Source organism: Grampus griseus (assembly GCF_964374135.1).
Source record: "Grampus griseus genome assembly, chromosome: 15".
NCBI lineage: Eukaryota > Metazoa > Chordata > Mammalia > Artiodactyla > Delphinidae > Grampus > Grampus griseus.
This window is the reverse complement of record NC_139009.1, coordinates 1849812-2092294: the sequence shown is the minus strand read 5'-3', so window position 1 is coordinate 2092294 and position 242483 is coordinate 1849812. Positions and strand designations below refer to the sequence as shown.

At 51.1% G+C, this 242483-nt stretch overlaps 4 protein-coding genes across 6 annotated transcripts; 3 read left to right on the top strand and 1 right to left on the bottom strand.

Annotated features, from left to right (window-relative positions):
• The first annotated feature begins 26448 nt into the window (after nucleotides 1–26448).
• RNASEH1 (ribonuclease H1) lies at nucleotides 26449–39457 on the top strand. 2 transcript variants are annotated; one of them, XR_014297769.1, is made up of 9 exons: nucleotides 26449–26645; nucleotides 27798–27913; nucleotides 30642–30806; nucleotides 32809–32908; nucleotides 33726–33780; nucleotides 34143–34227; nucleotides 34723–34847; nucleotides 35958–37688; nucleotides 38644–39457. XR_014297769.1 is itself a non-coding variant. In XM_082671780.1 (8 exons), the coding sequence occupies exons 1-8, from the start codon at nucleotides 26515–26517 to the stop codon at nucleotides 36042–36044; spliced, it is 864 nt and encodes a 287-aa protein (XP_082527906.1). In that variant the 5' UTR covers nucleotides 26449–26514; the 3' UTR covers nucleotides 36045–39457. The 2 variants fall into 2 exon arrangements, 1 of the variants encoding a protein (XP_082527906.1); XM_082671780.1 differs by having other exon boundaries at nucleotides 35958–39457.
• A 13925-nt stretch (nucleotides 39458–53382) lies between these two features.
• Nucleotides 53383–65436, top strand: ADI1 (acireductone dioxygenase 1). The gene is made up of 4 exons (XM_082672641.1): nucleotides 53383–53902; nucleotides 55911–56030; nucleotides 63058–63237; nucleotides 64411–65436. The coding sequence occupies exons 1-4, from the start codon at nucleotides 53783–53785 to the stop codon at nucleotides 64528–64530; spliced, it is 540 nt and encodes a 179-aa protein (XP_082528767.1). The 5' UTR covers nucleotides 53383–53782; the 3' UTR covers nucleotides 64531–65436.
• Nucleotides 65437–74321: 8885 nt separating this feature from the next.
• On the bottom strand, nucleotides 74322–136368 carry TRAPPC12 (trafficking protein particle complex subunit 12). The gene is made up of 12 exons (XM_082671976.1): nucleotides 136311–136368; nucleotides 127317–128534; nucleotides 119959–120075; nucleotides 109492–109605; nucleotides 108225–108363; nucleotides 96096–96208; nucleotides 88187–88259; nucleotides 86058–86131; nucleotides 82521–82619; nucleotides 77859–77959; nucleotides 74719–74806; nucleotides 74322–74572 (listed from the first exon to the last, which is right to left on the bottom strand). The coding sequence occupies exons 2-12, from the start codon at nucleotides 128526–128528 to the stop codon at nucleotides 74330–74332; spliced, it is 2373 nt and encodes a 790-aa protein (XP_082528102.1). The 5' UTR covers nucleotides 128529–128534; nucleotides 136311–136368; the 3' UTR covers nucleotides 74322–74329.
• Nucleotides 136369–140147: 3779 nt separating this feature from the next.
• On the top strand, nucleotides 140148–228608 carry EIPR1 (EARP complex and GARP complex interacting protein 1). Of its 2 annotated transcripts, XM_082671778.1 has the most exons (9): nucleotides 140148–140277; nucleotides 143482–143565; nucleotides 152399–152531; nucleotides 192688–192844; nucleotides 207605–207704; nucleotides 221922–222058; nucleotides 224457–224624; nucleotides 225827–225979; nucleotides 228086–228608. In XM_082671778.1, the coding sequence occupies exons 1-9, from the start codon at nucleotides 140236–140238 to the stop codon at nucleotides 228258–228260; spliced, it is 1149 nt and encodes a 382-aa protein (XP_082527904.1). In that variant the 5' UTR covers nucleotides 140148–140235; the 3' UTR covers nucleotides 228261–228608. The 2 variants fall into 2 exon arrangements, with proteins under 2 accessions (XP_082527904.1, XP_082527905.1); XM_082671779.1 differs by lacking the exon at nucleotides 143482–143565.
• Nucleotides 228609–242483: the final 13875 nt, after the last annotated feature.

Genomic DNA, 242483 nt, shown 5'->3' with positions numbered 1-242483 from the left:
TGTGTTCATCTCAGATTTTTAAAGCTGTATATGCTTCTCTAATAATGTTTCAAAAAAAAGGGCAACTAACTATCTCACTGGAAAATTAAGAGTCAGCTTGGGACTTGTTCAAGAGAGAAAGTATAGCTGCATCTGCAGTCTTATCTGGGCAGCCATTCTGAACCCTCTTGATGAACCATTTCCATGTCAATGCTCTACATGCCTTTTCAATCTGGCTTCTGTGTCAGCCACTCCACCAAAGCAGCACTCCAAAAGTGCCTTCAGTAAAGTACTTTCTGGTTTCCAGTACTTTGATGAGAGGAGTGGTGAGAGAAGACATCCTTGCCTTGTTCCCCAACCCTGGGGGAAAGCATTCTGTCTTTCATCAGTAAGTATATGACGTTAACCTTAGGTTTCCATAGATATTCTTTATCTTTATTTATTGAGGAAGTTCCCTCCTATCCCTATTTTCTAAGAGTTTTTATCATAAATGGGGTTATGCATTTTATGCATCGATTAATCACGTGAGTTTCTCTTTTTAGCCTGTTAATATTGTAGACTACATTAATTGTTATTCACATATTGAACCCACCTTGAATGTCTGGAATAAACCCCAGTTGGAAATAGGATACAATTCTTTTTCATATTACTGGGTTCCATTTACTAACATTTTTTATGAGGATTTTTTTTTTTTTTTTTTTTTTTTTTGTGGCACGCGGGCCTCTCACTGTTGTGGCCTCTCCCGTTGCGGAGCACAGGCTCCGGACGCGCAGGCTCAGCGGCCATGGCTCACGGGCCCAGCCGCTCCGCGGCATGTGGGATCTTCCCGGACCGGGGCACGAACCCGTGTCCCCTGCATCGGCAGGCAGACTCTCAACCACTGCGCCACCAGGGAAGCCCTATGAGGATTTTTTATGTCTGTGTTCACAAGGGACATTGGTCTGTAGTTTTCTTTTTTGTACTGTTTTTGTCAGGTTTTGGTATTAGGTTAATACGAGCATCATAAAATAACTTGGGAAGTGCTCCCTCGTCTTTTATTTTCAGAAAAAAAATTGTGTAGAATCAGTGTTAATTCTTCAAGCATTGGGTTGAATTCTGCCATGAAATCATCAGGGCCTGGAGATTTCTTTTTCCAGGGTTTTTTACTATTATGAATTCAATTTCCTAATAGTTACAAGGTTATTCGAATTATCTCTTTCATATTGGATGAGATTTGGCGGTTTGTGCTTTTAGAGGAATTGGTTCATTTCATTTAAACTGTTGAATTTATGCGAGTAGAATTGTTCATAATATCCCCTTATTATCCTTTTAATGTTCATAACAGTAAAAGATACCTTTTTTAGTAGGTTTCATGGGGAACCTTCAAGTCAATACATTATTTCCAGTTCCTGTAAGAATGAAAATACTACCTGGAAACAGAGAACGTACCCCCAGGGTTAGTTTAGCAGAAGAGCAGGGACATGATAAAAGAGGTATAAGAGAACATTTGGGCAGTGATTGGGAGAGTGGAGTCTGTTAGGGGGGACAGAAAAGCACCCCTTCTTTAGGAAGATTTGACCTTCCAGAGATCAGAGGAAGGTCACTCCATACCTAGAAAGGAGAGGTTTTACAACAGGAGAAAAGAAATATAGAAAAAGTATAGATTGGAGGCACTGGAGTCAAATTTTGCTTAGGCCTCTGCCTAACTGAAATACAGTTCTAAGTTGTTTATTCAGGAGAGGTGCCGTTATGAACACAGAGTCCTTGCCATACTGGAATACAGCAACACTTTCGTTAGCTAATGGAGCGTAAATAGCCCACATCTACCTTACAGTTGGTTATTAAATTGGCATCACTGTCAATATATCGACTTCTAACAAGTACCTCAATCCATTGTCTTGTAAGCCCTTTGCAAATGGGAATAGCCAAAGGGTGACCAAGGGAGATGAGGTCATCCCCGCTTGCTACATCAGTATTAGTTGTAATTGTACTACATTGTTCATCCAGGCATGAAGTTAACTCCATGTCCACTCTGAAAGGCACAGCATATGTAGAGGCTTAATGACAGCCATTTTCCTGCACACTCAGGGCCCTGCTCAATTGCTGGCATCAGTCACAGATGCAACATAATGATGCCTTTCTTCCCTCCTAGCCTCAGGCTGCATTAGTTTTCCTGCAGGGGAAAGCCTTGGCTGTGGGAAGAATAGGCACATTACAACTAAAACATGCCTGCTGACCAGGAAGGTCAGGAAAGCCTTAAACTGGTGCAAGTAGGTGAAGCAAGCAATGAAAAATGACTATATTAGGAAATCTAGCTGCAAACCCAAATGTTAAAAAGGTATTTTGTCCTTTCTCCCTACCCCCAAGAATGCTACTGAGTGAGCATCTGGACAAGGGCATGAGGGAGAATTGAGGGGCCCCAGGACACCAACCCAGGCTGCCCTGGACGCTGTGAGCAGAGGTCAAGGCGGCCTCTGTCCAGTGGCCTGTGTACAGCTGATGAGGAATAGAGTCAAGTGCCCATATTGCAGGTTGTTCCTCCTTTTTCCGAGGGAACAGATGAAGCATCTTCATCACTTCAAGCATTTTTTTAGTATCTCAAGAAACAATTGTGTAACAAAACTTTCTTAAAAACTAACAACTTCTTGTAAATCCAATTAACATATATTAAAGAACCTAAAGCTTTCTTTAGATATACCAATATTAAACTAGGTTTCACCTAAAAATCATCAGTGTAAACCAATTACTCAGATATATATTTCAAATAACTGCCACTGGGCTGTCACTCTAAACAAACCAAACTATCCCTTACATATGGTTATGAGAGAAAGACCAAGGATGTACTCTTTCTCCCTTGACCGAAAGTTATTTGTACAATGGGTCTAATTCTCATAGACATTTCTATACAAAATTCTAGATCTTCCCAGACTGAAAACTACTTACCAACCTGAAAACCAGTTGATTGACTTATCTACTAACAGATTTAGGACACAGGCTTCCTAGATTCTTATTCATAACCCTCATGGCATGTGCTGAACTTTTAAAACTTGGAACCTGAGAGAATGTTGCATGTGTACATTTAATAGGTGTTTTTAATGTAAAAAACACAAACACATGGAGGCTAAACAATACGTTACTAAATAACCAAGAGATCACTGAAGAAATCAAAAAGGAAATCAAAAAATACCTAGAGACAAATGACAATGAAAACACGATGATCCAAAACCTATGGGATGCAGCCAAAGCAGTTCTAAGAGGGAAGTTTATAGGTATACAAGCCTACCTCAAGAAACAAGAAAGATCTCAAATAAACAATCTAACTTTACATCTAAAGGAACGCGAGAAAGAAGAAAAAACAAAACCCAAAGTTAGTAAAAGGAAAGAAATCATAAAGATCAGAGCAGAAATAAGTGAAATAGAAACAAAGGAAACAATAGCAAAGACCATTAAAACTAAAAGCTTGTTCTTTGGGGAGATAAACAAAATTGATAGAACTTTAGTCAGACTCATCAAAAAAAGAGGGAGAGGACTCAAATCAATAAAATTAGAAACAAAAAAGGAGAAGTTACAATGGACACCACAGAAATACAAAGCATCCTAAGAGACTACTACAGGCAACTCTGTGCCAAAAAAATGGACAACCTGGAAAAAATGGACAAATTCTTAGAAAGGTATAACCTTCCAAAACTGAACCAGGAAGAAATAGAAAATATGAACAGACCAATCACAAGTAATGAAATTGAAACTGTGATTAAAAATCTTCCAACAGGGCTTCCCTGGTGGCACAGTGGTTGAGAGTCCACCTGCCGATGCAGGGGACACGGGTTCGTGCCCCGGTCCAGGAAGATCCCACATGCTGCGGAGCGGCTAGGCCCGTGAGCCATGGCTGCTGAGCCTGCGCGTCTGGAGCCTGTGCTCCGCAACGGGAGAAGGCCATGGCAATGAGAGGCCCACGTACTGCAAAAAAAAAAAAAAAAAAACTAACAAAAGAATTACCATATGACCCAGCAATCCCAGTACTGGGCATATACCCAGAGAAAACCATAATTCAAAAAGACACATGCACCCCAGTGTTCATTGCAGCACTATTTACAATAGCCAGGACATGGAAGCAACATAAGTGTCCATCAACAGACGAATGAACAAAGAAGATGTGGTACATATTATAATGGAATATTACTCAGCCATAAGAAGGAATGAAATTGGGTCATTTGTAGAGACGTGGCTGGACCTAGAGACTGTCATACATTGTGGAGTAAATCAGAAAGAGAAAACAAATATTGTATATTAATGCATATATGTAGAATCTAGAAAAATGGTACAGATGAGTCAGTTTGCAAGGCAGAAATAGAGACACATGTAGAGAACAAATGTATGGACACCAAGGGGGGAAAACCATGGCGGGGGGGATGAATTGGGAGATTGGGATTGACATATATACACTAATATGTATAAAATAGAGAACTTATAAGAACCTGCTGTATAAAAAAATAAAAATTAAAAAATAGGTGCTTTTAGTCTCACAGTCACAACTTATTCTACTGATATTTATGTTAGATAATACCTGCTAACTGGTTTTTATGCATTTGCTAGTTTCTTTATTCTTTAACTGTACAATAAATAAGTCAGTAATACGGTGATTGAGTAACAAGCCTCAAGAGAAATATGATCTGTCTTATTCTCTGGCTTGTAAGATAATTTGTTAACCTTTTTCTGGTGTATCATCATGGACCTCTGACTCATATTCACTTTATATCAACAAACCTCAGCCACTATTCTCCTTCAATGTTGAAGTTGTCTTACTCAGTTTGGGCCAGAAGGAGCCCCTTTTAAATCAGTTCCTGTGTCCTGTGATTGCCATTAATCTCTATGCATCTTCTCACTTCCTGGCATAAGGAGGTGTTCCAGGCTCATTTTGTACTATTCTGTCTCAGACATGGGATTAGCCTTTTCTCCAAAAAGCCTTGATTCCTTTGATTAAAAAGTGATATTGGAGGCTGGAATTTCAGTACTAGGGTGCATCATGGAGGTCCTCTTACACCACTTCAGTAGACAGGGCTAGAAAAGATGCATTTTTACAATAGTTTTTTCATATAAAGCCATGAGTTCATATTGATATTTCCAGTCCAGTTCTAACAGAACAGTTCCTTTTAATATCCTTGACTATATAATTGTATCTCCTTTTATAATAAACAACTTAAACATGAATGCACAATTTACCTAAACATGTAAATACAATTACTTACTTCCTTTATCTGGCAGTATGAGAGAACAAATTCAAAATAACAATTCAGGACTTCCCTGGTGGTGCACTGGTTAAGAATCCACCTGCCAATGCAGGGGACACGGGTTCAAGCCCTGGTCTGGGAAGATCCCACATGCCATGTGCGCCACAACTACTGAGCCTGCGCTCTAGAGCCCATGAACCACAACTACTGAGCCCACGTACTACAACTACTGAAGCCCACACACCTAGAGCCCGTGCTCCGCAACAAGAGAAGCCACCACAATGAGAAGCCCGTGTACTGCAACGAAGAGTAGCCCCCACTCACCACAACTAGAGAAAGCCTGTGCACAGAATGAAAACCCAACACAGCCAAAAATAAATAAAATACATTTTTTAAAAATAACAATTTAATATTCATATAAATCATACAATTGTTACTGAACCAAACGTGGGTCTGCTCAGCTGCATGCAGCAAAGCCAATTTACTGACCCCTGGTTGTGGTGAAGGAAAGTACAGAATTTATTGCAGACGCCAAGCAAGGAGAATGGATGGCTCATTCTCGAAAGAACCAAACTCCCTGATGGCTTTCAGGGAAAGGTTTTTAAAGACAGGGTGAGGGAGAGGGTTAAGGGATGCGTAATTGACTCATGCATGTCCTTTTGATTGGTCGGTGGTGAGGTAACAGGGTGGCATTTTAGGAGTCAACATCATCAACTTTCTGGTTCCATTCAATCTTGGGGCGGCATGCCAGCAGTCAGCATGCATGCCGGTGGTCAGCATGCAGTCAACTTCCTCCACCTGGTTGGAGTTTTAGTATCTGCAAAACAACTGAAGAATGTGCGTCAGACTTACCTTTACTTTTGAAACAGAACTGGGAGTTATTGTGACTGATATATTTTTTAAGTTATGGATGTTCTCCTGCCTGACTGTCCTATCTTTGTTTCTGCATTCTTTACTTCCCCAAATATTAACTGCTAGGGCCTGTTCTTTGTTCCACATGTAGGAGCCTAGGAGGTCACAGTGTATTTCAATAGCCTCTTTTCCCAATTAATAATAAGCGAGGACACAAACAGATCTGTCACTGGGAAGACCTCTACTGGGCCTGCTCAGTTTCAGTTCCCCCTTTTCTTTGACTCTTTTCCATCCTGAGAGGAGCAGGGGATGGGACAAGAAAGATAATACAGTTTTAAATAAAGAGGTTAATCATAAACTCAGCACAGGAACTCAGTTTGGGGAGAACTTAATTTCACAATTGCTTAATGAAACTCAAAAATTTTCTAGTAGGATTTAAAGTTTGTTTGCTTTGTTCCACATTATGTCTCATTCTGGTGTGTATTGAAATTTCTCTGATAGAGAGTTTAGGTCAATCATTTGAGATTGTTTTCACTTTAAGGATCTTTTAAAAAATAGTTATTTATTTGTTTGTTTATGCATTTTAGCTGCGCCGGGTCTTAGTTGTGGCACGCGGGATCTTCGTAATGGCATGCAGGGTCTTTAGTTGCGGCATGTGGACTCTTAGTTGCAGCATGCATGTGGGATCTAGTTCCCCAACCAGGGATCGAACCCAGGCCCCATGCATTGGGAGTGCAGAGTCTTACCCACTGGACCACCAGGGAAGTCCCCACTTTGGGAATCTTGACATCCTAACAACTAATAGTTCTAAGGTCATAGAACAGGGTAGTTTTCAGCTAGACAGAAGACACAAGAGTTTATTTTATCTCCAGTTAATGGAAAGAACTTCAACAACTCAGTCTCCAAAATTCTTTAATGGGTTCATTTAGCTACCACCTAACATCTATCATTTTGTCAGTATACCAATGGCTAAATGCATGTACAATAGTGAGGAAAGGGAATTTTTTTTTTTTTTTGGCTGTGCCGCACAGCATGTGGGATATTGTTTCCCTGACCAGGGATGGAGCCTGTGCGTCCTGCCATGGAAGTGCAGAGTCTTAATCACTGGACTGCCAGGGAAGTCCGAGGAATGGGAATTTTAGAGTCTCTGGTAGAACTAGGTTGTTATTTGCTCCAAACCAGAACTGTATCTTTTTATCAAATCAGTAATTTTTGAATTTCCTATCTTGTTTTTCCTTTTCTGAAGCCAATTTTTGGGCCTCTCTAGCAAGTTTTTCTAAATTATCATTTGGGGAAATAGCACTTTGGACCATGACAGAGGTTTGGCTGCTGTTGGCCCCTTTAAGGGCAGCCTTTGTTGCAGAAATACCAGCGAGGTGTTTTCCTGTAGCTTCCAGAGAGTCAAGTTTATATATACCACATATTCTTTATTCATTCATCTACCAGTGGACAATTAAGTTGCTTCTTTTACTGAACCAAACTTGGGTCTTCAGGCTGTCTTTTCCACATTATATATTCTTGCCTCATCTGTCATAGAGTCATTGACCATATAAGTGTGAGTTTATTTCTGGGCTCTTTGTTCTGTTCCATTGATCTATGTGTTTGAATTTGTGCCAGTAGCATCCTATTTTGATGATTGTATCTTTGTGGTATAGCTTGAAATCAGGGAGCATGATACCTCCAGTTTTGCTCTTCTTTCATAAGATTGTTTTGGCTATTCAGCGTCTTTGTATTTCCATACAAATTTTAGAATTGTTTCTTCTAGTTCCGTGACAAATGCCAGTGGTATTTTGATAGGGATTGCAATGAATCTGTAGATTGCCTTGGGTAGTGTGGACAATTTAACAATATTAATTCTTTCAAGCCATGAGCACAGCGTATCTTTCCATTTGTTTGCGTCATCTTCAGTTTCTTTCATCAATGTCTTATAGTTTTCCAAGCACAGATATTTACTTTCTTAGATTTACTCCTAGGTATTTTATACTTTTTGATAAGATTGTAAAATGAGATTGTTTTCTTAATTTTATTTGATAGTTTGTTGTTATTGTATAGAAACACAACAGATTTCTGTATATTAATATTGTATCCTGCAACTTTACTGAATTCACTAATGAGTTCTAGTGGTTTTTTGGTGGTGTCTTTAGGATTTTCTATGTATAATATGATGTCATCTGCAAACAGTGACAGTTACTTCTTCCTTTACAATTTAAAATCCTTTTATTTCTTCTGTGATGGCTGTGGCTAGGACTTCCAATATTATGTTGGATAAAAGTGGTGAGAGTGGGCATCCTTGTCTTGTTCCTGATCTTAGAGGAAATGCTTTCAGCTTTTCACCCTTGAGTATGATGTTAGCTGTGAGCTTATCATATATGGACTTTATTATGTTGAGGTATGTTCCCTCTCTGCCCACTTTGTTGAGAATTTTATCATAAATGGATGTGGATTTTGTCAAAAGCTTTTCATGCATCTATTGAGATAATCATGTGATTTTTCTTCAATTCATTAATGTGGCATATCATATTGATTAATTTGCAGATATTGAACCATCCTTGCATCCCTGGGGTAAATCCCGCTTGATCATGATATATGATTGTTTTAATGTTTTGTTGAATTTGGTTTGCTAATATTTTGTAAGGGCTTTTTTAAAATCAATGTTAGTCAGTGATACTGACCTGTAATTTTCTTTTTTTGCGGTATCTTTGTCTGGTTTTGTTATCAGAGTGAGGCTGGCCTTGTAGAATGAGTTTGGAAGCCTTCCTTCCTCTTCAATTTTTTTGAATGGTTTCAAGAAGATAGGTGTTAACTCATTTAAATGTTTGGTATAATTCATCTGTGAAGCCCTCTGGTCCTGGCCTTATGTTTGTTGGGAGTTTTTTGATTACTGATTCAACTTCATTACTAGTCATTGGTCTGTTCATATTTTCTATTTCTTCTGATTCGATCTTTGGAGATTATATGTTTCTTGGATTTTATCAATTTCTTCTAGGTTGTCCATTTTATTGGCATATAATAGTTCACAGTAACCTCATGATCCTTTTCATTTCTGTGGTGTTGGTTGTAACCTCTCCTCTTTCATTTCTAATTTTACTTTGGGAGGGGGGTCTCTTTTTTACTTCTTGATAAGTCTGTCCAGAAGTTTATCAATTTTGCTTCTATTTTCAAGAAACCACCTCTTAGTTTCATTAACCTTTTCTATTTTTTTAGTCTCTATTTCATTTATTTCTGCTCTGATCTTTATTGTTTCTTTCCTTCTACTAACTTTGGGTTTTGTTTATTCTTCCTTTTCTAGTTACTTTACATGTAAGGTCTGGTTGTTCATTTGAGATTTTTCTAGTTTCTTGAGGTAGGCTTGTATCATTATAAACTTCCCTCTTAGAACTGCTTTTGCTGCATCCCATAGATTTTGGATTGTTGAGTTCACATTTTCATTTGTCCTCGTTGATTTCTTCAGTGACAATTGGTTCTTAATAGCATATTGTGTAACCTCTGTGTGTTTGTGTGTTTTTCCAGGTTTTTCCTTGTGGTTGATTTCTAGTTTCATACCATTTGGGTCAGAAAAGATACTTGATATGATTTCAGTCCTCTTAAATTTATTGAGACTAGTTTTGTGGCCTACACATGATCTATCCTGGAGAATGTTCCAAGTGCACTTGAAAAGAATGTGTATTCTGCTGCTTTGGGATGAAATTCTACATATATATCTTCACCTGGTCTAATGTGTTGCTTATAGCCAGTGTTCCCCTGTTGATTTTCTGTCTGGATAATTTGTTCGTTCATGTAAGTGGGGTTAAAGTACCCTACTATTATTGTGTTACTCTTAGTTTCTCCATTTATGTCTGTTAATATTTGCTTTATGCATTTAGGTGCTCCTAGGTTGGCGCATATTTATCTACATTTGTTATACTCCCACGTTGGATTGATCCATTTGTCGTTATGTAATGTCCTTCTTTGACTCCTGTTACAGTCTTTGTTAAAGTCTATTTTGTCTGATTTGAAATGTTGTTTCTCCTGCTTTCCTTTTATTTCCAGTTGCATGGAATACCTTTTTCCATCCCCTCACTTTCAGTCTGTATGTGTCTTTAGATCTGAAGTGAGTCTCTTGCAGACTCATGTAAATGAGTCTTGTTTTTGTATCCATTCAGCCACCCTATCTCTTTTGATTGGAGCATATAATCCATTTACATTTAAAGTAGTTATTAATAAGTATGTACTTATCGCCATTTTATTGTTTTCTTGTTTTGTAGTTATTTTTTGTTCTTTTTCTCTTCTTTTGCTCTCTTTGTGATTTAATAACTATCTTTAGTGTTATGTTTGGCTCCTTTTCGCTTTTCTTGCATGTGTATCTATTGTAGATTTTTGGATTGTTGTTACCAATAGATTTATGTATAGCCATATATAGTGAAGTCCCTTTAACATTTCTTGTGAAGCCAGCTTGGTGTTAAGCTAAACTCTTTCAGCTTTTTCTTGTCTATTAGACTCTTTATCTATTCTTCAAATCTTAATGATAACTTTGCCTGGTATTCTTGTTTTTGTTCCTTTCATCACTTTAAATATATCATGCCACCCCCTTCTTGCCTGCAAAGTTTCTGCTGAAGGGTCGGCTGATGGTCTTATGAGAGTTCCCTTGTACATAACTAGTTGCTTTTCCCTTTCTGCTTTTAAGATTCTCTTTTTGTCTTTATTTTTTGCCATTTTAATCACCATGTGTCTTGATGTGGTCGTCTTTGGGTTGATCCTGTTTGGAAATCTCTGTACTTCCTGGACCTGTATTTCTTTTCCCAAGCTAGGGAAGTTTTCAGCTATTATCTCTTCAAATAAGCTCTCTGCCCCCGTCTTCTGGCATCCCTGTAATGCAAATGTTATATGCTTGATGTTGTCCCAGGGGTCTCTTAAACCGTCCTCATTTTTTTTAAATTCTTTTTTCTTTTTTATGTTCAGTTTGGTTGGTTTCCGCTACTCTGTCTTCCAGTTTTCTGAGCCATTCCTCTGTATCATCTAATCTACTGTTGTTTCCTTCTAGCATATTTTTAATTTTAGATATCGTATTCTTCAGCTCTGTTTCATTCTCTCTTTTTAACTCTTTGTTAAACTTCTCACAGTGTTCATCCATTCTCCTCCCAAGTTCTCTGAGGATCTTTATGATCATTACCTGAACCATTATCAGGTAGATTGGTTATCCCCACTTCACTTAGCTTTTCTTCTGGGGATTGACCTTGTTCCTTTGTTTGGATCATATTCCTCTGTCACCTCATTTTGCCTAATTCTGTACTTTTATTTCCATGTAGTCGGTAGGTCTGTTACATTTCCCAATCTTGGAAAAGTAGCCTTATGAAGGAGACGTCCTATAGGGACCCTTCCTATAGGACCCTCCCCTCTGTTCACTAGAGCTATATGCTCGAGGGGTGCCTCCTCTGTGGGCTGTGTGGGCCCTTTTGTTGTAGCAGGGCTGACCATTGTCAGCACACTGGTAGGTAGGGCTACCCCTGCCCCGTAGCCCTGCCTCATGCAGAGGCTGCTGGTCTGCTGGTGGATGGGGCCTGGCCCTGTCACAGCTGACTTTGGGGATTGGGGGTCCTCAGGCTGGTGCCATCCCACTGGTGGGTGGGGCTAGGTCCTGGGGTTCCTGCTTGTAGGGCTCAGAGGGTCTCAGGACTGATGCTGGCCCGCTGGCGGGTGGACAAGCCTCTGTTGCTAATAGGCCAGAGGAAGGACTCCAAAGTGCCTCTTGTCAGCACTAGTGTCCTTGTGGTAGAATGGGTGCCCCAAATGGCTGCCACCAGCATCTTTGTCTGCAGGGGGAGTCTCGATTGCCTCTTGCCTTTCTGGGGGGCTCTCCAAGATCAGCAGCAAGTGGCTTTAACCCAGACTCCTTTCAAACTACTGCCTCTGTTCTGGGACTTGTAGCGTGTGAGATTTTGTGTGTGCCCTTTAAGAGTGGAGCCTCTGTTTCCTATAGCCCTCTGGCTCTCCTGTACACGAGCCCTGCTGGCCTTCAAAGCCAGATGTTCTGGGTCCCGCTGCAGGGCCCCAGGCTGGGGAGGCTGATGCCAGGCTTGGACCCCTCGCTCCTTGGAGACAACCTTTGTGATTGGGATTATCCTCCTTTTTGTAGTTGTCTACCCAGGGGTGTGGGTCTTGACTGTGACACATCTCTGCCGCTCCTACCGGTCTCGCTCTGGCTCCTTCTTTATTTCTTTAAAATAAATTTTTTGTGCTAGTCTTCATGTCATTCTCGTTGACAGTTTCTCTGTAAATAATTGTGATTTTGCTCCTCCTTTGGGAGGAGGTGAGCTCAGGACCTTCCGGCCCCACCATCTTGGCCGCACTGCTAGTTTCTCCCCTTCCTTTTCATGTAGAAAAAGGAAAGGGGGTGGACGGATCTGATATCTGGGATGCCCATGGGCAGGTGGGTTCTATAAAGTTTTCTTCATGGCCTTGAAGACCATGTCATCTGGTTTTTCCCATAAAATTGGGTCAGGGTTGTTATTGTTTAGTAAAACATATAGAAGTTTGGCCATAAGAGAGAAATTTGGAATCCAATTTCAGCTGTAACTAGCTGGCCCAAGAAAACCTCTCAGCTGGTTAACTTATGACAGCATGAAGCCTGTCTGAATCTACGTGTAGTCCTTGCTCTGATGTCAGATGCCCTAAGGTCGAACCTGGGATTGGGAAAACTGCCACTTTCTTTGGCAGTCTTGTATCCCTTTATGGCAAGTAGAGTCTATCTTCCTGTGAAGAGGCTTGAAAAGAGAGCAAAGAAGCAAATCTACATGAAGCAACGAAGTAGAACCTTTAGGGAACTTTATTTTATATCATCCAGATCAGCCTTCGGGTTTGTGAGAAATAAGGGCTCTCAGTAAAACCCTGAGGCATTACTGTCCAGGTGAGTCGTTCTTCTTCCAAGTGAAGGGGAAAAGGTATTGGCCTGTTTCATTGAACAGAATACTAAAGAATGCACGTGAGAAATAAAATATTGACTGCCGTATCAGTAAACAAATGATGTCACAGTCATCAGCGATTGCAGCCACCTCTGAAGGCGAGCAGTGAGCCCTGAGGGACCTCGGGAGGAAATAAAGAATACCTGCCATCTAGCAGCCATCAGACTGCAGCCACTCGGGAAGGTGAAACTCAGCATGTGAAAACAGGATACTGGCCCCAGGTAGCTGAGGTAGCTGAGGTGGATATCCAAGGAATGATGTCAGTGAGCCCAGACTCTTGCATCTTCCCATGCATAGAAAAAGTGCTGAATTCCTTAACTTGAGATATCGTTTTCTTTTATTAGCAGTAATCTTTTGTTGCAAAACTCCTATATATCCTAGCTCCCCCCTCACCTCCTTGGAGCAGTTCTCTCAGGGTTACTTGAGATGCTGCCTCCCGGGCTTGAAGTCCTCAGTATGTCCGCCAAATAAAACATAACTCTCAATTTTTAGGATGTGAAATTTTTTAGTTGACACACTGCATAAATCAGTTACATAAAGGATTTACTTCTGGTGGGAATGGATGTATGAGGGTTAGTAACAACAGGATGTGGAAGGATAACAGTGTTGTCTATTGCCTGGAGGTCCTGGACAAACCTCCACCCTGGGCCTTAGAGAGCGTTCCAGGGACCAGTACAAGGGATAACGAAGTCTTGAGACTTGTAATGTACTTCGCGCTTTATGCCTCGAAGGGCTTCTTTACTTAGAATACTGATCAATTCTGGGAAGAGTTTTTTGAGGGATCTATTTTGATGACAGAATCTCTGTGAGTTTTGCCAACATCAGTTGGAGATTTTGCCCATAATGAGGTTGGTAGCTGATTCAATAGGACAAACGATCAGTGTTTTCAGGGTCAGCTCTAGTATCATCAGAGAGGAACAAATAAAAGATGTCAAAGTGTCAGTTAATTCTCCGGATTAGTTACTGTGATGACTACTGTCAAGTTCTAGAATTATTCCCTCCTTTTGAGAGAAAGAAATTCTGGCATGATACTTCTTTAAGAAGCCTCCACATAATAAATAGATAGGAGTGGGGAAACTAAGGTTGAAAGGGTACATAGTTCTCAAAGGGTCTAAACAAAAGGGAATAGATTCAGACACAGGAACCTCTTGAGGTTCATTAGAGATTCCACTATTTGAACTGTTTTAGTGCTCCGAGGCAGGGGCTGTTTAAGTAGTGAAGTTGAGCACTGAGCGTGTGGGTCCAGTGTCCTTTAGGACTAGAAGTAATTCATCCCAAATCTGCAGAAATGTTTCTCCAAGCTGATTAAGAGGGAGGAATGGGAAGAGCCCCCGCAGTTCCTCAGAGCCCACCACTGAGAAGTGGGAAGATGTCAGAAAGACTGGAGACACCTAAAATGCTTAAATTTGTAATAGTCTCCTTTCCAATGTCCTGGATCTTTGCAATAACAGCAGAAACTACGAGTATTTGGTTTTGTTAAGGAGCCTTCATTTGCTGAAGTTGAAGGTGAAGAATTTTGGGGTCTTGCTTGGACTTGACTCACCTAGTGTGAGAGAGCTGGTCTGCAGAGTAACTCAGTCTGGAGTGGACATGGTTCCCCATCCCATCCTGGTGCTTTTTACTAGAAGGGGAAAATCCCAGTTCAGCCCATTAATCAACATAGAGCTAAAGCTACCCAGGTGGAATCAAGATCTGAAGGAAAACCAGAATTAAAAAAAAAAAAAAAATCTGAGGGGTTTCCCTGGTGGAGCAGTGGTTAAGAATCTGCCTGCCAATGCAGGTGACACGGGTTCGAGCCCTGGTCCGGGAAGATCCCACATGCTGCAGAGCAACTAAGCCCGTGCGCCACAACTACTGAGCCTGTGCTCTAGAGCCCGTGTGCCACAACTACTGAAGCCCATCCACCTAGAGCCTGTGCTCCACAACAAGAGAAGCCACCGCAATGAGAAGCCTGCGCACAGTAACAAAGAGTAGCCCCTGCTTGCCACAACTAGAGAAAGCCCACGCGCAGCAACAAAGACCCAACGCAAATAAATAAATAAAACAATCTGAAGTTGATTGTAATATTCATGAACAGATTTATCAGATTTTTGTGTGCAGGCCTGAATTTTGTTCCAATTAATAGGCTTTGGAAAAGCCCTAGGAATTGCTCAGTGAAGTCGCCTAGTGATTGCTCGAGCCTGATCATCTAAGTTAGTGGGCTGATATCTCAGTTGTATTTCTAGAGACCTGTCAGGATTTTCCCAATCAGCAGTTTTCATGCAATGCTGGGCTGGCCTTCACCAATGAGCCTATGAAGTAGCTGATATAAGTCAGAGGAACCAGGTTGATAAATTTGAACGACAATATTGAATTCCTCAGCAAATCTGTGAGAATCTTCGGTGACTCTGGGAAAGCTTTGACTCTGGCTCCCAGCTCAGCCTCAGTCCAGGGAGCATATGAAATTAAGGGTTTAGACTTTGGTTCCTCAAAAGGCTTAATTTCAAAGGACGTTTTCTGACAAGTTCAGGGGAGAGGGGGTGGGGAGAGTTTCAGAGCAAAAGAAAAGTTCGAGGAGAGAACTAGTGTGAGGGAACTGAGGGTGTAGAGGAGGGTAGGTGGCACAGAAGGGAAGGAGGGAGGTGGAGGCAGGCAGTGTGGCCCCGAGGAGGGCCGAGGGAGAGACTCGAGATGGTGCCAGACAGGAGCCTGAGACCAAGAAGCCAAGGAGAGGAGCCTGAGGCTTCTGGGCCACTTTCTCTTCCTCGAATCACTGTTGCCTCAATTGATCATAAAATCTTATTTTGCAGAGAGACAATTTTAGACCCATGATAATGTTGGGAAGCCACAAAATACCAATTAAAATAAGCTTTCCACTCAGTTTTGGAAAACTTTGAGCTATTTTAGTCCAATTTGGTTGTGAGGAAATTAGGTTTGGGATTTCAAAAGTTTCCCATAAGGGCCATTGACATTCTAGACTGCCTTTGGTCAGATCAGTCCATTTAGTTAGAAACACACATGAGGGAGGCATGCAGTTTTTAAACATAAAACCAGTTGGAGCCCCTGTACAGGGGGTTCCTCAAAATACTCAGTTAGATAACTGGGATTCCATTTCCTAGAGGTTTTCCTCTACAGTAAAGAACAATTTTCAAACAGCTTAAATGGTTTACAGCACAAACGGCTCAATTCAAACAGCTTGCAAGCCAGTCCCAGCCAGTCATAAGGAGACAGCGTGGTCCTGGAGGAGCCCGGCTGAGGTCTTTTTCAGCCTGTCTTCAGGAGGCCGCCGTTCTGAAGGGACAGGCCAAAGGCTGAAAACCCAGCACTGCTTCCCCGGAAGCAGTCCCTTCCCAAAGGAATTGGGCCAACAGCATTTTCAGCCAGCTTTGGTTGAAACAGTCTGACCTCAAGATTAGACCGAAGTGCCAAATGAAAACCCTTATACAGAGCGAGGCCTTAACTGGAGAGGTGAAGCCCTTAAATAGATCCTGAATGAAGCCTGGAGAGATTCAAACACAAAGACGCCGTGATCTTGGATCCAGGAGAAAGGTGTACCTTCAAACTCCAGGGCAGCAAGAAAAGCAGTGAGCCCAATGGGGCAATGAGGGTACCACCCCTGTCTGCTCACCCGGAGGTGCTGGGAGTCTCCTCCAGTCCCTGTAAGGTCAAGAAAAGTGATGACCTCAAACAAACAGACTGCCAGGTATTTCTCCAGCAAAGGTGGGTCTATTCAGGATCAGCAGAGAGGTGGTGAGCCGCGTGGAAGCCCTGCATGGTGAGGGGAAGAGCACTTTTATGGAGAGGAAGAGCGAGGCGGGAGGGCTGTGGTAGGCAGTCTGTGGCTTTTCATTGGCTGAGTCCTTGCCTGGAGGGAAGGGGAGTCCTTCTTCCTGTTGGGCTCTGCCATTGTTGCAGGGCAGGCGAGCTCCCCGTTCTGGTCTCCCAACTCTATTTAATTCTGCCCATTAATTTTTTACACTGGGTAGTTCTGGTCCAGGACAGAATACCGCCAGGGCAGGGAGCACGGTTAAACAAGCAAGATCTGTTCTCCTTTAAAAAGTTACTTCTTTTTTTTTTAAATTTATTTTATTTATTTATTTATTTATGGCTGCTTTGGGTCTTCGTTGCTGCACACAGGCTTTCTCTAGTTGCGGCGAGCGGGGGCTACTCTTTGTTGCAGTGCACGGGCTCTAGGCACGCAGGCTCAGTAGTTGTGGCTTACGGGCTCCAGAGTGCAGACTCAGTAGTTGTGGCACATGCGTCATGTGGGATCTTCCCGGACCAGGGATAGAACCTGTGTCCCCTGCATTGGCAGGCAGATTCTTAACCACTGTGCCACCAGGGAAGTCCCTAAAAAGTTACTTCTATATTGTATAAAAGTCCCCATGAAAAAGGATGCTGTGTTGGGAATGCTTTATCTCAGCTCTGTGAGGCAGAAAGCCTAGAGGTTGTTTGGGTGAGAAAGCCTGGACTTCAAAGTCATTCTTTCCCCTCCAAATCACACCTCCCAATGTTAATAATAAAGTGACAGAAGAAGAGTTACCAATGGGTCCTTGAAGGTAAAATGAATTTATTGACCTGCCTGTCTGATCAAGAATTAATGGATTGAGTTTAACCAGAAGGTTTTTCTCTCCCCTCTACTTATTGCTGGCAGGGTTTTTATTATTATTATCTATCAGCTAGTGTAAGAAGCATGTGAGTGAAATAAATGTGCAAGCCTGAAATGAAGGTGAGAATCTTGTGCATTTAATTGAAGCAAGGTCACTGGCTTCTTCTGGCAAGTCTCAAGGTCACTCTTCCTATATAACAATATGTGACCTTTAGACATCGGTGACCTATCAGTAGACAGAAGGTAATTGCTCACATATTACTATTTAAATTATAGAAATATTTACACTTTTGACTTTTATCATAAACTGATAATTTGCTCATCTTCAATATATTTCATCAAAAGCAACATCATCCTTCCCATTAACCTTCATGAAATATGCACAGGATGAAAAGAATTGGTGTGCCGTTGAGGACATGCCGTATGTCAGCCATGTTAGAGGAGCATGTGCAGTCAGTGGATATGCACAGCCACCGTGCACAGCGGCATCATCTCAATTTTTTTTTTTAATCTGTGCTAACTTGGCTAGTTTTAGTAGCCATTCTTCATCCTCTAAGCACTTAGCAGAATATGGCCTGCTGTGTTTGTGAAAGTACCCCTGTGGTTCACCATTCAGCTCAGACACCCTGCTGAGAATTCTTCATCTGCTAAGCCCTTGGATTTCTTTTTTAATTTTTATTTTATTTACTTACTTATTTGGCTGCGTCGGGTCTTAGTTGAGGCATGCAGGATCTTCATTTCGGCATGCAGGATCTTTCGTTGCGGCACATGGGCTCTTTGCAGAGCACGGGCTCTCTAGTTGTGGCACATGGGTTCAGTAGTTGCGGCGTGAGGGCTTAGTTGCCCTGTGGCATGTGGGATCTTAGTTTCCCGACCAGGGATCAGAACCCGGGTCCCCTGCATTGGAAGGCGTATTCTTAACCACTGGACCACCAGGGAAGTCCCCGTCATCGCCATTTTTCAAAGCACAGAACAGAGAGGTTAAGCAACTCAACAAATTTATACAGCTAGAAATCGTGCAGCTGGAATTTGAAGTCAACATATGTGAACTTCATAGCTCAGGGACAGGAGAGCGGCAGGATTCGGGGACTGAGTTGCACCGGCAATTCCTCACTTCCACCACCCAGGCCCCGCCAAGTGCGCTGACACCCAGCGCCCCACAAGACCCCCACAATTCCACGGTCAGGGAATCTGACCCCCACTTGCCACGGGACTGAGGTCAGGAAACCTTGACGAAGCCTTGCAGAAATGATCCTCAGTGTCACTCTGTTGCTACCACTGTTCACGTCCATCTACAGGTCCCTGTTAGGTGGACCTTGGTGACCATCTTCAAGGGCATCATGCAAATGGGTTAAATAAATAACAAAAGTCCATTGTCTCAGGAAGATTGCAACTAAAAAGCCATTAGCTCAGTACTTGATCTATGTTTTCTGGGTGACGTGGGGGGGCGCATTTTGTACTGCTCTTCAAGCTGAGGGACAGGCTGGTGGACTGTTTCTACAGCTAGTAGAAACCCAGTAGTGTGGTGGGCAGGGGCTCCCAAGGGCATTTGATGCCCAGGGTGGGTTATTATCTTAACACCCTCCTCTAGTCGACGGAAGTATTTCTGATTATAATCATGTGATTATCATTAGTAATAGTTTCTTCTTTAAAAAAAAAAACATAAACTCTTATTTATTTATTTACTTATTTGGCTGCGTTGGATCTTTTTTGCTGCGCGCGGGCTTTTTCTAGTGGCGAGCGTGGGCTTGTCATTGCGGTGGCTTCTCTTGTTGCGGAGCAGTCTCTAGGCACGGGGGCTTCAGTAGTTGAGGCACATGGGCTCTAGAGCGCAGGCTCAGTAGTTGCAGCACACAGGCTCAGTAGTTGCAGCACACGGGCTCTAGAGCACAGGCGTCAGTAGTTGTGGCATGTGGGCTCAGTAGCTGTGGTTCGCGGGCTCTAGAGCACAGGCTCAGTAGTTGTGGTGCACGGGCTTACTTGCTCTGCGGCGTGTGGGATCTTCCCAGACCAGAGACTGAACCCGTGTCCCCTGCACTGGCAGGCGGATTCTTAACCACTGCGCCACCAGGGAAGTCCCGGTAATCATTAGTTTCTTAATTCACTCTTTTAAAACTAATAATTAACATTCAAAAAGATGAATAAATTTCAATTTTAATGATATTTATCAACTTTAGTAAAATTTTTAATGTACAAACTAAAATCTGCACTTTAACAAAAATACTTCACCTTGTAGTTCTCACTGCTCTCTTTCATTGTTTTAAATTTTAAACATAAGTGCTGACGTAGAATGACAAGTGAAGTAATGGAAGTTCAAGTCCTACTTCTTTGTGTTTACAGTCATGGCTTACTATCTTTTTTTTTCTTTTTTTTTTTTTTTTTTTTTTTTTTGCGGTACGCTGGCCTCTCACCGCTGCGGCCTCTCCCGCCGCGGAGCACAGGCTCCGGACGCGCGGGCCCAGCCGCTCTGCGGCCTGCAGGATCCTCCCGGACCGGGGCACGAACCCGCGTCCCCTGCATCAGCAGGCGGACTCCCAACCACTGCGCCACCAGGCAAGCCCACATTTTTTTTACTTCCAATATACTTTTTAAATGCAGGAGGACACAGTGCCGCAGGGGTTGGACCGAACCATGCCTGAAGCAAGAACCATGCCTGAAGCAAGATCTATACTTCTGAACCACGTGAACTTTTTATAGCTGAGTGCGTTTGCATTGGAACCAACTGTATAACTGGGAGGTCTTGGAATTAACTTCCATGTAAAATATAATGTTTGTGAAACGTGTTGACCTAAAACAATAAAACAGCCAGTTATTTTACCAGCAAAACTCGTTTATTTAGGAACAGTAAAGAATTGCAATTCAAAACTTGCAACCCGTGGGGAACTAGAGGCAAGCCCTAGGAACAGAGGAGCGGAACGTGTTTTATAGAGGAGTAGGGGAACTGGGAGGGGCTCTTCTGAACTAAGAGTCCATTGGAGGAAACTGGGAGTTTGAAGTGTAGTGGCTTCTCATTGGCTGGGCTGTTGCCAGGCGAGGAGGAATTCTTCCTCCCTTCTGCTGGGCAGTAAAGTCACAACCATCTTCCTGCTGGAGATGCAAGGTAATTTTCTTCCTGTTCAGGCTGCAGTTGTTTTGAATGAGGTTCCTGTTTATTCATTTTCACAAAAGGTTAGTAGTGAAAATGGGAAACTACACCGTTTCTAGGCCAACAAGAGAGGTTTTCTTCTGGGAGGAGTATCTGTCGCTGACAGTGTTTGGAAATTTTGGTTGGGTTTTATTATCATTTTAAAATGCTCTACAGAACAGGCGCCTGGGTGCTGCCTGCACCAGGGCGAGGCTCCCCCCACCCAGGCATTGGTGTCACGGTGGGCGCGGGGGTTGTGTGCTATGGGATGACGGAGAACTGTGACGAGGTGGAAGTCAGAAGGTGACACTATGGTAAACCACACCTGCATCCAGATTTTGTGTGTGTCTAACTCCTGTGGTGATGAGTGTAACTCACGGTCTCAGGGTGTGAGCACTAAGGTCTTGAATGCCCTGCAGATCCTAGCAAACCGTGAACGGCCTATAGACGACATGGAGCCCCAGGGGCTGCCATCACAGTGAGCGTCTGGCTACAATGGGCCAGACCCCTGGAGGGGACCCGTGCTTGTTCTCTCCCCCTTGACTAAAGGCAGCAAAATGAGGTCTCCGGCTACTGCTCTGACCTTACTGCCCCTGGATTCCCTGTTGGTGCTACTCGTGGCTTCAGATTAAGAGACCGAAGATTTGGGATCAAGTTCCAGTTCCGAAACTAACTAGCTGACTTCGGGCAAGTCATTAAAACTCCCTGAGCCTCGTTTCTTCGTTTATTAAATAAACATAAGATCTGCCTGTTGACCTCACAGGGTGAGGTGAGAAGCTCGCAGAGCCGCAGAAATGGAGACACATGGCCGGCTCCAGGGGGAGACGGGCGTCATTCAGCAGTGGTCTCAAACCTGAGCGTGCGTCACCGTCACCTGGCGCTCGCTAAACCAGAGTGCTGGGCTCCGCCCACACAGTTCTCATTCTGCAGATGTGGTGCAGGTGCATCCGTCCTGACAAGTTCCCAGGTGATGCTGTTGCCAAGGACCGCTCTTTGAGAACGATGCCTTAGGTTTCCCAGGGTGGGCATTGGATTGGGGTCTGAGCCCTGGCTGCACCCTTTCTGTCTGCATGGCTGTGGCCAAGGTACGTAATCACTTGAAATCTCAGCTTCCTTCTCTGTAAACGGGATAATGTTAGTGTTGGGATCGGTCATGGCTGTGTGTACACTACTTAGTACAGGCTTCCTGAATGTCAGTTCTGACAATGTGAAAGCAATTCTGTGGCGTCTGTACACTCCTGGGTACTAATAAACAAATACTTCATTTCTGAAGCAAGAAATGGCTTCAGAGAGTTATCTATTCAAAATCAAACATTTTGGGAAACCCTACCATGTTTTACAGAAACATGATATATAGACTGGTAGAAATTTTTATTCAAAAAATATAATTTGCAGGAAAATGTAAATTGGAGTTACAAGCACATAGTTTGAATATATGATGTTACATGTGTTCCTATGTTGATCTATAATTTTTGCTAGGTCAGCAGTTCTTAAGATTTTGGCCCCAGGACTCTGCCCTTTTTAAAATGATTGAAGACCTTGAAGAATTTTTATTTACGTGGGTTATGTCTATTGATATTTACCATATAAAAATAAAATACAGAATTTTCATGCCCTCTCTGGGCACACCACCCTCCCAGCACCTCCACGTGTTCAACAACCTGACAGCTGTCCGAACTCCATCGTTTAAGTATTTGACGGAGGCTTCCTCATGTGGGCATGACTGATTATTACCTCAGTCTCCAGCCCCCTCCCCTCCCCAGAGGACAGAGGATGAAGTTGAAAGTTCCAACCCTCTGACCACGGCTTGGTCTTTCTGGTGACTTGAAGCCAGCAAGGAACCCACCAAGAGTTGTCTGCTTAGAACAAAAGACGTCCCTATCACCCAGGAAATTCCAAGTGTGGTGAGATAACAACGTATAAAATGTTTAACTTTCAGAGGTGATGTCAAGGACATAAAGGTCAAAAACAAAACTTTAAAACTCTTGGTGAAACATACAGGGGAATCTTTTTTATGGGCAGTGGTTCTCAAAGTGTGGTCCCTGGGGCTTCCCTGGTGGCGCAGTGGTTAAGAATGCACCTGCCAATGCAGGGGACACGGGTTCGAGCCCTGGTCTGGGAAGATCCCACATGCCACAGAGCAACTAAGCCTGTGCACCACAACTACTGAGCTGGCGTGCCGCAACTAATGAAGCCCACGCATCTAGAGCCCGTGCTCTGCAACAAGAGAAGCCACCACAGTGAGAAGCCCGAGCACTGCAACAGAGTAGCCCCCGCTCGCCGCAACTAGAGAAAGGCCACACTCAGCAAGGAAGACCCAACGCAGCCAAAAATAAATAAATTAAATTAAATTAAATTAAAAAAGTGTGGTCCCAGGTCAGCAGTGGCAGCAGCAGCTGGGATTTATTGAGCAGACACGTCACAAAAAGAACCCAGGTGAGGAAACGCTTTTGATGAACTGTCCATTGTCACTGGTGATCAGAGAAATGTACATGAAGACCACAGTGAGACACCGTTGACACCCACTTTCATAAATTAAAAGTCTGAAAAACTCAGTTATGGGGAGAGTAGGGTTCTGCAGGCTCTCTGAGAATTTCCTGCTGAAAGTAAAAATTGGTACAACTACTTTGCAAAAGTGTGTCACAACTTCTTAAGTCCCTTCTGATTACATCGAGAATTGATACCTTTTAAAAGCTTTTTCCTGATTGACCACTTGAGGAAGAGTGCTCCCTACCACATTACGACTGATGTCAACAAAGCAAAACGACACCACGTCCTGTGATGACTGGTCGACAAAACCCCACTACTGTTATAACGCACTTTCTTCCACATCTCTTACCCGCATACTCCTCTTTCCTATTGCCCAGGTTATTTCTTTTTATCCCTTACAACAATGGTCAAGTACCTGTCTCATGTGTCTAGTAATTCATTCCCCTCCCTAGAGCAGAAGCTCCATGTCATCTCACCCGTGTCTACAACAGTGCCCTTCACGAACTCAAGTCTCAAGAGCAATTTAAACTTTTCTAGCTGTCGCATTTAAAAAGTAAAACAAAAAAAATAAATAAAAAGTAAAATGAAACAAAACATAATTTTAAATATATTTGTTTAACCCAAGATAGTCAAAATATTATCAGCTCAACATGCAATCAGTATGAATCAATATGAAAAATTAATGACTTTTACCTTCTTTTTATTTTTCACAGTCTTCAAAATCCAGTGGAATTTGGATTAGTCCCCTTTCACATGCTCAGGAGCCACATGTGGCCAGGTCTAGAAGAGCGCCTGGTATATTGTTGGCACTCAGTAAATGCCTATGGAGTTTTTCAGTGGGCCCTGAGAAACAGCAGATGGTTCCGTTACCCCTCATGTACAGATTACAGTGGAAAATGACAATAGCTATTTCTATATGAGTATGTTATATGCCAGGCAGTAAATTATCCACTTTGCAAAATTTATTATTTCACCTAATATCTCAATTTAAAGAAAACCCTTTTGCAGTGGGAATTTTCATTCCCGTCATTCCCATTTTCCAGTTGATGGAATTAAGTCTCCAAGGGCTAAGGATGTGACTGAGGGCACATATCCCATGGTAGGTATCTTCTGACTCTGGTCCAGAGCTCAGTACCTTATGGAGAATGGGCCAGTTTTTGCCCAGGATAAGTAAGATCACACACTGCGAGCCAGAGATAAAGATAGAAAACATTTTCAGATGAGTAATCAGTCAATGAAATGCCAGAAGAAACAGTTTTGTAATTGTAGAAAGCCGCATGGATGATTGTCTGAACATACTCAGATAATTCCAAACTACAACTTTGTAGGGACCGTGAGTATTCTGTGATAAGGGACCACAGGGACTTCCCTGGTGGTCCAGTGGTTAAGACTCTGTGCTGCCCCTGCAGGGGGCACGGGTTCAATTCCTGGTCGGGGAGCTAAGATCCTGCATGCCGTGCAGTGGGGCCAAAAAAAATAAAATAAAATAAATTAAATAAAGGACCACAGCCAGCTAATTTACATGAAAAAGCAAGTCCTAAGTAGGTCTGACCCCAAGGTCAGCGGGATAGGGTCAGGCAGCACTTTTCCATGGGCCCAGCCTCTCTCCTCCCCCAGAGAATACTGCAGTTGACAGCTGTGTCTATACCCTACACAACTGTCATTGTTTCATATCTGGCTGAGGATCCCAATTCTTTCAGAGCTTTGAAGTGAAGATGTTTGCTTTTGGCCCACTACCCTGACTTACTTCCACTTCAGCTTCCTAATCAGAAATCAGTGCTTCCAGGTGCCATCTGTGTCCGTAACTTAACCTGTGTCACCAGGAGAACATGAGCTAGAGATGCTTCTAAAGAAAAGTAGGTCCAGAAAGAAAATTTCCAAGGCTTGGCCTGTGCTCATCCAGAGGCTACAGGAGCTCCAGAGGCCCTGGGCAGAGGGGGAATGAATGACCGTGAAAAGAGGGGCTGCGGTCATCCTGAGAGCAGTCACCGGGGCATCCCTAGCTTTCATCATATATCTACAGAAGAGATGAGATGATCTGTCATTAATTGATTTTTAAGAACACCTTTTTTGAAAGAAGCTACCTTGAAGTGCAATAAAGATAGGGTTGAGGAATGGACTAGAGCCAATTTAAATTTAAATAAGGAAAGTTGAAATCTTTAAAATGGATGTTCCTTGAGTTCACAGGCAAGAACACACTGACCACACCTTTGCTGTTCCTTCTTCCTGGAATATCCTACTTCCTTCTCTCTGCCTAACTCACCTGAATGAACTCTCCTTTTATCCTTCAAAGCCTTACTCAGGCACTATTGTGTTCCCTGGCCCTCCAGGCAAGCACTCTCCCCTGCTTGGCACACACTTTGCTGATGTCCTCTGTTTGTTCTCACGGGATTCCTTGGTGCTCAGACTGCCTTAGTCAATTCTGCATCCCCCGGGGCTTGGGTAGCACACAGTGCGTGTTTGATAACGTTTGTGGAACTGAAGACTTCAAGAAAATTAAGTAAAGTTAATTTGAAAAGCAAGACTTGTCAATGGAGAGGACTTGGAAGTCGGTTTGCTTACAGAGCAAAATGTGAAATACTGGGCAGAATTCTAAGACATTGCCTTTCTAACTAAATTTTCCCCTTGGGTCGTAGTGCGTTAAGTATTGGACATCCTACTGGTTACACACCGGCCTGGGTGGGGTGGGGAAAAGGGCCACCCCCTTGAGCAGAGCACCGAGGCGGCGGCGGTATGCAGCGCTCACACCCCCTTCATCCTCTCCCTCAGCGGCACCCACCCTCTTTTCCCTTTATGAACCCCAATGTCTTTCCGGCCACAACAGTGAGCCAGTAAGCCAGCCCATCCGAGTGCTTGGCCAGTCCTGAGTGCACCCCGCACCGCGGGAGCGCCCCAGAACCACGGGAGGCCGACGTAGGGGCCCGTGGCCGGGAGCCAGATGCCCACCGCACAGAGCCTGCAGCGCCCACCGAGCGCGGGGAGCCGCCTGAACTGCTGCAGGCGGCGGAGACTGGGCGAGAGCAGGACCGTTTTCCCACCCAGCCCTACCGGTCCCGCCCCCACCGCCCAGACCCCGCCCCACCCTGGGCCCCGCCCAGGCGCCCCTATCCTCGCCTCTGCCCCTCCTTAGGCCCCGCCCCCGTGACCTCGGCCCAGACCCCACTGTCTCACTGACTTCCAGGAAATTGACGAGTCAGAAAAGCTCGAGTCTGGGCCCCGCCCCAGGTCCCGCCCCCTAGTTGCGTCATCTCCCTGCGCCGCCGCCGGAAGGCCGGCATGTGTGATGAGGGCTTATGGCCGGGATGAGGCGTGGGTGCCGGTGAACGGCAGTGAGCGATGACCAGGCTTCTGGGCCTGGCGGACAGAGTGGCTTTGGCTGCCTTGCGTTGCGGTGGCCGCAGCTGCCGCGGGCTCGCCATGTTTTATGCCGTGAGGAGGGGCCGCAAGGCCGGGGTCTTCCTGACCTGGTGAGGGAGCCGCGCCTCCCCGGGAGCGGGTTTAGGGCGGCGGTGGGCGGCTCCGCGGCGGGGAGGCGGCTGCCACCCCCGGAGCGCACGGCCCTCGGCCTGGAGTCGGCGCGCGGGGGCCGCGACATGGGGGGCCTCGACTCCGCTTCGTTTTTGCTGGGAGTGTCAGAAACGCCACTTACAGTCTGGGGTGGCCAGAGGCCTCTACTTAATCCTTTTTCCCATCTGTTACGATGAAAGAGTTTCCACAGGGTTACACGTGGTGGAACTCAATGCCTAATCTAATCTTACGGGTGTTTTTAAAAAGGGAAGTTTTTTAAAATTAATTTATTTATTTTGGCTGCTTTGGGCCTTCGTTGCTGCGCGCGGGCTTCTCATTGCGGTGGCTCTTCGTTGCGGAGCATGGGCTCTAGGTGCACGGGCTCAGTAGTTGTGGCTTGCAGGCTCAGTAGTTGTGGCTCGCAGGCTCAGTAGTTGTGGTGCACATGCTTAGTTGCTCCGCGGCATGTGGGATCTTCTCGGACCAGGGCTTGAACCTGTGTCCCCTGCATTGGCAGGCGGATTCTTAACCACTGCACCACCAGGGACGTCCTAAAAAGAGAAATTCTTGTAAACTAATGTTTGTATCCCTATAACAGCCCTTTGAGGTAGGTGGGATTATTCTCATTTTTGGGTGTAGTTACCGTGGTCAAGAAATTCTTGGGGCCAGTAAGTGACAGATGTAGGACTTGAACCCAGGTGTTACGACTCCATAACCAGGACTCTTCCCACTGTATGATATCAAGGTTTATTATCAGTCTTTGTGTGTGTACGTGAGTGCATAGTGTTTCCCTGTGCAGCTAGGCTACTGAGGAAAAAGCATCTCAGAAGCTGGCCCTTCTGTTGTAATGAAATGATTGAAGACCCCCAAATTCTAGTATGCTTTGAGGAAAGCCCTATGGTGCAGGTGTATTGTCTGGCTGGCACCTATAGTATGACACAGGGTGAAGGGTTGGACATGCAAGATAAGACTACAAACTGTAAGGTGTGACCCTTTGCCCCCAAGGAGCTGACAGCCCCAGCCCTTGTCACACTGTTCCCAGCCTAAGACAAGGATCCGTGAAAAAATAGGGTGACAGGGAGGGAGGAGCTTAACACTGCACTTTGTTTCAGGGATGAATGCAGAGCCCAGGTGGACCGGTTTCCTGCAGCCAGGTTTAAGAAGTTTGCCACAGAAGAGGAAGCCTGGGCCTTCGTGAGAAGCTCCGCAAACCCTGATGGTTCAGAAGGTAGTCACGACTCACATCATTGTAACATTTTAACCTATTCAAAGCCTTTCATATCCCAAGTGTCACTTGATCTATATAGCTGCTCTCTAAGCAGATAGAGAAGAGTATGATTGTCTCCATTTTTCCATTTTACAGATTAGGAAACAGGCTGAAAGCAGTTTAGCGTAGTGACTCCTGTTGTAAAGTATTGGAGACAAGCCAGGACGCAGATCTCCTGTTCCATTCAGTGTCCTCGCTGTACTTAGTTCCATCTTTTAAAAATACTTATTCTTGTTATTGGATTGAATGGGCTCTAGTTGTAAAATGATGAGTGTAGTTCTTTTCACAGCATGCGCCTGTATGGTGTTTCATTTTTACCTAGGATAGAGTCACACAGTCGGAATTTCCTCCAGTTTCACATGTTACTGGAAGTAGACTTAATTGAAGTTTCGGGCCCAATATAAGGGACATCAGGTAGGCAAGACTGAGGCTGGCTGCCTTAGAGCACAAAGGTTTAAAATGTAGCCTACCTTGAAGAAGTGTTTTTCATTAACTTTACTCACAGACGTTTTTTACTACAGTGGATAAAGACTGAGAGGAGGATTTTTTTTTTTTTTATGCGGTATGTGGGCCTCTCACTGTTGCGGCCTCTCCCGCTGCGGAGCACAGGCTCCGGACGCGCAGGCTCAGCGGCCATGGCTCACGGGCCCAGCCGCTCCGCAGCATGTGGGATCTTCCCGGACCGGGGCACGAACCCGTGTCCCCTGCATTGGCAGGTGGACTCTCAACCACTGCGCCACCAGGGAAGCCCGAGAGGAGGATATTTTAAATCAGCTTCTTTTGAACAGTCTCTCGAGCCCACTGAGATGCTCGAGCATTGAACAGGTGCTCCTCTGGGGTGTCATGACACTTCTGGACAAAGCAGGATTCAGGGAGAGGCAGATCACACTAGGAATCTTCCTTGAAAGGCAAGTTTCCGAGGCAGAGGAGACACTCACTCCCTGTGCGGCTGCTTCACCCTCCGTTTCCCAGCAGCTTTTAAAGGGGGTGTGATGTGACAGTTCCGTTTTCTACCCAGGTGAGAAATCGGCTTGGGATAGAAAGCTAGTGTGCAAGTATGACTCTTGTCTTGGTTGGGTTCTTAATACTTCTTTTCACGGGTTTTTCGTTTTAACCAATTAGTAATTTATTCATATCTCAGTTCTTCCAGTATCAGTATGTTTCTGTTTATTAAGTTCTCCAAGTCTTAAGGCAAGGTAGTTTTTTATATCTGTGAATCTGCTTTACTTAAAACTTTACAGAGACCTCCAGTTAGTGACTTACATAATGTATATAAATGGGGTTAACATCGTGAATGTTTGAGAGCCGTACCAGAGCAAACCTGTTAGCCTCTTTCCCAGTTTTTCTCTTAATATTACATGTATCCTTATTTGGGGATTACTGAGCTATTTGCTAGTTATTGTGGTTTATATAAGTTGATTTTAGGTTAATTTACTTAAAGAAAAACCACAATTTTGTGAAGGAAAAATTATCTGACAACCATAGTATCCTTTTCCTTCAGAGTCATATCTGTTTTTCAACAACTTTCATTTCAATTTAACTTTCTCTGTTATAGTAAATAAAACCGATTATTTATATCAATATTAAAATTCTGCAAAATTGCACTTCAGCCTGTACCTCTGGGGGTACTTCTGCAGAGCACCTGCAGGAGTATTTTCAAGGTCAGTGTGAGGTAACACCGGTACAGCAGAGTGGACATGTCAGCATTGCTCTGGACATGGTGGCGCTCCCCTCGAGCTCTGCCTGGCTAACCTTAGCATTCTTCGGAGAGGTGTGGGCTGAGAAGCTATGCCAGGCTCAGTAGAAGTTCCAGCTTATGCCTGTCTAGTCGGTGCTCGATACGTGCTGGAGCACCATCTCTCCACCCCTGGTTTAGGGGTTTAGAGCAAAAAGTGCACTCTGCAGTGTTGAGGTTGTTATTTTGGACATACAATGAGTTGCTCCTTGTGTGTTTCTAGTTCCACTCTATAAAAGGGTAGTGTAGGAAAAGCTGTTTCAGATCACCTAGTGCTGGGCCCCATTTTATAGCAGCTGAGGGGGGTTAAGTCAGTTGACCGAGTTCACAACTGATAAAAGGTAAAGTTCAAATTGAAACTAGTTTTTTGAATCCTGGTCTAATTCATCTTCTGCGTCAGCTGCCATAATTGTATGAAAGAGTGAGTGAGACACAACCTGAGTGGGTGTGAGAATCCCTTGGGGATTACCCTCAGGTACACCCAGCCTGGGCCACTGGAGGGAAGCTCTCCAGCAGTGCTGTCCCTGCAGGGACCCAATCCCGTTACCTTTTGGTTTCTATTTCCCTTTTTTAATAAGTCCCATTATCTGTTCTCACCTTAGATAAGAAATTTGGACCCTTGTTTTCTCTGGGGAAAGAGCCCCTCAGATTTTCAAACTGTCTGTGAGCGCTAAAGGGTTCAGCACCCTTGGTATCTGTTCTGTCTCCATCGAAACCAGGTCTCTTTTAACAGCAGCTTTGCTCTGGTCTTCGTATTGCCCTCGCTGAGCTTATTATGGAAAATCTACTTTCCCAGGATGTCGGTGTCTGAGGTGTTGTGGCCTGTCTTAAGTCTTTCCCTCTATAGAGCCACATACAGGGGGTATTTAAGCCTGACTTAGTGAAGTTCTGGATTCTCAGTTATTTCATGTTGTGTCCATTGTTTCTGGCTTTTGAGTAGACTCTACGTTTCAGGGCAGAAAAATAAACATGTACAGGAATCACAAGTGAAGGCAAACAAGCGACTTCATGAGCCCTTGGACGAAGGTGAAGGTGAAACCACAGAGCCGTGTGCAAAGCACATGAAACAGAGCGCAGAGCCGCTGCCTTCAGTGAGCAAAGACACGTTTTCTTATATGGGTATGTCTTTCTTGGATTTTTAAATTTTTAATACAGTAATCGTATAAGTATATTCATGTGTAAAAACTTTTCCCACTTTCTTAATGAGGGAAATTTGAACTGATGTATAACATTCTTTTTTTCCCCCTTTCTTTTTACATATTTATTTATTTGGTTGTGTTGGGTCTTCGTTGCGGCGTGTGGGATCTTTCGTTGTGGCACGTGGGCTTCTCTCTAGTTGTGGCATGCAGGTTTTCCCTTCTCTAGTTGTGGTGTGCAGGCTCCAGACCGCGTGGGCTCTGTAGTTTGTGGCACGCGGGCTCTCTAGTTGAAGCGCGCGAGCTCAGTAGTTGTGGTGTGGGCTCAGTTGCCCCAAGGCATGTGGGATCCCAGTTCTGCGACCAGGGATCGAACCCGCGTCCCCTGCATTAGAAGGCGGATTCTTTACCGCTGGTCCACGAGGGGAGTCCTAAGGTCACTATTTTATAATTGATCTAATGGTGTAGACTTATTAGAATTTTAGACATTCATAGGAAAATCGTTATATAGGCTATGCATGAAAAACGCTTTGATCTCTGTAAACACCAGTGTTCCCTGTACACACAGTATTTCTGGTCACTAAGAAAATGCAAAAACTTCAGCTCTTCAAATAAGAAAGGCCCTGGACAGAGCTCCTTTATGTAATTGGTTGGCACCAGCATCTTAACCTTTTACGTGTAATCTTTGCAAAGCAGAAGTGATCCTACCCTATCCTGAGAAACAAGATAATTGTGAATTTCTCCTCTGCCTTTAGCTCCAGGAATCCAGTGTTTATATTAAGTAACTTAATGGTACATGAGTCTCCTTTTTGTCTTCTACATGTATGAATAGAAGATGAGAATAAATAGCATTTTTTATATAAGTCAGTGTATTTGTAGGTTCTAAGTTTTTCAAGGGAAACCAGTAGAAAATGTTTGGTCAAACTGTATGAAAACTGTATAAATCAATTTTTGCAGTTATGTGAAAAGCAAAACCAAATGTTCTTGATCTGATTATTTACTGATAGTAATTGAAGCAGATGTTGGTGGGGCGACTGGGAGATGAGCCGTTTCCAATGTACTAACAGTTGCCTGAAGCACCAGGGCACCGGACACAGTGCCTGACGGGCACTGGCAGTCACACGGAGTCAGGGACCAGGAAGGGGTCGTGTTGGGCATCACGTTGAGTTGAACAGAGGAGCCCTGCCCAGTGCCCGCGTTCTCGGACCCCCAGCCCCACTCCGGTTGGGGATGTGCTCCGCTGACATCTCACCGCCTCCCCGCTTTGCCTCTGCCTGTTCAGTCTGCCCTCCTTTTAACACGTACCTCCCGGAGCACGGCCTCTGTTTGCTCCACAGCCCTGCTCGCTGACACCCGGCAACCCGAGTTCTCGTCCGCCCTGCTGGGCGCTCTGCTGCTCGCCAGCAGCCTGAGGATGGCCTCGTGTCACTCCTTCTCTGCTTTTGCTCTTTACCGCGTTGGTGTGTTGATCAGACTCTCTGTCTTGATGGGAAGAAGCAAAGGCGGGACCACAGTTCACTAGTTGCAAAAGGACCAAGAAAAAAAATTAGGGCAACATTTGTCGGAGGACTTGACCTTCCGGCAGGCAGGTCATCATCAAGGCACTGTTGTCTGCAAGGGCAGCTCCTGGGGGTGAACGTGGCCTCCCCGCACTGCCCCCCACACGCACGTGAAGAGAGGGGCAGTGGCTTTGTTTGCTGGCCTCTGTAACAGGGGAATGTAAACAGCAGCGGGGTCTGGGTTTACAGGGCGATTGCCTTCACCTTTAATTCCCCCCGGCAAGCAGAACCGAAATAGTGGATTCCAAGCAAAAAGCGCCAAGTGCCCCCATATAAGGCATTGGTAATGTGTCCTGCGCGGAAAGCTTCCAGAGCATAGGTGCTCTCTCAGTTTAAAACGCTAACTCAATCGTAGTAAGTGTTTAGGTGAATTTCAGCTCTCAGTAACGGCGATCCAGTGGCGCTCACTACGTTTCCCGCTTACAGGGCACTCTGTCATCGTCTACACGGATGGCTGCTGCTCCAGTAATGGGCGGAGGAGGGCTCGAGCAGGAATCGGTGTTTACTGGGGGCCAGGCCATCCTTTGTAAGTAAACCAGAAAAGCTGGCTTTTATTAAGCTTCACAGTTAACCGAATCATATTCCAAAACTTGGGAAAGACTGAGGCAGGATCCGCTTACTGTTTGATTATTTGGTAGCGTTGGCAGGGGTAGTGGAAGAGTCCCACGTCCCTGGGAGGTGGCTTTGGCAAGGATGCGCGAGGGGCAGGTCGCCATACTGGGAACCCTGCGTGCCCCTGCGAGTCTTGAAGATGAGTGAGCTTAGAGGTGACCCGTGTTTTTCAAAAGGCACAAAGTCAAGGTGATATGACGTGAGATCATTCAAATATACCTGCCCCCAAATATGCAAGAACTTGAGTAGTAACTGACAGCCCCAGAATTCAGTGTGAAAGAGGGCTTGGACCCCTGTGAAGTAGCCACTCCCCAGTGTCCAGGCGCCTGAGCAGCCCTGGGCGTGAGCACGGTCAGCAAGGTCAGCTTCTTGAGCCTCCTGGCCTGTAAGTCCTGCCTTCACTTCGATGTCTCACTTAGCCTGGAACCCTCCAGGGGTGGCAAGCTCGGGTGGCATGAGTGTCCGCGGGTTTAGTGCCTGCCCAGGACCACGTGCTAGGGTATTTCAGGTCCAGAAATCAAACCTGGCTTTTGCCTTCTGGTCCAGAGTTCTCCTGCAAGACCACACCATGGCACTTTTCAGTAGACTGTGTGTATTGTTGGTTTGATTTTTGTATGATTTCCTATTTCAAATAAAAAAGTATACAAGCCTGTTTTCAATTAAGAGACTTAAGGAATCACTTTGAGAATTAGCTTATAATTTTATTTTCTTTTGTACTGTTTTGAAACCAGAAATGTAGGAATTAGACTTCCTGGGCGACAAACAAACCAAAGAGCAGAGATTCATGTAAGTTATCAGAGGTATTTTTCCACTAAAAATGTAAATTTATCATTCTTTACCATTGACTAGAACGGTATCAATGTACTTTCTACCCTCTGTGTGTATAAGATACTCAGAGTCCAGAAGAAACTTAGTTTGGGGCTAGTAACAGTTCTGAAGAGCAGGAGTTTTCTAGAAAAATTATAAAACTTGTTTCAAATAGGTGTCTAAACAGGAGAATTGTAGGTGTAGCATTATTTCACATAGACAATATTATTACGGTTAGCACAGGAAAAGGAATTTAGATTTTAAATTTTTTGGTAATTTTGAACATCAGTGTCGAAAGTTGAACAATTTCTGCAGCATGACAACTGATTTGTATCTTCAAGGCAGCCTGCAAAGCCATCGAACAGGCAAAGGCTCAGAACATCAATAAGTTGGTTCTCTACACAGACAGCATGTTTACTATCAATGGTAAGCGTTTACGTTTGACTTCTTCTAGGGTTTCTCGAGTACATATGAAGGGAAATAGGTCTTTCCTTCCCCTGGAAGAGGTGCGGCATCAGGGCAGGACTGAGACGGTGAAGGGGCTGCGTTGGGTGTGGCTGGTGCCAGGGAAGCCCGTGCTGCTCCGGTATGTGCCGCGGAGGCATGCTTTGCCAGGCGCCGAGGGCGTGGCCGTGAGGTAGAAGATGTGTGTTCCCTCTGGGGGTATGCTGTGTAGGGCCCGTGGGGTGGGCGCCTGGGGGGCGCTGATGAGGCTGGAGGGGGCAGTGCCTCAGCCCGACGGCCTCAGGGCAGACACGCGTGAGAGTAAAGGGACGGGGCGAGCCAGAGCATGGCCCCAGTAAGGAAAGGAAAAGTCCAGAAAGCCCCTCAGGTACACGTGGAGCAATGGTCAGAGGGGAGTCTAGGGAGGAAAGAATACCAGAACGTTCGAGAATACTGATCTGTGAGTGTTCCTTGTAGGCATCACTAATTGGGTGCACAGCTGGAAGAAGAGTGGATGGAGGACCAGCACAGGGAAGGAGGTGATCAACAAAGAGGACTTCATGGTGCTGGACAGGCTTGTCCAAGGCATGGACATTCAGTGGGTGAGTGTTGTCTTAGGTGGTCACCGCTTGTGGCCGTTATGACCAAATGAAATAAACTAGCTAGACAGTTTAATGGTTTCTGTGAGTGATTTGATGACTTCAGTTAAAATAGCAGGGTCCATGGAGTTGCTGTCGTAGCGTGTGTTAGAGCACAGTGGAGTCTTTTGACCATCATCTGAGTAATGCTGCTCTAACAGGCGGGTCCTCCGTGCGGAGCGCTGGGTCCCAGCACTGAGACTGAGGGGCTCCGGGCTCTCCGCGTCGTCCTCACCCAGCCGCCATACCTCGCACTGTTAGAGTGACCTGTGATCGTCAGCCTCCTGGTTTCTTTGGAAGCAGCTATAATGTCAGTTCAGGCTAATTTATGATGTATCCTCTTAAAAATATAGTTGTGTGATTAGACCTTAGTAACATGATTTTTTTCCCCAAAATGGACGTATTTTTCTTACACTAGGTCACTTTTATTAAAATTACCTTTTCAAACAATACAGAGCAAGTTAAACGGCAACCATTTTCTTAACCCTACCATCCTCTCCCAGCCCAGGACCCCTGATGACCGTTTGGCAACCTGACATTTAAACATGCCTTTCAGGGAATTCCCTGGTTGTTCAGAGGTTAGGACTCCTCCCTTTCACTGCCAAGGGCATGAGTTCGATCCCTGGTCGGGGAACTAAGATCCCACAGGCCATGCTGTGTAACAAAAAAAAAGCAAACAAACAAACAAAAAACCAAAACTTGCCTTTCAGCAACGTAAGTGCAAACAGTGGTGAAATCACATGAGCGCATCCCTTTGTAACAGCACTGAGGGAGAATCAGGTGTGTGTGTATGTCGTATACAGATCCTTCCCCACATCTCTGTCCAGAAAGCTTGCCAGGTCCCACCGTTACGTGGGAAAAAGGCAATACAACAGTAAAATCCAATCTGTGGAGAAACAAAACGGGGTTTCTGTCGGTGTACCCAGCGCACAAGTGCGTCGTGCTGAGGAGCTGTGAAGGGAGCCTTCACACTCGTCTTCTCTGAACGGTTGACGTGTTTTACAGTGAGGATGTAGTCATGTGTTGCTTGTGTAAAAAATTAGTAAAAATAAAAGGAAACGTTTTATTTAACAGATGCATGTTCCTGGCCATTCGGGATTTATAGGCAACGAAGAAGCTGACAGATTAGCAAGACAAGGCGCGAAGCAACCTGAAGACTGACCAGGTCCTTTAATCCTTGGAACAACCTGAGCCAGTGGCTGTTTGTCACCTTTACTTACTGGTGTGAAAAATAAAACTATAGGCTGGACCACTGCAGTCGATGGGCAGACACAGCTTTCAGACTAAATCGGAAAAGCAGGGTAGTGGTCCGTGGCATGTGCCTTAAAGGTGGTTAGATGTGTCATAAACTGAACATCCTTTGAGATTTATTTGAGGTTTTGTTAGAAGTATGCTTTATTGGGCTTGATACTGTTCTCATTAGTTTTATTGCAGTCTAGACAAAAGTGTTAGGGCTTTGATTTAATAAGGATGAGTAAAACATTGGTTTAAAAATGCAGGCAAGAAGCCTAGACGTATTCTAAGAGTTCATGTGCCCTACAGTTGGCAACACTGAGTCATGATTTTTAGGTGGGCTTGTGCCTACGGGCGGATTGGAGGAAGGCACGGCTCCCTTGCTGGGAACAGTCCTGCCAGGGCCCACGCCTTGGCAGAGGGAAGGTGGGCTGGTCTTACCTGGCGGGGCACTGTGATAGGGCCGCCTGCACACAGGCAGCCCTGGCTGCCCGACCGTTAGGTAGCAACAGTCATAACTTCTAAAGACCAAGATTGTAAATAAATGTTTTAAAATTGGCGGGGTGGGGGTGGCTATTTTTGTTAAAAGCACTACGCAAGTTAAAAAAAAAAAAAGTTTGACGTGATTATTTTTACCTTTTATTACCTTTTTGTCATAAAAACATGCAGAAAACGATACAAATGTATAGCTTATTGAATTATTATTGTTATTATAAGGTGAGTACCTTTGTAACTACCACCCAGGTCAAGAAGTAGAACTTTGCCAGATGCCCAGAAGGCTCTTCACGTGCTCCTCCAGTCACAGCCCCTCCCTCCCTCCAGAACTAATCCCGACTTCCTTGCTTTTCTTTGTGGCAGTTTTTTTTTTTTTTTTTTTTTGCGGTACGTGGGTCTCTCACTGTTGTGGCCTCTCCCATTGCGGAGCACAGGCTCAGCGGCCATGGCTCACGGGGCCAGCAGCTCCATGGCATGTGGGATCCTCCCGGACTGGGGCACGAACCCGCGTCCCCTGCATCAGCAGGCGGACTCTCAACCACTGCGCCACCAGGGAAGCCCTGTGGCAGTTTTTAGTCTAGTCTACTCTTTTTTTTAACTTGGTATTTTTTTTTTAACTTGATATTTCTTAAGTTTCTTTAATTTACAGGTTCCGCCTCAATCTCTGTTCTCCTTACAGTTTATCTGTTGAAGAGCCTGAGCCATTTGTCCCGTCGTTTCCCACTGTCAGTTTTGTCGCTCTCACGGTCTCGAGGTGCTGTCCAGCGTTTTACTCTCTCCTCGGGATTTCCTGCAAATTGGCGGCTGGATCAGAGGCTTGATCACGGTCAGGCTCCACCCCTTGGGCACATGTGTTACGTGCTTTCATCAGAAGGCAGAGCGGTTTTCATCCTTTTGTTGTTGGCAGCTGCCAGTGCTCAGGGCCTAGAATACTGATACGCTGTCATTTTGCTTACGTTTATTGGCTGGAACAGTTTTAGAAGATACTTCCCCTCACCTGATGCTGGCGCCCAGTGTAGAATTCACGTACAAAAGGCGGGATAAATGCTAAGATTGGCTCCCGGTCATCCTAAAAAGGTAGCCCAATTAGGGGGTTTTATTTATATATTTTTATAACATGTAAACCTACGTATATGTCATGAACTCATGTACTTAAGCCTGTTAGATGGGTTTCAGTCCATCGCAATTTTCCTCTTTATTGAACCCAAATTGCAGCGGCTTTGGCCCATAGGAGCAAGCCTCTTCAAGTTGGGTCTTGATTTCTTTTGATATTCATATATGTACACATGCATGCACAGACACACACTGACCACACACAGACACACTCACGCACAGACTGCACACGGTCATAGAGAGCTTTCTTGCAGTCTGATGTGTCAGGGTGTTCTAGACCCATCTTGTACTTTCCTGCTCTAGACCTGGAATTGGCTTTTTCTCTAAGGATCTGTAGTTTCTTTTAATGGGAAAAAGAGGTATTTCAGATCCTTGGTGCTCATTGCTACAGGGTTGGTTGTTGTTTCTAGGGCTAAAAAATACACACGTGTGCGCACCCACATTTAAAGAGAAAGTGTTTTCTGAGCTCATGTTGACAGTCGTAAAACAAACTCAGGATTCCAGGACATTCAGCCTCTTCCATGTTACAGCTGTGTCTCCTACACTGAGATCCCGGCTCTCAGGCTGTGGGACTACGGAGCAGAATATTCCTAATTACACACCTGCTTGTTCTACTTTAACATGTACTACGTGGATGCTAACCCTAATATACCATTAATTACAATGAAAACAGCACTGGAGCCACACCGTCAACTGTTACTTAGGAAAATCTCTCCCCGCTGCCCTCATTTAGTCTTATTTCCATGTACTTAATGCTCATAACCAGTGTTTAGGTCAGTGTCAGCTTGGGAACCATACTCCCTGGGCTTCTGTATGTTGAATTCAGCTTGTGTCCTTTATACTTGAAGTTTTGTAGAATACGAAATCCTTGCCTACGTTTTCTTTCCTTGAGTGTCTTAAATACTCTGTTTTCTTCCAGCATAAAGTGATGCATGAAGAGCCTGATGAATCTTATTTTCTTTCCACGTCACGTACTCTTTGTGCTTAGATGTCCAAAGGGCTTTTTCCTCTTTCTCAATTCAGCAGTTTTATTAGAATGTATCATGTGTTGGTGGCCCTGGGTCAGTGTTTGCAGGTATGTGGTGTGCTTTTTCTGTGTGTATTTTCAAATCTACTGTTTCAAGAAAGTTTCCTTAAATTGTGGCCTAGTGCTCTGTTTTATTTTTTGCTTTGGTTTTCTTTTTGGGGGGACCCCTGTTATCTGTTGAAATCTGATTTACCCATCTTCAGTATTTGCCAGTTTATCTTGAATCTTTTATCTGTCTTAGATTGCTTCCACGTCTTGGCTGCTGTAAATAATGCTGCTATGAACATAGGGGTGCACATATCTCTAGAGGTCTGTTTTCAAAGAGGGCAGTTAAAGGGAAGGGGTGTGCTGAGCTATGGATTCCCCCTGGCAGAATCCCTGGGTCCAGGAGGGTCCTTGCTCAGCTGAGGCTTTTGAATCCCACCCTCTGTCCTCTCAGCCCACGTCCTCTATAGCCAAACATGGACCTTCTCCAACACCACGGTGTCCTCTGTACCGGGGGTCTGTATGATGAACAGGGTGCCCCATTCAGGTATGCGACATGCTTCAACCTAACACTTTAGAACCTGGGGGCCAAGTGAATGTTAGTGTCCCCAGATTCCTGTGTTGAAGACCTGACCCCCAGTATGGCCCTACTTTGAGATGGGGATGTTTGTCTCTTTCTGTTATGAGTGCTTGTCTTATAAGTTTTGTTCTTGTGTGTTTATTAAAGTCTGATGGGCAAGTCCTGTATTGAGATTATTGGGTAGCAAGAGAATGAAATGTAAAAAGAAGTTGGATTCAAAACAAGAAAGGATAGAAAGGTTGTCTGGTTCTTCTCCCCATCATACCCCAGAGAAGCTGCACCCTTTATGGTGTTTTTTAAAAGGCTCTGGAAATCTTGGATCATTCAGTTACAGCCCCTTGGCCACCACGTTATCGTGACACAATGTGATGGGTCTTTTCATAAGGCCATGTAGCTTCGCCCTCCAAAGGGCCTGTGTTCAGGGCTCGTTGTCAGTAGCAGTGAATCTGCTGGGCCTCCCCCAGGACTTCTCTGTGAACAAAGTCACGAATTAGCTTGAGTTTGGGAGCACAATCCTTTCCTTCTTCCTGCTAACCCCCCTTGGCATTCACCCCCAAACCCACACAGACACACGCAAGACAAAGGGTGAGGGCAAGAGGACATTTCTTCTACAAAGACAGAGAGACCGCCAGCTATGATGCATCCCATCCTAAGGTTTGACCAAGATGCAGGGTGAGGCTGGACATCTTTTTATAAATTTATCAGCCGTTTGCATATATGATTTCCCGTCTAAAGAAGGTGATATCACTTTATTCAGGCCTCCTATAGGGTACTTCAGAAGAAGCAGATGCATAGCATGGTGACTGTAGTTAACAATACCATATGGTATACTTGGATTTGCTAAGACAGTAAATCTCTCATACACACACACATTTAAAAAGGTACCTGAGGTGATGGATGTGTTGATTAACTTGATTGTGGTAATCATTTTACATATATGTATACATAGATCATCACATTGGCCCCAAAATAGAACCCCATAAATATAGTCAAGTGGGCTTTGACAAAGGAGCAAAGGAAATACAATGGGAGCAAAGATAGTGTCTTCAACAAATGGTGTTGGAACCATTGGACGTCCACACGCAGAAAAGTGGATCTACGCTTCTCACAAAAATTAACTCAAAATTTTTCACACTCCCTAAATGTAAACTATGCAGAACTATGAAACTCCTAGAAGATAACATAGGAGGAAACCTAGATGACCTTAGGTGTGGTGATGACTTTTTAGATAAAAAATCAAAGCACGGGACTCCCCTGGTGGTACAGTGGTTAAGAATCCGCCTGCCAGGGCTTCCCTGGTGGCGCAGTGGTTGGGGGTCCACCTGCCGATGCAGGGGACACGGGTTCGTGCCCCGGTCTGGGAGAATCCCATATGCCGCAGAGCAGCTGGGCCCGTGGGCCATGGCCGCTGAACCTGCGCGTCCGGAGCCTGTGCTCCGCAACGGGAGAGGCCACAGCAGTGAGAGGCCCGCATACCACAAAAAAAAAAAAAAAAAAGAATCCACCTGCCAATGCAGGGGACATGGGTTCAAGCCCTGGGCTGGGAAGATCCCACATGCCGCAGAGCAACTAAGCCTGTGCGCCACAACTACTGAGCCTGTGCTCTAGAGCCCGTGAGCTACAACTACTGAAGCCCGTGTGCATAGAGTCTGTGCTCTGCAACGAGAGAAGCCACTGCAATGAGGAGCTGGTGCACCGCAACAAAAAGTAGTCCCCCCCCCCAAAAAAAAGTAGTCCCTGCTCGCCACAACTAGAGAAAGCCCACACACAGGATGAAGCCCCAATGCAGCCAAAAATCAATCAATAAATTTATTTTTTTAAAAAATCAAGGCACGATCCATGAAAGAGATAATTGATAAACAGGCTTCACTAAGATTTAAAAGTTCTCTGCAGAAGACAAGGTCAAGAGAATGGGAAGATAAGCCACAGACTGGAAGAAAATATTTGCAAAATACACATCCAATAAAGGACTGTTAACCAAAATAGAGAAAGAACTTAAAATTCCACAGTAAGAAAACACAACCCAACTGAAAAATGAGCCAAAGACTTCACAGACACCTCACTAAAGGAGATACATAGATGGCAACTGAGGACATGAAAAGATGCTCCACGTCATATGTCATCAGGGAAATTAAAACAACAGTGAGAGACCACCACACACCTGTTAGAGTGGCTGGAATCCAGACACCAATAGCACCAAACGCTGCTGAGGTTGTGGAGCAACAGGAACTCTCATCCATTGTTAATGGGGATGCAAAATGGTGCAGCCAATTTGGGAGGAAGATTCTTACAAAACTAAACATACTCAGCATATGATCCAGCAATTGTGCTGCTTGGTATTTACCCAAAGGTGTTGGAAACTTCTGTCTGTACAAAACCTGCACATGGATGTTTATGGTAGGTTTATTCATAATTGCCAAAACGGAAGAAACCAAGATGTCCTTTCGTACGTGAATGAATAAACAAACTGTGGTCCATCCAGGCAATGGGATATTATGTAGAGCTAAAAAGAAATGACCTATCGAGCCATGAAAAGCCATGGACGAGCCTTAAATGCATGTGACTAAGTGAAAGAAGCCAGTCTGAAAAGGCTAAAGACTGTGTGATTCCAACTATGACATTCTGGAAAAGGCAAAACTATGGAGACAGTAAAAAGATCAGTGGTTATGGGGGTGGGGTTGGGGGATCGTGGAATAGGCAGAGCCCAGAGGGTTTTTAGGGCCGTGGAAATACTCTGTATGAAACCATAATGATGATACATGTCGTTATCCTTTTGTCCAAACCAACTGATGGTACAGCACCAAAGTGAAGCCTAGGAGAACTGTGGGCTGCGGGCGATGGTGCTGGGTCAGTGCAGGTGCGTCGACTGTAAAAAAACGTCCCGCTCTGGGAGGGGGTATGGATAGTGGGCCGGTCTGTGGGGGGGGGGGGGACGTGAGAATTCTCTGTACCTTCCTCTTCACTGCCAACCCACAGCTGCTCTAAAAGCAGGCTTGTACACTTTAAATGTATACAATTGTATTTGTCCATTATACCTGTGAAGGGGGAGCTGCAAGAAATGCAAACAATGTGTTAGATGAATGAAGAAAAACGTAAAAGAAACAGTATTCCCACAGCATCTTCAAAATCGCTAGTAAGTTTTCCAGGTTAATCTCCTTTTCAATGCAGTTATTAAGACTGATTATCATTTACGTATAGAAAAGCCACTGTCTTTTGAAACATTAGTAATTCCAGCTTACTAGGCTCTTACTATGTTTAAAACTGCTCCCATTAACTTCCTCGAGTTGTCCAGGTGTACAGTTCCGTCATCTAACAATCATCTCGTTTCTTCTTTCCTGTACGTTATGTCACTTATTACAGTCTCCTGTCTGATTGCCTCTCCTGGCACTCCCTGACTGTTTCCCGTTCAGGTGAGAAGCGGTGGGGAAGGAGGGCATCGGAGCAAACGTGTTCAGTTACGTGTGCTTTCAACCTTGTCAAGTGTGTGGTGGCGTCTCATGCTTATCTTTGGCGTATCCCACCATCCAAAAGCACACTGTCGAGTTTATTTCCTGTAGTCGATTTTACAAAGGATAGTCCCACGGACGCCATGGCCCCCAGCCTGTGTCCCCTGCCCCGCCTCCACCTCTGCCTTTCACGCCCCCTTGGTGCCCAGGTTCTGCACACGGCCAGCCCCCCCGCCTCTGCTCCCTGCCTTTTCAGATGCTGCCGCGGTTCCTGCTTTCTCCTTTCTCACTGTTTCTCATCGAGAGGACTCCTTTACCTCAGCCACCCGGCCCAGAGGTGTGCACCACGGTGGCCCTGGCTGAATGGCTGTGCTTCTCAGTCTGTGGTTCGGAGGTAAACACAGCCTGACTCCAGCCTGGGGAAGCTCGCGTTCAGCGTCAGACCGCGCCTTCCAGTGACTCGCCCCCTTGCGAAGTGGGTGTTGGAGTGGCTGCTGGCATAAGAAGCCAGTACTTGCCAGGACCGACCGAAGGCCACGCGTCCACCCTGTGAAGGCTCCGCCGGGCCCACGTCCTGGTCGTCCACAGGTGTGTTTGCTAAGGAGTGAAACAAATTTCTTTTGATATATGTGGATTCTCTTTTCTAATGACTAAGTTGCTGGGCATAAATATTAGTTGTTTAGACCTAACTATTCATCCAGGAACTGTCAGGCATTTGTTTTGGCCTGGCGGGGGGGCATGAAAACATTTACTGAGACATTAAGGTTGCAGTGAATGGAGAGAGTTCCAGAAGCTGTGGACTCCCCTGTTAGTTTTCTTACTGTTCTATATAAATCATTTCCTGCTTGTGTGTCTTTCCAGTTGGAATGTGCGTTTACTGTTGGGGGGAGATTTTACAATTTTGCGTCTGTAACAAGGGCCTCCGTCGCACCTGTGTTCCCTCTGGGGTTTAGACGTGTCCTGTCACATCCCAGTGCCACGTGGGCCCTGCCAGTGTCGCCAGGTTGAGGGTCATGGAGACTGAGAGACCCCAGGGAGGGCGATCCCAGCACCGCAGTTCAGCAGCTTGAAGATGCTCGTTATTTGAGGTTTCAACATCTCTGAATTTGGGGTGTCTTATGGTCAGGGATGTGTCTCTCTTTATCCGTCTCTTCACTCCTTAGGGGCCGTGAAATAACTGCACTATTATGGTTGGGGGGGTCTTAGATGTGTTGGAATAGGTGACTCAATCCACAGGCAGTGTCTCGGGTTTGGGTGCTGGGGTCCTCCCGCAGCCCACCCTGCCCTGAGTGTGGTCCTAGGAGCTTCAGGTAGAAAACAGACCCGGCCGCCGTGCATCTCCTGGAGGGGTCCAGGTTCTGAGAGCTCCTGGGTGCAGAGGCCATGTGGTCTGAGTCTGGAAAGTGGGCTGGGGCCAGGGGACAGGACACGCGGGAAGAACCGCCCCCACCTGGGGAGAAGACAAGACGGGGGCCGCAGCGGCTCGGTCGGGGCAAACAGCACTTCTCAGATAAACGTCAAGTAATCAGGGCCCGGCTGGAGGATGTGGAGCTGCACGGGTGCCATGGCTGAACTGTGCCCCCAAAATTGTATGTCGGAGCGCTGGTCCCAGCACAGAATGTGGCTGCATTTGGAGACTGAGCCTTCAGTGAGGTGGTTGCATTATAACGAGGCTGTTTGGGTGGCCCTCGTTGCACAGGGCTCGAGATGCACTTGCAGTGGGAGGGCCGCATGAGGACACAGCCAGCAGGCGGCCGTCTGCAGGGCAAGGCGAGAGGCCTCCCAGAAACCAGCCCTGCCGGCATCCTGATCTTGGAGCCCCAGCCTCCGCGACTAAGGGCAGGGAAGCCTCTCTGCTTAAGCCCCGGGGGCTGTGGTGTTCTGCTGTGGCAGCCCGAGCAGACGGGTGCAGATACATACATGAACGTTTGGAGGATTCCATTCCAAAATAGAAATGGCGACCGCAGGTGGTGGGGTCATGATGACTGCAGATTTTTGACTGAGTTATTGTTGCTAAGTTTCTCAACTAACTTGTGTTACGTGTTTAATACAAACACATACAAATTGAACATAAACACTGAGGAAGAATCACTTCACACCTGTCAGAATGGCTGTCATAAAAAAGAACAAAAATGGGGACTTCCCTGGCGGTCCAGTGGTTAGGACTCCAAGCGTCTACCTCAGGGGACACAGGTTTGATCCTGGGTCGGGGAACTAAGATCCTGCATGCCGCGCAGCCCAGGCCGAAAACCAACAAAACCCCACAAATAAAAAATGTTCACAGGGCTTCCCTGGTGGCACAGTGGTTAAGAATCTGCCTGCCAATGCAGGGGACATGGGTTCGAGCCCTGGTCCAGGAAGATCCCACATGCCGCGGAGCAACTGAGCCCGTGCGCCACGACTACTATGCCTGTGCTCTAGAGCCTGTGAGGCACAACTACTGAAGCCCGTGCGCCACAACTACTGAAGCCCGTGCGCCTAGAGCCCGTGCTCCGCAACAAGAGAAGCCACCGCAATGAGAAGCCCGCGCACCGCAACGAAGAGTAGCCCCCGCTGCCCACGCACAGCAACGAAGACCCAACGCAACCAAAAATAAAAAATAATAATAAATTTATTTTTTAAAAGTGTTGGCGAGGGTGTGGAGGAAAGGGAGCCCTCCTGCACTGCTGGTGGGAGTGTAAATTGATGCAGCCACTGTGGAGAACAGTATGGAGGTTTCTCAAAACACTAAAAACAGAGCTCCCATATGTAGAGCTAGAATTCCGGGCTTTGTGCCCCGGCCTCTAGTTTGCCAGCTCTCAGTTGGGAACTTGTGCTGGGCCTGGGCAGGGCTTTGGGTGGAGCTCGGAGGGACTCCAGAGCCAGCAGTGAACAAAACCTGGGCGGAGCCTAGAGGAAGCCGGGCCCCAGCAGAAGGCGGCGTCCACCCGTCCCCCACCACAGCAGGGAGCCGCCCCGGGCTCAGGACGCGGCCCGCTTCCCGCCTGCGCTCACCCTGCTGGCTCCGGCGCCTGTGAGACACAGCTGCCCGATGGGCACGGGGTTTCCAGCCTGGACCCTCCCCAAGCCCGGGCCGACTCTCCTCGGCATCTGCCCTCAGACCCCTGGCAGACCTGTCAGACGTGCGCACAGCCAGGCAGTCGGCTTTGCCTGCACCCAGCCCGCCGCGCCCAAGCCTTCCCCATCTCAACGTAGCGCATCCCCTCCCTCCGGGCGGGCGCTCAGGCCGAAACCCTGGGAACTGCCCTGACGCCCATGCCTGGTCCGTTCCCCGTCGCATCCTGTTGGCCTTCATGTAAGACGGATGCAGAGTCGGGCCAGCGCCCCTCAACCATAGCAGGCCCACCAGCCCGGGACCCAGCTCGGGTCCTGGCTCCCCGCAGGATATGCTCAAACCCCCTCCCACGCGGGAGCCGCGCTCCCCTCCCTCCTCTCCGCCCTCCCCCTCCTCCCCGCCCTTCCCCCTACCTCCGCCCCGCCCTCCCCTCCTCCCAGTCCCCTCCCCTCCCCACGTCCCCTCCCCCTCCTCCACGCCCCCTCCACTTCCTCCTCCCCGCCCTGTCCTCCGCCGCTCCCTCACTGCAGCCCCTCCGGGCGCTGGGACCCCGCCCTCAGGCCTTGCCCTTGCTGTTCCTCAGCGGCGCACTTTCGCTCCACCAGCCCGCGGACCTGCTCCGTTGCCTTCTCCCCACACCTGCTCAAAGGTCATTTAACCTGGAGCCTTCCTGGCCACGCCTCAGACGAGTGCAATTCTGCTTCCCTGTCCCCAGTGCCAACTCCCTGCCTCCCTCTCTGTCACTGTCACACACACGTGTGCGCATACACACATGCACGGGGCTGGCACTTTTCTTCCTCTTCACCTGTCATGTTCCTGCCACCATCTGACCCACAGGCCGTTGCTTTTCGCTTGTCCCCCTTATTCGAACTTACACTCTGTGAAGCCAGGGAGTTTTTTTTCCTGTTTGCTTACTGTTGCATCCCAGGGCCTAGGACAGCGCCTGGCACAGAGCACGTACCCGGTAAATATTTGTTGAATGAATTGCAAAACAGAGCCTTATCTGAAGGGTCTGAGCAGAGCAGGAAACCAGGGGGCAGGGACTTCCCTGGTGGTGCAGAATCCGCCTGCCAATGCAGGGGACACGGGTTCGAGCCCTGGTCCGGGAGGATCCCACAGGCCGCGGAGCAGCTAAGCCCGTGCACCACAGCTACTAAGCCTGCGCTCTAGAGCCCGCGAGCCACGGCTACTGAGCCCAAGTGCTGCAACTACTGAAGCCCACGTGCCTAGAGCCCGTGCTCCGCAACAAGAGAAGCCCACGCACCGCAACGAAGAATAGCCCTCGCTCGCCGCAACTAGAGAAAGCCCGCACGCAGCAGCAAACGCAGCAGCAAACACCCAACGCAGCCAAAAATTAAATAAATTATTTTTTTTAAAAAAAGAAAACCAGGGGCAGGCTCTCGGCCGGAAGTAGGAGATTCGGAACTGGATGGAGCAGAGAGACTGAGAATGGGGGAAGGGGTGGGGCGGGGCTCGGCCGGCTCTGAGAGGACACCAGCGCCCCGCTGACTCCTTCAGGGACAGCTGGACCCAGCCCAGCGTTCAGGGGATCAGCTGTTTAAGGGCCCAGGTGTGCTGAGTCACTGCATACTTGACCGGTGGGAATCTGTCACTTCGGCAAAAGTTTTACTTTTCATCAGAGTGAGATTTGCTTTCTGAAAAATTATGCTTATAGTTCAGATTTCAGTATCTATTATTTATACAGTCTTGTGGTTTTTATTACTAAGAAGATTTAGTCCTAATACTTACTTTACTCAGTTGGCCTTCTCCTGTTTCTGCTTCCTGCCCCCAACATGGGCGGGGTTAAAATCAAAAACAAACGGAGACCAGCCCTGAAATTTCCCTGAGCAGACAAAACCACTTTGGCCACACAAACAAAGCTTCATTTAGCTTATTTTGCAAGACCACCTTGACCTGGGTCATTTCTTGCTTAGGACTCTGCAAATCACGGGCAAAACTCAAATGGTTTCCCCCAAATTGGTTATGAGGTAACCACTGACCAATTCCCTACCTTTTAAAAATTTTCTAGTATTGTAGCCAATCACTGTGAAGAGTCAGCAGTCACGGCCTCCTTGCTACACCTGCTGCTTTATAACCGTACACCCCAGCTTCCTTCTGTGTTTGTTTGTTTGTTTGTTTTTAAATTTTTATTGGCGTATAGTTGATTTATAATGTTGTGTTAGTTTCAGGTGTACAGCAAAGTGAATCAGTTATACATATAACCACTCTTTTTTAGGTTCTTTTCCCATATGTGTCATTACAGAGTATTGAGTAGAGTTCCCTGTGCTATACAGTAGGTCTTATTCATCTGTTTTATGTATAGTAGTGTGTATATGTCAACCCCAATCTCCCAATTTACCCCTCTCCACCTTTTGTGTTTTGGTTGGAGTCCTCCTGGTTTTCAAACTCTTTTTGGTGTGTGCACAATAAATTTTTACTAATTACCACTCTGGTGCTGCATTGGTTCCACTTCTGATATTTCTGAACGTTTGACAGTGTTTACCAGAGAATGTTCTGTGGGACACATTTAGCATTAGTGGTTGCCACTCTAGAATGGGGACAAGTTTTGTCACCATTAGACAATTTCTCCATGACAAACATCACCAGTTTTCAGAAGAGAGATAACATCAGCAGTTTCCTCAGTGTTTGACCTCAAAACCCTTTTTTTTGAGTCAGTTTCCTCAACATATGTGACTTGGAACACATCTGGGGAAAGGCTTTATTGGAACAAGGGTTTGGGGGACACTAGCATCCCAAAGATGACAAGTGAAGATGGGAGAGGTGACCTCACACTGGAATAAACATTCGGTTTTATTTTCATCCTGGAGGCACGAAGGTTTGGGATGATTCACTGACATGCTGTAAATATGCCTGCATTTCCCCCCCAGGAAAAGGAGGCTAAGGTTGTGTGGATGTCTTCGACCTCATTTCAGAGATGCATTAAGATCAAGAGAAACGTTTTCCTTTTAATTAGTTTGAACAAAATTTTGCTGACTAGGGCCTCTAGGCAGCTGGTCCTGAACATTCCTTCTTTGTTAAGAAATCCAGACTCGTGCTCCCTTTTTCAGCTGAAAAAATTTACATGCACAGATGGCTTGTTTCTCAGTTCAAAATCCCAGAACTTTTTGTAAAAATTAGTATCAGAATTTTTCAAATATACACACAAAAAAGAACAGTTTCATAGGCATCCAATTCTCAGTCACCCAGCTCCATTCTATTAAAGTTCTTATCCTTTTATGTGCGGAGTTAGTGAACTTGCCAGGTCTTCTTGACTTGTGGGATCTGGGGCCGTCCCACTGGTTTCATTCCGTAGGTCTTACTGTTAACTCTACATTTGTTGATGGATGGACCCTTGTGTTTCACAAAAAACTTATATTTCTAGCTCTCTCTTTTAAAACGCTCCTGAAACAGTGCTTTTCGCCCAGGTGGTCTTTTGTAGCTTCTAGCTATTGCCATGTCCTCCATTATTTATTACGCCCAATCTCCCTGAACATTTTCTATATGTTCCGGAAAGCCTTCCAGCTTCTTCCATTTAAAGACATTCGCTCAAGTTTGGCCCTAATGGGAGAGGAGTTTAGACACAGCCTCCCGCCGTGGAATTGGGTTTGCTCTGGCATCGCCTGGAGTGGGGTTAGCCTGAGGGCCTGGGAGGGATGGGTGTTGAGCTGAAGACACAGAAGGATGAGAAGCCGAGAGCCGTTTTGCTCACCTCTTTTATTCTCTTTATTAGAAACTCTCCAAAAGTAGGAGGATTTGGCAGTTTGCATTTGTCGTGAGCATCCGTTGTGCTGTCTGCCCAGCTGTTCCTTCTTTCCTGGGGCCACGCTGTCTCCCTGTCCATCCTGAGGCCGTGATGGGGCTGCCAGGCTCGGGGCTTCCCTGACGGCTGCCCACGTGGCCACAACCGGGCCTCGGACTCCCACAGAGACCCACGGCGTGGACACGTGGCTCTTGCTTGGCCACCTGGAAACTTCCATGAGACTGGATGTCCAGACACTACATCAAGAGCTCCTTTTCCCTGAATTACAAGCAGTTTCAGAGCTACTGGTGGCTGTTTCCTGACATGTACAAAAAGCTCATCCCGGTGGATGAGAATTAAGCCAAAGCACAGAGAAAAGCTAGTTGGGATGTGGAGAGAGAGACAGACAGACGGACACAGGCAGAGACAGACAGAGCTGTTAAGTTCCTCCGAGCCCCAAATCCACTTGCGCTCAAGGCAAGGGATGCTCTAACCTTTCTCAGTAACGTGAGCCAGGACCTCTGTTTTGTTTTGTCAGCTTAAGCAGCTTGTTGGATTTCAGTCACCTGCACCCTAAACAACAGAGCTGAGGGCTGCATTTTTTTTCTTTTAATCAGTGAAGTATAGTTGATTTACAGTGTTAGTTTCAGGTGTACAACATAGTGACTCAGCATTTTCGCAGATTATACTCCATTGTACGTTATTACAAGACAATGGGTGTAATTCCTTGTTGCTTCTCTATTTTACACATAGTGGTTTGGGTCTGTTCCAGAGAGCTGCGTTCTTAAAGGGTAGGTGAGCGGACGAGAGCAGCTTGGTGAGGATGCCAGGACAGTACCCGCTTCCCCCGGGGCTGCGCGCTGCAGGAACGGGGTGAAGCCGGGTGGGTCACGTTGTTGCTGCCTGAGGGTGGCTTGGGCCGCAGCACAAAACTACTAGCATTGATCATGTCCCTCACAAGACAAAGCAAAACAAAGCCCCGTTTCTCTTAAGACTGTCCTGATGAAATAGTAAAAATTATTAATTTTATTAATCTTGACCCCCCCCCCAGTAGACATCTTTGTAATACCTCTGGGGCAAAGCAGGAAGCATACAGAAAGCATCTCTACTGTTTGCCAAAGTTCCCTGGTTGTTTTGAGGGAAAAAGCTCCTGTATGATTGAGCTGCAAGCTGAGCTTGCCACCAAATAACTATGGTTATTCCAACCAGGGTGTTTGGCAGACATTTTCCCCAAAATGAACTGAGCCTTATATATATATATATATATATATATATATATATATATATATATATATATATATATATATATATATATATATATTTTTTTTTTGGCTGCATTGGGTCTTTGTTGCTGCGTGCGTACTTTCTCTAGTTACGGCGAGCGGGGGGGCTACTCTTCGTTGCGGTGCGCGGGCTTCTCACCGCGGTGGCTTCTCTTGTTGCGGAGCACGGGCTCTAGGTGCACGGGCTTTAGTAGTTGTGGTGTGTGGGCTCAGTAGTCGTGGTACACGGGCTTAGCTGCTCCGCGGCATGTGGGATCTTCCCAGACCAGGGATCCAGCCCGTGTCCCTTGCATAGGCAGGCAGATTCTTAACCACTGCACCACCACGGAAGTCCCGAGCCTGTCTTTTAAGAAAACAACCGACAGGACTTCCCTGGCGGTCCAGTGGTTAAGACTATGTGCTTCCAATGCAGGGAGCGCGGGTTTGATCCCTGGTCGGGGAACTAAAATCCCACAAGCTGCACCATGAGGCCAAAAAAATTAAAAAAAAAAGGATATTTACGCTGAAAAATGGAAGTACGCAGGAGAAAAGTGCTTGGAGAAAGGAAGAGCAAAGAAGGAAGGTGGGACAACTGCATGTCAAAGCCCTGGCAGCGAGGAGGGGCGGGAGATGCAGGTGGAGGCCCGGGCAGGCGGAGGGCAGAGAACAAGAGGGAGAGGTGGTCAGGCGCCAGCCACACGGGCCGTGGAGCCAGGGCAGGGTTAGCAAGGAGGGTTAAAGTCGAGCAGTGACATGATCTGGTTTGTGTTTTTTTTTTGTTTTTTTGTTTTAGTTAGTTTTTATTTATTTTTCCTTCTTTTTCACTCTTTGAAGGAAATCAGTTCGTGAAGCATGCTCACAGGGACTGGGGAATTATGCTCGTTCGCCTTTTTTTTTTTTTTTTTGCGGTACGCGGCCTCTCACTATTGTGGCCTCTCCCATTGCGGAGCACAGGCTCCGGACGCGCAGGCTCAGCGGCCATGGCTCACGGGCCCAGCCGCTCCGCGGCATGTGGGATCTTCCCGGACCGGGGCACGAACCCGTGTCCCCTGCGTCGGCAGGCGGACTCCCAACCACTGCGCCACCAGGGAAGCCCCTGGTTTGTGTTTTTAAGTATACGCTCTGCATAGGACGGACTGCAGTGGGGCAGAGATGGAAGCAGGCAGTCGATTCCAGTTGTCAGCAGCTCCATCAGGCAAGACGACAGGCAGGAGGAGGAGGACGCAGGGATGTGAGGGGATTTGTGGTGTGTTTGGAAGCTCAAATCCACAGGATTCGCTGTAGGTAGGACTGGATGTTGAGGGTGAGGGAGAGGAAATAGGAAAACCCCGAGGTTTTGGATCAAGGCATCGGGTGGTTGGAGCTGCTGTTTACGGAGTTGGCAAAGGATAGAGAGAGGCATGTTTGGATGTGCGGGACTCGAGTTCGGTTTGGCCACGTTAGTTTTGCGGTACTTATTAGCCCTGGGACACTCCACAATGTTGTGGGCATGCGGAGAGGAGCCACAACTGGGGGGGGCGGGGTAAGGAGCAGGCTGAAGGAACAGGGAGTGGCGGCTGTAATGAACTGGCTGATGAGAACAGAGGCTGTGGTTGGATCTGGGAACCTGAGGGAGTGGTGAGAAGGGTGAGGAGGGAAGGGGAGAGCAGTGAGGGGCAGAAAAAAAGTGGGCAGTGATGTCTCACGTGGAACCCTGAAGGATGAGCAGTAATTGTCAAGTGAGGCGCTGGAGAGGCAGGCTCTCTAAGAAGGATGTGGGCACGTGCCCACACGTTGCATCCTGTGTTTGCAGTCAGGGTGCAACGGAACCGAATTGAAATAAAAGTGTGCTCTTCACACAGTATTTCTGGAGGTTCTAGAGTCAGCTGTCTGCTTTGGGGATGTGCTGTCTGAGAGCGGTCCAGCCTGAGTCCCACACGTGTTCTAGTTACTTGATTCCCTGTTACAGACACTGGGGTGAATGGCTGAGATAAGCTGATCTCTTTGATTGATCGATTTGAAGAGATAAACCTAGGCTGATTGAGCAGCTGGATTTTTCCCCCCTTGTCAGCTAAACTGATTAGAAATTCAAGGATTGGGAAGCTTGTATTTATTCTAGGACATGACATTATATAGGGAAAGGAGATGAGATGAAAAAGGGAAAAAGGAAGCAATTTAAAATTATAGGGTGGTATTGCAGACTGCTGATACTGTAAACATGGGGGGACGGAGAGTACAATATCCCACCCGGAATGATGCCGGGGGTCCTCTGTGGTGACTTGATCTGGCCTCAAGCCACAGCTGTGCACCATCTCAGCGGCACGGGCTTAACAAAAATCACTCTTTTTTTTGGCATTTGCTTTCTTCGCTGTAAAATACGAACTATTTAATCGCGGTATAAACTGCTTCACAAGATGGCGTCTGGAGGTTCAAGGAGACTGTAGCCCTCACCCCGCGAGGCATGTGCGCGGTGCTCGAGGGCGCTGAATTATACCCGATCCCGTGCAGCGGGAACACAGTGCCGGCCAAGCAGCCCCTCCCCCGGACGACTGAGTTCACGCAGGGCCGGGCCACACTCGGCCTCCTGCACGAGGAGCTGATTGACAGCCACGGGTGGGCGGTTGGCCCCGCTCAGGTTCGGCTCCGGGTGGTCACCGGGCCTGAGCCGAGCCGGCAGACAGCCCTCGGGGGACACCTGCCCCGCGCTCGGAGCCCATCCGCCGGCCCGCGGGAAGGAAGCCCTCGGCCCGGGGCCTTCGGAGCGCGTCCCGCCCGCTTTCCTTTCCCGCGCCGCCCTCCCTCCCGCTTTCCTTTCCCGCGCCACCCTCCCTCCCTCCTTCCTTCCTTCCCTCCCTCCCTCCCGGCGGCTCCCGGGGGAGGGGTCGGGGGAGGGGCAGCCCGCGCGGGTCCCGGGTGCAGGTCCCGGGCTCAGACCGGCCCGAGCAGGTCCGGGGTCAGGCGGCGACGCTGCCCCCGGGCCCGGCCATGGTGCAGGCCTGGTACATGGACAAGTCGGCCGACGACCCGCGGCGCCCCCACCGCGGGGAGCCCGCGCGCCCGGTCGGCCTGGAGCAGCTGCGCGGGCTCGGGGTCCTTTACTGGAAGGTACGCGGGACCGGGGGCGCGGTCGGGGTCTTGCGGGGCGGGGGCTCTGGGGCGGGGTCGCGGGCGGGCGAGCCCTCCGCTCATCCCTGAGTTCCCGCGCGCCCCGCGCCCCCGGGAACGGGGGCCGCCGCCATGATGGGACCCCGTGCGCCCTGCGCCCTGCGCATGCCCGGCGGCGGGGCCGGGGGTCGGCGTCCAGGCCGTGGTGCGCACTGCGCAGGCTCAGTAGCGGGGTTGGGGGGTTGGGGGTTGGGGGGATGGGGGGTTGGCGCCCAGGGCGAGGCGGGGGCAGGGTGTGAGCCGTCGGAACGTGGCGGAGGGTCCGGTGCCGGCGGGGTCGTCGGCCGTCCGGGTTGAAGGCGGGACGGGCGGGGCGGGAGGGCTTGGGGTCCCTGGAGGGCCCGCGGCGAGTGCGGGTCTCCGGGGGAGGGGCCGGGGCGCCCCCCACGACCTCCTGGAAGGCGGTGTCTTCAGGGCAGTATCGCGTGTGTTCTGAGAAGAAAATAAGTTAGTTTTACTGCAAATCCCTGCACTTCGGGTTTCGCGGTACATGTGACAGTTTAAGAGCGGGTGTGAGACGGTGGCCAACTTCTGAATGTACCCAAAGGATACAGTAAGACGCTGTAAAAGTCACCTTTGCGGTTTTCCAGGAGATCAAACCCAGTTTCTCCTGCCTTCTCGTTGTGCTCTGGATGGTGAGGCAAAGGGCTGTCGAAATTAAACTTCGTTTACTCTGTATTTTCGTACCTTTCTTAATAATCACCGCGCTTGAGCGGCGACAGCAGGGGGAGCCTTTTTGCCTGTTCTGTTAGTGCCGCCGCAGGGCGGTAGGAAGCACTCACGCGCTCAGGGTTTCAAGGTGGATGGTGCACTAGTGCGTACTGTGTGGATCTGCTCGTTTGGGGAGTCGTCTTTTAGCAGCTAACGTATCGCCGACTAGTACTTTGAGGTATTCTGAGTTTGCTGTTCAGTAGTTGGGATACCATGCGCATTTTATTGCAACATAAGGCAAAATGTGTGAAATTCTTTGCCAGTAGTTTTAAGGAGGAGTTCATAGTAATGGTGTTTGGGGCCCAGGGGTGTGGTTCATGAAGAAGATGACCTTAAAATTGGACGTTAGGGCTTCCCTGGTGGCGCAGTGGTTGAGAGTCCGCCTGCCGATGCAGGGGACACGGGTTCCTGCCCGGGTCCGGGAGGATCCCACATGTCTCAGAGCGGCTGGGCCCGTGAGCCATGGCCGCTGAGCCTGCGCGTCCGGAGCCTGTGCTCCGCGACGGGAGAGGCCACAGCAGTGAGAGGCCCGCGTACCGCAAAATAAAAAAAAAAAAAAGAAAAAAAATGGACGTTAAACAGTTGATGGGATTGTGATAAGTGGAAACAGGGAAAGGCCGTTCCAGGCGTAGGAAGGTGTCAGGAGCAGGGGTGTGGGGCTGTGAAGCATCGGGTGTTTTTGAAGAGCAGCCCATAATCGCATTTGGTTTAGAATGTAGGTGTTTTAAAAACAGGGAATAGGGACAGAGGAGTAGAAAAGGCAGCCCGGGCCAGGTGGTAGAAGGCTTCTTGTCTCTGTCTAAGGATTTTGCCTTTTATTTGTAGGCTCTGACAGCTTCAGGTGTTTTGGCCCAGGGAAACAACGTAACCAAAGAGATGCTATCGAGAGATCAGTTAGACTTGCAGAGCGGATTGGTGGCAGAGGAACAGGGCATGGCGGTGTGGACAGGCTTGAGGCGATGAGAGCTTCCCCTGGGCTCCTGACGGTGGGACTGGAATCCCCCAGGCAGGACCGTTGCGGAGAAGGGAGGTGGGAATTAAACACAACTGCGTAGTTTTTAGCTGTTATGGAGAGTGGGAAAACCATTAAAAGAAATAGGGAAAGGAGGGGGAGAAAGGTTGGTTTAGTATGGACAAAGGACTGGATGATAAATTTGGAGTATGATATTGGAGATCCAGAGAGAGAATGTCTCGATGCACTCATGTGGCCTCCTGTTTGTGTTTTAAACTCTTTTAGCTGGATGCCGACAAATACGAGAATGATCCGGAATTAGAGAAGATCCGAAAGGAGAGAAACTACTCCTGGATGGACATAATAACCATATGCAAAGACAGACTACCAAATTACGAAGAAAAGGTGAGGGAGCTCTAAAGTATTTGAAGAGGGGAATCATTATATTTGCTACTAATAAACACAAGCTTCTCTTTCCTTTTTAATGTCTTCATTTTGGTTTTATATCAGAGTAATGCTGGCCTCATAGAATAGGCTGCGAAATACTCCCTCCTTTTCAGGTTTCTGGAAGAGTATGTGTAGAATGGGTTTCATTTTTCCTTAAATGTTTGGCAGATTAACCAGTGAAGTCATATGGGCCTGGAGCTTTCTTTGTAGGAAGGTTTTTAGCTACGAATTCAGTTTCTTTACCAGATATAGGGCTATCCAGAATATCTGTTTCTTGAATAATCTTAAGTAGTTTGTGTCCTTCAAGGCTTTTGTCCATTCCATCTGAGTTGTCAGATTCATTGGCATGAAGTTATTCAGACTATTCCCTTATGATCCTCACAATATCTGTAGAATCTGTAGTGCTGTCTCCTTCATTCCTGATATTGGTAATTTGTGTCCCTTCTCTCCTTTGCCCAAGTTCCGCTAGAAGTTTATCAGTTTTGTTGATCTTACCAAACAGCTTTTGGTTTCATTGATTTTTCAATATTGTTTTTCTGTTCTCTATTATCTTGAATTCTGCTCTTGTCTTTATTTGCCTTCTTCTACTCACCTTGGGTTTAATTACTCTTCTTTTTCTAATTTTTTAAAGTGGATGCTGAGGTCATTGACGTGAAGCCTTCCTTCTTTTTTTTTTTTTGCGGTACGCAGGCCTCTCACTGTTTTGGCCTCTCCCGTTGCGGATCACAGGCTCCGGACATGCAGGCTCAGCGGCCATGGCTCACGGGCCCACCTGGTCTGCGGCATGTGGGATCCTCCCGGACCGGGGCACGAACCCGTGTCCCCTGCATTGGCAGGCGGACTCTCAGCCACTGCGCCACCAGGGAAACCCCTCTTCTTTTTTAATATAGGTGTTTAGTTTTGTAAATGTTCCCCTGTGTGCTGCTTGAGTGGCATCACACAAATTTTCATTTTTATTCAATTTAGAATATCTCCGAATTAACTTCCTTTTTGATTTCTTCTTTGAACTATATAGGTTTCTTGACATATGTTAGTTTCCAGTTATTTGGGGACTTTTCCAGAGCTTTGTCTTCTGTTAGTTTCTGATTTAGCTCCATTGTAGTGAGAGAGTGTGTTTTGTATTATGTGAGTCCTTGTAAATATGTGGAGCCTTGTTTTATGGGCCAGAATATAGTCCATCTTGGTGAAGGCGCCATGTGAGCTTGAGAAGAATGTGTGTTCTGCTGTCGTTGGTTGAAGTATTCTGTGAATGTCAATTATTTCCAGTTGATTGATGGTGCTGTTCAGTTCAACTATATCCTTACTGTTGTTAGAGGCATACTTGTTTAAGACTGTTATGTCCTCCTGGAGATTTGGCCCTTTTGTCATTACATAGTATACACCTTTATCCCTTGTGAGTTTCTTGTACTGAAGTCTGCTTTGTCTGAAAGTAATGTAGCTCCTTGAGCTTTCTTTTGATTAGTGTTAACATGGTGTTTCTTTCTCCAGATCTTCGCTTTTAACCTATTTGTGTATTTATATTTATAGTGGATTTCCCATAGACAGCACATAGTTAGAGGGTTTTTTGTTTGTTTGTTTTTTGCTTTTAATCTATTCTGACAGTCTCTGTCTTTTAATTGATGGATTTAGACCATTCACATTAAATTGATTATTGATGTGGTTGGATTGATATATACCATATTTGTAACTTTTAATTTATTATACTTGTTCTTTATTATTTAAAAAATGTACTCCTCTTTTTCTTCCTTGTCTGATTTTAATTGAGCATTTTGTGTGATTCTGTTTTCTTTCCTCTTAGCTTATCATTTAAAAAAATGTTTTAGTGATTGCCTTAGGGTTTTATTTATTTTATTTTTTATTAATTAATTAATTTATTTTTGGCTGTGTTGGGTCTTCGGTTCTGTGCGAGGGCTTTCTCTAGTTGCGGCGAGTGGGGGCCACTCTTAATCGCGGTGCGCGGGCCTTTCACTGTTGTGGCCTCTCTTATTGTGGGGCACAGGCTCCAGATGCGCAGGCTCGGTAGTTGTGGCTCACGGGCCTAGTTGCTCCGCGGCATGTGGGATCCTCCCAGACCAGGGCTCGAACCCATGTCCCCTGCATTGGCAGGCGGACTCTCAACCACTGTGCCACCAGGGAAGCCCTGTTTTCATTTTTAAGTAGTAAATTATATTGTGAAGAGGTTTAAATCCTATTTAAAAATACTCTTTAATTACCGTATAGTTAGCATTTCTGATGCTCCTTACTCTGTTGCATGAGTCCCTGTTTCCATTTGGAAACTCAAGTCTGAGTTGGTCTTGGTTGATTGATTTATCTTCTGGTTAAAGGTCATGTTTTCTCACTTCTTTGCGTGTTTGGTAATTTTTGATTGGATGCCAGACACTGTGATTTTGTTCCCTTGGGTGCTGGATATTGTTGTATCAGTATAAATATTCTTGAGTTTTGTTCTGGAATGCATGTAAGCTTATTGGCAACAATTTGATCCTTTTGGGTCTTTCCTTTAAGACTTGTTAGGTAGACCAACCTATAGCTACTTATTCCCCACTAAGGAAGCACAGTTCCTTTGTGTACACCACACAAAGCCCCGTGAACAGTGAGGTTTTCCCAGTCTGACTGGTAGGAGGGGCACTGTTCCTGGGTCGGTGTCAGTGCCAGGAGCTGCTCCTTTCAATCCTGAAGAATCCGAGTGGTTCTCTCCCAGCCTCAGGTAGTCTTCCTAGGCCCGTTCAGATGCGCTCTCAGAATACTGGAGGGAGATCCTCGGCGGGTCTTTGGGATTTTCTCTGTGAAGCTCTCTCCTTGGGCACTCCCGTCTTGCATACTAGCTCCCTTGGTCTCCCCAGATGCTCAGCTCTGCTCTTCAGCTCAGGGTGCCCTGCCTGGGTCCCCCGCTCCCTGCACCACCGCCTGAGAACTCTCTCAAGGTGTGAGCTAGAGCAGGAGTAGGGTTCCCCTCTCTTGTTTCTGCCTCACGGGTCACTTTCTTCCCTTTCCTGGTGTCTGGTGTTTTGCAAACCATTATTTCTTATATTGTGTTTGTTTTGACTGTTGGAGGTGGGAGAGGAAATCCAGTTTCTGTTACCCCGTCTCATATGGAAGTGAAGTCAGGGTTGTTTTAAGTTGTTAGTTTTATGGTAATTCCCGGGTGCCCGTTAATAAAGAAACTCACTGATCCTTGGCAAAATGAGAAAACAGACGTGCAGAGTTTTTAATAAGTTAAATGACTGCCTTGTTTTTGGAATTGTTATCTTTGCTTTCTCAGGAATAAGGTGACTTCGTTATGAAACAATAGCGACAATAATAGTTGTCTTAGAATTTTTCTTTCTTGACAAAAGTTGGCAGCTGTGTAGGGGCTTCCTGGTGGCGCAGTGGTTGAGAGTCCGCCTGCCGATGCAGGGGACACGGGTTCGTGCCCCGGTCCGGGAAGATCCCACATGCCGCGGAGCGGCTGGACCCGTGAGCCATGGCCGCTGAGCCTGCGCGTCCGGAGCCTGTGCCCCGCAACGGGAGAGGCCACAACAGTGAGAGGCCCGTGTACCGCAAAAAAAAAAAAAAAAAGTTGGCAGTTGCGTTGGTCCCAAGACTTTTTCTTTCATCGAGCTGAGCTATGAACTGTGAAGCTCTGAGGAAAATAAATGGCTCACTGAGCTTTAGCCTCTTAGTCTTAATCACTGGACACCTGGAGGAGGTGTGGACCGCTTCCCATGGTCATGTTGATAAAGCCAGGCCCAGAACCCAGGTCCTCCCCCTGGTCTCAGGCTCTTTCTGCTGAACCCGCCAGGAAGGCTCCCTTCCATTAGCTTGGATGTCTTCTGTGTGTGTTCCTGAAAAAGAAAATATAAGTAGGTGAACCAACACTTAGCACGTTGACCTAAGAATGAAAGTGGTGCAGCGACACCAAAATTGTTTAAAGTAGATGTGTTTTGTGTTTTTTATCTCCTTACTTTGTTCTATATCAAATTATTCTTGTCACTCAGAGCACAAATATTATAACACCTTACAAAATGACGGAAGTTTTCACCAAGTGCCCTACTGAGTCATGAGATCCTCTGAGATTTAAATGGTGTTTTCTTACTTGGAATTTTAGACTTCCCATCTTCCACAGAAGGGGCTCATATATTGTAAATGCTAGTAGTTAGATTATTTTCATCATTACCATCTTGTAGAATAGCTTCTCTCCTGAAATAAAACCCTGTCCCTAATACAGGCATATCTCTCTTGTTCTTGTAAAACAAACTTCTTTGTTATCTGATTATCTCGTGTTTGCCTTAGGTTTCCTCGTGGTTAGACTCAGGTTGTGCGTTTTTGGCAGGAATTCTACAGAAGTGGTGTTGTGTCTGCCCAGGGTACCCTGTCGGGTGGCACGTGCTGTCAGGGTTGTGTCATCGGTGATGCTAAACTTGGTTAGGCTGGTGCCCATCAAGTTTCTGCGTTGTGAAGTGACCATGTTTTCCCCTGTGTAACGAATAAGAAATTTGTCGAGAGTTACTTTTCGACTGTGAATATCGTGTTTTCTATCAAACTTTGACTTGGTGATTTTAGTAAATCTTGATGGTTCCTGCCTGAAACAGTGTCAGCGTCAGGGTGAAAACGGTGCCCTTGCAGCCGTCATCCTCCTGTACTGAGCTGGCCTCTCCGTCCTCTGCTGTTGATTTACACCCACACAGGCTTATGGAGTCTTATTTTCCTCATGCTCTGTAGTCCCTTCCTGCCATGATCCACTTTGATGTTCAGATTGTTCCAGACTCGGCAAGTGGGCACCCCTGTCAGTGGCCCCTGCCCTCCTGACGTGTGCCCTCATGCTCATCAGCACCTCCGTGCTTTCTGGGTCAGCGTGTTCCAGGCTTTCCCCCCACCCGGCCCTGGAATCGGCTGTCCTTCCGGGGACTTGGAAACCCAGACAGGGCGCTTGGTGCCCTCATTGCTACTGTGGGGTCAGTGCCCAGGTCCTTCTGCCAACTGGATGGGGGGGGGAGAGAGAGAGAGAGAGAGAGAGAGTGTGTGTCCGTGTGTGTATGTGTACTTGTGTGTCCGTGTGTGTATTGTGTCTGTGTGTGTGTGTCCGTGTACGTATGTGTGTCTGTGCGTTTGTGTCCATCTGTGTGTATCCATATGTATGTATGTGTGTGCGTGTGTCTGTGTATATGTGTGTGCACATATGTATATCTGTATGTCCGTGTGTCTGTATGTGTTTGTGTGTGTCTGTATGTGTGTGTGTGCCCATGTGTATATGTATGTATCCGTGTGTATATGTTTGTCCGCTTGTATGTGTATGTCCGTGTGTGTGTCCGTGTGTGTGTCCATGTGCGTGTCCCCGTGTGTGTGTCCGTGTGTGTATGTGTGTGTCCGTGTGTGTCCCCGTGTGTCTGTGTGTGTGTGTGTGTCCCCGTGTGTCCGTGTGTGTGTGTCCCCGTGTGTGTGCGTGTCCGTGTGAGAGCAATCTTTGGTTCACACTGATGCCTCTGAGTCCAGTCACACTCCTGGGACGACTCCTCAGTCTGTAGAGAGAGGCTCGGGTCTCTGTCCTCCCACAGCAAGAACCCGGCTCCAGTCCCGCCGGCCCTTCTACACACCCTGTGCTTCCGGGGTGGCAGCTGCAGCCACGCTGTTACGAACAGCAGACCGGTCCCTGGAGTTCCAGGCTTGTTTGTGGTCCTGTCTCAGACTGAGGATGTAGTCAAAGTAATGTGTTCAGAAGGTACTTAGATGAGTTTTCTCTTCCTTCTTTGGTTATGAGCGTCTCTCTTGATTTCAGACGTATGGCCCCACGCCACCGCCCCCAAGCCTGTTTTCATTTTATTTATGTCTCTGTAAAACATAACTAGGTTCTAAAGCCAAAATTACGCAACAGGGCAGATCCGTGTCCCCGCCTCCTCCACACCGTACCGCTGACCCCGCTGTGCCCCGCGCTGCTGGCCTCCGGTTGTCGTGATGGTGTCTCCCGTCCGCTGTGTATTCTCCCGCTCTGCTTGGGCCTGTGAATTGTTCCCAGTGTCCTACGGCCAGTACGGCAGGGAGTGACGTGTGCACATTGTGTGTCGCCAGGGCGTCTCTTCAGGGTGAACCCCATAAGGGGTGCGGGGTCAGCGTATGCTCAGTTGTGCTGACCTTCCGGGGGCTCTGGGCCCCGAGCGGCAGGGGGCCCGTCCGCACAGCCTCACCAGCCCACGGGGTTGACAGGGAGGTGTTCATGTGCTGTGCTCTCACTGTCAGTGGTGATTTTCCAAACATCTGTGGATTTTCCAGAAACATGCCGACATTATTCAAGGAAAGCTTTAAAACTCCTGCGCAGGAGGGGGAGAGATGGGAGATCATAACGAGGCAAGATGGGCGTTTACTGTAGAATTCTTTCAACTTTTGTTCGTATTTGAATATTTTTATTATAAACGTTAGAGGGATAAAGATCTGAAAAACACAAAAGTACATTTGGACAGGTGGAAAGTGTTTGTTGAGACGGTGACTGCCTTCCTCAGGTGCACACGTGGCTTCTGATCTGCCCGTGTGATCAACGCGGCTGCTGTGCATTTGATCGCGTGATGGTGTGTGCATTTGATCGCGTGATGTGTGTGTGCGAGTGTGATCAGCATGATGGGGTGTGTGATCACGTGATGTGTGTGTGCGTGCGATCAGCGTGCCTGCCGTGTGTGCTGCAGGAGCCAGGATGTCTGCGTGGGAGTCTAGGCTCTACACACCCAGGCTGTGTGATGTTGGGCTGGCGACCTAGCCTCTCTGAGCCACATCCCTCATCTGTCCAAGGGGGTGCAGAGAGCACCTGAGTGAGTTATTCATATAAAGCACTGAGAGCGTTGCCCGGCACGCGGTAAGCGCCGTGTGTTCCTTCTTTCCTTTCCCGCTAGTCCACCGGTCGGCTCCACAGAGCATTGTAGCTCCTGCCCCTCGTATGTAGGATGATATTCCTATCTGTGGAGCACGTGTCTGGCAGCTCAGTCCTGGTGTTCAGGGCTCACGAGAACCCCTCCTGCTCTAGATTAAGATGTTTTATGAGGAGCATTTACACCTGGATGATGAGATCCGCTACATCCTGGACGGCAGTGGGTACTTCGACGTAAGGGATAAAGAGGACAGGTGGATCCGGATCTTCATGGAGAAAGGAGACATGATCACTCTCCCCGCCGGGATATACCACCGCTTCACGCTGGACGAGAAGGTGGGCCTTTCGTCTTCTCTGCTGGGGCCTGGTCTGTGCACAGACGTGGACACTCAGCCCTGCGGCGGGAGGCGAGGATGCTACCTACCTCTGAGCGAGTGGCTGGCGCCACAGGGCCCCCCGCCCGCCCGGGCCCGTGCACGCAGGTCAGCGGGAGGCATCCGTCCAGGGGTCCGGCTTTGTGCGGGTCTCAGGGTCACTGCTCTCTCATCATTTTAAGAGCATTTCAGTTGGGCCTTAACAGTCGTGCAGTAGAGCCACCGAGACCGGCCACAGAAGCAGGACTAGGGCGGCTCTGAGGGTCTCTGGGTGTGATTCGGACGAATCTGAGATTTAAGCACGATTTTTGGCTAGGAACTGAACGCACTAGGTTTAGAACTCAGGATTATGAGGCGGTGTGTGAAGAAGGGTCGCCTTGTCACCCCTGTTCCCAGCGCCCAGTATCTCTCCCTGAAAGTAACCACTGTTGTGTCCTTAAAAGTCTCCTTAGCACGCTGTCACGCATATCAGGCGAACGTGAGCCAGTATCTTTCCCTTTTCCTCGGGAGGCAGCCGACTGCTGCAGGCGGGGCTGCATTTTCCTTCTTTCTGCTCGCCGTGCTTTGGGATCGTTTCGTTTCAGGATGTAAAGGGCCTCGTTCCTGTTTACAGCTGCCTGGTGTCCACTGTGGGACGTACCCTGATTTAGCCCATTGACGGCTGACCCCTAAAGATGGGTACGCCAACTGTTTCCAGTTTTTTGCTGTTGTAAACGGTGCCGTAATAAGTAACCTCACACATTCGTCATTTTGTACTTATGTGAGTGTACCTGAGGGATAAATTGCTGAAAGTGAACCCCGGATGGACAGGTGTGCACGTTTCTACTGTGACGCAGGCTGCCCTCCCTTCTAATTCGTGGGAAACCGGTACCAAAGGAAGCAGGAGGGGAGGAGGGGCACACGCCCAGGCGGGGTCAGCGCTCACGGCTGGGGTGTTTGCCGAGAGAGTGCAGGGTCAGCGCTGAGCTGGAGCCGCAGATGCTTTGGCCGCCCGAGCACGAGGCCTTCTCGCCGTGGCACCGACGCTGCCTCTCAGAAGATGGAAGAAAGTGCTAAGACCCAGGGATAAAACAGCAAGGAGCGTTAACCTCCGTAGCTGGTCTAACCGTTGCTGCTGTGTTTGCTTGTTTTCTAGAACTACGTGAAGGCCATGCGGCTGTTTGTGGGAGACCCAGTGTGGACGGCGTACAACCGGCCGGCTGACCACTTCGAGGCCCGCGGGCAGTACCTAGAGTTTCTGGCGCAGACGGCCTAGCGGTGCCCTGGGGTCTGGCGCACCCCGGCCCTTCTTGTGAAGGTCTCAGGCCTGATGCAGCAGAAAAGCAGTCGTATTCTCTTTGCTTTTGTGTTGTAGACTTGAGGCTAGGTGAGCGTTCCTCTGCGAGACTGTTGGATCAGAATACGTTTTAATGGGAGCAGCTATAGAACCGGTTTGCACGTGGAAGGACCTGTGGAGATCTGGGCAAATCCGCTCATTTTCTCTGATTCAGGATCAGTGGTCAGTGGCCCTGTGTCAGCTCATGACTTCAGCTGCGACCCAGTGAGTTTCAGCGCCCAAACGCAGCCACTTAGCTGCCCCATCTGGACCCGATTCTTGGACTTTAAGCAGATACCAGGCGAGGCCACGCCTGCCCTGTGCGAAGGAGTGACAGTGGATGACAGGAGTGAGCAGAGAGAAGACACTGTTCTCCCCAAACACGGGGGAAGCTGGGTAGGGGGTGCCATGGGGGATGCGCTGGCGTGTTAGGGACCCTCGCTTGATTATGCCACGTTTTTGTTCACGATAAAGTAGCTGCCTTAACGTTATGCTTGTGGCTTGGAGTTCCCTTATATTCTGGTACATGTGGTTCCTTAAAATCACCCCAGTTAGATCCTTTGTGGGATTGTATGTGTGTACAATTAATTTTTATTTTATCTGGGTTATTACTTGTTCCAGGTGAGATTTCTAGGTTAAACTCCCTACAGTAAATCTCTTTTACAATCAAGCCTTTGAATTTTAACAGAAAAACTTGTACCTTTTTTTTAGTTAACAATTCTGAGATACAATTATACCTAATTCATTATAATCATAGAAAAACCCTACATTAACCTCATATTTGAAGGGCAGTTTGCTTTAAGTATTTCTTTTAAACTGGATTAAAAATCTTTATGTTAAAAGTGATCTGTCGGGACTTCCCTGGTGGTCCAGTGGTTAAGACTCTGCGCTCCCAATGCAGGGGACACGGGTTCGATCCCTGGTCTGGTCTAAGATCGAACTGGGAGCTAAGATCCCACATGCTGGGCAGTGCGGCCAAATTAAAAAAAAAAAAGAAAAGCGATCTGTCATCACTTCCACGTTGTTCTTGGGGGCGTGTGTCCACGGCACAGAGGAAATTCTGAATTTTAGGATTAACGTGTGCGCTGGCAGCACGATGATAACACCACCAGCCCCCCAGGGCCTTGCGTGCTGCTGTCCTCGGTCTTCCCTTGATGGGGCCCCAGGGACGCCCCGGAGCAAGGGCGGCTCCTGCAGGCCTGGCACAGCGCTAGAGAGCACGGTCCTTCGTGCGTTCACAGTCGTCAGGACGCTACGTCGGGGTCTCCCAGGAGCACACGGCTGTGAGCTGAGCTGACCGTCTGGAGCCAGGTGCACCCGCTTGTTGAGTAAGACACGACTCCACGTGTGTTATTTTACAAACGTGTCCTCTCTTGAAAGGCATGTAGCACTTACTGGAGGGCGGCTACGGCTGGGATGTGATGAGCCAGAACGTGAATTAATTGCCCTTGGGGGTAGCTTCACACTGGTTCACGTGTCGGCACTTTAAAGCAATGCCCGCTTTCCCCTTGTTCCTACTGAGGGTGTCTGCCGTGCACCCCGACCGTGTGAGGAGACAGACGGGTTTGGGCCCGTGCCGTGGTTTCCGTCCAGAGGCAGGCGTGGCCAAGCCAGGAAACGGCCAACCTTGTCCTGCCTTGATCCAGGTTAAACATGTAGCAAACTGACGTTTTAGCCGCTCGGTACTTTCCGTGCTTGAAATCCAGCCTTTAAGGCTCCTGCCTTCCTAGGGTGTTCCGCTCTTTGTGCTTCGTCCGTGTGTCCTGAGTGGGCGTGGCTCCGTCGTCTCTGACGTTTATCCAGAAGGAAGGGTGGTGGGCGAGCAGGGCAGCCCCCGCCCCTGCTGCAGATAGCCTCCCGGCCAGGTGCTCCACTGACTGTCGCTAATTAGAAGCAGGTAGAGCGCTGCGGGCGTTCAGCTGTTTCTGCCCTTCAGATAAGCGTTCTCATCTACTCGTTCCGTCCACACCCACAGAGAAGTTGTAAGTATATTACAGCGAATTTCCCTATATTTACTTTCATCTGTGTTCACTCACGTACCAATGATATTACTGTATACGTTTTGAAATGTAAGCTATTTATAATCTATTGAGAGAAAAAATGCAGTCTCTTTTCGGTAACAATATACATACATTACACCCAAAAAAATATTCTCAGTAGCTTTCTCTGGATAGTAAAATTATAGATTACTGGTTACGTTTTTAGTTTTGTCCATATACAGTTGATAATTTGTCTACAAAGAACACAGTAAGCTACTCGTCTGAACTCTCAACATTAAGACTCCTAAGTCGGTCTCTAACAGAAGGGAGTGTGGTGGTCTCGTCAGGACTGGAACCGGGGTGAAGCAGGAAGGGCTGCGGGGGGCTTGGGGCGCAGCCACCCCACGTCTCTCTCGGTTTGCTTTCTGGGTCCCTGTTTCTCGTGTCTTGTCCCCGGGCCCCGTGTCGTAAGTGTTTTGGTTGAGAAAACACGGCTGCTAGGTTGAATTCTTCCACCAAAGCAGCGCTTTAAAATATGGAAGTGTCGGATGCCGATCTTGCCAGAACGAGGCAGTCGCATGTGCGAAGCCCGGGTGCAGCCTCCTGTCTGTCTAGTGTGGCTTCCCTGCCACTCGGCCGACGCCCTTACGGGGGCTGCTCACCGGCCGCCTCTCACCCCCCACCCTCCGGTTCCCACCAGGCTCAGGAAAACCAGACGTTCACACCCGGAAGCTGGTGGCAGTCCTTAGTGAACTGCGAGGACGCGTTCGTTCGGACCAAATTGCTGGTAAGCCCCAGACGGCTTTTCAGTTTCCTTGGGAGGGGTCATCCTGAGTGGAGGTGGAGTCAGTCTCTTTAAGGAGGTACTGACGGGGTGACTGGTAGGAACGCGAGCGGGGGCGGTGCCCAGCCGCAGCAGGTGGTGGTGCGGGCTGATTGGCCGGAAGTCAGGAGCAGAGCCCCCCACCCTGCAGGCAGAGCCCCCCGACCCTGCAGGCAGAGCCAGAGCTCAGACACGCGAGCAGGACAGGAGGAGGTGGTGCCCGCGGCTGGCGGGGGGTCACGTGGAGGCTGGTGGGCGGGTGCTGAGGGGAGGGCTGACGCCTGCTGCTAACGAGGCTTAGCCCAGGTGATGGGCCTCGTCCCACCGCGGACCCTGATCCTGTGCTGCTCCCTGGAGCTCAGGCCTCGCAGGGCTGGCGGGAGTGCATCCGGGTGACGGGCAGGTGCCTGACCCTCAGTCCCGCAGGTCAGCCCCGCCGGGGAACTCGGTGCAGACGGGTTTGGGGCCTCGCTGCTCGCAGCCCACTGCCCGGGAGGGGTGGGTCTCTGCCCAGCTCCCGCCGCACGCTTCCCGGGGCTGGCGTTCTGGGTCGGGAGCTCAGAGGAGAGGCGGCGGGCGTCTCCCACGTGCGGAAGGAGCCGCGCGGTTCCCGGATGTGGGGCGGAGCCGCTCGGGCTCCACGCCAGGGCGAGGAACCGCGGCCTATGTCGCTTGAGGAGGGAGCCCGTCTCCCTGGGCTCTAACACACCTCCCCGGCAGCCCGCGGGCGAGGGCGGCAGCCCCTGGAGGCGGATCAGAGCAGGGTTCACGCTTACTTTGCGGGTTGCAGCTCCTCAGAAGTGAGGGCTGCCGCAAGCCTTGCCGCGGGGAACAGCCGCTCCGGAGCCGCCTGACGCGGGCCGAGCCCTGTGTCTCCGTCCGTCCCCGCCACCAGCGCGGGACGCAGCACAGGCCCCGAGTTCCCGCAGCTCAGGGGCTGCAGACCAGGAGCGGGGGCCGGCAGGTCGGGTTCTGGGGGGCCCCTTCCTGGCGCAGAGGGAGAGCCAGCCCTGGGGTCTGCGGCACCGACCCCTCGTGGGCCCCTCCTGACGCCACCCCACTGCGGCCGCCCGGTCCATGGCACACTGACAGCGGAAGCTGAAGAGCTTTCCCTTGGAAAATGAAGTCAGGCTCCTCGTGTTGGCGCAGAACACCGGCCTCCGGCATCCAGGAGCGGTGGAGAGCCCTCCGCTGACCGAGGGGGCTCCCCTGGCTGCCGAGGCCGCCAGGCAGCTCAGCACCGGGACTGAATCGCACAGCCCTAATCCTGCTGACGAAGATGGGAACTCTGACTCCAAAGATGTTTGAGCGTGGGCGCGCGCGCACCCCAGCCCCGGACAAGGGTGCTGCAGCTCCCAGCGTGCATCCTCCCCGTGTGCTTGGGGGCCCTGGGGCGGGAGGGGCCCTTCTGGAGGCAGGGGAGGAGCCTGGGGGGCTGGGGCCGCTTGTTGGCGTAGCCGCGCCCTGCTGCTTTGGGAGAACCTTCGGCAGCTTCCCAGGGAGCAGGTGCTGCTTCTCTGAGTTCCCAGGTGTTCTCAGGTCTCTGCCTTAGGAAGTCGTTATTTTTCAGAGCACCCTCTGAAATGCGGTAGCGGCCAGGGTCCTGATGGGAGGAGGGCACCCAGGTCGGTGGGTCTGGGGCTGGCTCGTCCTGCAGCTCCGCACCCTGGGCCTGTGTGCACAGCGACCTGTTGTGGAATGAGGTCTGATTTTCCAAGGAAAGAAGCCCTCTGCTCAGGCCCCCTCCTTTGTCTTCGTCTTGTTATTGTATTTTAATGCCTTTTATTTTCCAGGTTTAAGATGCTTGTGTTTGTTTTGCACAAACTCTTCCAAGAAATCCCCAGTTCTAAAACCCGAAGGGGATCTCATCTGAGTGATACAGGAGCCGAGCAAAGGATACAATGAAATCAATGCGATTTGCTTTTGCACCCATGTTTTCGGGCCCGCCCCATCGTTAATTAACCCTGATGGCTGTCAGGTGAGGCAGGACGTGGGGTGCCCCGACGTTATCGATGGCCCCTGAGGGGCACGGAGGGGGCACACAAGGACACGCTGGCAGAGCCACACTCCCTGGGGGCTGTAGAGGGTGTAAGGCAGAGGGGCTGCCCGCGCGGACCCAGAAGCACGGCAGGTGGTTTGTTCCCGGGTATCTAACAAATCCGCTTTAATCCTCCCGAGAGTGCTACCAGCAGGGGTCGTGGGCTGGATACGAACCACCGAAAATTCACGTCAGCTGGGAGCTCAGAGCGTGACTTTATTTGGAAATAGGGCCTTTGCAGATGTGATTGGACAGGGCTCTCGGTGAGGTCCTCCTGGGTGAGGGCGGGCCCTGAACCGAGGCCTGGGGCCCTTACAAGAAGAGCAGCCACGGAGGCAGACGTGTGAGGACCCCTGAGGACCGAGGAGGGGGCTGCAGCCGGAGCCCCCAGAGGAGCCGGGCTCACAGACGCCGGGCTCACAGACGCTCACAGGGGTGCGCACCGCTGGCCTGCACGTGAGATGGGGGACACGGGTGGTGTCCAGCTGCCCCGTCCGTGGTGATTTGCTGCGGCAGCTTTGGGAAACTAACCCAGTCTTTCAGATGAGACCCCGGGGCTGGGAGGGTTCAGCTTTCCACCCAGGTCGTGCAGGCGGTGAGCAAGGGCTGGCCCCAGGCCGGCGTCTCCCCGGTGCTGGGTGTGGGGAGGACCCGGCACACCCGTGGGCCAGGATGGAGCCCTGGGCACCGTCCCCGCTGCTCGCAGGTGTCCCAGGTTGTCGTCCTGGTGGACGGCGCCCGTCTCTGAAACCAAAACCCTTTCCCCGTCGCCGCCAGCCCTGCCGGTCCTGCCCCAGGAACGTGTCTGTCGGTGCCCCTGTCGCTGTCCCCCGGCTCCGCTGGTCCCCGGCCCCCCCCGCATGGGTGCACCCGGGTCACATCCTCCCGGAGGGATCCTTAGTTGAAGGCTCCTGACTGGTGGCCGGAGTCCACCCTGCTGTCTGGTCGCACGTGGCCACCTGGCATCGCAGTCACCCTGGGCGCCTGTGTTGTCTGCTGGCCACATCGGCGCCGTCTCGAGGGGGCGTCCTCCGTGGGCTGTTTCGTCGTCTTCCTGGCTGAAGCGAGTCTCTCTCGCGCCTTCTCCCACCTTGCCCGGCACCCGCCAGATGCCCCGCTGTTGGGAGTGCCTGGGGTTGGCCGTGAGGACCAGGCGAGGGGACCCAAGGCCGTGGAAGCTGCACCGGATCACAGCGCTGGTGGCCCAGCGGACCTCGCTGAATGAGCGGCCCTCTCCCCCAGGTGGCGGCCGGGGTCTCGGGGCCGCAGCCCAGCTCCGTGCCGGCCGGGCCTGGTCCTCACGCGCAGCTGGCAGCGTGCGCTGCGTGGGGTCCAGGGCGAGTGGCCGCTCCGGCCCTGGGCGAGCCTCACGGGGACGGAGGGACCGTCCCGGGCTCCACAGGTCTATTTGAGGGAATCGTCCTGCACGGCCTGTCCTGTGTGTGCGTGTGTGTGCATGTGCACATGCAGGTGAGTGTCACAGTACATGAATACACGCGTCGCTAACCCGAACAATTCCGAGGCAGCGTGTGAAGCCCCCTTCCCGCGATGGGCCCCAGCCACGCCCCTGGAAAATGCACTGCAGACCTTGGGTGTGGCCCCAGCACTGCTTTCCTGGACGACACATCTTGTTAGCATCAGCACGTGGAAGGAATGACTGACGTTTTCTCTGTGGCTCGAGTATACGGTATGGGTTGAAGTATTTGCATTCTGGACGGGGCGACACTTAACGCTGTGTCCCGGTTTTTGGTTTGGCTTTGCTTTCCGTGATCGCGAAGGGTGCCGCACACCCTTGTGGGCCGTGGGTCTCGGGCGCCTGCGGTCCAGCAGCATCAGCGCTCCCGCCAAGGCTGTTGGTGAAGCGACCCTCCTCACTCTGCTCCCCTCGCTCCTGTGTGCTCTCTCCTCCCCGGGCCCTGAGGGTTGTGGAGCCTGGAAAGCCCTGCACTGCGGCTCCCACTGCCAGGCCAGGCCTCGCCCCTCCCAGGGCACTAGCGCTGTTCCCCGTGGGCCGCTGAGGCCCCAGGATGACGAGGTTGTCTGAGTGTCCCTGTGTCATGACACCCGACCCGCAGGGACCGGCTGGCCTTTCATGGCAGCAGTGGGAACCATCTGCAACCAGGTGTCAATTACTTTGTATTTCCAGAAATCGAGAGAAAGCATAAAGGATGACATTAAAAAACCACCATTCTAAAAAAAGGCCTGGCGCTCTGCCGACACCGGTGAGTCTCCCAGGACCATCCCCCAGCCCCTTCCTCGCTCCCCTGGGACACTCACTGAGCCACGTGGTCCCTGCACCTGTTTTTCTCCAGTTCTGCAGACGTGTACCTACAAACAATGTTTGTATTTTAAAAATAAATGGCATTTCATTGTATATACAATCCTAATCTTGATTATTTGAGCAGGTTTGGGATATGTCCACGTGAATACATGTCCGGACCATTCCTTTTAATCGCTGTATATACTGTTCAATTATAGAGCATGTCACACTATCACTATAATTTTTAAATCACTTTTTATTTTTTAAAGGCAAAACATTTACCAATTTTGATGATTTTTTCCCCTCTGGTTATAAAAACAACACACACACACACACACAATGTGGAAAAATGTGAGGTTCAGAGTCACAGAAGGGCAAATAAAAATGCCATTGTGCTCATCCTTTTGCTGTGACCGATTTAACATCTAGTATTACTTTTCAGTTCCTTCCGTTAACATATGCACGTATTATGTAAATATACATTTCTTTTGAGTACTTTTCCATGTCATTAACTTTTTAAACATGGTCTTGCGTAAACGCGTCTTAGGAATATGGGGCAATTAGTGAAACCACTCCCCTACTGTAAAATTTTGACTCAGTTGCAAACTTCTTTTCCAGAAAAGCTCATCTCTTTCTGCTCCTACGAGCCAGGTCTGGGTGTGCATCCCGATGAGGTTCATGGACTGTCAGGTCTCCCGCCTGGTGAGCATTTGGCTGGGGGTGGGGGGGCTGGCCCCGTCTCGGACTGGCTCAGACTGGCTTGTGCTGGCTCAGTCACTCCTGGGCTCACCGGCTGCAGGCGCCGTCCCAGGCCCGAGGGTGCCACAGCGGACAGGCCGCCCCGCGCCGTCCAGGACACAGGTCATGGAAGGGCGGAGGCGAGCGGTGGCAGGGGCCCTGCTCCCCCGCGGGCTGCCCACAGCATTGGCGCAGGGACCGCAGGGAGGGGAGTGGGTGTCTTGCCAGCTCACTGCTGTGACAGATGCCACCAACAGCGGCTCTGGGGCCTGGACGTCCGAGCTCCAGGTGCCACAGGGCTGGCCGCTCCCAGGCCTCGCTCCATGGCCGAGTCCGCACGTGGCCTCTCCTCCCCACCCTGTGACTTCACCTCACCTGTGTCACCTCCTCGAAGGCCCGTCTCCACAGACGGTCACGCTGGGGTGAGGGCTTCAAACTGTGAGTTTTGGGGAGCCTGTGCGGGAAGAGCTTTCTGGGCGCTTCCCAGGAGTCTGTGATGGGCGGAGGGAAAACGGAGTGCGAACTACATAAGGTACAGCTGTTACCCCAGACCTTACAGACACCCGGGGCACGCTTCCCTCGCTGCCTCTGAGGATCTGCAAACGTGCGGAGCCTCAGCGAGCCCCGGACGGCAGGGGTTTAGTGCTCTCCCTGCCTGTCTCGACGCCCCTGGAGGGAATGGGGGTCGGGGAGGGTGCGTCCAGGATGCAAATACTGATTTACTGGGGAACCTGGAGTCCGGTTTCTGACTGGCTTGGCCTCTGCCCCCGGGAGCCTGTGCAGTGTTACCTGCTCTGTACACAGCGGACCCGGGAAGGACGGTTCCGGAATCCGAGGGGATCCAAGCGGACGCCTCCCGCCCTGCGCAGGTTCGAGGTGGAGGCCGAGCCTTGTATACCAGCACCTCTCCCCCCCGCACCCGCCGCCAGATTTGAAGGAAAACCCTCAAGGTGAAGAAACTAAAATGGGGTATTTTGGGGCTTTTGAAACATAAGGAGTTCTGATTTTTCTTCTTGAAAAGAGACGATTTTAGAACCTCCTTGGCATCCCACAGTCCTCTTGGTGGTCTCATCTTTTTCTCCTATTTTAATGTGTAATGAAGCTGTACTTCAACAATTGCATTGGGACCATCTGCCCAGTAGACGCTGCACTTGTATTTTTACTTTATGTTACAAAAATGACCAGAAATACAGCTTCGCTCTGCTCTACGCAATAGGTGTTTATCTCAGAGTCTTTAAAGTGAATTCCATTTTAAAGTGTATTAGAATAGCTGGATATTTAAAGGACCCTGGCCAGAGTTCTTTAGTGAAGAAGCACTCAGGTACTTCAGAGACTTTGAAAGCAGGAGTGACCGTGTAAACAGGACCGCAGACGCCCTGACCCTCAGACCTGAGAGGACAGTGTCCGCGCTGTGAGGCCCGCCCTCGTTCTGTGCAGTAGCGCCCCGAGTTCTCCGGAACCCACCCCCAGGCGTCCCCGCCCCCGCTCCCTCTGATGTGCAAATGCAGGAGGAGGAAGGACGGGTTCCTTCACCCTTCACCAGGCCGCCCGAGGTGAGCAGCACGGGCTGGGAAAGGAGCTGAGTGGACGCGGTTCGCTTTGGGCCGCCGGCGGGGACGAATGGTCTCTCTTCCCCCTTATCTATCTACCTGTGAATCCTCTAGAACATTCAGGCTCGGAGCGAGAACGGTTTGTGTTACGTGGCTCAGCTTAGCACACGAAGCAGGTCAGCTTCCAGGAATGCACAGGAGGGGCCGAGGCGCCCTGGACCCCCTCCCTCCCTTGGGTTATGTTCACCCCGCACGTGCAAATGGCCGGAGCGGCCTGGGCCTCGGCTGGATGGAGAAGGCCGGCTCGCAGACGCCGGGGCGGGGTTTGTCGGCTCGGGCGTCAGGTGGGAACTAGGCCAGCTTGAGGCACTGTGTGTTGAAGCAGTCCCCCTCCTTGCTGGCCACGGCCTCGAGCAGAGCCTGCTTCTTCTGCAGACTCCGGGACGACTCCAGCTCGTACATGGTGGTCAGGTTGAAGAGTGCGCTCTCGTGCAAGCAGTGCCGCGGGTCCTGCTGGGTCATGGCCTCCAGCTGCCGCAGCGAGTCCTTGAGTCGGCCCAGGTAGAGCAGGCACACGGCCGCGTTGTTGTTGGCCTGGAGGGGGACACGCGGGACTGGATGCGGCCTCACAGGGCCCGAGGACCTCCCTGGCCCCCATGAGAGTGCCTGATGCCGGCAGACTTGTTGGGAGGGGCGGGGGGCACGGGGTGGGGGGAGCCGCCTCTGCTCGGGTGTCTTACCACCGCATTTGCTGGGTCAATCCTTAGAATCTCTGTGAAGCATCGGTGGGCTTCTGCAAAGTTGTTCTGACCGAGGTGAAGGAAAGCTCTGGAAATAAGCAACACACAGAGGATTAACCAGGAAAGTCAGGATGCGGGCAGGTGCGTGGCAGCAGCACTTGACGGGGCAGCTCCCAGAACTGGAACCCCACAGGGAGGACCAGGCAGCATTGGCCCCTCAGGCGTCACCCGAGCCAGGTGGTGTCAGTGCTTTCCAGATGTGGCAGGGGACAGGGCATTCTGGGGAGCAAACTGCACTGGGTCTGACGTCTGTTAGTTTAATTCAATCCCTATCAAAATACTGATGGCATTTTTCACAGAACTGGGACAAAAAAATTTTTAATTTGTAGGGAAACACAAAAGACCCCGAATAGCCAAAACTATCTTGAGAAAGAAAACTGGAGCTGGAGGAATCACGCTTTCTGACTTCCGACTATACTACAAATCTACAAAGATCAAAACAGTATGGTACTGGCACAAAAACTGACATAGGTCAATGGAACAGGTTAGAAAGCCCAGAGGCAAACCCACGCACCTATGGTCGACTAATCTATGACAAAGGAGGCAAGAATATACAGCAGAGAAAAGTCTCTTCAGCAAGTGGTGTTGGGAAGACTGGACAGCCTCATGTAAAAGAATGAAATTAGAGGGAATTCCCTGGCAGTCCAGTGGTTAGGACTCGGCTCTTTCACTGCTGGGGCCCAGGTTCGACCCCTGATCAGGGAACTAAGATCCTGCAAGCCCTGTGGCATGGCCTCAGGCGCCCCCCCCCCAAAAAAGAATGCAATTACAACATCCCTTCATGCCATACAAAAAAATAAGTAAACTCAAAATGGATTAAAAACCTAAATATAAGACCAGAAACCAAAAAACTAGAGGAAATCGTAGGCAGTACACTCTGTGACATAAATAGTAGCAATATTTTTTTTGGATCCATCTCCTAAAGCAAAGAAAATAAAAGCAAAAATAAACAAATGGGACCTAATTAAACTTAAAAGCTTTTGTATAGCAAAGGAAACCATCGATAAAATGAAAAGGCAGCCTACTGAGTGGGAGAAAATATTTGCAAGTGATATGACCTATAAGGAGTTAATATCCAACATATATAAACAGCTCATTCAGGGACTTCCCTGGTGGTCCAGTGGTTAAGAATCCGCCTTCCAATGCAGGGGATGCGGGTTCGATCCCTGGTTGGGGAACTAAGATCTCACATGCCACGGGATGCCTCAACTAGAGAGCCCGTGCATTGCAACGAAGAGCCCACTTGCTGCAACGAAGATCCCGTATGCCACAACAACCAAGACCCAATGCAGCCAAATAAATAAATAAATACTAAAAAAAATAAACAGCTCATTCAGTTCAACATAAAAAAAGATTAAAAACTGGGCAGAAGACCTGAATAAACCCCTACTTACATGGTCGATTAATCTGTGACAAAGGAGGCAAGAATATACAATGAGGCAAAGACTCTTCAATAAATGGTGTTGGATAAACAGGACAGCTACATGCAAGAGAATCAGACTAGACTCCTAACTCATACCAAAGTAAATTCAAAATGAATTTAAAACTTAAATGTAAGACGTGAAACCATACAACTTCTAGAGGAAAATACAGGCAGTATTCTTTGACATCAGTCTTAGCAATAGTTTTTTGGATCTGTCTCCTCAAGCAAGAGAAACAAAAGCAAACAAACAGCCAGGACTACATCAAACCAAGAAGCTTTTGCACGTGAAGGAAACTCAACAAAATGAAAGGGCAGCCAGCCGAATGGGAGAAGATATTTGCAACTGATATATATCAAATAGGGGTTAACAGGCAAAGAACTCAAACAACTCAACATCAAAAATACCTGATTAAAAAATGGGCAGAGGACCTGAATACACAATTTTCCAAGGAAGACATACAGATGGCCAGACACATGGAAAGATGCGCAATGTCACTAATCATCGGGGAAATGCAAATGAAAACCACAATAAGATATCACCTCACACCTGACAGAATGGCTGTTATCAAAACGACAACAAGTAACAAGTGGTGGTGAGGCTGTGGAGAAAGGGGACCCTTGTGCCCTGTTGGTGGGAATGTAAACTGGTGCAGCCGCTGTGGAGAACAGTATGGAGGATCCTCAAAAAACTAAAAATAGAGCTGCCGTATGAGCCAGCAATTCCACTCCTGGGTATTTATCCAAAGAAAATAAAAACACTAATTAGAAAAAAATACATGCACCCCTACGTTCACTGCAGCATTATTTACAATTGCCAAGATACAGAAAGCAATCTAAGTGTCCATCAACAGATGAATGGATAAAGGGGTGTGCGTGCAGTGCATGGAATATTACTTGGCCATAAAAAAGAATGAAATCTTACCATTTGTGACAACATGGATGGACCTAGAGGGCATTATGCTAAGTGAAATAAGTCAGAGAAAAACAAATACTGTACGATTTCACTTATATGTGGAATCTAAAAACGAACAAACACAGAACAGAAACAGAGTTACAGACACAGAGAACAAACAGGTGGTTGCCAGAAGTGGGGTGGGTGAGGGGAGGACAGAAACAGGTGATTAAGGGAGGGGGATATAGAGGGACAAACTTCAGGTGCAAAATAAACATGTCACGGGTCTGAAATGCACAGTGTGAGGAATGCAGTCAGTGATAATGTGAGAACTGTGTGTGGAGACATGTCATAATTAGACTAATGGTGGTGATAGGTTGAAAGCTATAGAAATATCAAGTCCCTATGTTGTATAACAGAAACTAACACAGTGTTGCAAGGCAATTATACTTCAAACAAACAGAAAAAGATCAGATTTGTGGTTGCCCGTGGAGGGGAGGGGGGAGGGGGGATTAGATGAAGGTGGTCAAAAGGTACAAACTTCCAGTTATAAATAAGTACTAGGGATGCAGTGTGCAACACGATGATCATAGTTAACACGGCCGTACGTTACATGTGAGATGATGGATGTTCAGGGAACTTACTGTGGTCCTCACTCCATGATGTCAGTATGGAAATCAGATAGATCACCATGCTGCACACCTTACACTTACACCGGCTGTAAGTTAATTATATCTCAGTAAAACTGGAAGGAAAAATACATACCTGTTCATTAAAACCATTATTTTACCCTGCAGTCCATCCAGTTTCTGTGTTACTTTCTCTACGTCTTGAAAGTACTTTTCAGCTGTCTTTATGTCTCCAATCTGCTTTGACAAAATTATGTAGTCAGTTCAGCTGACAAATGTTAAATCTAAACCCACATACACAGTTTCCTCATGTTATGTATCAGGCAGGGTAAAACTCTGGTATAACCATTTACTGATGATCACTTTTTGTTACCAAAAAAAAGTAAGAGCCATTTAGGATACAGCAGGACGTCAACATCTATCTCTATGTCAGAAAGTGAGTGGTTAATACACCTGCATGTTAACAAGTCTCTTACAGTTTTTAATTTGTACCCTTCAAAAGGAATCCTGGCATAGCATTATGAAAACTAAAAATACCTCCCGACTCCGGCCAGGCCCCGGGCCCGTTCTTAAACCTGCCCGTGGATCATTTCAAGAAACCTCTGCCTTGTAGCACCCAGGCAAAACATGCTCCACAAGTCCAACTTGTATATTTGGCAAATTAAACTTGATATTATCGTTAAAAAAAAAAAGAAAAAAAAAAGAATGACTAAAAAAGTACAACATTTACCTTTTGGTATAATATTACAGTCTCCCAAGCAATTATTGGGGGGTTATTTGTGACCAGTAAAATGACAGAGATCATCAAACTAACAAATTTCAGTCATATTCTGACCCAATAATACAGAATTCTATCGTGCGAACAAATGGCCGCGCTCTTAGCAAACGGTTACGGAGACCTCCTCAGCTCCCTCTAGAATGAAGCCAGAGCCACTGGGGGTCCTGATGGCTAAACCCCCTCCCCCGTCCTGCCATCGCTGCGGACCACAGCCTGGGGGGCGGGGGCTTAAGAGGGAATCGGGTCCCCTGCACGAGGAAGGAGATCAATGATCTAAGGCTTAGACTGCAAAATACAGGAAAAATGAAAACCCTGTGACAACAAAGACCTTACAACCAGGGTGAAGGAAGAACAAAGGCGTCTGTGTTCCAGGCCTAAAGGAGCAGCTCTGGAGCAGCTGACTCCAGGGCATCTCGTTACAACACACCACGAGGTGTCTCTGCATCTGCCGAGGGGACAGCATCGCAGCTGCAGTGTCAGCGCCCTCTTCTGCACACTCACCCCCATCCCGATTCCCGGGGTCCTCCAGCCACCTGCCAGGAGCGCTTGTTCCCTTCCCCTTCCTTCCAGGGAAGCCCGCGGTACCTCCCTGCAGCCGAGGGCAGGCATGCCCACCACCCAGCACCAAGGGTCTGGGTTACTCTCCACAGTGAGACCCCTGCAGGCAGCACCCGGCCCCTTCACGGTACCCTGGGAAACCAGGGCCTGGTGTTTGGTGACACAGAGACACTGGCTGCACTGCTGCTGCTGTGAGTAATGAGCGCCCTTCGTCGCCAACCCGGGGATCTGGAGTTCTCAGCCAGCGCCCATCAAGCTACCCTCACGGTCTCCGGCCCCTCTCTGTTGTCAATGCTGCCCCGAAAAACACCCCGCCAGGAGGAGGAAACAAAGTGGCACCATCCGCGCATCTACCGGCCCCGCCCTCACGCACACGGTGGGAGCACCCGGGGTCCCCCACAGAGGCCTGAACATCTGCGTTCCCCGCAGTGCACTCACTCACCCTGCATCCTCCAAGGGCCCAGGGGCAGACTGATGGAGATACTGACGCTCACCAGCTGATAACAAAGGTGCACCAAGGCCTAAATGTCTGCTGGGTGCTGTGCTAAGTGCTTCCCACCGCTCACAACTTCTAACAAGCTGTGCTGTTGGTCCCACTCCTTTCTTCACTCTCTGGATTAAAAAGATGAGGCTCAGAAAGGCTGGGCGGTTTCCTCAGGTCACAAAGCTAACATAACAGAATGGGACTGTCCAACTCCCAGACCACGTGCTGGCCCTCTGCACCACACGGCCTCAAGGAGCTGGTACAGGACTTGCGCTGAAACTATTTTCTAGTGGGAGATAACGAAGGAATCTTAGAATTTTCTTTGCCACCTACTGATTTTTCTGGTCATCAGAAGGTAAGTTCACATCCTTGTATTTCTTTTTTTTTTTTTTAAAGAATTAATTTATTTTTGGCTGCATTGGGTCTTTGTTGCTGTGCACGGGCTTTCTCTAGTTGAGGCAAGCGAGGCTACTCTTCGTGGCGGTGCGCAGGCTTCTCACTGCAGTGGCTTCTCTTGTTGCAGAGCACGGGCTCTAGGCACGCGGGCTCTGGTAGTTGTGGCTCGCGGGCTTCAGAGCGCAGGCTCAGTACTTGTGGCGCACGGGCTTAGTTGCTCCGTGGTGTGTGTGATCTTCCCGGACCAGGGCTCGAACCCGTGTCCCCTGTACTGGCAGGCGGATTCTTAACCACCGTGCCACCAGGGAAGTCCACATCTTCATAATTATTAAAACGTAATTAGGATTTAAAATCCTACTGATTTTCTAAGACTTAGAGGCAGCGTAAAAAATTAAACAATATAAAAAGGCAATTAAAAATATTGCAAAGTATCTAGTAAGCAAATAAACAAACCCAAACTAGTTATTTGAAGAAAACAACAGATAATAAGTGGATGAACTAATCAAGGAAAAGAAAGCATGAGTAAACAATTATAAATGTAAAAGGAGAAATAACTATAGTTAAAGTGAAATTGAAGTAATTATGAAAGAAGACTATATTTTACAGAACTCTAAGCGAAAACATATGTGAATACACAGACCAAACAGGTGATCTTCTTGGCACTCTAAATTGCCAAAATTGATGCCAGAAACAGAGAGAAAAAACCTCACGCGTGGAACACTAAAGCCATTAGTAACAGTATTAAGTTACCCAGCAAGTCCTAGGAGGGTGGCTGAGGCCTCTTTGAGGTCAGTTATTCAAATCTCCCAGGAACATGTAATTCCAGAGTGTCCAAAATATCCCAGAGGACAGAGAAAGCAAGCAAGCAGCTATGTTTATGAAGATAGAACACAGATACCAAATGCTTTTGAGAAGGGCACGCTCACACACACACACACACACGCATACGCACGCACAAACCCAGACCAATTTCACTTATAACGATAACTGCAGAGATCTGGGGACACTTCCCCGGGGAGCCCAACGTATTGGAGGCGCAAATGTGAATACCTCTGTGGCCAGAAACGTCTCCACGGAAGCACCGATCAAGCCCCAGTCTGACCGTCAGGGTCCCTCCCCTGGGCCGTCAGGTCCATGACTGTCACAGAAAGACTGTGCTTTCATATTTCAAGGTTCCTAGATGGACCTCCAGCATACATTTCTCAAATTATGCAAATTAAGACAAATGAAGTTTCTGAGATCGTCCTGAGTAGTGAGAAATTAGAGCAGATACAGAGCATTCTTTCAGTATGAGAATCAGGACAATAACCGGGCACCACGAGATCCCGGGCACGGCATTCTTTACACGGCTGTCTCGTTTCATCGGCACAAGGACCCCAAGAGGCAGCCACGAGCGTCCCTGGTGCACAGAGGAGAGGATGCAGCTCAGGAGGGTGGCCAGCCCAGGGTCAAGGCTAGGTAAGCACCAATGACAAACAGAAACCCGGGTCTTTCAGATGCTAGAACACGCGTTCTTCGACATCCATGAGTTACTCAGTGAAGGTCAAGCTTCAGAGACTGGGGCAGGGACCCCGGGCATCCTGGGAGGGACTTGGACGACACACAGGCGGCCTTCACTGTTGGGTTGTCTCTGGATGCCCCCCGGGGAGCGGCGTGTGTGCGCTTGTGTGTGTGCGCGCGCTTGCGTCTGTGCGTGGCGTGGAGGACAGGGTGGAGGTGGGGTGCGTGTGTGCACGCATTCATGTGTGTAGTGGCCAGGAGGTGCAGGAGGACAGGACCAACATCAGTGAAGAGAACCTGGGCTCTGGGTGACCTTGTTCAAATTCCTCCTGTGGGCCTGACCTCTGGGACCTCAGGCAGGTCACTTGAGCCCCGGGAAGCCTCAGTCTGCTCCTCTGTAAAGTGGGCCGGTCACACGGCGGAGGAGGATGGCCCAGCAGGGCACCTGCTCAGGGCCAGCGCCTCCCCACATCCATCCCCCTTGCTTTGACCACCACGGACGGCCCCATCAGGCTCCCGCCCAGGCTGCGGGTGCTACGGTCGACACCCTTTGAGACTGAGGGTGCGGGGCTGAGGCACCCGCGCTCGGCCTGCGAGTGTGGGCCTGCCGTCGTGGGGAGGACAGGAGCGAGGACGGGCGCCCGGCACCCTGGCACCAAATGCGCCCCGGCTTCAGCGCCATCCCTGGCAAAGCGGGTACGTCCCGGCTTCCCGCACTGTCGGGACCATGGCTCCAAGCGGGACCTCCTTTGTCCACGCACGTGGATTCAAGCACGCTTTGGCTACGTTATCAGCCACTTAAGATTACTGACGGTTTTGTCAACACACTTCTACCTGCAACAGGGCAATTTCTCAAGGAATCCATCTCAGCGCTTCCCAGATGAAAATCTACGAAAATGCACGTCTAGCAATTGGCTTCCTAATCACGTCAAAGCCCAGAGCACAGTCAAGCCAGGACCAAGAAAACTACCCCTTCTACAGCCACAGAAGTCTGACTTGATGTACTTCCTGTTCTCTTTCTGCAATCTACCGCATCCACGCTAAGGCGACCCCCGGCCCACCCTGCCAGCCGCGCGGCTCACCTGGAGGAAGATCCGGCCAATGCAGCTCAGCAGCTGGGGCTCCTGGTGGGGGTAGTACTGGACGACCGAGCGGTACGCGTCCACGGCCAGCACGTAATCCTGCGGGGGACCCAGAGAGCATCCCAGAGTTAGGAGGAGCACGCTGTTTTACACGTTACAGGAGCGCAGGTACCTGCAGACTCGCACGTGAAGTGGGAACACGAATGCGTGGGCAGGTGGGACGTGGCACCGCCGTGAGGGCGGCAGATGGCCCAGCAAACCAGGCTCTGAGTTCTGTGTGTAACCACGGTCCTGAGAGCCTTCCTCTCCCCGAGGGGCTGTGGTTGTGCACTTAGGGCAGAGGGGCTTTCTTCTTCCAGCTTCTCAGTAGCAACTAGTATTTCACCTGGACTCACTCTTTCTTTTCTGACAAAATCCTTAATTGGTGAATTTTGTCTTGCCTCCATCTGCCAGACACAGAAACTGAATTTATTAATAGCGTCTCTTAAACATTTTCTTTACTAAAACTCGAGGTAAAGTTCTTAAATGTAGACAAACATAAGCCCCGTAAAACAGCTGGGCCGGGAGAGCTCGCTGGCTCTGGCGGGAGGAGGCCATCCGGGGCACCTGGCCGTCTTGCCAGGGTCACAAGGACAAATCCCCAACAGCCCCGAGCTCAGACGGCAGGGTCACCGTCCCGCCTGCTGGTGGGCACTGTCCAGGCTGGTGTGAACAGCGCCCTGCGTCTCCCGGGTCAGCAAACAGCAGGCCGCGCGGCAGTGTTCTCCTCACTGAGTCTTCGTAAAACCCCACAAGGTACTTTTCTCTCTTTCGTCGTCTACGTTTTCAATCTCATGAAAATTGGGACAGGCGTTACTAGTTCGCTAACTGGGATGTTACGAAGACAGACAGACGACAAGAAACGTTCCCGTTTAGCAGGGAAAAAAAAATGGAAAGACTCTGGCAGCTTCCAGAGCAGCTCTTCACGACGAACTGGACTTGCTGGTGCAGGTGGTGAGCCGGCAGCACCTGCCCGTCCCCCTCGGCTCCTGGCACCGCTGCCCGCGCCCTGCCCAGCGGGAGCGCGCGGGTGAGGGTGTGCCGAGAGCCCGCTCTCGGGGCGGCAGTGACCCCCGGTGCCTGGGGCCCGAGGGACGCTGAGGCCTGGCTTGGGGTCTGGCGCTGCTGAGCCCTGGACTTCTGCGGGGAGACGAGGGCACCTTGGAGCATCTGAGAATCACCCACTGTGCTGAACGTCTACGCCTCACTTCAGGTTTAGGGCGAACGGAAGGCCACCTCGCCGTTCGTGTCCGGCGGCGCCCAAGTGTCACCGGGTCAGGCCAGTGCACACGCCCCGATCCCGGCCCGCGTCTCCGGGTGGCTCTGTGGCCGGCGTCGCCGCCTGACACCTCCACGTCTCGGCGCTCCGGCCAGCTACGGAGAGGCATGCGGCCGCTGTCCCGCCGGAGCGGCGCTCCTGGGAGAGCACGGCTGGGCGGACACAGCCGTGGGGACCCCGTGCGGAGGCTTTTAGACGAGGCGCCGGGCCCGGGTGGCAGCCCCGGGTGGCTGCAGCCTCGGGCCCAGGCCCTGGCGGTTCCAAGGAGCCCGGCCTCCAGTAAACCAGAGCGGAGAGCGGCCCAGAGCTTGTCAGCGGACCACCATTTAACGAAATCGTTTATTTCCCGGAGGAAACGAGGAAATGCGGCCCCGGCTGAAGGGCGCTCTTGAGGGCGAGCGCCGTCCAGGCCGCGGTCAGGCGGGCGCGGCCGCTCGCAGGGACCGACTGCTCTAGCTCCGTCTTCCCCCTCTTCTTTCAGCAGCTGCACCGTCTGGCGGGGCACGGAGGCGGGCGGCGCGGCGCCCTGAGTCTCCCAGATGGGCTGGGGTGCCCAGGCTGCGACAGTGTTTCAGGCACACGTTCGGGCTGAAGCGTGTGGACAGACTGCTCATCGTTAAAAAGGTGAATCAGCGTTCACGTCGCCGTAGCAGAAATGTTATTCAGAATAAGAAGCGGCTGCTGAAGTAACCCAGCGTCGCCCATACGCGCACGGAAGGGACGGGACGCGCCGGTGAGGCCGACGCTGCTGTAATTCCGGGCTCGCTCACTAGGTGACGACAGGATGCGCACGCGTGCTGGCGCCTCAGCCGCAAAATTTTTCATTCCTTTTTTTAACTCGTGGAAATGAAAGCATAATCTAAAATCTCAAATTAAACTGCACTTGTGGTAAAAGTATTTTTGAAGCACAGTGATCTGTTCTGTACTGAGTCCCGACAACGTAGGTACAAGACTTAGTCTGGCGCCTGGTGGTATCATCACTCCAGCAGTAGACAAAGGGTGTTCTTATCCCCCAGTTTTCTATTAATGTGCCTTAAAAATGCACACAGGAAGCCACCAGTGGAACAGGAGACCCTCCTGAGGTGTCCCAGCCCGTGACCAAGGAGACACCGATCGGCCCGTGACTTTACGATGTGTCCTTTGTTTCTGCGCGTGAGCCGGCGAGCTCCGCGGAAGGAAGGCGGCAGTGGCCCTGGGCGGCTCCCTCCACCCGCGGGAGGGACGGGGCGCCGTGTCAGGGGTCACGGTGGCAGGAAGGGAGGAGCTGAGAGAACCAGAGCGCCTTAACCCCAAGGCGCTGTCCAAGGGGGGCTGCAAGTGCATCCCTTCTGGGCCTTCGTTTCAGGGGCGATCCCCGGGGCTCGGGGGTGGGAGGGGCACGCGAGGCAGTCTGCACCCCAGGGTCACAGCGACGCACGGAAGGCAGGGCCCTGGAGCAGGAGCCGAGTGCACACCCAGCGTGGCCTTCTGCACGGGACCCACAGCTGGCCCGGGACGCGGTCCCCTCACGGGGCTGCCCTGTCAGGGTTAGACACCAGCTCCCGGAGCCCGCTTCTCCCCTCGGCCATTTGCCTGCTCTGCTCTGCTAAAACCAAGCTCAGGAGTGACCCTGGGCTGGCCCATGGGAGGGCCACGATCTGGCCTCTTAATGGCCCAGAAGATGTTAACGGAGCTGCTCTGGGTGTCTGCGGCTCACTGATTCCGGCAGCAGCCTCCAGCCCCTGCCGCTGGGCCCTGCCAGGGAGGCACGGATGGAGGAACAAAGGAGCGACGCCCTCGGTTCAGCCTCCTCGTCCCCCAGCCGCCTCCCCGGGGGCTGGCAGTGGGGGGGCGGGGGCGGGGCTAAGGAGCTGGTCTCCCGGGGAAGCCTGTCCCCAGATGCCATGGCCATTGAGCGCAAGTCAGGTCAGGACGAGGGAAACCACCTCCTCTAATGGGGGGAACAGAGGCCAACTCTGGGACTGAATCCAGAGAAAAACAGGAGGGAGAGAGAATTGAGAGCATGAGGAGGATTTCAATTAAATCATCTCGACCCCTGTTTGAACAATTAAACTTGGCAGTGTAAATTCTACATTCTATTGACACTTCTTTCAGTAGAAATTAAAGCACGTTTATCCCGAGTGTCTCACTGGCCTCTCTGCTCGATAACCGCCCCCGCATGCACACCACCTCGAGGTCCCAGCGGTTCCCCTCCCCCCCACGCCCTGAGAACATCATACCTTCATGAGCAGCAGACAATTGGCCATGGAGCACGTCACCCGTCCCAGGCGGGACCGCCACAGCTGCACGGAGGCTGCAAGAGCGGAGTACGGTGAGTGCATGGGGAGCGGGTCCTGCCGCCGGCCCGACCCAGACAGATGGACGCCCCGCCCCCGTCACCCGGCTAGGCCACCGCTCCCTGTGCTGCTCAGCCCACACCTTGGGCTGTGCCCTCGGCGACCGGCTCAGCCTCGGGGAGGACAGATCCCATGAGCCGACCAGGGCCATGTCCCCAGGTCGGCACGTCCAAAAGATGGGAAAAGCCGGCCAAGACGACAGCCCTCGCCCTGCAGCAGGGCCACTCCTGGTGTGACCTGGATGGGCTGAAGGCCTCCCGGATGCAGGGCTGGTGGACGGTCACACCCCGGTGTCAGCAGCTGCGCCCTGGTAACAGCGGCCTGCCTGCCCAAGGCCTAGGTGTTGTGACCTTTTAAGTGGAAGCAACAATTCTAACCCATCTGCCTCAGCAGGCTCTGAGGGCAGGGGGAGTGGAGCAGATGCGGGGCGGGGAGGCTGGAGAGGCTGGTGCTTGGTCAGATGTTGAATCTGCCATCCAGCTGAGGCCCAGGGAGAAGCACGTCCCAGACACGTGTGAATGGTGACCACTGGGCGAGCTTGCCTTAAGCTGACCTTCCTCCCGCTGCCGGGACCAAGGGTCAATTTTGGGATAACAGTCTCCTAGAAATGACGCTTATTCCTGGAGTGCTTGAGAAAAGGACACAAAACTTAATTGTCAGAATTAAGAACGTAACTCACTTTGCCTTTCAGCAATTAAATATACATTAGCTGCTTACATTCCCCTTATGACATCATTTTTGTGAAAAGAAAAATTCTGAATATCTTTCCTTAACCAATGTAAAATGTGGATTCTCAGTGAACTGAATTTGATTTTGACTATCTTTGAGGACTTCCTAGTGCTTTCTTCCCCTCTTTGCCTATAAATCTGTTGATCTGCTGTGAGTTGTCAGGTTTCCGGGCACTGCTTCCTGAGCTCCAACGACTACCTGCTCTCTGCCGCCAAAACACGGACCCCCCGTGGGATGACATGGCGAGAGTGGGAAAGATGCTGAGGGCGGGATGTCCCAGGGCACGGAGATGCCCATGTCAGACCCCTGTTATCTACCGGCACTTAAATCACTGAGACGGACGCACGAACATCGCACCTACAGGCCTGGTCTCCTGGGATTTCTCAAAGAAAGGGATCTGTGTTTAAAGCACAAATGCAGCCAGAGCTGTTGGTCCTCGAGGATGGACATCTCCTGCCTGGGATGCTTCCCCCTTTCCCACAGTCACGAGCGCGTCTGGGGTGCACAGCGCCCGGGGCCCCGCCGTGCCCGAGGCATGGGCACAGGTCTCTACCCCGGGGGGTTCTCCTCTCAGGCCACCTCTCCTGCTTCTGGCACATCCGTCTCCTCACAGCGTGGCTTCAGAGGAAGCCCACCCCTTGCCCACATCATCCGTGCTCGCCCGTGGTCACCGACAGCCGCTCCAAGTCAGGCGCAGAGCGGGGGACCACCGAGCCCCTGGAGACCACATAAGCCCACAGGCTCACGTGCAGAGGTTCCAGCCTCTCAGGGAGGTGCCACCTGAGCTGGGTTTTGAAGCATGATTAGAAGTTCTTCTCTCTAACGTTCTCAAGAAATCTCAGCCAGGATAATCTTTTCAAAACGCAGTTCGGCCCCTGCCCGCCCAGCACTCACATAACGACCCATTTCCACGGCCTGGCCCCCGAGGCTCCACACGCAGGGCCCCGTCTTCCTTTCCTCTCCAGCTCCGCCCAGGCCTCAGGCTCCCCACGGGCGGGCGGGCCAGGCACCCACCTTGCTGTGGACGCTCACGTCGATTTCTGGGGTTATTTGCTGTAGGCGGGTCTCGGCCTGACGGGGCTCCCCGAGAGCGGGGTTCGTGCCTTATGCCAGCACCAACCGCGGTGCCTGGCTTGGTCCAAGAAAGGACCGAGGAGACGAATGCATGAGAGGATGAGTGCATTACGGAGTGAGAAGGAAAAGAATGAGACAGAGCAACCTCTGGGGCCGAGCCCTCTGACGATGCCGGCTGACTGTCTAAGGAAGGCGAGTCCGGCACTGACCTTGTCTGTTCTCCGGGGCCATGCTGTTCATGCCGCCATCCTCGGCCAGGCCCTGCTCCAAGTTCGTCAGGATCTGCGGGAAATGGAAGGAAGAACAACAGAAATGAATTTGCTTCTAGACGTTGTCACAATATACTCCAGGAGAAGCAGGTTTCTCTGTATGGAAACCCATTTGTCAGGAGCGTTTCGCAGGGACACGTTTTAAGCTTCGCTGTTCACAAGGCACGGAGATGACGGCAAACAGGGAGCTGCTCTCTGACTGGTGGGGGGTTTGGGTTTATGACGCTCGTAAAGCATCAGAGACCCCCGACGTGGGGCAGATATTCTGTCTGTCAGGAAAGCATCAGGAATGTTACACAAGAGGACGATTACTAACTTCTGTGAAAGCATCAGTGTCGCTCCTCGAGGGCACCTGAGATGTGCAGCCTTTTTAAATGTATCAAATAAATTCTGAGCATCTGTCACTTTACATAGTTTTTACTGTTCGGCTAATAACCTTGAGTTGCTTCCTCTGTGATTTGGTTTCCCTGAAAGGAAAGAAGTTGCTACCACGGTGATCTGAGCAGAGCCTATGTTCTTTTGGAGGGCAGGGTGAGGAGAAAAAACGTGTTAATAGTAAAGGCTGTTTGCAGGGAAAGAAAAGAAAGACGTGCTAAGTGAAAACGGGGGGCTCATGCTTCCTTGACGGCCGACTTCAGGCCACGTGCTTTGGGGAGACACCCCCTTGTGTAGTGGGCCACCCTGCAAGGCAGCACTGCCCCAAACGGCCCACCCTCAAGAGGCGAAGTTCACGACCAGCGAAGCAGCTGCTCCGGGCTTTCACTGGCCTCGTCCCATCCACACAGAGACGGGCCAGCTGGGCCTCCTCTGCTGTCAAGGGTCAGCGCTTCACAAAAGGTGGACGACAGTTCGCTGTGAACACGAAGGCCTGTCCTACCGTGACCACTCAGGACACACCCGGGCTTCAAAACTGTAACCTCAAAGGTGAGCTAGTTGGTCCAAACGAGGTCAAATGACATTTTTCAGCCAATCGGTCTTCTGATAAATAATCATAAAAACAGACACTGACCAGGAAAGAAGGTCTCGAAGGTACCATTGAGGAGGGACAGGAACAAAGAGAAGGACTAAGAGGTTCTGAAGAAGAAACGCGGGAGGCCTGGCTCTTCCCAGCCCCGGGGGCCACACACAGTGCAGAGGGCCCGAGGCCTGGCCCCGACTCACGACGGATGGGACGTGGGGGGAGTGGCAGGCCTGACAGCAAAACCAACCACAACAAAAGAGCATGAGAGAATCATCGGAAGCACAGACTCCAGGAGGGCGGGGTCGGGGAGTGGTCCTGGCTCCCTGCAGGGCATCTCCACACATCTGGGCAACCCACCTGGGGGGCCACAGTTACCTCCAGCCTGAGCTGAATAGCAGGAGAACAGTGTCTGGGGGAGAGAGTTCCCACCCGTATGACTTCACACAGTCACAGTAACAGCACGCTGATCTACCGAAGGTCGTTTCCGTAAAGTGTAGAAACGCTCCCACCCAAAGCCTGAGCTACTCGGATGGCAAACGTGGCCGCATGCCGCTCCTGTCCCTCCTGTCCAGGTGCAGGTCAGACGCCCGTGAGCAGTTCTGGGTCTGCTTCCCAGAACGACCAAGACGGGCCGCACCCACGGCACCCATTCTGGAAGATGCTCCGGAAACGCGAGCGTGAGGTGGCGGGTCGGCAGCAGCTGGGCTCCGGGCAAGCCACGTACTTCCGAAAGTAACTACAATACTGAAATGACAGTGGTTTTGAGGGTGTGAAGATGCTGCTTGGACATGAATAGGGAGCAGCCAGAAGGAAATGTGGGCCTGGGAGACGGTTCTGGACCCGCTGTTCTTTCAGCAGGTGGGTGTGACCAGAGCTGAGAGGCTGCATCGACACCCCCCGCCCCACCCGCAGGTCCTGGGCTGTCCTGGATTGGTTCTGCGACGGGCAGTGTCACTCCAGCAATGCAGACGCCGTCAACACTCTGGACAGCAGCGGAAGGAGGACAAAGGACTCAGAAGGCCCGGGCTCGGTTGTTTTGTCCAAGGAGAAAACTATACGCCTCGCACGAATATCCCAGCTGCCTGACTCCATATGTAACCAAGACCACTTGATCTCAGGGCTTCCCTGGTGGCGCAGTGGATAAGAATCCACCTGCCAGTGCAGGGGACACGGGTTCGAGCCCTGGTCCAGGAAGATCCCACATGCTGCAGAGCAACTAAGCCCGTGCGCCACAACTACTGAGCCTGCGCTCTAGAGCCCACGAGCCGCAGCTACTGAGCCCAAGTGCCGCAACTACTGAAGCCTGTGTACTTACAGCCCGTGCTCCGCAATAAGAGAAGCCACCGCTACGAGAAGCCCACGCCCCGCAACGAAGAGTAGCCCCCGCTCGCCACAACTGGTGCACGCCCGCGCGCAGCAACGAAGACCCAATGCAGCCATAAATAAATAAATAGATAGATAGATAGATAGATAAAGGACCACTTGATCTCAAACAGGCAATGTGGTCACCTACTCATATTTAAAGGGACCAAACCCAGGCCCTGACTTCTCTGCAGTTACCCTGGGTTTGGAAGATCACTTACAAGCATTTTTGGGTTCGTGGGCCCTGGTGCATACGCATGACCCTGGACTCCGGTATTTTAAACTCCAGGTTCTGAGTCCTATGCAGGGCGCAGCCCAAAACCGGCCCTTCTGATGGGCTCCAGGCAGCACCAGTATGGGTGGTCTGGGGACCTCGGTTTGTGGGAAAGCTCTCAGGGAAGGAGCCCTGGTCCTGTCCTTTGTCAGCCTGTCACGGGCTGTGGGTGGGGAAGGTCTAGCGACCGGGTTTATGCACAAAGCGTCCAATCTTTGGACCCCTGGGGGCCGGCCCTAACTCAAGGACCCAAGGACTCACTAATGACCTGCGGTGTTCAGACTGAGGTGAGAGCAGGTCTCCCTACAGGGGCTTAGATTTCTCTGGAAAGTTCTGGGACCTTCTCAGCCCTACCAGTCTCCTAGGGGACCTTCTGGAAAAAAGGCTTTTCAAAGTGAAAAGAGGCTTCTCGGAGTTGCTCCAAGCCACTGCAGGAATATTAAACACTCCCATGGACCACGCACTGTGCCAGGTCGCTGGTCATCTAACCCACACAGCAGCCTGGAGGTGGCTGGTGACACCACTCCTCCCCAGGCTTCCACAGGCTGGTCACCCCACCAGGAAGAGTCAGGGCCACACCTGGAAACACCCGTCTGCCTGACTCCAAAGCCCCTCCAGCTGCGGCCTGTGGACACCCCCCGGCAGGGCATCACACCTTGACGCAATGCTCTCTCTTTCCATGCAGGTCAGAGAGTGAGAACCTTCGATGCCAAGGCAACCAATGCCAGGATGGAGATTCCAGACCTCTCTGTTCCGCCGAGGGCTGCCTGTTGCTGGGCTATCATGCAGGTGTTGGGTGGGACCGCCTGCCAACTCGGGTGACCTTACGGCACGCTGTGGGTCACCTCTGGCACATCAGATCTCACACGGGGCTGGGGCTGCTGAGGGGTGTGATCGACATTCCCAAGTCTCTGTTCTGGGATCTGCAATGACCCTGCCGACAGGGACGCTCCTGTCACCTCCTTCTGGGCCCTCTGAGCACACCCGGGCCCAGGAGCGTGAGTGTCGACGGCAAAGGGCAGAGATGTGGCCTCGACCAGGGATTAGGAGCCATCACCTCCCCTTCTCCACCACCTGCCCTCACTTTCCAGCCACTCCCATCTTATCTGATGAAGCCACCGTCAATGTGTTCTCTGCTGGAGCGGGCAGGACAGAGGGGCGTGGGGACCATGGGCGTCTGGTGAAGCCGGGCAGCGGCGGGCGTGGTCACGCCGGATGGCCCGCCCAGCTGGGTGCTTCCCAGAGCGGCTGGCAGGGGGAGGGCGGACAATGTCTGTTCTCTCTTCCATTCTTAACTTCGTTTACAAGTAAAACAGTATAACCGAGCAGGTCCATCTGTTGGAATTCCTTTTTAGTAAAGATATGAACCCTTCTTAGAAACGCCCCTCTCACCTCTGCCTCATTAGGGTGTCCAACCAAGAACAGAGCAAACCGACGTCCCTTCCCGAGGGGCTCCTTCGGCAGTGAGGGTCTCTGAAGGGGCACTTCCTACCTGGTGCCCCGAGCCGGGCTAAGGTGGGGCGGGCAGAGGCTGCAGAAATCGAATTGTAGGGCAGGGCAGCACTGAACTTAAACCCACGCGGCACGTCCCCATCAGCGGCGACCCAAACCCCATGCTGATCTGGCATCATGACGCATGCAAACGGGCTTAGAAACGTGTTCCCTGGCTCTTTGCCGACGGGACCCAGAGGTGCAGTGGCCCGCAGAGAAGCCGAGGGGCAGGGATGGTGAGCAGAGGTACCGCTGCTGTGGCGTGACAGGGATGGCTCTCCTAAGCCACGGGGCATGCTTATTTTAAATCGAGGTATATTTTGTTCTTCATCGATACCACTACATCTGAACCAAACATTTACTACTTCACCACGTGGTTCTTACTTGTCACCTTCTATTTCGAAGACAGCAGAGAAAACCCTGGACCGTTTTGTAAAGGTCGTGAGTAATGTTCTGCTAAAACTGGGCCACACCTAAAAAATCGAGACAGTGCTCTCATCAGGTTGAATACACAGGCTCTAACCATTCTCCAGTGAATCTTCTGTATAAGGAAAAGCTCAGCTTCTTCTGAGCAAACGATGCCGGGGATTCCATAACTGGTGTTATGTCCCTCTCTGCTCTGCTTACCTGGACCCTCAGCGCCAACCTGTGTGTGGCATAAACCTTGTACGTTACCGACCGTACTGCTGTCTGAATTTTATCTTCCCTTTGCCCCGTTGTCCTCATTTAATTTTTTTTCAATAGAAAAATATTCTAAATAAATTTATAAAAAAAGAAAAATATTCTACTTATAAAACTAACACGTGCGTTGTTAAGACCTGGACAGAGAATAAAAATGACCATTAAGCCCATTACCCACACCTCTAAAGTACTGGAGTGTTCTTCCTTCAGGGCATATTACTTCCTTCACAGAGGCCGTCCTGTAATTGTAATTCTGCAGACTGGCTTGGACAGCGGATGTCACATCCTAAACACTTCCCACGTGATGGCTGTGGAGACGAGACACCCATCTGGAGCCCGTGTCGTGTCCCCACACCCCAGCCCAGCGCCCTGGGACACCCGGCTCTGTGCCCTGCTGCTCTCTGGTCGGGGCGGCACAGACTGGAAGCAGCGGGAGACCTCTATCCCAGTGTGTCCCTTTGCAGGGGGGACGCTGGCTGCCCGGGCCGAGGGCCACCGGGTGGCAGGTGTCTGCTTCTCACCCACCCTGGCTGCCCCGGGCCCGCCCGCATCTCACTCTAGCTGCCACCCCGGGTCGTCCCCTTTCACTTGGGAAACCCGCGCTGGGGCTGAACCTGTGAACACCTGACGTGTGCTAGAGAGGCAGCGACCAACAGCGGGCTTCGAGCACATCTGCACACACACCTGCACCCGCGACAAGCGTGTGCGCTTCCCAAGCACGGAGCGGGGCCTCGGCCGGCTTTCTCACTAAGGACGGAAACCTTCGTGCTCTCTTCTTTACCCCCTTCCCAGGCGCGGCTTCCACGCCCACCCCTGACCTCCAGAGCAATGAGAGACGCCACACGCGCAACGAAACCGACGGGCACAAAGCGCTTTGGGGATGTGGACCACGCCGCTGCTCTCTTTCCGGAAATGACGCCCTGGTTTCGCTGCCTGCGCGGAGTGAAGCCGTCGATCGCCGTCAAGGCGCTGGCCGGTCGGCGGCTCCAGAGGGTAGCCCCGGCGCGGCCTCCTGTCCGCCCCAGCCCCCGTGACGACTCCAGGGCGGCCCGGGTGGGCCCTGCTCGACGCCGCAGCTGCACCCCAGTAGGCAGTTGCGTCTGGGAGGCCTGGTGGGTGCTGGCTGAGCCTGGGCCCCCTGGGTCTGGGGCGGGCAGGAGGCCAGGCCCGGCGAGCAGGCTGGGGAGGGGAAGCCGAGGCGGGGGGCCGGGTGCGAGCATCACCCTGGGAGAGACTATTTCACAGGCTGACTCATCTCCTTCCTTGCTGGACTCGCCCCCGCCCCCAGCGAGGAGCCCGGCGGCCCCTGACCCACTGAGAGCAGCTCTCGGCAGAGGAAGCGCAGCTGGCGCTCTCTGACACCGGAGGGTGACGCACGAGGCCGAAGCCACGTTCCAAGGCTTCTGGGCACACGCTGCACGTGCGGGGAAAAGGGCTGCGGCTCCTGGGCGGCGGCCGGGTCACAGGCGGCGACCTGCTCTCGTTCAGGCCCCTCGCGGCCGGACCTCAGCTGTACTTAACCCTCGGAGGCTCCGTCTCCTTGTCTGTACATCAGGCATGGCGCCGCCTTGTACAGCCGTTGTGAGCACTTACGGAGCTTCAGCATAAAGCACGGAGCACAGCACCCATCGTGTAGGCGGGAGCACTGAGCACAGCCCCGTGGCCACCGCCGCCATCACCGCCACCCCCGTGTCCGACCCCCCGAGCCCGTGGCGTCAAGGGCAGCACCACGTGGCAGCAGGCGTGGCAGGCGGGCGCCCAGAGACGCAAGGAGAGCGTGGAGCCCGCCGGGCAGGCCTTGGGAGACAGCCTTAGGGTTAAAGCCTTAGAATTCATATGCACGTCCCGTGTGACACGGAGGTGAGTGAAAAGCAATAAAAACAATCATCTGTGTGTGATTTAGAACATCACTGATTCAGTACCAATTACAAGTTTTGTTTTCCTATTTCTGGAAGTAACTATTTTAACCATGTTTTAAGAGTCAAGGAAAGGAGTGTTAGACTCTAAAAAATAGTGATGACACAATTTCCCCCATCAACGGATCAAATTATAAGAGAGCAAAGTTTTTCTTTTTATCTTTTAAGCTATAAAAGCCAGAAACCGATGCAAAGCTTAAGAGTGTCAGGTGGCCTGCTGTGGCATCCACTCTGCGAGGGCGGAAGCCCTGCCACTTCCCTGCCGGGAACACAGAGGACCCCCCAGGAGCTCCAGGAACGTCCACCATAGAGCAGCTGGGGACTGAAGCAGGAACTCGACAAGTACAAATAACCTCGTTTAAAAACCTGTCACATGCTGCCGCTCCTAACTGCTTGCTGTTACAGCTTTGGGAGCCCTTCCACAGACGACGCTGCAGCTAAGCTACACAGCAAGGCTGCCAGGAGGGTAGGAAAGGCAGGCTCACTTCCAGGCTGAAGACGGAGGCTCTCGGGGGCGCGGCTGCCCGCTGCCTGGAGATGGGGAGACTCTGAACCCCACATCTCTCCTTCCCATCACTCAGTGCAGTAAATCTCATCTTCTGTTAATACAACTTGATGCCTTCCACGTAATTGTTACTTTACAACCCAGAATAACTCGGGAAGCACTTCGGAACCTTCTCTGCCTTTGGAGTCAGTATTACGAGTGACACTTGTCATGATACACTATAATTTGCTTTGATTCTGGAACATTTTAAACCATTATCTCTTTAAATGCTGCTCTGATGCTCCGTTTGACATGAAGCAGGTGCACGTAGCCTTTTGCAGGATGCGTGAGTGGTCGGGCAGCCGGGCACGTGTTCACGTGCGTGATTTCTACACAAGAGGGGACGCTCCTGCTTTTCATTTACTAATAATACCGGGAAGAAAGATTTCAGGCTTCAAGCTTTGCCGAAAACCACCCACCGCCCCCCGAGAATAATTCAGCAAGAACAGTGAATTGCACGGTCACAAGGAACCGGGTCAGCCTGCCTTTCAGGAGGGGGAAGCACAGTGGTGGGAAGGGTACAGGGTGGCGTGATGTGCTTCTCGTGAGGGCGGGAAAGTCTGGGTGAGCCCTCCATCAGGAGGGGAGGGGTCAGCGGCCCAACTTGGTGCGACGGTTACCTTGCTGCAGACGGCCTTCACCCTGTGCAGCCGGTCCAGCGACTCCTGGGGGTTCCCCAGGTACTGCTGAAGCTCCGCGTGTAGGATCCGCATCGAAAAGGGGACCATGGAGCCTAGAACCAAAGTCAAAGCAGAGTGAGTCTGTTTGCTGTAACTGAGTACAACTAAGCACCCTCTCAGAGTGAGCACCCATGCAGCAGGGAATCTGCAGGTGTTCTAGCAGAAGGGATGACGGAATCCCTTATGTCTTGGTAAAGTATGCGATGATGCCAATTATAAAACGTGTCTTGGTTTTCTCTGTACAGCTGTATGTTCTAGACAATGACCAAAGGAGAAAGCTGGCTGTCACTGCTTTTCCAGAGTTACGCCACAATCGTGTAGAAATTATCACAAAATGAGTAGAATGGTAGAGACCACTGCCTGCTCCAGTAAAAAAAAACAGAACACTCATGGATTCTCTGTACTCCTTTGGGATGTCGAACTCCTGTAGAAGGTTGCATAGGTCGGGTTATCGGGGAGGGAAATGAGAGAGGGTGCGCCTCGGGCCCAGGTCCTGAGGACGGAGCGTCAGCCTGACTCCGGGACGTGTGTGTGTGTGTGTGGGGGGGCGGGTTCTGGAGTGAAAGTTCTGTGTGTGTGTGTGTGTGGCTCTGGAGTGAAAGTTCTACTCAGAGCTGTCCAAGCGGAAGGAAGGCATGGTAGCTGGCCTTGCAGACTCCACTGCCCAGGGCTGCCCCGGAGGGAGGGAGTTCTGGGCAGTGCCACCTCCATCAGCGTGCTGGGGGCATGAGAGCAGTGATCCGAAAAGGACTGCAGTTGAAATGAGCTTTTGCACAGTGTCTGAACGTGGCTGTGTTCTCTCAGGGTGAGGGAATCTTTCTGTTAGTGTCGCGTTCCCCTCTGACATGACTTGGATGTGTATCTGTATCAGTATATATCGTAATTTAGTAAGTATGTAAGTATATAAATGCCGTCAAATAATCAAACAGCCTGTGCTGACTATGAACGACTTAAAGGATGTGACAAAGCCAGCACAGGGCAACCTCACAGATTCAGAAGGGGCCTCTCAATACTTAGATCTGGACTACACTTTATTATTATTTTATTTTTTGGCTGCGTTGGGTCCTCGTTGCTGCGCGTGCACTTTCTCTAGTTGTGGTGAGTAGGGGCTATTCTTCGTTGCGATGTGTGGGCTTCTCATCGTGGTGGCTTGTTGCGGAGCACGGGCTCTAGGCATGCGGGCTTCAGTAGGTGCAGCACACAGGGCTCAGAAGTTGCGGCGTGTGAGCTCTAGGGCTCGCGGGCTCTAGAGCACAGGCTCAGTAGTTGTGGCGCAGGGGCTTAGTTGCTCCGCGGCATGTGGGATCTTCCCGGACCAGGGATTGAACCCGTGTCCCCTGCATTGGCAGGTGGATTCTTAACCACTGCGCCACCAGGGAAGTCCCTGGACTACACTTTAAAGATGGTTAGAAGCAAGCTGTGTGACAGCTGCAAGCTGCTCAGCCTCTCTGTGCCTCAGTCCGTCCATCGTCCATCCAGCAACCATCAGCGAGGGCCTACCATGTGCCACACTGAGGTGGCTTCATGTTTGTGCTTCTTAGCTTGAAAAACTGTATGATGCTCTATGGTCTTCAGTAAGGATAGGAAGAAGAAAGGTCAAGAGGACAAACAAAACTAAGGAATACTATGGAAAATCGTTTCTATTGTGATTGTGAGCCTAGAGAAAAGAAAGATGACAATTATTCAATTTAAACGTTAGAATTTTTTTTTGATGACACTAAATAATTGCCACGTCTGAAGAAGACGGATGACTGAGTTGACATCCTGGCATCAGTCATTTCAGCTTCCTAGAAACCATTTCTTGACCGTTGGCATCACTAAAATGGGATCGCGCTAACATGGTAAGTCACACATAAGTTGTGTCTGTCATCCCTATACATCAGAGAACAGGCAGTAGTCGTTCCCACGTGGTTTAGAATTTACCTGCAGGGAGAGAATCTCTACAACACTTTAAGCTTTATAAGATAATTGCAGAAACAAAACGTCTGTGAAGTTCCCAAGCCCAATTTATAAATGAGCTGAATATATGACAAGGTGGTCGGGAGTTACTTGCTCTTTGCCCTGGAAACTGCCCATGGACCTGGGGAAGTTTTTGCATTTAAAAGAACATATGAAAATATTTCAAACTAAATGAAAATGAAAATACTATTTATCAAAATTCGTGGGATGCAGCAAAAGCAGTGCTAAGAGGGAATTTTACAGTGTTAAATGCATATATTTAAAAGACCTAAAATTAATCATCTAAGCTTCTACTGTAGGATACGAGATAAAAACAAGCAATATAAAAGCAGAAGAAAAGAAAGAAAAGTTAGAGCAGAAAGCAATGACATTGGAAACAGGAAATCAAGAGAGAAAATCATCAAAATCCAAATCTAGTTCTTTGACAAAAATCAATAAAGTTTATAAAACTCTAGCCAGGCTAACCAAGAAAGAAGAGAGAAGACATGAATTACTAATATCAGAAATGAAAAAGGGGTCATCACTACTGATCACGTGGACATTAAAAGGAAAATAAAGGAATATTATGAACAAATCTATGTCAACAAATTTTATAACCTAGATGAAATGGACCAATTCCTTGAAAGACACAACCTACTTACTAAAACTCATACAAGGAGAAATAGATAATCTAAATAGGCCAATATCTACTTAAGAAATGAAATCGATAAATAGTAACCTTCCAAAACTAGAAGGCACCAGGCCCAGGCCCAGATGGTTTCACTGGTGAATTCTATACAACATTTAAGGAGGAAGTGGTACCAATTCTCTACAGCCTCTTCCAGAAAACAGAAGTGGAGGGGATGCTCCCTCATTTATTCTATGAGGCCAGCATTATAGAAAAATCAGGAAAAAATCAGTATTATAAGAAAGGAAAACTATAGATGAACGTAGCTAATGAACATAGATACAAAAATCCTCCACAAAATTAGCAAGTCAACTCCAACTAGATCAAATCCAACAAAAAATTAGCAAATCAAAACTAACAGTGTATAAAAGAAATTATCCACCATGACCAACTGGGATTTATTCCAGGTATGCAAGGTTGGTTCAACATTCAAAAATGAATTAAGGTAACCCATCACATCAAACAAGCTAAACAAGAAAAATCACACAATAAATCAAGAGAAGCAGAAGAAGCATTTGACAAAATATACCACCCATTCATGACTAAAACTCTCAGCAAACTATGAATAGAGGGAAACGTCCTCAATTTGATAAAGAACATCTATAAACACCTACAGCTAAAAACATCTATAAACACCTACAGATAAAAACATCTATAAACACCTACGGTGAGAAGCCAGGTGCCTCCCCCTAAGGTCCTGAATCGTGCCGAGATGCCCCTCCCCTTTTTACCACTCCTACTGAACATGCTGCTGGAAGTCCTAACTAACGCAGACAGAACAAAGACCCTTTGGAAGACCAGAAGAACGTGCCTGCAGTTCTGTCTTCTCTGGGCCCTCACACCGTCTTCTCTCCAGGCACCATCTTCTATGGAGTAACAGACATCCCTGTCCCAAACTGTCGAGCTTTCCACCAGAGCCTGTCTGTGCTGGACTGGACTCCCGCAGCTCTGGGAGGTGGACGCAGGCAGACGCCGGCGACAGGTGACACTCCACGTGCCTCCCTGTGACTCGCATCTGGAGTTGGGACTCTATCCAGACGGCCGAGAGCAGGAAGAGAAGAGCCAGCACCGATCCTCCTTAACCACGTCACCCTTGCCCGTGGCTTTCCTGGGAGTGTCCGGGAGAAAGCCAGGGCTAAAGTGGGAAGCAGTTTCCCCCTCTTCTCTCTTGGTACCACTGGGAAGGTCTCATACTGCTTAAAAATCTCATAGAGCAGAAATCGAGAGGGAAGCACACACACAGCCTCATGACACATCAGAAAGAGGAATGCCCCTCTCTAGAAAAATATACTGTTCATACAGCCACAACAAGAAAAGCAGCTGGAGAAACGCTGTCTATTAATCCCAGCTTGAACAGGTTAACAGCCAGTCACTCAGTGGGTTTCAGGTGCCAATGCAGGCACAGGCGCTGGACGTACGCTGGTCACGAAGGGGATGTGACCACTGTTCCCAAGCAAACCCCACAACCTCGCCAGTAAAACACAACAGAAACTGTTTCAACGTAACTCAGGCCTTTCCTGCTTTTGTTTGTTTGTTTGTTTTAAAGAAATGCAAATAAAAGTACCTTTAAACTGATTCTCTCAGTCTAGCAAACCCAGCCTTGCTCTGTGTGAAGAGTCACTGGGAATCGGTGAAGCCCTTCATGCCAGAAGAATCCAGCAACATAAAATACGCAGCAGCTCCACAGCAGCCAGAAGCCTGTCTCCCCTGCATGGAGAGCACGCCTTGAAAAAGAGGGCAAGTCAGAATCTGGAAGGAAACGTATTTCCCAGTGGCTCTGTTTTTCTGGAAAGTTCCCACATATAGTCATGGCCTGCCAAAATCTAGGTCGGTATAAATACGGTAGAAGTGCTCTCATTAATCATTTAGAAAACATTAAATGAAAACACTCCTACACAATTCATGTTATCGAGTCCCCTGCAGTACTGCAGACCCACTCGGCAGCCACAGAATCAGAGCGGGATGCACCAGAAATCACACAGGCCCCGTGCTGGGCAGCGAACTTGAAAGAAAAAGCAAAAGGAGGAATGTCAGCTTGACTCCAGCGGGGCACACAGGCACGGGACTTCCCTGGCGTGGAGACGGTCTGGCCCTCCCGCCACCCACTCGCCTGTGTGCTGGGTGGGTGGCATCCTCTCTCCACTTTCCTGGCCACCCGCCCAGCCGGACAGGGGACTGGGACATGGCCAGGCTGCTGGGAGGCCCGAGCGTGCTGACGCGATGGTGCCTGGTGGACGCCCAGCAGAGCGCAGACTCCGTGGACCCTCTGCCCACGGTCGGCAGGCTCAGCTCTCCCCCTTGGGGCCTGGCAGTTCCTCTCGCTGTCAAGGCAAGCAGGACCCGGTGCCCGACTGCTGCTCTGCACTTGCTTCCCTGGACCCGGCACCCACCCCCGTCCTTCCCCGACCCCTGCGACCCGGCGGCACGCGAGGAGTGGAGCCCCTGCTTCCTCTGCTCTGCCATGAGGACACAGGTCGGGGGACACCCGTGCCTGGCAGAGAGCACAGAGTCCCTCACCTGCCACGAAACAACCCTCAACGAGACACTTCCAACTTCAAGGCTGCATCTGAAAACAGAACACCAGCCTGAGTGAGTCCTAGACGACTTACTAGTAAAGGGGTAATTCGGTGCTGCCCCAGAGCCCTGAGGCAGGAAGGGGAATTCAGGATGGTCCATACTGCCTCTGCATGACCCTGAAACGCTGAGTCTGATGCAGGTGGCGCTGGGAACGCACGTGTCTCCCACGTTTCTCACGTGAGACGGGTTACAGGAGGCTTCGCTTGGGTGTCCTGACGATAGAGGTGGCGCCCCGAATTGCACATTTTCGTCTCTCTTAACCATCTGTTCCAGTAAACACTGGACGTGCCAGAGTTCACTAGGAGAGTGAGCAACGTGAAGAGCTGTAGGATTTGCTAACCAGCCTTCTCAGACCGAGGAAAATAGGCTTAAGTGATAAACTCGGAGGAGTTCTGGCACAGAGGAAAGTAAACTGGAAATCTAACCTAAGCAGCAGATGTTAACTCTGAGACATGAGTTAATTTTCTCATGGAAAACAAAGTAAGACATCTGAAATGTGCTGAACAATTCTGAACCACCATGTATGGTTATGTGTTGATAAAAAGTTTCTGAATTTAGTCTGAGAACTAGAAACGTGAGTTGCATGATTCTGGAGGGAGGGCAGAAAAGGACGGAGGACCCAGTGACAGTTCACCTTTGCTGACCCAGGCGGGGAGGGAGCTGATGGGAGCCAGAGGGTCAGTCAGAGTGCATGTCTCATCAGCTTTGGTCTGACTCGGTAATTCATAAGGATTAAGTTCTGAAATAAGACTTCACATGAAATCATTATAGCTCTATTAACTTAAACTAAACACACAGATTTGAATTTAGTATCAGAAGAGGCACTGCTATCTGCGTTTCTTAAACAACAATCAAAATGTTTTTCATTTCTAACAGAGGGATCTGTGGCTTCACAGTTTTCCTCCAGTTGCACAGAAAGCTGGAGTGAACTGTCCTACGCAGAGGTGCACTCTGACAGCCCGAAGCTCACTTCCAACATTATGCTTTCTTTCGAACAGGAGACAGAATTCCAACAAAAGACAGAAAAGATGGTGCTGGGATGGGAAACCTTAGTGTCCTACAAGAGGCTGAAAAGAACTCCATCAGGAATGGGTATGTTAACGACATCAGGAATGGACATTTCATCTGTTTTGAAGATAAAATTTCAATGAATATGCATAACTTAAAGAGTGAACCCAAATGTAATGTTAATAATAATGTATCAGCACTGGTTATCAATTGTAACAAAGGCACCAGACCAGAGCAAGACGTTCATAAAAAAACACAGTAAATGATCTCGTAATATTATCCATGGATACAATCCCTCTAAACAGTTCTCAAGAATCCAAACCCAATAGGAGAAGCAATCTGTGTTAGTGTAACAATTACAATAGCAAAAATAATTTGAGTAAAAGCAAATTAAAGGGAGAAGGCTATTATAAACATATGAAGAATGGCTCTCAAAAGAGAAACAATGTGAAGGGTTTTGAAAAGGTACTTTAAAGCCTTAACAGGAACAGTAATTCTGAACTTGTCAACATTAAAGACAAACAAAACCCAAAACACTTATTTGGGAAAAGGCTGGCATCCGTGACACTCTTGTCTTCTCCCCGGGAGCTGAGGTGGGAGCAGGTTTCCAGGGAGGGGTGGATGCTCCACAGGCTGTGTAGGGTGGTACAGGGGTGTCCGTCTTCAGGGCCAAAGACGATGTGGGCAGGGAGCGTGGGGGACCCTTGCTAAGCTGACAAAAAGGTTATGTTGGTATTTTTTAGGGTTAGAAACGATATTTCCCAGAATGGGAGAAGATATTTGCAAGATTCATAACAAATAAAGGATTAAATACCTAAAATATGTAAAGAACTACAACAAATCAATAACAAAAAATAACCCAATGGAAATGTGGGCAAAGATTATGAAGGAGTGGGTCCCCTCAGAGGAAACTGCAACAGCCAGTAATACACAAAAGCCATTTAACCCTAGAAGATGTAACGAGAGGTAGAATTTCAGACCCACCAGATAGAAGTCTTATTGATAAGACTTATTCACAGGTGGGGAAACAAAAACTTCAATACACTGGTTTTGGGAATCTAAATTAGTATAACTACTTTGGAAAGTAATTTGACCATTTCTTGTAAGATTGGAAATACGACCACCAAACAGCCTGGCACTGACACTTTTACTTTATAGAGAAATGCAGGAACACGTGGCCAAAAAGAAACACGCACCGCAATGCATCGTTCATTAGGGTCTGGAGCTGGAAAGATCCTACCTGCTCACCTTATGGATACAAATAATGTTACGTGGGAAAAAGAGGCAAAATGAAGAAAGATACGCTCCTCATGTACATTTCAAAAGCCTGCGGTTCTCTCTGTATTGTGTGTGTGTGTATGTGTGTGTATGCAGTGGAAATGTCAAAACATGACATGGAAACACAAATTCACGCTAAGCTGCTTTAGGAGGGGATGGAAATGGGGAGCTTTAAAGGCTGAATCAATAATACTTGAGCTTATGACAAAAAAAGTCTGAAGTAAATATGAAAAACACGTTAATATTTGTTAACTACCTGAGTGCTTAATAAAACTTTTTTGACGTTTAAAAAAATTTAATTTTTGTTGAGTTAAGAGTGGATTCAACCAGGAGGCATCCCCACATAGGACTTCTCAAAAAGGACAGAACTGGGTGGGTACGAGTACCCAGGACGTGCGTGACAGAACAATCAAGCATCCCCACCTGCGGGAACCATTCCAGCAGCCCGGTGACATCTGGCTCCACAAAACTGTGTGTGAGGACCCTGCGGGAAGCACAGTCAGAGCTCTAGACAGGGGCCTGCCATCCCTCAAGCAGCGGGACGCCGACAGGAAAGACAGCCTTGCCCGGCAGAGGGGACGGGTTCTCACGGGGCCGCTGAGGCTCCGGGCTCAGGCCACTGTCTTGATATCTTCTACTGGCACGACCGGCGCTGAAGCTCTGGGTTTCCCGAGCTGTGTGACAGTTACAGGTGGAGAAGCTCGGTGGCCGGGTGTCACCCTAGCGTATCACATCTGGGTGTGTCCTGCTGGGGTGTGGGGACCACACGTCAAGGAGGAGACGCGGCTGTCTGTTCACAGCCCCCCGCCAGGGCTTCTAAACCCCACACCTGAGAATGAGCTCTGCTCACCACGCTGTGGGCAGTCTGAGATGCTTGATGCGAGCAGCTTCTGGCCCAGCCTCTCGGGCCTGGAATTACAGGGCTGCATATACAGCAAAGAGGGGAGCAGCAACCGACGGAGAGCGCGAAGAGGGAGGACACAGGTGAAGGACGAGCAAGGAGAGTTCAAGGAAGGGGGCTTCTCCAGCCTCCGGTGGCCTGTTCAACAACCACTGCCGTCATTCTTTCTTGCGAACAAGAGTGAGAATTCCAAACAACTGATTAAAAGGCGGCCTGAGTGTGTGAAAACACACACTCCCTGAAAGTAACTCCATGAAAACTGCTAGAGGGCTTCCCTGGTGGTGCAGTGGTTGGGAGTCCGCCTGCCAATGCAGCGGACACGGGTTCGTGCCCCGGTCCGGGAGGATCCCACATGCTGCGGAGCGGCTGGGCCCGTGAGCCACGGCCGCTGAGCCTGCGCGTCCGGAGCCTGTGCTTCGCAACGGGAGAGGCCACAGCAGTGAGAGACCCGTGTACCGCAAAAAACAAACAAAAAACTGCTAGAAATGTTAGAGGATTTATAAGACCACAATACTCTTCCTTTCTTAGATGAAAATTAAAAAAGAAAATTTCATGATTTTTACTTATGACTCATTATGACTTGTTATGAATATTCTGAATGGGTAAAAATTATGCCCAATATTTAAATAAAATATATTAAAACTCATTCATAAATGTTATTTATTTGTTTATATCATTATAGCTTCCTTTTAAAACCACATTTTAATGACCTGCTTTGCTTATATACTGGAAGCTAAAATGAAATGAATCAAAATCTCACATTTAGGCTTGTTACACCACAAAATGAGAAGAAAAATGAGTAAACATTCAGCGTGTCATCATGGATGAATGTTCACACGCTTAGCTCAAATATACGTAGGATTTCTGTCTATTCTATAATCTACCTGAGCTGCTTAGTGACGCAGGGCCACCAGCTGCTCTTTATCCCCATCCCAGTGCAATGTAATTCCAGGCAGAATCAGAAGCCTGCATTCAGTGTGCACATCCTCAGGACGAGATGTTCTAAGAGTTGAGGGGAAGGATGACAGAGTCCTACACTTGGACCCGAGGACCTGATTCCTCATTTTACAGGAAACTCGGCGTCGCCTCCGTGAACCTCTGTCCGTGAGGAGAACCAGCAGGGCCGCAGTGGCCACAGGACAGAGCCACTGGGCGATGGCCTGCGCGCTCAGAGTTCTGAGCTTTTGTCAGCAGCAGACAAAACACCTGTCGGCACCAGCTGCCAATCCCCGGACCCAGCGGAGGGTCCCGCGCTCTGCCGTGAGCGTGACCAGGCCCGGGGGTGCGGGGGAGGCCGTGGGCAGGCCGGTACGGGAGCCGCCAGGCCACAGTCAGCCACGGTGGGAAGAAACATTTTTTTCCTATGCTGAAGGGAAACATAGCTGCTCCTAACCAGAAGCATGGGAACAGCCGTCTCTTGATTATCAAGGCTGCCAGGTAGAATTTATTGAACAGAAATATCCCCACACTTCCCCACGTAACATGCCTTTAACCTTTCCATCGAACACCTTTCTACTATTAAGAAGTGGCAACAGAGACACATCCTCATTTGGGGTAGAAGCCCGCTCATCGCCTTCTGCGGAAGGGATGGACCACAAATGGCTAGGAAGTGTCAGTGAGAAAGGGACGCAGGACCTCCCACGCTGGGGGAGTAGCTCCCGGACAACCAGGGGATGCTGGGCCTCTCCAGACGAGCACGGGAGGACGTGGACGCCCCTACAAACAACGCCAGGCACACGGATGAACCTTACGGAGTGAGAGGACGGATACAGCCCTGCTCCCCAGTGCTGGGGGCTTCCTGGCACAAGTGTGGGAGGGTGACCTTCCGAGAGAGGAGGCGGACGTGTCTGCCTGCCCTGTGCAGACACCACGGGGCCCCAGAGCAGGAAGCGTGGGTGGGAGAGCAAGGCCGGGGGGCCTCCCACCCACTTCTAACCTGTGGAGCCGCCACTGCTGCTGGGGCCACACCCTGAACGCTTGCTCACCAGGGCTCCTGGCTTTGGGCCCTTCTCGCATGGTCCTCCGGAGACTAGCTGGACCCGACAGGCCACTGGCTGGTAAGAAGTTTCACAAATTTGGGGCGGGAGCCCTGCCACCCGCTTCCTGACTCCGAGCAGTATAGCACGGCTAGTTCACTTCCACTCAGTCGAGCCAACCTCATTGAGACAACCAGTCTGATTTCTGCCCTGTGGTAGGTTTTAAAACCTACCTTTTTCCCCCCTTTTCTACAAGGGGTGAGTTCCTTTAGTCAAAAAGAAGAAAAAGAATTTTTACACTAGTGAGGCTAAAAGTCTAATAGTACCTCATGCTGAAAATCCTCCCTCAAGCCTGGGAAAACTCAGGGCAATACAGACCAACTCCCATGGCGTGAAAAGTGAAGATGATGAAGGGTGAAGCACTGAGGACTAAGAAAGCCTGACCCCCCAACCTCCCCTGTGTCCCCCAAAGAAGCAGGGTCTGAGATTTAAGGAAAAACAACACAAAAGAAGTTGAGAAACGTGTTTCCACTTCTAGTCTTCTTAGTTCATCATTTACCTACCAAGTTAAGGAAGATGTTGATTTTTGATTTTTTGAAACTTCTACAAAAATTACCATCTTTATTATTAATTGGGCCTTTGTAGTCTCTTGTTCTGTTTTTATATTTTCTTCCCCAATCAGGCTCTGCATTTCCTGGCAACCAGGACCTTTCTTTGTTGCTCCACTGCTGCTTCCAACAGACGATGACCAGCCAATCTTACAAAAGATGGCAGCGAGCTACGGTGTGTCACTCGTGAATCAAGAACAGATGAGAAAAACAGCCAGTGCAGTGATTACTACGTGTGGCCACTTCTAAGCAACTTACACATACGACATCATTCACTCTTCATGACTCTCCAGGAAGAAGCACGATTGCCACCCCTGTTGTACCGATAAGGACACCAGGGCAGAGATGCCGAACCACTGGCCCAAGGTCACACAGGAGTAAGAGGAGGGGCCCGGATGTAACAGGGAGTGCGGCTCCAGAGCCCGGGCTTTCAGTACCCCTGCTCATGCTGCCTCTCAGAGCTCCTTCCAAATTGTTTTACATTTAATACAAACATTCGATGGGTTTCAAACATATTTACAAGGTTCTCCACCAGGAGATGTTCATTCTGCCTCAAGGCTACTCCAGAAGGCTCTTTGTAACCGGCCCTCTCCCTTCCCCAAGTCTTATTTCTGGCCACCTTCCGACAATTACCCCATGCTGCAGCCCAGTGTCTCCAAATGATGGTCCTGACCCATTGGTGGGCTGCAACCAGACTTTTAAATAAATTAAATAAATCAGAATGGAAATTAGGAGGAAATGGCACAGAATCATTGGCACAGTATTGCTGCATGACGACTGTCTGTCTGTGTTTCATTTCTGTGTGTACGTTTGCACTAGGTCACGATACAGGATTATTTTTTACTCTGGAGCACAGTCTGCATGTCACCACCTAATCCTCATACCAGATCTTAGTGCCACGGCACATCAGGTGCCCGAGAACGGGCAGACGGATGCGTCAGTGGGTCTGTCCAGCTCAGTGTGTTCAGGAGCCAGAGTGAGGTCACCCTGTAGGTCAAGGCCCACTGCGGGCCGCTTGTCTGATGACCAGGACTGGATATAAGTGCAGGCAAAGCATAGCACATGCAGAAGCACTGACGTTCACCCCAGCCTTACCCCTACGCCCAGGGTACACGTGAGGGTAGTACTCGTAATAGAGATCTGGCTGATCCAGGTTTCCGAAGGGCTCAAACTCCATCTCGGCATTCTGGAAAAGGCCCAGCTTCACCAGCAGTGCCAGCCTCACAAACCAAAGCTAAAAACCAAAACATAATTGAAATAATTGGTTATCTGTGTGTCGCAGGGTCAGAGACTCCTATTCCCTTTTAATTTGATATTAGAGCTCGATTTCAAATACATTGAAACAAGAGCTAAACTAACTTTCTTTCTTGGCACGTTTGCATAATTACAGGTTTATAAAAACGGATTTGAAAAGGGACACCCCCTCCCGGAAGGAGAGCAGAATCCAGGGCCTGGGGTGAAGGAGGAGGGAGGCCGTGAGCGCAGGGGGAGCGGGCGGCGGAGCTGTGTCGGGGGAGCAGCGAAGGGCGTGGCATCTCGGGGGGAGGGGCATGGGGGGAGCAGCCGGTTCCAGTGGCCAGAACACACGGCACCTTCAGGAAACCGGCGGAGGCCACGTGAGAGGGCAGGGTTGGGGCCTAGGAAGTGACCCAAGTCAACCTCGTTCCACCATGGAGAGAAACGAGGTGTAAAAGCAGTGACCTCGTGGCAAGGGCCGGACTGAAAAGCCGGGCACCGCTCCGAGCGAGCGAAGGCCGTCCTGCTCCGGTCCGCCGTGCATGCACGGCCGCCTGTAACCTGGGGGCGGCTCGCAGCTACAGAGCAGGAAGGTGGCGGCAGTCTGTGGGACGACCGTGAAGAGGGAGCGGGGATCGGCTCACGCGGGAAGCGGAGCCGTGTCCGGGGAGGGCCATCCTGGCCGTGCGGACGGGCTTCAGAGATGAAGAAGAACCTGCCCCGCTTGGGCCAGAGGCCGGGGGACGCAGCGCGTGTAACGTGGCCGTGCGCTCCTGACCGCGCCCCGCCGGCTGCCGGCGGGCAGACGGAGAAACAGGAGCACAGCCCAGACCGCTGCGCCCGGAGGCCTCCAGGGTCCCTCCTTTCACCAGCTCTTCGCGGACTTGGAGAATCTGGAGGCTGGCTCGATTTGGGGGGGGGGGGGTTTCCCACAGAATTTCGAATAAAAGTCGGCAAACGCCCCGTGGAGAGGCGGGAATTTAAGGACTTCTGCGCTGCACCTTCTCGTCAGAGGAGCTTCCCGTCGTTCAGAACTCTCCTTTCCGCGCTCCTCCCTCCTCCTTAAGAACTTAAGGCCCTTCCAGCCCCCAGACGCTGCTGAAGCCAAGAAGGCTCAGGGCAGTACCTGCAGGGAGTCGGCGGTGTGGCTGGTCGGCAGCCCGCTCTTGCCATAGCCTTGGCCGTGGGCCGTAAGGAGCCGCCCGCACAGGTCCACGGCTGCCCTCCAGTTCTTGCAGCTCTGAAAGACACGGGGACACGTCACCAAGGGCTGGGCGGCTCACACGCGAAGGCCGGACGGGCGTTAGGCAGGAAGGGTGCCGAGCCGGAGACGCGCTTCAAGAAGAGCAAAAGGGAGTATCTTACCAGTTAACCACTGACAGCGCGGGGGCAGAATTCTCTACGAAAGCTCCCCGACCACAAATCCGTAAGGCTGCTTTCCTTTTCAGCAAGACACCTCTATCTTGTGATTTTTATCAAATTACAATCGAATATTTAATTTTCATCTGTGTGCTGGGTATATCTGTATCTAAGGTCTGTGTGTGACTGTAAGTGGTTTATGTTTAACATGATTCTATGTTCTCAATATGAAAAATAAATCAATGAACTACGCCGACGCAACATGTTCTAGGCCATGTATCCACATGCAGTGCTTCATGTTGTAACTAGAGGGATGCTGGCTGATACCGACACACGGGCTCGGGGACTCGGCCTCACCGTGCCCATCTCTGCCCTCATGCGACACAGAAAGGAGGGCCACCAGGCAAATGGGCGGGGAAACATCACCAGAGGGACCGTTTGACCCTTTAAGAAGCTAGAAGTGGATGCTGGACGCAGGCTCTCCCGACAGAACAGGCACCACCCGTCGCCGCGTCAGCGCACGGCCCAGTCCACACGGCAGAGGCAGGTCAGGTCTGTGGAGCAGGGGGTGGAGCGGGGGGTGAACACACATCTTTGCACCTGTTAACCTTGGCTCCAGTGAGGAAGTGGGACAGTAAACTGCTGTTTTCAAGGACGCACGAAGTGCTTCTTGAACAAGAAGCGGGGGGTGCCGGGGGAGCGTGTCCAGCCTGTTCTTTCCTCAGTTAGAATTCACATTTCTTTTTATGACACAGTCAGCGAGGACCAGCTCCTCGTGGAGGACCCCTCACTCCTCTTCTTCCTCTCTCACGTGTGTGTGTGCATGTGTGTGTGCACGCCCAGCCCGCTTAGTGCAACTGGGCCGGGAAGGATGTTGGTGTGGCGCGAGTCCAGGCTCCACGGTGACCTGGCCGTGTGCCCTAATGCAAGCCGCCTGCCTGCCCCAGCCACGGGCACCTCAGGCTCCTCGCGGCTCCTCGTGACCTGACAGGTCATGGCTTTTTGGTGCTGAGTGATATTCCAGCGTCTGGACGAACCACCGTTACCCATTCACCTGCTGAAGGGCACCTTGGCCACATCCAGTCTTTGGCCACGATGAATAAAGGTGCTATGAACATGCAAGTGCAGGCTTCTGTGTGGACATGAGTTTGAAATTCTCTGGGCAGAGCAAGCAGCAGGACTGCCGGACTGGATGGCAGGCTCATCTGGCTTTACAAGGACCCTCAAGGCTGTGCACACCTGCTCTCCACCAGCAGAGAGTGGAGCCTGCTGGCCGCATGCCCGCTGGCACCTGCGGGGTCAGAGCCTGGATTCCAGCCACTCTCATAGGCGTGCAGTTGTCTCTCAGTGTTGCATGGGCTTCTCAACACTTTCTCGCGTTATTTTCCTCCTGCGTTATTTTCCTCACTGGCCCGACAGCCAGCACCAGCTATCGGATTCCTGTCTGCAGGCTGCAGCTGTAACCGGATGACGCAAACCCGATTTCTTAAGATATATCTTGCAGCCTTCCCTTTCCATGATGAGGAGACTGGCACAGAGACAGCGCACCGTCAGGCCTCCTGCTCCGGGGTCATGTGCTGTCCAGCTCTGAGAGCCACTGGTCCATCCTGAGATCAGACTGGAGCCACTTCCCTCGAAACGGTCCCAAGCACGACAGAAACGATTTCCAGGAACACAGGCCTTCCACGTTCTGGTGGGTAGCTCAGAATTATTTTTAGGCTGGTTAAGATAATTTATACTACAACTATCTTCAGATGCTTTCTCCGGTCTAAACTCAGTGCAATAATCCCTTTCTATGGCAACAGCGGCCGTGTATATCCTCCTTGAGCTGCAAACGTGGAAAGGGACAGGGAAGGGTGTTCCGCTGAGTTCGGACCAGCTCTGTGTGTACATCTCAGCGGGTCCCGTGTGCAGGGCTTGGTGCCCGCCTGCGTCACACACGCTGACCCCTCCTGCTGGTGACACTAGATCGCAACAGAGCGCATGGGGCAGTCTTCCCAGGAAAGGACTTCAGCTGAGAGCGAGGAAGGGATGACCCAGTGAGGAGGGCAGGTGTGAGCAGCCGGGAAGCACAGGAGCAGGAGGGAAGGCCCTGTGGCCCGAGGGAGGGGGGCAGATGAGGGTGGCAGCCCAGGTGAGGACGGGGGCAGGTAAGGCCAGGCCCCTGCGCAGGCTGCCAAGAGCATGGCGACATTCTGGAAACAGCAGCCCCTGCAGTGAGGAAGAGTGAATCTGAGGGGCCATGCAGATGTCGCCGCAGCATTCGGGAGGGTGCCCAGTCCCTCAGACCCCGTGTTGGCCTGTGGACCACACCCACCGCCACTTGGCCCCTTCCGCAGGCTCCAGGCGGCTCTGTGCATCCTCCGAGGAGGTGGGCGCTCATCTGCTGCCCGGGGACCGAGCGGCTCGCAGGGCCCAGGATACTCCGTGGTCCTGACAGGACACACGGCCGCTGCCACCTCGGAGGGACTGTGGACCATGCCCCCTCAATGGCTTGTGACTGGTCCACAGCAAGGAAGGCTCAGAGGCTGAGAAACTTCTACAGGATGAGATGTCTATTGAATAAAATAGTAACAAAAGGGGGCTTGCATGTGGTACATCTCATTTTACTCATTATTATTAATTGATATTGAATTTTACAAAAGTTTTAGTCTGCTAAAGACTGGAAAGTCAAAAAAAAAAAGAAAAAAAAAACCACGAGAAAAACCCAAAACCAAACCCCACTGTCCTCAGTGCCGAGCCTGAAAGGCACAGCTGCAGATGCAGAAGGCAGGGGGACAAGACTGGGTGACAACCTGGGCCTCTGAGACACTCGGAGGAAAAGAAACATAAGCAGCTGGCCGTGCGGCCTGTGCCCGCCAGAGACGGGACGTGGGAGAACCTGCCCGTGGAGGGTGGAGGAGCAGAGGGTGGGGCAGCGGCCGGGGCAGGGAGGACGGGCCGGCCAGTTGGCCGGGCGGCGACGCAGAGCCAGAGTGAAGGAAGGTGGCGTCCTGGGAGCAGGGAGGAGACGCGCGCAGGTGGAGGTCAGATCCACCAGATGGGAGGTGAACGAGCAGCGGCGGGCAGTGAGGAGGCAGCTCCGGGGGCCTGCAAGTCGCCAAGCTCCCGGGGGCAGCGCCAGGGACAGCGAGACTCAGTGCTCCTTTCTAACCATTACTCGGAGCCTTACAGAGCAAAGGCGGACCAAGCTGGAGACAGGCCAGCTGCCCACTGGGAAGGATCCTGACTGCAGACCTCTGGAGGCAAGTGCCCGGAGGGAAGGGAAGGGTTCTGTCTGGGGGTGGCGTGGGGAGGTGAGGCCATTCACTGAGGAGTAGGGGGAGGGGTGGGGTCTGAAAGAAGCAGGGATCCTTTAAAGAGGCACTGAGAGCAACCAGAAGAGCCCACCGGCACACACACAGGGGACGGGACTTGGGTCCTGGGGACAACGCGTAACCCAACGTAAAACCTGACTCCTTAGTCTTTAGCTTCCTGCGGGCTCAGGGCGGTGGCGAGCAATTAGGGAAACGGCTAACAACGTTCCTCAGGCGCCAGTACAGGTAACTGTCAATTGTGACTGTGTCCTGTCTCCTCCTCTGGGTGAGGTCCTGGGGCAGTGGCCTTGTCTAGGGCACTGGTTTTAGCCTCTAATGGTATTTCTTTACTATGGCCCTTATCACGTATAGATGCTCAAAGATTTGTGAAACATGAAATAGTGAATTCATAGAACTATAAAAGGCCGTAAAAAAAATAATACATTAGTAATGGAAGAGATGCAAGTCACAATTTACTAGTGAGTTGACCTTCAACAGCTCCCACTGCCCCCCACCCCCCAAAAAAAAGAAAGGAAGAAAAAAGAGGAAAAAAAGCGAATGCCATTGCTAGCCTAAGAAATGAGAAAAAACAATTTTTTAAAAAGAACAAGTCAGGGCAGACAAGGAGACATGAAAGCAAGTACATGCACATGGTACCGGTAAACGTGCACTGCTATACTGTTTCTAAAAAATACGTATTAATAGTCTGTATTAATATGTCTCAAAACTGTCCCTACTCTGACCCAGTCAGTCTCCTCCTAGGATTGATCCTAAAGAAATAATCCAAGGAGGACTGGGTCCAGGACCTGCAGGAAAAAATCCACGTGTAGGTGGAACCATGCAGTTCACACCCATGTTGTTCAAGGGTCAACTGTAATATGGAATTGTGTTTGTATAACACAAATACATATATATATCTATCCATATTCACACAGAGACACACTGCATGTATACACACACATACTAAACTAAATGTTAGTACATAATACCATCATGATATCGCTTATATGTGGAATCTAAAGACAAAAATGATACAAATGAACTTATATATAAAACAGAAATAGATTCACAAACATAGAAAACAAACTTCTGGTTACCAAAGGGGAAGTGGTGGGAGGGATAAATTAGGAATTTGGGATTAATATATACACACTACTATATGTAAAATAGGTAACCAACAAAGACCTACTGTATAGCACAGGGAACTCTATTCAATATCTTGTAATAACTTATAATGGAAAAGAATCTGAAAAAGAATATATATATATACACACATATATATGTGTGTATATATATATAACTGAATTGCTGTGCTATACACCTGAAACTAACACAACACTGTAAATCAAATATACTTCAAAAAAAATGTTAGTACATAGTAACTAAGATGTTAGCCAACAGTGGTTTACGCAATTAATTTCTCTTCCATTTTTCTGAAGTAAGAACATGCTGTTTGTAAAATGAGGAAGAGAGGTCTGGGACTCAAGGACAGGCTGAACACTCGGTGGGACGACAGCCTCACAGACGCGGCCTTTGCGTCCTGGTCTAGGAACGGATGGTGGCTTGTCCACCTCTGCCCCACGTGATGGGGCCCCAACTCTTACCTGATGTACAGGAACCATAGTAATGCCTGTAGAAATAACACATCATTTTTTCTACCAAGTACAGATGTGTACCAAGCACTACGTACGGCAGCTAAAGCACGAGGGGAGAGGGTTTTTTCTGGGGTGGGTGTGTGGGGAGCTTTAGCTCTAGGACATAAGGAGCCCGTTGGCACCGTCCCAGAAAGAATGCGTCTGGGAGCAGAAACATAGTAATGAGACTATCTGATCATGGATATTTATGTATTTTTGAAACAAATAAGAAATAGTTATTACACAGCAAAGACTCCTATCTTATTTTACATCCACTATATATAGGTACCCACCACTAATAAAACATTTAAATGTGTAATAAAATTACCTGCAGTGCTTTGCAAATACGAAGTGCCCCATAAATGATTAAAAATAGGAAAACGTATCACAGAAAAAGCCTTCGGCTCTTGCCAGGATTCCCACACTAAGATATGCTTTCTATACTTCAAACCAGATCACCATTAAAGATGAAGCCAAAACCTACCATCTTATTCATTGTTTTAGTAAATGTAAGTCTTTTCAGAAGTGGCTTCTTTCCTGAGAATAGAAAGCAGACCTGTTTATGCTCCTGTTAGCTTCTTCCCACTGACGACTGAGGACAGTCACTCCCACTCCCCCTTCCTTCCCCCCATATACACAGGTTCCGCATTCAAGGACTCTACCAACCTCAGACTGAAAATATTCAGAAAAAATTCCTGAAAGTTCAAAAAAGCAAAACCTGGACTTGCCTTGCACCGGCAAAGAGTCACGTGGCACTTAGATTGTATTAGGTGTTGTCAGTGACCTAGAGATGATGTCAGGGACACGGGGGATGTGGGCGGGTTACATGCCAATACTACGCCCTTTTATACAGATGTGAGCATCACGGGTCTCGTATCCGCGGGGGTCCTGGAACCAAACCCCACGACACTGAGGGACAACTGCCAAGGAAGACTCACGCCGATACCTGCCACTCTTGGCGGCACGGGCCTTTCTTCGGCTGAGCCCTTTTCTGGTTAATATCACTGGCCGGTAAGTGACATGTAGTCATTTCTAAGCACGCTTACACTAACCCGGCAGCCAAGGTCAGAACGACCTACTTCCCCGGGACAATAACAACGAACAGCGCATGCAGGGAGCCTGGGCGCCTCCTGCCCGCCTGCCGGCAGCCTGTTTGAGGACTCATCCTGCTCCACTCTGGCCACTGCGGCTCAGGCCCAGAGGTGACCAGACAGCTCCTCTAATCTCTATGTTAAATCTGATTATCTTCTGGTTTGAGAGTCAGACATGGTGGCAGAGGAAACAGAGAGATGAAATGAATTTCTTTGTATCATAATTTAAAAAGAAAAAAAGAAACAAAAAAAGGGAAAGAACATAAAGAAGAAGTTGTTAGAAAAGCTGACCATTTACAATTTATGATTCCCAAATAATATCCTTCCTGACAGAATATTTACGTGGCTTAACTACAAGTTTACTGTGTACTTCGAAGACACTTCCAGGCACAGGAATATTTTTGTTCCCGCCGAGTGGGATCAACACAAACTGTCTTGTCCACCAGAGGCCTGGCAGCAATCAGGGGCTACTGACTGTTCCCAGGGGTTCCAGGAGCGCTGGGTGAAGGGGCTGCTACAGGAGTGTGGCCCAGGCCAGGGGCACCTCGCAGGGGCGTGATGCAGTCAGGGCCGGGCGACAGAAGCAAGCGCAGGCCAGAGGTGACGCCTGCAGGAGAACTGTGGCCGTGGGACTGCCGCCAGGAAGGAGCTCGCCGCACCCCTCCAGCTCCCAGTGCCCCCTCTCCAACGGGGAAGCAGGAGAGCAGGGGCAGGGCAGGAAGGGCCGGAGGACAGACGCGGAGAACGTCCAGGGCTGGCACCGGGTGAACCTGGCCAAGGCAGGTTTTGTGGCCAAACTAGTTCTAGGTCTCCGGGGCTCTCCCGGTCTCAGAGTTGAGGCTGCGGGGTTAGCAGCTCGTTTTCAAGCACGCACACGAGCCGGGGCATCACGGGCAGCCTTCGCGCTTCATTCTTCCTGCTCAGCGCTGTCTGCAGATTCCTCCACACTGATGAACGTGGCTCTTGTGCACGTGTGTCAACTGCTCCGGATATTAAGGTTTTCAATAAAGTTTTTGGCCAATACAAATCAGACAGCACATTCCTGAATATATCTTCATGAACACATACAGAGTCTTCCTAAAGTATGTGATTAAAAGCGGCACAAGCCATGGATTTTACCAGCTGCTGCTCAACTGCTCTGCAAGGCAGCCCTTCCGGTTCAGGTGCCCCGCCCACGCACCCCTGCTGACCTCTGGTGCTACCAACACGATGGGGTTCACACGCAGGACACTCTTGTCTCACTGAGATTTCTGTGGTCCCAGGGAGGCTGAGCATTTTTTCCATGCTTATTGGCTGTCTGGTTTCCATGAACTGCATCTTCATATCTTTCGCCTGTTTTTCTATCGGGCTGTATCTGTTTCTTATAAATTAGACGAAGGTCTTGATGTGTATTTCAAATACCTTCTCTCATTTTTTAATGCTGTTTATGGTGTTTTTGTTAAACACAGTTTTAAATTTCAAAGTAGTCAGGTTATCGATATTTCCTGGAAGGTTTAGTTTTTTGTGTCTTGTTAAGAAGTGCCTCTCTGGCCTGAGTCTCTTCTATTTTTTGAAATTACTTCACTTGGAATTCCCTTCTGGGTGTGCTTAGAAGCAGCTGTCTTTTTATTTTCCCACTTGAACATCCAGTTAATGCCATGCCCTTCATCCATCAGTTCATTCCCTTCTTTCCCCAATAACCTGCCACGCGGCTCTTCCCACACATGTACCCCGTGCCAATCTTGCATGGCCCCTCGGTGTGGGGACCGTCCCTGGCCTCCGTCCTGCTGCTGTGGCGGGCAAGCGGCTCCTGCTTCACTTTCACTCTTTCCAGCTCTTGTCCTTGTGTGAGTTTCCAGTGAGCATGCAGGGTGGACACCGCCTCTATTCCACACGTCAAGCGTGCGCACGTGTGCATACATGTACGTGCATGTGCGCGTATGCACAGACATGTGCGCTGGATGCAGGGAGGTGGGGGTTACTTCTCCAGCATTGAAAGGGTGAGCACTGCCTTCAGCTTTCGGATGCTCTTTCGCTCCCCGGACTTGCCTGAGAGGTGAGGTAGAGCCGGTGGGGTCAGGGTCCCTCTCCGTTCCTGGAAAAAGGCTGGAGGAGACAGGGCTGGCCTCTGCTCCCTCCTCTCCATCTCCCTGCACAGCTCTGGGTGGCCTGATGGGCGAGCCAGGTAGCAGGTGTGCAGGAGGGGATGAAGGAGACCCGAGGACAGGCCGGGGCGACCACACAGCATTGGCTCTAACGCCCAGCGCCCCCTTCCCTCAGGACAGCGGGACCTCAAGCTCCGCAACCCGCGCGAGCCGGGGCCTGTGATTATAGGCCGCCTGCTGCTTGGTGATAATTACGGATTTCTCCAGAGTGTCTTGTGCTATTTCTATCTCATTGTTTTCCACCTCTAGTTCCCATTCTTGGTGGTCCTCCTCCATTTTCAATAGTAGATGTCAGAAATGTTTTGGTAAAAAAATTGTTTTTAAAATTAGAATTTAAATATATCATGTTAATCTTTAAGTGCTGTGGAGAAAATCTTAAAAATCTCATAATTATTGTATATGACATGTAGAACTCTGATAATGAAGGTATTTAGATATGGGAAAAAGATCTAAGCTTAAATAAATATGACTTTTTTAAAACTAGGAAGTAAGATATAGACTCTATTTGAGAAACTGAACATAGGCATTCCACAACTTCCAAAAGATGAGAAAAATAGTCCAATAAAAATCACTCAAGTAACTGATAGTATGTACATAACTCTTCCCCACCCACGACTCAAAGGAAATCATTAACGCCACAATGAATGACACCACTGAAGTGATTAAAATGTCTTTCTCCAGAGGCTGTGACATTCATTTCCCTGTAAGTTAACAATCTCAGAATACTCTGACATTACTTGGAAAATACACTGAGAAACTCTTCCCTAGTTTTAAAGACGAGAGCAATTATTTTAGGACATAATTAAAATGCCAGGGCAAGATAACGGTCTTTTTATGAATACATTTCCCACCTTAAACAGGTCTCCTTGTTAGGACTGTTAATAAAATTTCTACTGGCCTCAAGTATTTTCAATGTATGAAAAACAATCAAACCACTGCATACATTTATTAACAGCAGGAATAATCAAAGGAGGTAAAAGATGGCCTGAGAATTAATGACACTGACTGTGTGTGGCTCCGTGTGTCTTCTCTAAGCTTATCATTACAAGTCACACTTTGGGTACAGCCGACTGCTCACGACACTGGCCAAGTAAAGGGAACGACAGCGGCCCACTGCACAAGGGAGACACGTTCATTCCACCAGATTCATGTGGCCGTGGACACAGTTACCTTCTAAGACCTGTAACTTCATTAACAAACGATAATGCATAGAGACACTTAAAGGTTTGCTGTTCCCTCTCTCTTTTAAAAATAGAATATCTCCACATCTTTCCTTCCCAAAGCTTCTCATTCATGGGAATAAGTCTAGAATCACTTCAGTGAAAGAAACTCAATGAAACATTTGATTTACATTTACTAAAAACTAAACTTTAATTGGTTTCAACGTGAAAATGTCAGCAAACCACCTAAGCAAGTGTTTCTTTCTTCTTTTCTTTTTTTTAGGTCTCTCTCTCTCTCTTTTCTTTAAGCAAGTGTTTCTTACTGACCTTTTTGAGGACACAAGCTTTTGTAACATCATAAAAGATGCTGTGGGGCAGACAGTTTCCAGTGGCTCACAGGCCACCAGAAGCATCTGCCCCGCCCAGCTTAAAATGCCTGCAGTCAGAGTTTCCTATTTCAGAACAGCGTCTCTGTCTGGTGTTTGCACTTACTCCTGTTAATGAATAAAGAAAGGCTTTTGTGCGCATTTCTGGGGAATCCACTCATTTAATAATAAACCTTCTATGCCAAGTGGAGAAAACAGTATTTTAAGAAAATCAACATAAAATTATTTCACTCTAGTTATTTCTGATGAAGCATATTTAATCAAAGTATATACTGCTTCAAGTAATTTGATCATTTGAAATCATGCTTTTTAAAAATTGGACTTAAAAAATAAAAAGTACGTTAACATGATGCTCCTTGCTGCACAGGACTGGTTATCTAATCCAACAAAATTCTATCTACGTGCAAGGGCTTAGGATAAAATACTCAAAGTAATTAACTGGAGGTTAAATATTATGAAGGGAAGCAGGACTTATCAAAAAAAAACACACACACACACAGAAAATCAATACATTGTTACTTACAATGAGCTGTTTCAATCCAACAAAAGACTGTTCTACCGAGTTGGCGTTTAAGACCTGTCTCTTTGCTGCAGCTTTTTCACCCAGGAAGCGAAGCATTAAGTCTTTAACTGCATCTCCCTTGAAAGAATGTAAGAAAAACATGTCAGGACAATAAAATGTTAATTAAACTCAGCTAACCAGAACCCACAGCTATAACCCAAATTTCCTTTTTCTCCGTTGGTGGATGGAGGTCAAAATGTGGTTACAGCAGAGTCAAACTTCAATCAACCAGACGCTAAGGTATCACGATCTTTAATAAAATGTGCAGTTTAGAAGGGCTCTTTCTTTTGGAGAGGAAGCAGTGAAGCACCAGCGCCTGTACCAGGCTTATGTAAGGGGTACAGCAAGCCAGGCGGGGGGCCGGAGGCGCGGGGCACGGGGGGCGTGAGCGACACCGCCCCTGGGAGAAGCGGCGTGCACGGTGGGACCCAGGCTGGGGCGGGCAGGCCCGAGCGCCCTCTGCCCGCATCCCGCCAAGCTGCCGGCCGGCCTGGGCCCCCGGGAGCCCCTAGGGCCTGGCTAGAGTAGTTAGTGGTGGCCCAGGGCACTGCCTTCCGCCCAGGGCTGCGTCTCTCCCGAGCCCAAGGAGAGCAGGGGTCCCTCCCTCTGCCGGGCCCTCCGCTCGGGGAGCGGGCTGCTCCGGAAAGGCCCCCCCCAGCCTCCACACAGGGGCTCCCTCAGCCCAAGCCTCGGGTTAGACCCGCCTGCACCTGGGCTGAGTGACCGTACGGGCGGACAGATGGGCGAGGCCAGGGGAAAAGGGATCATCCACGGCCAAGTGACCCAGGAGGAACCTGGGAGGAGCCAGGACGAAGGCCCAGGTGCTCAGAGACCAAGCCGCACGTCTCACACAGGGGCAGAGATCTAGAAGCTGCAGTTCTATGATGTTTTTGCTTTCAGAGGGTAAGGTGAAATACTTCAGATGCCAGAACCACAGAAGTGGCTAACTGATCTAGGAGGGATAATTAAAGGGCGGAATAAAAAGAACTCAGCCATATGGCTCCATAAAGCTTTGCACAAATGTCTAACTCCTCTCAGACAAGGAGCTTTATCTGAGCCAGAGGAACTGCGAACCAGGAAAGGGCAAAATCACATCTTCATGCCGCCGAGGGAAGACCCATCTAACTTCTCCATCATTGCAACCGTCTCAGTTAATAGGATCACACTGCGAAAATCTCCTGCCCTTTAAAATTCTGTTAGTTAACACCTGAGTTAGTAGGGAAGTTCCTGAGACACGAACTGACAATCATCTCACCTCTGAAAGCCCAAAGACGCGACAAAACGCCCTAACATGGACTGGCTCTCGCCGTGTCACTCAGCTGAAGGCAGTTCTGACACGGGGGTCACAGCGCCTTTGCCGCAGACCCTCCATGCTCACTGGAGCGAGGGGAGCAAGCTTCCTCCGCAGGATGTCTTGTGAGCTATGCGGGGTGGGATCCACCTAGAACCCCAGGGACCCCTTCCAATCAGCAAACCTTCAGGGGAGGGCACCCAGGGCAGGGGAGCGTGGGGAGACTGAGCGTGAACGAGTCAGATGCTGGATCTCAGCTTGCAGAGGGCCTCCCCCGCTGCAGCGTGGGAACGGCTTCAGCAGTGCCTTCTAAGTTTTAATGGATGAAGTCAAAGCAAAACCCAGAGCAGCTGACTCCCAGAGTACGGGCCTCGGGCTTTACTGTCAGGAAGCCTGACGACACACGCGGTCACAGGCAGTGGTGCTGAAAGGACAGTGGCCCAGCCTCGCCCGGCGCTCTGCCTGGGCACCAACGAGAAACACGGCTGCTCCTCCCGGGAGGGCTCTGTCCTCTTAGTCCCGGGGGAGTGAAACTGCCCAAAAAGACGACATCCCAACAAACAGAAACAAAACAAACTCCAAACTCAAGGTTGTGGAGACATCGGAACCCGCATACGCCGCTGGTGGAATGTAAGACGGTGCAGCCGCTTTGGAAGACAGCTGGGACGTTCCTCAAAGTGTTAACCGCAGGTTTACTATGTAACCCAGCAGTCAGTGGACCCGCACAGTTCAAACCGTGTCGTTCAAGGTCAACCGTATGTGACAACAGAAAGGAGTGGTGCACTGACACATGCTACAATTCGGATGACTCTTGAACATGTTTCCGTGAGAGAAGCCAGTCATGACAGACCACGTGTCGTGTGATTCATCTGTATCAAGTGTCCAGAGAGGAGAATCCAGAGAGACGGAAAGCGGGTCAGTGGTTGCCTGGCGCTGGGGTGGGGTGAAGGGGTGGGGACTGAAAGCAAGGAGGTCTGGGGCTTCCCGCTGGGGTGATGAAAACGTTCCACAAATTGATGTGGTGATGGCCGCACAACTCTGTCAAAAATCTAAAAACCACTGAATTGTAAATTAGATGTGTGAATTATATGGTATGTGAATTGTATCTTAATTAAGCTGTAAAGACAAAAACAGATCTAAACCCCTTTCGTAGGGGGCCCTAAACAGATCGGTATTTAAGGGAAGCTGTTCACTGATACATCAGCTTTAGGACGGCTGCAAAACGGCTTGCACCGGCCACTCCAGACCTTCCCTATCTCACACACACGTTCAACATAGGTCAGCATCCTTCACATCAGGAACCTAAGAAAGGGGAGCCAGGCCCACCTGTGAATGTGGCGAACAAACTCAGCGTCGGCAACTTCTGCTTCTGTCCATCACAGAGTGACCCAGCCTGGGCTTATCGTCCTAATGTAAACAGCTAGAACATGAAAAACACAGACACAACAAGTGTCTTTCGACACAGAGAAGGATGTGATCTGAGACGAGGGAGACGAGGAGTTGAGCTCTTGAACCCAAAGGCAGCTGTGGACGCAGTGGTGTGGGGGTCACACCGAGCACAGGGAACTCGCCGAGCGGGGACTGGCTGGGAGCTGGAGGGCAGCTGGCCGGACCTGGCAGTCAGAGCACCAGACAGGACGGAACCCTACAAAGAGCAGGGCTGGAAAGCCGCATGGGCCCGCGAGGGTACCGCTGAGTGGTAAACGGTGCGTGCGAAGGGTGGACGGGGAGCCGGGACAGGGCTGTGAGCTCACTTGGGGCTGAGATGTCCAGTCCAGGCGACCACTGCAGAGCGCTCTCGGACACACAGGCACTCGGTACAGGCGTCAGAAAGGTCACCCAAGTATGCAAGCTACTCTAACTCACCCTGAGAAGCTAAAAAATAAACCTGAAAAGGATCAAAGGAATCTGCTGGCTAGAACAAAATACAAGTCCTTTTGAAGGAAGATGACAAAATATAGACACTCAACGTTAGGAAATCCACAATATCCACCCTCTGATAAACAATCACTAGACATGTGAAAACACAGGCACACGTGACTCATGACCAAAAGAAAAAGTAAATACAAATAGACTCGGAAATTACAGCACTGATGGAATCTTCAGAATAGAACTGCGCAACAGCTATTATAAATGTGCTCAAAGATCTAAAGTAAAACTTGAACAGAATGAGGAGAGAAAAATATGCAGAAAGGAACTAAAGGGAAATTATAGAGACAAAAAATACAAAAAATTTACTGACTAGCATCAGCTGCAAACTACAAAGTGCAGAAGGAAAGATGAACAAACTGAAGGACAGAATGACAGAATCCCAAACTTAAGTACAAAGAGAAAAATGATTGAAAACAGAAACAGATCTCTAATGACCTCATTAGTAATATCAAGTAATATGTGAAACTGGAGTTCCCAGAAGCAGAGGAGAGAGTGAAAAACAGAAGAGCTAACTGGAGAAGTAATGACCAAAAATGTTCCAAAATTGATGAAAATAATAGAGCCACAAATCCAACAGGGTGAATGAAACCTAAGCAAGATAAACATGAAAGAAAACCATGGGAAGGCACATCAGAATCAAACTGCTGAAAACCAGTGATAAAATCTTAAAACCAACCAGAGGAAAACATATACACTAGGTACAGAAGAGCAAAGATAAAAATTACTACAGACTTCAATCAGCAACGATACCAACTGGCAGATATGGAAGGACACCTTCAAAGTGCTGAAAGGAATAAAGCTGAGTCAACCTCCAAGTCTACGTGTTGTAAACACACTGCATTTCCAGCAAAAAGAGCTTTGATAGTGAAGATGAAATTTCTTCAGACTTAAAGGGGAGAGAATTCGTAGCTAGCAGACCTGCAGGAACAGGTACGTCTTCGGCCATCCGTAGGTTTCCAACACAGGGACTTAGCATGGACCAGGAAAGGGATTTTCACAAACTGTGGGCTTCCCTGATGGGACTCCCGTCAAATCCAAATTGCAGGAAGGGCGAGGGGAAGGGAAGAATCAGGGGGCAGAATCAGACAGGGTGGTGGAAAGGCCCAGTCTCAAGTCTGGACGTTGGGTTTCCAGATCCACCAGCAAGGCCACAGCATTCTGAGTCCCCACCCTACTATCTTCCCTTCACGATCTTACTACCTTTACCACTGACGTTCTGCTGCTTCTAGTTTGCTTATCTCTTCTGTCTCTCTCCCTCCCCCTCCTTTACTCCCCCCCCTCCTTACTGAACAAGCTTCATACAAATATTCTCCAACTTCCATTCTTCACTGGTTCTGAAAATTTCTGAACGATCATTTCCCCACAAACTTTCCATTTATCTCTTTAAGAACACAGGCCATCTAAGACTCTGATTAGTTAAAAATGCCGACATTCCTCTTTTGATGCTATATGGTTGGATGAAGTGTTACACGCTCACCTTCATGGCCTCTAACTTAACTCAGACTGCTATAGAAGTCATTTCATAAGGAAACAATTTAACAATTTTCCCCCAAAATTTTATCCTATAGGAAGGAATTTTTAATTAGGCACCAACAGGTGAGCAATTTGGAAAAATTTCGAGGTGTTTTAGAAGGCTGACTTAGAACAGTGCTGCAACAGTTACAGTGGCACAGGGAGAAACTTGTGAACAGGTAAATCCAACAAATGCTTGGCTGACCTCTTACAAGCCTGGTGTGCACAGTGAGTTAGTAGATGTGTTCTACCCCGATTTTAAGTCCTCTGGCAAATAAACACAGCACTTCCAAGGTAAACCACACAGTTTTTCTTTTCTATCCTGGGAATGAAAAGTTCTTTGAAGGATAGTATACAACTGAAGAGACACAGGTGAAGAAACAAGCAGCACATTTGTTCTATGGGAAAGTCAAAGACATTTTAGGAACTATTCTTAATTCATATTTCAGTTTACCATGAGGTTTCTAAAACAATCACTGTGAATTGCAAGAGGTACGGAAGACATTGCCTTCAGATTTAAAGGAAGCAGAAAGGAAACACGCTGTCTCCTGGCTGGCCGCTAGTGTGGGTCCTGCCCATGCAGTGGGCGCCCCGACCCTGGCTGATCACCCAATGCCCTGCTTATTTCACAGTAGCCACCTGGAAGCTTCAAAGCTGCAGAGGAGCTATCACAGAACCCGTGCTTTTCCCTGGTAGAAAGGGCCTCCATGCCTGATTCAATCTGGGTTAAACTAGGAACGAACATCAGCACTTTGTGTTCCCAACTCAAGAACGACCAACATGCTTCACTGCAGGAGACGACCCAGCCACCCCGGGGCATTCAGCATCCCCGGCCCTGTCCATGAAAGCTCATGTGCTCAGCCCAGCCCTTTAGGCGACCACAGTGAAATACCTCTACATGGTTCTAAATGCACCCTAGGAGCCCTGGGCCTCAGCACCCTGTGCGGAACCACTGGGTTAAGTCATCAAATCCTGAACATCAAATATCCCTGAAATCAGAGTCCATAACTGTGATTCACTGAAAAGACCCTGTGAAGGTAAATTCACGTTCAGTACATTCTGCTTGAGAGGGTGGAGAAGGGGGCTGAGGACAGTGCCTGGTGGGCAGCAAGCCCACAAGGAAGATGCGCTTAGTGAGCAAATACGCTGTAGAGACGGACGTGCAAAATATCTGGAACCTGCAGGCTTTCACTTCAGTTACTGAGAAAAACAGCCAACTGGCCTCACTTCTCCAGCAGCCACTCTACTTCTTATGGGGTTCGGCCTCACGGGGCTCAGGGCTCCACTGCCTGCACCGGGCTTTCTGACCCTGCCAAGTGTGTGGGAAGGGGGACTCCTTCCCCCGCGAGGGCCTGCTGAGGACCGCAGGGTCCTCCTTCAGTTCCCAGAGGAGAGACCCACGCAAGACCTCATGTGGCACAGACACTGATGATCCCACCTGCAACCTGGGCGGGACAAACTACACCTGACATGCAACTGAGCTAACCTCACGTGGACGTACACACATACCTACAAAAACATTATCACGTAAGGCAAGCTACATGCCATCTTATAAAATACGAACCTCATTAAGTATTTTGCTGTAACATCATTTTTATTTTTTCTTTTTTTCACGATAAAAATATTTATTTCAATATAACATCATTTTTAATACCTACGTAAACATTCCACTGAAAAAACAAGATGTGTCAAATGTATTCAACCAGCCTTTTGATAATGGACTTTCAGATGGTTTCAGGTTCTTTGCAATTATAAACCTCACTCTGATGGGCAGCCCAAAAGCTGGGTATTTGTACATCAGTGAGATTATTTCCTTACAAATAATTCCTAAGGGTGGGATTTCTGGGTCAAAGGATATGTGCGTTTGGACGTGTATTTTACAACTTTACTTAAGAAAGTTTGTACCAAATTATCAGTCCCACCAGGGCTGCTTAAGCAGGCTATTTTCTCACATTCTAACAAACATGGAATAATTATAAATAATTTAGACAACAGAAAATGAAAATAACTTTATCACCTTTGATTACTGGTAAGATTGAACTTTTTAATATTGCTATTTACTGTATGTAATATTTATATATTTTTATGACTTATTATTTTGAGGGGCCATTCGTATTTTTTTTTTTTTACCAAATCTATAAGAACTCTTTCTACATCAAGCACATTATATGTACTGCAGATATAGTTTTCCATATCTAAAAAGAGGAACGGGGATTTATCATTTACTAGAGCTCAAATGTCATAAATAAACTGATCACGCAAAGTTCAGAACTACTTCAGAGAACTGTTACGCAAATACCTTGTTAGTACTTATTTCTAAGACTCTGATTAGTACCTAAACCACATTATATCAGAGAAATCAGCAGGGTTCCAAATTACCTAGTGACATCATAAAGATTCCCGCAATCAGAATCTTTGGAACTGCTGAAAAATAAGGGTTTTTCAATCCTTGAAAGGTTTTTTACACATGGATATACATGAAACACAAACAGATGAAAAGCAATGAGCTGTGGACCCAGAATCACCAGTTCTGCTGAGAAGCATCCAGCAGCCCACGTTCGCTCTAAGGCCCCTGTGCTCTCACCTGGATGTTGTCGAACTTGAGGCCCGGCATGGTGAGGTCCTCCTTGCCCACGAACACCGTGCTGCACTGCTGGGTGGTGACTGAAGTCAGCACGCTCCTGGTCGCCTCCCCGGGAATCCAGGCGTCGTTTCTCCGGTCCATCTCGCTCATGCTCAGGGCGGTGGCAAAGGGGTCCTCGCTCCCGGCAAACACAGCCTGGATCTGTGAAAACGGTTTTGGAGACTGAGGAATTTCCAGAGAAGCTGTGGAAACACCTGACTCTGATCTTTCCGTCCCTGGGGAGTAAGAAGGGTCAGCAGAACCCAGGGAGTCTTCCCCCACTGGGGTAGCGGCGAGTGAAGACAAGCTTTCAGGAATCGAAGGGCTGGCGTTGGGATTACTGACGGAGATGAAGGTGGAGGTTGTGAAGGAATCAAAGAAGTCCGAGGCCAAGGAGTTAGTGCTGGTTGTATCGCCAAAAAATTTGCTCAGGCTAGGGCTCGGCTGGACCACCTGAGGAGGGGTCCTGGCGGCCGCTTCGCTCACGCCGCTGAAACTGGGCGATTTCACCATCTGGGACTCGAAGCCATCGCGCAGGACCTGGGGCTGGGAGCCGGCGGGCGGCGGCTGGCTGAAGATGGTGCACATGGGCACCGGCTCGTCTTTGGGGGACGGCTGCCGGGGGGACAGCCCTGATGCCGGCCCCGCTGCGGGCGCCCTCACGTCCCCTGGGCCCAAGTCCTCTGCACCCTCGTGCTCAAAGGTGGGCAGGTCTTTCACCTCCTCTTGCTCTGGGTCTTCCTTCAACGATGCTCTGCTGTCGGGGGTCATGTCCGAGACGTCTTTAGGTGTGTCCTCTCCCTCACTTTCACCATCATCACTCAGAGCGTCCAGCGCTTCTTCATCGACGACGCTTTCCCGTCTGTGATCTGCGCCGCCTTCTGCAGTCTCCACGACATCCTGCAAACAACCCAGGTCCCCCGCGCCATCCTCGCTGTTGTTCGGGGAATCAGAGATGAGGACGCTCTCCATCATGGGCTCGTCGAGCTTGTCCACTAAGTTATTCGAGTCTTCTGACCCAAACTCGTCTCCACCGAGATCAATAGTTTCCTCATGATAGAGGAGCTGCCGCTGGTCTTCCCGGGGCCCTTGCGGAGCCATGTTCTGGGCTGGCCCCTCGGCTGGGCCGCTCTGCTCGGGCGCCTGCTGCTCCGTACCTCTAGCACTCTCCATGGTCACCTGAAACAAATGCACATCAACTCATCAGCTTATATCTCAGTTACTATTACGATGATTTTATCTTACTGAAATTGTTTTTGAATTTATAAAAATGGTGAGTTCGTGTCCTTGTAATGGTGGATACACGTCATTATATACATTTGTTCCAATGCATAGAATGTACCACACCAAGAGAGACAACGTAGACTGTGGACTTCGGGTGATTATGATGTGTCAACACAGGCCCATCAGTTGTAACCAGCGCACCATCTGGCGGGGATGTGGATAATGCGGGAGGCTCTGCCTGTGTCGGGGCAGCAGGGAGATGAGAAGCCTTTGCACCTTCCTCTCAATTTTGCAGGGAATCTAAAACTGCTTTAAAAAATAAAAGTCGGCTAAAAATGTTTATCAGTTTATCAGCTATATATTCAAATGGTTTAAAATTCAACAGCCTCCATTTCTCCAGCCATTTATTTATTTTTGTGGTAAAAGACACATCATATAAAATCTACCACCGCAATCACTGCTAAGTGTATAGTTCAGTGGCATTGAGTACATTCAGTTTGTTGTGCGACCATCACCACCAGCCATCTCCAGAACTCTTCTCATCCTGCAAAACTGAAATAAATAATACAATAAACACTAACTCCCCATCTCCTGCTCCCCCAGCTCCTAGCAACCACCATTCTCTTGTATGTCTCTATGAATCTGACTACGCTAGGGAGGGACCCTAAATATGGTATTTGTGGAATGACGTGGTATTTGTCCTTTTGTGTTTGGCTTATTTCACTGAGCACAATGTCCTCAAGGTTCACCCATGTTATTGCATATGTCGGAATTTCCTTATTTTTAAAAAACGATTATTATTTTTTATTTATTTTCTGCTGTGTCAGGTCTTAGTTGCGGCGTGCAGGCTCTTCACTGCGGCGCGCGGGCTTCTCTCTAGTTGTGGCGTGTGGGTTTTCTCTCTTTAGTTGTGGCGTGCAGGCTCCAGGGCCCGTGGGCTCTGTAGTTGTGGCACGCAGGCTCTAGTTGAGGTGCGTGAGCTCAGTAGTTGCGGCGCGCAGGCTTAGTTGCCCCACAGCATGTGGGATCTCAGTTCCCTGACCAGGGACCAAACCTACGTCCCCTGCATTGTAAGGTGGATTCTTTACCAGTGGACCACCAGGGAAGTTCCAGAATTTCCTTATTTTTAAGGCCGAGTTAATATCCCATTGTATGTACATACCATGTTTATCCATTTATCTGTTGATAAACACTTAGATTACTTCCATCTTTTGACTACTATGAATACTGCTGCTGTGAACATGGGTGTACAAATATTTCTTCGAGACCCTGCTTTCCACTCTTTCGGGTAAAAACCCAGAAGTGGGATTCCTGGATCATTCATGTGGCAGTTGTATTTTTAATCTTGTGAAGAACTACCCAAACTATCTTCCATTAGTTACACCATTTTACATCCCCACCAAGAGTGCACAACGGTTCCCATTTCTCCACATCCTCACTAGCACTAGCTAATTTTCTGTCTTTTTGACAGTAGTCATCCTAACGGGTGTGAGGTCTCAGCCTTTTAAACCCTACTCATTCTTTAAGACGCAGCTGAAGTTCCGCCTCTGCCCTCAAGCCTTCCCAAGACAAGACTACTTCAGCCTATAGTAACAACATATACAAAAATAAACTCAAAGTAGATTAAAGACCTAAATGTAAGACTGGATACTATAAAACTCCTAGAGAAACACACAGGCAGAACACTATTTGACATAAATCGCAGCAATATTTTGGATCTGTCTTGGAAGTCAAAGGAAAAAAAAGCAAAAATAAACAAATAACTAAACTTAAAAGTTTTTGCACAGCAAAGGAAACCTTGACAAAAGGAAAAGACAACCAACTGAATGGGAGAAAATATTTGCAAATGATATGACTGATAAGGGATTAATATCCAACACATATAAACAGTTCATACAACTCAACATCAAAAAATCAAACAACCCAATTGAAAAATGGGCAGAAGAACCAAACAGACATTTTTCCGAAGAGGAAATGCAGATGGCCAACAGGCACATGAAAAGATGCTCAACATCGCTAATCATCAATGTAAATCGGAACCACAGTGAGATACCACCTTACACCTGTCAGAATGGCTATCATCAAAAAGAACACAAAAAATGTTGGCAAGGGTGTGGAGAAAAGGGAACCCTCCTGCACTGTTGGTGGGAATGTAAGTTGGTGCAGCCACTGTGGAGAACAGTATGGAGGTTTCACAAAAAATTAAAAATAGAACTACCATATGAGCCAGCAATTCCACTCCTGGGTATATATTCAAAAAAAGAAAAAACACTAATTCAAAAAGATACACGTACCCCAATGTTCACAGCAGCATTATTTACAATTGCTAAGATATGGAAGCAGCCTAAGTGTCCTTCAACAGATGAATGGATAAAGAAGATGTGGTATGTATGTATGTGTGTATATACATACACACACACACACACACGTACACACAATGGAATACTACTCAGCCATAAAAAAGAACAAAAATTTTCTATTTGAAACAACATGGATGGACTTGGAGGGCATTACGCCAAGTGGAATAAGTCAGAGAATGGCAAATACTGTATGATGTCACTTATTTGTTGAATCTAAAAAATACAACAAACAAGTGAATATAACAAAAAAAGAAGCAGACTCATAGGTACAGAGAACAAACTAGTGGCTACCAGCAGGGAGCGGGAGAGGCAATACAGAGGTGGGGGCATGAGAGGTACAAACCACTGGCTATGAGACAGGCTACAAGGATGTATTGCACAACACGAGGAATATAGCCAATATTTTGTAATAACTGTAAATGGACTGTAACCTTTAAAAATTGTATCAAAAGAGAAAAAAACAAAAAAAGTAACTATACTCAGCTGGTCTCTAGGTAAGATTACTTTTTTCTCTGTCAACACTTTCATCACAGTATTGCAAATTAGCTCTCTTTCCCTTTTATAGCCTGGACCACCCTGAGATCCAAAAGCAAGATTACTTTAAAGTAGGTTCAAAGTTAAACATTTTGGAGAAGTTTCTTGACCAGCATAGTCAGTTACTAATTCCCCATTTACTACATATTCACTTAATAATTATTAGCTATAAATAAGTCAAAAATACAATGAAAAGGAACGAAAGCCCCTTTACTTGTAATGTTTCACAGCTCCAATGGGAGGCTGCCTCAGGAACATCAGAGTGGACGAACCCCAACGTGTAAGGCTCTTCCCTGGTCCTCCCCAGGCAGGACACGAAGACTAAGCATGAAGACCACGGAACGGCAATGACTTTGTTTAACCTTTGCAACAGCCAGACGAGACAGGCATCGGCTGCCCCAAAATACAGATGAGGACGCTAAGAACCAGAGAAGTGATGGGACTCATCTGACCAGGAATGGAAGCAGGGCCCCTGACTAAGCCCCTGAGGACTCAAGTACCCCGCGCCCACACAGTGCCCGGGAGATGCCAGGAACCACTGCTGGTTAACCGGGCCCTTCTCGGAATAAAAACAGTGCAGATGATAATGCCAGATGCCCCGTTACTACGTTAATGGACACCTGTGAAAAACTGTATGATATAAGGTCCAATACATACAATTACAGGAGAAGGTGAAGAGTATCAAAACTGGCAAAATCACACAGATACCTTCTTTATATGCAGGGAAAAGTGGAGAAAAGTCTACTCTTAAAGTAAGCAGAAGTCACTGCCAGGTTAATTGGTGTGTATTACAAGATACAGAGAAAGACAGACTAAAATGGGGGGACCTAGGAAAGACTGCACAGATGACCTTGAGCTGCTTCTCACCAGGCAACGCAATGAGAGAAGACTCATCACTATCGAGACCCATTCATTATGCGGACTGGATCATTACAGCAAGAAACAACTGCTTAAGCAATAATTAAAGAAACCCAGATTGAAACTATGATTTCAAAAAATGTGACCTGCGAAATAGGCAAAGATTTTTAGAAGTGACAGTTCTGGGGAATTTTAGGGAAACTTACTTATTGGCAAGGGGAATGCAACCTTTCTGAAGAACAGCTTGGCAAGGAATAAAACTCTGACAAGCAATTCTGCGTTTAGCAACTCACCTAAAATTCTTGTTTTTAAAGAAATCATCTTCTGAAAGGAAGAAAGCTAAGAGGAACGCTCTTTCAAGTCAATGCTTAAGTCTGTAACTATGTTTTGAGTCTCCCCAGTAACCTTGTTGCTAATCCAATCTCATTTAGAAAATCAATGTCACCTGTTTCCTAGTGACACTGTTTACACAGATGTCACCCAGCCCAGAGTAAAAATTAGGTTGTTTTTACCTTAATTTCCGAATGGAAACTACACATTCATCAGAAACATCGCCAAAGGACTGGGCTGAGACGCCCTGCAAGTCAGGGCTCATTGCTCGCCGAGCGCCAGTGTCTCAGACACCAGCTACATTGAGGCTACATTACTGGCTCTCAAGGAGATGACAGAGAGGAAACTAAGTAACTGTGACACACACGCCGCTCTGGCCCCAGGAAAGAGGGCTGTCTATGGAACGGGACAGCGGTGAGAGCTCCGTCTCGGCTTTCTGACTCCTTTCACTGGAATACCTTAGAAGGTTCTTGCTCCTTTCCCTGACTCTTCTGAAGGCCCCTTTTCTATAAACAACTTTTATTAAACTGGAGTGGATACAATGTTTATAACACCTACTTCCCCTCCTTTTCTGGGCTAATATTCTGAGATTTGTCACACCCTTGTTTTTCCTTAATTTTCCACGTTTGTTTCCTCAGACGTGTTAGATTTCTCAGTTTTTTCCTTAGTTTCCCCTCCCCACTTTTAACCTGAGACCCAACCCTGTAAGTGGCGTGAAGCTGTGATTCACTCATCTTTGCTGACGATGCTCTACTGGGTGACGGTTCCACAGCCTAAGATCTATTCTTCTGTTGATGGATATTTGAGGTGTTAGGTCTGTGAATCTACAGACAGTGCTGTCATGAATATCCTTGTACACGTCTCCCGCTGTACGTGTGAAAACTCCTTCGTGACATTATTAAAAGTTAAGCGTGTGCGGTGGGTCATTCATGGAGAATACACCTCTTTATCAGATAACGCCAAATTGCTTTCCTAGGTGGTTGTACCAAGTTACACACTTAGTAGCGGTGTGTAAATAGTCTTCTTGTTCCACACATTCACCTACACTTGATATCGTCAGACTTCATAATATCAAGATGATATTAAAAATTCCTACAAATCAATAGGATTACGGACGATCCAACAGAAAAATATTTTGCACAAAGATTTGAACAAGGTGAAAGGGACACACATTTCACAAGCACGTGTCCTGTGACTCCAACAGCCATTCAACTTGATTTTTCTAGAATGATTCCACTTTACACCCGTGGTTGCAGTAAAATTAAGCACCTCTTTTCACTCTCAAGAGTCCTGGTTGAGACAAAAATGGTCCTACTACTTACGTATCACGGAGGAACTCCTGCACATGGGCACCAAAAGTTATGACCATGAACGTCACAAACAGAAAATAGAAACAAAATGCCGCCCCCTTTTCAAAGCCCCCAAAATAAAAAATCTGGAAAGAACCACTGCCCATAGGTACCATAATAAACAGCAGTATTTTCAAAAATGGAATACTAAACAGCAGTGAAAACGAATGAGCCATCCTATAGTGAATGCAACAATGTTTGAATCTCACACATCTGATTCTGCACCCAGAACCGGTAGAAAAATAAACAGTATGATTTTCCATATAAAGTTCAAAACATGAAAATGAAACAATATACTATTTTAGGAATACAAACACAAAAACAAGGTGATAATAACACCCAATTCGGTTGGGGAGGAGCTTGGAAGTGACAGCAAGGGGAGGTTTGATGGGGGAGGGACCCATGAGAGTCTAAGCCACTGGCAGCACTAGTGACAGAAGACGGTGTCGGGTCTGCACTTGAACTTTGTGTTTTCCATGTATGTTACATGCAGTTTTTACATTTCATAATCTAAAAATGGAAAAGCATATGAATCTGTTCTTGATTTGCATGTGATATAAATCTTTGCTTCTCTTACTATTGATTTAATGAATTTTATGAAATCATAGACATGGTTTTAAGCCTATGTCAGCACCAAAATGCTAGCAAAGAAATCGGATTTTCTCTTTGTCCAGTTGAGTTCTTTGCACAATGAGCTTAATTAATGCCTTAAAATATTTTTAAAGTACTAACTTTAAGTGATTTAAATTCACTAAGAATAATGAAAACTACTGCTGTTCAGGCCCCCTTTCTGGACATAAGACTCTGCAATTACAAATCTTTTACCAGATTGCAATAATGTAAACCGTATTCCCATGAAAGAACTATGCCATGAGGTAGGAATCCAATTAGCACATATTTATAAAAGCCCCATGTAAAGAACACCCACCACAGATCAAGCATTTTACATGAGTTATCATAGTTAATCCTTAGGATCAACTCACAAAGCATTAGCTCCATCATACAGCAGAGAAAGTCAAGGGATTTGCCCAAAGCCACAGTACCAATACTTGATGCTGACAGGATTCCAACAGTTTTTCTGCCTCTGCTCTCCTTGTAAGGCTCCTAGACAGGTCGTGACCGAGAGCCGCAGGCGGAGGCACAAAGCGCTCTGAGTAACTGCTTGAGTCTTAGCTTCACTGATAAATAAGGTGACCTTTGAAAATGATTTAATCCTTTAGCCTCGGCTTCCTCATCTGTAAACTGGGATAATGAAGATTAAATAGCAACGGATGCCCAGGAACTTTTTAAACTGTGATGAGCTGCACATAAACATAGTAATTACAAGTTTAATGACGAAGCAGCGTGGTAACACAGTCTTGGAACGGTGAAGATCCTGTCTGAAATCACAGGATGTGCGGACTGGTGAATTTTATCCTATTTGAAGTCCTCAATCCCTTCTCCCAGCCCATCACACAGGGGCCCTAACTCGCTGTATGCCACCCAGTACAACCTTCTGAATTGACGAAAAGAAACAAGAAGTATTTAAATACAGTGTTTTCCAGTAGCTATAAAGAGATATGGCAGGTCCAAGGAAATGTTTCATTGGGGTCAAACTCTTTTGTGGATGAGGGTGAGGAAAACAGGCATATTTTAAAGCACATCTTTAAGCCTTATGCTCTTTTACAATAAAAGTGTTTTCAAATCTTCCCAGTATATGCACTCTTACCAGTCAGCTCTGTCCTGGATGCTGTCCTGGAAGGAATCAGCCAACATTTACAAGACTTACATGCTTTTACACAAACCACCGCATTTTGCCCGCACAATACTGAGTCTGGTCGGGCGAGTCACTGTGAACGTCCACCTGCCGGAGAGTAAACCAGGACTAAGAAGTCACTGAGGGCCACGGCTGGGACCTGGGCCGCAGACCCCTCCCCAGCTTTCGGTGCCAAGCATTGGGGGCTGCTCCGGGGGTGTGCAGCCAACGGCCGCCCCCGGAAGGGAAGGCCCGCGCTGCGGACCCGGCAGGACCAGCTTGGGCTTGGCGGGAGGAGGGACAGAGACGAGACCCCGGGGAGGAAACACCCTCGGAGAGGAGAGACCTCCGGGGAGGAGAGCCCCCGGGGAGGAAACCCCGGGGAAAAGAACTCCCGGGAGGAGACACGCCCGGAGAGGAGAGACCCGGGGAGAAGAACCTCGGGGAGGACACCCCGGGGAGGAGACCCGGAGAGAAGACCCCCGGGGGACTGTGTCTGAGGGCCGGCGGGGCTGCGGTTAGGGACAGCACGACCCCCTCCCTACAGCCCGGGCCCTGTCCTCACCTGCCACCGGCCCCCTGGGGTTGGAGAAAGGTCACCTACAGCCGTAACCCGGGGGCAAGAAGGATAGAGGAAGCCGGGAAAGAGTGACTGGAATCGACGCCTCCTGCGGCTTCTGCGCCTGCGCGCGCCTGCTCCCGCGCATGCCCAGTGCAGGAGCCAAGCGCCCGGCGCGTTTCCGGTTCATGCATTGGTGGGCGGGGCGTGGGCCCCAAGGTGGGGATCGGGGGCGGGGAATGCGCGGGGGAAGTTCAGCCCTTCCCTGGGACTGGGGAGGGAAATCGTTGTGACCTTCAGAGGCAACAAACAAACCTGTGGCAGAGGGGCAGCTGGAAGGGAGATGGTTAAGCTCTTTATTTTCCTGGCCAAAGCACCCTAGAAACATTTATTTTCAGGGATTTGTCTTTGTGCCTATATGTATTTTCAACTTTTCCTGCCATGCATCTGTACTACTGTGTAACCACATTAACGATAAAAATGCTAATAATAATACGAATAATGGCTGGGTGGATTTAATCCAGCAGTATGAAGATCCTGCATTCCTTAGCGCCGCAACTTAATCTTAGGCAAACGGTGCCGGTGAATAGGATGCCCACGTCTGTGCCTCTGCTTCCTTGATTTCTGGTGTAACCACCCAGATCTCTTCGTTCATCCAAGGATTCCTAACTAGCTTAAGTACCAGGCACAGCGCTAGGCGCTGGAGCACAACTAAGCCAAACCAGACCCAGCCAATTCTTTATTCTTATTTTTTAATGATTTAAAATATTTTATTTTTGACAAATAAAAATCGTATATATTTAAGGGGTACAACATGATGTTTTGATATCTTACCTAAGTGTCCATCATCGGATGAATGGATAAAGAAGATGTGGCACATAAAAAGAAACGAAATTGAGTTATTTGTAGTGAGGTGGATGGACCTAGAGTCTGCCATACAGAGTGAACTCAGAAAGAGAAAGACAAATACCGTATGCTAAAACATATATATGGAATCTAAGAAAAAAAATGTCATGAACCTAGGGATAAGACAGGAATAAAGACACAGATCTACTAGAGAATGGACTTGAGGATATGGCGAGGGGGAAGCGTAAGCTGTGACAAAGTGAGAGAGTGGCATGGACATATATACACTACCAAACATAAAATAGATAGCTAGTGGGAAGCAGCCGCATAGCACAGGGAGATCAGCTCAGTGCTTTGTGACCACCTAGAGGCGTGGGATAGGGAGGGTGGGAGGGAGGGAGATGCAAGAGGGAAGAGATATGGGAACATATGTATATGTATAACTGATTCACTTTGTTATAAAGCAGAAACTAACACACCATTGTAAAGCAATTATACTCCAATAAAGATGTAAAAAAATTTTATTTTTGACAAATAAAAATCGTATATATTTAAGGTGTACAACGTGATGTTTTGATATATCTATACATTGTGAGATGATGACCACAATGGAACTAATGAACTTATTCATCACCTCACTTATTTCCCATTTTCTGTGTTTGTGGTGAAAACACTTGAAATCTACTCTCCACAAATTTCAATTATAGTATATTTTTTTAAATTGGAGTATAATTGCTTTACAACGTTGTTAGTTTCTGCTGTACAACGAAGTGAGTCAGCTGTATGTATACATATATCCCCTCCCTCTTGGACCTCCCACCATCCCACCCATCTAGGTCATCACAGAGCACCAGGCTGAGCTTCCTGTGCCTTATAGCATGTTCCCACTAGCTATCAAGTATAGGATACATTATTATTAACTATCTCTCCAGAACTTATTCATCTTACAATTGAAAGTTTGTACTTTTTGATCAATATCTCCCCTTTCTCCCACCCCTCAGCCTCTGGTAACCGCCATTCTGCTCTCTGTTACAATGATTTCAACTTCCTCTTTTAGATTCCACATGTATGTGGAATCATACTGTATTTGTCTTTCTGTATCTGGCTTATTTCATTTAGCACAATGTCCTCTAGGTTCATTCATGTTGTCACAAACGACAGGACCTCCTTCATTTTAAGGTTGAATAATATTTCATTATATATATAAAAAAACATTGACCAGCTTAAACTGCTTATTCTCCTTAAATTGATTAATCAAACCTTGAGTTATTTTACAGACAGCACTGCACGTGTCTCCAGGATGACCCCCAAAGAATCTTCAGTCTACAGAACTCAAATAGAAATGTCACTGGAGCCCTTTATGAGGCAAGAAATCTTTCACTAAGGAAAATCTGGGTTCCAGCAGCACCGGTAGTTTATATGGACTGATTTGAGGCTAACCAATCAGCTTTCAAGTTTGAAATTTCCCTAACCCCTTAAATTTCACCCTGAACCTTGGACTGGGGAGACTGATTTGAGACCTGTCTCCCATTTCCTTACTGGTCAACCTCACAATAAAGATCATTCTTTTCTCAAAAGCTGGTACCATAGTATTGTCTTCTATGGGCATAAGGCAGTGAGCCCTTGCTGAGTGTGTGCATACACACACACACACACACACTCACACACATTTAGGTTGTTTCCATGTCTCAGCTACTGCAAATAATCCTGCAGTGAACATGGAGTGCAGATATCTCTTCAAGATAGGGATTTCATTTTCTTCGGATCTCAAAAGTGGGATTGTGAGATCATATGGTAGCTCTATTTTTAATTTTTTGAGGAGTCTCCATAGTGTTTACCATAGTCGATGTATCCTTTTACATTCTCATCAGCAGTGTACAAAGGTTCCCTCTTCTCCAACCCTGCCAACACTTAACTTTTAACTTTTTGGTGACAACCATTATAACAGGTGTGAGGTGATAGCTCGTTGTGGTTCATTTGCATTTCCCTGACGATCAGCGATATCAAACATCTTTTCATATACCTATTCCAGACCTCGTTATTTGAAACAAAGATTAAGGGAAGAGGGAAAAGTTAAATGGTCACACAGATGGAGGAGAGGTGCATGGTCCTGGAAACCTATGGGACCCAGGTTAGTGAAGGAGGTTCAGCTATGGGGATTTTGGGGCTCCATGCAATGTCATTCCTGTCTGCCAAAGGCATTGCCTAATGTCAAGGCAGGCACTTTGGGAGTACTGCCTGAGCGGGGCAACCTCTCCAGCATGACAGTCCTTGGAGATCCAGTGACCCCAGGATCTTCCCACCAGGCTCCCTACAGAGGCAAATGCTGCCAAACAATGCCAGTGGTTCGATACCAGGCATCACCCCAGCCCTGGCAGTGCGATCCCTTGGCCACGCCACACACACCGCCTGGCACCTGCAGATATGAACTAGCCCGGTCCCTGACTTTAAGGATCCTGGGCCCGGCCTACCTAAGTCTGACAGGCCAGACACATACCCTAGCCCCCCAACTTAACCCCTCTGTGCCCTCAACTGTCACTGAAATTTGCAGCGGCCCATCTGTAAAATGTAAGAATGATGCCTTAGCCGTAAGGCTGGAGCGAAGAACTTAACGACAGTGCCTACAAAGCATGCGTCCCGGCGCCCAGCCGTCCAACGACAGCGTCACAGCCTCAGGGAAGCCATTCCCTCTGGGGCGATGGAGCAGGGAGAGGCCCGAGCTGCAGACCGCCGGGCGGCCGTAACTGCGAGCCGGGCCGGGCCGGCTGCGCTCCGCCCCCGCCTCCCTGCGGGAGTCCCCAGGCCGGTCGTCCCCTCGCGGTCCCATTCTCCGGGGCCTGGGAGCTGAGAGCCCGGATGGGAGCCAAGTGGGCATGCGCACAAGCCCGGCGCTGCCGCCATTGGCCGCCAGCGAGGAGCGCATTGATGACTCATCAGGAAAACACCGGAAGTGAGCCCTACGGGAGCCGGGGTGGGCCAGAAAGCGTTCCGGTTTGGCGCTGCCGGGGCTGGAGGGAATGAATGGACGCTGAGGTGGGGCGCACCCGCTCCGGGGACCGGCCTTAGGCGAGTGCGCCGCCGCAGCATGGAGGACGACGCGCCGGTGATCTACGGCCTGGAGTTCCAGGTGGGTGACAGGAGGGCCCAGCGACGTCGGTGCAGCCGAGGTCACTGGGGATTCGGGGGACCAGAGGCCCTGGTCATCCAGGACGGGCCGGGGGCTTGCGTGACACACGGGGGGCGCAGCGGTTCTGCCCGCGACCCCCCGGTTTGGGAGCCCCCGCCGCCTCCCCTCAGCCCCGGGCGTTCCTTGTGGCCTAAGTCTCACCACTCACTTCGGTGTATTTGCCTGTGTACCTTTCCTCCAGCATTGGCGTTCCTGGAAGCATGCACTCTATTTTTTTCTTTTTTATGTTAAAAGAAGTAGCTGATTTTTGCATTTGTTTACTTTACACAGCTCTGTGGGCCATGGCTTTCTTGAATTTGAAGAACCATTACTACAGTAAACATAAAAGAACCGAAAGTTATAGTGGAGGTTTGGTTGTCAGTGATGTTTAAATCACTGTGGAGAACAGTTTACATAGAAGATGGGAATCTGATTATTGACCATTGACTGAAGGTAATGAGGCTTGGAGGGTAAAATGAGGCACCACTGTGCAAATAAGAGGCAGAAGACCGGCACAGAGGGGCCCTTAAAATGAGAAAATGCCAAGCACATCCGTGTTTCTGCAACGTTTTGACTTGTGTTCATGATTTTAGCTCTTTTTCTTTTTGTGTATTTAAAATTTTTAAAACAAGTAATTCTTACGAGTTGTTTAAGCAGTCAGTGGCTGAAAATCTGATTAAAAATCAGCCAGCCCTAAGCACTCCCTTTCCATCTTCTCTGAGTTCTTGAGAACAACCACTTTCAACATTTTAAAAAGCGTTTCTTCTAGTCTTTACCTTCGTGCTTTTATCTCTCGATATAACCTGGCGACTGGATGGCATGGCACGTGAGGATTTTTGGCTTTTTCTATGCTCTCCTGTCTTCCTTCAGACTCCCAATATAGTTAATTACAATCTTTTGCCAAATCTATACTCAGGTTTCTCGTTTTTCTAATTACATTGTTGACTGCTGGTTCAAGTAGGGTTCCATGACTTGTTTAGCCAGCTTTTCAGGATTTTTGCGCAGAAAAAATTTGAATTTTAAGTCGAGTACCTTACCTTATCTTTGTGTGCGTGTCCTGGATTGCCTGGTTAGTGCTGTCCTTACTAGCTGTGCACCCGGTGCCGGTTTCTCCTCCCAGAGTTTCCCCTTCCTTGTCCTGCATCCCTTTGAGCCAAGTGCCCAAGTTCTTGTGTTTCTATTACCATAACCTAGATGGTCTTGGGTGTGCTGTTCCTTTCACACTTGCTCCACAAGATGATGACTGGAAATCTGTTTACACTATAAAGACAAGTAATATATCAAATCTTGGGTGAGTTTTAGGACCCTTTTTCTTAAAGGGTGGAAGATTATTTTAAAGGACGTACAGGAACTGTGATCAAATAGCCAGTGGATCTGCTGCTTCCAACCCAATGCACGAAGACACTGCATTTTAACAGTGCCAAATTTAAGCACAAAGCCATCTTGTAGTTTCATTCTATAGGTTTGTTGTGTCTTCAGATATTGCATACATTATTCGTTGGGGTTTCTGTCTTTGCGTCCTTCCAGCATTGGGTCTGGTTTTCAGTTCCTCCAGCTGTGTCGACTCAGGTTCAGTTGTCTGGGGTTGTCTTGCCTTCCCTCTCTAGTCTTTTCTCGCTTGTGAAGAGGTGATTGCTCCATTGAGTTCTGTAGGTGAGTGTCCGTGTGTATAATCACGGGCTCTGGCTCTTCTGTGGCAGCATCCGCCTAATGCTTGCATCTTCTGACGCCTTTTCCCGTTGTCTCCTCCCCTCCCCCTCCCCATGCCTCCTCGTGGTGCCCTTGCAGGGCTCCCTTGCTGGCCCCTAGATCATGTCCAGGGCTGAGCCCTTGCGTGCAGCAGCTCGCTGTAGGCTCTGTAGGTGGAGGTGGGCCAGGCCCGGGCCGACAGGAGTTCTTGCAGCTCAGGGCTTTGTTGAGTAAACCCTTTAGCTGGCATTTACCCCGAGGCCAAGGCGTCTGGCAGAGTCCGGCTTCCCACTCCGTCCCACGGAGCCCCAGGCTGCTCCCGAGGAGATGCCAGTCCGTCCCCAGCCCTGCTCTTGTTCTTGCCCCGGCGTGTGCAGGGCACCTGTTTCTGCCACCCCCTCCGGGCGGTTCCTGGTGTTGTCCCCGCCTGTGTCTGGGTGTCGCGGCCAGCGTCCTCTGCGGCGTCTTCTCTCAGCTGGGGCCTTGGCCGCCTCGGAGGCTTTGTTCTCAGGCGCGTTTGGATTACAGATGTTTCCACATTTCACTGAAGACAGAGTTTGTGTTTGTGCTCTTCATTTTCCTTCCTGCTTTTGTATGATTTCCCAGAGTCTGAGAAGAGAGGAGAGAAGCCTTCGCCACTGTTTGAAAAGTGAGCTCCAGACTTGGCTGGGCGAGGTGTCTGGGGCAGGCGGCGGGCGGGCACAGGAGCGCCAGCGGGCTCAGGTCACCTGAGATCCACTCAAGGGCTGAGGTGACTTGGAGCTCCAGGCTGAGCAGGTTCCTCTCGCTCTAGTTCGCCCTCGCGCCTGGCCTGTGACCCGGGCTGGGGAGGGTCCCACCCCAAAGCCTCGCGCTCTGCTGGCCCCTCCTCCCCCCAGGATCCTGCACTCCGCTCGCCCAGCTCTGGGAGCCTGTAAGACGCTCTCCTCAGCATCACCGCTTAGCCGCCTGTTCCAAATTGATGAGGGCCTCCAGGCGAAAGTGGGTAGGAGGTCAGCCCTCCTCTAACTTCTCTCCTTACCTGGAGCTTGCATTTCCCGACTGGCAGCTTTCTGAAGCCTTGAAACAAACTCAAGCTTTTTGGTTTAGTTTCTCCAGCTGGCTCTGCAGGAGACTTGGCCTAAACCACCTGTTCTGCCATCACTGGGAGCCATTTTCTGCTCTGTTATTGAAGAATAATTTGTTCAACCAATCAATTACTGTTGAAAATAAATAATGGTTTTGTTAAAAAACACAATTTATATCTTTATTGCTTAATTTTTGTGCCCACTTACAGTTGTTTCCAGATATACTTTGGAAATGGAATTGTGTCACAAAGTGTATAAGAGTTGAGGGCTCTTTGTGCATGGTTCTAAATTGCCTTGCAGGCGCTCTGTACCAGTTGCTACTCCATCAGCAGTAGAAGAGGCAACTGCCTTTCTAATCTGTTAGATCCCACCTTCATACATGTGTGTGCATTTTCCTTCCCTCCTGCAGGCACGTGCTCTCACACCTCAAACGGCAGAAACAGATGCCATTCGGTTTCTGGTTGGGACGCAGTCTCTAAAATATGATAATCAGGTAACTATTTTTGACAAATGTATACATGTTAATTACTAAGGCTGTTCTTGGTTTTATAACCATTTCATTCTTGATTTTTCAAGCAGCATTTGAGAAAATTAATGCCACACAAACAAAATAAAACTTCCATTGGGATTTACATAGCCAACTGTATGTGATGATTGAATTAAATAATTTAAACTTATTCTGTGTAGCATTTTTGCCGTAGTTTCGTGTTTTGGTTTTGTGGGTATATAGGTTTCACCGTGTAAGTGGTTGAGAAGCAACCCAGGGTACGAGGTCAGCATCACCCCTTTGATCCCAGCCAGTGGTCGACTGCTCTGATGGCTCACAGCACTCTCTCTAGCTGAGCCTGGACGAGGCCGTAATCCCACTGCAACATAGAGTTCCAGGCTGTCGCTGCCAGTTGGTCCAGGGAGATATACAGGGTGTGAACTATGTGCTGTCCTGGCCACTATAGTGGATAGGCTGTTGGATACAAGATTGAGGTTCAGTCCACGGCTTGACACAAAAGTATGACCTTGAGCGAATGGATTAACCTTGCTGGACTTCGTCTTCCTCATCCTCAAATAGAGGTAGGGTTGTCTGCAGGTGCCGTGGATGTTGCGGAGTTGTGCACTGCCGTTGATCTTGGGGAAACGCACGTCAGGCGGTGTCACGTGGTGCAGCCCCCATCCAGTTACTGTTGTCAGTGGGGGGTAATGGTGTTAAAATCGCTGTCCAAGAGTATTCAGTGCCACATGGGGTGTGGTGAAATCCTCACTCTCCCATGTTGATGAGGGACTTTATGTTGGCATCGTCATTATGGCAGCTAATTTGATGGTATACATCTAGAGCTTCATAAATAAATGTTCATATTATTTAACACGTAATTCTTATACTCAAAACATCGAAAAAGCTTTATATACAAGGGATAATATCGTATTGGTGCATAGAATGGTGAAAGCACGAGAAGCGATCACATCGTGCAGGTAGTAGGTGGGATCCTATGGCATTCCCGTACTCGATGGCAGAGTCACATGACTAGCCTGGCTGAGCCTGGCCGCTGTGGGCTGTGTGCTCCCTCACTGCACGCCTGAATAGCTGAGTCTCCTCAGAAGCGTTACAACCTAAAAATTCTTAGGTGATTCTGTGAAATGTTCAGATTGTATATACTGTGCGATCACTATTGTGTAAAAAAAAAAAAAGTAGATTGTTTTGCAATATATACAAATATCGAATCATTCCATTGTACACCTGAAACTGATATAATGTTATATCAATTATACCTCTATAAAAAAAGTAGATAAAGTACAAAATTGAATCTCAGCATAGAATAAAGACTAGAAATAGGTCAAAAGGGCTCGAAATTTGAGCCATAGTTATCTTCAGGGAATGTGAATGTGATGTAAGTTGTTTCTTTATAATTTCCAGTTTTCTGAATATGTGTGTGTGTTACTTTCCTCCTGGAAAATGTCAGATGGGAATGATTTATTTATAAAGATAGTTAGCAGTGGCTGTCTCACAGGGCAAGAGGAAACCCGGTGACGGCACCGTGCAGCCTGGGGGTGCTGGTTGGCGGAGAGAGGGGAAGGCTAACCAGGTGACAGCACAGGGAGCTGGTGACAGGAGGCACAGCTGTTTCCTCTGGGGATGGATGGGTGGAGTTTGTGATGGGGGAGGTGTTAGAGGCCTGGGGACAGAGCCAGGTGGACGACTAACTGCCTTTTTCTCATCTACTTGTGTTTCAATTCCACCCAGCTCCGGGCCTGTACCATTGACCTTCTTGGTAGAACATCAGTTTTTATTTTTATTTTTTTTGGCTGCGCTGCACGGCTTTCAGGATGTTAGTTCCCCAACCAAGGATTGAACCCACGTCCTCAGTGGTGAACGCTCAGAGTCCTAACCACTGGACCACCAGGGGATTCCTGAACATCAGCTTTTAAACTTCTTAAGAAAAGAAAGAAATTGTTATTATTATTTAATGAGGGATGCTTATAACTTTTTTCTAGAAAATATTAAAAGCTGACAGAAACAAATGAATTAAGAACAAAATGAGGTAGTGTAAGGCATTAATAAGTTACATTGTACCTGGTTTTATCAGGCAAAATTGTATACCATTTGGTTATGATACTAAGAAAGGATCGGCCCCAAATGACGTAAAGTGCTTTAATCTTCCTGAAATCTTTTTTGAAGCAAGATAATCTCGGGGGTGGGCCCAAGCATCTGCATTGCTAACCAGTGTCAGGGAGCACCTCTTATGTGGCCCTGTCATAATGGATCGTAATTATCTAAGCCAGGGGGACATCAGCCTCCTGACAAACGTAGTTTACAGCTCCATATGCCTGTTTATCAAATGTACTCTCTGCGGGAACAGTCCTGGCTTTTAGAATATGGGCTGTCGGTCCGTGGGCCTAGTGAAAGAAACATTATCATCTTAGGTGAGAGACTTTGATTCTTCTTAAAAATCAGTCTTAGAAATCCAACTTTCCAATGGTAAGGTCCAGAAAAGTTCGGTAGTTAATGGTAGTTAATGGTAACAAGTGCGTAACTCTTGGTAACCTCAGCCTTACTCCAGTGTGTAAAGCTCCTTGAGTGCTAGATGCAGAACCACTGTGTGCTCTGCCGGCTCTTTCCTTTCAAAGTCCTCATTAAGGGCTTCCCTGGTGGCGCAGTGGTTGAGAGTCCGCCTGCCGATGCAGGGGACACGGGTTCGCGCCCCGGTCCGGGAAGATCCCACATGCCACAGAGCGGCTGGGCCCGTGAGCCATGGCCGCTGAGCCTGCGCGTCCGGAGCCTGTGCTCCGCAATGGGAGAGGCCACAACAGTGAGAGGCCGGCGTACCGGAAAAAAAAAAAAAAAGTCCTCATTAAGCTGCTGATTCAGGATTGTAGCCTCTGGCTTCAGTTATTTTTTTCTGGCCACAGTTGAATTAAAGGGTGGAGGCTGAGGTTTATAACTTTCTCTTTACACTCTTCACCTGTGGTGGTCTTTTGGCTGTGAATCCAGACGATAGGAATGAAAGAGTGTTTCTGACCTGCTGGTGTTTCTTTTCTGTTTCCGGGAAAGGTACGTGGCCTTGTTGGGACAGTCATTCATTCACTCACTCACTCATTCATTCATTTGCTCAGCAATGCTTACTTAGTGTGGTGACAGGACTCTGATTCCTCTCACTGTGTTAGGTGTGAGACTCACAGAAGGAACAGATACATTTGTGCCCTGAGTTCAGCTTCCAGTGATGCAGTGACATAGATGTGCAGATAACTGCAGTGACACTGAGGAGAGAGGTCCAGGCGGAGTGGCACGTGGCCGGAAGGACACCAGTTTCTTCCTGGTGGCATCAGAGCCAGCATCACAGAGAAGGGGGTGTCTGAGCTGAGGCCTTCAGGCTGTGATGAGTTGTGTCACTTGCTGGTGGGCCTGTGTTTTCATAGTACTTTGGCTCATCCCCGGGGAGGGAGCCCAGGGGGAAGGGAGAGGCGAGAGGGAGCAGGGGGGCCAGGCCGCGTGCATGGACACCTGTGCCGCCGGAAACAGTCCTCACGCCCGGCGTGCATGTTTCATCTCAGACATGCATGCCTGTTCTGCTCACGTCACACGTGTGTTCCTCTCACACTTGACAGTGCTTCCCCTCACATATAGTATGTTTCCTCCCACATGTGAGACACAGGTCTTCTCGCATGTGATGTGCATGGTTCCCTACATGTGTGCCACATGCTTCCTCCCTCGTGTGACACGTGTTTCCAGAGGCACCTGCCCCCGGGAGAGGATGCCCTGCGGTGGGGGGAGCATAGCATCCCTATTTCCTTCTGTCTCCAGAGGAAGTCCGGTTGTCCCTCTGGTTTCTGACAGTGTTACTGTTATCACACGATTACCACCTGCGTTTTAAAATGATGAGGGCCTTCTGGCTGACTGCCCCTGTCTCCTTTCCCCTGTCTCCGGCTTGCTTCCCTGCAGTGAGGGTGGACAGGGGCTTCCCCTCTGTGTCCTCTCCCGTCAGCGGTGTCGTGTGGGTCCCTGTCTGGCAGTGCTGTGTGTTTGTCATTCCCCTCCTTGGGACGTACTCCCAGCCGCCTCCAGCCATGAGTTGGTGAGAGAGAAAGATAATGATGGGGGTCCTGGCCTGTGAGCCATGGGGGACTGAGGGCCAGACAGGGAGTGCAGGCAGGTGGTGTCCACTGCGCCCTCAGTGGACAGGGTGGGTGCTATTGGCCCCATTTCCAAACGGAGGGGTCGGCTCTAGCAGCCACGCGGTTTCTCCCTGGGGCCCTGCTGAAGCGCGGCAGGATGACCACCAAGCCACCGGCTCCCTCTCCCCGCGTCCTCCTCGCTTGCACGCGCCGTGAACTGTGAAGATCGGCTGGGCGAGGGCGCGTCCTGGACACTTGCTGTGGCGCCCCCACGGCTGATGCCCCTGTGGGAGGAGGTGCCGCCCCTGCCCCGAAGCACCTGCAGTGCCAGCTGTGACAGTGACAGGGGCATCACGTGACCTCAGCCCAGCTCTGAAACCCCGCCCTCCGGAGCTCCGCCCTGCCTGGGGAAGGAGGGGTGGCTGGTAGGGTTTCTGTCCCCCTCCCCAGCTTTGCCTCGGGCCATCAGCTCCTCCCTGGCAGCTGTTAATCCCTAGAAAGCGCCCCTCACCTGAATCAGTGCTACTGAATTCAGCCCGGCTGTTCTCGTGAAAATTTGAGGAGCTGTCACAGTTGCTGGCCTTTCTTTGTCTGATGAGCTGCTTTATTTTCTGTGCCTTTAATTTTGCGCTGCCTGTGTTTGCAGCAGGACGGGCACTTCTGGAGTCCTGGTCTCCCCTGAGCTCTCCTTTGTGAGAAGGTGGGCCCTCCTGGGAGGCTGTGCTCCTCTGGTCCAGCGGGAAGCTCTGGCAGAGCCCAGGGGCAGGGCTTTCGCATTGCAGGGGTTGGGTTGCTTCTGCACCCTGCTTTCCCTGCAGAATCTCTCTGCATGTTGCTTCTCCCCTATTTGTCGCGTAGATGGTGAGCGCCAGGGTGACAGAGAGGACCACTGTGGCCGGCCTTCTCTCAGCAGTCACTGAGAAGGCCGACATCCCCAAGGGGCTGGCAACGCAGCGGCCTTCTTTCCCCATGGCTCTTTTCCTTTGTAATCTTTTTTTTTTTTTTAACGTGTCAGCTCGATTGTTCTGTATTTGTATTTTGACCGAGGACAGCTTTGCTCATGTGCCCTCTCTGCCTGCAGGTCCTGTATTTGGCCACCCTCAGAATCACTGGAGGCGTTTGTTAGAAATTCAGGTTCCCAGCCCCACTCCAGACTGAGCCTCCATTTCTCCCCCGTCCCCCTCCCGTCCCCCTCCCCCCCCACCCCGTCTCCCTCCCTCCCCCCCATCTCCCCCCCTCCCCCTGACCCCTGCCCCATCCTTCCCCCTCCTTTAATGACTACAGGAATTTATGCTCCTGTTAAGGAAGCATCAGGAAGAGCTGGGTTTCTGGTGAGGCTGGATCCAGGGCAATTTCTGGAAGCGAGAAGGGAGGATCCTTAACTTTCCCCTGGAGGCGAGCTTTCGCTTTTTCCTTTCCAATTTTACAACACTTTTTTTTTTGTTTTTGAATTTTTAAGAGTTTACCTTAAGTTCAATAAGAAAAGAAGCACACAGAGGGCAGCGGCCTGGAGTCACGTGCTCCAGTGATGGGTACTGTGGACAGGGACAGCTTTCTCTGAACCCTGATTCTGCGGGAAGATGAGGGGGCTTGATTAAGATCATCTTTACAGGCTTCCTAATAAGTTTTATAACTCTGGCTTCTAAATTTTTATAGTGTCATCTGTGCCCTTAGCCCTGCACTGGTAAGTCCAACTTTAAAATTTTAATAATGGTAATACAAAAGATATGACCTTGAGCTTCATTACAAGCTGTTGGAAGCATTTTCCAAGCTCAGCAATTGCATAAAGAATTTAAAGTAACACTTACACACTACCCAGACAACCACACATCTTCCCCACCCTCTGAGCCAACACTAAATGTTCTGTCTTTTGTGCCCCCATAATCTTTTGCACTCACCTTAATCATAGTGTTTTCTCCACTGTAGTGCTTGTTTTTGTAATTGGCCTGTAACTGCGTATGTTTATGCAACAGAACATTGCTGTGTACGTTGTGTGAGCTGGGCAGAGGGTGGTGCCCTGAGGACAGGCAGTTAAGTTACCGTCTCTTTCTTCCGAATCAGGAGCTGCCTGCTACTCTTGCTGCCCTGCTGCAGTGCAAAGCCCAGTGTCGGGGAGGGTGGGGTATCCCGTGCCCCGACGGTGTGGAGGCTCTTAGCACAGGCTCTGGAATCCCATTTCTAACCGAATGAACCGTGATACTCCAGCTCTGTAAACCTTGGTTTCTTCCCCTGTAGTCGTGGCTAATAATGATAGGTTATCATATTATCACAGGGCTCTTTTTAGGATTAAAGGAACCAGTGTGTGTAAAATAGCTCGATGCCTGTCGCATTTTGCATATTAGTCATTATTCTTTTGATCCCTACTTGTTTGTGGTGATGATGTCCTACCGTTCTCTCCGAGCGTACCTGGATTACAACATCTCATGAAGATGTAGCCTTTGGACCCGTCCATGAGCCTGCTGTAGGTGAGGACATGGAAGAATGCTAGGACTCCCAAGCTTAATGATGAAGGTTAAGGGCCATAGTATCAGACTATCAGGTTAGGAGAGGTGGACCTGTTGGGGGGGGTCTTGGACTCCTCCCAACGCCCAGCCGTCTAGGGCAGAGGCTGACTTGTGTGTGCCTGAGCGGGTAAGAAACGAGCCCAGAGGAAGACCAGCTGGGATCACATACTAGAGCCTGTTTGGACCCCGCGTGCTTCTGGTCTTCACAAGAAGGAATAGCCTTCCCCAGACGGAGCAGGTCCTCCAGAGGAGCGCAAAGTGTGGGCACAGAGGTCAGAGGTCCGGTGGAAGGACGGCTCCCAGCCAGGAGCTGCAGGTGTGCAGGGGGGCTGTGCGCTCACCTGGCACCTGGGTCCACAGAGCCAGCAGAGGAGGAGCCAGAGCTCTTGTGCTCCCCCGGGTGTTGGTCCCGATGTTTCAGGGTACTGCAGAGGGAGAGCTCTGGGGAGAGGAAGAATTGTACATTTAAGTGCCTCATTTTTAAGTGTTCATGGATTTTCTGATAAGGAGGAAACGTCAAATACTTAAGAAAAAAATTTCCTGTTCACCCTAACAACACAAAAATTCTGCCTGATTTTGTGTATTGCCTTTTAGTCTGTGTTCACATATAACTTTTAGAACGTAGAAGCTGTCCACCAGGAGTATTTCCAAACCCACTGTGAAAACTACATTGGGCTATGAGTCCTGGGAGAAACTGACTGAAAGTAGTTTTAAAGATAAAAACAACAGTCATGGTTTTTAATCTCCCTCCCCCAGAGAACGGCGGGAGCCAGTGTGTGTGCCCCCCCACTCCCAGATCAGCCCTGCACGACCCCTTGGTCCCAGCAATCCCAGGAGCTTTGTCCCTTCTCCTGCATTGTATTCTCCGGGACACTGAGGCTTGGGGTCACACAGACTGTAAGTGGGAACGGCGGGATTTGAATTCTACTCTGAGTCCAGAGCGACCCCTTAAGGTACCGGGGGTTGTTTTCACATGAGGACACTGTACAAAGGAAGCAGCCGAAAAGAGAGAGGCCCTGAGCAAGTGCAGAGTGGAGATGCTTCGGGTGTCATGGAAACAGTTTTTAAAATATCATTTAATGTTTGACTGCAAAGTAGTGCATATTAATCATGAGAAATGTTAAAAATGAAAACAAACCACAAAGAAGTAAAGGAAAAGCCGCTATAATCCCACCACCCAAAGGTAACCAGTTGCTTTCTGGTTCTCTCATTCAGATGTGCTTGCTTTTTAACAGAAAGCGTGTGGTGCGTGTGTGCGGTTCTCTTACTGGTTCTTTTCCCCTTGGATATATGTTACGGACCCTCTTCCCTGAGACTAAATAGTTTTTATAGTAGAATGGATGGCTTCATAGTATTATATTACAGTCAAGTACTACAGTTTATTTGAACAATTCCCTGTTGCCAGACATTCAGGTGGCTTCTAATTTTTCATTATGACAATCAGTGCCACAGTGAACATTCTTGGATATAAATCTTTGTGCAGATTCATGATTACAAGTATAAATTTATTTTTAAAATGTTTAATTTTATTTTTTCCAGTGACTTGACTGTTGATAAGAGAGTGAACGTGGACATCATTTCCATTCCTCTAAAAATTATCCAGAAAAGCATGGTGATAGCACATGTAACTTTTCGTTTAGTGGCTAAAATGTCATGTCGTTATAATCAATGTTATATGATCAGAAGCATTGACAGCTGTTGGCTTTGTTTTTAAAAAGAGGTTTAAGATGTGCTAACACGCAGTGCTTTCTCACCCCTTCCTGCCTCATTTCTTTCCGACGTGAGTTAAATTGTGCCCACTACAGAGTGGGCAGAGCAGGGCTAAGACTGGGCCTCATCAGGCAGCAGTGCCCTGCCCCGTTCTCCTCCCACAGCTGTGCAGCAGGTCTGGGACAGTCTTGGCTTGGTGGCACCATCCTGGAAGACTCTGGCCCTGGCACCAGCCATGGCCTAACCAAGCGAGGCGGGGACGCAGCTTTTGGTGTCTTGTCTCTTTAGGAATTGATGTGGCAGGGGGCAGGGTTCTGTAGCTGCAAATCGTAACAATACTTTGTGGGGGTTTCACACTTGTCTTAAGTGTATACTGTTAGTGTAGTAAGAATAACTGTTAAGTAAAGATGTGAAAGATGCATTTGATTATTATTCCTGTAGTCACTGTGTTCCATGAAGTCATGTGGAAACTGTGTGAGGTTCTGACATTCTCTTTCCTTGTGTTTATAGATCCACATCATAGACTTTGATGATGAGAATAACATTATAAATAAAAATGTGCTCCTCCATCAAGCGGGTGAGATCTGGCACATTAGTGCCAGCCCTGCAGACAAGGGAGTGCTGGCCACCTGCTACAACAAGAGTGAGTATCCCTAGGGGTCTGTGTGCGCCCACTGTTGGGTCGGCCCGTGATGCATAAGATGTTCCAGTCAGGGAAGTGCTGCGTTCACAGAGAAGTTGTGATACTGTGGGTAAATGTAGATTATACTAAGCGGTTATTGTAATCCAAAGCCTAAGAACTGAAGCTGGAATCATGGCTGTTCCAGGAGCGTTGACCCCGGGGAGTGGGAGTGATGTGCCCGAGGGTCTCCACGGGTGGATGTAGCTGCCCTCGTCCTTAATTAACTGCACCCTCAGGAGGGCAGCTGGACTTGCATCTTTCTCATCACCTATCAGTATGTGTGATAGCAGGACCAGTGAATCACAGCTTCTCGGTGCACACGCGTGCTGTATGGTCACGATCCTTCATAGGCTTCTGCCCAGCCTACCGTCTGCCTTCCCGTCTCTGGGACGTTTTAGCGTTTGTGTCAGTCCAAAGTCTATGGTGCTAAACTGGCCACACGACTTCCTTAATTGTTGTTACTCTGTCGTTGTCAGTAACTAGCATTCAGATTCTGGCTTTGGGAGGAAAGGAGAAAGGAAGCACAGAGATGTGGGCTTCCACACAGAGCGTCTAGAAACTGTTTGCTCTTGAGGAATCTTGGAATTGATTTTTCTTATAAATAGCAGTGTTTAAATTATGTCTGTTTATTGCAACATGCAACCCCCCCTGCAAGTCAGTAGAAGTCTGTACTATGATAGATGCACGCATGCGTGTGCACGTGTGCACACAAACACACACGCTCTGGAATAAATATCACAGTGGCCTTGTAAATAACTACAGAGAATTGGATTAACTCACAACTTACGTTTATAAATGCAGGTGAGAAAACCTCCCTCCACAGCTTTTTTCCTCCTGCTGAGGAGGGAGGGCGAGTAAAGCAGCGTTAAACCCTCTTGCACAGCCCCAGTAGGTACTACTTGCAGGCAAAAACTTCTTGCAGAGCTCTGGTCTCTGTCTTGAAAAATGATAGTGAATTTGCTGTAGGTTAAAGTAAACTAGACATTCAAACTCCTTTTCCAAGCAAGCCACACACCCATCTATCCTAGCTTATGTCTCTGTCATTGGAGGAGCAAGTGACAGATGTAGCTTGTTCCAGATTATCGATAGGGATCTATAACTGCTGTCAATCAGACTTTAGCCATCACCTGGATTTTTGTGAAAATATGTTCTCAGAGTCCAGGGAACTGCTCCCTGACTCCCTGCTGGCAGGGAAGCTGTATTAGTAGTAAACTCTTTTAGAACTTATTCTACGTGGATGAAGATTAAAAAAAAACACTGTAGCTTTTCTTTCTGATAATTTTACAAGAAAATGCATCACCGTGGAAGCAGAACGAGGGCACGTGGGTGGGTGAGGCTGGCTCCGTGGGGCCGTGCGGCCCAGGGCCGCGGTGAGTGTGCACGGCACCGAGCAGATGGTTGGGCGGACGTGGGACGTGGCCCCTTTTGGAAGCTCACTCACACAGTTGTGTGTAATCACTGCTCAGAAAACAGTTATGGATGGAATCGGCTGATTTAAACTGAATTGAAAGACTGGTCTCTGGGATTTCACAAGATGTGGTGAGTTTCTTTGGAATGAGGGTGCCGAGATGTCCGAGCAGATGAGCAGGAGACCCAGGCCCAGATGCCACGGATGCTGAGTTAATCTCAGTGTTTGCGCCCTAAGTGGGGAGAGCGCCGGAGACCAGGAGGCGAATGTGACCCCTCCGTGCGAACCTCTCTGTGGCTCACGTGTAGTTAGTGAGGCCCAAGGCCATGGGACTGCGCAATCACTGCACGACGGTCCAGTGATTTCTGCCAGATCATCCCCAGTTATTTTCCAGCATTTCCCCGTCAAGGTGGAGGTGGGACAGCGGTGAGGAGAGGTGGCCCCACCAGAGATGGGCAGTGGGCCCTGCTTCCCAGCCGCTTCCCAGCTCTCCATCCTGGCCGCACTGGTAGCATCTGGCGATTTCGCCTGTAAAATGGGTGCAGTTCGACCCACGCCTTTATTTGGAAGCAAGGAGCGAGGAGGGCTCAGGCTGGGTGTGTGAGGGTTTGGGGGACCCCGGCAGCTCAGGTCTTCACGGGCGCCCGGCCTGGTCCTGCTGAGTTTCTCTGGGAGCGGTGGTGGCCCCGGCCTGGCACAGCCCGCAGGGTCCCTCAGGAGCACCTCAGCCCTGATGCCCCTCCAGCCGTCCCACCACCACGGGAGCTCCTGAGTTTGGGGCACAGAACCTTCAGGGGTAGGCGCTGGGGTGCTCGAGGCCACAGGATCAACGTGCTGTCTCTATCGAGCGTACCGAAACCGTCACTTATAGCCTCCAGTGGGTGTCGTGGTTCTGAGGGGAATGCAGACTCGCCTGCATCTCATGACCACCCAAGACGTGCGGGCACCTTTCGGACAGCACCCCGATCCCTTTAGGCAGATGCGGGCTGGTCTGCAGGTTTCTGTGCAGGATGGACCCTCTGCCTGGCTTAGGCGTGGCCCGGGGAGGATGAGGCGGGGCCTTTGTTCTAAGCGGACGGAGGCTCCTAGTGTAGCAGGAAAGACTTGGCAGTGACACGGCCCTTCCCCAGCACCCCTCCGGCAGGCAGCCTCCCAGGTCCTGGCACCGTCTCCTGCCTTCACCTCCCTGGCCAAGTCCAAAGACCCCGGACGGATGGGCTGGTGTTCCTGTCCTTAGACAGCCTCCTCTCACCTCAGCCTCGCCCTCCAGTTGGAGGATCCCCGCCTCTGTCCCCGCCTGACCCGTGGAATGAGCCACGGCGGCGCCCTAGGCCCCAGTGGGGTCCTCTGAGGGGCTGGGTTGGGGCATCGGGGGAGCCCGGCTGGTCCCAGTGCCCTGGCTGGTGCAGTGAGCCGTGTCTTAGGCCTGGCCCTTCATCTCTGGCTCTGTGCCGTGCCCACATGGGACGGTTCCGACGACGGGAGGGAGGCGCGCCCTCTGATCACTCTGAGAGCTTGTCTGTGGCCTTCAGTGGTGGGGGCTCCTCCTCCTTTTAAACACCGAGCAGAGCCGAGGTATAGCTTCGCCTGCCCGCCAGTTCCTGGGTCCCCAGAAGGAGCCAGAGGCCGTGAGGGCTTCAGTGGTCTTGGTTTTCTGTTTTTGCTTTTGTTTTTTATTGGAGTATGGTTGATTTACAAAGTTGTGTTAGTTTCTGGTGTGCAGCAAAATGCTTCAGTTATCCACATATATCTATCTATCTATTCTTTTTCATATTCTTTCCCATTATGGCTCATTGCAGGGTATGGAATACAGTTCCCTGTGCTATACAGCAGGTCCTTGTTGTTTATCTGTTTTATATATAGTAGTGTGTATATGTTAATCGCGAACTCCTAATTTGTCTCCCCCACACCTTTTCCCCTGTGGTAACCATAAGTTTTTTCCTGTGTCTGTGAGTCTATTTCTGTTTTGTAAATAAGTTCATTTGTATCGTATTTTAGATTCCACATGTAAGTAATATCATATGGTATTTGTTTTTCTCTGTCTGACTTACGTCACTTAGTATGATAATCTCTAGGTCCATCCATGTTTCTGCAAATGGCATTATTTCATTCTTTTTTCATGGCTGAGTAGTATTCCATTGTATATATGTGCCACATCTTCTTTACCCATTCATCTGTCAGTGGACACTTAGGTTGCTTCCACGTCTTAGGCTGTTGTAAATAGAGCTGCTATGAACATAGGGGTGCGTGTGTCTTTTCGAATTAGAGTTTTGTCCAGATGTGGCCAGGAGTGGGATTGCTGGATCATATGGTTCCTTAGTTTTTTAAGGAACCTCCATTCTGTTCTCCATAGTGGCTGCACCACTTTCCATTCCCACGAACAGTGTAGGAGGGCTCCCTTTTCTCCACACCGTCTCCAGCATTTGTTATTTCAAGACTTTTTGATGATGGCTATTCTGACTGGTGTAAGGTGGTACCTCATTGTAATTTTGATTTGCAGTTTTCTAATAATTAGTGATTTTGAGCATCTCTTCATGTGCCTATTGGCCATCTGAATGTCTTCTTTGGAGAAATATCTATTTAGAACCTCTGCCTGTTTTTGTTTTTTTTTTCCCTGTACTCGGGCCTCTCACTGCTGTGGCCTCTCCAGTTGTGGAGCACAGGCTCCGGACGCGCAGGCTTAGCAGCCACGGCTCACGGGCCCAGCCGCTCCGTGGCATGTGGGATCCTCCCGGACCGGGGCACGAACCCGTGTCCCCTGCATTGGCTGGCAGACTCTCAACCACTGTGCCACCAGGGAAGCCCCTCTGCCCGTTTTTTGATTGGGTTGTTTATTGTTTTGATATTGTATGAGCTTTGTATATTTTGGAAATTAAGCCATTGTCGGTCTCATTGTTTGCAAATATTTTCTCCCATTCTGTAGGTTGTCATTTTGTTTTGTTTATGGTTTCCTTTGCTGTGTAAAAGCTTATGTTTGATTAGGTCCCATTTGTTTACTTTGCTTTTATTTCTGTTGCCTTGGGAGACTGTAACAGTCTTGGTTTTAATGGATTTTGCCACTTTTGGTTTATAGAGTTGGTTTGGTGAGTGACGACTTGCATTTAAGCTCATGACAGTCATTACAGCAGAACCGTCCCTGCTCCATCAGCAGCCATGAGACTGGCAGAAGCTGCAGTGTGTGTTGCTGGCAGTGGGTGTCAGACACTGTTTAAACACTTGGAGGAGCACCCGCTCATCAAGTTCGCATTTTATTGATGAAGAAACTGAGGCATCGGAAGGCTGAGTGACTTTCTCAAGGTCATGCGTCTGGTGGGGTCAGAGTTGGGATTTGAGCGTTGGATTCTGGTTCCGGGCGGTGCCCTTGACTGCCAGACAGCGCCTTTTCAATCGGAGTTCCACACATGAGAGGGCTGTTTAGAGCCTGCTGATCCATCCTGAGGCCACACCAATGTAGTACAAGTTTCTGGCTTTAGACATTCACTCCCATTTCATATTTTTAAATCATTATTTCTTGGAGTGTCTGTTGTGCTTAAGACATTGCAGTAAGAGCTGAGGGTGGGAAGATGTGAGACTGAGTACCGGGCTCCGAGAGCCACAGCACATCCCACAGGGCAGGTGCAAGACGACACTGATGGCAGCCCGTTCAGTGGGCGCAGCTGGAAAACCGCGTCGGGGTCCTGTCCTCGAATGTGTAGTCAGAAGTCTGTGCCGGTGCTGCAGCCAGGGCACCGTGGAGGGCAGGGGGAGGGGGCAGGGGAGCCGTGGCAGATTCAGAGCCCGACCCCGGCCTGGTCCCGCCGTGAGCTGCCCTGCGGCCGGTCTTTGGCCATCTCCCATAAGTGAGGGTGGGATTCACTGCCGGCTCCCCTGTCAATAATTGCCTGTGAGAACAGTTAAGTTTTAAGAGGAATCAGTATCCTTTGGGCTTGTATGATGACTCCCCAAAATACGGCCCAGGGTGACATGGTGGGGCTTTGTTGAGAGGTACGTTAGTGAGTGTGGCTTCTGTCCACCACGTCCCTCGGGTGATGTTGGGAGCCCTCCCCGCTCACGTGTCACCGTTCCCATCCTCCCAGACTCCATGGGTCACCTGAGCAGTGAGGTGCTAAGAGTCCCTCTAGCTGCCCGTCTAGGGGTCTCCGGTAGCAACAGATCGGAATGCGGTTGTTTCTGTTCACAGCTGCAGTTTCCCATTGATCTCTGCGTCAAATAAGAAAATAGCATGTTTTGAGTTTAAATGGTTACTTTGTGAAAATAAGCAAAGGGAGGAAGTAGGTTTTCCCGGGAAAAGAACGATTTAAGGCCCCTCCTTATGAAACCATAATTCTGAGATAAAATGGTTGAGGTTTTTAAGAAGAATGGCATCCCCGAGGAGCAGGGAGAGAAACTAGAGTCCACGACACTGTCGCCTGCTCTGCTGAGTAGAGGAGGCCCGGGAAGGACCCTGCCCCACACGCCACCTGGTCTTTCCCCAGCAGGTGGGCTGCGTGCCCCCAGCTGACACCGACTTTGTGTTTTCTGTGCAGATGTGGAAAGACTGACGCCTTCTTTCAGGGTGTAGGTGCTCAGCTAGGCAAGGGGAGAGGTAAGTTTTCTTATGATCCCGGTGCCGAGGAAGAGTGTGTTGAAAAGAAAGAGGTCAGGACATTCTCCGGGGGGAGCAGTCTCTTTGGGGAGCCCCGAGGAGCCCTGCGCCGGGTCGGCCCCTGGCCCTGCAGACATGGGAGGTCCCGGCAGTGCCAGCTCGTCTTTCCTTCTCACACCAGGCCAAGAAGAATGGGCTTGGAGATGGAAATGGTTTGCACTCCATTTAACACTTATAGATTTTGTGGGCTCTCGTTTTTTGTGACTAACAAAAATAGAACTGATGGGCCTCTCTTCACGGGGATAGCTGTGCGCTGACCAGTGTCAGATGAAGCTGATTTCACTGGGGGGTGGGAGCCTGGTGGGTCTGCAGCTGAATGTGTGCCGTGCGTGCGGGATGCGTGTGCTGCATGAACGTGAGGGTGTGTATTTCGTCACATCCTCTTCGGTCTGGGGTTCAGGTGGATGTACTTCACTGGGGTCACTTTGTCTGGTGAGCGATGGGAAACCAGCCACGTGGAATGTTGACCACGGAGGCTGTTGGTTGTGATTTTGGGGTCAAGTTACTGTTTTGTTCCAGTGCTGTTTCCTTCAGGGTATGGATGTGATGAACTCTTTTTTGCCAAAAACTGCGCATGTCGTTGCTGCCTGTTCCCATGAACAGCTTATCTGTTAGTGATGAGTATGAGGTGGCCTGGCAAAGAGAAGCACCCTGTACCCACCTCTGGCTCATGTGCCACTTGCCTTCCCACGAAGAGGAAGCAAAGCTTCTGGACGGCCTGGACAGCGGGGTGCAGGGATGAGGTGCAGCCCATCAGAGGGCCTGGCCGGCATCGGGGAGTGGGCTCGCCCAGAAGACTGGGCTCGAGGCCCCTGCTTCATGGCTCACGGCGCTTACTGTGAAGCCGTGCACTGACGGTGGCTCTCACCGTCACTGTTACCATCCTGTTTTACCCATGAGGGAATGTGCTGGTGACGTTGACCATGACACCTGCCCTTTAACGCTAAGCTGCCAGGCACCAGCCCAAGCGTTATGTGAACTATCTGGTTTTCTATTATTAGAATTTCTCCCAGTTTATTGAGATATAGTTGACATATAACATCATGTTAGTGTCGGGTGTACAGTGTAACGATTTGATACCCGTACGGTTAAATGCTCTTGGCGGCTTTCAAATATCCAACACGGTATTGTTAACTATAGTTGCTGTGCCGTACATTACCTGCCCAGGACCCATTTATCTTGCAACTTGAGGTTTGTACCTTTTGACCCTCTTCACCCAATTCTCCCACCCACACCCCCACCTCTGGCGACCACCCATCTGTTCTCTGTATCTGTGAGCTTGTTCTTCTTTTTTTTTCCAGATCCCACATACATGTGGGATCTTTCTCCATTGGACTCATTTCACTTAGCATGGTGCCCTCCAGGTCCATCCACGGTGTCGCTGATGAGGATGTCCTTTTCACAGCTGAATCATACTCCACTGTGTGTACTCACCACATCTCCTTTGTCCATTCATGCATCGGTGGGTACTTGGGTTGCTTCTGCATCCTGGCTATTGTGGGTAACTCTGCAGTGAGCATGGGGTGCACCAGCTATCTAGATTTTAGTTTAATCCTGCTTTATGTGCACTTGCCCAGCGAGGACTTTGTTGCAGTGATTTACAGGCTGGTGGTCCTATTAGCAGTGGAGCCGGGATTTGAATCTGTGCAGCTCGGCTCCGGAGCACCTGACCCGCAGGGCTTCAGGCTTCAAGGATGTTGTTTCTGGGCAAGGATTTCACAAACATTCCTTGTTATAAAGATGTTTTCTTCCTGTTGGTTTTTGTCATAAAGAATAGAGATGTAATGGCCCCCACTTTTGAGTGATGTTTGTAATAATGTTCAAATATTGGGGTTTAGAGGCCAGTGAGGTCACAGATCGTAACACAGGCCCCCGTTATCTCTTTAGAAGTAGATTGTATTTTATAGACCCAGTATTCAGTTGCTCGTCCCAATGTCCCAAACCCACTGCTCTTATTCCTCTAGGCACCGAGTTGTGTGACACGTGCCACATGCCCAGAATCTGTTTTGCCTTCTGAGTTTTGGATAGCAGGTGAGGAGAGTTCTGACTGCTGGGGGTGCATCTGAGCCTTGCTGAATTCATCAGGCTCCCGATTTTGGGTACTGAGGGCTTGGGCAGTGAGAGTTCAGACCACAAGGGCCGCCTGCATTGTTCTCGTGCAGTCATCTGATAGAAGTTAGATGGAGTTCCAGAATGGAGGGGAGGTTTCTGATTAGCTTCTTGTTTTGGAATCAGATCCTGGATTGTTTCTTACACTCCCGACTGACCTCTTTGGATCCCATCTGTATTGTTTCTCTGTCCTCACTGACTTTCTGTAGCACCTGCAAATTTAGTATCATCTGGAAATTTAATTAATGTGCTGTTTACTGCTCCTTCCAGGTCACTAATGAAGATGTTAGATAAGACGTGGTCCCCAGGGCTCCCCACCAGACACCTCCTCACAGCTTCACACTCTGTCCTTTATCAGTGCACTTTGTTTATGGTCCTTTCTCCAGGTTTCAGGCCACGAGGGGGTGCTTAGACAAAGCCCGGTTTGAATTAATTTTTCCAGTAAGACTGTAAAAAACACTGTGCCAGATTCCTCCTTCAACTCCAGATGTGTTGTTGGCTGCGTTCTTCCACGGCGTGGCGGTCTGCTCTGTGCCCTTGGCCCCCGCCCTCTCCCCCTGCCCGGCTCTCCCCGGAGATGCAGGGAAGGGCCCGCCAGCTGCCCGGCTTTGTGAGGCCGGGACCCCGTCTTGAGGTGGTTCCTTCCACGGTGCTGTGCCCTGGCCACTGTCTCCGTCTGCCCTGGTCTCTGCGACAAACCCCACAGACGGTGGTGTGAACAATAGAAATGTATCCGTCACAGCTCTGGGCTGCGGTCTGAGATCCAGGAGTCGAGGGCTGGTTCCTCCGAGGCCCCTCCTCTTGGCTTCTCCCTGGTTTCCCTCTGGGTCTGGCTGTGTCCTGAGCCCTTTCTCTTATGTGGATGCTGGTCCTGTCGGATCCGGGCCCCACCCTAATGACCTTATCTAACCTTAATCACTTCTTTCAAGGCCGTGTCTGCCAATATAGTCACCTTCTGAGGTGCTGGGGTTAGGGCTTCAGCATGTGAGTTTTGGGGGACACAGTTCAGCCTCTAAGAGCTGTGGATTCTTTGATTCGTTGATTTATGTGAGAGGTTTGGGGAGGGGGTTCTATCCTGATTAGGTTCACAGACCGAGGGGTGAGTAACCGGCCTCCATCGCTCTGCACGTTCCTGGTGTTTCAGGAGTAGATCCACCCATCGGGCCGGACAGTAGGCCTCCCTGCACACGCTTTGCGTTGTGATTTTGACTAGAGGTGAGACCTGGAAGGCCTGCCATCTATTTTAAGGAGGCATTTTCTCCGACTTGCTCATGTTGAGGCTGTTTGAGATGTGGCTGGGAGGGGTGTGGCCAGGGAGGGCGTGGCCTCAAGGGCCGTGGACGGGAGGTGTGGCGGCAGGCGCTGTGCACGCGTCTGTGGACAACTGGGCTGGGGTGGTGATGACGCTTGTGCGCTGGGTCCCCAGGAAGAGAAGGATTTCCTGGGTGGAAGGCTTTTCAGGCTGGTGCTGGGTGTGGGGAGCAGCCACTGGAAGGGCAGGTCGGAGTGATGCACCCGAGCCCCACAGCCAGGGGGGTTTTGGGGTCAGATCTGCATTTTCACGAGACCCCTGAGGGACGGGAGGGGACGGAGAAGGGGGCCGTGACACTGAGGGCCGCAGGAGGCCCTGCTCCTGCTTCTCTGTCAGCGTCATTCATGTGACTGTGTGGTCCTGTGACTTGCCAGACATAAAACCCTGTGAAAATAGTCTTTAAAAAAAGATGCGAGTACCCTGAAATGAGAAAAGCCTTCTCGATATGCTGGTGAAATTTCAGGAAGACCAACACAGCCTCTTTAAAAATAAAAAAAAAGAAATAAAGGTTAACCCAAGATGGAGAACAAAGGTAGAAAGACGCGCACAGGGTGATGAGTTCGGGCTTTTAGAAGACTTCCATGTAATTGGCGGCCAGGTTCACTCATCCCGAGACCCCGTGGAGGAAGGGCTGGTGACTGGCAGCTGGTATTACCGGCAGCGGAATCAATCTCGCTCCCCCGCGCTCGGGAGAGAGCATCCCACATTAGGACGGGATGAATTTTTCAGCAGAGGAAGGTGAAATGTCAGGAAGACTGTAGATCACGCCAGCGCAGGGTCCTTGGGAAATTAGAACAGTGAAAGGCTGACAGGGTGGCGGTGATGAAATACGGCTGCCGCATCCATCCTGCTCTCCTGGTGAGTGAGCTGAGGAGGGATGGACAGACGGACGGCAGCCGCGCCTTCCAGGGCCCAGCATCTCAGGCCCATCGCCAGGCCTGCAGTTCGGAGACGGCCCAAGCTGTTGCTGTGACCGTGTGTGTGTGTGTGTGTGTGTGTGTGTGTGTGTGTGTGTGTGTGTATGTGTGTCGGGGGTGGGAGTGGGAGAAAGCCCCAGGAGCCCCATGGCGCCTGCTGACGAAGACCCCAGGGTAAGGGTGAAGGTCAGACTCACCCTCCCTCCCCACCCCCCAGGAGCCCACTACCTCCTCTCTCTTCCCGTCCAGGCCCCAGCTTGGGCCTTCAGTTCTCACCTTGACGGCTATAATTTGACTCCCATAACTAATTTTTCTAAAGCACAGATGCAGGCTCTCAGCTCTTGCTTCTCAAAAGCTGGCAGTGCTTTCCGCGAGCTGTGCGGCCAGCCCAGAGCATCACCTTTCAGTCGGGGCCCTGGGACCCTGTCCCGGCCCTCCCGTTTATCCCCCTTGTCCTGGAGCACTTAGGGGCCCTCTCTGGGCCGCCGTCTGCACCTGTGAAGTGGGGGTGTAATTATGGGATCGCGGTGCCATGGAAAGGGCCGTCCCACCTGTCCCACGTCCTCTGTGAGCTTGCCCCAAACTGTCCTCCTGTCCCACTGCACGGTCCAGCGCCAGGGCTCCACTCACGCCCCGTCCACCTGTACTTTTCCAGTTCTCTGGCTGGTCTCCATGCTGATCTCTCCGCCTCAAGCATCCTTCCTCCAAATCTCTGCCCGTCACAGTCCATCTCACCCCGAGCCAGCCTGTCCCCTCCACCACGGTGCGCTGGGCTGTGTGTTGGGAAAGGGCTGAGGCGAGGTCCCCGTGGGTGGTGACTCCTGGGTGAGGGGATGCACAGAAGACCTGTGGAGAGGGCACAGAACCGTGCATGGGAGTGTGCATGTTATTTTAAAATAAACATGCGTTATTGCTTCCAGAAATGAATATGCAAGTGCATGAATCATCCTTGGTTCCAGAGTGAAACCTCCCTCATTCCACGGGAGGCTTTAAGGACGGCACATGCCTCTGGGTGTGAGTGTATAGCAGAAACAGGGCCCACAGAACTCTGTACCTTTCCAGTGGCCCCTGGGCTCTGGTGAGACAGGGCAGGCAGGTGAGGCTGGAGGTGATGAGACCCGAGGTACCAGGGAGACCCCACGGGCACCAGGGCTTTTCCACCATCCGTCCCGAGAGCTCAACCTGTCGCCATTAGCAGGCCTTTCCTTGGAGTATGGAGGCAGGCATCCTGGCAAGGGGTCACCTGCGAACGGATCTGTGTGCCTGGTACCACCTGCCAAGAGCTGTGGTCAGTGGGTGCCTTGGTGGGGTCGGCTGTCAGTTCATCCTCAGCTAGTGCTTCCGGGGAGGGCGACGGAAGCGGGGCTGCCGGGAAGGTGGGGGGCTGTCCACATGCCCCCGGTCTCCGCTGCAGCTTGGCTGGTCCTGCCCGGCCCTCCGCCTGCCCAAGCCCTTCTCGTCCCTCTGTTCCTTCAACATGCATGTCTTATGGCCCCTGGTTTTAGGCACGGCTCTGGCCATTAAGGATATGAAGATGGACGGGGTGTGGACCCAGCCTTCAAGGGGATTAGTCAGTAGGGACTTCCCTGGTGGTCCAGTAGTTAAGACTCTGCGCTTCCACTGCAGGGCGCATGAGTTCGATACCTGGTTGGGGAGCTAAGATGCCTCATGCCGCACGGTGCAGCCCAAAAAAAAGAACTAGAAAACAAAAGGGGATTGGTCAGTAAAGGAGAGAGAACCCCGAAGCAACGGCCAGAATACGAGGAGGAGGTGGTGGACGAGGGTCTGACGGGGGTCACGGGGTGGTGGGGCCTTCACGCGGAGGTGCCCTGCCTGCCCTTCTGCCCCTGTGTCTGCCCGAGGGGGAGTTGGGGTCCTGGAGGCTGCTTCCCGTGGGGCCCGGAGGGGCGGGCTGAGCGGAGCGACGGACGCAGCAGACGCGGCACCTGCCTCTCCATCAGTTGACTTGTGTGTCTGCCGTGTGGCCGGGCTTGTGACTCGCGGACCCTGGGTGCTCTGAGGGGCGCTTTCTGCCCCTTGGACGTGAGGCTGCTTCATGGGGTGCAACTGGCTGTGCCCATCGTGTGCGGTTCCTGGCCTTGGTGTCGGGACTCGATTGTCATGGCCCTTCTTCCTGAGATCCTGTGGTTCCCTCCACCTTATCTGGGCCTCACCTATAATCTGGGGATAAAACTTCAAGTTTAATAGTGCGTTACAGGTATGCACTGAAAAAGGTGAACACGCCCTGAATGGCAGAAGTTAGCACTTGGGAGGATCATGGGAAGCGGGGGTTGGAATCTCACAAAGTGTATCCTCAGGGGATTCCTGAAAAGGCCCATAAGTGGTCCAGAAAGTGAACTGGAAAGAAGCCTCCCCGCTCAGTGGGGACGTGGCCTGTCTGCGGGTTTCTCTTCTGTGAACACAGTTCTACGCCACAGCCGCCTGAATGTCAGTGCCACCTTAGCCTCTGTCCCCGATGCCTGGTGGCCTTGGAGGGCCTGTGGAAGTCCCTGCAGAGGCCCCAGCTCTTTTCATGGAGGCAAGACCCGGAGGGCCCGGGGACTCATCTTCAGGGTCGGAGGAGGAGCGGCTGTGCCTTGTGGCCCGAGCAGGGCCCTCGCTCTCGGGCCAGTCGGTGGGAGCTGCAGGGCGAGGAGTCACAGCGGCTGTCGGACCAGAGACCGCGTGGACACCCCTGAAGAAGTCAGGTGTCCGTCCCTGGGGGTGTCCGGCGGACACTGGTGACCGCACATACCCACGCTACAGGGGTCCCGGGTCTGGTGGGTGACTGGACCTCGTGGTCCTTCAGTTCCTGTCCAGCCCTGCAACTCTGCGAGTTCCGCGTCGTGCCATCCCCTGGGCGTGACGGAGGGTGATGGTTTGGGAGGCGTGTCTACCCTGTCCTGAGGCTGGAAGAAAGAGGTGAAACGTAGAGAGTATCAGGTGGTTTCTGGATCTCAAATACTCAACTGCCTCCTGTGCTCAAGGTGTGAACAGAAGCAGGTCCTTGGCCTCCTGGGATTATCTGTAGCTAACCACCCACAAAACAAAACTAAACAGTGTCTGTCATTAATTTGTAAAAATCTCTTTTTAAGATGTTAAAACAAGTAATTTCCAGGTCCCAAAATTGTGGAAAGCGTGTTGAATTGGCCAAATTCAGTAACTCATGCCTTTGGTAACTGACCTATGTCAGAATCACCAAGTTGCTGTCATAGGAAATTTATGACACTGAAGAATTTAGGGTCCCTGCATGAGTTTTCCATTTGCTTTTGAAAGAAGAATCAATAAAGAATCTTACTTTATTATCTTATTTATAACAGACTCCTTGACTGTTTTACGGGACCTGATCCTAGATGGAATGGCACCAGGATAAGAACTGTATGGATTTCCAAAATCTATGCACGTTTTCTGTAAAACTCTATGTAAATTTCAGATCCCAGATTATTCATCCAATAGGGAAGAGTTTTTCTGTATCTAAAAGAATTTTTCTGTATCTAAAAGGTACAGAATTAGTAATTAGTATATTTTTGAAAATCATAGATTCTTTTTGAAAATCAGACTAATCTGAGAGTGTATAAGACAAGACCAAGGAGAATAAAATCCTTTGCTTCTCCTGGTCTGTCAGCAGTTAAAGCACTGAAGGCCAAGAGTCTCTCCCTGTGTGACCTGACGCTTGTGCAGTGCCATGCAGCTTCCAAAGCACTTCTCACGCTATTTCAGCTGATACTTCTGGTGTAGACATCGTCATAGAACCAGTTTCATAGGTAAGAAAGTTGAGAGGGATTCATTTGCTCAGGGTCTTGTAGTTAACTCTATCACAATCAAGTTTCCAAGAGAAATCTGCTTTCCCCCCTGATTATTTCCCCCACTGTATAGAAAACGAGACTGATTTATTTGAAAAAGAAATCTGATGCTTTGTGGGGGGAAAGAATGATAAAACATTTAGTAGTGTACCGAAGTTTAATAGAGAAAAATAAATTTTAAATATCTATATACTTATGAGAGGCATCGTACCCAAGTGCAAGTGTACCCTACAGATTTTTTTTATGTGTTCTATGTAATATAGTACAAAGTTACTCTAAAGTTCAGATTAATTTATTATTTTAAAATTATCAAGACTTTAAAAAACGTTTGAGGACTTACTGGTATTTTTCCTCTTCCTAACGAAAACATTAAGAAGGATTTCTACAATATCCTATTCTTTGGAAACTGTTTGTGTTCTTCAGGTTCTAGGCAAGAAAACATAACAAACACCTATTTGCTATCGTCAGTCTTCAGTGGCCCCTGAACCTCTGTTCTCCGACCTGGCTCTGAACTAACAATGTACTTCTAGTCTCGTCCCTGTTCTCCGACAGAACATGGTGGTCTGCTGCTTGATGCCTGCCCTCAGTGGATGCTATTACCTGTGTGCATAGGGTGGTGGCTGGGTCCCCCCCGCCCCCGGTCCCCAGGGGGCTGTGCTAAAGACAGAATATTCTAGAGCTTGCCTGACCTCCCAGCGCAGTTCAGTTCAAGGGAGCAGACTTTTCCAAAGATGTGTCTGTATCGATGCTTTGATCCTCTCCTGGTTTGCCTCCACCATTTCTGTCACAGTTCCCCTCCAGCTAAAAAGCAGGATGGGTGTTATGAGACAAGGAGGGAGGTGTGAGCGGATACATTTCATCTGCGCGCTCATGGGAGCTGTCTGTCCTGGGGGATGGGTGTTATGAGACAAGGAGGGAGGTATGAGCGGATACATTTCATCTGCGCGCCCATGGGAGCTGTCTGTCCTGGGCCAGGGCAGGCACCGGCCACGGGGAAGCCCCTCCCTGTAGTTTTGGAGGTGAGTTGTTTTGTAGACGGTATATATAGTTGGGTTGTGTGTGTGTGCGGTTTATTCATTCTGCCGATCTTTTAATTGATGTGTTTAGACCATTTAATTTACTGGTGTGTTAGGGCTGAAGCAGGCCGTTTATTATCTGTTTTCTGTTTCTTTGTTTCTCATTGCTCTGTTTCGTTTTCTTACCTTCCTGTGGGTTACTTGAACGTTTTGTAAAATCCCATCTTGATTTATTTATGATGTTTTGAATCTACTGCTGTGTATTGTTTTCTTGGTGTTTACTTTAGATACTACACTCCACATACATAACTTGCCAAGTCTACTTCCAGAGAAGTACAGAAACCTTCTATGCAGAAAGGAGAAAGCTTCTTTGCCCTCCCCACTTAAAAAACATAATTCTCTTAAGGTTTGCTCTACATACATTGACATCAGATGTGTTATGTTCTATATATGTATATATTTTTATCTGTTTGGTTTTTGTTTCTCTTTTAGTTAAAAAATATAAATTTATTTTCTCGCATGGTCCGCCCTCTGAGCCACTTTACCTTCAGTGCCACCTGCCCTCATGCTTTGGGGCTGCTTTAGCCATTCGGGTCGGCGTCGCTGCCTCTGCGCTTGGGGACGTGTCCTTACGGCAGAGTTACAGAGTTAGAAAAACCGGAAAAGTATGGCAATTCAGAAAGTCTTCATTTTAAACCATGATACTGTTTCTGCAAATCGGATTTGAATGATGGGGTTTTATGATAATTATTCTCCATTATTCAATACAATGTAATTACATAAGATTAAAAAAATCTTCCATTTAAAAACAAGCAATAACTATTTAGTTGGGTCTCGTACTTGCCTCGTGTTTCCGTCTTGGCTAAATCACACCATTCCGAACCAGAAGGAAAGCCATGTCCGGCAATGGGATGGTGGGCTTGGACAGCAGAGGGCGAAGCTCTTCCGGGATCCCGACCGTGGTTTGCATCACTTGTCTTACATTGTTTCCCTTGTGCTGGGGACAGAACACTCAGAAATCAAGGCAGGGACCCCTGACTTATTTGGGGCTGCTCATCATCTTTTGAATGGTTTTCCTGCATTTGGGGGAGATTCCTAGGTGATTGTCCCATTTCCCTTATGGAAATAACCAAGTTTCCAGTGTCCCTTGGGGCAGGGACCCAGCAGGTGACCCAGGCTCCTCGGGTCAAGGTGGCCATGTCAGGGGACGGCGGGGGCTCCCACTGTCGCCGGTGTGGGGCTGCAGAGCCGTCAGCTGGGGGCGGGGGGTCGGCGGCAGCAGTGCTGTGGCCTCCAGGTGGGAGCAGGTCCCGGCCTGGTGTGGGCCGGCCTCCGCGATGCTCGATGCTTGGGTGACTGTGGTGGCTCCCGCTGGGCCGGTCCTGGGTGTGGTTTCCAGCATCGCCCCCCAGACGAGGGCCTGGTTCTCCGTCACGACCGACGACGCGCCCTCTTGTTCATCTCTTCTTTCAATCAGCAGGGTTGGCTTGGTGGGCGCAACCGGAGTCTGACAGATGTGCTGTGTCGGTGGCGGGAGGCCCCACCCTGGTGGTGGTGACGTCAGCCGGTGGTGACAGTGACCGCTTCCCGCAGCCGAGCTGGGCTGTCTCCAGTTACCACCCCAGGTCTGCAGGGGAGGAGGCGGAGGCCCAGCCTGTTCCCCTCCCGGTTGGGCCACCCAGGCTCCCACGTGCCAGCTGCCTGTGCGCCACGCGGCCCTCGCTGCGTCTGGAGGAGACCCCGGCCCGTGCGGAGCTCACCGTCGGACAGCGAGGATGGGCCCTACCTGGTGCCCCCGCGGCGGCGTTGCCTGGACCAGGGATGGGGGTCGGTTATGAGCCGGGGCTGCGCGGCCAGCACCAGCTCTCCCGGTGGCGACCACTCGGCCACGACGCAGACCTGCCCCTCCTGGATGTCCCCGCGTCATCCCTGTTCCTGCCTCCAGCACCCGTCGTTTCCCAGGCTTCTCGGGACCAGCTTCCTGTGGCCCATCATTGCGCTGAGAAGACGGCCACGCAGAAAAAACTCAGGGACCAAGAGGAAAACGCTGGGCCGGGAGGAGGACGGGGTGGCCCAGCCAAGCTGATGGCCTGGATTTAGAGGAGGGAGGCCTTCTAATTCCTAAAGCCTTGGAGATGACAGGTCACCATTTACCACTCGTGTTGGAATCGTTCATTTTCGTGAATGACTTGAGAGGAGACAGGTCCTTCTAGGAAGAACCGAATCCTCCAAAGTGTTGGTTTTTATTTTTTTCTCTACTCTAAAATCAGTTTTCCCTGTGATCTGGAAGTGCGGCGCCGTCCTTATTCCCCAGCAGGTGCAGGATGTCAGGCAGGGGCTCCCTCCACCCCTTGGATCCCTCGTGCTCCCACCGGACGCCCCCGCGCCTGAGTTGGACTCCAGCTGATCGAGTTCAGGGAAATCAGTTTCTTTTGCCCTGTGCCAAGAAGTTTCTAAATGCCTGGGCCCACAGTCCTCCTCGAGTCACTGGGGGGCTATTCTATGCGGGGGTTTTTCCTTTCCTTTTCACCTGGAGAGTCCGTGCGGCCCGTGTGCACTCAGGAGCCCTATTAGGAAGTCCTCTTGGGTTCTGCGCTGTCACTCCTGGCCATCTCCCCGCCCTCCGAGCTCCGTGCGGGTCACGTGAGGTCCTCAGCGGCTGCCGCTCCCCCTCCTCGGCTCAGAGTCAGGGGTTCCGACTGAGCTTCTGCCTTTGTCTTTAGTCCCTCGTGTTCCTCGTGGAAGCGCCCGCCACGTCCAACGCCCCAGATGCTTTCAATGGTGAATTTGAGTATCCGAAGATTTCAGATTGTTCATCATTCTTTGCCGCTTGTAACTTCGTTGTTGTCTAACCATCTTACTGTATCACTCTGAGCTTACATTTGGCCAGTCTTTGAACTGAAAGTGAGAGGTGTGAATTGTCAAACCGATATAATGTGGCCAGAAATACTTTCCCAAGAGTTGTTTGGTTTTTAAGCTAACAGGGTTCAGGTGTGTTCGCTCGAGGGCCTGCAGGGCGTCGTGAGCCTCGGGGTGATTACGAATCACTCGGAAACGAGCTGGCCCAGCTGGAAGGAGTGAGCGTGTCCCCGGACCCAGCGGCCTGGTCAGGAGGGTCCCCGCCTCCAAGTGGCCTCCCCTTGCCCATCCGTGGGCGAGTCTGAGTGACGCGCCTCTGCCTGTTGAGAAAGGGGCCCTGTCTCCATCGCGTTCACTGCATCTTGCTAGGAACCGAGTTGCTGATCCCAGAAGGGGTGCTTAAAAAACAAGGTAATGTATCATCTTAAACAGAGTAGAAGCCATACATCCCGAGGAGTGCTGACCTCTGCTTGTCCCAGGAAACCACCACACCCCGAACGCTGTGGGGACCCGACTGAAGTTGCTTGAAATTGATTAAGTCAGCTCTCCTGCCCTCTCAGACTTCTCTCTCCGGACCTTGTACGGTATTCCTGGCTCCTCGTGGTTTTGTCCTGCTGGGTTGCCCTTCTCATTCATCAGGATGGACTCGGAGGTTTTCCGCTTTCTGAAAACTCAAGTGTGCCACTGAAGACCAAGATCTCGTGTTGAAGGATAGTTAGAAGGATGTTCCGGGGCTTCTGCGGGAATTGCCGCCAGTTACGCGTTCATAGGCTTTGTTTGCTCGCTCAGTGCTGCGACCTGTGGAACACGTGTTTCCACAGAATGTATGCCCTGGTGACACCTGGCTTACAGACACACCATCGGAGCACCAGGCGCTTGTATGACAGGGACTCTCTACCTTACTCCTGACGTGAGTGGGTGACGTGCAGCTTCCTGTTTTTGTCTCTAAGTGATTCTTTCTTCGATGGAGCTTGGTGTTGGCAGGCAGGGGCTGTGACAGGGTGTTGGGTGAGCTCACAGAGTCCACTTGACCTTGACCCGTGGGAAGTGGTTAGAACACGCTCATCGGAGCGTGAGGGGGGGACGCAGCCCTTGCCCATTGGTGACGCCCGGGCAGGCTTTCTAGGGACCGATTCCGTTAGTGTCAGGAAGAGACGGGAGTGCCTGGAAAGCAGAGGACGCTCTGGCAGAGTTACCTAAAGTCAGCCTTTCACACGTGTCACCTGCCCTCTGGGTACAAACAGAAGATGCATATGTCGTGGGCAAAACTGTCTTTTGAGCTGACCGAACAGAAGTTTGGAATTTTGACATTTTTAAACTATCTTAGCGTAACCCGGGACATTCATGTGAAGACTGAGAGGTGCGTTTTGCTTGAGAGTCCCTGGGTTTTGGGTACAACTCTACGGAATTGGACTGTTCTCACTGCTAAGAATGGCACTTCCCTGTGGCTCCCTGGTCATTTGTGATCCAGCCGTGGTCGCCCCGCACGGAAGCTTGCACTTTTCCTGCCGCGCGCTCCATCCTGGTGCTGGTGAATTGAAGGTTTTAGTCACAAGGTGCCATGGGGACCATCCATCTGACCGTTCCGTTGTGTATTAGTGGGACTCGAGCCCCGAGCGCCTGAGGGGCTCCAGGATCACCCACAGTCAGAGCTGGACTGAGCTGGGGCCCACGTCCTTTTGGTCCCTGCTCGCTGAGTGACATCTCAGGGACACGTAAGATTTCCTGTAAGCTCTCAGGACGTCTTTCATGATTTGGCAAAACCAGAGAAGAGCTGGGCTGCAACCGCTCTGTGTGTGTGTGTGTGTGTGTGTGTGAGAGAGAGAGACAGAGAGAGAGAGAGACAGAGAGAGAGAGAGACAGACAGACAGACAGACAGAGACAGGGGGAGAGGGAGAGAACATTTCCGTTTCTGAAATTGAAAGCCTGGGCACAAATGGTGTTTGTAGTGGGCTGTGCGGTAAAGCTAGCCGTATGCTTTGCCCACTGGGGAAAAAAAGCGAATATGTCTTTGGGCTCTATTCCGGGAAAAGGAGCTGCACGTGCGAGGAGAAGCTTCGTCAGCTCCCTGTGCCTGTGGCACTGGGTGTTGGAGCTGTTGGGAGAGCCCGTGGAACCAGAGGCACGCAGCAGGACCGCGGGCAGCGCCCTGTGGGGAAGGCGGAGGCTCGCGTAGCTTCGTGGGGAGAGGATTCAGGACAGAGCAGAGCTCCGTGGCCGGGTGCCTAGGGACATGCTGACGAGGGATGCAGCGGGGGAGGGAGCGGCTGGCACTGGGTTTGAGGCTGTCCTGCACGAGGGGCGGGGCCGCCCCTCTCACCGTGGTCGGGGGTGTGTGTCTGTGGGCTCCTCTCTTCCCCTGGGGCTTCAGCCCCATCTCCACTGCTAGTGATGGGATGGAGCAGCCTGACCCCCGAGTGTGCCCCCCGTAGAGCAGATTGAGGGGTGCACAGCTCTGCGGAGGATGCAGAGTACGCATCACAGCCCTTGAACAGTGGCGGGACGGTCCTTTGCACAGAGCCAGTTTGCAGACACGGCCAAGACACTAAGACCCTAGGTCATATCGGGATGACTTTGGAAGCTGTCAGTCCCTTCGGATTAATTTTTCCTCCCAGGACACATGGAGAGCCTGACGGGTAGATCCAGGGAAGCAGGTGTCACTTGATGTTAGAAAGACTGGGCTCTGCCCCACACGCCAGCCGCCAGTAAAACCGTCACAGCTAGTCCTGAACAGGGATTTCCAAACTTTTCTTTTTTAAAGACACAGAATGTATTTTTCATGTGTGTGTGTGTGTGTGTGTGTGTGTGTGTGTGTGTGTGTGTGTGTGTGTGTGTGTGTAGCACTATAGTATGTGTGTAGAGTGGCCAAGACCACAGCTGCTGGCCTGGCTGACAGGGTGGCCTCTCTCTGCTTGGAGTCTGTGATGTTCAAATAGCCACTACTGCATCTGATTAAATTCAAAGAAGAAACATCTTACCGAGCGCTCTGTGTGGTTTCTGTTAACTTCCCACCACGTTGCAGGAGCTCTCGAGACATCAGAAGGGTGGGGTCTGGGCAGAGTCAGAGTTGCCTGTGATAAAGCTGCCCGTGACCTGACCACTGCCTAGAGTAACAACTAATTTCTCATGGCGTGGGTAGCTCTTACCTGGAGCCGATAGCAAAGTTGACCCACTGCCTGGAGACACCTATTCTAACACCTGTGAGGGCCGCACTTCGCTGTAAACCCAGGAGGAAGGGGCAGTGAGTATCTGGGGTGTGAGAGGGTCCACAGAGGTGGTAGAGCTGCAGTGCACGTGGTGACCAGTCCAGGAGGTGCCCGTGGACCAGGCTTTCTGATGCTCTTCTCGGAGCCCAAATGAGTGTCCAGGGGGCAGGACGGCTCACCACGGAGCGTGCAGCACTGCTGAGAGGGCAGAGCACGAGCCACTCCCCGTCTAGCCGGGGCCCTGCTCGTCGGGCGCCGCACGGGCTGCAGGGCGATTCCATCCTGTCGCCAAGTGCCCTGAAGGCCTGCCCTGACCATGGACACCACGGAGGAAGCCTCTCACCCAGGGCATGACGCCCTTTACCCAGCGTCTGCTGAACGGCCCTGGGAATTCTCGTTGGAGTGGCCTGGCTGGTGGCGCTGGGGGCTGGTGGCAAGGCTCTATGTGTATCAGAATGTTCTGAGCTGAAGCCATTCAGCAAATCATGTCATGAGTCTGTAGATTCGCGATGTGGTAATTTCTCAAAGATTGTTCCGTGATGGAATGAAAGGAAACAAAAGAAGTGCTGAGAAAGGATGGCACAGGACTCAAGAAAACTCATACAGCGGAGGAAGAATACATTTTTTTATTCACCTGGAAGCCTGCATTGAACTGAAAGTTTTTATATAATTGGTTTAGAATGGCTAATCTTGTTTAATGTGAAAAACGACTCTTTTTTTTTTTTTGTCCTATTAATGGCTATATTTTTCTAGATTTAGCCATTAGGTTTTATATTCGGTTTTAGTTTTTTTGCAAAACATTTCCCCTCCCATCTCTGCCTCAAATTTTATTATATTGACATTTGGTAAGTGTTGAATCCTTGTCTTAACCCATTGGGGCAGCTATATAAATACTGTAGATTGGGTGACTTATAAACAACAGACGTTGATTTCTCACAGTTCTGGAGGCTGGAGGCCCAAGGTCAGGCCTTGGGCCTGATAGATTCCATGTCTGGTGAGGACCTGCTTGCTCATCCATAGACGGTGTCCTCAGATGGTGCAGGGGTCCGTGGTGTCTTTTACAAGGACACAAACGCCATCATGAGGCTCCACTCATGACCTGACCACCTCCCAAAGGCCCCGCCTCCTGATACCATTGCATTGGGGGTTAGGATTTCAACTTTGAATTTGGAGGGGGGTGGGTGGGACACAAACTTTCAGTCTGTAATCATCCGGTATAAAGAAATAGGCATTACTTTAACCTCTGCCTGCTGTTGTCATCATCTTGGCAAAAGTGGCCATGATGCAGCTGAGGGCTTTTTTGGAGGTTGTTATCTGTTCATCACAGGAGCCTGGGTGGTGTTGGTAGCATCAGATGAAGCTGGGTTTGAATCCCAGCCCTCCACGAGGCTGTGTGACCTTGGGGAAGTTTCTTGGGTTCTCTGAGGCTGAGAATCGCTATTTGTAAAGGAGGAATAACACACCTACTTGTGAAGATCGTTGTGGTGACGAGGGAGATGCTTGAGGTGGGTCTCACGGTAGCTGGCTGTAAAGGAAAGCTCTGTTCATCACCATTGTGGCGCTGTGAGGAGCATCCCGGTCATATTAGGCCCACGATCCTTGTCAGCCTGGCCAGACACCAGGGTCCCCCAAGTTCCCCGTGCAGGTCTCAGCCCTCGGCCTTACCTGGAACCAGAATATTTCACAGTAGGGCCAGGCGGCAGGAGTTTTGGCCATCCCTGAGAGGTTTTAGCAGGTAGCTAAGACCTTTTTCAGAGAGCAGGACACAGTGGACCCAAGGCCACTGCGTTGTCCAGCAGTGGGTGCCTGGGCGGTGCCCCTGGGGTGGCCGCAAGACAAGGGACAGACGGCTTTGGAGTCGGGCAGAGATCCGTCTGATTCCCGACTGTGCCCTTACTAGCTGTGTGCCCTCGGCTATGGGTACGTGGCCGCACCAACTGTCCCACGTGATAATATCCAATTACGTTCTCGCCAAGGAAGGCTGGGACATGGTTGATACTTAAGAACTTTGGTTTTGCTGTTTGTAAAATGTTAATAATGCCATAATACAAAAAGAGAATAACCGGCAGGTCTGTCGTACGGATTAAAAGAGAGGCTGTGGACAGGACCTGGCCCAGCTGCTCACCCATGCGTGTCCCCTCGTGGTATCATCCCACATGCGTTTTAAACATGTTGCCCACTGAATATGCATTCATGCTGGTTGTTTTTAAACCTCTTGTCTTAATGGAAGTATGCATTGTATTTAGATAAAGCTATTTTTAAAATACATCTTTTCAATAATATCATCTTGATCTATACCATCATGCATTTAGCAGGTAGCCATCTTTCCTAGATCCTTTTGAAAGCAGATGGGTTATAAATGATAAATCTTCAGTGCCAGCAGAATCTGATACAGAGAAGGCATTCAGGTATGTAATGAAGTGTGTGCTACTCACATAAGACGGCATCCCATTTTGCCTTGGTGTGAATCCTAATTACAGAAAAATTGAATTCTTGATCTCCAAGTGTCTGTGTAGTGATGCTGGGTGCGACTGTTCCCTGAGCTGTGTCCCCCGCCGTCCCCACCGCTGCGGGCACTGGTGCTCAGACCCAGCGGGAGCTCGTTCCTCGGTGTGGACACTGGGTTTCAGGGCTGTTGTCCTCGTCGAAGCCGGAGCTGTGGAATCTCGGGCGCTCGAGCAGAAGCCGAAGTTCAAGCCTGTTTTCCCTCCTGATCAGAGAGCCGAGCTGCCTCCCCACGTGTGGAGAGGTCCAACAGCCCTGGCTGCTTTCCCTGCTCCGCAGCCTGGCCTGTAGCCCTAGGAGGTGAGCTGGGCTTTCTCCACGTCCCTCTTGCTTAGTTGAGGCAGAAACAGACACACATGGTCCAGTGGCCATCAGCCTGGTCGGTCACAGCAGGGCCGGGGACATGGGCTCTGCCTCCCAGGCGTTCTGCGCCTGCATTTTGTCCTCTTTCCGTCCCCGCCTTCCCTGGGTCCTGTCTCGCCCCTGTCCCCATCACCTTCCTCCTTGGCAAACCCTGGGGCACCTTAAATTCAGTACGGATGGCCAGATGGCAAGAGCTGTGATAAAGCCTGAGTCGGAATTAATAACCTTTACGAAATGTTCCTAAAGGGGTTCAGCTGGAGTTGACTGCTGTGGCCCCGTCTTAGGGGAAAGATTTTTCTCGTGACTGTGTTTTAGGTCCCCGGGAACTTTTACCTTTCCAAATCACAGCCCTCCGTACCTGATTGCCTACCACGTGTTAGTGGCAAAATAGCATCTTTAATATAAGGGGTCATCATTTTGTGTCCTTTTGCATTTAAAGAAGGGCTTTACGTCTCTCACCATCTTTTGAGTGCTTTATATGACACGATAACGACCGCTCGGCACTGTCCTGGGCTGTTTCCACCCGCTGGCCCTGGCCTAGACCTGTAGGTGCGGCACTGGGCCGGACGCATAAGGAAGACCGCTGCACAGGGAAGCAGGTACAGACCCTAGTGGAGAAGAGCGGCTCGTGGGCGAGGTAAAGTGAGGGAGGGTGTGGTTTTGGTTGGGGCAGGAGAGGGGAGAGCGTGCGTGTGTGTGCGTGCCACACGTGTGCACTGTGCAGAGATCTGGGAGAATCCCGCTCCAGGGGCTGCCGTGGGCCTGACGCAGTGTCCGCATGTCCAGGTGCAGACAGCACGGAGGCCAGGCCAGCCGTGTCGGGAGTGGGAAGTAGCTGGGCTGCCTTGTGAGGTGGGAGGCTGGCGGGCTGGGTCCTGGAGGGCCCTGCAGGCCCAGCTCTAAGGATGGTGGGACGTGTGACCAAGGGCAGGGGAGGGGTGGCTCGCCCATCCATCCTTTCCACGGGTATGTATCCAGCTGCTGCTTGCGCAGCGCATGTGGGGCTTGAGGGAGCACAGGTCCTTGCGGCCTGCCCCCAGGGATGGGCCTGTGCCTCCAGGGACCGGGGTTGTGGGGCGGGGGCGGGGCAGAGCAGGGGGCGGAGTGCGGTGGCCGCGGGAGGACTTGGGGGCCGTCCTGCGAGAGTTGCTGGCAGTGCCAGCTGGGGGTTCTGGATGCCCGTGATGCCTGGTGTCAGAGGAGCAGAGACACTGGTGCTGCTGGTGGAGATGGGGCGCCTGGGAGCCTGGGTGATGAGCGGTTCGGGTTCAGTGCTGGACGGGAAGTGTGCCCTGCAACCGGTCAGTGGGGCTGCGGGATGACAGGCGGGCTGCCTGTGAAAACTGGGTGCGGTCGGCACCTCTGCGGGTTCAGGGCCGAGGCCCTGGCCTTGGGCTGGGGACGGGCCCTGGGCCTGCAGCGCCTGCCGGCCGGGGATGGGGAAGCTGAGGCAGCAGCGAGGGTGGGGAGCTCGCCGCCTGGTTCCTGTGCCCCCCGTTACCAAGTCCAAGCTCGCTCTGCTCGCCACACCACAGGCTGGTGGCCGAGAGGTGAGGTACCGGGGCAAGGAATAACGACTTTATTCGGAAAGCCAGCGAACCGGGAAGATGGTGGGCTCATACCCCAAAGACCCATCTTGCCTGTGTTAGAATTCAGGCTCCTTTTATACTACAAAGGAGGGAGTAAAGTCGGACACTGCCTGGTTCCCATCGGCCTCCGGAGGGGAGGTGTTACTTCCTTGCTCCTGCCGTCATTCACAGGGGTCCTGCTCAGGATGCTTGCTGGGAGCCAGACAGGGGTGTTTTAGCTTAACGCTCATGGCCTGGGAGGCAGGGTTCCCAGAGGTGGGCCATTATGGATAATTTAAGCTCATAGGCTACAGCCCTTTAATGATCAACTTGTGATGGAAGACAGAGGGTTCTTCCCTGTTACACCAAGCGCCCAGGCCGGGGAGGCGAGGACCCAGGGCCGCCCGTGGGCCTCGCCCGCCTCCTGGGCCCTGCGTCTCCCGCCCCAGTTCCTGCCGTTGGTTGTGGAGGCGTCACCTCTGGGTCTTGACAACCCCCCTCCCCCAACCCCTGTCTGCACAGAGGGAAAGGACACTCTGAGGCTGGCGTCCTTTGTTTTAAAACTCAGTCTGGGACGTAACCCTCCTAGAGTGCAAGAGTGGCAGAGGAGCGGCAGAGAAGAGAGGCAAAGCAGTGGGCATGCGGAGGCCGGGGGGAGGGCAGCAGAGGGGCTGTCTCCTGTCTCCCCGCCCAGCCAGTCCTGTTCCAGGAGAGAGCAGGTGGGCAGCTAAAACTGCAGAAGCAGAGCAGTGTGTGAGAGTCGTGGGTTTGGAGGGCTGCCTCTAATCAGGGGAGACGGTGAGTGTGGAGGGGCCGGGGGGAAGCCCCGTGATCACAGCAGGGTGGCTGTCCTCCTGTCCGTGGGCCGGGACGTGGTGGCCTGGGGGGATGTCCAGCCTGCGCAGAGGGTGGCACCAAGGTGACGCCGCACTCTGTGAATTTTGGAGAGAGTCCCTCCCCCCCACCCCTCTGCCACTCTCGTCCTGTGAGAGGATGGCCAACTGAAGGCGCTGGACCCTCCTTTGAGAATCCCCTCCTCACAGACGTTCCATAAGTGCAGGGCCCTGCGTTGAGTAAGAGGTGTCTGTTTTTTTTGTTTTGTTTTGTTTTACGGTACGCGGGCCTCTCACTGCTGCGGCCTATTCCACTGCAGAGCACAGGCTCTGGACGCGCAGGCTCAGCGGCCATGGCTCATGGGCCCAGCCGCTCTGCGGCATGTGGGATCTTCCCGGACCAGGGCACGAACCCGTGTCCCCTGCATCGGCAGGCGGACTCTCAACCACTGCGCCACCAGGGAAGCCCAAGATGTGTCTGATTTTAGAGGTCGGGCTCCCAAGGTGGGTGTGTCTCCGCCATCCTGCAGCATCTGACCCTGTCTTCAGTGGAAGCTTTTCTCTGAGATGTTGAAGGGTCGGTCCTGTCCACTGGGATCTGCGCCTCGGGACTCGAGTCAAGTGTCTGCCACCCCGGCACTGGCTGATAGGTCCAGGAGCGACCCTTGAGGAGCCCGAGGGAGGGAGGGGAGGGGAGATGGGTCCTGTTGCCCAGCGATGACTCCAGTCAGCACGTGTTCTTACGAGGACCACAGCAATGGCCTGGCTTTGTAATTGTCTTGTTTTTTATAGTAGTATTCCTGCATCATTAATGACTGTAATTTGCTCGATACTGCCAGTCAGAGAAGCAAAAGAACTTTCCAACACCCTAGCAGACCAGTGATGGAAAACCTTTTTTCAGCTGTAACATCTGGTGTTTCATGGTCATCTGTCTGTTTATTCCATGGTAACTTTTGGAGGAGTTGGGTAACTTTAATGAAAATTTCTGAAACTACTAAAGGGTCCCCAAATCTGCTTCAAATTCAGTGTTTGACTTCCTTTTTTGTTTTGGGATGAGGTAGTGGTCTGTAGTTTAGAGGACCTCTGTGTCCCTTAGTTGAAGTAGAAGAGTATTTGGAAAAGAACATCCCTGGTTTCCAGCGAGGGAAGCGGGTCACGCGTGGCCCGCTTCTCCTGCGGACTCCCTTTTCGCTAGCACTGGCCCCTCCCTGTCCAGACTCACCTCCCAAGATCCTCTCTCTAACCCACATTGCAGGTGGTGGGGGGACAGCCCCGGTGCTTTAGAAAGCCTGCGTGGGATCGCTGCTGGTCTTCTAGGAGCCAGCGAGGTCCTGTCCTTAAACCTCACAGACTGTGTGTCCAGCATTTCACAGGAACCACTCCTGGGGAAAAGGACACTAACAGCCTCAGGAGTGGCCCTGAGGGTGCAGCTAATGTCGTGGAGCGTCGAGGCTGGGGCAGGTGGATACAGCCGGCATGAGCAGGAGACGGACTGGAGCTGGTCCCTGCGGGAGGGGCCTTCCTGGTCTTCTTTTCCTCTTAGGAAACCAGAGAACCTGGCTGATGCTGGGCACACAGTGAATGGGTGGGTGGATCGCATGCTGGACGGGCACCAGAGCACATGTCCACCCGTCCATCCCTCGGTCCGTGCACCCAGCAAGTACTGTCGAGCGCGTGCCACGCGCCGGTCAAGTCTCTCGTGTTGGGAGGACAGGCGTTACCTAGACACCCCGCCCACGTGGAGCTTCATTTCGTGGAAGCAGCTCTGTGTCTCTTCAGCAGGCCCAGTGCCTGGTGTCGGCAGCTTTGCTCTGGACTCAGGCCTCCGGTCCGTCTGCTCCTCCCTGCTGCCGTGTCCTCGGCCGTGTCCTGGGCTGGCTACTCCTCTCTGGACTTTGGTTTCCTCTCTGCATGTGAGATGGGTGACCCGCCGTGGGGTTGCTGGGCACGCGGACGTGGTGCCTGTGCCCTGCGAGGGGCCCTGGGGGCCGCGAGGCGATGCAGGGCACCCCTGCCCTCCAGAGCACGCTGCCTTTTCTGTGCGCTGACGAACGGGCTTTCCACTCCGTGAGGTGAAAGTACACGACCCCTCAGAGGACACGCCTGGAAGCTTGACAGCCACGGCAGCTCCAGACCTGAGCTCCAGACTCTCACCCGGTGTTCCCACGTTCCCAGGACACCCCCGGCAGGAAGGCCTCCTGGACCACCCTCCTCCTGTGCGCCTGTCCTGGGGCTTTTCTGAGGCCCAGCTCTGCCGTGGAGATGAGTGGAAACTGTGTCAGGTGAGGCGTTTTCAGGGTCACACGCAGGTGTGCCTGGTGACAGCAGTCATGACGTGCCCTCGAGGTTCGCCCGGAGCTTCTGGAGGGATGCAGCTGGGGTCCTCGCGAGGCCCATCTGCTCCCATGTGCAGCGGCTGACACTGGCCCTTGGCCGGGAACACTGAGCAGTGGCTGCAACGTCTGTGTGGCCTCTCGACGTGGCTGCTTGGCTTTCTGGCGCCAGGGCTCTGGGTTCAAGGGCGAGAGAGCTGAGAGCGGGTGCACCTCTCGGTCATTTTCAGTGGTGGTATGAAGTGTCTCTTGTATGTAACCAATTCTCCTTTGGTTATGTTTTCAATGTTTTTCTCTTATAAACAAAGCTGTATTGAAAATCTGTACATACTCTTTTGTTCTTATTTGAACTTTCCTTCTGGAAGCAGTGCTGGGTTGCTGGGTATTTTTCCACGGCCTTCACAGCTCCTTGGTCCCTCCATGGCTGAATTGCAGGGGCTCCTGCCCTCCAGCCCCGCTGCACCCCCCGCCCCCTCTCCTGCCGCCTGTGCTCCGCTGAATGTCCCTGCAGGTTGGCTGGGCCCTGCTCCTGTCTCATCCTGCTGCCGAGGCCGAGGGAGGCCACCACCTGAGTGTCACCTGCAGTACAGGGGACAGAGCTCCCGCCCAGAGGTGACAGGCATCGCTTTTACTCACCACTCGTGGTGGCTCCCCCAGCCATGAAGGATGCTGCAGGGAAGGAACCAGGTTCCCACGTGCAGCACTGACTGAAGATGCCACACGCGGAGGAGCGGGGGAAGGGGAAGCTGGGAAACCCAGGAGGAGGAGGGAGAGGGGGAGGGGGAGGAGGGGAGGGGGAGGGGGACTGGGTGGAGGATGCGGTGGAGGACGGGGGGGGGGGGCAGGCCAGGCAGGAAGGAGCTGTGGCGGATGACCCACCCTCAGGCACGGGGCGGCGAGGCGGAGGGAGAGCGAGGGCTGATGTGGGGGCGTGCAGACCCGTTGCCCGGGACCGTGTCGGCGGACTGGGGTCTGTCAGCTCCAGCCGTTTGTTTCCCTGTCGCGTTACCCCTCGTCCAGCAGCTGGGCTGTGGGGTGCCGGTCGGGTGCCAGGAGGGATCGTTATCGGGGGTCCACCGCGTACACACCCGCCACCCGCCCGCTTCCCAGCCCTCCCTTTCAGGAGCTTTCCAGCAAATGAAAATGGCACCGTTAGACCAACTTCAGCCGCCTGCGGGATTTGTAAAGACGTGAGCGCTTGGAGATTGTCCCGTGGAAAGTGCTGTGAATGTGTAAGGTGTTGTCAAGCCCCCCAAGCAGCTTTTGTGTGTGTGTGTGTTTCGTGGAAAGGTCCAGAATTTCCAAATAGTGGCCAGTTCATTTAAAGAAGACTGATGATCAGGCAGACGTGTTTTAAATTGAGTCTTTTACTTTCGTGTTTCAGAATCCCCCGCTGCACTTCCTGCATTTTGAGCCATTTTAAGTAGAATAAAGAGAGAAAAGGGGAACATTTACAATAAGAAAAAGGAAAAAACATTATCCTTCGTTCTCACTGCTAGTCGGCAGGGGTTGTTTCCTAAGAGCGCGTCCCCGAGATGGCTCCTTCTCTCTGCTCCGCACTTTACTGGGCGGGTGAGGGCTGCTGTGCTCAGTAGCCAGGCCACCAGATCAGCCTGCTTGTTGGTGGGGAGGATCCGGCTTCTGGAGCTGGCTCCGGCCCACCACCCCGAGCGCGGTAATGGGCACCAGCTGGGCTCCCGCGCCTGTGGAGGGGCACACGCTTCAGTGGCCGTTCCCTGGGCAACGGCATCACGTAGCCAGCTGGCCCTGTCCCCAGCCCATCAGAACGCACCCCTGCCGGGAGCCTGTGCCGCAGCCGCGACCCTCCGTAGGCTCTGACGGCAGAGCGTTTGCAGTCGGGGGGTCAAGGTTAAACCCAAGGACCCCCTGTGCCGGCAGTTCTTAGGGCGCTGGCCCAGGCACACCGCCACAGCTTTGGGGCGCGCAGTCCCTGGAAGGAGCCGAGTCTGTACAAGTTGAGTTTCCGAGACAGGCAGACTCTGTGGTCTGAAGCTGGCCCGCTGGAGGGAGAGCCGGCGCCCCCTTAGAGGTGGGCAGGGAGAGGCCTCTGCGGGAGCAGCCTGGCCGAGCCGCAAGATCAGTAGTCAGGGAGGGGGGGCCTGGCCGACCTGTTCTCTGCCGGGCGCCGGTGCGCGGTCTGTGGGCAGGGGCTGCAGGGCGAGAGGCAGGTGGCCTGGGCGCGTTCCTGTGGTCACTCGGAGGAGGCTGGTGGCGGTGGCCCCAGCGCTGCCCGCAGGGCCTGCTACAGAGACTGGGGGAGTCTGGACAGCACTGGGGCCACGGCTGTGAATGTCTCTGGCGGTCTCAGGAGTAATGGGGCGGGTGGTCCCAGCAGAGCCGGGAGGGCAGGGCTGTGCTGGAGCTCTGGGACGAGGGCCGTGAGTGGGAACCTGCGCCTTTGTGCTCACGTGGTTCCGTCCTGGCTGGTGCAGGGGCCACACAGGGGCCTGAGGGAGGAACCAGAAGGCTGGCCTGGGTGTGAGGCCTTCCGGAGCTGGGTGGGCCGCCGGGGCTCTGGGCTCGGGGCTCTGGGCTGGGAGGCCGTGGAAAGGTCATTGCCAGGCGGAGACTGCAGGGCCCCAGGGGGACGAGGGTTCTGGCCCACTCGGGGTCGAGCTCTCTGGACACCCTGGCACCGTGCCACTCACGGGACCCCTTGCAGAAGCCTTCCTCCTGCAGTGCCCCCAGACCCCCGACTGGGCAGGCCGACAGGAGGGTGCCCGAGGGGCTGTGTGTTTGTCGCAGAGCGGGCTGTGACCGGCGCCTACGGAGCTGAGATGGGGGCACGGTAGTAACCCTTCCAGCTTCGTGGGCCGTGCGGACCCTTTCTCAGGCTCTTCCTGTCTCCCTTTTTGTCCCTTTTAAAATGCAAACCCATGCTCAGCTCGTGGGCCGTGCAGAAACAGGTGGCGGGCCCGACTGGGCCGGCGGGCAGGGCGTGCACACCCCGGAGGAGGTTCCGGTGGGTTCAGGACCCGAGAGCAGGTGTGGCCGTGCCGGAGCTGGGAGCCGTTGTCTCTGCTGGCGCTGGGGCCTGGCTGCTGGTGGCCCTTCCAAGCTGCCTTGTGAGCAGAAACCCTCCATCGATACCCGAGTCTGAAGCTGAGGCTGCGTTGTCTTGCCTCCGTGACGGCAGCACACCGGAACCGTGGCTGCAGTTGGCGTCACCTGCCCGATGAGCTTTGTGACGATCCACTGCCACCGTCCTGGAACCTGCTGCCTCCTCGCAGGTGCCCTGTGGGTTTGGTGTGGACGGGAGCACGCTCAGTGTGCCAGCTCTTTCCCAAGGTCAGGGCCATCTGGGCTCTCGACGCCCGTGTGCGATGCTGCCTCTGGCTCCTGTTTTGATGGGTGGGGACGTCTCACCACTGGCTCCGCTGCCCCTGGGGTGGGTGCTGTGTGGAGGTCCTTCCCCCTGCCTTCTCCAGTACACCTTCAGGAGCTGGGCCCGCTGGCACCGCTGGCCCTTCGCGGGGGGGCCTTGGCCGCCACCCCGTAGGTCTGACGGCTAGACGGGGGGTGTGCTGAGCCTGGGGGCTCCGTCAGCTCTCACGGGGCCCTCTCCTTGTGGCCCAGCTGTCCTGGAAAGCGCCTGGCTTCTTTGGGGGAAGGCTTTGAGGAAAACGTACAGTGTATTCTCGTGGCAGTGCTATCGGGTCTTTCCCCAGGGGGACCTGGGTTTCCCTAAAAGCAGGGGCCCTGGTCTGTGAACTGTCTCAGGAACCGAGTGAGAGGCTGTGACTCTTCACTGTGGGGACTCAGGGCAGGCTCCACCCAGACCCGAGTCTGCTGGTCACACAGGTCGGGGGCTCTTGAGGACCCGCCCAGATCTCCTCTCTCTTTTCTCCGAGGCCAGAGCCCCCAGGCTAGCGTGCTTCCTTCCTGGGCCCACCCGTCTGTGGAGCTCACGGCCAGCCCCCCACCCCATCCTGTCCCTGCGATGGCATCTCCGGTACAGGGGCTCCTGCACTAGCGCTGGGGTGAGGCACCTCTCTCTCCTTTGTGCCTCACTGCAGGCTCCTTCCCGCGCCGGGCGGAGTAGTTCACGCAGGACGCTCTTCTCAAGCACCTAGAAGGCTGAGGTGGTTATAGGCGGGCTCACTGGCGGGCAGGCCGAGTTATGCCTGGTCGGGCCGGGCGGTTGCTTGTTGCTTAGTGGAGCGGATTCTGCCTCATTCACCCTGCTCAGCCTGTGTCAGACCAGAGCCGGCTGAAGTCTCTAAAGACAGCCTGGGGTTCTGAGCTGCAGCACCTGTGGCAGCCCCTGCCCTCCAGCTGGGGTCAGACTGTGTCCCCAGCCAGGCACCGCTGGCCCTTTCGCCGAGCCGACCGGCGCGGTTGCTGAGGCTTACAGAGACTGTCATCTCCTCTGAGCCCCCTAAGCCCTGGACTCGACATCCCTGCAGCAGTCCGCACCCTGCGTGGGCACACTTGCAGCCTCGAGTACGCCTTTTCCACTTGTTTGCCCGATTATCTTTTTATCTCGCTAAGTGCCTTTAGCTCGTGTGTTACCTGTAAAAGATAGACTAGCATCAAATTGGCCTTTAGGGCACGGCTTGCATTTTCCCTTTCAGAGCGGTGGGCTGTTCTGGACACAGGAGGCTGCATCTTATTTCTGACTCTGGTGCTTATGAACCGTGTGAGCCAGGGGAGGGCAGTTAGGTTCTGGAGGCCTCGGTTTCCTCATCTGTAGTATGCAGAGGCATGGTGCGGAGTTCCCTTCCCTCGGATGTCCTGTGGTCTGAATCTGCTGTGTGAAGGCTGGGCTCGTTTGGCGCCAGGCCCTGCCCTCTGGGGGCTCCTGGGCACTGGAGCAGTAGTTCGGGCAGTTACATTGCAGGTCCTAACTTCAGGATAGCTTTGAAAACAGATAAAAGAAGAATGCCTCAGTGGTTATTACAGCATTTTCCTTCTAAAGATAGGGTTTTCCTTCTTAAAACCACCTTAGTTTCTTTGATAGCTGGTGGATGTGTGCTGAATGCTGTTGAGATTCATGTAGATATGGAAATCCTTAGAGTTTCAGAGCCAATTTGCATGTCTCGATGGGTATACCTCCAGCGTTTCTCATTTAGTACTGTTTACCTTCCATTTCATCTGCCTCTGAGCATTTGGAGAGTTTCTGATAATGCCTACCGTATTTCTAAGACCAAAAGCACACACTCTGGTGCAGTGTGTTTTGAAGGTTTGCCCATTTCTAGGGTAGGTGACGTTGGCAGGCACCTCCCATGGGCACTGAACTCGGTAACTTTCTGGTCTTCCTCAGGATAACTTCTAGCGTGTACAGTTTCCAGTGAGGGGCTTCGAACTCACCTTGTACCTTGCACTGATTGAATTCCTACTTTCTGCCAGGCGCTTGGGTCCCGATTCAGAACCGCCAGCCTCCGCCCGGTGTCTGGAGCAGATCCTCCACACTTCTCATCCGTCCTCAAGGCCCTTCCTGGTCTGGTCCTCAGAGGGCTTCAAACCTCATTTCTCCCAGCTTTAATTCACCTTTACCGTATCCTAAGTAGAACCATTGGCCATTCTCCATCCTCCGAGGTCCCTGGGCCCTTAATCCTGCTTCAGGACGCCTCTGTGTCCATTTCCATGTGCCCAAACCCTCCTTGAGGCTGAGGTCAAGTAGCTCCTGTTCCCAGCACCCTTTCCTTTGGTCCTCCCCACTCAGGGAAGGCGTCTCCTTCCTTTAGCACCTCACCTGGATCTCTCAAAGCTCTTGCCGATCTTGACCTTGTATTACTTAACCGTTTGATCGTGTTTTGCATCCTCGTGGGCAGCGTCTGTGTCGGACTCGGCTCTATGCCTCCGAGTCTTCTAGTCCTTCTCTTCTGGGCTTCAGACCGGTTGGCCTCTGGCCTTGGGTGCACACAGAGAGGAGGGGCAGGACGGCTCTCGCAGCTCTGTGTGTTGCCCCCCCCGCCCCGCCATCGTTTTCCCAGTCGCCCTGAGTGCAGCTGCTTTGTAGCCACTGCCCATAGTGGGCTATGCCTGCCCAAGCCCACCCTTTTGTAAGCCCACTCAGGCTCTTTCTCCCCCTGCAGCCAATTGGCCATCGGCACAGGCGGGCGCTGGTGGGGGACGTGTGTTCTGTGGCCTGTGCCCTCTGGACCTGCCTGGCTCTGTGCCCTGGTGGGTACGACTAAGCTCTTGCAGGAGTGATGCTCGGTCAGTTGGTGCCCTGCGGTCCATCCATCAGGGCCCAGAAACACGGTTGGAGCAGTTTTTCAAAAGGCATGTGACTCGCTGGAAGCCTGGGGTCCCTCCGTGAAGCCGATGCTCTACCATTTCTGCTACCATCTTCCACACCAGCAGGGCCCCCAAACGTGCATCCCAGCCCAACCTTGCTGAGAGCCCTCTGGCCCTTACCCCGCGTCCCGTTGTGGCTGGGCGGGCCCAGCGTTCCCAGGCGTAGAGGGTGGAGCGAGCAGGGCACCAGCGTAGCTCTGGCGAAACACACCCAGGTTCCTCCTCACAGAGGCGCAGGTGCTTCCCAGGCCTCTTTGTTCTCTGGGGCAGGAGAGAACGTTCGGGGGCAGTGTCCACAGGTCCTGTCCCTGAGGCCGAGGGAAGCTGTGAGCAGGTAGGGCTCCCCCGTCGCTGGGCTGATGGCCGTCTGCGCTTGCCCGCCAGGGCCCACGGGCTTTCTGCAGAGGCCAGAGGCGGATTAAACAGGGTCCTGGCGCTCCACGCCCTGGTCCTTAAAGTCGGCGCATGTCTCTGCCGCCCTTTGATGGGGTGGGAGGGCACTTTCTGAGGCTTCCACCCCCTGACCGCACAGGCCTCAGGGCAGTGGGTGTTCTACCCACTGCCATGTCAGGCCCATGGAAATGACATATGTCTGGGTGGGTCTTCAGGCCCATTGGGTCTGCTGTGACCTGTCTTTGTCCATTTATTGCCTGGCCCCCAAATGTCCCCAGTCTAATGGGGACATGGGATGCTTTGGGTTCAGTGGACCTTGAACTGCCAGGGTGTGGCCCTGTGCCTGGTGTGTGATCACCAAGTAAGCAGCGCGAGGTCCCTGGGTGAAGACTTGGGGAATCGTCTCAGTACACACCTGCCCTGGTGCTGCGGGGTTCTGACTGCTGGGCATCTGGCCTTATTTCTGACAGGGGGTCCCGTGTCTGAAACTGGCTCAGACCAGGCCTGGGTCAAGGAGCACGACTTTCAGTGGGGTTATGCCCCTCAACCTCCTGTTTGCTCACTCTTGTTTCCTTCTACAGTTGTGTGGACTCCTGCCTGCGTGTGCGGGCAGCCAGGGCTGGGTCGGAGGGCCATCTGTTTCGCTCCTTGCAGCACCGTCTCCTGTTGTCTATCGGCCAGTTGGCCTTCCTTGGCTGGTAACCTGGCCTGTTGGTCATTAGGCTAATTGCTGGCCCCTGGCTTCTGGCAGTTACATACATACCATCACCAGGCCATTGTTGCTTTGGGGCCAGGTTTAAGTGCTGGAATCAGAGAGCGGCCACAAAGCCCGTTGCCAACAGGCCACGCGTTGTGACAGCCTCTCTTGAGAGTGGAATTGCTGGTCACCTGGTGTGTGGGTGTCCAACCGCCAAAGTGTTTGAACTATTTTACGCTCTTTCCAACAGTCCTCTGAGGGATCTGGTTGCTCCACATCTTTGCCAATACTTGGTGGTGGTGATCATTTTTACATTAAATTTTAGCCGTTCTGGCAGGTATGTAGTGTATCTCATTTTGGTTTTGTTTTGCATTTCTCCAGTTACTGTTGATGTTGAGCATCTTTTCTGGTGCTTGTTGACCGTTCATATGTTTTCTTTTGTGAAATGTCTGATTCAATCTTCTGCCCACTTTTAAAAACTGGGTTATTTGTCTTATCATTAAGTTGTAGGAGTTCTTTATATATTCTGGATACAAGCCCTTTATCTGGATACAGACATATGTATTCTGAATATTTTCTCCAAGTTTTTCTTCATTTTTAAAGCAGTGTCTTTCCAAGAGCAGCAGTTTTTGATTTTGATGAAGTCCAATGTCTTTTGGTGAATAGAAGTCCCTAATTATAACGTAGTCTGTTATCGGTCTTTTCCTTTGTGATTAGTGGCTTTTCTGCCCTGATTAAGAAATCTTTGCTTATTGAAGAGTTATGAGGATATTCTACTATATCGTCTAGAAAAGATCTGTATGATTTTGTCTTTCTCATTTTGAACTTCAGTCTGTCTGGAGGTAGTTTTTGGGTGTGTTGTGAGGTAGAATGCAGCTCGTTTTTTTCATGTGGATATATTGATAGAATTGATCCAGCATCATGTATTGAAAAGACCATCCTTTGTCCACTCCAGTAAATGGCGTTTGGTTGTAAATCAGGTGACCATCTGTGTAAGGTCTCTTTCTGGATTCCATTTTCTTTCTCTGGGCTATTGATCTATCTGTGTCTCAGCAGTAAATTAATATCAGGTTGTAAACCATCCAGTTTTGTTCTTCTGCATGACTGTCTTGGCCATCTGGGCGGTTCACGTTTCCATGTAAGTTTTAGGACTTCAGAATCAGGTTGTTGATTTCTACCAAAAAAAGGAAAAAAAAAAGCCATCTAGAGCTTTGGGGTTCAGGGGCTCTGTACAGTGGTGAAGCTTCCCATCCGTGAACATGGTATGCCCCTCCGTTTACTGAGGCCATCTAGAGCTTTGGGGTTCAGGGGCTCTGTACAGTGGTGAAGCTTCCCATCCGTGAACATGGTATGCCCCTCCGTTTACTGAGGCCTTTGCCTTCTCTCAGCAGTAGTCTTCATTTGGCACCTCTTTAGTTTGAGATATTATTGGATATTTCATTTTTTAATTCTATTGTTAATAGTTTTTCAAATTTTGTCTTTAAAATTTTTGTTGTTAATCTATAGATACCAATCGAATTTTATATATCACCCTTGTGTCTAGCAATTTTGCTAAATTCCCTGTTTTATTTCTAATGTCTATAAGTGTAAATTCTCTTAAGTTTTCTATACATATAATCATTAGCAAGTAACAGTATTTTTATTTTTATTTTTTTAATAGTGTTTATTTATTTATTTTTGCTTGTTGACAGTTTGCTTTATTTATTTATTTATGGCTGTGTTGTGTCTTCGTTTCTGTGCGAGGGCTTTCTCCAGTTGTGGCAAGCAGGGGCCACTCCTCATCGCGGTGCACGGGCCTCTCACTATCGCGGCCTCTCTTGTTGTGGAGCACAGGCTCCAGACGCGCAGGCTCAGTAATTGTGGCTCATGGGCCCAGTTGCTCTGCGGCATGTGGGATCTTCCCAGACCAGGGCTCGAACCTGTGTCCCCTGCATTGGCAGGCGGATTCTCAACCACTGCGCCACCAGGGAAGCCCCAGTATTTTTGTTCTTTTCATGTTCTCATATCTTTATTTTTTTCCTTGCCATACCGAAGTAGTTGGGACCTCTGGTGTAACGTTAGCTACAGGTGGTAGCACAAAGCATTCTCATCTCATTCCTCTTCTCAAGAGGAAAGTATTTAACTGTTCACCCCCTGGCAGTTATGTTTGCTGGGTGAGCAGGCAGCTACAGGAGGAGTTACTTTCCTGACACATGCACAGAATTCTCAGAAGAAGGAGCCGTTCAGTGGCAAATCCGCCACTAGTTGCTCCTCCCGCGCACTAGTTTCCCGCACACTAGTTGCTTCCCGCACACTAGTTGCTTCCTGCACAGTAGCTATTTTTGCTGTGTCATCTTCTGTCATGTTGTGCACTGCAGCCACAGTTCGTTCTCATGTTATCAGTCCCATCACTTTTCAGATTAGAAATTTCTTTTTCTGTCATTTAGGGAGATTAGTATAATCTGTGCCTCTGCTGGGTGAATGTTTCGGGCATTTGCTTATTCTTTTCAGCTTATTAAAGTGGCCAACTCTCTCTTTAGTTAGTTCTCCTGTTTCAGGAGTTCCACTGCCAATCCCATGGGCTCTACAGCAAGACTGTGGAACTGAAAATCTCAGCAAAGAAATCAATTTCTCTTGTAGGCAGAAGCTGTCGTGAACTACTTTTTCATGGTTAAAGGTGGATGTGTTAACATTAAATTTATACGTAATATACATGATTCTTTTTCCTTTAAGCTGCAATTCCATACTCTCTCAGACCCAATGAAGTATGTGGACTGAGCACTGAGATTGGGATCAGAAAGCCTTGGTTGAAACCCTGATCCTTCTACTGACGATTTGATCATGGGTAATAACGGTATTATGATAATAGTACCTGGGGGGCCAGGCATTTTGCCTGTTGTCTTCACTGCTGTATGTCTTGCTTCATTAGTTGGTGTTTAGATTGGAGGACCATGTATCTAATAAGTGGGCCGTTTTTAAATGTACTCTAAGGTCCTTTGTTTTCTTATTTCTTGGGGTATTCTTTCTTTTTCTACAATTCTTTCATATTCTTCACATGTTACCAATTGACGATTTAATGCTGAAGCCTGTTCATTGTTTTATTATCATTTATTAAAGACCATTTTTTAAAGGGGAAGGTGTTTATCACATATGCCATTTAGAACTAAATGGAAAGCAAATTTTGAAAGGGTTTACATTTAGGAATTTATGATTCGGTTTTTAACCACATAATGTTAAATCTGTTTCTTTTTGTTTTGTCTTTTCGTCTTATTTTGTGTCTTACTGAAAAATTGTTTTTTTTTAAAAAAAGAAAAGTTGTTTAGAGGGCAGAGACCTAGAGCCAGACAGGTTCCTGAAAAGAGGTGACCCGCGTGTCTTGTCTGTGCTCAGTGCCCCTGTCCACTAAGTGGCTGTGCGTCACCATCGGGCGCCGGACTGCTCTCCACCAGGGCTTAGCCTGTGGCATCCGGCCCGCACTCATCCCCTCAGTGGACGGGGGCCTGCGCCACCACTGACACCATTTAGCACGTACGTGTGAATGCAGTGTGTGCAGGGCTCTCAGCCCCTGTGCAAGGTGCTCTCACAGAGCTTTCAGGGAAAATCCATTTAATGCCTCTCTTAGACCCCAGCTGCACCCGTGGTGATTATATCTTTAGCTGCGCCCCACCTTCATTTCACTCGCTTTTTTGAAGAGCTGTTGAGGAAGAACAGGAGGAAATCGATTTTGAGGAAATTAAATTTTCTTCTAAAGCAGGATGATGTGTTGGAACAGGGCAGGGGAGCAGGGTCTGGAGCCGCCCGCCTGGTCGGCGTTTCGAGGGCAGGGGTGCGGGCCCGGGGCTGCGTGTGTGGGCGCCGTCCGCAGGGCAGGCGGCCACGCTCTGCTCACGTCTCCCTTGTCCCTCAGCTGCAGATGGCAAAGTCGTGACGTGTGCCGCGGTGTGGAGGATGCCAGCGGAGCTGGAGCCCGGCGGCCACGAGTCCCCGGAGGATGCAGCGAGCCCTGCACATGCCCTGGAGTTGCTCTGTCACCTGGGCCCTGTGGCCCACGGCAGCACTGCCTGGTAGGTTCCACCCCTGCGTGCCCAGGCAGGCTTGGAGGCAGGCCCCCACCACAGAGGCCTCTGCATAAATTGCTTGCTTCCGCTCTCTCTTTAGTGCCAGTTGTTTCCCAGATGAGAGAAATCTACGGACACCCTGCTGCACACGTACTGAGAAAAGCTGCGTCCAGATCCTTTTCTTCTAAAGTCAGTCTTGCTGGGTACCTGCCGGGAGGATGGCAGTCAGGTGCCGTCCAGCACTTAAGCACTGCATTGCTTTTAACCTCATAGATACACCTTCACTCAGCAATCCTGTGCATAAATTAACTTATTTGTTACCTTGGGTTGAAGGCTTATGATGTCTTCTTCTGTGGACCAAGTGTGGACGCCCCGTGTGCAGGCCGTGCTGTGCCCACAGCCCTCTGAGGCTTCATCCTGCATTTATTTCCCCAAGTGTCCTGTGCAGTCTCAGGACGGAGGGACGCCACCAGCATCCCTCAGGGCTCCCAGGCCCCTGGCTGCCCGCGTGCTGCGATGGCCGGATTGCTGTGCCCCCTGCAGTAACGCACAGATACTCCTCACGACGCTCATGGCTCACGTGTCGAGTTGCCGAAGCCTTGGCAAACTCAGGGGGCCGTGCTTTCTAGAAGGGACCGTGGGAACGTACCCTTGTTATGGGTGTTGACGGTTACAACAGTAATTGTTTTGCTTAATACGGTCACACTCCCACGTGTGCGTACGTGTGCGTGCGTGTGCTTGTGCGTGCATGTGCGTGTGTGTGCAGGTACATGAGAAAGAGCCTCCGTGTAGTCACTTCTTAGTCACCCCTACCGATTAAACAAATTTAATCCAGCAGGTATTTATTAAGCACCTGCTGCACACGCCTGCCAGGCTCCAGGGGCCCAGGGTGACGGGTCAGGGGACCTGGCCTCGAGGAGTCACGATCTCTCGGGGAGGCGGTGGTGTAAACATCTAACCGAGACCCAGGGCAGGTGGGGACCACGCTGGAGTCGTTCTGAACTGTGTGCCGTGGGCCCCCCGAGGAGAGAGTCCCTAATTTTTACTAGAGGAATTGATGACGGAGTCTCTGAGGAGGTGACGTTTGGAGCTGGGGCTTATACTGGTCCCCACGGTCAGCTGCGTTTGGAGGAGGGGAGGGCGGGGGGAGCAGAGCTGGGGGCCTGCGTGGCCAGGGCCCTGGGGGGCCTCCGTCTGTCGGTCTGTGTGTGGAGGTGGTTAGCAGGTGCCAGGTCGGGCTTGTTGCTTTTTCCCAGGAGGTCGGCCATCTGCACAGAAGGGGTTGTCCTGCCCCCTTGTTTGCCCCCCCTGCGCTGCAAACCACACAGCTGTTCGGAGCCCACGTCTCAGGTGGCAGCCCTGCTTCCCCAGCAAACATTTGCACGTGTGTGTGTGAGTGCGAGAGTGTGTGCACATACGTGTGTGCATGTGTGCATGCACGTGTGTCTGTTCCAGGAGCTACCTTGGCACTGGGGAATGGGTGAGTGAGACAGTGCAGACCCGCAGTCATTTCGGGCGAAGCCGGCATATACAGGCGGCGTACGTGCCTTTGGCGAGTGCAGAGAGGGGTGAGCGCCGGGAAGGGACCTGCCCCTGTGGACGAGGGGATGAGGGAACGAGGGGCTAAGGGAGGGGCCGTCGTCCGCTCCCCGCTCCCCGCTCCCCACCTGGACCCAAATGCTCCATCAGAGCTGCCGTCGTGGGGGAGCAGGCCGTGCCCGCCCATGGGCGTCATTGGGAGGTGGATGTAGTGCGCCTGCACTCTCACCTGTGAAGGGAGCATGCTAGGCGACGAGTGTCGGTGTTTAGACCCGTCCTCCTCGGAGTCTCCTCGGAATGCCGTTACTCCCGATTTGCTGCTCTTGTTCAAAGTGCTTGAAGTCTTTTTTGTCATCCATTGCATCGCTCTGTGTCTTTGACCTTTTCACCTGTGGCTGCAGGTGCGGTTGTAGCAACAGCTCAGAGAGACCCTGCGTGGCCGCCCGTCTCCCCCAGCAGGGACCATGCACCACTGCCATCGAGGCAGCCCACAGCCCCACGCAGGTTCATGTGTTCCGCACCCCCGCCTGTGTGTGCGCTGAGTTCCCTGCATGTCATCACGCGTGTCAGTCTGTGTAGTCACCACCACGGTTGGGGCACAGAACCAGGATCTCTCGGGCCGCCTTGTTGCGGCCACCGCCGCCCCCCCACGCCCCGCCCTTCATCCCTGGCCACTGCGAGCCCGCGCCACCCGGTGCGCCGTCACCGGGAGAGCATTCTGCACGTGGAGTCACGCCATGTGCATCTGATGGCGGCTTTTGCTCATCGTGCCTCCTTCCTTCTTACTCTGAGTAGGACTCCGGGTGGGGTGGACACAGTTCGTGTAAGTGTTCCCCTGTGGAGCATCTGGGTCCCCGGCTTCGGGCTGTTGTGTGTAGAGAGCCTCTGAACAGTACCCTGCGCACCTGGGTCTCCACTCTCCTGGCCAGGTACCTGGGGGCAGCCGCTGGGCCGTGCGGCGCAGTGTTTAGTTTGGTGGAAACGACTGTGCTCTGCTCCAGAGGGGTCGTGCCAGCCGTGTGTGCGGGTCCAGTCTCGGCATCCTCCTCAGCATGTGGGGTTGTCGTGCACGTTCTCTTAAGTATCCTCGGTGGTGTCAAAGTTTCATTATTAGGTAGGGAATATGAGTTTTGGAAATTTAAGTCTGGTGGATCCGTGGAGGTGAAGGACCCTGTGGTCAGACATGAGGCAGTCGGTGTTCTGTGTTCACTTGCTTGCTTTCCTTTAGGCTTGTTATTTGTGCTGAGAGCAGTTCCAGGAGAGGGGCTCCCAGATGCTCTGACCATCGGCTACTGCTGGCCAGAAGGGAGTGTCCAGGAACGCCACACAGTCCCAGTGCCCTGGAGTCGTGGCTGCGCTGACAGGCAGAGGCGTGGGGCTCCTGTCCTCAGGGCCCCTCAGCCTCTCCTGTTCTGGAGCGGCGGGGCATGGGGTAGACGGCTCCCACGTCTGCATCGCCGCAAGCAGGGTCAGCTAGTGCACGGTGGGTCTCTTGTGCTCACCTTCCCCGAGGTGGCCGTAGGGTCACTGGAAAGTCACCTGTTTCTGTAGATCAGGTCTCCATTCCTGAAAAGGAGGTGAGACATTTCTCGTTGTGCTGATGGCAGGGTCTCTGGAATGTGGTACTTTGCGTGGCTGTAAATAAGGCAGTGAAGGGGCTGGTGTAACGTACCCGCCAGACCCTTCCAGGCCTGACTCCCCGGTTTCGCCCTGTGGGGACACAGGTCCCGACTTGACCCAGAGGGGCCGCCCCGTGACCTGCAGCACTCAGCTCCTCTGGGCTGAGTGTCCCCTCCTCAGAGAGGCCCTTCCTAACCATTTTCTCCGAAATGATCACTGCTCCAGCCCCACTCACGCCTTTCTGTCATTTTACCCAGTCCTATCTCGTCATAGCAGTCACCACCTCCTGACCCTCCTCTCTGCGCGTACTCCTGCGTCTTTCTCTGTAGCCTGAGCTTCCTCTGGGCAGGGGCCTGTCAGGATGCAGGCTGCGTCCTGTCGCCTGCATCAGCACCAAGGACAGTGCCTGGCACACGGAGCGCTCCGCCGGGTGCTGAGTGCAAAAGGGAGCGAATTGGGGCCGCAGAAACGATGCCGAGTCGTGACTGTGACCCTGTAAAGTGGGGACCGCTGTAGGTAAGTTAACTGTAGGCCAGAGAGAGGAGGAGATTGCGTCCAGGGTCCCTCGCTCCTCGGGGGAGTGACTGGGCCTCCCAGCTGGGCAGTCTGGCTGCAGGAGCGCACCTGCAGAACGCGGATTGGGAACCACCTGTGGCCGTCATTCTGTGGTTTGTAAGTGGTGTCAGGCGCTGGGAGTATAGATGCATCTTCATCAGAATAAGTTTGGGGGGTGTTCACGCATATTCCTGCTGGTCCTTTCTGGATGATCAGTGTAAACGAATTCTGCTCTCGAGGGGACCCCCTCATTTTGCCGATAACTAGAGTCATCATCTTTTCTGGCATGCTTCTCCTCTCCCTCCTGGTTCGCTCCTGCAGTCAGCGTGGTGATTGTGGAAGAAACGGTGGGCCTGGCGTCCGTGGCCCTGGGCTCTGCCTGCAGATCTGTAGCTAATTCACGGCATCCCTTTGGCGAGTAGGTCAGTTTGGGCCTCATTCCCTCGTGTGTAGAATGGGTTGAATTCAGGAGTCTCTGATGTTCTTGCCAGCTCTAAATTCACTGGATGCAGTGAGCTCTCTTTCACACCTGCTCAGTGCCGCGTGCCTTTCCCTGAATCTAGTCATAACTCATGACCCTCTTTCCACTCTGCCTGTCACACTGAGGTGAGGGGCACTGGCTGCTCTGCTGCTCAACAGACACACGGCCGTGACCACGCCTCTCACGTGAGGTCCTCCTGGGTGAAGTCAGTGCAGCTGGTGGCGGGCTGCCTGCAGGGCTTGGACTGAGCCATGAGGATGCTTTTACCGAACTGTGGCCTTTTCACCACTTTCAGGGCATCTCATCCCGTCATACTCCAGGTTATGTATATTAGCTGCCTTAAATCCTTTTGGAAGGATATGGGATGTAGATAAGTAAAATTAATAAAATTTTACCTTGTTATGTTAAAGACACTGAGGTGAGAGTTCGTCCTAGTGTCACACGTGTAGTTGACACTCTTTCCCTTTTCGGGGGTAGGTGAGGAAGGGCTGCTGACAGCTCCCCCTTTGTGTGCTGTGTGCTCGTTCTTCTCTGGAGTTAGGGGTCTCCCAGGGTCAGTGCTGACACTGACGGGGGATGCGTTTTATCAGCATGTGCGGTGTCTACATGGGCACTGAGCTGGGCACGTGGGGGGCTGCAGACCCACCGAACTCTCTAGGGCCTCCTGGCATTACACTCCTGTCTCCTGTGTACACCGGCGTCTTTTGGAGCCCCGATGAAGGCGAGGTGTTTGGGGACGTGGCAGGTAAGAGCAGGAAGGAGGTGACAGTTCTCTGGCTCTGGCTCCCTATGAGGTAGGGGCTGTGTCACCGTCGAGATTGGCCCAAGGGCTGATTAGCCACCACGGGGTGATTTTGTGGCTCTCCGTCTCCTTCTGACGGTGAAGAGGCTCCAGCTGCTGAGGAGTTACGCGCCTTGGTTGTGGGTTAGTGCGTCCTGCTGGAGAGTGGAAGCAGAGTCAAGATAATGGAAACACGCACCACTTCCCAAGTGGCACGTCGGGAGCAGTCATACAGATTGCAGTGTTCCACGGACGGTGAGAGTCTCCTTAAGGGAGAACCCACTAAAATCGGAAACCAGCAGCTTTGGGGGATGGAAGCGAAATTAGTGGCGGTCAGCGGCAGCCCCTGCTCACACACCCTGCCCCCCCCAGATTGTGGAGGGGCCGCGACGGGCTGGGTTAGCCTCACTGCGGGGGACGTGCCGGGTCTTTCTCTGATGTACTTGCAGATGCCCGTGACACTTGCACAGTGACCGCTGACCTCTGCTTTCTGGGGAGAAGATACCTCTGCAGTGCAGATGGAGGTAAATATCACACTGGAATGCCAGGCCGGCTGAGAGGGTCAGGAATTCCTGGGAAGCGGGTGTGCATGTTACTGTTCTTATTAGAAGAAGGAAAAAGGGCCGTAAGCTTTGGTGTTGAGCTTAGAGAGGAAAGAGAAGAAAAGAAACTTGTGCAGGTCTCCAAATACTTGAGGTGGTTTGGCCAGAAGAAAGGATTTGGCCTCCTCTCTGATTTTGTGTTTCTTCTTTTCACTTCAGTGTATAGAACAGTGTAAGTTGACTTGGGTGAATGTTACAAAGAGTAAATTCAAAGTTATCCTTAATATCTTTTCAAAGTTGTCTCTGAGGATACATAAAAAAAGATGTTTGAAATTTTCAGAGATCCTACGGTATGATTCTGCTGCCAGTGATGGTGGAAACGTCTCTGTGATTATGACAGTGTCATCACAGAAGAGTTATCAGATTTTTATAAGGTCCAGGTTTGTGCTTTCTGGTTTCGTCCAACCTAGATGTACTTAGGTGTAAGGTTTTTAAACTGGAGCCCTGAAGTTGCTTCCCTGGTTACTGGCTCACTGCTAAAGTGGTCCGCTAGCTTCAAGAGAAGCCTGGAATGAGGCCTCGCATCCCTTATGTTGTGGGAAAAGAACAGTCTGTGGTTTTACAGGACAATATAAAGATGTCTTCCTCTTTCACTTCGGCTAAAGTCTCATTTGTCAAATGGGGATGGTCGTCAGAGCCACCCTGGCGCCTTGTGAGCGTCATTGAAGCTAAGTATTAGGAAGCGGGTGATGAGGAAAAAATAGTAAAATGCACTGTACAGATACAGCTTATCTAGGAAGAGTCAGAATACGAAAATCTGAATGTACGGTGCAGAGTGTACATAATTATTTATATTACAGGAGAAACTCATATTCTTTCTGAGATCGTAGTTCAAGTTTCCATTAAATACTAGGGTTCAAAGTGTGTTTCAGTTGGTTCTCTCATGAACCCAAAGGGGCTTTCCCAGAACATGCTGGGCAGACATATACCATTGTATCCAGTGGGATAGTTTAGGAGAATGTATTTTTTGAAGTTCTGTTTGTGATTATTTAAACTTGAGGTTTAAATAATTAAAAACTGTAAACCCGAAGGACCACTAACTCTGCCTGGAGAATTTTAAACTGTAGTCGATTTTTCTTCTGCTGTTTGAGAAACGGGGTGTGGGAGGAGGGGCAGAGCAGGGACAGCCAGGGCTGCTGCTTGGGGTTCGGGAGGTGTTTCACGTCAAAATGTGTCATGGCTCCGAGCCAACCCTGAACTTGCTGGTGAGACCCAGGAGCAGAAGGCTTGAGCTTCCTGGACGTGCCGCTAAGCCACACGGCGCCCACCCTGCCCTGCACTTGCCCTCTTCTCCCTGCCTTGGGTGGAGTCTGCAGTGAGCGGCCGCAGTGGGCCTGTGTGAACTTGGACTTCAGGGCTGGTACGAGTCAGCCGTTCCAGGGTTGAGGGCCCTGCACTGCCCCCTGGCTCTGCCCCTCAGCCCTCTTTGGGGCAGAAGGACAGGACAGGAGCCTCGCCCCAGGAGGGCCAGTGCAGCTGTGTGCATCCGCCCTGCGTTGTGACAGGCTCTGGGCCTCGGACGTGTCCCGCCCAGGGAGGCTTCTGAGGAGTGCAGGTCTTTTTGCCCACACACTGTCCGTGGCTGGATTCTTAGTGGGAGGGCGTGTTTCTGTTGAGCCATGCACATGGCTGATGTAAGTGTGTGTGTGCAGGTGAGCAGTGTCAGAAGAAACACAGACTTTGGATAACTAAGTCACCCAGTGCCCAAAGTTCCACAGTCGTGTGTTGTCAGAAAGGGGTACCCGGCAGTGCATAAGCATGATTCTTTCACTACAAGTATCCGTGTGTCTCGGCCACAGGAAACCTTGCATCCACGGACTCAATCACAGCGGGCTTCCTGACTTAATGGTGTAACTCTTAAAGTGACCTTTTTTTTTAATCCTTGTAGCATTTATGAAAAGCTATCTTGTGTTCTGCTGTGATTTTTTTGACTTTTGAGCAGGAAGAAATTAACCAGATTGCCACATCTGTGTATTTTAAGACAGAGATGTACAAACTGGGGAAATGATGTTTTACATTCTTTTTGTAAAGGGTTTTCAAAATTTGGTAACCACTGATAGAATCACCAATGACTTAATAGATTCGCTTCTGCCTTGGGGTTTTCCCTTTTTCAGTAAAGTAGTGACTGTGGGTTTCGGAATGCCCCGGGAACTAGCGGTCTTGGCCCAGCCCCTCGTGTGCTGGCTCTTTGGTTTCCGCAGCACATGCAGCCGTCTCCTGCCTGTCGTGTCGGGGTGGTTTCTGTCCTCCTGGCAGTTATGCTGCCCTGACGGCCCCACTTCCCACCCGAAGAGGCTGCAGGGAATAGGTGGGATATGTCAGTTACGTGAATTAAAATTAATTTTATATTGAGGTTGTTTTCAGAGTTTCTCAGTGTCCTTTGAGTGTCCTCACCCCAGGTGCCAAAATCCAGAGTGTGAATCATTCATTGTGGAGTCACTTATCTGAAGAAGAGAAGTGTGTGTTTTGTTTGATCAGCATGAAACCTGCCAGATGAGAACCATTGTTCCTGCCATTAGGTCCTTGTTAACTGCCTCAGAGAAGTTTAGATTTGTTTTTAATTTGGGTTTATTTGCAGAAATGGCCCATTTCTTGTGTTTTTCTCTCAGTGATTACGAAGGGATATAGAGTACGTATATTAGGTGTATGCCACTTTGTTCAGGACTTGTTAATATAATTTTATGTCCACTCACATTCACGGGTAGAGTGTGATGAAGCAGAAACGTGGATGATTTTTATGAACAAAGAAATAAACTTAGTTTGGAGTAGCAAGTATGGCAGAAATTCTGGGTTATTTTCTTATGTTTCTAGCACTAGTTTCATGGTGATGAGCCGTGACGCAGTAGAATTTCCTTTTTGTTTTTGCGCTTTGCATACTCCACTGTTCCAAGCACTCGTGGTCGTAGGGGTTGCTCCCTGTAAACTCACCACACTTACTTTCGGACGTGTCGCCCTGGGTAGACAATAAATAGCAGCTTTGCTCAGCAGTTAGGTCCCATGTGATACATGGCGTCTCATTTGGCGACAGTGCTATGTGCACCTTGGGGACCCTCTTCCTTAGGAGGGATCCCGATCCCGTGGCTGTGTTGACTGTCCTGGGTTGATCCCACCCGGAGGAGAACACACAGAATTGGTTTGTTGCAGCTTCCATGGGAGCAGAACTTATAGGACAAAAGGCAAATATGTGAAAGGAGTGAGGTGAGAGAAACTAAGAGCTGGGAAGCCAGGGTGAGGCTGACAAGGCGGGAGGCGAGGGTCTGGGCGCATCTGGCTGGTGGTAATCGTGCGGGACTGTCCACGTCAGGGACTGTCCACCGATCGGGACCCACCATCACCCTGCTCGGTGGCCTGGAAAGTGCACTTAGTTCTCTGGGTTGGTCCTCAGTCCTGCTCATGCTTGATGCATCTTTCAGTCACCCCCCCTTAGTGTACGTGTGGGGTTTTGTCTGTTTCTTCTTAGCATTCCTAATAGTGAGCTGCCCAAACTCACCCCTAACATTGGGGTTGGCAGACGCATGTCCCGATCAGAGCCTCCACCAGACGTGCCGGGTGCTGGGCCCCTTCTCGTGTTTTTAGAGCACCTCTCCGGGCTCTGTGGTGGGAGCTGATGGTGCGGCAGCAGTGAGACTCTGGAGCGTGTCCCATACCTGGAAACGGTGTGTTTACCTCTCCTTCCATGCTCCCCCCGAATCCTCACACCTGGTTTAGACGGATCCCAGGAGAGAAAATCCATGGGCCTTCTCACCATCCCGGGATGGTTGGTGGCTTTCTGCTTAATCTAGTCTTTTTCAAGGGCAGTTAACAAACTGTTAGTGACATAACTCATATAAGTTTTCTGAAGTACCTCTTTCTTCCTCTCCTTTTCTACTTTGGGCATCTCTGGTCATCCAAGTAAATACGGCAAGGTTAACTCCTGTAGCAGGGAAAAGGCAGACGTGCACCCTTTCCTTTCAACTGCACGTGAGTCAGAGATTACCCACTTAAATCCCCTCAGAAGTAAATGGCCGATGTTCAGAGGCACGCCTTAATTCCTGGAGACCCTTCCGTGTGGCTCTGCCTTCCTCAGGACACAGGGGCCGAGCATGAATGGCCCAGCTCAGGGGCAGATGTTGCATTAGTTCCCAAAAGGCCTTAACTCCAGCTTGCCCAGTGCTCTTGTGTGTGTGTGTGTGTGTGTGTGTGTGTGTGTCTGTGTTTGTGCCTGCATGTGTGTGCATGTGTTGTGCGTGCACATGTCCGTGACTCAGAACGAGTGAGACGAGCTTTGGAACAGACTTGGGCATCTTTCTCACTCATCCCCCCCTTCCCCTTTGTCCGCTTATTTTGAAGCTTGGATCCGAGTCCCGGCTCTGGGGTTTACCTGGTCTCTGCCTCACTGCAGCCAGGGCTCCGTGGGGAGCAGCTCGGGTGCCTGGAGCACAGCTGCCCGGGGGCTGGAGGGGGGCTGACACTTGCCTGGCAGTGCAGGGACCTACGCCGTCCCTGAGGGGAGCCAAAGTTCGGGCTAAGATGCTGAGAGACGAAGAGAATGAGGATATGGGGAAGGCTTCCCATTTCGCGTATTAACCTTAACACAGTGCCAAGCAGAAGCCCTTGGTGCAGGGCCTGGGCACTGGGCTCTTGAGCCTAGTCACTGGTTCCTGGGTCGGTAACTCCAGACCCTGGAAGGTTCTCAGAGCCCGAGGGGGGATCAGGATGCCTGGCTCACTTTTGGATAAAGACCACCAGAGGAAAGCCTGGGTGCTGCAGAGAGTGGGGTTGGTGATTCAGGACCCCAGCTGCTGGGAGTGAAGAGCAGACAGTGAAACACCATTAAGTTTGGGCACCTTTCAGAGCAGGTGAAGAGCGGAGTTTCTGAACACTCTCGCTCGAGGATTTTTTTCCCTTAAAATAAATCTCCATGGAATTATTTTTGGTGCATGTAAGGGTGATAATTTTAATGTTCAAGGCAAATTTCAAAGTAAGCTTTATGGTTTTTTGAAGGGAAGCTGTTACATTTGGGGTGGACAGTCTTTGTTGTGGAAGGCTGTTGGCATATTAGGGGACATCCAGCAGCCCTGGCCCTCCCAGTCATCATGAAAACCCAAAAGTGCCCCCCCCCAAATACCCCCGGAGGGCAGTGCGGTCGTCAATTTAAGAGGCTCAGCTCTAACTGCATCTGATAATATATATCTAGGACTTATCCAACACCTGCTGTGTGCAGGCACTGTTCTAAATATCACCCTGATCTTCACCAACCAGTACTGTTGACTGCTTTTACACTCCTGTTACCCCCACTGGACAGATGAGGAAATCAAAGCACTGAGAGATTACGGCACCCAGAGCTGGGACTCCAGCTCCAGCAGGCTCGCCTCAGACTCCGAGCTGCCCCGCTGCCCCTCACTGTTCTGGGTCATCTACCTTAGATGCCGTCTGTGTTTTCAGTTGTGCGTATGTTTTGTCTGAGTGTGTTTAGTCTTTCAAAGTCCTTAATTCTGAAAAGTGAGATGTTTCTTTGGGTTAACAAGTCATCACTTTACCTTTCTGGAAGGTTCTTCCTGTGGACACGCTTGGGGGTTGCTGCATGGAACCACTTCTCAGATGCGTTTGCGTGTGTCTTGGTAAAGATGCGTGTGTCACGGGGACCAAGGCACCATAAGGAAACAGTGATTATCTGCTTTGTTTTTCCCAAGTGTGTCAACACAGTAAGTCAGTATGATTAGCTGCTTTAACTCGAGGTGGCAGGCAGTGTTCCTTCGTCTCTTTGCCTAATGGTGATATTGAAGCTAAGGAGCTTAAAAACAATGAGCTCTCAGGCCTGGTCGTGACCTATGGTTCTGGAGTCAGCCCTTGGCTGGAGGCTCAGCCCTGCCTTTCACAGCCACTGCATTTGGGGCAGGCCACTCAGCCTCCCAAGTCTGTCCCCTCGTCTGTGAGTTGAGGAAGGGAAGGGGACTCCCCTCGTGGGCTGTGGTGCAGCGGACGGAGAGGAGAGCGCCGGCACCCTGCCCCGGGAGCTGCCCATCGTGCTGCTGGAACCCTAGCCCCGGGACCCAGGGCCCTCTGGGCAGACAGCGCCCTTTCTCCCCACACGTCCTCCGGGAAGTTCTGCTGGAAGGAAGGCCTGCAGTAAGACTTCAGCTTTCCGGCGGGGCTGGGATGGTGTGGGTCAGACAAGGGCTGTGCCCAGACACTTCTGTCTCATCGAGGTCCTTCTCCACATCCGGACCGAGCGCCGATGGGGCCGCGTCTGCTGGGGCCCAGATTAATAGCTCGGAGTGATTGCTCAAAGGGAAGGGCTCTGGCTTGCCTCTGGTAATTTTGTTCATGTGTATTATAAGCCTTTACAATTTTTACTTTATAATAAATGCAACAAATCTTTACTTAAGATTTCTCATCACTTGGAGTTGAAACAACAAGTCCATTTTGAGCCTTATTCAGAGAATTTTAGTTCCAGGAGCACCTAGAGTTTTCTATTATTATCAGGTGCTTTCAAAAATTAGGCGGGTCTATGGCCGGGACCTTAAGAACCTTCTCCCTCTTGCCAGGTACCTCCAGAAGTCATGGAGAGGTTTTGTTGCTCGGTGTGTGTGCATGTGTGCGTGTGTGTGTGTGTGTGCGCGTGTGTGTGTGTGTGCGCGCGTGTGTTTTCAAAGCATACTTCTGATGAAACGTCCTCTGTAACTAAAAGCGAACTGCTGATGTGCGCATGGTGGTAGCTCCTGACCTTCAGACTGGTAACGGCTGGAGTGATGCCACCGTAATGCCCTGTTGGAACCATCTTTTAAAGTCATCGTGATGCTTAGTCTGCTTATAGGTCTTTGAAGAGAGAAGTAATAGGTAGATGGTCTCAAAGATTTTCCCTTTTGCCTTTTTTGATATACATTTCCCAAGGAGAAGTTTTGACTTGCGTGTCAGCCTTAAGATGTTCTAAGTTACTAGTGGAAAACGTACACCTACTTAAACTGCCCAAGGATTACTTTGCTGAAATTCTTAATTCTCATTTTATGAAAGAAAAAACTATTTTTATGACGATTCCAGTTCCTCAGGCCTGGTACCTGAGGCCAGCTAAACTCTGACGTTTTAGACTTTTATGGAGCACGTGGCCTTGTGGCTGTGGGATGGCCCCCTCCCCTGGGGTGGGGCTGTCTTCTCCCGAGTCAGACGTCTTTATTGCTGGGCAGAGCTTGGGAAGAGGTGTGCAAGCTGGGCCTTCTCAGCTGTCACCTGCCCATCTACTGGGACAGGGCCGTGGGTGACCCTCTACCAGAACAGGGCCGTGGGTGACCCTCTACCAGGACAGGGCCATGGGTGACCCTCTACCAGGACAGGGCCGTGGGTGACCCTCTACCAGGACAGGGCCGTGGGTGACCCTCTACCAGGACAGGGCCGTGGGTGACCTTCTACCAGGACAGGGCCGTGAGTGACCTTCTACCAGGACAGGGCCGTGTGTGGCCCTGTACCAGGACAGGGCCGTGGGTGACCCTGTACCAGGACAGGGCCGTGGGTGGCCCTGTACCAGGACAGGGCCGTGGGTGACCCTGTACCAGGACAGGGCCGTGGGTGACCCTGTACCAGGACAGGGCCGTGGGTGACCCTCTACCAGAACAGGGCCGTGAGTGACCTTCTACCAGGACAGGGCCGTGGGTGGCCTTTTTCTTCCCTCTCTCACTGTTGTGCATTTTTCCTTGGTGTTCATTGTCAGTTGTCTGAACTCTACATAAGTGTCCCCATGAAAACAGGCTACCAAGAGAAGTTCAGTCAACTTGCTGCAAAGATGTGTCTTCAAAATTAGAATTGCCATTATCTTAACCAAACAGGAGACACAGATTTCAGTACCAGATTTCTTGGTGTCTCTTCCAGCTATGGTGTTTCTTGTTTACTAGATATTGTGCGTTTTTCTTTGTTATTATTAGAAAAGATACAGTAAGCTCTTCAATACAGGAGTGATGTACTGTGAGAGCTTTGTGTGTGTTTTTAAACTATAAATGAGAAAGAAATTGTAGTTTTGAAATACATTATTATTGTGATAAAAGTAATAATAGCTCATTGACAGTCTTGAAGATGGTATTAGGGAGGGGCGCCCAGTCAATCAGTATTGTATTCTGTGTGAAAGGGAAATTGTGAGGGTCTCTATCGATGTCTTCAATACTCACGTGTTGGAGGACGTGAAATGAAATTCTCCTCTTTATAAGCACTTAAGAATTTCATCAGGGAAGGCAGAAATTCACGCTTGTGATCAAACTGAAAAATTTTTGATCTCTTCATGGTTTTATCACAGAGATGATGTGATTTTTGTCTTTTGTTATTCAAATATGTATCAGTTAAGAAGGTTTTGGCTGCAGGTAACAGGACACTGTGGCTCACATAGGCTGAAACAGAAGGCTGTTATCTGACATCTCAGGCCTCGTGGGTACTTGAGGGCTGTGACCTCCCCACCTCCCGCCCCACACTGCTCTCAGCTCTGCCCTCCCAGGTGGTGGCAGCGAAAGACGTGGGCATCCTCTCCAAAATCACACTGTCCACCTGTGCCTCTTCAGACCCAGTGCCCCCTTGTGTCTCTGTGGCCAGAATTGGTCAGCTCTCCATGCCTCGGGCTCTGGGAGAACCTGTCAGCAGTGTCTCAGCTCCAGCTGCCATGGCGAAACACCACAGCTGGGGGCTTACACGACAGAAATGTTGATTTCTCACAATTCTGGGGGCCAGAGGTCTGAGATCATGGTGCAGGTGAGGGCTCTGTTCCTGATTTGCAGACTGCCGCTTTCCCACTGTGTGTTCACATGGCAGCAAGAGAGAGACAGAGATATAGAAACAAGACAGAGATATATATAGAGAGAGACAGAGAAATAGACAGGGAGAGACAGAGACATACATATATAGAGAGACAGAGCTCAGGAAACTCTGGTGTCAATCTGTACTGGGCACTAATCCCATCATGGGGCCCCACCCTCCTGACCTCATTGAACCCTAGTCACTTCCCAGATCACCCCCCCCCCCCCAACACCAGATGACTTTGGGAAAGGATACAGACATTCAGGCCACAGCAGAGTGGTAGCCTGGTACTGCACCATGTCATTGCAGAGCTGTTGACAACACTGCTGGTGACAAAGGGCCGGGCAGAGGCTTTGCTGAGGGCCATGTGTAAGAGCTCTTGGCCTCAAGGTGGGACTCTCACACATCATGTAATGCTTGACCCCCTCCTTCCTCAGTGTCGCGTGGGAGCCCGCGGGAGACGGGAAGAGAGTCATCTCGTTGGCTGACAACCACATCCTGCTGTGGGATTTGCAGGAAAGCTCCAGCCAGGCTGTGGTAAGTAACAGGAATTACACAGTTTTGGTTTTTTGTATTTTTTTAATTTGACCTTTCAACCAAATTCAGAATACACTTCTTGATCATATATGTTTAGAATTTTGACATTGTGAAATAATTAATGAGCAGACTGAATCATCAGTCAAAGAATTGAGTGATTGTCTCTTTCAGGCAAAAGCTGTTTGGGATTCAGGCCTCAGGGCCATGTACAAATAGGGCACAGAACCCTGGACGTTGACAAAACTCCCCCCTTTGGCCATAATTTGTCCAAAAGAGTTAGCAGGATATCCGAAATTATAGTCTTCTGTTTCAAGTATAAGTCTTTTTAATGAATGGATTTTCAATGTGTATTTGGTTAAAATCACCTTTCAGGTAGGAGCAGTCATGTAGGCAAATTTCCTGGTTGTGAAAATAATGGTTGACCGTGACCCAGTGACCTTTCAGCCTGCCCTCCTTTCATTCACGTATGTGCACGGTCCTGAGGGTGTAGCCGTCAAGCACGTCAGCCATCTGTCCACGGGGGCGCTGGAGCCCTTGCCTGCACACAGGCTGTCTCTCCATCCCATTCCCACCCGTCCTGTCACCCTCAGATCCTGCCACCGAGGCCGAGAGTAGCTGTCTCCGCAAGTTCCCAACCAGAAGGTTACGTCTCTCTCAACAGGCCTGTTCGTTCCCAGACCTGTTTAATATTTAGCAGCAACCTTCTTGGGAACCAGTTTGGCTTTCAAATATTCATCACTTTGAATGCTTTGTCCTTCATAGAGTAAATGCTCTGCCAATTGGTATATCTTCATATATGATCCCTTAAAGTTTCCTCTTATAAAATGTGTTTTTTACATGCATTCATAATTTCATTGCATTTGCATGTCAAAGCGACAACTTTAGAGAGAAAACCAAGACATCTGAAATGAAAGCTTCTAATGCCACCCACTCAGTTGGGCCTGGGGCCCAACTGCCACGGGTTCATGAACGGCGTCTCTTGGACAGGTTTCTTCAGTGAGCTTGCATCTCACCTTATCTACTTGTTCCCGGGATGCGTGGTCAGCACTTTCCCCTCATGGTGCCCACAGTGTTCATAAAGCCTGTCTTCACCCTCTGGGTGAAGAGATGCGTGAGTGATGATTTATCACTGTCGATACATGACCCAGAAGGCAGACCCTTCACAGTATGGGGTGTCCTGTGTGAGTCTTAAAGCTGCATTGTCAGAAGGGTGTCTCCCAGGCTTCAATGTGAACTTAAGAGTATAATACTTCAGGAAAGAAATCACTATTTTTATTAAAATTAAAAAAAAAAAAGACACATCTCTGTATCATGGAGTAGAACACAAATTTCACCCAGACTTTCAAGCTCGAGCAGGGAACTCGAAGGAAACTGGCTGCCTCCAATTGTCCTTGGGGCCCCCACAGGTCTGGACAGACACTTGCACAGTCCCCCACCTTCCAGGGGGACTTGTGAGGCTGTCTGGGCCGGAGTCCAGGGGCCCCTCCCGTCCCCTAACTCCAGCCTACCTCTCGGTGGGGTGTTCCTCCAGACTGCACTTGAGGACAGAAAGGGACAGTGCTTTCCTATGAAAGTGCCGGGGCTCGAGGCAGGCTCGGGGCTGGGAGCCTGGGCCTGGTCCAGAGGATGCTCGGGGGCTGGCTGAGCGGCTGCCGCCCCGCCCAGCAGGAGGCACCAAGGGGAGCCGGTGGCGTTAGGATTCAGTGGCTCCCAGGGCCCCGACTTTGTGGGCCCCATCCTGTCATCAAAGCGTGAACACCTCTTCAGACCCTCAGTCATCTCAAAATGATTTTATGGTGGGGTGATTAATCTGTAACTTATTTTCTGCAGAGACCAATTTTGTTTTCTCTCCCCCTTTTTTATCTGCTGTCAGCAGTTCTGTCGATACCACTTTGCGACCCTCGGCTGGAGTATTTAATACTGAAACCTTCCTATTGATTTCGACCGTCTTCATACCTGGCTCCTCTATTTTTTTTTTATTGTTTGAGGATATTGCCGTCTGCGGTGAATCTAATCTTATGCTCACTGCATCATTACCTTTGCAATTAAATTGGAGGCTCTCTGCCATTTATAATCGTTAGTGGAGCCCAGGGGAGGGCTGGGGCGGAGGTTCCATGGGGTCCTGGACCCCGATGAGGGCCAAGGCAGAGCCTCCCTGTTTGGGTCTGTGCGCGTGCACCTCTGGGTTCTAGTTCCTTTCACTGGCTGTGGAAAGAAGCAGCTTCTCCTGAGGTGCAGGGACGGCAGAGCGGGAGGAAGGGGGCCCGGTGTCACCCACTCAAGGTGCAGGCCTGGGGGCATTTGCCCACAGGAGCACTTCTTTGAAGGGAGAGAACGGGCTTCAAGGACACAGTGTATTTTCAGAAATTTCTAGTCCAGGGTTTACAGCGTACCAGAGGAGGCCTGAGCACAGGCAGATGCGGGAGCAGGTGGTGACCGGAGAATCATTCCATGCAGCCATGCCCGCTGAGCCCGGAGCACAGAATGTGCTTGCTGTCTGGGGACAGAGCACTGGGTGCAGGCTGAGCCCCTTGGGACCAGGGCAGAGGCGGGTTGGGCCTGGTGGTGCGGCCCGGGCTCCCCACTCCCTCACCCGTGGCCCTACCTTCCCCGGCTTCCTGGGCTCCGAGTGTGGCCACAGAGAGGAGGGAGGCTTGCTCAGCGGGCCCCCGGTCGGACCCTGCGGTGCGGTCCTGGCAGGCTGGGTGCCCTCAGCACAGCCAAGGCCGCATGGCCCGGCCTGGGGGCTCGTCTCTGCCTCCGCCCTGATGGTCGCGGGACACGCCCATCCTCCGGACGCCCCAGGACCAGGGCCTCACTCCCGCCCCCCAGACAGCAGGGGTCTGGACAGCAGCCCTAGATGAGGGTGCGTTTCTGTCACTCAAGCCCCTGGTCCCGTTGGGGAAGCAGATCCTGGTGTCGCCTCCCTTCTTATTTGCAGGGCTAAGGTTTTTCTTTTTTCAACAGACTTTTATCTTTTAGAGCAGTTTTAGGTTCACAGCAAATTTGAGGGAAAAGTGCAGGGATTCCCCATCCCTCCCTACACAGTCCCCGGCAGACAGGGCAGTTACTACAGTGACGAGCCCACACTGACCTGTGGCCGCGCGTCTGCGGATTTGGACATGTGTGCTGACACGTATCCACCATTACAGATTCATACTTGGTGTCTTCACTGCCCTAAAAATCCTCTGCTCCACTAGCCCTCCCTCCCTCTAAGCCTGTGGCAACCACTGATCTTTTTACTGCGCCTGCAGTTCTGCCTCTTGCGAGTGTCCTAGAGCTGGGCTCGTACAGGGTGTAGCTTTTACAGGCCAGCTTCTTTCTCTAGTCACTGCAGGTAAGGTTCCTCCGTGGCTTTTCATGGCCTGACAGTTCGTGTGCTTTTAGCGCCGAGAGATATTCCATTGTCTGCAAGCTTCTTCATTTTGATAAAGTTCAGTGCATGAGGTTTACAGCTTGTGCCTCGGTGTCAGGTCTGAGGACTCTGTGAACAGCCTCGGACCTTGAAGTTTTTCTCCTGTGTTTTCCCTGCGGGTTTGCAGTTTGCACTTTACATTTCAGCCACGGTCCATCATGAATCGGTGTTGGTAGACAATGCCTGTACCCTCTCTGGGGGCTCAGGTGAGGACAGAGTCTCGGGGCCTTCGCTGTCCTGGGTGGGGTGTCTGTCTGGAGCAGAGCAGTTGTCGAGAAGTTTCCTGTCTCTCGGGGCTGCCCTTCCTGGCCCCTGGGCTGCAGGGAGCAGCGTTCCTGGAGCTTTGGGGGTCTGTCCCCAGGGGTGTTTCTGGGTTGGGGCCCATGTGGGAGAGAAAACACAGACCCTCGACACTGTGTGTTCCTCGTGCCCCAGGGCCCTCCCTGGTCAGCCTGTTCCCCACCTGTGTTTGTTCTGTGTATAACATCCCGGGGTTTTGCTGCACTTGGTGGGAGCTGTAAAGAAAAGTCTATCTGCCCCACCCTCCCAGCCGCAGGCGTCCCTGAAGGGAAGTTGAAGGTCACAGCCCTCCTCTGGGCCCCTCACTTCCCTCCCTGCAATACCTGTGATGCCTGAGGGCATGACAGCTCTTGCCTCTAATGAGAGGAAAGTCCTGCCGCCCCAGGTGCCTCAGGGGCATCGCTGGCTGGGGGCAGATGAGGGGCTGTGGGGGCTCCCTGGACCCGCTGTGCAGGCGTAGCCAGGACTCACTGAGGGGGCAACAGCCTGCCCTTGCTCACTCATTTTAAAGTAGCTCCTTTAAAGAGAGGCACAGACCTCGGATCCTGTAATCTGACCCCTCGCTTCACAGGTGAGAAGAGTGAGGCCCAGGAAGCAAGGGACTTTCTGAAGGTGGCCTGGGTGACAGATGTGGGTCTGCAGTTCAGGCCCGCTCTGCCCCGTCGTCCCACAGAGACATGTACTGAGGGCCTCTCGTGCACGTGCGCCCAGCCGACCCTCCTGCAGAGCTTGCGCTTGGAAGCTGCGTGTCTTGGATGGGCAGCCGCATTTTGTCCTGTGAACGTGGATTAGATTTTGGGAAACAGTCAAAAGTTATTTGGAGCAAAATCTAGTAAATAAGATAGTTAAGCAAGCTTTATAATGTAAAGCTAGTTAGTGGAAACCATGTTCAAACTCTCTGAAAACTGGTTTTCTTTCTTCCTTTTTTTTTCATTTTCATTGGAGTAGAGTTGATTTACAATGCTGTGTTAGTTACAGGTGCACAGCAACGTGAATCAGCCTTGCATATATCTACTCTTTGCAAAATATTTTTAGATTCTCCTCCCATATAGGCCATTACAGAGTATTAAGTAGAGTTCCCTGTGCTGCACAGTAGGTACTTATTAGTTATCTTTTTTTTTATTGGGGTATAGTTGCTTTACAATGTTGTGTTCCTTTCTGCTGTACAGCGAAGTGAATCAGCTATGTGTATACATATGTCCCCGCCCTCTTGAATCTCCCTCCCCTCCCATCCCGCCCATGTAGGTCATCACAGAGCACCGAGCTGAGCTCCCTGTGCTATACAGCAGGTTCCCACTAGCTATCTGTTTTACACATGGTAGTATATATATGTCAATCCTAATCTTCCAATTTGTACCACCCTCCCCTTCCCCACTCCGTGTCCACATGTCTGTTTTCTACGTCTGTGTCTCTATTCCTGCCCTGTAGATAGGTTCATCTGTACCATTTTTCTAGATTCCACATACATGCATTAATAGATGATATTAGTTTTTCTCTTTCTGACTTACTTCACTCTGTACGACAGCTTCTAGGTCCATCCACATCTCTACAGATGACCCAATTTCATTCCTTTTTATGGTTGAGTAATATTCCATTGTATATATGTACCACATCTTCTTTATCCATTCATCCATTGATGGACACTTAGGTTGTTTCTGCACTTAGGTTGTTTCCGTGTCTTGGCTATTGTAAATAGTGCTGCAATGAACATTGGGGTACATGTGTCTTTTTGAATTATGGTTTTCTCAGGGTATATGCCCAGTAGTGGGATTGCTGGGTCGTATGGTAGTTCTATTCTTAGTTTCCTTTTTTTTTTCTTAGTTTTTTAAGGAGCCTCCATACTGTTCTCCATAGTGGCTGTATCAATTTACATTCCCACTGACAGTGCAAGAGGGTTCACTTTCTCCACACCCTCTCCAGTATTTACTGTTTGTATATTTTTTGATGATGGCCATTCTGACTGGTGTGAGGTGATACCTCATTGTAGTTCTGATTTGCATTTCTCTAATGATTAGTGATGTTGAGCATCTCTTGATGTGCCTCTTGGCTATCTGTACGTCTTCTTTGGAGAAATGTCTATTTAGGTTTTCTGCCCATTTTTGGATTGGGTTGTTTGTTTTTTTGATATTGAGCTGCATGAGCTGTTTGTATATTTTGGAGATTAATCCCTTGTCAATTGCTTCATCTGCAAATATTTTCTACCATTCTGAGGGTTGTCTTTTTGTCTCGTTTATGGTTTTCTTTGCTGTGCAAAAGCTCTTAAGTTTCATTAGGTCCCGTTTGTTTATTTTTGTTTTTATTTTCATTATTCTAGGAGATGGGTCAAAAAAGATCTTGCTGTGATTTATGTCATAGAGTGTTCTTCCTATGTTTTTCTCTAGGAGTTTTATAATGTCTGGCCTTACATTTAGGTCTTTAATCCATTTTGAGTTTACTTTTGTGTATGGTGTTAGGGAGTATTCTAATTTCATTCTTTTACATGTAGCTGTCCAGTTTTCCCAGCACCACTTATTGAAGAGACTGTCTTTTCTTCATTGTATATTCTTGCCTCCTTTGTCATAGATTAGGTGACCATAGGTGCGTGGGTTTATCTCTGGGTTTTCTATCCTGTATCATTGATCTATATTTCTGTTTTTGTGCCAGTACCATACTGTCTTGATTACTGTAGCTTTGTAGTATAGTCTGAAGTCAGGGAGCCTGATTCCTCCAGCTCCATGTTTCTTTCTCAAGATTGCTTTGGCTCTTTGGGGTCTTTTGTGTTTCCATACAAATTTGGTATATAGTAGCATGTATTTGTCAGTCCCAATCTCCCAATTTATCCCTCCCTGCCTTATCCCCTGGTAATCATAAGTTTGTTTTCTACATCCGTGACTCTACTTCTGTTTTGTAAATAAGTTCATTTGTACCCCTTTTTGTTTTAGATTCCACATATAAGTGATATCATATGATATTTGTCTTTCTGTGTCTGACTTAACTTCTCAGTATAACAATCTCTAGGTCCATCCATGTTGCTGCAAATGGCATTATTTTGTTCTTTTGTATGGCTGAGTAATATTCCATTGTGTATGTATATATACCACAACTTCTCTGTTCATGGACAGAAAACTGGTTTTCTTGTGAGACTCGTAAAAAGGTATTCCAAAATATTTTGAGCGGTGTCTGCATTGTTACCATAATAATACCTTTAGAGCCACAGCTCTCAGACAGCAGTCCTTTGAATTTATGTTTTAGGGTATTTGTTTAAAAAAAAGAAGCCATGAACTCTAAGAAAACATGGATTTAGTAACATATTTTAATATCATAGCTTAATAGCTGCATATGCCTTTTGGTTTTGTAAATATTGGAGACAATGAGTAGTTTTTAATCTTCCAGGTGGATCTTGGAAAAAATCATTAGATGCAGAATGGGCTGAACGGAGGTATTTAGCTAGGAAGTGCTTCCTGAGCTTGCAAAAGACTTCTTTCTATAAGAAAGAGTAAATGTACATTTAGAAACTAAGAGTGGGTGAGAAAAAGCAGCTGCTGAGCTGGGAGGGCTGACGTGCTTGTCACTGACATTGGGGTTGAATGCCTGCCGTGGCCACACAGCCTGGGGTGTGACAAATACGGAGATATTGTCTCTGCTTTTTTGTAGTTTGCCACCAGTTACAGGGGCTGTAGTGTGCAGATAAGCCTTTAATTCAAATGTTCAGGTTTTCCTGGAATAGGCTGGAGCAGGCGTGGGCCAGTGGCTAAGGGGACGTGGGGGACTGGGGACACGTGGACATAGGAGAAACACCGACAGTTGTGTCAAGTCCCACTCACAGCGTGACCTTGGGCGAGTTGCTTGGCCGTCCAAGCCCCAGCGTCCACATCTGTGGAGTAGGGCAGTTTAACAGTAACATTATGTGAGGACAACATCCCCCATGGTGCCTGGTGCGCTGCGAGCGGTCTATATAGGCCTGATGGAGGGATGCACGCACACGTGGACGGATCGAGCAGCTAGAATATGAGGTCTCCACAAGTGGATTACAACTGAGCGTCGGGTTACCCAGTAGGATCCTAGTGCAGAGGCAAGAGGTACAGGGCGGAGAAATCGAGGTGCCGAAAAGCAGTCTGTGTTTACTTGGTAATTAGATTACTTGCCCCGAAGTCAGCAAGTGCTAATCACAGTTCAGACAGGAAGCGGCAGTGAGCTCTGCTTGGTACGGAGCTCCTGGTGCTCTGAGCTTCATTGTTCCTCCCTCTTCTTCCCTCTCCAAAGAATGACCTACAGGGAGGTCTGTCTCTCCAGCACATCACTAGTGTATCACTGGTGTGACAGAAATACTTGTTACATTCTCGTCCATCTTGGCCAAAAACTTTAAATCTGCCCTCACAACCTTTCCCGTTTTGAGTCTGGAGCCGAGGTCAAGCCCACATTTGTGGGTGTCGGACGCATGTTTTTCTCCACAAGGAGAGGTTGGGTTTTGGTGCAGCAAAGGGGAAAAGCCCTTTTAGTTCTGTTCTTCTTACAAATAAAGTCTTGTTGGAAATGAACTAAAAATAAATTGCAAATGACCTCAAGTTCCTCACCCGTGCTGGCACCTGCTGCCTTGTGTGCGTTTTCTACACACAGGAGGACTCTGCTTTCCCGGAGGCTGCCCTCAAAACCTTCCCGTGTCAGCTCTGTGGAGCGGGAACGCCGCTTCTGGGCTGGCAGAGTCCTTGACTGGGTGTGGGAGCCGCCAGCTCTGTTGGGTGTGGGTCCAGTGTGGGCCAGGTGCAGGGGAGGGGGCCCGCCTTCCCTGACCCTGGCAGCAGGGGCGGGGGCGGCAGCACCCTTTCTTCCACGTCCTGAGGGTAGCGATGGGCCTGGGGGAGTCCTGTGGAGCCCCATTCCCACCACGACCCTGGACCCACCCTGTGCGCCAGAAGGGGCACCCCGCCCCTTCTGCCCTGTCCCTGAAGGTGGGGCACAGCTCCAGGCAGTGTCTGGGCTTTTTAGGAATGTCATCTCATGGAATCCTTAGAGCCTTGGGGGGCAGATTCTTTAATATCCCCGTCTTACAAGTGAGACACAGGAGAGAAAGCCAGGCCTCAGAGGGACAAAGTAACTCGTCAGGTTACTCACTAGGCAGCAGAGCGGGGACCCAGCTCAGGGGTCCTGCTCGAAGCTCGGGCTGCCGTTCCCACAGCTGGAGGCATCCCCGATGGCGTTGTCTCAGAGGGATCACAGGTGTGTCGGTTAGAATGCATTTGGCTGCAGGACATAAGAAGTGACTTAGATAAAGAGGAGGTTTAACCATCTGCTGTAACAAGAAACATGGAAACAAAGCCCCTCTGGGGTTGGTTAATTCAGTGTCTCAACAGCAGAGGACCCAGATACTCTGCATGTTTCTGCTCTGCCGTGTCCACGTGTCACTGCTCTCCCCCGTCATGACCGCAAGGTGACTGCAGCGGTTCCAGGCATCACATCCAGATTCCCACCACATCCACAAGGAGAAAGCAGATTTCCTTCCCACGTCTCCCTCAGTTTGAAAGGAAAGCCTTTCCTGGAAGTCCATCTGTCCCCTTTTCAGGCACGACCATGTGTCCAGGCCTAAACCCGTCTTTGGCAAGGGGAGCAAGCCCGTCAGCCCTGGCTCAGGGCCGTCTCAGTCCCCGGGGGTGCTGTGGGGTCTGACGGGAAGAGGGGCTCCGGTGGTGGTGGCGTCTGCTGTGTGACAAGCTGCTGTCTCCCGGCAGCTTGGGCCGGGGCATGCGGTGGACTTGCCTGCGTGGACACTTTATGTCTCTTACGCTCGAAAGCTGCAGCCCTGCTGTGGCTTCGCCGAGGCTCTCCTTCCAGGGGGTGCGGTGGCGCTCTCTGTCCCCTCTGGTCCTGCATCACCCTCAGTGCTGATGAGCACGTGCTCGGTCCCGCGTCCTCTAGGCCTGCCCCCTCCCCAGGTCTGGTCCCCTGTTGGCTCCGTGGGGCTTGTTGGCGGGGGTGCAGCTTTGGTCTTTGGAAACTCATGCCTCCCTTGAGCCGCTCCTGAAGGCTCCAGTCACAGCATTTTGTTCATAGAAGGTGCCTCTCTTGCTCTTGTCCTGCACTAGTTACTCCTTCAGAGAGGATTTGGGGAGCCTTTAATCATTCCTTCTGGACTGGGAAGCACTGAATATTTCTCTTTAATGCTGGGAAGCAGAGTACTGTGTGCATCGCACCCTCTGGAGTTCTTGCTGAGTTCTGTCTCTGTCTCACCAGGAAAGCAGAAAAAGTGATTGATTAACCTTACGACTTGCACCATGCTGGCTGCCCTGAGTAGCACCTTAAAAATTGATGGTGAGATCTCTTCCAGGTTTTCATTAAAATCTACCTTGCAGACGTCTCAGCACCTGTGGGCATGGCGTTCTGTTGCCCTGGTGTTTCCTGCACTAGACTGTGCAGTGGAGCTGGAACTGGAGCTGGTCCTGTTCTGCACTGCGGCTGTGACACCTACCCTCTTTGTGAAGTAGGGGGCTGGGCAGGGGCCGCCTCTCAGCTACTGAGTTCGCTCGGAGTCTCCCCTGCCTCAGGTTAACACCTTATCAGTTATCTGTGCTTCCTAACAAATGACCACCCAGTTAGTGCTTCCCGCTGCCCACCATGGCCATCACGTGGTTTCTGCGGGGACAGTCAAGAGCCCGCAACCTCAAGTCTCTCGTGAGGCCGCAGGCCAGGTGTCAGTGGGGCTGGCATCTCATCCGAGGGCTCTACCGGGAGGACCTGCTCCCGAGCTCACGGACGCGTTTGTGGCAGGATGCGGTTGGACCCAGGGCCTGGGTTTCTCGCGGGCTGTTCCTCAGTGTGGGTTTTGGAAGCAGACAGTGCGTGTTAAGTTTTGGTGATTTAACTTCTGCTTGAGCCCGGATGGAGTCAGAGTAGAGCAAGTACAGAGAGCTTTGCTGGCAGTGTCGTTTGTTAGGATCCGACCTGAGTGCTTCGCGCACTGTTACGGATCTTCCCCGCTTGGCACGCTTCATGGTGCTTCCCACAGCAGCCTGTTCAAGAATTCACTCGCTGAGTTTACCGTGCCTGTCTTCTGATGATAGGACCTTGTGTTCATGCTTCTGAAGAGTTTGATAATGAATCCACGTGTTTGATAGAAAATTAATTAGAACACTGAATGTTGATTAGTTAGAAAATATACTGAACCTTTTTTTATTTAAGTATAGCTGGTTTACAATGTAGTGATTCACGATTTTTAAAGGTTATACTCCATCTATAGTTATTATAAAATATTGGCTACATCCCCTGTGTTGTACACTACATCCTTGTAGCTTAATTTTATACATAATAGTCTGTACCCCTTAATCCCCTCCCCCTGCATCGTCGCTCCCCTTCCCTCTCCCCACTGGGAACCCCTAGTTTGTTCTCTATACCCGTGAGTCTACTTCTTTTTTGTTATAGTCCCTAGTTTGCTGTATTATTTAGATTCCACATATAAGTGATGTCATGCAGTATTTGTCTTTCTCTGTCTGCATGATACCCCCCCGAGTCCATCCATGTTGCTGCAAAAGGCAGAATTTCACTCTTTTATGGCTGAGTTGTATACTCAACCGTTTTATGTACCTGATTGTTGATCTTACTTAACTAGTCTTCAGAAAACTGAAATGGCGCCTGTACATGTTTCTTTTGGCTAGTTTTTTTCCCCTAAAGGAGAGGCCATAAAACTGTTTCTTGGTTGGTGCTGTCAATGTGGATGTTAAACGTCCAGCACAGCTGGAAAAGCCGAAGCCCAGTGTGGAAAAGCTCACCCTGTGTGTCTGATGCTCGTGTTTTAGGCCCATTTCAGGGTATGGGGCTCTGTGCCGCTGTCCCTCTTCGGGAGGCTGTGCCTGTCACTGCTGCGGGCAGGGCCGAGATGCCCTCTGCCCACACCAGCTCACTGGCCGTCCCTTGTGGCTGAGAGTCCAGGTCCTGCGTTGTGAGGCTCCTGCCACCGTCCCTTTCTCCTCCGTGGCTTTGCGGTGGCCGCACCGTGTGGTCCCCTCTGCGTCCTGCCTGGGGGCCGGGCCTCCTCCCTGTGACCTGTCCACGCTCTGTGCCCCCCACGTGCCCCTGAAGGCGATGGCACCCCTGATCCTGGGCTGACTTGCCTCTGCTGCTCAGATGACGAGAGAAGGAGAAGCCGTGGCCCGTGATGCAGGGGAAAAGGGGCGGGACCACTGCCCATCATCAGAGGAGCAGACCCTCCGCTGCCCCCAGCCCCTTGGCCCTTGCTGACCCCTCCCGGCGGGCTCCCCACCCGGCTGAGCCAGTCGACATCCTCCAGGAGATTGGGGGTGAGACTGAGGGTCAGTGGGGTTCCCCGTGGGGCCCTCTTGTGGGGTGTCTGGCGCGGGCGCTCCATGGGTGGCCGTGAGGGTGCTGGCCTGGAGGGGAGGCACTGGGAAGGCCCTGGGTTTGGGTCCCCGACGTGGCCCTCTCTGCCAAGCTAGCTCAGGCCCGGTTCTGCCCAGGTGGCCTGAGCCGCGGCCTGTGCAGCAGGTGTTGCCAGGTCCCGTGGGAGCACCCAGGCCCTGCTGGCCGGCGGCCCCCTTTCTGTCCCTCAGCCGCTCTGTCCTTCCTGACGTCTCGCCCGGCCTCTGGCTCTTCTCGCCCCGCGGCGCTGTCCTCGGCCAGGCTCAGTTCTGCGCCCGCCATCGGGCATGCTCCACGGGCGGAGCGCTGCTGGGTGCGGCTCTGCGTGGCCACTGGGAGCTTCCTGGGGGTGTGTCCCCCTTCGAGGCCCCGCTTCCCCCGCTGAGCTGTCGGCTTGGCCGCTCTCCCTGCGCCTTCTCCCCACTCCAGGCACCCCGGGGCCTGTCTCGGGTGATGGCTGCTCCCTGGAGGCTCCCTGGCAGCTTGAATGTGAGCCCTGGGAGTGCCCAGAGCGCGGGCACTTCCTCCTTGAGGTGCGGGTGGGCACCCCTGTTTCATTCCGTCGCCGCCGTGCCTGGTTGGGTCCCCCCGACACTAACACAACACACATGTCTCGCCCAGACCAGACTAACCCTTTAACTTTTGTGGAGAGGAGATTAATAAGTGGTGCTCGGTCTGTAATGGCAGAACAGGTATTTTAACTGGGGTCTTATAGAACAAGAACCCCCGCTTTTCCAGGGGGCGGGCTCTCTCCTCCGCTGCCTCGTTGGGCTGTGGGCAGGGGGTGGGGCGGGGGAGGGCAGGGCTGGGGCCCAGGAGCTGGGCAGGCACCTGGGACGACACAGGAGCCGCCTGCGCGTCTCCTTAGAGATGTGACATGTCCCTCCCGTCCCTCCCCCCGTGCTCACGGGCACAGACACCCGTCCTCCTTCCTCCCGTCAGCTCTAGCCCTTCAGTCCCCGGGAGGGGGGCGTGTGCGCCCGCGAGGACTTCAGAGGCCCATCATCCACGTGATTTGCTGAATCAGTGAGACAGGGAAATGGGTTTTTGGGAGAAGGATTTTTCTGGGGCAGGTTGAGACACGAAACTGTCCAGAACCGAGAGAGGCGAGCTGCCGCTGCCGGCTGGTCAGCGTGTCCTGGCTGGGCGACCTCTGCTGCAGTGGGTGCTAGAGTAAGTGGGGCTCTCACTCGGAAGTCGTTTTTAAAGACGTGCCCGCTGTCAGGCTTCTTAACTGGGCCAGGCTCTCTGGAGCGGAAACTGGCTGTTTTCCCCAGGTTTCTGCTCCATCCCCTCGCACTGACCGCCCACTCCGTGCGCCCACCCCGGCCGGGGCCAAGTCTGGAGCCCGATGACACCCTCGGGCCTCTGTCCAGTGCTGCCGTGGCCGTGCCCGGGTCCCTCTCAGAGGGTCCGCAGGGCGAGGCTAGTGTTCAGGGTAAAGTGAAGTGAATCACGGAGGGTCGAGTAACCTGAGGACCACAGACAAGCCTGGAGCCCTCCTGCCTCCAGACGCCACCGCGTGATAGGCCTTTGTGCATAAGATCGTAGACGGCAAGCGGGAGGGCCGGTGGGGCAGCGGGGTCGGGGGCGGAGGGGGCCCTTCTCCCAGGCTTGCACCAGGGCCCGGCCTCGACTGCGCTGGTGGTCTCGAGGGTCTCCACTGTCCGTTACCTGCTGGGGTTTAGTTAACCCCCGAGTAACGGACGCCGAGATCCTCGCAGCAGGGAGGGGAGGGCACACGTCTGAGCACACGTCTGGGTGGGTCGCAGCCTTTTGTCCTCCTCCACCTGGGGTTGGCCGTGCGGACCGGCGGGCCTTGTCCTTGGTTTTGGAGGAAGCCAGACGGAGCTGGTGTGTGTTGTCTTCAGATTTGAGCGGATTCTCCCTAATCCCACACTGGCAAGTCCTGTCTGATAGAGGCTCTATTAACGTGCCTTCTATTTTTTGCTGTGTTCAGTTTTATATTTTTTTTTTCCAAATAAGGTTCAAACATTCTTGCCTTCTAAGGGGAGGAAACAAAGACAGAGCTTCCTAATTATTTTCAGTAATTATCTTCAACGATAGCCCATACAAGATATCCTCTTAAATGCTCTGAATAGAGTTCAAATTACTTGTCTTTTCTTCTTCCTTTGAAAACATCACCCAATTTGCAGCTGGCCAGTTCGGCGTCCCTGGAAGGGAAGGGACAGCTGAAGTTCACCACGGGGCGGTGGAGCCCGCATCACAACTGCACCCAGGTGGCCACGGCGAACGACACGGCTGTCCGAGGGTGGGACACGCGGACCATGAGGTCAGTGACGGTCCCTCCCCTCCCTGCCCCCCGCGCCCATCCACCAGGGCTCGTGTGCTGAGGCCATGTGGCTTGTCTGTGTTGGCCTCGGGCTTGTGGGAAGTCGTACGCCTCGTCCTCTTTCTCCGCCCCATCTTGAGTGCACCCGCGCCATGGGTCCTGTTCCTGTGGGCGCCCTTCGGCGGCAGCGGCGGTCTCCGGTGGAGATCAAGGTCAGGCTTTTGTAGCAGCTCAGGCCTGAGGTGGTGACCGCAGACTCTCGGTCTCCATGGTCGGCGACCACAAGGTGAGGGCTGCCGTCCCCTGGTTAAGCATGGAGCTCGACCATCTCAGCACCTTCAAGATGCACACCCATGGGGCGGTCGTAGTTTGTCATTTAAGTCATTACACACACAGCTAGTGCTTCTAATGGGACATGGGAGAGCTGCTTTTCTGTGCCAGGTGTGGCGTTGACAGCAAAGGAGTGGTGGTGTGCACACTGTTGTCATGGCAACAGGGCCCTGCAGTCTTTTTTAAGATACAGTTTATCCCCTCAGCACACCGTAATTTATCACTAAGCCACAAAGATGGATGTCGTGAAATAGCTCGTGTTGCCTTTGAGGGTGGGGACCCAGCTTTAAATCTAGGTCCACGGCCCCTCTGAAAGCGCAGGGGGTAATCAATATTCGACCTGTGTGTGTATGTGTGTGTGTGTGTGTGTCTGTGTCTGTGCGGGGGCGGGGCGGGGGGGGTTGTTGGGTTTCCTATCAGAAGCTGAAAGCTGTGCGCTTGGATGTGGGAACTGGAATCCATTCCTCCAGGGCCTGTGGCTATCTTTTTCCGTTTTCATTGTTCTTTGAAGGATGTGTAGATTTCGGTATCTAGATGAGAACCTTGAAGACTGACATTACAGACCCCAAAGCCAGGGGGCAGGAGGGGCCCTGGGAGGCAGCGCCCTGCTGCCCCCTTGCCTGCCGTCCCTGGGGGGGGATGGGCAGCAGGCGACCTGGGGGCCCTTCTCCTTGGCGTTGTGTCTCTTCTGCAAACAGCCTGGGTGTTGGTGCTTTCAGTGCTGCTTCTGGAATGTATTGTGCTTTTGTATTCAGATCGCTGCCCCCAGAGCCCCAGGAAAGCCTGAGTCGATACTCTCTGCCTGTGTGACTCCCTCCAGCTCCCTAGGACCTCGCCGGGCTTAATTTTATTCATTTCCCTGTTTCACTCGGAAGATCTTAAGGTTCGGGTATCTTATTTTAGGAAAAAATATTAGGCTGTTGGGAAGGTTCAGGATGTAAAAACCGGTTCAAGATTTAAAAGTGGTTTGGGGCCAGAAAACCCAACATGGGAGAAAAGATGAAAAGGACTGAGGTCATCTGGCGTGAGATGGGACTGTGGAGACCTTGGTTTCGGGCAAGGGAGCTGGTTACGGGAGCAGTCCCAGTGGGAGCCGTGCAGAGCACGAGGTCCAGTGTTTGCAGGAGAGGTGAAGTCACAGCCGAGGGAGGAAGTGGAGCGGGCAGAGTGGACGGGGTGTCTCGCGGGGCCGGCTCTGGGACTGGCGGGGGCCCCTGTCCATCCTGCTGGGACACAAGCTCTTCGTCTGAAGCCACTGTCCTGCCTCAGGTGACCTGCACCTCTGGTTTGCGTTTGTGATATCAGAGGGGGTCGCTGTAGGAGATGGAATATTCTGATTCCACACCCTGCAAGGAGCAGCCTGGAGGTGGATGGCGGGGCTTCAGTTAGGTCTGTGTGTGCATGTGTGCCTGCACCTCTGTGCACACTGGTGCACCCACATGTGGGTGTGTACACGTGCATGCGTGGGCATAGGTACCCATGCGTGTGCATGTGTGTACGGCTGGTGTGTGCATGCTTGTGCATTGTGTACACACGTGCAAGCATGCACACGTATGGGCACACGTGAGCTCTGAACAGCGGTGGGGCCGATTCGGCCCCATGCCCGCCCTCGCCCAGTGTCGGCACTGGGTTGTGTGCGAGGATGAGGCCCAGCCGTGACGAGCACTGTTTCCTTCGGTGTTTCTACAGCTTTCCCAACCTTTCCTTCCTTTCTCTGTCTCCATCTCCCGACACCAACAGCGCTGTATTCCGCTTCCCAGCCCCTCCCTTTTCCTTCTGTCTCACTGCGTCCTTCCAGACGTTGGTCAGCCTTTCTGTCCGGAGTCTGTCTCTGCTTCTCCGTGGCAGTCTCATCCCTCCGGATCGCTCTCATCCTCAAGATTCCAGGTCACACCTTTGAGCGCCGCCAACCAGCCACCCTTCTGCAGGGTCGCAGGCGTGGCCTGTGCACAGGAGCGCCCCGCCTGGATCCTGCGCTGGACGGCGTCCGGGAGAAGGTGCAGGGTGCAGTCACTGGCTTCCCTCGTCCCACCTCTTACCTGTGCCCATCCCCTCCGCCCCTGCACAGCCAAATCTACTGCATTGAGAGTGCACACGGTCAGCTGGTGCGGGACCTGGACTTCAACCCCAACAAGCAGTACTACCTGGCCAGCTGCGGGGATGACTGCAGGGTGAAGTTCTGGGACACCCGCAACGTCACCGAGCCCGTCAAGACGCTGGAGGAGCACTCCCACTGGTGCGTTCCTCGCGGCCGCTTGGGGGAGGGGCTTAGGCAATTTATTTTGCTAATTACTTCACCGTTTGGAAAGGCACAAACCAGCTTAGTTTGTGCTGCTGTGAATCATTCAATCAACCCCGTTTTATTTTTCCTAAAGGAACGCTAATTCCAACTCTGAATGTTTGTGATTCGTAAACATAGGAAAAGGAGGAAAACACTAGATTCTGTTTTCTCTTGAAATAGTGCCGGTTCAAATAGGCAAAAATGAGCATGCACAGATGTCCACGTGGCACTGTGCACAGCGCAGGGAGGCCGGGAGCTGCCCAGGGCCTGGCAGCAGGGGATTGGTCAAGTCCGTCCAGTGGCGTCACTGCAGCGGGGATGGCGCCACTCTCAGAGGGAGTGCGGGATGGCCGTGTGCAGGGACATGCAGAGTGCCCAAGACGGGCCGTTCTCCCTGAGATGCTGTTTTTACGTATATGCCATGTGCTGGCTACTTTTTGCTAAGTGAAAGAGATCGAGTCATAGAAAATCGTGCATAGTATGAGGCAGTTTTTATTCAAATAAGGCATGTTGTGTGTACATGCTTGTGTGTGCTTGTATGTATGTGTGTGTGCTTACGTGTTTGTCTCCATGCATGTGCTTGTGCATGTGTGCATGTTCGTGTGTACTGGTGTGTGTATGTATGCTTCTTTGTGCATGCGTATGGGTGTGTATGCTTGTGTGTGTGTGCACTTGTGTGCATGTGCATATCTGTGTGTGTGTGTATTTACCACCTGAATGCTGGAGTATGGTTTGGACAGGTTCAGTGAGTGGCCGTAATTCCTGCGGTCTGGGGAGGCGCTCCGTCCCCTGGCCCCGAGCAGCAGTCCGGCTCTCCGCTGTCCCCTGGGTCCACCGGCGGGCGGCCCAGCTCACAAGCTCTTGGGCCTAGTGACCCGGCCAGAGAGCAGCCCTTGGGAGGCTGCCCTGGGGTGCGACCTATGTCACAGGTTCTCTCTAGTCCGTATTTTGCTTCTTGGGCAGCCTTTGCCTTTAGAATTCTGGAAAGCCTGTGTGGCTCCTGAGCAGTAAACCTCCCCCCTGGGATCCGTGCTGCCATTTGGTCTCCGTTAGTCAGGATTCAGAAGGTTTCAGAGCCGTGCCGCGCGCCTGCCCCTGCTGGGAGCCACCCACTGATAGACGAGCGGGTGGGACCCGGCCTCCCTGTCCTCCCACAGGGTGTGGGGCGTCCGATACAACCACTCGCACGACCAGCTCGTCCTCACGGGCAGCAGTGACAGCAGGGTCATCCTTTCCAACATGGTGTCCATCTCCTCCGAGCCCTTCGGCCACCTGGTGGATGACGACGACCTGAGCGAGCAAGAGGAGAGGTGAGCGCGCTCCGGTGGGGCGGCTCTCGGTGCATGGGCGTGGCTGTGGGCGTGGCTCGGTCCCTGCGGCTGGTGTCGGGCGTGTCCACCCGCAGGCGCAGGCTGCGGGCCATGGAGTCATGGAGTCGGGTAGGGCAGCCGAGCCGCGCCGTCTGCTGTGGCCTCTGAAACGCGTGTCTGTCCACGTTCTTACTGAGCGTCACACGTAAGGTTGTGAGGACCGTGGCCTGTCTGCAGCCCTGGGGAGTGAGAAGCGACCTCCGCCGGCCCTCGTAACACCCTGTGGGAGAGGCAGTGGCGGGCGTCCCTCCTGGCCGTGCCGTCCTGGATCGGGTCGTGGACTGGCCACCCTCGCTGGCAGGTGTCAAGGCGAGGACCTCGGGCCCAGACCTGGCCCGGCCCCCCCGCACTGCTTCCCCCGAGACGCTGGGCGCCGTGCGGGAAACCTCGCTGACTGTTCCCACGGCTTCACCATGTTGGCTGAGTATTTTCCAAACTCTTTCCAATCCTAATTGCTCTGCTTGGAGGCTCTCTCTTCACAATGGGGTCGCACCCCAAGACTTGTGGGGTCCTGGGGTTCGGGGCTCACACAGGGTGGCCTGGTCCAGGGCAGCGGTGGCGGGGTGAGCCCGTGTCCTTTGTCAGCAACGTGGGTGTAAAGGAGACACGTCTTGTTCCTGGAGTAGATGCACCTTCGTGTGCGGCGGCTGCTTCCTGTTGTGATTCAGATCGTGGAGTTGAGTCTCCCGCCTCCAGGGGAGGAGGTTCTGGAATAAAACCCTGTCGAGCTGAGTGGTCTGAGCCGTAAAATACGAGAGGGGTTTGTCGTTCTGTTTGGAGACTCTTCACACTTCTGCTGTCTGATTTCTTCCTCTGCCCACCTGAGATGAGCCTAAAATTCCTGTGTGAGAAGCTGGCTGGTGGCAGTCTACCGATTGTCTCTCGAGAGAGAAACACAATCATTTTTCTGTTCAAACTGAGTATTTAGATGCAGTTGCAGCGGCTTCAGTCCGGCAACCTACCACGTGCAGGGCTTGGATGTTTCCTACTGTCCTCTCTTCTCACGGCCAAGCAGGCGTCCGAGCCCTGTCTGTACCGGGAACAGAGCTGGTGGCCCCTTCGTTGGCCCCGTGTGTTAATCCAGGGGTCCTGCCTGCACGTGGGCAGCTTCAGAGAAGCGCACTAGGAAGGAAGGCGCGTGTGGCTGGCAGGCGTGCCGGGCAACGGCACTGGTGCGAGGTGCCTCCATGGTTTCCCGCAGGCCTGCTCCTGGGGTTGGTCCCCATGTCTCAGTGAGTTCAGGAGAATGGGAGTCCCCTGAGGACTTGTATGCGGTGTCTGTACCCGGGCATTTGCTGGCCACCGCAGGTTGGCTTCCTGGGAGGGTCGGGCCGTGGGATGCCTGAGGGTCCGAGCCGGGGGGCACATGGAGCGGGCTGTCTCCTGGGGAAAGTCCCAGATTGCTGAGAGCTCCTTGGGTAGAAAGAGCCACGAAATGGGGAGAAAAATGCTGAGGAGGCCCTGCTGGGTGGAGAAGCAGCCCGGCACGTGGCAGGCCTGTGACCTCGGAGGCCCAGGCGGGCGGCCCAGCTCCGCATGCTCCCACACAGGGCTGCGCACGTGAGCACCGCCCGGGCAGGCGTCCCAGGGAAGGGGCTAGCGACTCTCATGTGAACGGGGTGCCGGGAGGTGTCACAGCCCAGGCCAGGGCCTGCCGGCCCCTCACCCTCGTCCTGAGCAGGGCTCCCCATGCCCACCCCAGGGGCCTGTGCCGGCCGGTCCCCAGGTCCCTCTGGCAGACGTCACAGGAGTTTTGGCTGTTGTCCACTTAGCCCCATGAACGTTCCCCAGCCCCCGTTCCCTGAGCCCGAGCACGTCCTGCTGCAGAGCCGCGGAGGGAGGTGTTAGGCGGTAGGGGGCCCCCCACGAGCCGCGAGGGCCCACGGCTGGGGACGGGATGGCTCTGGGCTCCCGCAGGGGCACCCCCGTTGGCCCCCTCGGCTCCTGGGGACTGCCCGATTGCGCAGGTGAGAAGACCAGGCCTGCTGCCACCGCTGGGCAGGGCGCCCGCCTCACTCACGCACGCGTGTCTCTGGTGCCTTATAGGAGCCAGGAGCCTCCCCAGGACAGCGTCATTGCCACCTATGAGGAGCACGAGGACAGCGTGTACGCCGTGGACTGGTCCTCAGCCGACCCCTGGCTCTTTGCCTCCCTGAGCTATGACGGGAGGCTGGTCATCAACAGGGTGCCCCGGGCGCTGAAGTACCACATACTGCTCTGACCTGCCAGGCCGTCCTTGGGCAGCTTCCCAGCCGCAGGCAGCCGTGTGGCGGGTGTTGGCTTTCCAGGCGGAGCCCCGTCTGGGAGAGCCAGCATCACTCTGCTCTGATGCGAGCACCTGTGAATAGTGACGGAGCATCTGCCAGCCGACCACTGGCACCTGAAGCCTCCACTTGATGGAAGCGGAAACACCGTCCCCAGACCGAGCTGGGGCTCCGCGGGCTGGCCTCTGCCTGGTCACTGCCTACTTCCTCTTCTTGCTTTTAAGGCTGTCGGGAGTCTCACTGTAATTTGCTTCCATAATGTTGACTCATCTTTCTCTCAAGATTAAAAATGAAATAAAAGGAGCAGGGCCATGCTGCATGGGCTCCAGCTCTTTCTTTAGGAGCTCTGCCTCCGGTATGGCCCCATCACCCGGTCTCTGTTAATTTTCTCCGTGCTGGCCCAGAAAAAAAGGCAGATGGGCCTCCCGTGCTTCGTCCTGGGCTTGACCTGCCCATGCTCGGGCCTGGTCTGGGGGAGCCCTGACGCTGTCAGTGACCAGGGGTCTCCTGCCGGCCTTGGGCCCCGTCCCCGGGCATGGTGCCCCACTGGGTCCTGTTCCTTTACTCCGATAGCATCCTCATCGCCTGGAGGTCACATGCGTGTTCCCGGGTCATGCAGCACGCTTACCTGTTGAAACCCCACGTTGTCAGGTGATCCTAAAACTCTGAGCACGGGACTCTTGCCTATTCCTCCTCCCGCGGGTCCAGGGGTCTGTTCTGGGCGTGGCCTCACCTGCCCAGGTGTCGCGTCTGTACCGAGATGGCTGTCAGGAGTAGTCCTTTTTTCACAACGGGCTTCAGCTTGAGAATGGACTCGTTCTAAACGCTGAAGCCATCTGTCGTCCCTGGAGTGTCTGCGTGGTGGTTTCTAGCTGCACTGTGAGCCCAGAGAGGCACGTCTGGGTTTTGTTTCTTTTTTTCAGGGGTAAGAGTTTGTGGGCAGAGTGGGGACCGTGGGTGAGCGGAGGACAGACGGGGCCGTGGTGGAGGGGCAGGCAGGGGGTGGTGGTGTTTAAGGCCCTTCAGCATTTCTGCTTCCAGGGAAGACCTGCGTTTGTGAGGAGTGCAAAACAGCGCTAATGAAAGTCCTCAACAAACGTGTTTGTTGAGCGCCTCCTGTGTGCCAGGCGCCGCGCTAGATGCTCCAGCTCCGCAGCGACCGAGGCAAAGCTCTGGGCTCATGTGGGGTCTGCAGTCCTGCTGGAGCTGTCGGCTGCTGTAAATCTTTGTGTATGCGTGTTCGTGTAAACAGAAGTTTTCATTTTCCAGGGCAGGCGTTGGCAAACTATAGCCTGAGGTCATGGGGGCAAATCCCTGCCACCACCTGTTTCTGTCAATAAAGTTTTATTGGCACGCAGCACCGCCCTTACTCATGTGCTTTGCACACGTGCAGCAGTGGCCAGGCAACCTCAGCGCCTAAAATCTTTGCTGTCCGACCCTTTACAAAAAAGTTTGCAGGCCCTGCCGCAGGGTCAGCGCTGACCAGTGTGAGCACTGGGTTCTATGGGAGGAAACTGCTGCACTGCTTCCCGAGGGGCCGCGGGCGGGTGCTCAGCTTTCTCAGCCGCCCACGGGCATGGGGTGCTGTCACTTGTGCTTCCCTGCAGTGATCCGGAACGGCTTTCCGCGCACTTAACTCACCATCTACCCGCGTGTCCTCTTTGGTGGAGCCCGTTTTTAAAGTTACATCGATTGTTAATTATTGTGTTTAAGTCCATTAGATTTAGAACGTTCTTTACATATTCTGGATAAAAGTCCTTGGCCAGCTGTGTAATTTGCAAATATTTTCTCCCAGTTTTTGTCTTCTCTTTTTCATCCTTTTAGCAGCGTCTCTGCAGAGCAAAAGTTTTGAGTTTCGTTGAAGTCCCACTTACCCAACTTTTTTTTTTATATAGATTGAAATATTGGAATCAAATCCAACGTTAGGAAGGTTTTCTCCAATGTTTCTTCTAAAAGTTGTAGTTTCACAGTTTATATTTGGAGCTATGATCTATTTTGAGTTTTTTAAAATAAGGTGTGAGGTTTTGGTTGTGGGGTTTTTTTTTTTCTTATAGATATCCAAGTATTCCAGCACCATTTGTTAAAGACCGTAGTTTCTGCATTGAATTGCTTTTGCTCCTTTGTCAAAAGTCAGTTGGCCCTATTTGTGCAGGGCTATTTCTGGACCGTCCTGTTCTGCTAAGCTGTGTGTCTATTACTGAGGAGTTCCTGAACAACTTTATGGGGTGCTTTCACGAGCTCCTCCCTCTCTTGAAATCTTTCTGGTGCTTTCCTTTTTACACATCAGACTGCGTCTTTGTTCCCCCTGTTCTGCTGCACCGTCTCCATGCCGGAGCCGCCCAGCCAGCGGTGGGAAAACAGAGAGAGGGAGCAGGGCCCCCTCCGGGGACATAGCCTCCGGGCAGTTGGAGAGGAGACGTCCCTCCCCCAGTCTGAGGCTTCTGCAGACTGTCCCACTGCTGCACAAAAATCGCCCGGGAGGCTGGGATACCAGAGAACAAGGCTCCGTTTTCCTGAAATGACAGGAGAGAGCTGTTCATAAGTCCTGTCCGCGTGTGGCTGCATTTTCGGAGAGCCTCCTCCATCTTATCAGGGACCGGAACTCCCTGCAACATAATTTAATGTGTCTCTGTGGAGACGCAGACGCAGAGCAGCGAGAGAGCCAGCCTGGGGTGCAGGCGTGCCGGTGACGCTGGCTGGGCTGGTGCAGAGATGCCGGCAGGTGGTTGGTTTCTGGATGGATTGGCAGATGGAGCCGTCGAGTTTACTGACAGATTAGAGTAGGTGTGAGGCCGAGAGAGGAACCAGGGAGGGCCCAGGGGGTTGGTCTAAGCAACTAGGACGGTGACCGAGACAGGAAGGACCAGAGGAGGAGGCTGGGGGGTGGGACGGGAAGATGAACAGCCGGGTTTGGTTGAGTTTGAGATGCCTGTGAAGTGGTCAAGTGGCCCAGCCAACCAGATGCTTGGAGACATGAGACGGGTGGGGTGGGGTCCAGGCCAGGCGAGCGGAGGTGGGAGTGTGTGTTCCTGGTGCAGACGGGCGTGCGGAGCTCTGGGCCAACGGCGTCCCTGGAGAGAAGACCAGAGGCCGAGCCCCAGCGTGAGGTTGGGCGCAGGGGATCCAGCCAAGGGGAGGGAAGAGGCCGCCGGGAGCTGGGAGGGCCTGGTGTGTGGGGTGTTCTGGAAGCTGGCGAGCCCGTCTGCTTTGTCAGTGTTGCTGTGGGGCGTCAGGTGGGCTGAGAGCCCATTGGCCTGGCAGCATGGGGGTCACTGGGGAACCTGACACGGCAGCTGTCATGGGAAGCAGGTGGAGTGGGTTCAAGAGAGAATGGGGAGGAATAAGCCGGCAGACGTGTCGGCAGCCTGCGAACGGTCCCGCAGCAGGCAGGGGCCAGCAGGGCTGCTGTCCGCTTCGAGAATGGGGACAGCTACGTGTTTAAACGCTGGTCGTTTGCAGGACGAGAGGGGAGAGTGATCGGGCTGCGGGAAGCGGTGACGCCAGGGCACCAAGCCCCAGACCCAGGGCTGCTGCTCTCAAACCCACGGCCATCACATCATCCAGTGGGTTCCCTGTGAGTCGGTGCAGATAACAGTCGTGTTGTACAATGTGCACACTTTCAAATACGTGACGCGGTCCACCTTGCTGACGTCTTTGTGAGGTAAACAGAGCCGTCTCTGGGTGCAGGGATTCAGCTGGGAGTGGACGGGCCTGTGGTGCTCTGCTGCAGCCTGGGGCAGCCCTGGGCCCTGGTCGCCTCCCCGTCCACACGGATCTCGTGGGCTCCCCTCCTTCACCGTATGCAGCCTGATGGCCTTCGTGTCCGGGACCAGACAGAAGGGCGTGGCAGATGTGACGATGCAGAGGGAATGTTTGCATTTTTTTTAATGTACACATTTGGATTTATCAAATTTAATTTTTTTGTTTTGTCTTTTTACTATACAAAAATTTATTGCATTTAGTCAAATGTGTCTTATCCTTTTTAAATTTTATTGGAGTATAATTGATTTACAATGTTGTGTTAGTTTCAGGTGTACATCAAAGTAATTCAATTATACATATACATGTTATCTATCCGTTTTCAGCTTTTTTTCTCACATAGGTTATCCCAGAATGTTGAGCAGAGTTCCCTGTGCTGTACAGTAGGTCCTTGTTGGTTATCTATCTTATATTTACAAAACAGAAACAGACTTACAGATGTCGAAAACAAACTTGTGATTACCAAAGGGGAAACGTGGGGTGGGGGGATAAGTCAGGAGCTTGGGATGAACATGCATGTTTTATTTCCAGCGGTGCCCAGATTGTTTTCCAAGCTAGGCCTCTGGGCCTCCTTCCATCCTCCTGCTTGGCGGGGAGCTGCGGCCGCCCAGCCGGGGCCATGGGCGTGCCGAGGGCAGGCCCCAGTCTGTGACACGTGGCAAGAGCCATGTCGTCTGGAGGTGGAAAAGCTGGGGTGGGGGAGTAGGGCTGCCTTTAAATGCTTGGTGTGCTCTTGGGGGCCTGCCACCAAGTGTCAGGACAGCTCTAAGGTAGACTCTAGCAGAGCAGCTTTCACTGCAACAGAAGAAGCAACTTCCAAGTGGAGGTTCGGGGTCCTCCCCCACCCTCCCCCCACCCCGGGCCCCCTCCTTGCCTCTGCGGCCGGATGGGCAAACACACGGCACAGAAAACGGTGTGAAGATTCCAGGAAAGGGGGAAGAGAATCAAAAGGACCAAAATAAAGGAAAAAACAAGAAAAACAGAAGAATGACGAGAACATGGGCAGAGACCAGATCAAGACACGTGGACCGGGATGGGCAAACGGGCAGCGGGCTCGGTCTGGACGTGTGTCCGCCAGGGAGCTGAGGGGACACGTGGACTGCTAGGCGCCGGGCCCTGGGGTGGGGCTGAGGAGAGCAGGGCCAGGTGGGCCTTCCGCCTGTGGCCCCTGCAGGGCTGCCCGCTCCCTGTCCTTCTGTCGTGAGGCCTCTTGCTCCTGGGTTCCCTCCGGCCGCACCCCAGACTCACCCCCTGGAGCCCCGGTAGCGGCGCGAGGTCATGGCTGACCCAGCACCCAGCCCCACGCCTCCTAAAACACGACGCCATCAGGTCGTGAGCCGCTCAGCAGCCCAGCTGGGCTCCCTCCAGTGGGTGGGGAGGCGTGAGCACGGCGCCTCGTGGGCCCGTGTCTGGAGCAGCCTTCGGGCTCCAGGCCTCTGCTGTCTCCCTGCAGACGGCTGCCCACCCTCCACCCATTGGCTGCACCGACTCCCCAAAAGGCCCAGGTCCAGCCCCGCATTGGGCAGCATCCTGTGTGCTCAGCACAGACTCTGAGGGTCCCTCCGGGGTCTGCTGGGCTCCGCACGGCCGGCCCCGCCTCCTCCAACCCAGCCCCGCCTCGTGCCCTGGCTGCCTCCGCCGGTTTCTGCAGTTCAGGCCCAGCGCATGTCCCACACCCCTAGCCTGCACCCCTCGCCTCCTGGGGGGCCCCATCAGAGGGGCCGGCCCCCAGTCTCCGTCACAGCAGCTGCCCGTTCCCACGCTCACGACTGGACTGAGACGACCAAGAGCGTCACGCTGCGCACGTTGGGCGCTGACTGAATGCGCGAGGCTCTGCACGGACGCGAGCTGGGGCGCCTGCCCGGGGCGGTGGGCCTCGCCAGTACCCGGGTCAGGCGGACCCCAGAGGTCAAGGCAAAGCAAAGGTTGGCTACAGACCCTCAGTCCTCAAAACTCAAGAAATGAAACTCATTCACTGGTGGATCTAGCCTGAGATGGGCTCGTCCCCCCATTTTTTCTTTTTTTTTTTTGATGTTTTATGTTTACTTATTTTTTCACATTTATATATGTATGCTTTATAAACTGAGTCATTTTATTTTTTTAAGTAAATTTATTTTATTTGTTTATTTTTGGCTGCATTGGGTCTTTGTTGCTACGTGGGCTTTTCTCTAGTTGTGGTGAGCGGGGGCTACTCTTCGTTGTGGTACGTGGGCTTCTCATTGCAGTGGCTTCTCTTGTTGTAGAGCACAGGCTCTAGGTGCGTGGGCTTCCATAGTTGCGGCACACGGGCTCAGTAGTTGTGGCTCGCGGGCTCTAGAGCACAGGCTCAGTAGCTGTGGCGCATGGGCTTAGTTGCTCCGTGGCATGTGGGATCTTCCCGGACCGGGGCTCGAACCCGTGTCCCCTGCATCGGCAGGTGGGAGAGCATGGCCAGCCAGGGGGCCTGAGACCCTGACTGAAACTCCGGGGACTGCAATGAACTGGCTGTGTACAAGTGTTGTGTGGGGAGGGCAGCTTCCCTGCGAGGTCTGCCAGTTACGGCCTTTGACATTACCCATCCTCTGGCCTGAAAATGCCGGCGCAGAATCTTGGCTTGGAGCCAGACTTCTCAGAGAGTCCAAGATCCAGTTCAAATCCCACCTCCTTTGCAGAACTTTTCCTGAATAGTCCACTGGAAGGCCCAAGAGCATGAGGAAAAGCTCCTGCAGTGTCTCCACATTGCCCAGCAGTGTGTCTTGCTCATGATGTGAGTTATTTGGGAAAAAAACCATACAAATTAAAGGAACCAAGAGGAAAAACAGACAATAGAGCAGAAGAGAACTTCAAAATCTGAAGAAAATAATCCATGCGAAGAGTTGAAGAGTTAGACATTCACCCATAAAATAATTACAAGCTGTTATAAAACAGAATTGCAACAGAAAGTGCTGCAATCAGTGTGCATGAAATGGAAGTGGAGATGCAGGTGGAAATTTGGAGATTTGTCATATTGAAACCAAGTTTCTCCATGGCTATATTTCAAGACCCAAGATTAAGGGAGATTTTATCTCAGGCAGGCTCAAAGCAATAAGCTTGTTTCTCCTGTGATCCTTGGAATTTATGGGAATTTTCAGGGTCTACAAATAAAATCTAGACAAAAAGGTTAGAAAAACAACAAAGCATGGCTACTGCAGAGCAGCACCTGGACCGACTCCCACAGGAGGGGCCTTCAGGGACCCCGCTGCCCCCGGGGTCCAACAGTCCTGAATCCTGAAGCGCGGTGACCCAGGATTTCCAGCCGTAGTTTCCGGAGTCGCCAAGACCACATGCTGGTCACTGTCCTTGGCTGCCCTCTCTCCTGGCACGTTCCGCCCACGTCCACCTCCCTGACTCTGCTCGTGATACCCCTTCCCCACCCAACATGCCTCTGATGTCTTCTCGTGGTTTCCGCCTGTCCGTCCTCTGCGGCCGAGCTCAGCTCTCGCCTCTTCGCTGAGGCCGCCTGCTGTTACTCAGTCCGTGTTCATCTGCCCCCTCGAATTCACGTCGCACTCGGTCAGGCTCGAGCCTTTCCGCGCTGAGTTAAACTCCACGGTTCCTTGGACAGCCTTTCGCCCCCTGAGTGGCAGTCAGCTCAGCCAGCGCTCACTGAGCCTGCTGGGGTCCAGCAGGACGGGATGAGGGGCGCCCCTTCCGAACGCCCATGGCCCTCCCGGCCGCGTGGCCGAGCGGTGACAGTAAAGGCTCCCCAGACAGATTTCCAGGGCTCAGGCCTGGCTCAGCGCCGGCTAAGGCACGTCCCCAGGGATGCCTCAGTTACCTGTGAGTCGGATGACCTTCACAGGGCTTTGGGGGATTAAATTAATTTATCCTTATAGCCCACTTAGGACAGTAAACGCTGTATGGGTGTCAATGGTTATCTTAATAGGAACACATATACATTGGTCCATTTCAACATAAAAGATCAGAAATTACATGATATGTTGCGGAAGGAAAATTTTTCTCTCTACCCTTTCTAGATTCTTCTGGCTGAGCCTAAGAATTGACCTGAGACAGATAACCAGAGAAAATCAAATTTAATTATGTAGGTTCAGAGGCCCCATGAGAAAACCGAGACCCCAGGACAGGCTGGGCAGTGGAGGCCTGAGCCGTCTGAGGCAGCGGGGAGGGTCCGGGACTTCACAGGGGAGGAGAGGTTCACACGGAAGTGGAAAAACAAATGTTTGGTAGACAAGTGTTTGCTGGGCCACGCAGAGACAGTGGGACGTGGATGGGACTTTGGTCTCCAGGCCCTGCAGCGCACCCCCCTCAGCCCCACCAGTATTCTTTGTGGGCATCTCTGGTGATACTGCACTTCCTGGACCAGGCCCTTTATCTACACTCCTTTAGGCAGGAAAGGGGGAGATAAAGAGCAAGACTTCTTCCTGGGTCTTCTGCTTCTTCAAAATAATCAGCCTAAAATAATCCCCATAGTAAAAGGACACATTGTTGGGAAGGAGGAACAAAAAAGGAAAGAAGATGAATAGACAGAGATAAGTGACTCAGCGCCGCTCCATGGATTTGAGCCTCAGGAGAGCACGGGAAACGCGGGCAGACCAGGGGCGGGGACTCCTCCAAGCAGACTGCGCTGACTGGCGCTCCTTTGGAGGGACACAGGCTGTCAGGGCTGCGGGAAGTTTGGTGCCCAAGGGTGACGTGGCTGAAGCTATATCACGGGAAGACGATTCCGTCTCTAGTTTCCAAATGAACACTCCTTGAAGATGGGGCGTGCTCCTTTGTGATCAGGGCACGGAGAAGGTGCCGTTTTGTTTTTGCCTGGTTAGCTCTGCTCCTCCTTCAAGACTCAGTATAAATCCCCAGAGAGCTTCCCCGACCACTAGACCTAAAGTAGTTCCTCCTTGTTATTCTCTCTCATATGACTTCATTCTGCGCGGCGCTTACCCACGTGGGAAGTATTGATAAATGTTAATGGCGCAGCGGACTGTGTCATGGGGGCCCGAAACCTGTTCTCCGTTCAGTGCTGTCGTGCACAGTTCAGGGCCTGGCACATGGGTGCTCAAAGATTGTATGGATGGGTGGGGGGATGGGGGGATGAATGGGGGATGGGTGGGGGATGGGTGGAGGGAGGGGGGATGGGTGGATAGGTTGCCCTGGCTCCCCAGGATGAGAAATGACGAGACAGGAGAGAGGATGGTGCACAGAGCTCCCTGGACTGGAATTTCCGGGAGGGTCAGACCGCAGCTCGCTGGCAGGGCTGGAACCTGCTTAAACAGCCCGGGTGTTTCTTAGGAGGTTCACGTGTGTGCTCATGCGGCGTGATCAGATTGCCGTGGAGGTGGGGGCACCCTGGGGGCTCTGGGCAGAAGCAGGAAGGAGGCAGGAAGAGTCTCTGGTTCCCCGGAAGTTCCAAGTCGTGAAGGGTGAGGGGGCCTGGGGAGGGCGCTGCAGGAGTGGGGTCTGTAGGGAATTTTATCATAGACCAGTGAGGGCTGTGTTGGACCACAACCGTGGAGAAGGGCAGGAGCCCGCTGGCCACCTGTGCCGCAGGGAAAGGAGGGTGAGGCTCTCCCTGCGTGAGCACGGTGGGAGCCTTCCTTCTACGCTTAAATATCTCGATGGAGAAGACAGTGGAATTACGACTTTCCAGGTTTCCCATGAAGCCAGAAAGCATTCCCTGGGTGTAGCTGCACTCAGGATGCACTGCATCGCAAACCGACGTGCCCAGAACTCAGCATGACCCCCACCCCCAGTGGGCGGGAGGGAGGGCTGAGGGGAGCAGCGGGCAGTGGGAGGCTGAGCTCGTGTGATCCGGTCACAGCTGGGAAGGTTCCAGGAGGAGACTGGCAGGTTCACGGCACCTGACTTGTGTGTGGCTGTAAACGGAGTCACCTTCACCCAGCGTCACAAGCGTTGGGGCCGTCAGAGCTTATTGGCCTCTTTGCTCTGCCCACCGGGATGTGCCCCAGCGAGTCGGGCGACTGTCCTGTCCCCTGAGACCCCGACATCATCCCCACAAGGCCCCCAGGAGAGGCACGGCCTGGGCAGAGCAGAGGAGCGCCGGAGTGTCGGGCGTGCCCGTCGCAGGTGTCGGGTGCGGGGGGTGTGCAGAGAGGCCGCTGGTCGGTTCGGTTGCCGTCCTTGGCCTTGCGTGTCTCAAGGGGCCAGCAGGGTGCGTGCACTGACCACTCGTGATCCAGAAGCTCTGTCCCGCTGCCCCCGTGACCCAGCGAGGACGTGGAGAGAATGGCGGCAGGAGGCGCTTAGAAAGCCTGGACCAAGGATGCAGGAGTTGCCTTGGAAACACCATCAGTGAGCGGGGGCAGGGGCGATGGAGGAGCAGGGACGCCTCTGGGTTTAGAGCTTGATTTCTCGCACGACTCAGAGGATGGAGGTGACTCTGACGGGATGGGACGGAGGAGACACGAATCTTTATTTGCGGCTGTGGTGGTGATAATTCCGTTTCAGGCTGTAGTTTGAGATGCTGGTGAGGCCTCAAGGGGCCACGCGCAGTAAGCAGTGGACTGGGAGTGGGGGCCCAGAGGGGGGCTGGGAGACCCTGTACTCTCATCGGCACTGGGCGGTGGGCCTTCCCCAGTACCTGAGCCCCGCCCAGCGGCTGTGACAGAACTCCGCCCACGGCTGACACCTCACAGCTCTGGAGCTGGACATCCGGGCTTGGGCTCTGGGGAGGACCAGCTTCCTGGCCTGCAGACGGTGCCTCCTGGCTGTGTCCTCACAGGGAGAGAGAGGAAGAAAGTTCCCTGGGTCCCTTTTATTAGGTCTCCACCCTTGTGAGCTCACCACCTCCCAAAGACCTCCTCCTTGAAGGCTAGGGCTTCAACACGTGCATTTGAGAGGAGACCGTTCATCCACGGCACCCAGGACAGGTGGACCCGTGGAGAAGAGGACAGAGAATGGAAGGCTGAGGAACGTCAGCCCCCAGCTCCGTCTCCTGAAGAAGAGCTCCGCGGACCCGGATTCCCGGGAGGGCCAGACGCAGACATTCTGATATAGGGCAGCTCGCTGATGGGGCCGGAGCCTGCTTGAACGGCCCAGGTGTTTCTTAGACGATTCCTGTCTCCTCGCAGGGAGGGATCTGAGGAGGCAGCAGCTCCTGCAGGCCGTGTGGCAGGGGGAGGGGCCGGCCCCTGGCCAGCGCAGGGTGTGGGTCTCAGTCCCGCAAAGCCCCGGCTCCCAGGCTGCTAGGTTCCCGGGGGGCCTGCAGCAGGCGTGTGGGGAGGGACCCAAGCCCCTGGCTCTCCAAGGGCACGCGACCGGCGGCCCAGGCGGGGTGTCGTCGCCCGAGAGGCCTTCAGGGACAAGCTGCTGCTCTCTGCTCGGCCACCCATCAGGACCACTCGGGGCTCACGGCTTCCTCCTTGGGGGACAGGCCTTCAGTCACACGCTGGCGGACGGGGTGCTCGTCTGCGTCGCTCTGGACCCACGCAGCACGGGGCCTCTGGGTTCCGAGACGGAGGGAGATGCAGGCAGGGCACCTCGCTCCATGGGCAGCCGTGCACACGCGTGCGGGTGTGACTGAGGCCCGGGTACGGCCAGTGGCTCCTGTTCTCCTGCGCACAGCTGCAGGCGCCCCAAGGCCAGGGTGGGCGTCGTCTCCCCGGGCTGCTAGAGCAGCGTGTTCTGGGCCCTCCTGACACAGTGCGGTCGTTCTGTAAATGTCAGCGGTGGGTGGCAGCACCTCCGACTAATTGCAGGGAAGCAGGGGCTTGCCGGCGCTTCATTCAGAAAATGACCAGGACACTTTTGAGGCTTGTAGTAATCAGCTGTTGTTAAAAGTGTTGGAAGCCAGTTACCAGGACAAGAGAGGCAGCATCAGGGACTTCGGCAGAATCGCCCCGTGTCCCACCCTCTTTTCTCCAGCATCACTGCTCTCCGCCAGCTAACAAACCCCCCGCTGGGCCCGCTAGGTGTCGGCGCCGCCAGGAGCCGGGGCGCTTTGGTGGGACGGACTCCCGGGGCTTAGTGGAATTCCCGCCACACGGTGGGGCGCGACAAATCCTTGGGACGGGACAGAGCCCCGTGTGGAGGCCTGGGGAGGGCCTCAGGGGCTGCGACCAGCTATAGCGATGCGAGGCCCTGTCTGCACTGGCACCCCCATGCCGGAGCCTTGGGCCTCGGGCCCCTCCTACACCTGAACCCACGGGGCCTTTCCCTGGCAGCTTCCTTCTCTTGCCTTGTTTTTTAAGCACAGTAAGAATCAGGATACTTACCTTCATCTCCAGTGACAGAACCCAGACCCGAAGTGAAGAACTCGTAGGAGCTCTTCCTGCTCAGCAGCTGTGGCGTATTTTCAGCTGTCGAAGCTCATGGCCCATCCACTCTTTGATGTAGCCGTGATGGGTTTAGGAGATTTAGACATGATTTTTTAGGGCTTGAAAAAGAAAAATAGAACTGAATATATGATAACGATGAATCCTCCGACTTCTGTGTCTGAAATCACTTCGAGGCAGGAGCTATGGCATCATAATTCACTCCCTGTTGTGTCTTACCGCTTAATAAGCGTGTGGAAAATGGTCACGTGCGAGCTGCCTTCCTCTTGTCATTCGGTGCCCTTTAAATTGTGCTTTGTGGTGGCTGTGGGGTGCTGGGTGCTCCCACAGGAGCCGGCAGGGGCCTGGCGCCAGAGGCCAGAGCAAACAGGCGCCACCTCCTGTCCGCCGGAGGGTTCCTGTGGGCGGGGAGCCTCCTCTTCGCTGTCCTCAGACTCAGCATCTGCCAGACGTGGTCAAAGTTGACGCCATGTCTTGCTTGCATCTCGGGTGAAAACTGCCGCTCCCACTGACTGGGGCGACTGCTGTCACCCGGCCCCGCCTGCCCCGTGCGTGGTCTTGGGTCCGGCTCGAGTGCACGGGAAGCACCGCTTCCCGAAGTCCCTGCAGTCCTCTTTTCTGGACCAGTCCCCTCCGTCCTTGGCCGTGGTCCTCAGCAGCCGGAGTGGGCCTCACGGGTTCCTTCTTTCCCGGTGGGGACCGTGGTGTCCTGGCACAGCGCCTGGCACGCGTGCAGCCACCGAGTCGGCGCCCCACGGTGCCTGAACAAGGCAGCCCGCGGGTCCACATGGGGCTCGTGTTTCCTGACATCCCTGGGAAGGAACCGGGCCCAGAGGGGCAGAGGAGCTCATGGCCAGGATGCAGTGGCATTGCCATCGTGTGGTCACAGAATGGCGAGTGGTCACTTTCTGGCCAGGCGACATGGGTGGAGTTCCTTCTCCCCTCCCGGCTTCATGCACAACACGGGGAAGCTCACCTGTGACCTCAAGGCTCTCCAGCTCCGACGCTGGCTCGTGCGCTCGGGGCCCCAGGCTCCTGGCAGGACACTCCCCGTCCTGCCCCCGGAGTGCTCAGAGTTAGCGCTAGGGCTGCTCAGGGCACGGCCGGCTTCCCCCAGCCACCCTCTCCAGGCCACAGGGTGATCTTCAGCTCTGGCCATGACCGAGGACATTGGATTGTTCCTGGGCGGCACGGCCGTCCTGTAGGACCGTCCAGAAGCCGGACCTTCTGGAGCAGCTCTGCAGTCGGCCACGGGGACCGACTGTTTAATGTTGTTTAATGTTAATCAGACAGACAGAAAAACGCAGGGCAGTGGGTGGCCGTGCTCGTGGGCGGGTCCCTGACGCCACTGGCGGGCAGAGGTGGCACCCCGCCCCCAGCCCGTGCAGCTCTCCTGGGTCAGCCAGACTCAGCGATGACCTTGGAGCCCATCACATGTGCGAGGGGATCCCCCCACTTCTCAGTATCGTTCAGAGCAGGAACCGGGTGTGTACGATTTGCAGCCGGAGGGCCTGGGTCACAGCCCCTTTACTAAGTGGGACATTTGGGGGGGTCTCCTTGTTCTGGGCGATAGTTTCCTCAACTGTGAAAAGATAATAATGCCCTCACCTAAAGGCGCAGGCTAAATTGTTTGACGCACGCAACGTCCTGGGACGAGCAGGTGTCCAATAAGTTGTTAATCCCCTTCCTGTCTCCAGAAGAACTGCGGGCCAGCTCCTCTCTGGCTCCGCCTCCGGACCGCAAAGTCAGTCTGGCTTCTTTGGCGGGTGTAGGGCTCCGGGCACTTCTGAACACAGGCTGGCCGTCCGGGCACAGGCACATGACCGGCCTGCAAGGGTGTGCGTCAGCCTCCTCGGGCCGATTCCTTTGGGGTTGGGACAGCCCTGCGACGTGGACTGAGTGGTGGCGTCACTCAGAGCCGTGCCCCGTGGCCCCCTGGGGAGCCAGCGTTTTACCGCCTCTGCAGTGTGTCCCGACATCAGGCAGGGTGGCAGAGTGACGCTGGCTGGGCGGGGCTGGCATGCAGGCTGACCTATGTCTCCCCAGTCCCCCCTCCCCTCAGTCCCCAGCAACCACCATTCTACTCTCTGTTACTCTGAGTTGGACTATTTCTGATTCCACACGTAAGTGTGATTACACAGCATTTGTCTTCCT

Bases quoted from the DNA above. Each gene is read 5' to 3' on its own strand.
- RNASEH1 (XM_082671780.1), top strand. From the start codon at position 26,515: ATGACCAGGCTTCTGGGCCTGGCGGACAGAGTGGCTTTGGCTGCCTTG. The intron at 32,909-33,725 runs GTAAGTAAACCA...TTTTGAAACCAG, and splicing joins TGGGGGCCAGGCCATCCTTT to AAATGTAGGAATTAGACTTC. The intron at 34,228-34,722 runs GTAAGCGTTTAC...TGTTCCTTGTAG, and splicing joins CAGCATGTTTACTATCAATG to GCATCACTAATTGGGTGCAC.
- ADI1 (XM_082672641.1), top strand. From the start codon at position 53,783: ATGGTGCAGGCCTGGTACATGGACAAGTCGGCCGACGACCCGCGGCGC. The intron at 53,903-55,910 runs GTACGCGGGACC...AAACTCTTTTAG, and splicing joins TCGGGGTCCTTTACTGGAAG to CTGGATGCCGACAAATACGA. The intron at 56,031-63,057 runs GTGAGGGAGCTC...CTCCTGCTCTAG, and splicing joins TACCAAATTACGAAGAAAAG to ATTAAGATGTTTTATGAGGA.
- TRAPPC12 (XM_082671976.1), bottom strand. From the start codon at position 128,528: ATGGAGAGTGCTAGAGGTACGGAGCAGCAGGCGCCCGAGCAGAGCGGC. The intron at 82,620-86,057 runs GTATGATGTTCT...GGTCCCCCGCAG, and splicing joins ATTGTCTGCTGCTCATGAAG to GATTACGTGCTGGCCGTGGA. The intron at 74,807-77,858 runs GTATGTATTTTT...GCTTATTTCCAG, and splicing joins ATAATGGTTTTAATGAACAG to AGCTTTCCTTCACCTCGGTC.
- EIPR1 (XM_082671778.1), top strand. From the start codon at position 140,236: ATGGAGGACGACGCGCCGGTGATCTACGGCCTGGAGTTCCAG. The intron at 143,566-152,398 runs GTAACTATTTTT...TTGTGTTTATAG, and splicing joins CTCTAAAATATGATAATCAG to ATCCACATCATAGACTTTGA. The intron at 152,532-192,687 runs GTGAGTATCCCT...CTTGTCCCTCAG, and splicing joins GGCCACCTGCTACAACAAGA to CTGCAGATGGCAAAGTCGTG.